This window comes from Mustelus asterias, chromosome 8, assembly GCF_964213995.1.
Source record: "Mustelus asterias chromosome 8, sMusAst1.hap1.1, whole genome shotgun sequence".
NCBI classification, from domain to species: Eukaryota; Metazoa; Chordata; class Chondrichthyes; order Carcharhiniformes; family Triakidae; genus Mustelus; species Mustelus asterias.
The window spans coordinates 62,818,612-63,106,969 of record NC_135808.1 but is presented as its reverse complement, the minus strand read 5'-3'; the positions used below and the strand labels follow the sequence as shown (position 1 = coordinate 63,106,969).

The following is a 288,358-nucleotide window of genomic DNA, read 5'->3' as shown; positions in this document are numbered from 1 at the left end:
ACTATTTTGGCAATGAATGTTGTCTGTAAGCTTTGTTAAAGCTCACAATGCTATTGTGTCATTATAATTTTCTTTTAAAATTCCGTGGTTCTGGACAATTAAGACAATTAACATAAGATTTATTTTAAATAAATGTACAAATAGTCAGAAGAACTGTTTGGAAATGTAACCCAGCAATGTTGTGAAAATTGCCAGTGTTCACAATAGTCTTGAATACATTAGCTATCTGTTTGAATTGATAAAAAATTTGGATTTAACTGGATCAACATCAAAGGAAGCGAAATGCTGGCAGCTCCCTTATGCTTGGCAGCACCTTTTAGATAGTAAGCTGAACATTTTTGCATAGAAGAGCTTCTCGCTGTTTCTCTCCCCTCCCTTGTTTTTGTGGCTACCCTAAAGAAGTACTGCTCTTCTCTTGGACAGGATTTCCGTATGTCTCTCCTCCACTCCCTTGTTTTTGTGACTATGACTCATCTTTCATTCCCTCACCCTGCAGTATAAATATCTTCCACTTTCTATGCATTTTAGCTTTGACAAAGGATCATCTGGACTTGAAACGTCAGCTCTTTTCTCTCCTTACAGATGCTGCCGAACCTGCTGAGATTTTCCAGTATTTTCTCTTTTGATTTCAGATTCCAGCATCTGCAGTAATTTGTTTTTATCCAGTGTTCTCACTTTTTCTGTTCTTTTAAACAATTGTGGTCTTAGAAAATTCTCCACTTGGATTTTTGGGTGCAACAATCCAAAGAAACTTTCACCTGCTAAATAAAGTTCTGTTGCGAACAATCACGGGGCTAATTAGTAATAATTTTTTATATATATATTTCTCTGGACAAACAAAGCCTGAGAGTTAAAATCTGCCAGGGTCTCACACTGCTGGGGTCTGCTTGTCAGTCCTCTGCCATCATTCTGGAATCTCCAGGGACTGAAGATTGATCTCTGGGACACTGTTGTGAATAATCCTGGTGGACACGTCATCAGGGCATTATAAATAGCTGTTCTTTTCATTTTCATTGAGCCTTTTTTGTTCAATAGTTACAAAAATATTACAGTTTGGAAATAAAGACTGTTTGACTGAGGCTCAGGAATCATCGAATCAGCTAGCAAAGAGCTGAATTTTCCCAACTCATGATGGTGGACTTGGAGGTGGGGAGGGTGGGTGCGGCGCAGCATCTGGAAAATAGGAGGAAGTCATCTCAGGATGGCTCCCTGATGCATTCTTGCCACTTGTGAACTTTCCCAGGTGGGTCTGGGAAGTGGATTGTCTGCCATTGTGCAGTCAGGCTGCCAAATAAGATGGTTGGGCCCCATTTAGGGGCGATTTGGTGGCCTTGCAGACATTTTGCCAAGAGCGGAGCAAGTACCCACCTGCCAGTGGAGACCACCTCCCTTTGACAGCCTGTGGGTTGTTGGATACAGAGGCTCCATGTCCCAGTGGCACTACCACAGGCAGGAAAGGCCACACATGTGGTCCAGGCAATTCAGCTATAGAGGTTTACCAACAGTTCTAAGGTGTTCACCAACTTCTCCCTTCTAAATGTATTAACCTGTTTCCTCCAAAGACACCTCCATGTCGAGGTGCCCTCACAGATCCTAACCCGCTTCAACAATGCCCATCTTCTCTGGTGGGGCAGCCAAGGCTCCAGAGCTGCTGATCCTCTGATTGGATCAGCTGCATCTGGAGCCTCCCCTGTCCTTAATTGGCCGGTGAGCTGGGAGACAGTCTACTAGGAGGGTGTATCCAGGAGGATTGCAGCCTAACTGGTGACAGCTGTGAGCTTGGGCCTGCCATTTTGTCCCAATGCCAGGGCCTCAAATCCAGCCTAAAGAGAATACTTGCCTTCCAATTTATGTGAAAGGCACAGAGAGAATGGATGTGGTGGGTAGCCAAGGGTTTGGAGAGTGGTGTTGGGGCGGTTGGAGCTGGGAGATCATTTGATTAAATGCCTAAGAACATGTCCAAGCAGAGCTGACAGCTTTATGCTAAGGCTTGGGCAATATGCCTGTGCTTTTTATCTCCAAGCTTTGCTTATGGATAATGTCTCTGGCCTTGATGCTTTCAAAAGCAGACACAGGTGCCATGCTAAATGATAGTTCTGGGAGTTAAGCAGCTCTGCTGAAGGATTTTTGGGGTTTTGATGTTTTTGTTTTCCAGTGGATGTACAGTTCTGCATATTTATGTTTACCAGATGCTAATCCAAATAAATTGTGGTTATTCCCTCTTTGAATCCTTTTGGTGATTTTTGATTTGATTTGATTCGATTTATTATTGTCACATGTATTAGCAAACAGTGAAAAGTATTGTTTCTTGCGCACTAAGCAGACAAAGCATACCGTTCATAGAGAAGGAAACGAGAGAGTGCAGAATGTAGTGTTCCAGTCATAGCTAGGGTGTAGAGAAAGATCAACTTAATGCAAGGTAAGTCCATTCAAAAGTCTGATGGCAGCAGGGAAGAAGCTGTTCTTGAGTTGGTTGGTATGTGACCTCAGACTTTTGTATCTTTTTCCGGAAGAAGGTGGAAGGGAGAATGTCCGGAGTGCATGGGGTCCTTAATTATGCTGGCTGCTTTGCTGAGGCAGCGGGAGGTGTAGACAGAGTCAATGGATGGGAGGTTGGTTTGCATGATGGATTGGGCTACATTCATGACCTTTTGTAGTTCCTTGCGGTCTTGGGCAGAGCAGGAGCCATACCAAGCTGTGATACAACCAGAAAGAATGCTTTCTATGGTGCATCTGTAAAAGTTGGTGAGAATCGTAGTTGACATAGAAACATAGAAACATAGAAAAACTACAGCACAAAACAGGCCCTTTGGCCCCACAAGTTGTGCCGAACATATCCCTACCTTTTAGGCCTACCTATAACCCTCCATCCTATTAAGTCCCATGTACTCATCCAGGAGTCTCTTAAAAGACCCTATCGAGTTTGCCTCCACCACCATTGATGGCAGCCGATTCCACTCGCCCACCACCCTCTGTGTGAAAAACTTCCCCCTAACATTTCCCCTGTACCTACCCCCCAGCACCTTAAACCTGTGTCCTCTCGTAGCAGCCATTTCCACCCTGGGAAAAAGCCTCTGAGAGTCCACCCGATCTATGCCTCTCAACATCTTGTATACCTCTATTAGGTCTCCTCTCATCCTACGTCTCTCCAAGGAGAAAAGACTGAACTCCCTCAGCCTATCCTCATAAGGCATGCCACTCAATCCAGGCAACATCCTTGTAAATCTCCTCTGCACCCTTTCAATCTTTTCCACATCCTTCCTGTAATGAGGCGACCAGAACTGAGCACAGTACTCCAAGTGGGGTCTGACAAGGGTCTTATATAGCTGCATCATTATCCCCGGACTCCTAAACTCAATCCCTTGATTGATAAAGGCCAGCACACCATACGCCTTCTTAACCACCTCCTCCACCTGCGGGGCCGATTTTAGAGTCCTATGGACCCGGACCCCAAGGTCCTTCTGATCCTCTACCGTACTAAGAGTCTTTCCCTTTATATTGTACTCCTTCATCCCATTTGACCTGCGAAAATGGACCGCTACTCATTTATCTGGGTTGAAGTCCATCTGCCACTTCTCCGCCCACCCTTGCATCCTAGCTATGTCCCTCTGTAACTTCTGACATCCCTCCAGACTATCCACAACCCCACCAACCTTTGTGTCGTCGGCAAACTTACCAACCCATCCCTCCACTTCCTCATCCAGGTCATTTATGAAAATGACAAACAGCAAGGATCCCAGAACAGATCCCTGGGGCACACCACTGGTGAGCGAACTCCATTTAGAAAAAGACCCATCTACACACACTCTCTGCCTCCTTTGGGCAAGCCAGTTCTGGATCCACAGGGCAGCAGCCCCTTGGATCCCATGCCCTCTCACTTTTTCTAGAAGCCTCGCATGGGGGACCTTATCGAACGCCTTGCTAAAATCCATATAAACCACATCTACCGCTTTCCCTTCGTCAATGTGCTTAGTCACATTTTCGAAGAACTCCACCAGGCTCGTAAGGCACGATCTGCCACAAAGCCGTGCTGAGTATTCTTGAGCATACTAAACCTGTCTCAAAGCTCATAAATCCTGTCCCTCAGGATCTTCTCCATCAGCTTACCAACCACTGAGGTTAGACTTACCGGTCGGTAATTTCCTGGGCTATCCCTATTCCCCTTCTTGAAAATAGGAACCACATCCGCAATCCTCCAATCCTCCGGCACTTCCCCCGTCTCCATCGACGACACAAAGATCATCGCCAGAGGCTCTGCAATCTCTTCCCTCGCCTCCCACAGTAACCTGGGGTACATCCCATCCGGACCCGGCGTCCTATCTATCTTGATGCCATTCAAAGATTCCAGCACAACCTCTTTGTTAAATTCCACATACTCAATCTTTTCAGTCCACCGCAAGCCTGCAGTACATCCACCCAGGTCCTTTCCTGTGTGAAAACCGAGGCAAAATACTCATTAAGCACCTCTGCCATTTCTACTGGTTCCGTACTGATTTTCCCGCCTTCACCTTTTATAGGCCCTATTCTGTCACGTCTCATCCTTTTACTCTTCACATATTTATAGAACGCCTTAGGGTTTTCCTTAATCCTACCTGCCAAGGCCTTCTTGCGACCCCTTCTGGCTCTCCTAATTTCCTTCTTTAGTCCCTTCCTACAAGCCGTATACTCTTCTAAATCCCTATCTTTGCCAAGCTCTCTGAACCTTTTGTACGCTTTCCTTTTATTCTCGACTGGGTCCCGCACAGCTTTCGTGCACCACGGTTCCTTTAACCGACCAACTCCTCCCTGTCTGCTCGGAACGTTGTCCTGTAGAACTCTAGTAAGAAGTTTAACAACACCAGGTTAAAGTCCAACAGGTTTATTTGGTAGCAAAAGCCACACAAGCTTTCGAGGCTCTGAGCCCCTTCTTCAGGTGAGTGAAGAACTCTAGACAGGCATTCCTTGAAAAACTGCCACCTCTCTTCAGTACATTTCCCCGAGAATATCTCCTTCCAATTTACTCCTCTAATTTGCTGCCTTATGTATTCATATTTCCCCTTACTCCATATAAACGCTTTCCTAGCTTGTCTGATCCTCTCTTTTTCCAATGCAAGCATAAAGGAGATAGAGTTATGATCGCTATCCCCAAGATGCTCTCCCACTGAGAGATCTGACACCTGTCCAGGTTCATTGGTCAGTATCAGATCAAGTACAGCCTCTCCTCTTGTAGGTTTGTCCACATGCTGTGTCAGGAAACCCTCCTGAACACACCTAACGAACTCCTCCCCATCCAATCCCCTTACCCTAGGGATATTCCAATCTATGTTTGGGAAATTAAAGTCTCCCATCACAACAACTCTGCTATTACTGCATCTCTCCAGGATCTGTTTCCCTATCTGCTCCTCCACCTCCCTGTCACTATTGGGCAGCCTATAGAAAACTCCCAGCAAAGTGATCGATCCCTTCCCACTCCGAACTTCCACCCACAGAGACTCTGTAGACAATCCCTCCACAGCATACACCTTCTCTACAGCTGTGACACTATCCCTGACCAGCAGTGCCACTCCACCCCCTCTCTTGCCTCCCTCCCTGTCCTTCCTGAAACATGTGAATCCTGGCACCTGGAGTATCCAGTCCTGTCCCTGAGACACACAAGTCTCCGTAATGGCCACCACATCACACTTCCAGGCATCGATCCACGCTCTGAGCTCATCCCCTTTATTCACTATACTCCTGGCATTAAAGTAAACACATCTCAATCCTTTGGTCTGAGCTCTCCCCTTATCTATCCCCCGTCCATCCTCCCTCTTGCACTGTCTTTAACCCTTCTCTGTTTGCGAGCTAACTTCCTCACTCCCAGTCTCCTCGTCTCGATCCCCTCCCCGCAACCTATCTAGTTTAAACTCTCCCCAGTCGCCTTAGACAACCTTCCCGCCAGGATATTGGTCCCCCTGGGATTCAAGTGCCACCCGTTTTTTGTGTACAGGTCACACCTGCCCCTAAAGAGGTCCCAATGGTCCAGGAACCTGAATCCCTGCCCCCTGCACCAGTCCCTCAGCCATACATTCATCCTCCACCTCGCTCCATTCCTGCCCTCACCCTCCCGTGGCACAGGCAGCAATCCTGAGATTACTACCTTTGCTTTCCTCCTTCTCAGCTGTCTCCTTAATTCCCTGTACTCTCTTTTCATGACCCCTTCCCCCTTCCTTCCCACATCAGCGGTACCAATATGTACCGCTACCTCTGGCTCCTCTCCCTCCCAACTCAGGATCTCTGGGACTCGATCAGCAACACCCTGGATCCCGGCCCCAGGGAGGCAGACCACCATCCGAGACTCCCGCCTGCCTCCGCAAAAACGCCTATCCGAACCCTTTTACTGTCGAGTCCCCGATTAACACTGCCTTGCTCCTCTTTTCCTTAGCCCTTGTGGTGAACCATAGATGGTTACCACTACGGGTACTGAACCATAGATGGTCAGCACTATGGGTACTGGTAGATATGTTACTGTTGTCACTGTTGGGGTTAGGGTTGGGGTGTTCTACCTGTTGATATTGTTCTGTGGTACATTCCAGTTGGCTCCACCTACCTGGAGGAGTATAAAGGTCACTGCACTGACTGGTGACCCTTTAGTCTGGGATTGTATTGTATATAGTGTGCTCCATTCTTGTTATTAATAAAAGCCCTTATTTCTCGCGTACGATCTAGCCTCCCGAGTGATTTATTCGCGCATCAATTTTATTAATAACAAATTTTGGTAAAAAAAAAGCCATGGAGCAAATGTTGAAACCCGATCGGCTTACCTTAGATCCACGTGCAGCGGTAGCGTCGAACACTTTCGACCATTGGTTAAAGTGTTTTCAAGACTACATCGATGCCTCAACAGCCATTCAAAACGACGCCGATAGACTGCGGGTCCTCCACGCGAGGGTAAGCGACACTGTATACTCATCAATCCGCGATGCCCAAGACTACAAAGGGGCCATCGAACTACTTAAGAAACTGTACAACAAACCGCCAAACGAGATCCATGCTCGACACCTTCTAGCCACTCGACGGCGGCAGCCCGGCGAAACAACAGGACAGTACCTGCGCGAACTTCAGCAGCTAGCCAGAGCCTGCAACTGCAAGCCAGTGTCGGCGGCCCAGTATACTAACGACTTGATCCGAGATGCGTTCGTGGCGGGAATCGACTCATCGTATATTCGCCTGCGGCTGCTAGAGCAAGGTAACCTAGACCTCGCTAAGACGGTGGAATTGGCTGACACGATGGAAACGGCCTCCAGAAGTCTAGAAACTTACCCCACCGACCACGTGGGAACATCGTGGCAAGTACAGCCACCGACTCAACTTTACCCAGCGGCTCCGAAAAACTGCGCGATTGTGCTTTCAACCTCGGACCTGACGACGGCGGCAGCTCCAGGAGGCCCGCGGTGCTATTTCTGTGGATTGGCAAAACACCCTCAGCAGCGATGTCCAGCCAGAACGGTATCTTGCTCCGCGTGTGGGAAGAAAGGGCACTATGCCAAAGTATGCAGGGCTAAACCACGCTCCAAGCGTGGCAGCGCAGCGTGTGATTCTCCAGAGCCTGTCTCCTTGTCCCCAGCTTCTTCTAGGTCTTCCACCACGTGCGATTCCAGAGCGCTGCCATTCCTGACGACGAAGACGCAAGACACGTGCGACCTGCAGGGGCCGCCACTTTTAGCGCCACCGACCACGTGCGATCCATGGGCGCAGTCATTTTGGTCGGCACCGACCGCAGACGACCAGCAGGGGTCATCATCATCAACCATCTCAGCAGCCTGCAGTTGCACTCAAGACCCAACGGTGGCGTTAATCATCCTGGACCAGGCCAAGCCTCACAGACTCGATGAGTCCATGATGGACATAGAGGTAAATGGACACCTAATTCATTGTTTGTTTGACAGCGGGAGCACGGAGAGTTTCATTCACCCTGACACCGTGAAACGGTGCGGTCTCCGAGTACAGACTGTCAGACAGACAATTTCGATGGCGTCGAGGTCCCGATCTGTTACCGTGCTTGGGAGCTGCGTGGTCAACCTAACGGTGCGGGGCACAGTTTATGAGAACTTCAGGCTCCTCGTGTTACCGCACCTTTGCGCTCCGATACTCCTGGGACTAGACTTTATGGTCCACCTGAGGAGTGTAACCCTGCAGCACGATGGGCCACTCCCTCCACTTTCAGAGGGAGAACAGCAGCCTCCAAATTGCCCAGCGCGCTCCACGTGTAGCCTCTCGACACTCAGAATCACCCCACCATCCTCTCCCGCGCATATCTGACATGGTCAACCAGATTGCGCCGTACCGGGTGTTCTCCACCATTGACTTGAAGTCAGCTTACCACCAGCGCCCCATTCGCCCAGAGGACCGAAAATATACGGCCTTTGAGGCAGATGGTCATCTTTACCACTTTTTAAGGGTTCCCTTTGGCATCACGAATGGGGTCTCGGTCTTCCAGCGTGCAATGGACCGAATGGTGGAACAAAACAGGCTGCGGGCTACCTTCCTGTACCTGGACAACGTCACTATCTGCGGCCATGACCAGCAGGACCACGATGCCAATCTCCTTAGATTTTTACGCACTGCGTCTCGCCTGGATCTGACCTACAACACGGAGAAGTGTGTATTTAGCAAGCGCCGCCTAGCAATTCTCGGATACGTGGTGGAAAACAGGGTCCTTGGCCCTGATCCAGACCGTATGCGTCCCCTCCTTGAACTTCCCCTACCCACTAGCATCAAAGCACTGAGAAGATGCTTAGGTTTCTTTTCATACTATGCACAGTGGGTTCCCAATTATGCGGACAAAGCCCGTCCGCTCATAAAGTCTACCTCTTTTCCCCTAGCAGCAGAGGCTCGCTTAGCCTTTGAAGGGATAAAAGCTGACATCGCGAAAGCCACGATGCACGCTGTCGATGAGTCCATCCCCTTTCAGGTGGAGAGTGATGCATCTGATTTCGGCCTGGCAGCCACACTTAACCAGGCGGGCAGGCCCGTCGCCTTTTTCTCTCACACCCTCCAAGGCCCTGAAATTCGGCACTCCGCGGTGGAAAAAGAGGCTCAGGCCATTGTGGAGGCCGTCCGGCATTGGCGCCATTACTTGGCAGGAAAACGATTCACCCTGCTCACGGACCAGCGGTCCGTGGCGTTCATGTTCAACAACACGTTACGGGGTAAGATCAAAAATGATAAAATCTTGAGGTGGAGAATCGAACTCTCCACCTACAACTATGATATCATGTACCGTCCGGGGAAGCTCAATGAGCCCTCAGACGCCCTGTCGCGTGGAACATGTGCAAGTGTGCAGGAAGATCGGTTACAGGCCCTCCACAATGATCTCTGCCATCCGGGGATCACTCGGCTCTTCCATTTCGTAAAGGCCCAGAACCTACCCTACTCAGTGGATGATGTCAGGTCAATAACCCGAAGCTGCCAGGTATGTGCTGAATGCAAACCGCACTTCTATCGACCTGACAGGGCACACCTCATTAAGGCCACTCGCCCTTTTGAAAGACTGAGTGTGGACTTCAAGGGCCCCCTTCCTTCGACAGATCGGAACGTGTACTTCCTCAACGTGATTGACGAGTACTCACGATTCCCTTTTGCCATTCCCTGTTCAGACATGACCGCTGCCACAGTTATCAAAGCATTACGGGATCTTTTCACCCTGTTCGGTTACCCCAGCTATATCCACAGTGATAGGGGCTCATCATTTATGAGTGACGACTTGAGGCAATACCTGCTCTCAAAAGGGATTGCCTCAAGTAGAACTATGAGTTACAACCCCAGGGGTAACGGGCAGGTTGAAAGAGAAAATGCTACAGTCTGGAAGGCTGTCTTACTGGCGTTGAGGTCTAAGGGTCTTCCAGTCTCCCGTTGGCAAGAGGTACTTTCTGATGCGCTCCATTCCATCCGGTCCCTCCTGTGTACGGCAACCAACGCTACTCCACATGAGAGGATGTTTTCCTTCCCTAGGAAGTCTTCCTCTGGGACCTCATTGCCGTCTTGGTTGATGTACTCAGGACCTGTCCTCCTGCGGCGGCATGTTAGGACCCGCAAGTCTGACCCTTTGGTTGAACAGGTCCATCTCCTCCACGCCAACCCTCAATATGCCTATGTGGCATATCCTGACGGGCGAGAGGACACTGTCTCTATTCGAGATCTGGCGCCTGCAGGGGACTTGGAAACCCCTGTCGCTCCCACACCCCTGGTTAGGGACCCCTTGACCTTTATCTCCCCTCCTGACACGACGCGGGCAGTATCGGGATCACCACTTAATCCTCTTACTCCCGTGTACAGCTTGCCTGAGTCCAGGAGATTGTCGCCACCTCGAGGTGTGCTCGAGTCCAGCAGATTGTCGCCACCTCGTGGTCCACCTCTCCGTGGGGAACTGGAGGAGTCACTGGACACTGCCTTGGAGAGAGGGTCATCACGTTCACCAGAACCGGCGCTACCGCCAGTGTTGAGGAGGTCGCAGAGACGGTGCGGTCCTCCAATACGACTGAACTTGTGAATATATGGACAGTTCGTTCTGTTTTTTGCCCCGCCGGCCTTTGTTTTAAAGGAGAGGTGAATGTGGTGAACCATAGATGGTTACCACTATGGGTACTGAACCATAGATGGTCAGCACTATGGGTACTTGTAGATATGTTACTGTTGTCACTGTTGGGGTTAGGGTTGGGGTGTTCTACCTGTTGATATTGTTCTGTGGTACACTCGAGTTGGCTCCGCCTACCTGGAGGAGTATAAAGGTCACTGCACTGCCTGGTGACCCTTTAGTCTGGGATTGTATTGTATATAGTATGCTCCATTCTTGTTATTAATAAAAGCCCTTATTTCCCGGGTACGATCCAGCCTCCCGAGTGATTTTATCGCGCATCAGTCCTCTGAGTTATAGGGCCGGACTCCAGTCCGGAGACACGGCCACTGCTGCTTCCCCCAGGCGGGCTGTCCCCCCCAGCAGTACTCAGGCAGGAGTACTTGTTGTGTAGGGGCACATCCATGATTTAGGTCTTGACTGAGCCACTGCCAGAATTCTTTATTCAAATTGTTGGCCACCCCAATTAACAATTGTCATCCTGTGTGGTTTAACTACATTTAGATATCTTCAGATCTTAGATGTCTTTTCATCATTTGACCGACAATTTATTTAAAGGTCACTGAATGGAATATCATCCTGTGTCTCACTGACTTCACACGTCATGCAAACCTATAACAAAAGAGGCTAAGGAAATATTTCCTGCAACATTTTTACTAACACAGGTGGAGAGGACATCGGGAGTTTGCAGGAGGGAATGGTTTCTTTATTTTTTGTCTAGAAAATCATGGATTAGTGATTTTGTGACAGGCAGCACAGACAGAACATAGGAACATTTAAGAGCAGGTTTATGTCAGTCAGCTCCAGGGGACCAGCTCTGCCAGTTAATTAGATTGTGGATGATCTGTATTTCAAGTCAATTTTCCCTACCATTGTTCCATGTCTTTTTAAAATTTTTTTTTGAGATGTGGGCATCATTGGCTAGGCTGGCATTTATTGCCCATTCTTAATTGCCCTTGAGAACAAAAAACAATGAACAGTACAGCACAAGAATAGGCCCTTCAGCCCTCCAAACCTGCGCCGATCAGGATGCCTGCCTAAGCTAATACCATATGTACTTACGGAGTCCGTATCCACTTATGGAGTCCGTATCCTTCCATTCCCATCCTATTCATGTATTCGTCTAGATGCCCCTTAAATGCCACTATCGTACCTGCTCCCACCACCTCCCCAGGCAGTGTGTTCCAGACATTCACAACCTTCTGTGTAAAAAGAAATTGCCTTACACATCTCCTCTAAACCTTTCCCCACGCACCTTAAATCTATGTCCCCTAGTACTTGACTTTTCTATCCTAGGAAAGAGCATCTGACTATCCACTCTGTCCATGCCACACATAATCTTGTAAACCTCTATCAGGTCGCCCCTCAACCTCTGTCGTTCCAGTGAGAACAAACCGAGTTTATCCAATCTCTCCTCATAGCTAATACCCTCCAGACCAGGCAACATCCTGATAAATCTCTTCTGTACCCTCGTAGTGGGTTGGTGGTGAGCTTCCTTCTGGAATTGTTTCAGTCCATGTGGTGTAAGTGCATCCACTGTGCTGTTAGGGAGGGAGTTCCAGGATTTTGACCCTGTGGTAGTGAAGGAATGGTGATATATTTCTAAGTCAGGACAGTGAGTGACTTGGAGGGGAACTTCCAGATGGAGGTGTTCCTATGTGTCTGCTGCCCTTGTCCTTCTAGATAGTAGCAATCATGGGGTTGGATCGTGCTGCCTTAGGAATGTTGGTGAATTCCTGCAGTGCATCTGATAGATGGTACACACTGCTGCCAATATTCTTTGGTGGTGGAGGGAGTGAATGTTTGTGGAAGGAGTGCTAATCAAGGGCTGCTTTGGCTGAATGATGTTGAGCCACTTGAGCATTGTTGGAGTTGTATTCATTCAGGCAAGTGGAGAGTATTCCATCATACTCCCGACTTGTGCCTTTTAAATATCGGACAGGCTTTGTGGAGTCAAGAGGTGAGTTACTCAGCACAGGATTCCTAGCCATGACCTGTTCTTGTCGCCACAGTATTTATATGTCTAGTCCAGTTCACTTTCTGGTTAATGGTAACCTCTAGGATGTTGATAGTGGGGGACTCAGTAATGGTAATGCCATTGAGTATCAAGGGGTTAGATTCTCTCTGGTTGGAGATGGTCATTGCCTGGCACTTGTGTGGCAGAAATGTTAGTTACCTTGATGCCCTTGCCTAATGAAAAGCAATCTGGGGTATTGAAAGCTCTAATTCCTCACGGCATCCACTGCCTTTTGTGTGATAGAGTTCCAAATTTCTACCTGCCCTCTTCACCTCTCATCTGTAGAATAAATGAACTGTACTTCAGAATTCATGCATGGCTAATCATTTGATAGTTATTCATTTGAATCACTAATTTTATCATAGATCCACCTCAGAATGCATGGCTACAGCAATAAGAATAAGCAGCCATAGATAGCCAATGGGTGAGGGACAGCAGGGAGCTGGGGAACAACTATCCTATTAACTAATCATGCCTGGATGGAAACGAAAATCAAATGAATCAAGACTGCATAAACTAAATCAAGGGAGGGATTAAATACTGGATTGTTACAAGGTCAAAAATGCCATGGTTTTAGAGGTTATTCAATTGTGAGCCTAAATTTAAGAATGACAAGAGGCTGTGGAATGTTTTTAGTCCAGTTACTCAAAGGCAATATAACTTTTATTTTTAGTAAAAGAGAAAAATAAATAAACTGAAAGGTTAGGTTTAAAAAAAGATTAAATATTTAGGGGAATCATTGCACAGCTCCTAAACACGAGATAAAATATAACAAGAGGTTATTTTCATAGAACCATACAGTGCAGAAGAAGCTAATACCTATTCAACCTATTGATTCTGCACCGACCACAATCCCAACCAGGTCCTATCCCCATAAACCCTAGCTAGTCCTTCTGACACTAAGGAGTAATTTAGCATGGCCAATCCACCTAACCCACACATCTGGCAGGAAACCAGAGCACCCGGAGTAAACCCAGGCAGACACGAGGAGAATGTGAAAATTCCACACAGACAGTGACCCAAGCCGAGAATTGAACCAGGGTCCCTGGCGCTGTGAGGCAGCAGTGCTAACCACTGTGCCACCCTGTAGCTATGAACATAATCCAACTGGTAGCTGCAGGACTCAAGTTGCCCTCTTCATGCCCTTCAGCATGTTTGCTAGACAGCAATTGTTTCCACAGCAATGCAGGGAACAACATGAATTGAAGACAACCACGAGAAACGTAAACGGCCTCATCTCCACTTCTCGATGTTTTTTAAAAAAATATTTTGGCACAACTTTATAATTCTGAAAAGAGTGCATTGGAGATAGAGCTGCAAACATTTCTTCTCTGCATATAAATCTGTGATAGCATTCTTGAGTCTGAGCTCGAATGTTATGAGGTCATGTCTCACTCCAGGTACTTGAACGCATAATCCATAGTCTGACCTTTCAGTGCAGTCATGAGGGAGCACTGCACTCTCATTTTTTCAATGAGACACTAAACCAAGACTCTCTCAGGTGGATATAAAAGATAAATTGGCTATATTTTGTGGACATGCAAGAGTGTTCTTCCCAGTGTACTGGATCATATGTATGCCCCTCATTCTCCCAAAGATAGGGGAGTCTAAAACTATAGGGCATAGGTTTAAGGTGAGAGGGGAGAGATACAAAAGTGTCCAGAGGGGCAGTTTTTCACACAGAGGGTGGTGAGTGTCTGGAACGAGCTGCCAGAAGTAGTAGGAGAGGTGGGTACAATTTTGTATTTTAAAAAGCATTTAGACGGTTACATGGGTAAGATGGGTATAGAGGGATATGGGCCAAATGCAGACAACTGGGACTAGAGTAGGGGTTTAAAAAAAAAGGGCGGCATGGACAAGTTGGGCCGAAGGGCCTGTTTCCATGCTGTAAACCTCTATGACTCTATGAAACTGTCCCAAATAATCCATTCAGAAACTGTGTGGCAAAGCTAGCCCTATGACACCCATTCTGAGCTCATTTAAACTAAGAAAAAGGCATCAACAACTCGGTATATATTTCCAACACAGAGCTTGCAGTTGTGCACCTAAAGACCAGTGAAAATAGGCAGAGCAGACCGATTAGGACATCAATAAGAACACAGTACTGATTTGACACCATTTTGACAATCCAGGATCCAGCCTGTACTGTGTCTGAAAATCACAAGGCTGAACACTTGTTCAACAGCATGAAGGACCCTACCATAAGTTTAATTAAATGGAATCACCAACTATATACAGATTAGACGCTGGTGCAACATCCATTTGGTTTTGAGTTCTTCTCCACCATTATTGAAAGTTTCAGTAGTCTGCAGGGAATATTCTGGGGTTGGTGCTGGAGCACTTGTTGGTGATTTTAAGTCTAGTGCACAAACTAGTTGCTTCCAGACATATTTTCTTCTACTCATTCATGGGATGTTTGCATTGCCTGCAAGGCGAGCACTTATTGCTCTTCCCTAAGGATCCTTAAGAAGGTAGGGCTCGGCTGCATTCTTGAACTGTTGCAGTCCGTGTGGTGAAGCTACCTTCACAGACAGTGCTGTTAAGTCCCAGGGCATAATTTTATGTTGCCCTACCCAGGGGATTTCAAGTGGTAGGATGGGGGTGAGGGGGAGGGTACGCAAAAATCCTTGGATTGGCTTCTTACTGGGCTCCTGCCCACTCTGACCTCTCTGCATTAGACGTGGGATGGGCGAGGTAAAGGCCAGCTGGCCTGCTCTTTCCATAATTGAGACCCTTAGGTGGCCAGTTAATGACCATATAATGGCCATTCCTCATCTCAATCTCTTGGGAGACGGGAGGAGTTCAGAGCCAGGGGGAAGTCCAAAAAAGTGACCCTGCTCAGTCTTGGGTGGGGAGGGGTGTATGGGATGTCTCCATCAATGGCCTCCTTTCAACATTGGCCACTCCCTAAAAGATTGTGCCCCTGTGGGTTCTCTCTCACCCCCTGACCTCTCCACCAACCCCCTGCCCCACACCCAACCCTGCCCAACACTCCCCAGGCCTCACCTCCCCTCTCCACCCTGAGACCCCTCACACACCTGTTCCTGGACTTCCAGGACTTAGACTCTGGGTACTGCATGTAATCCCTGTCCTGTCCACCGCAGCTCCAGGCGCTGCTGGCACTAGAGAGCCGCTGAACTGTCTGATTGATTGGCAGCTCTCTGAGGCAGGACTTATTAATGCTCATTGGGACGTGAAATGGCTGCAGGACAGCCATCATGGGCAGGGATGTGTTTGCCACCGACTTTTCAGAGGCCAGAAAGAGAAAACTCGCCATCCACAAGATCCTAGCCTGAAAGCTTTTGTGGCAATCTCAGGTACAACTGAATGGTTTATTAGGCCATTTCAGAGGGCAGTTAAGAAACAACCACATTGAAGTAGATCTGGAGACACATTGCAGACTTGCAATACTCTGGCACCAAATCCCACAATATTCAGGGTCACTACAGAAATTCTATTAGGACATTATGCTGTTGGCCAGGGGCAGCTAAAGTCTGCACAGGCTGTTTGAACTGCAGTAACTGAAACTTGAACCTGGCTTGAACTGATTAAGCTTACTTAGTTACAAAGGAAATGTTGTGAGGCATAATCCCCTGTTTAGCCAGAGAGCAATGGGGTAATCCTACCTAGGACCTTGGCCTGGGGCCAATGAAGGGAAGATACGAAATAGGCGAACCAGTTTAAACCAACAACGAAGAGGCAGCACATCTTGGAAGAGATACAGAACAGGATAAGAATGGGAGATTCAGGACCAGCTGCAGGGAACTCTGGAGATTAACCACGTAGAAGAGGAAGACCCTACGTTAAAGACATGAAGATGGCATCCAGAGGGAAGAACAACACCTGGCTAACGTTAGCTCTCTTTTCTCGGGTAATATCGCTCATATTCTGTGATTACTCAACGATTGTCCTGGAAACCAATGGGAGTGCATTTTGACTGTATAGTTTTGATACAAACTGCATGTTTTAGTTCTAACCAGACATATGATTTATATGTATACTGCCTAACAATGATAATAAAGTGGATTGCTAACAAAGAACAGGCCTGCCTCCTCTTTTTGTACTAAGCTGATAATCGTTGCTGGTAAGATTCGGACAACAATGCCGTGCCCAACCATTTGCCCCTTTTACAATGGGATGGGGGGAGGGATGGGGGGGGGGAATGGGGGGGGGGGGGGATGGGGGGGGGTAATTTTACAGCCTGTTTGCCGTGGGTGTAAATGGCAACAGTCGCCTACTCTGATTCCCGGGACGGGGCGGTAAAATTCCTGCCTATGTGTCTCAGTTTATACAGAGGAGTTTTTGCTGCTTTGGCCCACTTTTGAGCAGCTATTCATGTGAAAGCCAATTTATTGTAGATTCAAAATTACACTCTCTTTGTATCAATACGATGTCACGTGTACATAACTATCAATAAAAAATTTGAAGTTTAATTGCTGAAAAAGTCCATGTTTTGCATAATTTGCATGTGCATGCCTGGCACTAGTCAATGAACTGGTATTGAATTCAGCTTGTACTGAAATAACACATCATACTTTCTTGTCGATGAAACGTGGGTGATAATATATATCTCAGTATTATATTTCAGTCAGATTTATGAGCAGCTATTAAAATGAATTTGAGCAGACTCATTAACAGTACTAAGGCTTCTTTGCCAGGTTGAAAGTGTTAACTCCCAGCTTATGGTTCAGCATTTAATATACTTCAAATGGTGGCAGCTCCAGAGTTTAATTATGCTTCAAATCTGTTACTAATCTTCCTTTCTATTTTTAGTTCATTCAAACTGTAATAGATTTTGTTGGAAATGGAAAATCCTGCCAGATGAAGTGGAGATACTTACAGAGGTTGAGAGATCTGAAAGATTTCGGTGTGCTGGACTGCTGATTTACATTGCTTGTCTTTTTTGGAGAGGTCAACAAGCTCTCTCATTGGACTTCTGCCATACTGAACAGTATTTGGAAAAAATGCATTTGCTGGGTGACATTTTAGCCCAACTTGGGCTGTTTTTGTGGGGCGGATTTATTATTGTCATATGTATTGAGATACAGTGAAAAGTATTGTTTCTTGCACGCTATAGCGACAAAACATATCATTCATCGAGCACATAGGGGAGAAGGAAAGGATAGGGTGCAGAATGTAGTGTTACAGTTACAGATAGGGTGAAGAGAAAGATCAACTTAGTTTGTGGTAGGACCATTCAAAAGTCTGGTGGCAGCAGGGAACAAGCTGTTTGGTACGTGTTTACAGACTTTTCACACCAAGGAATGCTAATATGCTGACTTCCTTTGCTGAAATTGTGGGACAATGTCTTATCTCTGTAATTCTCTATGCACTGTGTTCCTGGACACAGTATTAGTCTTGGGGCGAGATAATACATCACACATGTAATGACTTCAACGAGACCCATGAGGTTGGCCTCTTGGAGTATGAATTCCTTGATTGAGGTCGGAATTGCCTGCCCAATCAGGTAGTCTCACCTGTATATAAATACATACAGGTGAGACTGTACACGATGAGGGATCAGAGTTCGAATTCTGGAATTAAAAGTCTAATGATAACATTGTCGATTAAAACCCTCTCGGATTCACTAATTTCCCTTTAGGGAAGAAAATGTGCCCTCCTTACCTGGTCTGGCCTACATGTGACTCCAGAGCCACAACAACATTGTTGACTCTGAATTGGCCTAGCAAGCTATTCAGTTCAAAGTGAAACAAATGCTGCCCCAGTGACGCCCTCATCCCATCAATAAAATAAAGATTGCAGCCTTGCCTGTGACACCCACTGTTCCGTGAATTATTCTTTTTAAAAAAGGACTGCTTCACGTAAATAGGAAACTAACGGGAAACAACAGAATTCGACAGCGCAGGGTGCTGTAGCATTTCTTTCAAGAGGCAATGCAAAGGTGCCCTAAAAAGCTACTCTAAACAAGATAAAAATCTTAGCACTAAAAGTCGATTAAGCATGTAAAAATAGAGCATTACGTTCAATCAGGCCAGAGACTTCCATCCCTCGACAGGATTAGATTCAATATGTTGGCACAGCTCAGAGCTAAATAATTGCAGGAAATGCTTGGGAGTTCAGTGGGATGGCCTAGGTTGGTTTTGCAAATTACTGACAAAAATAAGACTATTTTGTTTGTTGTACTAAGTAGTCATTGAGGAAATTAGTCATGGTTATTTCTTGGATTCAGAAGAGGTGTCATATTAATATCTGTGCACTGGATATCCAAAACCCCAAGGATATGATTTCAGGCAGTGAAATAAAACCATATACGGTACCCCAACTAAAATATTCTCAATGGAGAGGCTATTGTTAGCTCGATTTAAACTAGGCAGTGGAACATGACAACATCTTGCATTTATATAGCACTATTCATGTCAGAAGGAGGTTCTAGAATGCGTTGCAGGTCGTAAATTAGATAATAAAATAGACACTGGCAAGAGAGGAGAGAACAAGTAGAATTTAATTAAGGGTCAGGGCCAAAGGATCATTTGTAAAGGAGGCTTTTTAAAACAGAAGGAGAGAAATATTGGGAGGCAGTTCGGAAGAGATGATGGTCGAAAGAGTGACAGTTACTTTAGGACTGTGGAACAAGCAGACAGAGAAGTGCTGGATAAAAGTAGTGACCTTGGGAGAAAGGAGGGCAGCAAGCACTTAAAGGATGAAGGAAAGAACTTGCATTTAAATAGCACATTTTATGGTTTTATCAATGTACTTTACAGCCAATGAAATACCTCAATAGTGTAGCCACTGTTGTGCTGTAAAAAGCACTGTAGCCAATTGGCATATAAAGCAAGCTCCCACAAGCAGCAATGTGATAACGACCAGATTAATAGTTATTGTGGTGTTGTCTGAGAAGTATTGGCCAGGGTACTGAGGATAATTCCCCATCTCTTCTTTGAAGTTGCACTATGAATCTTTTACTTCCACCTGGGAGAGCTGATGGGTCCTCCTTTTCAAAACTTATCTGAAAGGGAGCACCTCTGATAATGCAACACTCCCCAAGTATGTTGCTGGAGGAGTATCAGCCTAGATTTTTAAAAAATCAAGTCTCTGGAGTGGAAATGAACACACAACCTTCTGACTCTGAGATTAACATACTACCAACGGAGCAACAGCTGACACTAAAGGCAGAGATAAGAATTTTGAGTTTAATTATAGAGCAATAGGGAGCAAATTGAATATAGGAAACATTGACATATAGGAAACACATAAGATGCTGAGGAGTCTTAGTGTGGTGGGTGTGGAGAGGATGTTTTCTCTTGTGGCAGAACCTAGAACTAGGGGTCACTGTTTAAAAATAAGGGGCTACCTATTTAAAATGAGGTGAAATTTATTTCTCTCAGAGGGCCGTGAGTCTTTGGAACTCTCTTCCTGATAAGGTGGTGAACACAGAGGCTGGTATTTTATTACCTCGCTTGGGCAAGGCTCGTAATTCCGATCTCCAAGCCACACCCGCCCCGATTCCGGGACAGGCATGGCGATAAAATTCCGGCAAAAGTCTTTGAACATTTTTAAGGCAGAGGTGGATACATTCTTGGTAAGCAAGGGGGTGATGGGTTATTGGGGTAAGCAGGATGCAGATTTGAGGTTATTATCAGATCAGCTGTGATCTTATTAAGTGGCAGCGCAGGCTTGAAGGGCCAAATGGCCTGCTCCTACTCATTTTTTGTATGTAGGGAGGATTGAGCTAAGTTTAGAAATTGAAGTGCACACATTTTATTTATCCATTCACGCGATGTGAGCATCATTGGCAAGGCCCTTAAGAAGGTAATGCTGAAGCACTTTCTTAAACCACTGCAGCCCATAAGTTGTAGGTGTAGTTTAAAAGGGTTCGATATAACAAGAGTTAATGCGGCACTGGAGAACAGTACCACCCACAGTATTATGTAGAGACAGTGGATAGAGAGTAGAGTGGTGTAGAGCAGTGGTTCGCAACCTTTTATATGTCATGGCTCACCTCTATACCGTGAAAAGATTTTGAGGCACGGCTCCCATTTTTTCTGTCTTCTTCCTTTACTGGGAACTTTGTTTTTAATTTCTCCCTGTCCTCTCGCTCGCTTGTTTTTTTTTTAAGCCTCTCCCTGTCTCTCTCAGGCTTGGGGTCCTTTTAGAGTTTTTGCTTTTTATGCAGGAACTTTTATGGGAACTTTGTCTTTAGCTCCAAGTCCCATTGGTCATGAGTGGCCTGACCAACATAAAAAAACTTAAGGCACTTATCTGTGGCTCTTTCCCAGTCAGTGCATATGCGGGGGGCCCAAGATTCATTGGGTCTTAGAGATGCCAACCACAGAATTGAAGACAAAGGTTAGTTTAATTTAATTTTTTTCACAGCACACCTGGGGGGCTCTTCATAGCACACGGGAACCACTGGTGTAGAGAAAGACTGAGGGAAGTCAGCATGACAATAGCAGCTCAATAGGGCTATATCAAGGAGATATGCATATAGTTTTGCTGCATATAAACAGTTTATGTTCAACCACACAAACCTCCAGACCTCTTAGTGAGATATCAAACAACCTTACAACAGTGGTACAAACACAACACTGTGAGGGGAATACATGGGTACTGACATTCTGGAGGAGGTGCAGTTCATCGAGGGCAGAATTCAGATGGCTGACTTGGAGAACATTTGAGAAACTGAGTCACAAGTGGATTAGAGTTTGATTAGCAGAAAGGTCTTTGTCATAGTTATAAAGCTGTTGAACCAAATCTCCAGACAATATTAAAACATTTTGAAGGAGAAAACTTTGTTGGGTGATGTGTGTTTTCTGCTGAAGCAAACTATATATTGGAATGAAGACGTCAGCCTTGGCTAGTTGGCAGTATTGCTTCAGTCATCAGCATTCTTGCCTGTCAGTCAGATGATTATGGGTTTGAAGCTTCCCCCTTCTGGTGATTTGATTACACAATCCAGGATGGCATTCTGGACCAGCACTGAGGAATGTTGTACTGCGCTGAGCACTACAGTGGTATCCTTCAGATGAGAAGTTAAGTGACCCAATCTGCCCTCTCAGATGGATGTAAAAACTCCCACAATCCTATTTGAAAAGGAGCTGGGTAATTTTCAATATCCCCAGTAGCTATTTCTCAATCAACATCACTGAAACATGTAGGGAGGGATAAAAATTGGTTTACCCCATTTTTCAAGGGGGCACACCACATGGGCCATGCTGGAAGAGCTAGCAGTGAAGAGTCCCAAAGCCAAAAGCTCATAGTCTTCAATAGCAGCATTAGAAGTTATATAGAATCATAGAATCCCTACAGTGCCGAAGGAGGCCATTTGGCCTATCGGGTCTGCACCGACCACAATCCCACCCAGGCCCTATTCCCGTAACCTCACATATTTACCCTGCTAATCCCCCTGACACTAGGGTCAAATTAGCATGGCCAATCAACCTAACCCGCACATCTTTGGACTGTGGGAAGAAACTGGAGCACCCGAGGAAACCCACGCAGGCACGGAGAGAATGTGCAAACTCCAAAAGACAGTGACCCTAGGCCAGAATTGAACCAGCGTCCCTGGTGAGGCAGCAGTGCTAACCACTGTGCCACCGTGCCACCCATGTTTTACACTAGAGATGAAATATTTATGCTTGCTATCTGATGATTTATCATTTTGCTGTTGATGAGACCTTGTTGTACACCAGATAGATGTCAATGGTCCCCAATGTTACAACAGTGACTACACATTTAAAACTACTTAATTGGCTGCTTTTGGACATCTTGAGATCATGAAAGATGTTAAACTAATTCAAGCTTTTATTTTTCTTTGTTGCTTTTTTTTCTCTGTTGCTTTTTTTTCTCACCTAATTTTCCTCATTTGTCTAGTAGTTGAATAGCTTTATTATTCCAATAATAGTCATTATTTGCCCCTTGCAGTCTTGACAACTTCGTAAACCAGCAATGGAAACTTTCCTGGCAATTTAATTGTGAAAACAGACTGTGGACAGAAATGAAAGATTTTCTCTGTCATGGATCATTTCTTAGATTCCTTCATGTTGACAGTAGCTGCCATAATGTATGGTCCGCTACACCAAAGACACTAATATTCATCTGCAATTCACGCGTTGTGAAAATAAAGGCAGTTTAAGAGGCTAGTAGTCATTGTTGCAGCCTTAGGCCTGAATTCTTAGGAGGTGGGGGCTCGACAAGAGCAGATTCGCGCCAACTCCAACAGCCCCATTGTCATTTACACTCTAACAACATTGATTGGCAAATGGCGGAACTTCTGCCCCTCACTCGGGGGAATGTCCCACCTTGGAGAGCTGCCGTCCAACCAGAACTGGCAGCTCTTTCTTCCCTCTAGTCACAGCAAGGGTGCAAAATGTACTCTGTGTGGGGGCCCTCAATATCCATAACAAAGAATGGCTCAGTAGTACCACTACAGATCAAGCTGGCTAAAAGACATAGCTACTAGACTGGGCCTGTCGCAAGTGTTGAGAGAACCAACAAGAGGGAAAACCCTACGTGACCTCATCCTCATTTGTTGCAGATGCACCTTTTGTTAGGAGTGAATATGGCAAATTCCTGTCTTCATATTGAGGATAGCCTCCATCATGCTGTGACACTACACTTTGCTGAGTGACTTAGAACAAATCTTGTAACTCCAAACTGAGCGTCCATGAGATGATGTAGGCTATCATCAGCAGAATTGTATTCAACCACAATCTGTAGCCTCATGACCCCCAATCTACCATTACCATCAAGCTTGTTGGTCAACCCTGGTTCAACCAAGAGTGCAGGAGGGCATCCCAGCAGCAGCACCAAACAATACCTACAAATAAGGTGTCAACCCGGTGAAGCTGCAACACAGGACTACTTGCATGCCAAACAGTGGAAGCAGAATGCGATAGACAAAGCTAAGCAATCCTACAACTTCGGTGCACATTGGTTAGCACTGCTGCCTCACTGTGCCAGTCAGAGACCTGGGTTCGATTCCTGGCTTGGGTCACTGTCTGTGCAGAGTCTGCACATTCTCCCCATGTCAGCGTGGGTTTCCTCTGGGCGCTCCAGTTTCCACCCACAGTCTGAAATACGTGCTGGTTTGGTCCATTGGCCATGCTAAATTCTCCCTCAGTGTACCTGAACAGGCACCGGAGTGTGCGACTAGGGGATTTTCACTGTAACTTCATTGTAGTGTTAATGTAAGCTTACTTGTGACACTAATAAATAAACTTTAAACCTCCAGATCAGATCTAAGCACTGTGTCCTGCCAAATCCAATCTTAAATGGTGGTGGACAATTCAACAAGTAACCCAAGGACAACATTCCCACCTTAATGATGGGGGAGCCCAGTACATCAGTGAAAAAAACAAGACTAATCTACTTGCAAACATCTTCAGCCATAAGTGCTAAGTGGATGATCCATCTCAGCCTTCTCCTGATGTCCTCAGCATCACAGATGCCGCCAATACCATTCACTCCACGTGATATCAAGAAATGGCTGAATGCACTGGATACGGCAAAGGCTATGGGCCCTGACTACAATCTGGCCCCTAGCCAAACTGTTCCAGTGCAGCTACAACACTGGCATATCCTGCAAGGTGGAAAATTGTCCAAATATGTCCTGTCCACAAAATACAGGACAAATCCAACCCAGCCAATTTCCGCCCTTTCAGTCTACTTTCAATAACCAGCAAAGTGAAGGTATCATCAACTATCTTATCAAACCACACTTACTCAGCAATACCCTACTCCCTAACATGCAGTTTGGCATCCACCAAGGCCCCTTGGTCCGTGACCTCATTGCAGCCTTATTTCAAACGTAGACAAAAGAGCTGAACACAAGAGGTGAGATGAGAGTGATATCAAAGCAGCATTTGACTGAGTATGGTGTCAAAGTGTCTCAGAAAACCTGAAGTCAATGGGAATCAGCAGGAAAACTCTCCAATGGTTGGAGTCATACCTAGCACAAAAGAAGATGGTTGTGGTTTTTGTAGGTCAATCATCTCAGTCCTAAGACATGACCGAGGAGTTCCTCACCTTAGACGCCTCTAATATATTTAGCTGCTTCATCAATGACTTTCCCTCTATCAGAAGTGAGTATGTATGCAGATGATTGCACAATACTGAAATACTGAAGCAGTTTGTGTCCATATGAAACAAGGCGTGGACAATTTTCAGGCTTGGGCTGATAAGTGGCAAGTAACATTCATCCTACACCAGTGCTAGGCAATGAGATAACCTAATCATCTCCCCTTGACATCCATCATTGTCAACATCCATTGACCAGTAACCAGTTATATATTTTTAAAATTTATTCTTTCGTGCAATGTGGGGCATTAACAGTTAACCCTTATTGCCCTTTAGGGGGCACATTGCTGTGGATTTGGAGTCACACATATGCCACACCAGGTAAGCAAGGATACAACAATGGTCAATGGTCTCATGGTCATCTACGTATTACCATTCTTTCACTGTCTCAGGGTCAAAATCCTAGGACACCCTATGTAACAGTAGTTTAGAAGTACCTGCACCACATAGACTCCAGCAGTTCAAGAAAGCAGCTGACCACCATCAACTCAAGGAACTTGGGGATGGGCAACAAATACTGGCCTAGCCAGCAATGTCTACAACTCATAAGAGAACAACTTTTTAAAATTCCAGTAAACAGGATTGCAGTGGTAAGGATTTGCGGTTCAACCGCTGATTCTCACCATAATTACAAAGCTATTAGGCAGCAAATACACATTTTGGTCCCTAGAAAACATATAATTAATGGTTGGTAGTAATGCTAAAATCAAGGAAATATCTAGTGTGAAAACCCCAAAAGTGTAATGTGGATTCAGAAAAACAATGCTATGAATCTTGACACTCCATTATTATAATTAAGTCAGCGAGAGAACATTCTTGCTGAGGGTGTAGAGATATCATAGTGTGAATTCAGTAGAATAGAATCCCTACAGTACTGAAGGAGGCCATTTGGCCCATCGAGTCCACGCCGACCACAATCCCACTCAGGCCCCACCCCCTGCAACCCCATGCATTTACCCTGCTAATCTGCCTGACACTAAGGGGCAATTTAACATGGCCAATCAACTTAACCTGTACATTTTTGGATTGTGGGAGGAAACCGGAGCACCTGGAGGAAACTCACGCAGACAGGGGGAGAAGGTGCAGACTCCACACAGACAATGACCCAAGCCGGGAATCGAACCCGGGTCTCTGGCACTGTGAGACAGCAGTGCAAACCACTGTGCCGGACCTCAAATAAGTTCACACCAGTGGCAGTCTGTGCCCCCCCCCCATTCCCCAGGTATACCCTGAAGAGAAACAATAGACATATTACGTAATACATATGGGCAAGGGAACAAGATGGAGCAATTGTGAAGGGTCGAATTTATATATTTCTATCTGACATTTCAATATAACTCTGTGACAAATTGGTTGGAGATGGAATAACCTTGTTTGGGTCAACATGGAAAAAGGCTCTTTGAGCTGAAAGATTAAGATCAGGTATCTGAAGCCCCGGACCCCAGATGTTAGTTTTACAGCAATTAATCACTCAAGGCACATAAATATCAATTTGCAGCACATGAAGAAACCCCGAGATAAACAAAGGGTGACTGATGCACTTCATTACAGTAGGATCCTCTAATACAGGCAGATGGTAAAATAACTTACAGCAACGTATCCAGTACATATGTTTTTCTCATTATATGTAATAAAAATGTATCTTTTAAAAATGCTGTCATGATTGTGACATGCACCATCTCTCATTCCCATCCTCCCGCAGCTTAAATCAACCAGGGATCAGTGAATGTACTTTGCACCATAGGTTTTATATGCGTGTCTACAACAGAAATAGGCCATTCTGCCCAGCTGGTCTATGCAAGCGTTTAAACTCTGTAAAATCCTCCTTTCACCAATCCATGTCTCGCCATGCCCACCTAATAGTCTCTAGAGCCGTATTTATTTTCGTTCCAGTTATTCTACTTAAACTTGTATTTGTTTAGCAATTTAAAATAAATATGTTTCTATGTTTCTGCTACCCACTGACTTCAACTTATTTGTATTGCCCCCCGGTGTGCATGTATACAATTCTAGTGAGACACAGAGGGACCTACAAAAGGGATTATATGAATGAAATTAAATGATCGCATTAGAGTAATTGGATTGCTATCAGATTTAAAGTTGACATCGTCTGCAAAAAAACAAGCTGCAGGCACTGGTGAAATCCAAGCAAGAGATAGACTACCTGGTCGCATTTTGCAAGATGTAATTGGTGGTACATTTGAGAAGATGAAGCATAACCTCAATTTTCGTGGTACCTGTTCTCCAAACATAACCTTTGTTAGAAAAGAAATACTTATCTGCCGTGGTGAGATTCGAACCTGGGCCCCCTGAGCATTACCCTGAGTCTCTAGATTACTAGTCCAGTGCCAACACCACTGTGCCACCACTTCCCCCAAAATAAATGCGCAAGTGTATAAAGATTGAACAAAGAACAAAGAAAAGCACAGCACAGGAACAGGCCCTTCGGCCCTCCAAACCCGTGCTGATCATGACGCATTTATATACTTCACCAACTGGCTTTCTGGAACGTAGCCACCAGGAGAAGGAAGGGATGACCAGGAAAGAAGAGAGTGATCGAGAGGGGGAATAATCTCGAGAGGGAGGGGCAAGGTCTCCATTCAGTCTTGGCTAGGTTCTAGGCCGAAAATTCAACATAGTTCAGCAATTCAGTTGGGACATGAATTTTTAAACACAGATCGGGTGTGATCTTACCAGCCGCTCATGCCCCACTGCCGCTGTGAGTGAGGACAGAGAATTTGGCACTCAGCCAAATCTCTGTACACTGCAGCAGGGCCAGAATATCCAGTTGGTGTAAACGGCCGGAAGATTCTGCCCAAAGTGTTTGTTGAACTTACCGAGCTGTTAGCGTTTATGATTCTTGAAACGGATAGTGCGGCATTCACCATCGGAAGAATAATACATGCTGAGCAGAGATAAATCAGAAGAGAACTTCTTCTGATGGCGGCACGGTAGCACAGTGGTTAGCACTGCTGCTTCACAGCTCCAGGGTCCTGGGTTCGATTCCCAGCTCGGGTCACTGTCTGTGTGGAGTTTGCACATTCTCCTCGTGTCTGCATGGGTTTCCTCCGGGTGCTCCGGTTTCCTCCCACAGTCCAAAGATGTGCGGGTTAGGTTGATTGGCCAGGTTAAAAATTGCCCCTTAGAGTCCTGGGATGTGTAGGTTAGAGGGATTAGCGGGTAAAATGTGGGGGTAGGGCCTGGGTGGGATTGTGGTCGGTGCAGACTCGATGGGCCGAATGGCCTCCTTCTGTACTGTAGGGTTTCTATGATTTCTATGAGAACTTCATATGAACACAAACATTTGTTATAAAAATTGAAAAACACGTAAATGTCCAATACTCAAGGCTAGCAAAACTTTAATTCTTGCTGAGAATTATATCTAATTCTTAGCAAGGACTAAAAACCATAAGAATTCAATCAGGTACTGAGGCCAATACAGGATATCTGAAGTAATTAGGGCGGCACGGTAGCACAGTGGTTAGCACTGCTGCTTCACAGCTCCAAGGACCTGGGTTCGATTCCCTGCTTGGGTCACTGTCTGTGTGGAGTTTGCACATTCTCCTCGTGTCTGCGTGGGTTTCCTCCGGGTGCTCCGGTTTCCTCCCACAGTCCAAAGATGTGCAGGTTAGGTTGATTGGCCATGCTAAAATTGCCCCTTAGTGTCCTTAGATGCGTAGGTCAGCGGGATTAGCGGGTATATATGTAGGGATAAGGGGGTAGGGCCTGGGTGGGATTGTGGTCGGTGCAGACTCGATGGGCCAAATGGCCTCTTTCTACACTGTAGGGTTTCTATGTTTCAAAGTAGAATGCAATTTAACAAGCATCTTTAAGTATAAAGATGGGACAACAGCATCAAAACCAGCAGATGCATGTGGGAGTGGAGCAGGGGCCAATACTATACCAATGTAAGGTCCCAACAAGGCAGTGATTAACTTGGATCAGTTCCAGTAATAACACAGACAGAAAATTACTTTTGCTGAAAGAGAAAGTTAATAACATACTCAAATTCAAAGCGATGCATATTAAGTAGGATCTGGTGTAGAAATTTAATTGATCATAGCAAAAAACCCCAACAGTATTATTGTGGTGATAGAAATGCACATGAACAAAAATGCTGCCAATGCTGGAAATCTGAAATAAAAACAGAAACTGCTGAAAAGTAGGTCTGGCAGTGCCTCTGGTAAAACAAGCAGATTTTATGTTTCAGGTTGATGAATTTAAATTAGACTTTATTCTGAACTGTCTGGATTAGGCTGGAAAAGTAATGCTGTTCGTCTCTAATTACCTGAGTCATTCATTGAAAACAAATCCTGTGCTCATCAAAGTGAGGAATGTTAATACTGGGGAATGCATCACTTTCCATTTGAGTAATCCAACATCAACACCAAGAACTCTGTGGTCAGGTATCTCGCTGTCTGTTGCAGAGTGTAACACCTTTAAATTCTTGCTCCAATTTTAAAAGAGCACCTCCATAATTCATCAACACGGCATTTCATCAATGCCACACCAACCACCCTGTGCCAATTCTGTGTCAAGTTTTATGCATTCAAAATTAAACTGAGACAGCCAAAATTCATACAGGACCTTTACACTCCGGCAGACAGAGTGGAGATGTTAAACTCATCAGTCTGGCTGGTGAGTCACTGTCTTGGCCAGCCACACCTCCACAATCATTTCAATCAGTGTGAGATTTCTACTGATTCCACAGTCAACTGGTAGGTGCTGTACAAAAACATCAACACTTGTTTTAGAGGCAAGCTGTTTCAGAATATCCTGACTGAAAAATAAGCTATTAGAACCATTTCCAGAAATAACTTGTTGAAGCTGTGAGATTGCTAGTCATAATTAAATTAATTATTTTCAATTCAACAAAAATACCATTAATTTAACTGACCAAATGAAACATCGGCAACACAGAGTCGTTGGACTTCCAGAACACAGCACCGAATCCTCAACTAGGCTGTGACAGGCTTTTGGAGACTAACTTGGAGCCTGAGCTGCAACAGCAACAGATTGAAGAAGAGTTTTGTAATTAATCATAGATCATCTCCACCAACTTTAAACATAATTTTATGAACAGCAGCTATTTGCATTTCCGCAGCATCTTTGACAAAGCAAAAACATCCCCAGCTGCTTCATGGACATATAGGCTGGAATTATACAGCCGTGCCCACCACAGGAATCAGCGCAGGCGAGGGGCAGGCAATGGGAAGGTCTGTTGACCTTGTGCGGAATTTTACGTTTTCGGGATGAGCGAGGCCATAAATGTTTCTGTGCTTCGAGGAGAATGACTCAAATAATCCACTATAGGTATTTAAAGAGCACGACTACGGTGTGAAGTATTTGTCCATAAAACATGACTTTGTGACAAAAGACAAATATTATTCCCTCAAATAATCGAGTAAAATGAATACACCTTACATATTCCTGTTACAACTTGGTAAAGACCAACACGATAGTCTGCTAGAAATCATTGTTCAATTGAAACAGAAAGCACTAGAATGGTGAGTCTAGCAGCACCTGAAAATAGAGACGATCCACAAATATTTTGAGTATGCATCTTTTCAGATTTTATTGAAAAGCTGGAAAGAGGTACAAGCCGGTGGAGATTATCTAACTGGTGTATGAAAGAAATATTGAAAGAACAAAAGCAAAAGAAAGTAAGTACAGCAGCAATAAAAACAGAAGTGGCTGGAAACAGACACAAGGGAAACAAGAATCGGCTGGGTTCTATAATGGTCATCTGTTCCTGTATTTCCAACCCAAATGGTGGAGATTAAAATGACCGACCCTTTCCCATCCATTATTTGGTCCATAGCTGCCATGAAACAGTTTAATGGCCACCTCCCAATAATTCAGCATGGGTTTCTGAGCGTACTTTAACATCAACATTCTAGACTGACTTCAGCACATTGGTTCAAATAGCAAGGAACCTCAGGTGTTATGGCAAGGTTGGTGGTAAATGCTATAAACTGCCAAATCCCAAACGGAAGCTTGAAACAGCTCCCAAAATGGTTTTTTGCAATTTGTATAGTGTGAGGACAGGTTCTGAAATCAGGAAATGACGTGCCCCAGCTTACCATTTTGATTCTAAGTGCTGGGCGGACTTGAAACTGGGAATGTTTCAGACCCGACTTTTAGATCGGTTCACAGGTATCCCCATACGGACTCTGCCTGCAAAAATATCAGCGATTCCGAATCACGCTGCAGAAGCCTGTGGATGGGGCTTAATGTGCCCGAAAGCCTGCAGCTCCGATCGGTGCCTCCAACTGCACATGCACTAAAAAAAAGATAGAATGCTGCTCGCCTGCCACATCCCTCCTGGGCTGGATAATGCCTCCCCCTGGCCCCACAGACACTGCCCCACCCCCACAACATTACTGATCGCCTTATTCCCCCAACCCCTGCCACCCAGATCAATCGTGGGCCCCTCTCCCCCTTCCCCTCGCTGATCTCAGGCAGAGTGGCAACGGACTCCCCTTCCCTTCCACTGATGTCAGGCAGAGTGGCAGCGCACATCCCTTTCCCTCCACTGATCTCAGGCAGAGTGGCAGCAGACCCACCTTCCGTCCCCCCTGCTCAATCTCAAGCAGAGAGCCGTTGGACACTAGGCACCTACCTCCTCACTAACTGGAGTGCCCAAATTGAACTTCTATGGAGCATGTCTGTTTCGCGCCGATTCTGGATGGGTGAACGTGGTGGTAAAGGGGGAAGTGCTGGTAAAGTTGGACGTGCAGCCCATTAAGTCAATTTAAATGCATGCAAACGGGCGCAATGTGATGGTAAAATCAGGCCCGATGTCTCCAACTGCCTTGATAATCTTATAGCAAAGTAAATGATTATTTAAAAAATGACGAAAACAAAGCAAAATTATGCTTAAACACAAGAACGGCTTCACACAGTAATTAGTTACTTGAAACATTTTCAAAAGGGCTGCACGGTAGCACAGTGGTTAGCACTGCTGCTTCACAGCTCCAGGGATCTGGGTTCGATTCCCGGCTTGGGTCACTGTCTGTGTGGAGTTTGCACATTCTCCTCGTGTTTGCGTGGGTTTCCTCCGGGTGCTCTGGTTTCCTCCCACAGTCCAAAGATGTGCGGGTTAGGTTGATTGGCCATGCTAAAAATTGCCCTTAGTGTCCTGAGATGCGTAGGTTAGAGGGATTAGTGGGTAAATCTGTAGGGATATGGTGGTAGGGCCTGGGTGGGATTGTGGTCGGTGCAGACTCGATGGGCCGAATGGCCTCTTTCTGGACTGTAGGGTTTCTATGATTTCTATGAAGATCTTGGGCCAGATTTTCCGACCTTGCCCGCAGCTGGGATTCTCCAGTCCCGCTGCTGTGAACAGAGATTTGGCTGAGCACCAAATTCTCTGTTCTTGCTGGCAGTGGTAGTGGGGCATGTGAGACCAGAGAATTTTGACCCTTATCTCAACTCCCCTCAAAGCTAACCTCCCCCTTTGCTTTTCAGCAACTATCCAAATAGATTTTAAAATCCACAGAATTACAGTAATTTTTACCACACAGTGCTTTTTCTCTCTTGGGGTGCTCTCTGATTGGTTCTCCAGATCTGGCTTAGTTCACAGTGCATTCTGGGAGTTCTGACCAGATATCCTGCTGTCTTCTGGGAGATCTAAGCAGCTATCCCCTCACATAGGCTTTAGTATTTCCTTACATGCTTTCCTTGCCTTTGGTTTCTCCATTGTCTAACCTAAGCTCTTCAAAAAGCTTTCTTCCCAAAATTGATTACATTTTTTCTTTACTTTATTGCTTAGCCTTAAAAAAAATAAACTTACCCCCATCTTTATTTTACCTACTCCCACCTTTTATATAACATGTATATATACCCCTTTGAACCCAATTATTTTTTGTTTATATATCCAATTCAGCCCAATCAAAGTCCAATTCAGAGTCTCAGCAAGTGAGACATTCCCGATCCAAGCTGACAAGACAGGCCACTCACTTCCTGTCTTGGGCTTGATTTACATGATCCAAGCTGATTGGAGCAGGCATTGCACCTCCTCCAAGGCTTGATCTCATTTGCATCTTAGCCAAAAGGCCAAGATGCTGCTTTAAAAAATTGCTACAAATGAAGCTTCAGTGTAACCTCATGACTTCAAACAAGTGCAACATGTTGATTCTGGACTTGCTCTTAGCCAAAGGGCCGAGAAAACTACATTCAAAATTACTCTTGTAAATGCTTTATACAAAGTTCTGACTGAAGTTCCTCTTAGTTCATTAATGTATCAAAACCACTTCAGACTGTTGGTTAGACTCTTGCAATCACCCTGTCTCTTACTCCAATTACAAAACTTATATCATCAACAGCCAGTTTCCCAGCACATTAAAAATTTCACAATGATATTACCAAAAGAAAAACACCATGGGTTGAACTTTCTGGTCCAGTCCGCCCCGAAATTGGAAATTCCTGCCTGAGGTCAATTGATCTTTCAGTGGTCCGTCAAATTTTCCATCCCATCCTCATCAATTCCTGGCAGAACCAGAATTTTTTTGTGCTCTGATCCCAGGCCAATGCCATTGTACAGACTCTTGACCCATCCTCCAAACTTTCAAATAGAGGTATGAAATTGTTACATTATTTGAAGAGTCAGGAACTATATTGTTATGCGCATGCATACATGTATACCAAAATGTTACATCAGTCATTACTGCACTACAGTCAATGTACCAAAGCAAGTGTATCATTCTGCAGCACATGGTCAGATCTGGAATAATATACTCGATATGAGCTTCAATATTTGTGACTAAAAGTGTAATCATTTTGAACATGTGGGAGCCGCAATAATAAGAGGTCAAAGTTTACCACTCCTGTACAGCTCTGAAATAGTAGAATAAATATCACCTAAGTTTAAGTTTATTTATTCGTGTCACAAGTAGGCTTACGTTAACACTGCAATTAAGTTACAGTGAAAATCCCCTAGTCGCCATACTCTGGCGCCTGTTCAGATATACTGAGGGAAATGTAGCATGGCCAATGTACCTAACCAGCACGTCTTTTGGACTGTGGGAGTAAAAACGAAGCACCCGGAGGAAACCCACGCAGACATGGGGAGAACACGCAGACACTACACAGACAGTGACCCAAGCCGGGAATCGAACCCAGGTCACTGGCGCTGTGAGGAAGCAGTGCTAACCACTGTGCCACCATGCCACCCGAAGGTGGCAAGATCAAGAATAATGCATGGGTTATTATTTCTTCAAATGGCTGCAGCTCCTCAGATACTGTTGCCAGTGATATTAATCTGCCCTTTGCTCTTGAGACTTATCTTAAGATATCCAGTTAGCAGAAGGAGAAGATGAATTATGTCACATGCAGTCAAGTGGAATAAAGCAAACTGCGTCTAGATTTTTAATAAAGAGCCAGTGTGATTATGAATCAAAATCTGAACTCTTTACAGTAATGAATAATCAAGCTTATTTTTATTAAAACCACAGACATGTAATTTGGTTCTGAGTTCCTGGTAATAAATAGGATTTAGTTACCATCTTTTCAGTACCACCATTTTATACAATGTTTATTTGTTTTAAGTTGTTTAATAACAGCATTTATCATTGCACACTTTATATTCTGGCTAGTCACATGATTTTCCGCATCTCCAAGTCTAACTTCTTAGAAAAGGAATTTTAAATATTTGATGATCTCTTATAGCATTGCGCATGATAAAATGTAAACTTAAAAGGGAAGCAAAGTTACTGAGTGGAGGGATAGTTGTACCAAGGCACATTGATATGATTTGGCCCCCCTTTTAAAGTCATTCATTCATTATTTTCATTTAATGCTTTGATCTTATCTTATTATTAATTGCATGATGCGCTATCAATAAGGCGAAAGACTACCTGTGTGCCAATACAAGTGTAGGCTTTTATTCACAACAGAATCAGGAGCACATCCCAACAAATAACCAACCTGGACTGAACAAGGGGGAGGAACCAAACCGGGAGGGGATGTGTCCAGGTATGACAAACACACAACGGTGGTCCATATAGGATAAAGGCACAACTGAGGTCCACCACATTGCAAATAGCAAAACTTTAAGGCAATTTGGGAAACGGAGAAGCAGAATTGAATGAACGGAGGGTTGGGAGGCACAAAAGTGAGGCATCACGCAGTCATCACTGGTGGGAGAAAAGTCTAAATGCAGCACAGCAAGTTTACACGAGCCATTTTCATTGTATATGTGGTCTGAGAATTTTGAATGGAAAAAGTTAACACAAATGTTTGAAAAAAGGAAGTGTGATTTTGCAAGGTCTGCACATTAAAATTTTAATGTATTAACATTTTTAAATATACTATAAATGTCTGAATCCGACATGGTAACCATTGTGGAGCTGTGATGCATTTATCAGGTGATTAGGGAGCTGCAGTTGTTCAATGGGTAGCTCTCCTGCCTCTGAGCTGGAAGGTCCAGGTTCAAGTCCCAGTCCAGGACCTGTTGGCTATGACAGAACCCAGCTACTGGTGCAGCCAAGCCAGTGTGTATTGGTGTCAGCCTCCAGCCTGGATAAATGGGGAGGGTTAATGGCAGGAAGGGTAGATGACTGTAAAACCTGCCACCAAATCCCAAAATGATTGTTACTATGAAGGTGATCAAACTAGCATTGTGGTGATCCCATGCAAAAGAGCAACCAATCAACTGATTTGAGGGATCAAGTTCTGTCAAGTTTCCATGAGCACTAAAGTGGTGCCCTTAAATTTATGTTCTTCCTGCTTTATCTGTGTATTTAATTTTCACTTAAAGACCAGCAATATGTACTAGATTGGACGTTTGTATCTGAGGACAGGAGGGGAGGGAGGGTTGTGGAGTTTAACAGCAGTTACGGGCATCGTGTGACTAAGTAGCATTGAAGTGAGAGGTAAAATGTGAGGTTTAATTGATTGAGTCTGGAAGTAGAGGGGGAGATCCTTGGGTTTTTCAGCTTTGGTGGTATGTTTTTGGAGGTTAGCACCAATGCTGGTCAGTGCCTGGAATTGAATGTTCTACAGGATCATAGAACTGTGTATAGTTCCAGAATTGGATACATGTAGGAGGTTCTAATGTGGACCAGACTGGAGGGGTTCTGAATTGGATGGGAGGATCTGATAATCTGACACCACAGGGGGGACGTGTGAGGTCTGAATGTGTCAGGAATAAGGGACTCCCTGGGCATGACAGCAAGGAGGAAGGGGTATATTTAATGGAAAACTCTGGATGGAAGTAATGATGAGTACTAGGGGCAGGAGATCCGAGGATGTGGCAACACTAAGAGGACGACAGTCTGCAGCACTGGGAAGCCTCAGATAAGGGTCGATCTTGAGGCATAAAGTTTACATGAGATCCTAAGAACACAGAAATAGTTTCCAAGATCATGGAGACTGGCTCTCGGGGTTTGTGAGAGACTTCAAAGTTTGGGAGAACCAGGAGGTGGGTTCTGTAATGTATTAGGTGTTAAGCCTTGCAGCACTGGGGAGAGGCAGACTGAAGTATCATTCCACTGCCATCCCCCACAGCCTACATCCTGCCATTTCAATGCCATCATTGAATCTGATTCTGTATTTATCCAGGGCCCACTCTGTTCCATGTCAATTTTACCCATTCTCAACTTAAATATGGCCCTTCAGTTTAATGCTCTCAGGCTGTATTTGTTAACTGTGTACAAAACATAATAAAGATATATGTCACAGACAAGCCAACTCTCTCAGATTGCCCAGAGTTTCCCAAAATGGATAACTGATTCCAGAGTGCTACTGCTAGGGACCCAGTGGAAAAGTAATTAAGGAATTCAAGTTTGCTCCTCCTCGTCTCTGATTGCCCAAACCATTAAATCCCACCCCATCATTCAAAAAGGGAGGGAGACAATAAACAGGTAATGATAGGCCAGTTAGCTTAACTTCTGTCATTGCAAAAATATTAGAGTTCTTTATAAAGGATGTAATAGCAAAGCATTTATAAATACATAATATTATCAAGCAGAGTCAGTATGGTTTCATAAAGGTAAAATCATGCCTGACAAAATTTATTAGAATCCTTTGAGGTGGTAATGAGCATGATAGATAAAGGGGAACCAATGGATGTAATATACTTGGATTTTCAAAAGGCATTCAATAAGGTCATGCACAAAAAGTTACCTTATAAGATAAGAGCCCATGGTGTTGGGGCTAGTATATTACCATGGATCGAGGATTGGCCAACTGATAGAAGACAATAAGCAAGATCTTATCTGCTGTTGACGCCACGCTCCCGCTGCAGCAAAGTCGGTGCGAAGGCCATAACATTCCGGCCAGAGAGTTGGGATAAGGGACATTATCAGGATGGTGACCTGTAATGATGGAGTGCCACAGAGATCAGTGCTGGGGCCCCACGTATTTACCATATATTAATGATTTGTACAGCGAAAGTGAATGTACTATTGCCAAGTTTGTGGATGACACAAAAATAGGTGGGAAGGCAAGTGGTGAGGATGACACAAAGAGTCTACAGAGGTTTATAGACAGGTCAGGTGAGTGGGCAAAAACTTGGCAGTTGGAATATAATGTAAGAAAATGTGAATTTATGCACTTTGATAAGAAGAATAAAGAAGCTGAATGTTATTTAAATGGAGAAACACTGCAGCAAACTGTAGCACAGAGGAATTTGGGAGTCCTCATGCATAAATCATAAAAAGCTAGCATGGAAGTTCAGCAGGTAATTGGGAAGGCAAATGGAATGTTGGCCTTTATTTTAAAGGAATGGAGTATAACAATAGGGAAGTCTTGCTAAAACTATACAAGGCACTAGTTAGACCACGCCTGGAATACTGTGAACAGTTTTGGTGTCCTGAAGAATTATTTACCGCAGAGAGCTGTAGGGGCTGCGATGTTCTAGGCTGAGATAGAAGAGTTTTAATTGGTATGGAGATCAAGGAATATGGTGATAAGGTAGGCAAGTGGTGTTGAGGATTATATCAATCATGATTTCATTGAATGGCAGAGCAAACTCAATGGGTTGAATGGCCTACTTCTACTCCTATGTCCTATGGTCTTATGGTCATATTTTGTCTGTCTGTGATATTCAGTGATTTGTAGGGAAACTTGTATACTGAACTTAAAAATGGTTTCCCCTGCAAACTTCTCCGTGGCAGCATTAAACACAGTGGGTGGAATTTTACGAGATTTTTTTAAGCATCCAGCTAGCGTGAAAATGGGAGAGTGCCTGATCAGTTTTTCGGGCAAGTTTTGTCTCCCAATCTTATGCACTCAGTCATTGGAAATATGGGCTGGACCATTTCTAGCCACTAGGGACGGGGCTTAACATGCCAAACAGCTTGCAGCTCAGATCGGAGCCACAAACTACGCTCGTGCAGAAAAAAGTAAAAAAAAGAGCAGTTCTCCTGAAAGAACATCCCTGGGTCAGGTACAGTCTTCCTATCCCCCCAATGGACATCGGGGACTCCCCTCATTTTTACCGAACCCCTTACTCCATCCCCTCCCAGCCCGGGGCCCCCTTACACATGGCCCCCTCATCACTCCCATGGCCATGGTTGACCACATTCTTCCCTGCCCCCGCTCATCACAGAGGCACAATTCCATCCCTCTCCCATCATCACATCTGCAAGAGCTGACTTGGCTTCCCCTCCATGGTAACAAGGCAAACTGCTTTAAATTCGCTGGAATGCTCTAATGGGCGCATGACTCGCCCAAACTCCCTGCAGCTGATCTGCCCTAACAAGGGAAAGCTCCATAAAACCCTCCCAGGATGGACAGACAGGCAGGCAGTGCAGGAAGAAATGGCCTCCAGGAAGACTGCTCCCCAATTTTCAAATTCTGATGTCGCCAGGTTGCTGGAGGCGGTGGAGACAAGGAGGGATACTCTCTTCCCCCCAGCAGGATGCCGTCCCAGAGGAAGGGATGGCAACGCAGCCTCGGAGGCAGTGGTAGCATGCATTAGTGCCAGGGCACTGGCCAGGAGAACTAGGAAACAGTGCCGCAAGACACTGAATGACCTCATCCAGGCAGTAAGGGTAAGTTTTTAACCCCATCTAGCATCTTCCCCCTCAATGACCCCCAGATCCCTCCCACCACTAGCACCCTGCATGCCTTCAGCCCCTGACACCCAAACACCTCCCTCCTCCACCCTAAAGAGTGCTTACCCACTGAGAGCCACTTCTTGATACCCTGCAGAATTCGTTCCATCAGATTTTACATAGCTCCTTCTGTCCCCACAAGAGAAGAATGCCCATAATTGCAGGGAGAGGGCGAAGACAGGGGGTGGTGTGCCTGAGATCTGGGTCCTCATCCCCTTTGAGAAATAGGCACTGGAGCTTGTGGGAGAGGAGGGCATGTGAACCATTAGCGACAGCATCGTCGGGCTGAAGCATAGACATGCGCACTCCCAATCCTCCACTTGTTGGAGATATCTGAAGTAAGTTGCATGCAGCCCAGATTCCTCTCCCTCCCTTGCACTAACCTTGTGTCCTGTGTTGCAGGAAGGAACCCCGAGGTGCATGGGCCATCTGGCATCGCGGCCCGCACTGCTCCTCCCACCTACCCTGCCCCTGACCGCTCGGAAGACTCCTCAGAGGAAGCCAATGAAGGGACCTCTGAGGCCGGCACCAGTTTTGCATCAGCTTCCATCTTGCAGTTCACCATTCCAGAGACTCTCATATCAATGGGTCAAGTTAGTGGTGAGGCATCTGGGCCACTCTCTTGTGTGCACAACACATCTGCTGATGTACATCGGCTAGAGGAGGGAGTGTCTAAGGCCTCTGACACGTGGAGGCCTGCCGGAGGCGAGAACTCAGCTGGCCCCAGGCTACATGCTGGGCCTCTGTGATCACTTCTCCCTCAATTGCTGGAGATGCAGTAACAGAGCCAGGGAATGCAGAAGGGGCTGACAGCAACACTGAATCAACTGCTAGGCTGTTGGGAGGAGTCCCAAAGCTTTCAGGCGGACCAGCTGTTGCCTGTCTTGCGTGGTTCCCAGGCCAACACTGCAAGGGCGTCATCCACGGTGGAAAGCCTGGGACAGGGATTCCTCACCCTGAGTGGGAGGCTCCAAGTGACGGCCAAGTCACAGCAGGCCACAGCTGAGGAATTCAACAGGCTGCTCGAGATTCTGCAGCCCATGCAGAGCTTGCAGGAGACCCAGCTGGACAGCACTGAGACACAGCGGACTATGGCAGCAGCCTTTGAGAACATGGCTCACTCACAAAAGGTTATGGCTGAGGGGCTGCAGAGCGTAGCCCGGTCTCAGAGGGCACTTGCTGCTGCCATTGTCAGGTGGCTCCCGACTCAGAGGGCCATCGTAGGGGCTCGACAACCAGGGCTAGAACGCAGATGGTCCTCCAGGACTGGCATGGCCAGGTGACGGCGGAGCTTCTGGAGCTCACTGCATTATAACAAGGTTATTTTATAGATCAGGCTCCAGGTGAGAATGAGGAGTTTATTTGACTGATGAAAAGTAAGTGCAAAATCAGCATGTTCATGGGCAGAGAGAGCAGAACTGTAGTATTTGAAGACTACTTTGCCCATCTGAGAGAGTACCCTGAATGCAAGAAGCAAAAAGTTTAATCTCATTGTAAGAATTACATTTAAAACTTCTGACATTTATGCTTGTTCAGTTGTGTTTTAATTTTGTTGCAACTGCTGATAAAGTAGAAGAAAAGGCTGGGTGTTAATCTTCTTATTATCAACCACTCAAATGTAATGGAAAATAAATTTGGATCTAATAGAATGAATTAGAGGATCATTTTAATTATATCCAAATTTACTATGAGAAACATAAGGGGAACTGAAAATTGTGAATGTTACACTTAAATAGAGTACACACATGCATACTTTTAGTATACTATTGGATGGCCAGTGGCGTTGCTCATGGTGAGATGAGGCATATGGTTTCTCACTCCACCCCTGACAGCTCGGAAGACTCCTCAGAGGAAGCCAATGAAGGGACCTCTGAGGCCGGCACTAGAATCATAGAAATCATAGAATCATAGAAACCCTACAGTGCAGAAGGAGGCCATTCGGCCCATCGAGTCTGCACTGACCACAATCCCACCCAGGCCCTACCCCCACATATTTACCCACTAATCCCTCTAACCTACGCATCTCAGGACTCTAAGGGGCAATTTTTAACCTGGCCAATCAACCTAACCCGCACATCTTTGGACTGTGGGAGGAAACTGGGGCACCCGGAGGAAACCCACGCAGACACGAGGAGAATGTGCAAACTCCACACAGACAGTGACCCGAGCCGGGAATCGAACCCGGGACCCTGGAGCTGTGAAGCAGCAGTGCTAACCACTGTGCTACCGTGCCGCCCTAGTTTTGCATCAGCTTCCATCTTGCAGTTCATCATTCCAGAGACTCTCATATCAATGGGTCAAGTTAGTGGTGAGGCATCTGGGCCACTCTTTTGTGTGCACAACACATCTGCTGATGTACATCGGGTGGAGGAGGGAGTGTCTAAGCCCTCTGACATGTGGGGGCCTGCCAGAGGTGAGAACTCAACTGGCCCCAGGCTCTCTTTTGTTTTGTGTTGCCATTTCACTCCATTTCTTTTCTTCTGTTTATGTCTATCTCTCTCTTTTTCCCTTCTCCTTCTCTCCTCCTAACTCTTCTTGGTTCCATTTTTCTTTTGGTATGGTGGCACTAGGGTGGCACGGTGGCACAGTGGTTAACACTGTTGCCTCACAGTGCCAGGGACCTGGGTTCAATTCCCGGCTTGGATCATTGACTGTGCAGAGTCTGCACCTTCTCTCCATGTCTGCGTGAGTTTCCTCCGGGTGCTCCGGTTTCCTCCCACAGTCTGAAAGATGAGCTGGATAGGTGCATTGGCCATGCTAAATTCTCCCTCAGTGTACCCGAACAGCCGCCGGAGTGTGGTGACTAGGGAATTTTCACAGTAACTTAATTGCAGTGTTAATGTAACCCTACTTGTGACACTTTAAACTTTAAACATCTTTGTCCAGGGTGAGAGGTGGTGTGTGATTCAACAAGATGTATGGCGATGAAGACTGGCAGCTGTAAGCTACATTTTCTGGTGGAATTGAGGATAAAATTTGGTCTATGTCAGTTAGTGGTTCTTTATTCGCCTTTTTCATCATTTGTACTTCTTCATTCCAGCACTGCCATTATGTCGCATGGCCTTTCACCTTCCACTTCCTTTCCCTTCGCCACAACACTCTCATCCCCATTTGTACCCCCCACCTGCTCGCCTTTCAGTCACTGACTCAACTTCTGCATACTCCTTTGTCCCTTATGCTTCCATCATTCACCTTATTCTCAACCCTCTGTTCTAACCCTCAGCGATGGATAGTCAAGAAGCCCAGAGTTTTTTCAATATTATCCTGCTTTCCTTTTCTCATCAACCCCAATTTTTTCCTTCAAAATGGCTTTGTTTGCTTTCTAAAAATAATTAAAATTAGAATGCCAGCCAAATACAAGTGATATTTTCTACTGACTTCAAAATTCAACTTCTTTCCCTCTACTTGTCAATTTAATTTATTTTTGAAGTTTACAGAACACAAAAACATCTGTAACAGGTATAGGGCATCACAAATGTGAATATTTTACAGACAAATTCTGGATCAAGTTCATTAACACTTGAAAAGTAAAATGTAACAGTTGGTGTTGAAACATTAACATTGAATTTTCAAAGGGAAATGTTTATAAAGTGGATTTCAATTTCTATAGAATCATAGAATCCCGACAGTGCAGAAGGAGACCATTCAGCCCATAATGCCTGCACTGACCACAATCCTATCCAGGCCCTATCCCCATAACCCCACGCATTTACCCTGTTAAAACCCCGACACTAAGGGGCAATTTGGCGTGGCCAATCAACCTAACCCGCACATCTTTGGACATGCCATCTAGTAACATACCACCTGGTAAGAATTTTAATATTCTGTAGACATCACAGAGGCATATATAATGTTCCTGATGATGAGTTGGAGGATATTCTGTTTCATTATGACTAGTTTATAGTACATATAATTTAATTCATGTTTTATTATATTATATTTTCAGTTTTAGAAATATTTTAAAACATATTCCAGTTTATGTATATTTGTATGGGAGTATAACATGGTAGAATTGATAATTACTAATTTCCTTTTCAAAGTCAAAGATACCAGGGAATGTGTTCCAAAATGTAATTAGACCACTGGTCTTGTTTTAGAAGCTCTGGGCAGTGAGAATTTTGTCAGGAGGCTGGTCATGAGCTGTGGAAGAACTGAGGGTGCCAGCAGTCTCTGGGAGAAGTAAAGAGGTAATTCAGATGGCAAGCACTGTGATATCAGGATATTGTGTTTGCCTTTGCCTGGCAGTAAATTATGGACAATCTGGTGACAGGATGACATAGACAAGAATTTGACCATAGAGCTTATTTTGTATGTGCTAGTGCTAATGAGTCCCCAAAGTACATTGCATTGTATTATTTAAATAACTTCAACCCACTAATCTGCTGAAACTATTTATGGCATGGCTGAATGCTGTCTACAGGTCAGGTTACAATCATATAGTTGCATGGAAGCAGATCACTGTGTAGTAAGATTTTGTGTCAGTCAAAAAGATTTGTGAATCAATCATTTTTCTTAAGGGATGTTGGTTACAAGTCTCACATTATAATGGGAGGGTGAGAGCAATGTTCCCTTTAATTTCTCTTTTTGATTGTAGAATACATTCCCTTTAGAATTGCTGAGCAGTTGTGCATGAATGCATCTTAAGGGGAACAGTGCTTGTACACAGCCTGTCTCTTCCCTGTGTGGTACATTCCAGATGGCAGCGCAACTGCCCACCTGTGCAGCTCGGAGGAAACATCAGGGGAAAGGTATGTGTGTACATGTAAAAATCAACTGTAATACTAAGAGAGTGTTAAGAGATGAGTACCAAGCATAATAGGTCATGTTTTAGTTCTTCACTTGCTTCAGTAGATTTTTTAATGGGTTCGACGGTAATAACATTTTTCAGAGACTGAAAGACTCCAGTAAGAAAATTAAACTTTTAACTAACAAATATTAGATACACTTTGACACGGCAGGGATAAGCCACAATTGTGTTTCCTTCACAGATAATGAGTAAGCCCATCCAGAACTAAGCAAAGCAAATTCAGTAGATAAGTCTGCTTAAAATTTAAATCTGAGAAAATATTTTCTATAAAACTTTCCGCCCTCCAGTTTAGGAGGTCTCCAATCCTTTGTGAGTAATCTTATGATTCTTTTTCTGGTAGCAGTAACAGAACATTTCAGATCTGGAATACTGATTTTCTTTTTGAAAAATATATTTTATTCATAACATTTATGAAAGTACATTACATAACAGTTCAACTTTAACATTACATAAGTGCAAAACAGATCATTTGAATGCTTTTCCTGCAGAATGTCATTCACCAAATGCTAATAATAAAGTTACTCCTTCAATCCCACCTTCTCTCCACTGTTTCTTCATTTGCCATAATTTATTCTTTATTTCCTATAATCCCTTTGCAACTGGTGCACTATTCACCTACACAGCGATGCACTCGCAAAAACAGGAGAACAAAACTGATAAAATACAACACAGAAAATACAATAATTCAATATGATTTGATTACAGATAGTCTATGATCTTCAAACCATTGCTCTCCGCAGTCACAGAACAGCACCTCCTCGTTCAATTATTACATTTAAAACATTTTATGACCTTCCAACTTCAACAATGAGTTCAAAAATTCCAGGTCATAACCACCGGCCTCATTTCTTCAGACAGTAAGTCTTTTTTTTGTTCATTCATGGGACTTGGATGTGGCTGGCTAGCCAACATTTATTGCCCATGCTTAATTGCCTTTGGCTTGGCCATTTCAGAGGGCAGTTGAGAGTCAACACATTGCTGTGGCTCTGGGGTTACAAGTAGGCCAGACCAGGTAAGGATGGCAGATTTTCTTCCCTAAAGGACATTAGTGAACCAACTGAGTGTTTACAACAATCAGCAATGGTTTCGTGACCATCAGTAGATTGTTAATTCCAGATTTTTAAAATCGAATTCAAATTCCACCATCTGCCGTGGCAGGATTCGAACCCGGATCCCCAGAACATTAGCTGAGTTTCTAGATTGATAGTCTAGCGATAATATCACTAGCCATCACCTCCTCTATTGTTGGTAATGTTTCTGCTGTCACCATTCACACCGCTTTTAGACTCATCTTTTGTTTCTTTATTTGTTCCATCACCATCTCCTTTGTTTTTCACCATCACTCCATTTGTCACTTAATCTCTCTTGCCTTTTACCTTCCATTCTGTTCTTTCCTTCTCGCCTCCTTTCCCCTGCCTCTGCACTTACATAAAACTTTTACATTTCAAAAGTCTTCCAGTTCTGATTAAAGGTCACCAACATGGAATGTTAACTTTGCTTCTTGGACCACAGATGTTCCCTGACCTACTGAGTGTTTCCAGCATTTTCTGTCTTTTTTTATTTAATTTGCTTTGATAATTGCTGTAAATTTTTTAACAACTATGTTCCAAACAGTGGTTGCTTAACCAAAGTTGAAGAAGGCACTGCTGGAAACAGATAGCAGAACACTTATCTTTTAGAAGAGACTTCTGGATGAGTACATGGGATTTAATGGGATTGAGGGCTATAGATAGGCCAAGAGGTAGGGATATGATCAGCGCAACTTGTGGGCCGAAGGGCCTGTTTGTGCTGTGGCTTTCTATGTTCTATGTTCTACTAGGATTAATGTCCTGCGTCAGGCCAAAGAAAAGAACAGTTGTTAATGTTGAATTTGTGTTGCAATGAAATGCATGCTTTAAACTGGCAATTAAGAAGCAGTTGGGGAAGGAATAGGGCATCATTGTAAAAGAATACAAACTAGTTCACTCCAAGTGTCTGGGAGGAACTGGGAGAGTCTGTGACTTTTGCTGTCTTGGAAATAAACTTGTGTTAAAGTACAGGTTAGCCTGAGACTCAGGTCAAGGTCCAGGCCTTACGGATGCGAGTTATTTTGTGGTTTGCTTGTGATTAGATTTTAAAATGCTGAAAAGACATGTGAAGTGCAGCACATGACAGAATGTTACTCCCTGCCTGATGCAGTAGTCCATCTTTAGTCAGTCCACCATTGGCAGCTTGGCCTTCAGCTCCATCAAACCAAAGCTCTAGCATTCCATCTCTAAAACGTTCTGCCTCTCAACCTCTTTCTTTTCCTTTAAGATGCTCCTTAGAACCTACCCTTCACCTGCCATAAAATCTCTTACATGGCTCTTGCCAAATGTGATTGCTAATTTTTTGAAGCCCAAGCTTCTTGAGTGGGGAGTATTCCATCACACTTGTGCCTTGTAGATGGTGGATAGGCTTTGGGGAGTCAGGTGAGTTACTCGCTGCAATATTTCTGGCCTCTGACCTGTTCTTGTAGCCGCTGTGTTTATGCGGTGAGTCCAGTTGAGTTCCTGGTCAATGGTAACCCCAAGGATGTTGACAGTGGGGGTTTCAGCGATGACACCATTGAATGTCAAGGGGCTGTGGTTAGAGTGTCTCTTATTGTGATGGTCATTGCCTGGCATTTGTGTCTTATCCTGAAGTGACAAAAAAATGGAAATGCTCCATAAACGTTTGTAGATATTATCAAGAAGCAGATTGCAAAGGTAGGAATGAAACCATAAAAATCATACTCATAAAATCAGATGAAAAAATTAGATTTTAGTATCACATAACCTTACAGCACAGGAGACCATTTTCCCCACCTTTCATTTGCTGTATTAAAACCCTTCATAATTTGTATTTTTATTTGACAGAAAACCTGAAGTTAAAAATCATATTTGCCATGCTATTTAGATTGCTTAATTCAAAATTAGCTTAATTCAACATAGGGCAGCACGGTAGCACAGTGGTTAGCACTGCTGCATCACAGCGACAATGACCCTGGTTCGATTCCAGCATTGGTTGACTCTGTGTGAAGGTTGCATGTTCTCCCCGTATCTGTGAGGGTTTCACCCAGGTGCTCCAATTTCCTCCCACAATCCAAAGATGTGCAGGTTAGGTGATTTTGCCATGCTAAATTGCACCTTAGTGATCCAAAATGTATATGTTAGGTGGATTAGCCATTATGGTAGATAAGAGGGGTGATGTGGATATGGTGGATGAGAGGGCCTGGGTGAGATGTTCTTTCAGAGAGTTGGTGCAGACTCAATGGGCCAAATGGCCTCTTTCTGCACTGTAGGGATTCTATGGTTCAAAATATTGCATAAATCAGCCATTAAGCACAGAAATTACAGTCACCAAAAATCTCTGTCCTCGTTCGTGGCTGGGAATCTCCAGTACCGCTGAAAGTGAATGGATTTTTGGCTGGAATGCGAAATTCTCCATTCTCACTTTCAGTGGGACAGGTACGGAAGAGATTGGAGAATCCCACTCAGTATTTTGTATCACCAGTAGACTATTCATATAAAAGAAGAGATAGCACTCAAATACTCAACAGATGCTTCTTGACCATCATACGTTTTATATTTTGTATATTTGCAAATCATTTATCTCATTTATGATATTGTGTGTGACAAGAGAAACCATAAAAGATGATACAATGCAATGCTGTTACTTCTGACTCCCACACCCTTCTGCACTACCTGATGCTACAACCCTTTCTGCATGGATAATATTTTGCTGAGAATATCTCATTGTTCTTTGCATTAGGTATGTAAACCAAGGAGTTTTCTTACTGGTGAAGATGTATGTAATTAACATGCAATATTCTGAAACAGAGTTACTCTGACTTATTATACTGCCTCTTCCTCAAACTGTTTGACAGGACCGCTTCCCTCATTTTTTTTTACAATCATCAGGCATTTAAATCCTCTTCAAAGTTGTCCTTCTTCAGTCTAACTATCTGTTTCTATGCAATAGATTCTATCTGACTCTATGTATAAACGATATTTTGCAAAGTTGCCCTAAAGTTGAGGAGGTGATTAAGGTATTTGGTATAGCATTATACCCGGAAGATCCTTGCATCTCTGAGCTAGCTAATGTCCACCACAGCATCAGCAAGGATTAGTGAACCACAAACAATGGGACCAATGGTAATCTAATTCGGCAGGCAAAGAACGAACAGGGTCACACGTAATGTCAATTTTACACCCTGCCTAATATTACTCTCCAGCGATTGAAAAACCATTGAATGTCATCTCATCAATTTCCCATCAGTGTGTTAGGTTAGAATTCTCTCCAGTGACTTCTCCCTCCAGGTAAAAGAAGAGAAATATCATCCATGCTTTCAGTCCTGATCATTATCCATGATACATATAGACATATGTCAGGATAGGAGCGAAAACCTATAATCAAGCAGTCCGCAGCACAGAAATTTGGGAAACAAATTTCCGTGTTGGTGACCATTTGGTTGGTTAGCTCAGTAGACTGGATGGTTGGTTTGCGATGCGGAGTGACACCAACAGTGTGGGTTCAATTCCCGTATCAGCTGAGGCTATTTATGAAGACCCAGCCTTCTCAACCTTGCCCCTTGCCTGAGATGTGGTGACCCTCAGGTTATATCACCACTAGTCAACTCACTCTTTCTCTCAAAAAAGAGGAGAGAAGCCTCTGGAACTTTTCATTTCATGCCATGGGGACCTCTTTAATCACCTTTTGTTTTCAGCTGCCTTTGAGATTTGTTTTTGTTTGACACAGTATCCCTTTAAGGGGTTGCTTTTATTTTGTTTTGTCCCTTAAGTTGTTCATTTGGTTTAATTGGTTTGTCCAAAATAGGATGAATGACTATTATAAAGAACTTTAGTTTTCTTTGGTAAGTGTTTCTTATTGTAATCACAGCTATTAGTGTTGAGAAATGGGACATATTTGCATCCATTCTGATTCCATTACCAGGTCAGAAAGAGTCAGGGTTAAAGATTTGACTCACAGCTCAGAAAAGCCCCTTGTATTGCACCAGCCACCTAAAGCAAGACCTCAAATTTAGTGACAAGTTCTATGTGCTTTTCTGCTGTGGGCTTGTGCCCACCCAATGTGAAATTTTAATCAGTCTAGTTCCTTTCACACAGGAATCTTACACTCAGCAGAGCGAGACTCTTGTCAGGTCATTCTGAGCTTGATGTAAATCCAACCTGAAAGGTAAAAGTCCAGAATGCCAATCCCCAACACATCATTATAGGATTGGATTGTGCAATCTGCAGCCAAGCCCATAAGTTAAATATCACCTCATTATAGTTACTAATAAAAATGTAAAGGGTTTATTTCAACAAAGAAAGAAAGGTTTACATTTGTATAGCACCTTTCATAACCTCTGAACTTCCCAATGCACATTTTCAACCAATTTTCAACCAATAACTGTTGAAATGTAGGATTAGATTTAAGGCAGCCTATCGTGGCAAGGGTCATGGTGACTCAGCCCACTTAATCACAGGAGAGACCCCATATCAGTCTGATGACAGGGGAATCTCCCTTATTAAGTGAGAGGGCAGAAGGAGCTGCCATGGGAGTCCTGGCTGCTGTTGGTGAGATTCAATGAAGCTCATCAGTGAGCCAACTGATAACAAATATCCCTGAGGCCATCACATTTAGTGATACCTCAGGAATTTAACAGTAGCCATACAGCTTCCCCATGCCCTCAGAAGGCCGCCCAGCAAAACCTCATCATTAGCCACTTTGTGCCTAATTGGGAGAGCCAGCATTGGGAAGGGGGAATAGCTGAAAGTCATCTCCCTACCTTTAGCTCCAATCATGACCCTCACCCTCACTCCCTCATGACCATCCCGCCCTCACTCATGTTTGTCCTGGGGTCACCATGAGATTCCTGGGACTCTGGGGTTGTACAGTGCCACCAGTAGCCACTATGGCAGTGACAAGTATTTGCCAGCTTCTGACAGGACAGCTGCTCTCAATGGGGTGGGATTTCCACTGCCAGTACCTCGATCGCGGTGACAGCTCAATAGCAGCTACTGAAGTGCCTCAAGGACATTTGATTCTGTTGGATTTGTCCCATGTGATTGATAGGGATTTTCCACCAGCTCTCCAGCCAGTGGATAAGATCCCTATCAGCCCCATAAAATCCAGCCATAGCCTCTGGTGTAATGTAGGTTGCAACAATGTACAGCACTCAGCAACCTTTAACAATAACAATGTGATAATGACCAGGTCATCTATTGTAGTGATATAAAGTGAAGGGATGAACATTAGATATAATATTGGAGAAAATTACCCATCCCCCGCTCTTCTTTCAAAGAATACCTGGGAACCATTTCTTCTCACCTGTAAGGACAGATGGGACCCCATTATAGTAAATTGGAACCCCAGTTTAACATCTCATTGGAAAGATAGCACTTCTGACAGTGTAACATGCATTCAGTACTGGATTGTCAACCTCAAGATGTTGTGTTCAAGTCTCAGGAATGGTGGCTAAGAAGTGAGAGTGCTAGCCATTGATCCATAGGTGGTACCATTATTAAAATAATAATGCTGAACATTCTTACAGTCAATCAGAGTTACTTTTGATCTGCGATTATGCTGACCAAAATGCATTGTATTACAGTTGAAATTTTAATTCTTACCATTTGAGTTTACACTGGTTGTTGAATAAACATTACTTCCTAATTGCATGTCGAGAAAGATACAGTGAGAATTCATCAGCGCTATTCATCCTGCCATGGAACTCTATACAGGGTCAAGAATATCTTGTGCTTTCAGGCTAGCATTGTATATGGATAATCAGACCAGGAAGAACAGATGTAAAGAATCAGTTTAAAGTTATATCTTCAGTCCATATTTTTATATTTCCATTATACATTCCAATGCCTACATTTATAATGGCAACTGCTATCTAATTTTGTCAGACTTCAATTACTCCCTCCCTGCCAGTGTTGGCATTGCAAAACCCCACAGCAGTGAAGGAGAGGACAACTTCTCACCAGCTTTTACAGATGCACCATCGAAAGCATCCTTTCAGGTTGTATCACAGCTTGGTATGGCTCCTGCTCTGTCCAAGACCGCAAGAAACTACGAAGGGCCGTGAATGAAGCCCAGTCCATCACTCAAGCCAGCCTGATTTGGAGACGCTAGTGTTGGACTGGGGTGGGCACAGTAAGAAGTCTAACAACACCAGGTTAAAGTCCAACAGGTTTATTTGGAATCATGAGCTTTCAGAGGGCTGCCCCTTCCTCAGATGAGTCCCTGAGGAAGAAGCAGAGCTCTGAAAGCTCGTGATTCCAAATAAACCTGTTGGACTGTAACCTGGTGTTGTGAGACTTCTTACTGTGCTCAAACCAGCCTCTTATCCATTGACACTGTCTACACTTCCCACTGCCTCGGAAAAGTAGCCAGCATAATGAAGGGCCCCACACACCCCGGACATACTCTCTTCCACCTTCTTCCATCGGGAAAAAGATACAAAAGTTTGAGGACACGTACTAGCCGACTCAAAAACAGCTTCTTCCTTGACTTTTGAATGGACCTATCTCACATTAAGTTGATCTTTCCCTACACCCTAGTTATTCTGTGACACTACATTCTGCACTCTCTCCTTTCCTATGTATGGTATGCTTTGTCTGTACAGTGCTCAAGAAACAATACTGTATACAACACTGTATACTAATACATGTGACAATAATAAATCAAATCAAAAACAAATCAAATCAAAGTGTTGTTACCGTGTTACATATTTGCATAGGGTGTGTCCATCATGACCTTGAATGTTGGATTTTAGAATGGAAAAAAGATAACCTAACCATATGTGCACTCAGTCTTATAGTTGTTAGCATATTGTATCCATGGGTTATGAAACCTCTCTAAATGGACTGTGAATACGAGGAGTTACATTTACTGAAAATTGGATTGAGACTAGGTCAATTTACTTCACTTAATTTAATCTGGGAAAAAAAACTAATATAAAAGAAAATACGCACAAAAATTAACTTTTGTGCTTGAAACAAAAGGTGAACTGCGAAACCAGAAGGAAAACTCACATATTTTAAACTCTCAGTTATTTCATGTGTCTTAAACTCATGATTCATGAATACTATAGGGATGTGTACATTTTCTACATATTCTTGAACTACTTTAATAGGCAGATGTTCTGCTACCTCTGTAATTACTGTCTTTTCATAAAATGTCAAGTGAATGGAATACAAGACAAACGCCAGGACTTTGAGAAAGTAAGTCATGACCTTAAAAAAATTGAATTGTCAAGAGAATGCCAAACGAATTCAAGATAATAATGTTGTGGATGTTGCATATTTTGATTTCCCATTTTGATGAAGAACACAGGGAATATGAAATTTAGGTTATGGTAGCCAATTCAATGCACAACACAATGCAAATTAGCCACTGCTGGAGAAGAATATGATTTCAGGAGTCAGAGAATCATAGAATCACAGAATTATATAACAAAAAAGAGGCCAGTTGGCCCATTGTGTCTGCATCAGCTCTTTGAAAGAACTATTATTCACATTCCCTTCTCCTTCCCCATAGTCAGCACTACTAAGCTTCTTACCAATCTTAATCTTTATTGATTTGGATGAGGAGATTGTTTATACTTATAATTATGCAACATTTTGTCGAACAGAGTGTCACATGAAACGTGCATTTGTAATAGGGACTGCTGGAAAGTCAGGGATAGGCATTTTATTTGAATATTCAAAAACGTAAGGTTTATTACTGATTTAGTAATACTACTATTGAACCCTTGCAGGAAGTACAATGTGGAAGGGACTCTTCAAATTATCACCAGCTGAGCATCAAACACTTCTCAGCAGTGCAACACATAATTAAAAGAAGATTTTGGGATGCCTTGATTATAAGGCAAAGAAAAAATCCTAAATATATACCTTAGTGCATTTCTGTGTGATTTTCATCAGTGCACTTACGAAAATACATATTTGTTTCAGCAACTGCTAGAGATAAACATTATAAGCTGAAAAGATAGATTGAAGAAGCTTAGATGTTCCCATTATAATAAAGGTTAGGAGGAAAGACAGTGCAATTATTTAATTTAATGAAAGGAATTGCTCAGTGTAAAAGTGATAAATTTATTGAACTGGATATACTCCTAAAGGTAACAAAAGCCAGATTTAAACGGTAAAGTCCAATAATGAATTTAGGTTTGGTCTGTTCTTTCAGTAGTAGATTTGTCACATAAATAGTCACCAAAAATGGGTTAATGCAGTAATGTGGTAGACTTGATTAAGAGTGTAATTCATCCCTTGTGTTCAACTGCAGTGCTTTCAATGCTGCAGAAGAAAATTGATAGGTATGCACTGCTTCTCTTGTTTCTTCATTTTTGCCTTTATATTCTCGAGGTTTAAGAAATTAATGTCATAACTCTGTGAACTGTAGAAAATATCTTAAAATCACAGTAAATTGCATTTAATGTCCTTGTTATGTGACTTTCCTTATTGCCCCTAGAAAAAAATCATCTTGAACACTTCTTTGCCTATTTGTCTGCTATCATGATGACTTTACAGAATCATTTAGTGCATCATGGCAGGATTTTCCATGCTCCCCGCGGCATGTTTCACGGTGGAGGAGATGGCCCACCATTGGATGATGGTGGGATCCTCTGGTCCCACCGCTGTCAATAAGGTTTCTCATTGCATGTACTCCCTGCTACCAGGAAACCCATGGTAGGGGTTTGCTGTCAGTGGGGCTCAAAGACCCTTCCGGCAGACAGGTCCAGAAAATTCCAGCCCCTGCCTCTGCTACCTCTTTGAAAAAGTTATACATTTAGTTCCATTCCTTTTGCATACAGTTTTGGTCACCGCATTATAGGAAGGATGTGGATGCATTGGAAAGGGTGCAGAGGAGATTTACTAGGATGTTGTCTGGTATGGTGGGAAGGTCTTATGTGGAAAGGCTGAGGGACGTGAGGTTGTTTTCATTAGAGAGAAGAAGGTTAAGAGGTGACTTAATAGAGGCATACAAGATGATCAGAGGATTAGATAGGGTGGATAGTGAGGGCCGTTTTCCTCGGATGGTGATAGCTAGCACGAGGGGACATAGCTTTAAATTGAGGGGTGATAGATATAGGACAGATGTCAGAGGTAGGTTCTTCACTCAGAGAGTAGTAAGGGCGTGGAATGCCCTGCCTGCAGCAGTAGTGGACTCGCCAACATTAAGGGCATTTAAATGTTCATTGTATAAACATATGGATGATATTGGAATAGTGTAGGTTAGATGGGCTTTAGATTGGTTTCACTGGTCGGCGCAACATCGAGGGCCGAAGGGCCTGTACTGCGCTGTAATGTTCTATGTTCTATGTTTTCTGCTTCTTCATAGCCCCATAAATCTTTTCTATCAAGCTGATATCTAATTCATTTTAAAGTTACCACTGAATCTGCTTCCATCACCTTTTCAGGTAATGTATTCCAGGTCATAACAATTCACTGGGTAAAAAAAGATTCTATTCATTCTCTCATCTTTTGTCAATTATTTTAATGACTAAACTCTTTGATAAACCTGTATTGTACTCAGTCCTATTCTTCCACTGCATTACCCATTCTCTCCTAATTGTTCTTGAAATTCACTTATGCTGATTACCTCTTTAAAAAAAGTACTCTTTAAAACAACCTTTTACATATGAGCTAAAGATGGATCAGATATGTAAAAAATACATAACCAGCTGCACTTTCCACTATTCTTGTTCTCAGTAGAAGAAGCGATACAGAAATGAAAATATTAATTCATTTTGCATTTATTAAAGTAAAAATATATTCCTAGTAACAGCATGGCAAACTGGTAGACTCCTATCTGATGGCAATGAAAGAGGGAAAATTCAGATCAAATGGAATGGGAATCAAGGAATGTAGCAAAATTTAAAAAAACACTGATTCCATTACGTCTTAGTTCTGTAAGTGACCTTAATTCCACAGCAACGTCATTGCATCTTAATTACACTCTGACATTGCCTAATGAGTCAATCTGTTGTATCAGTCCAGGGAAACTAGGGATGAGCAAACAATGTCCCCATCCAATAAGGAAAAACAGAAGTGTGAGGTCAGGATTTGTCCCCTTTCTAATGAATCTTCTAGTAGCCAAACAGGGAGCCATTGGCAGAGCCATGTAAATGAGTCAAAGGGAAGTGCAATGGGACAGACAGAACATATTCCCTACCAATAACAGCAGAACTAGTTAATCAGAGAATTGCTAGAGTTCAGAAGGAGGCCATTCGGCCCATTGTTATGTCACATTTTCTGTATCTTAATTCTGTTTGCAAACTAAATGGATGCAAATATATCAAGTACAGCAGCAATTCAATAATTTTTTAGAACCTTATTTGCTTTCATATTCATTTACATTCAAGATTCTAAAACAATTCTGCCATATTTCTAAGCTCCTGTTTGCTCCCATGTTCTTTCCCAATCTCTGTGCATTCTTGAGTTTCTTTCTTCTTTTGACAATTATCCTCTCCTGCTTTTGTTTATTCAGCTCTTCACTGTTTGCTTTCTTTGCAGTTTTCTGGCTCTCCGTTGTTTCTCTTTAATTTCTTCCTTCATCACTCTTTATTTGACTCACGTTCTCCTCCCCTCCACTCTTCACCTTTTAACAAATTTAACGTCTTCTCAAAGGTATTCAAAGCATTTTTAAAATGTCTACCTTTAAGGTACCACCTGGTCGGCTCATGTCAAAGGTCGGGACATATGGAAACGGGACAAAGAACTGAAAGGATAGCAAATTGGCTGAAAAATAGAAAGTAGAGATGAAAGGCAAAGAATAGTTAGCTAGATTGGAGGAAGGTAGAAAGGACTGTCCTATAAGGATCAGTGCTGGGTCCACTGTCATTTGTAATTTACATTAATGATTTGGACTTAGGAACTTCATATCAATTTGCAGATGATACTAAACTGGGGGTTTAATTAACACTGAGGAAGAATGTAACATGATACAAGAAAATATTAGAAAAATTGCAGACCTGCAACTAAGTGACAAATGAACTTAAACATAGATAAATGTGAGGTGCTGCAGTTTGATAGGAAAAATAGAAACATGACCTACACCTTAGAAAATGAGAAACTGAATGAGGCAGAAGAGCTATGGAAACAGTTGAACAAATCATTAAAATCAGCATTGTCGGTCAACAAAACAATTAGAAATGCTAATAAAGGGTTGGATTTTACATCTCGAGGTATAAAATTTTAAAGTAGTGAAGTTAGCTTAAACATATATAGGACTCTGGTGCTTTTGAGTGCTGTGCACAGCTCATGGCCTCCTTCTGTGATGTAATGATTTGGTAATTCTAAGAGCAATACAGCAAGTGCCAGGCCTTGCCTTTTCTCCATGGTCCTGATCGACCATAGTTGTGGTCGGTACCGTCTCAATGGGCTGAATGGCCTTCTTCTGTACTGTAGGGATTCTGTGATTCCTGCATTTTCTTTTCCTCTTCAAACACAGGTAAGTATCCTATTCCCTTTTGAAAGCTCCACAATTAGAACCTGTATCCACAACACCCCCAGGCAGCGTCCAAACTAAATAAATGATACAGAAGCACCAGAGAAAGTGCAAAAAAAATGTTTACATGGATGATGTCAGAACTGAGATATTGCAGCTATGGAGAAAGATTGTACAATTTATAACTCTTTTTCTTTCGAAAGAGAAGATTTGGAGGAGATCAAATGAATGGGGATTTTCTGATCTCATCTGCAGCTAGGATTCTCCAGTCTCGCTGCTGTGACTGGCGATTTGATTGAGCACCAAATTCTCCGTTCTCGCTGGCAGCGGTTGTGGGGTGTATGACATTGGAGAATTCCTGCCGAGATAGGTAAGATGAATTGAGTAAGGAAATAAAAATATAGTTTTTTAACTCAGAGTTTAACATTATGAAACTTGTTACCACAGTAACCGATTGAGGCAAGAACAGAAAATGCTGGAAAATCTCAACAGATCTGACAGCATCTGTGGAGAGAGAACAGAGCTAACTTTTCGAGTCTGGATGTCTCTTCCCACAGATGCTATTTGACCTGCTGAGATTTTCTACCGTTTTCTGTTCTTGTTTCAGATTCCAGCATCTGCAGCAATTTATTATTAAACTAATTGAGGTACATAGCTTAGGTGTTTTCAAACTGAAATTAGATGAGGACACAAGATAAAAATAAATACTAAAATATACTGAAAGGTTGAGATGAGGTAGTCAGAACGGAAGGATACTTGGTGGAATATAAACACCAGCACAGACAAGATGGGCCGAATGGCCTGTTTCTCAACTGCCTACACTGCAAGAAAATGGCAGTCTCAGAAAATATTCCCTTGCATTTATCAATTGAGATTTTAAAGGACATTTTTATAGTTCACTGAGGACTGGAACTCCCTGGGCGACCTCAGCATTTCCTTGGCTGGATCCAGTTTGTGCCTGGCGAGTCATGTGAAAAACAGGAATTCTCTTGGAGAAGGTTGCAATGCTCAGACTGACCAATGGTGTCGTCACTGAGCAGAACAGCAACAACAGGGTTCAAAACTTCGTTTGAAAAACAGATGGAGGGAAACATACCAAGGCCTTTAATTGCTAAAACAGTTATGTTTAACCTTGAGTAGATCGAAATAAATTTAATGACGATCAGATTCTTATGGGTTTAATAGTTTGCAGGGCAGCTGCAGTACTGTTGATTTGCTATAGGTGGCGACGCTGAGCTGTCAGCATGTTATTTTTTAAGCAAAGAAACTTGGAAGATAGAGCTCTGGTCAATATCTGTTTTGTTTTGAATCTTCCCACTTGATGCATCTCTTCTATAAATAAAACGGAACAACAAACAAGAAAGATACTTCTCACCAATTAATCCAGGTTGGTTACACTCCACTGTAACATATCTTGACAACAACAAATTGTATTTGTATAACATGATAAAGAGGACCCAAAGCACTTCACAAGAGCATTGTGAGGCAAAATCTGTCACTGAATCACACAAGGAAATGTTTGGATAGGTAACTAAGAGCTTGGTCAAATAGTTGGGTTTAGGGAGCATCTGAGAGGAAGTGAGAGTTTTAGGGTGGCATGGTGGCACAAGTGGTTAGCACTGCTGTTTCACAGCATCAGGGACTGGGGTTCAATTCTAACCTTGGGTGACTGCCTGTATGGAGTTTGCACGTTCTCTCCATGTCTGCGTGGGTTTCCTCCGGGTGCTCCAGTTTCCTCCCACAGTCCAAAGATGTGCGGGTTAGGTGGATTGGCCATGTTAAATTGTCCCTTAGTGTCAGGGGAATTAGCAGGGTAAATACATAAGGCTATTGGGAGAGGCAGTGGGTGCAGGCTTGATGGGCCGAATGGCCTCCTTCTGCACTGTAGGGATTCTATGATTCTATACATATAGATAGGTGGAGAGATTTGTGGAGGAAATTCCAGTGTTTAAGGTATAAGCAGCTGAAGGGCACAGGTGACAGGCGAAGGAAATTGAGGATGCAGAAGAGACCATAATTAGAATCAAAATGTCAAACACTTTGACAGTCTCTCTAAATAAAAACATTTTTTTCTTGCAACAAAAATATCTGTTGCCTAATGTCTTGGCTTCCAACACAAGTTCAAAACAGTTAGCCAAGCAGCTATCAAAGTGGAATGGGGTATTGCTGAAAAATCCAATATAATCTGAGCGGTGCGGTGGTACAGTGGTTAGCACTGCAGACTCACAGGAATCGGGGTTCAATTCCAGCTTGGGTCACTTTCTGTGCGAAGTCTGCACATTCTCCCTGTGTCAGCATGGGTTTCCTCTGGATGCTCCGCTTTCCTCCCACAGTCCGAAAGACTTGCTGGTTGGATGCATTGCCATGTTAAATTGCCCCTTCGTGTACCTGAACACTACAAGGGGAATTTCACAGTAAACTTTATTAAAAATCTCCCTCAGTGTACCTGAACAGGTGCCGGAGTGTGGCAACTAGAGGACTTCATTGTTGTATTGATGTAAGCCTACGACTGACTTTAATAAATAACGCATTGCATTCACCAACGTCCAAATTCTCTTTTGACACCTGCTGACTGGGAAGCGAAGCCCGGTGTTGCAAAAGCAAAAGCTCCTTGATGGATTATAAGCAATTGCGTTGCCCCACATCCTGATGAAAGTTGGGAAACGCGTGTGCTGCTGTGCACGTTGGAAGAATAAAACTGCAACTGAGATTGCAATGACAATGGCTAAAACCCACCTCCCTGAGCCACATAATTATAGCAGAGGAGGATCACGATTCTAAAGGGCATTTTTTGAAGGAACCTACACTGTAATTAGCCCAAGCGTCTTGGCTGGTGCTGAGGGAGGGTGGGAAATTTTGCCTGAAGTGTTTGTGAAAATGTTTGTGGAGGTTAAATCAAAACATGTGGAGGTGTGAGGTGGGGGAAACCATAAAGGTGCATTGGGTTCCAAAGGTTGATTGGGTTGCAGGGTACAGTCAGTGCTGAGGTGATTTTTTTAACCCCCCCAAAAAATATATTGTCTCCATGGTTGTAAGGCATTCCCCTTTCCTTTGATTGGTGTCTCTGCTGTCGGCTGCTCAGGTCTGGTGCCGGGTCTCCCGCCCGCGCTGCTGCCGCGCGAGTCAGTCAGAGTGCGGGAGACGCAGCCGGCTCCAGAGTGAGAGAGAGAGACACATACACACACAGAGCAAGCTCTCTGTGCAACAACACAATAACACTCCCTGCTTCCCTTTGCAAAGGAATACCAGCAGCGACCGGTGAGTTATTCTCCTATTTTTTTCCCCCCAAATGTGTGTGTATGTTTTTGTTGCCAATCTCAAACTCCTTTGTCCTGTGCCTGATGTGTGCCCCCCCCCCCTCCCCAGTTAAAGGGGAGGGTGTTCACACTATTTCTCAGATTCTCCTCACAAATGCATTTTTGCAGCAATTAAGAACCATCTTTGTCGTGTCTTGTGGTTTTTTTTAAATCCCTCCATCTTTTTCCATTCACTATCCAACATACGGAACATGTCTGGGGAGAGACTGCAAAAAAAAACCTTTCCAGGAAACAATTTATTTGATAAAATGAAAAAAAATCATGGTTTAATGGCGTGATTCGCAAGCAGCATGAGTATTGGGAGTGTGTTAAGTGATCATCAGTGATTTTTTTTTAAAACAGCGTTAATGCTCAGGTCAGAACATTTCCACGCAGTGTTTATGTGGGAGAATATGATTCTTTGGAGAGCTTATGACGAGTGGTTTCCTGTGGGGCTGTCCTTAGGCCTCTGGGAGTCGACTGCCTTGTAGTTGTTGGATGAGATTCCGGTTATAATGAGCACAGATTCAGACAACTGTAGGTCCCCCGGTCCTTTCAAGCTACAGAACCGAGAGAAATTCAAAGAACTCCACTGACTGTTTGGATCATTAGTTAAATTGGGATATTGAAAGTTGGGGGGTGGGGTGGAAATGCTAAATGGCCATGTGAAAATGTAATAATGATTTTTTTTTCATTCCACGTTCTCTTTTTAAAAGATTTCAACTAATTCGTATGCCTTGGCATTAGGAGGTTCAGTCGTAAAACAAATAGATGGTTGCGGGAATGGTTTTGTATGATGGGTTTGTACCAGTTAGAGCTGAGTGTACATTTGGACGTGTGGTGTACACAGGTCTCTATGGAGAACTGGAAAACTTAATTTATGTGGGATTGGGGTGGGGGGAACCAACTTAAGTATAATGGCCAAGCCATGAGTGGTTTGTATAGAGCCTGCTTGTAACAAATTCCAGGAAAACTTATGACACATCACTGTACACCCATGAGTTGCGTGGGTAAATGTAACTTAAGAATTGCGTCAGATGTGTCTGCTTAGTTTATTCATTATCTTTGAAAGGATGTTGCTTTCTGCATGCCACACATATTATAGCCCACCGAGTGGATTGCAATCCTGATATCTAGTTGGTAGCTGATTCCTAAACATTTTGATCCGGGAAAATTACGCTAAGTTTCATAAAGCCACATTATTTGCCAAGTTCTGCTTTTGCTATCTATTTGCTATTTATTAAATTCCACTTGGGTATATGGAGGGTATTACATTTGTGGCAATAGAACAAAAGCTATTTTGTTGCTTCTGAGCAATGCCATCCTTCAGTTGTTGAAATGTAAGAGCCTGTAGTTGCTGCTGGAGTAACAAACATCATAGAATCATATGAACATAAGGAATAGGAGCAGAAGTAGGCCATTCAGCCCCTCAAGCCTGCTCTACCATTCAATAAGATCATGGCTGATCAGTTTGTTTCGAATTCCACATTCCCGTATACCTCCAATAACCTTAGATTCTCATTAGGCAAGGGAATCAATCTCACTTTGTCTTAAAAGTATTCAATGACCCCACTTCTACTGTCTTCTGAGGCAGAGTTCCAAAGTCGCACACCTTCTGAGAGAATAAAATCCTTCTGGTCTCTGTCCTATAAGGGCAGCCCCTAATTTTAAAACAGTACTCCCAGTTCTGGACTCCTCCACATGAGGAAACATCCTTTCCATGTCCACCTTCAAGACCATTCAGGATCTTGTATATTTCAGTCAAATCACCTCTCACTTTTCAAAACTCCAGTAGAAACAAACCCAGTCTGTCTAACCTTTCTTTTTAAGACAACCTGCTCATTCCAGGTACCAATCCAGTAAACTACCTCTGAACCAACTCAAGTGCATTTACATCCTTAAATTAGACCAAAAAGGTGCACACCATTTATGACGTGGTCTCACCAATCCCCTGTATAAATGAAACATCACATCCTTACTTTTATGCTCAGTTCCCCTCATAATATAGGATAGCATTCCATTAGGCTTCTTCATTACATGCTGTACCTGCATATTAACGTTTTGTGACTCATGCACTAGAACACCGAGATCACTCTGCACCTTTGATTTCTGGATTAATTCTCTACTTCAGTATTAGTCAATTAAATATTCTTCCTGCCAAAAGGAACAATTTCACATTTTCCCACATTGTACTCCATCTGCCGGATTTTTGTCCACTCACTCTACCTATGTTTATCCATCCGCAAACTCGTTCTTCACAACATACTTTCCTACCTATCCTTGTGTCATCTATGATTATTGCCATCCTTTTATCACAAGCACCTAATATTTCTTTTTGTACACTTTGTCCTAAAGTGTGGTGGTTTCTGTTAGGGCGCCCGCAGACCCTGCTAATGACTTATTTCCCAATTATTTTTCTTCTCCACTGAAAATGATCTACATCCTGATCTCCTGAACCAAGGTCACACCTAACTATTGTATAAATCCCATCCTTGATTAACAGTGCTACCCCTCCACCTTAACCTAGCTTTCTATTCTTCTTGACTGTCATATACCCTCAATATTCAGGATCCAATTCTTGTCACCCTGCAGCCAGATCCCCATAATGGCTATCAGATCATACTTAATAACTTCAATGTGGGCTATCGATTTGTTTATTTTATTAAAAATGCTATGCACATTCAGGTAGAGATTTAGTTTTGACTTTTGGTACCTTTTTAGCATCTAATCTTGATTCTTTGTGCATTCTTGGGTCCTTTCTCTCATACCTCCCTACCATTATTTGACCCTTATTTCCCATTTTACCATTTTCCTCTCTCACTTTGTCTCTATTCTTTGATATACCACATCTTTCCACATTTCACCCCTTGTGACCTCTATTATGTTTAAAACCCTCTCTACTTCTCTCGTTACATGGGTTGCTAGAACACTGGTTACAGCACTCTTCAGCTGGAGACCATTCCAATGGTATAGCTTCACTTTCCCTAGTGTTGGTAACAGTGCCTCACAAACTAGAACCCATTTCCCCCACACCAATCTTGGAGCCATGTATTCATCTCTCGAATTTCATTTACGTTGTGCCAATTTGCACGTAGCTTAGACAATCATAGATATTATAGTACAGAATGAGGCTATTTGAACCATTTGTGCCTGTTCTGACTCTTTAAAATCAGGATGAGAACAACAGCCCAACCTTTTGTTTGTAAACCTTCACCCTCAAGTATCTCTTCAAATCCTTTAAAATTACTCATGGAATTGTTTTTTTTGCCACTTTTTTGTGAAAGGGTTCCAGATCACAACAGAGACCAAAAAATACATGGAATAACTTAGCAGGTCTGGCAGCATCCATGGAGAAACAGAGTTAATGTTTTTCATGCAAATGTCTCTTCTTCAGATTTACAGCATCCTGCAGCATTTTGCTTTTATTAAAACATGGAAGAAATTAGGTGAGCTAGCTAACCTATTTGAGTGTAGCTGAAGTGATTGAGATGCTTTTCACTATTTCCCGTCCACATAGGTCCTGGTCAATATTTGTCTCTTGCGTCTGGTAGCATTCCTCATGGAAGTCGAAAGGAAACTCAACAGTCTTTTTTCCCCTGTAGTATTCTTCTTTGTTCTCTTCTTTGAATGTTTAGATGTTGGCTGAGAAAATAGATAGAAAACTTGCTCTGATACAGCTCTGTGACTGGCTGTTGGGAGGTACATAATAAGAACATAAGAAATAGGAGCAGGAGTAGGCCATCTAGCCCCTCGAGCCTGCCCCGCCATTCAATAAGATCATGGCTGATCTGAAGTGAATCAGTTCCACTTACCCGCCTGCTCCCCATAACCCTTAATTCCCCTACCGATCAGAAATCCATCTATCCGTGACTTAAACATATTCAACGAGGTAGCCTCCACCACTTCAGTGGGCAGAGAATTCCAGAGATTCACCACCCTCTGAGAGAAGAAGTTCCTCCTCAACTCTGTCCTAAACGTCTGACCCCCTTTTATTTTGAGGCTGTGCCCTCTAGTTCTGGTTTCCTTTCTAAGTGGAAAGAATCTCTCCACTTCTACCCTATCCAGCCCTTTCATTATCTTATAGGCCTCTATAAGATCACTCCTCAGCCTTCTAAACTCCAACGAGTACAAACCTAATCTGCTCAATCTCTCCTCATAATCTACACCCCTCATCTCTGGTATCAACCTGGTGAACCTTCTCTGCACTCCCTCCAAGGCCAATATATTCTTTTGCAAGTAAGGGGACCAAAACTGCACACAGTATTCCAGCTGCGGCCTCACCAATGCCTTGTACAGGTGTCTGAGAGTGGCATGGGTCTCTTTTGGTGTTGAGTATTTTTTCCACTCATGGCAAGAAGGTTTTGGCCTTCAAGGGGCACGGTGGCACAGTGGTTAGCGTCAGGAACCTGGGTTCGATTCCTGGCTTGGGTCCCTGTCTGTGCGGAGTCTGCACGTTCTTCCCGTGTCTATGTGGGTTTCATCTGGGTGCTCCCACAGTCCAAAAGATGTACTGGTTAGGTGCATTGGCCATGCTAAATTCTCTCTCCGTGTACCCGATCAGGTGCCAGACTGTAGCAACTAGGGGATTTTCACAGTAACTTCTTTGCAGTGTTAATATAAGCCAACTTGTGACACTAATAAATAAACTTTAACTTAAACTTGCCACAATCTTGGCACTGGGAAACTGAATGACGAACACACCTGAAATTTTGCATTGCCAAGTGCTTATGATCTGTTGCTTCATGGCCATCATGTAATGATGTAATGGTGTTGTGGCTGCCTGGGTAAGGAGAAGGTGATGTATAAATTGGGGAAGTGAATGTGCGACTACATGACTGTGCTAACCTCAGTGCAATAAGTCTCACCTCACTCAAATGGGAAATGGTGCACAACCTGCTGTTACCTTACCACAGTGCAGAGTTAGAATAAGGACATAGCAGAATAACAAAACTGCTGCTTTTGTTTAATACACTGTTGTTGTGTTGGTTTCCTTTGGGTTTTTTTTTTCATGTTCACGGATTACCCACTTGTTTTCTTTTCTGATCTTGCTGTTTCTGTCACATATCTATCATATGTTACAATATATTTTGCTCATTGTTAGTTGAGCATTGTGATAGCTTTTGTAGAAGATGACAGCAGAGTTGGGAGATAGATTTCAGAAAATTGCTTCATATATTCACTTCATGACCAGAGCCTGCGCTGAGGAACATTAGATGCAGGAGTCAGCTATTCAATCCCTCGAGTCTGTTCTGCTATTAAATTAGATGATGGTTGATCTGTATCTTAATTACATTTTTGTGGCTCAGTTCTATGCCCCTTAATATCCTTGTCCGACAAAAAAACTACCAATCTTAGTTCTTAAAATTACAATTGTCTCCCAGCCTCAATGCCTTTATGGATGCCTTAAGAGCATCTGATTTCTACTGCCCTTTTTGTGAAGGAAGTGTTTTCTGACATCATGCCTGGACTGTCTAGTTCTAATTTGGTTATACCTCCGTGACCAGGACTTCCCTGCCAAAGAAGATAGTTTCACAATATCTATCCTATCAAACCTTACAATCATCTCAATCACCTCCATTAAACCACTTCATAATCTTCTATATTGCAGGGAATATAGGACCTTCTATGCAACCTGTCCTCATAATTCAACCCTTTTAGTCCCAATATCATTTTGCTCCACCCCTTCCAATACAGGACAATACAGTATATCCTCCTTGAGATACGATACACAGAACTGAACAGAGTGCTCCTAACACAGTCCAATCAGAGCCTTATACAACTCTTGTATAACTTCGATCCCTTTGTATTCAAGCCACCTTAAGATAAAGGCCAATGATCCACTTTCCATTTTGAATTTTTTTGTCTATTTGTTTTTAATGATTGGATTCCTAGCTTCTCACCATTTAAAATGCTCTTGATTTATCTTTCTTAGGATGGCCTCGTGCTTCTCCACACTAAATTCCATCTGCCACAGAGTTACGCACTTATTAAAGAAATAAAGTCTTGCCTTTATATAATGCCTCTCATAATCTCAGGACTTCTCAGAGTGCTTTGCAGCCAATTATGTACTTTTTATAATGTAATCACAGTTCACAGGAAAATATTCACGCACTTTTACACTTATTTGCTAACTTAGTGTCATCGAACTTCTTTTATCCAAGTCATTAATAATAATAAAGATCTTGGGCTCCAGTACAGATTCCCTGGGAGACACTACAGGTGCATTCCATTAATTGAAGTGTATATTCAGTTTCTGTAATCTGCCTCTTCTGCTGTCTAGCCCAGTGGTTCCCAACCAATATGCCACAGAGTACTGGTATGCCATGGCAGTCGGCACTCCTGCACACACACCCTTGCATCAAGCCACTGACAAGGCCCAATCATTTGTCTCAGCGGCATCCCAGCTCCTGCTATAGCTGCTTCTTGAATGCTGCGTTTAAAATCCATTTCCTTGTCAACAGCTGCTCAATGCAAGTGCCCCCTCAGCATTTCAACAAGACCTTTTAACTTGAAAGGACAGTAGTACTCTCCATTGGAACGTATATCTGTTTTGGTGTTTGTATTTTCTGTTCAGAGCCTCTGTTAACTTCAGCTATTTTATGTGTGTTAGGCTCGGTACATTTCCGTAGGTAATTGTAAATCCATAGCTTCCCCCTGCTTAGAATCCTTCTGCTGTCCCACTAGAGATGCAGCTACTGATGTTGTGCTGGGCTTCCAGTTTGTTTTCTTTAACACCATCTGTATCGCCAACGCCAGTCTGAGTCTGATGGGCACCCTCTGCCAGGTCTTGCCAGAAAGGAGACGTGGCCACTGCAAATTCAGCCAGTACCCAGAAACCTTCAGTATCCTCCAGGTCGAGGATCCCGCTGATTATCAGTATCTGACAATCAAGTGTATCAAAATGTTAAAGGTGGAGAATGTTTGGACAGACTTACTGCACCCAGATTTTTAAAAATTCAATATTTCACTTCACAATACATCAATATGTTTCCATGCAGAAGTCGTTTACACGCCAGGATATAATCGACAGCTGATATCCATAACCATCAGTGAGACAGGACGTTTAAGCAAATATTCAGATGCAGTATGAACAATGGCAGCTCCAGGTGCAGAGGTGTACAAGTGTGTGATGTTGGGGGGGGCAGTGGGAGAGGAAGCTGTATGGTGCAGTGCATATATGGATATATTCTGACTTGTATCCAGTACAGCTCACGTAGAGAAATCATTCATTTTATTACACAAAGAAAACACTTGCATTGATCTTGAGATTGAAGGGATTTTTAAAAAATCAGATAGTAAATGCATCGCGCAATACAGGACGGGATGAGTAGCGATATTGAACCAAAACTATGATATGTACAATGATAACACGAATTCCTGGCTACATAAATATATCCCAATATAATACAAGGAATTATCCACCACTTCCGCATTTCTCCAACCCCCACCATTTTAACTTATGGGTCTCATTAGCATTTGACAGGACCGTCTCCTGCTCAAAACTGTTTGGTGGGAACAGGAACTTGGGAGGGAACTTGATGTTGCCAGAGTCCCAAGGGAACAGTCTCTGGAATAAGAACATAAGAAATAGGAGCAGGAGTAGGCCATCTAGCCCCTCGAGCCTGCCCCGCCATTCAATAAGATCATGGCTGATCTGAAGTGGATCAGTTCCACTTACCCTCCTGATCCCCATAACCCCTAATTCCCTTACCGATCAGGAATCCATCTATCCGTGATTTAAACATATTCAACGAGGTAGCCTCCACCACTTCAGTGGGCAGAGAATTCCAGAGATTCACCACCCTCTGAGAGAAGAAGTTCCTCCTCAACTCTGTCCTAAACTGACCCCCCTTTATTTTGAGGCTGTGCCCTCTAGTTCTGGTTTCCTTTCTAAGTGGAAAGAATCTCTCCACCTCTACCCTATCCAGCCCCTTCATTATCTTATAGGTCTCTATAAGATCCCCCCCTCAGCCTTCTAAATTCCAATGAGTACAAACCCAATCTGCTCAGTCTCTCCTCATAATCAACACCCCTCATCTCCGGTATCAACCTGGTGAACCTTCTCTGCACTCCCTCCAAGGCCAATATATCCTTCCGCAAATGAGGGGACCAATACTGCACACAGTATTCCAGCTGCGGCCTCACCAATGCCCTGTACAGATGCAGCAAGACATCTCTGCTTTTATATTCTATCCCCCTTGCGATATAGGCCAACATCCCATTTGCCTTCTTGATCACCTGTTGCACCTGCAGACTGGGTTTTTGCATCTCATGCACAAGGACCCCCAGGTCCCTTTGCACAGTAGCATGTTGCAATTTTTTTCCATTTAGATAATAATCCAATTTGCTATTATTTCCTCCAAAGTGAATAACCTCGCATTTGTCAACGTTATACTCCATCTGCTAGATCCTCGCCCACTCACTCAGCCTGTCCAAATCTCTCTGCAGACCTTCTACGCCCTCCACACGATTCACTTTTCCACTTATCTTTGTGTTGTCTGCAAACTTTGTTACCCTACACTCAGTCCCCTCCTCCAGATCGTCTATATAAATGGTAAATAGTTGAGGCCCCAATAGAGAAAGTTACTGTTGGATGTTGGTGGCTGGTGCTGAAAGTGAGAGATCCCAGCTTTCCAAACGAGGCTTGGGTGAGCATTCTTTCTCCTTCTGGCTCAGCTGGATCAATCAAACTAGCTAAATATGAATATTAATTGTTTCGTTGTACATAACTTGAGAATTGCTGAAAAAGAGATACGCTATCAAAGTTTTTCAGCATGCATATATTTTTTCTTGTTTTCTGGTTACCATTGATCATTATATCTTCATATGTAATACCTATTAGCATTTTAACTTTTGTTGCATTTCAATTTTAAACTTGTATTGCATCTCATAATTTCCTCTCCTTGACTTTTTTTATATTTTCTTATGCCACTCATAATTTGTCCTCTCTCTACTGAGAAGATTAATGCAAAGTAATCATTTAGCAATCTGCCATTTCCTTATTTTTCAATTATACTGTCACCCATGTTGCCTCTAAGTCTGCCTCCACATTACCTCTAGGCCAGGATTTTTCAACACTCCCTCCCATGGCAGGACTCTCAATGTGGGATGTGGCTGCTCAGCCAAAAGTCCACTAACTTCCGGCGGGACCAGACGATCCTGGCGGTGGGCGGGGCCAACAAAACCATGCCCTTAGTTGCCCTCTTTCTCTTGATATATTGATTACAATTTTTGTGTTAGCTTTGGTATCAATGTTAATCCTTTTATTGTATTCTCCCTTTGCAGCACTTAACTACTTTCCTTGCATCACTTTGACACTCTATATCTCTATTAAAGTCCATAGGATTTGTACTATTCTTTGCATTTATGTAAAGCTTTTCGTTTAGTTTTATACTATCATTCACCTATGATGAAGCTTATTGATTAACACATGAAGAGCTCTTGTCCTTTTGGGATATGTACAGGCTGACACTTGCCATGAAAAATCGAATGGAAAATGTTAGTAAAGCAGTGGTTAATGTTGAAAGAAAATCTTAGTGCAAAATTATAACGACAGGAAGTGAGCACTTTTTGGAAGATTTTAAATGTAGTTCGAGGTGCTTGTGGCATAACTCACTGAAAGGAATCTAATCTTGTTCTAACCAGATTTCTGTTGTCTTGCACTAGTACATTCTTACTCTTTCTCTCCACTCACCCACTCTCTCTCTTCCTTGTTCTCTTATCTATATCTCATTGCTCTTCCTTATTCTCTCACACCAATAAAAAAACAGACCTGTTAACAGGATATACACATCAATTGGTGAAGTCAAAATGTAAGGCACAGAACCCATCCTTGCTGAAAGACCTTATTGATTTGGTTCAGTATCAATACTCCATGACATCACCCAGTGTAGCATATCGACACAGACATCAAGTTTCTAAAACTCTTACTGTGTTTACCCCAGTCCAACGCCGGCATCTCCACATCATCACCCAGTGTCCCAGCTTTCCACTGTTTGTGTGTTCAGATCCCATCACCTTTTTCTTTTGACCATGTAATTGACATTAACAAACCATAATAATGTAATTGACAAGACATTGACAGACCTGATTGTTTTGTTAAGATTGTCCCAACGTTTGTTTTCTTTTGTTCAATGTTTGAAACATTCTTTGCCCTGTCCTTCTGCTTAGTTTCCCATTCTGCTTAATGTCTACCTTCCCTTATCGCAACATTTAGAGTTGTTTCTGGCCCATTATGAAATAATCTGTAATTAAGGGGTGCATTATTCAGAACAATAGTGAGGTGCAAGGCCTTTACTTAGGATAGACCTTGAAGAGTACAACATCGACTTGATTGTCCAAAATAAACCCCAGCAGGCTCAAAGTCTTTTCCGAGTTGGGGTTTCCTTTGTCTTTCATCTTTTATATTTATATACCACTACATGTTTATTTTATCTATTTCAGTAGTGAAGATTTTCATTCCTGTCATAGTACTAGTTCACCACGTGAATAAGACCAGAATGAGCTGTCAGCTTACTTTAACCCCTAAGGGGATCTCTTCCATTTCTACCAGTTCAAGCAAAAAATAGAAATTGCCAGAAAATCTTTTTAAAAAGCATGAATTAAACATTTCATTTCTAATAATTGTTCCCAAAGTGGATCCCATTTGATATTGAAGTCATTTATTTTCATACTCATGCTTCTCAGACATGCAGTTGTGGATTCAATTCCAAGTGCAGAGATATGTGTTCTTTCTAGGTTGACACTCCAGTGGAGTGTTGTCCAACCATTTTACATGAGGGGCCACATTTCAATTTTTTTCTCAGTCAAGGGAAGACCTGCTCAAGACCAGCAAATTTTGGAAAGATAAAGTTTGGAACAACATTAAACACAAATAACAAAAAAAATCAATGGCAAAGCATGAATTGGTAATTTTAAAAAAGTAATTAATAAGAATGATGATTAAAAGTACTAAGCAGCAGAGCTAACCAATAAAACCTTTTTTTGCCTTTTTGCTTAAAGCAGCAGTTACAGAGTGACAATGCCCCAAGATGCTGAGTTCTTGCCATCCTGAGAGTTAGTCCAGAGCATATCCCTGGCAAGTTGGACAGGCCTGCTGCCATTTTATGTTCAGTTAAATGTTGACTGGCAGCAGGTAGGTCTTCCACCTGCCCTTGGATGGAAGTCCTATCTTGGAGAGCTGTCGGTTAATCAGATTTGCCGATGGCCCTCCAGGCACAGCATTGCAGTAGTCGGAAGATGTACTGCAGTGCCATGCCTGAGCCTAAATACTGCACTTCAGTAAGTACCAGGGGTCCTGGGGGCAGGAAGATCTCTGTCAGATGAAGGGTTGGGGGTGGGGGGGGGGAGTAGGGCTGGAACTCCCAGGTTCCTGAAGGGAGGGCAGTCCAAATCTGAAGGGCATTCAGATTGAGGCACCTGTCCTCCATTTCCACTTGAGATTGAGGGTGAAGACTTTTCTGTTTAGCACCCTGATCCAGCTGGCATCTGCCATGGAAAGCCCACCTTAATAGGGATATGGGCAGCCTTTCTATATGAAGCCCTGCCCATCCCAAGATAAAATTGTGTCTTGCTCAGGATTGGCGGGATGCCAGAGGGCATACCAGCAATCAAGTTTATGTCCCCCCCCCCCCCCCCCTCAAACTATCTGGCGGGGGGGGGGTGGAGAATGTAAATTTATGGCCCACGTTGTCTTCATCATTGGAGGGATTAGGTACAAGGGCTGAACTAAGAAAGCTAGGTTTAACTGACATTGACCTTGTGTTTTTCTCTGGTAGTGCATGTTCTGAGCTGGCCTCTGCATAAGTGGAGGTTGGAAATGTAGTCTTTCAGCTTGGATTTTCCTCTTCACCTGGCCTGCTTTGTAGATAGGTTTTTGGGGAGGGAGGAAGGTAAAAGTGTATGTGTGTATCCAGCTCAGTTCCAGTCTTCAGGACTTCACTCCTGCACGCACACAGACACACTCCCTGCCCAGGCCCCAGAGGTGTAGACATTTTACCTCTGAGGAGGAGTTCAGGATGGCTGCGAACGTATCAAGACGAGCTTCCTCACTCCACTCTATCGGAGACTCCACTGCCCTGGGTGGAGGCAGGTGTCGGGCAGGCACTGTTGCTACGGCTGCTGTTCGTCGTGGCCTCCCTAGCCTACTGCGCCATCTTGACCCTTGCGCTCCTTGAGGGGGGCTGATCCCTGCACAAGGTGAGACACAGAGGGCACAGAGAGAGAGAATACACCATGACCACTCACCTTGACACACTGCTTGCTGCTCCTCCAATATCGCAGACTGCTTCTTTTCTGAATTTGCTGCTGATTGGCTCGCAAATGTGCTTCGTGAAAAAATCCCACAGGAGTGTTTTTCAAAAAGAAATTAGATATAGCTCTTGGAGCTAAAGGCATCAAGGGATATGGGGTGAAGGAGGGATCTGGGTATTGAATTTGATGAACAGCCATGATCAAAATGAATGGCGGAGCAGGCTCGAATGGCCTACTCCTGCTTCTAGTTTCTGTGTTTCTATGAATTCTCCCTGGTATCTTGAGCAGCATTTATCCCCAAAGCACCATCACTAAAACAGATTATATGGTTCTTATCATGTTGCTGTTTGTGGGAGGTTTGCAATATGACTGCACTTCAAAAGCATTTTGTTGGCTATAAAATGTTTTGGGACATCCTGAGATAATAAATGGCCCTATATAAGTTCAAGATTTTCTTTTATACTATGGTAGTTTTGGTGCTATTGTAGGACTTCAGTGGAAGTTTAAAAATGCAAATTTCACGACTTTTTTGCCTTTGTGCAAGAAATTATAGCTTATTCCAATGAGATTAATGTGACCATGCACATTGGTGCCTGGATAGTTGGATACTTGAGTGGTTTCTGCTTGATTGTGTGCGAGTTTATTATTGTTGCTTTTACTTGTATTCTGCGAACGTAAAAACTTGTGTACTCTGGTCTGAGACAGCAGTTTCTAAAGGAAATGTTTGTCAGCAAGTGGCAGGTATTTTATTTCTCCTCCCACACAACATGCTGCGGGGCAGCCACACTACATATTTTTGATGCATCCTAGAGATTACCTGCATGCCTTTTCTGTGAAAACAATAGGAGTTTCAAAAACTGGTTTACTATGTTAGAAATGGGTGGTCTTTTGCTGACTGGATTGCTCAATTCACTTAGATTGCCTGCTAAAGAGTGACTACTAATCCAGGAGGCAGTAGGGAAACTCTTTAGTTATTGAGCAAGAGCAACAAGGGCAAATAGTCTTTTAAAAAAGCCATTTTCTTGTGGTGTAAGAGTCCCAATTTCCCGAAATCTCTCTGAGGCTGTACAATTCCTAGTCAAGGAAATCAATACCGACTCCTGAAGCTGTGTCAGTGTTCTTTTAGAGTTGGCCTATGTCTCGCATTATAACAATGATGATGCTTCAAAAGTACTCTGTTCACCTTCTCCACATCCAGGCATGATGATTCTTCAGAAAAGTTGCCCATTGATTGAACTAATCCTGCAAGAGGGAATAGTTTGAGGATGTGAATTGACCGTCTGCACACTGTTTGAAGCACTCTCAGGTAGTCAGTGTATCTTGGCTCTTCCAGTGCCAGCAAGTGAGTGATATTATTTATTTGTCACATTAAGGCCCACATTAACACTGCAATGAAGTTACTGTGAAATTCCCCCAGTCGCCACAGTCCGACACCAGTTTGGGTCAATGCACTGAACCAGCACATCTTTCAGAATGTGGGAGGAAACCCACGCAGACATGGGGAGAATGTGCAAACTCCACACAACCAGTGACCCAAGCGGGAATCAAACCCGGGTCCCTGGTGCTGTGAGGCAGCAGTGCTAACCACTGTGCCACCATGCCACCCATTAATAACATTTTCATCATTTACTGGTCAACTGGAACAAAGAAATGTTCCCACGGTGACATATTAGGTGAGTGCATCTCTGTGAATGGAGCTGAGGCATACCGAACAGGATAGTTCTGGGATGAGCTGCCTGGGCTACACTGCTCCCACTGGTGGACAGAATGAATATTTAAGGTGGAGCTGGATGGGGTGTTGATCAAAAATTTTAACAAATTAAAAAGCAGAACCAACAAGATTGTAATCTCTGGATTACTACCTGAGCCACAAGCGAATTGGCGCAGGGTCAATAAGATTAAGGAGGTAAATGCGTGGCTCAAAGATTGGTGTGGGAGGAATGGGTTTGAATTCATGGGACATTGGCACCAGTATTGGGGAAGATGGGACCTGTTCAGATGGGATGGTCTTCGTCTGAATCGTGCTGGGACCAGAGTCCTGACGAATCGTATAACCAGGGCTATAAATAGAGCTTTAAACTAAATAGTGGGGGGGGAGAGTTCAGGGGTATGGGGAATTACAAAATCAAAGGTAAAGGAGAGGGTACGAGTGAGGGTTAATGATGAGGACATTCATCTAGTTAAAGGAGTCAAGGGCTCAGGCAGAGTAAAAAAGGTGACAAACACAAGAAGGGAGGTGGTCAACGCAGTGCAAGGAGATGGTCTGGGGAAGGATAACCCGTTTGCGACAGGTAGGGACAGACCGTGCAATCAAAAGAATGCACTAACAAATCGGGTCCATATAAAGGCTAGCATAAAGACACTTTACCTGAATGCACGTAGCATTCGAAACAAAGTGAATGAGTTGATGGCACAAATCGGTACAAATGGGTATGATCTAGTGGCCATTACAGAAACGTGGTTGCAAGGTGACCAGGACTGGGAACTGAATATCCAGGGGTATCAGACATTTCGGAAGGATAGACAGGAAGGAAAAGGAGGTGGGGCAGCTCTGTTAATTAAAGATAACATCAGGGCAGTAGTGAGAGACGATATAGGCTCTAAGGAGCATAATGTGGAATCGTTGTGGGTGGAGATAAGGAATAGTAAGGGGAGAAAGTCACTGGTGGGCGTGGTCTATAGACCCCCAAATAATAACTTTGAGGTGGGTCGGGCTATAAACAAGCAAATAATGGATGCGTGCAAAAACGGAACAGCAATAATCATGGGGGATTTTAACCTGCATATTGATTGGTTGACTCAAGTCGGACGCGGTGGACTTGAGGAAGAGTTCTTAGAATGCTGTCGGGATAGTTTCCTGGAACAGTATGTTACAGAACCTAACAGGGAGCGAGTTATCTTGGATCTGGTCCTGTGTAATGAGAAAGGTAAAATTAATGATCATCTTGTGAGGGATCCTCTTGGAATGAGTGATCACAATATGGTTGAATTTCTAATACAAATGGAGGGAGAGAAAGTAGGGTCCCAAACCAGTGTCCTCTGCTTGAACAGAGGGGAGTACAATGGGATGAGGGCAGAATTGGCTAATGTAGACTGGGAACACAGACTAGTTGGTAGGACAGTTGAGCAACAGTGGCGGATTTTAAGGAGATTTTTCTCAATACTCAGCAAAAATATATTCCTGTGATAACGAAAGAATGTAAGAAAAGGGATAACCAGCCGTGGATAACTAAGGAAATAAAGGAGAGTATTAAATTAAAAACTGATGCGTACAGAGTGGCCAAAACTAGTGGGGAATTAGAAGATTGGGAAAGCTTTAAAAAAACAAAGAACTACTAAGAAAACAATAAAGAAAGGAAAGATAGATTATGAAACTAAACTAGCACAAAATATAAAAACTGTACTCAACGTAAAGGTTTTTACAAATATATAAAAAGGAAAAGAGTAGCTAAAGTAAATGTTGGACCCTTAGACGAGAAGGGGGATTTAATAATGGGAAACGAGGAAGTGGCCGAGGCCTTAAACAAGTTTTTTGTGTCGGTCTTCACGGTAGAGGACACAAATAGCTTACCGAAAATTGATGGTCATGGGTCTGTAGGGGGTGAGGTCCTTAAAACGATTACTATTACTAAAGTGGTCATGCTTGGTAGGCTAATGGGACTAAAGGTAGACAAGTCCCCGGGCCCGGATGGAATGCATCCCAGGGTACTGAAAGAAATGGCAGAAGTAATAGCGGATGCGTTGGTTGTAATTTATCAAAATTTGCTGGACTCTGGGGAAGTGCCGGCTGATTGGAAAGCAGCTAATGTGACGCCACTGTTTAAAAAAGGAGGTAGACAAAAGACGGGTAACTACAGGCTGGTTAGCTTAATGTCCATAGTTGGGAAATTGCTGGAATCCATCATTAAAGAAGAAATAGCAGGACACCTGGAAAAAAATGGTTCGATCAAGCAGACGCAGCATGGATTCATGACGGGAAAGTCGTGTTTGATGAATTTACTGGATTTTTATGAAGATGTAACGAGTGCGGTTGACAGAGGGGAACCGGTGGATGTGGTGTTTTTGGATTTCCAGAAGGCGTTCGATAAGGTGCCTCACAAAAGGTTGCTGCAGAAGATTAAGGTACACAGAGTTGGGGGTAAAGTGTTAGCGTGGATTGAGGATTGGCTATCTAACAGGAAGCAGAGAGTTGGAATAAATGGGTGCTTTTCTGGTTGGCAGTTGGTGACTAGTGGCGTGTCGCAGGGATCGGTGCTGGGGCCTCAACTGTTTACCATATACATAGACGATCTGGAGGGGGGGACCGAGTGTAGGGTAACAAAGTTTGCGGATGATACAAGGATGAGTGGGAAAGCGAATTGCGTGGAGGATGCGGAAAGTCTGCAGAGAGATTTGGATAGGCTAAGTGAGTGGGCGAGGATCTGGCAGATGGAGTATAACATTGACAAGTGTGAGGTTATCCACTTTGGAAGGAATAATAGTAAAATGGACAATTATTTAAATGGTGAAAAATTACAACATGCTACTGTGCAGAGGGACCTGGGGGTCCTTGTGCATGAATCGCAAAAACTCAGTTTGCAGGTGCAGCAGGTGTTCAAGAAGGCAAATGGAATGTTGGCCTTTATCGCGAAGGGGATGGAGTATAAAAGCAGGGAGATCTTGCTGCAATTGTACAAGGTACTGGTGAGGCCGCAACTGGAGTACAGTGTGCAATTTTGGTCCCCTTATTTGCGGAGGGATGTATTGGCCTTGGAGGGGGTACAGAGAAGGTTCACCAGGTTGAGACCGGAGATGAGGGGGTTAGCTTATGAGGAGAGATTGAGTAGATTGGGCCTGTACTTGTTGGAGTTTAGAAGGCTGAGGGGAGATCTTACAGAGACATATAAGATAATGAAGGGGCTAGACAGGGTAGAGGCAGAGAGATTCTTTCCACTTAGAAAGGAAACAAGAACTAGAGGACACAGCCTCAAATTAAGGGGGAGTCAGTTTAGAACAGAGTTGAGGAGGAACAACTTCTCTCAGAGGGTAGTGAATCTCTGGAATTCTCTGCCCATTGAAGCAGTGGAGGCTACCTCGTTAAATATGTTTAAGTCACAGGTAGATAGATTTCTGATCAATAAGGGAATTAAGGGTTATGGGGAGCGGGCGGGTAAGTGGAACTAAACCACTATCAGATCAGCCATGATCTTATTGAATGGCGGGGCAGGCTCGAGGGGCAAGATGGCCTACTCCTGCTCCTATTTCTTATGTTCTTATGTTCTTAGCAGCTTTGTCCTAGGTCATGTTGACCTTATGGCTTTGCATAACCCTCTCTGTACCATTACCATCAAGTCAGGGGATCAATCCTGGTTGAATGAGAAGTGTTAGGGGAGCATGCCAGAAGGAGCACCAGGCACACCTAAATATGAGATGCTAACCTCGTAAAACTAGAACACAGGGCTCTATGTATGCTAAACAGAGCTAAGCAATTCCATATCCAATGGATCCAATCAAGGCTCTGCAGTCCTGTCATATCCAGCAATGAATTATGGTGGGCAGGAGGAGGAGGCTCGACAAACATCTCCGACCAAAGTGACTGGGGATCCCAAGTGCAAAGGGCAAGGCTGAAGTGTTTGCACATCTTTAACCAGACATGCTGAGTGGGTGATCCATCTATCCATCTCGGTCTCTTGAGATCCCCAGCATCACAGATGCCAATCGTCAACCGTTCAATTTGTGATGCTAAAGGCTTTTGACACAGGGAAGGCAATAATCCTGGCACCACCCTAGCTGTAGTACTGATGATCTATGCTCCAGAATTAGTTGCACACCTAGCCAAGTACAGCAACAACACTGGCATCTACCCAACGATGTGGAAAATTGCCCAGATATGTCCTGTCCACAAAAAGCAGGACCGACTCTATCTGGCCAATTTGAATTCCTCCAGCAGCTGTGCTGGGATTTGAAATCATTTCTCCGGATTGTTAATCTGGATTGCTATCGCTACCTATGTGCCTGATAAATTAATAAATGGCTCCTTGGTTGGCATATTAGAGGCCTGCTCGCTCCCTTGTGAGCATAAAGAAAGAAAAAGCTTGCATGTATATCTTGCCCTTGTCAAACTTATGACAACCTAAAGTGCTTCACAGCCAATGAAGTGTTTTTGAAAGTGTAGCCAGCATTGTAATATTGGAAACACATCAGCCAATTCAAACACAGCAAGGTCCCACAAACAGCAGTAAGATAAATGAGCAGATGGTCTGTTTTCATTGGTTTTAGTTGAAGGATAAATGCACCAGGAAGTGCATCCTTTGCTGTTATTTGAAATAATGGGGTTTGATGTTCACCTGAGGGGGCAGACATCAGAGTTATGCACCTTTTAGGGAGATTAGCAAGGAAGCCAGCCCAACCCATTCAGGAGAAAGAGATACCATTCGGAGGAATAAGGGATTAGAAAATGATAAGTCATTCATTATTGGATCCTTTATTGTCAGTGGGGTGGTACTTTTACGATGGTGTAGCTTTTATATCTTTTGTCTCTTGGAGTATTTTCCTTGATATCTAAATATGGGTCGGTACCCTTGAAATATTAGTTTTTCCAGCTGCTTTCAAAATAGTGTCAGCACGTCAAATATATGAATGAGAAAAAAAAAGTTCCTTGCCTTTATCAGTTAAAAGTGCATTCCATTTGGATTACTGTTTACAGATTATTCATAGTTTTGAACCCAAGGCTCTTCAAAAAGACAAGTGCTGGATAAATGCTAAGCTTCAGATGCTCAGGTTGGAATGTTGCAATTACAAAAAGTTGGGGTTTGAAATTACCACAGATGGCTTTAAATGAAAGAGGCGTTGTGTTATGGAAACAGTTGTTTTTCACTTGTCACTGCTATGTCCTTCTCCCACACTCTGTACACTGCAACAGGCATGTCGGGAGCTGTGGTAGCGTTCTGGGATTCGCATAAACTAGAAATTTTAAGTAATAGAAGTCGAACACAAGTCTTTTCCTTTTCCCAGGAAATCTTTATTTTACTGGAATGTTAGATTGTGTTTATTTATAGACACGATCTTATTTTCTACATTGCTGCATGATGTTGTGGGAATTTTACCACCGGAGTCAGACTGGAGGTTCAACAATTTATTTCGGACACAAAGCTTCGAGGGAGAAAGCACGAGTACTCCGCGGTACTTTGGCAGCTACCTTCTCAATAATACAATAGGAGTTGAGCACTTTTATACTTTTCATACAATAGATAGTCCGGACATTATCCATTTAACACATCATTATAGTTGAGTAGAAAGATCATGGTGATCGGTAGGTTAACACATCGCTACAGTCAGACAGATACAGACATGGGCATTTAACATCGCATTGTTTCATAGAATGGATACATTTCCTCTATCAATGACTAGTTTCGGTCTATACATGCAGTGATTGGTTTTGCTGCATTTATGTATTTCTGTCCTCATCTATGGCTAATCTCTTTATCAGACCTTACTGTCCTGGGTCTGTCCTTATCTTTAAAGTGCCTCAAGCTCTTACTGGCTTCCTGCAGTATCTGATTCCTGCATGTTTTAATTTTAAGAAGCTGTCTGTGCTAAACGTCAGTGCCTGCTTAATGTCTCTTTCTCAGGTAACCATTTTATGTGCCAGGCAACCATTTTGTGTGTCAGGTATCCATCTCTGTGATTTTTCCCACTACAGTCCCCTCTTTTGGTCCGGATTATTATTATTTTAATAATATCTAGACCAACAGTTACATATTCACGTATAGAGGTTGATTTTCTTCTTTCCTTCTTCGTTTCTTCTGGTGTCTTCAGGGATCTTCATCAAGGGCTCTTCCTCGATGGATACACTGGCTTCTGGCACAAGTCGTGTTACCATAATTTTGCAACAGACATTAAGGCATCCAACAATTAGACAACAGACAATTACAATTGAAATGAGTATGACCAATCCATGAAATAAGTAGGACCCCCCTACTAGCCATTCCAACCAGTTACTTCCTTTCTTGGGTCCCTGTCTGAAGTTATCAAGTTCTCTGATGTTATTGATGACTTGTGTAATGTTATAGGACTCGTCTGTGACATGGGTTATGCATTTATTGCCTATAATTGTACATACTCCTTGTTGTGCTAACTGGTAGTCCACTGCGTATCGTGTCTGCTGTGCATATAATCTCAGTTCAGCCATTTCTTGGTTAACAGCCTCCAGTGCTTTTGAAGTGCTGTTTCCCAGGACTGTTAGTCCGCAAACAATATGATTTCTATTCTTTGCACTAATCACTCCTGCTGCCCCTCCCAGAGATAAGGCTCCAAGGAACCTAGTGATGATCCCATTATACCCAGGGCTTCCCAATCAGTGCAAAATATTTTGCTGATAGCCCGGGTTACTATTCTCCTCCGAATATGCCCCTTCTGAGGACATGGAACAGTGAGTGGTCCTATTGTTCCTACTGCAAAAAGTTTGGGAGGTTTGGTGTTTCTATCGTGTAAGTACCATTGAAGAGGAACACATATCCCTTCTTAGCCTGGTAACATTTAGTGTCCCGATTGTGAGTTTGTTTATATCGCCAATTGCTCAATTTTCTTGACTCCCCGTTTGATCCCACCACCTGGTAAGTATCAAATGGGTATGTCCATCTGGCTGAGCTTACGTGAGTTCCATTGCACTGTCCACAAATGAGCTGTCTTACCATGGTTATAGTTAGACATTTCTGTTCATCACAAGTGCAAGTAAACTGTCCCTTAACCCGACAATGTTGATGGACACACTGCGTTTGCACGCAGGAATCATTCTTGGGGACCAAGGCATAGGCACATCCCCATCCCTGCCCCGTAAAACAAAGCGGATAGCTTGCAGTATCTGAACAAGCTCTTCCTCCCACCTGTTGGAGTCCCCTGCATACAGGATCTGTGGGGTTTACAAGTCCCACACATCTCCCCTGTGTACCTCTTTTATATTTGCCAATTTGTCCCTTACAGGGTGCATCTGATGTATCTACTGTATATAAGTCATGAGGGGTCCACCCAGGGGTGGCTACAAATAGGGCTTCTACCGATTGTGCTAACGGGTAACATATAGTTCGATTCCCATGTAAATGTATGTGAGCTTTGTAAAATAGTTTATCTTCCAATCCAGTCAAATTTACAGTTGCGACAGCGCAAAGTAGTAGTTACATACGTGATTACATACATATCCGCAACGAGCAAATATCAATTCTAATACTATGACTTATACACTTTACAAAGTTTATACTACCAACCCGCACGCGCCAGTTGCTCTTGCTTGCAGTCTTTGCCTGTGTTGAGGAAAGCAATTTAGTTAATTCATCAATTCAGTTACTCATTTCCTTGTGTAATTTCAGCTGGGTCCAATGTTTCCATATACCTTTCCCTCTTATGTCTATACAGGCACAGGTGTCTCCACTAATTATAACTTCATGTGGCCCATTCCATTTTGGTGCAAACCCTGGTTTTTCAGGTAATGTTTTTACTAGGACGCAACTTCCCGCTGTTGGGACGTCAGGGAGCATTTCAAGCTCTCTCTCTGCGTCTCTTTTTTCCTGATTGTCTTTTACCAATTTGCGCACCCCTTTTAGTTGGGTGCTTAGTTCCAAAACATATCTCCTGATTTTATCTTTTAGTGGACCTACATCGGTCCCACCTGTTATGATGCTTTCTGGTAATTGCATCACTCGTCCTGTCATTAGTTCATAAGGGGTTAATCCGGTTGTCCGGTTTGTGGTAGCCCTAAGTCTCATTAATATAGTGGGCAATGCCTCTGTCCTCATTTTTCCCGACGTTTGTATGGCTTTAGCTAGTGCATTCTTAAGTGTTCTATTCATACCTTCCACCATTCCAGAACTCTGTGGGTGGTAAGGGGTGTGGAATTTTTGTTTTATCCCCATCAATTGGCATATTGTTTTTACCACCTTTCCAGTGAAGTGCGTCCCTTGGTCCGAATCAATTTGTAAGGGTACTCCCCAACTAGGGATTACCTCTTCTGCCAATATCCTTGCCACCGTGGTAGCAGTGCAATTTGTAGTAGGGAACGCTTCTACCCACCTGGTGAACTGGTCTATAATAACCAGACAATAGGTTTTGCCATGGGATTGTGGTAGTGGCCCTGTGAAATCTATTTGCAGATGTTCCCAGGGTCCCCTTGGTCTCGGCTGGTGTCCCATCTTAATTTTTATGGGTCTACCAGGGTTGTGTTGCGCGCACGTCACTCTAGGACTATGCCGGGCTATGTCTCTCCCCATTCCTTTCCACCACCATTCCTTTCCTATACTAGTTATCATGGCCTCTCTACCCGCGTGTGAGAGTCCATGGTGTAGTTCCAATAGGGTGTTTTGTATGCACTCTGGTGCTATTACCTTATCTTCCCGTCTCCAAATGTTATCAGTCCCTTGGACTGCTCCCTGTGCTTCCCATTTTTCCTTTTCCTCTTTCGAGGTATCCTCATATAAGTCCTGAATACCTATTTCGTCTCCTGTCTGTTCTATTGCTGCGATTGGCAGCTCGCCAATTGTCTCCTGTCCTAAGGCTAACTGTGCCGCCCTATCTGCAGCTTGGTTTCCTTTGGAATTTAACCAGTCCGGGTTATCTCTTCCTGGTTCTTTCTGGTGCGCTTTAATTTTGATTACTGCGGCTTCTCGAGGTTTCTCGCTAGCTCCCAACAATGCCTCAATTCTTTGTTGGTGTTTGATAGGAGTTCCTCCCGTGGTTATAAACCCTCTTCTATCCCATGCTGTCATATAGTCATGTATGACTCCGAACGCGTAGCGACTACCTGTATATATGTTTACCGTTTTACCTTCAGATAACTCTAGTGCCTGTGTGAGTGCCACTAATTCTGCCACTTGCGCGGATAGACCTCCGTCAATCCTTCCTGACTGTACTGTCTCTAACTTGTCATTTACTACTGCCCACCCTGTCCGGGGTGATCCTTCCACATATTTGTGTGACCCATCTACAAAAAGGATGGTCTCAGCTGTTATTAAAGGTATATCCTTTATCCTACCCTCTTCCACGTCTATATCTATATCCCCACAATTGTGTGGCTCTCCTGTGTCTAGAATCCCTTTTGCTGAGTTATTCCCTGTATCCCTTATTATTATTACGGACTTGTTTGGAGGTAGGAGGACAGCTTCCCACTTAGCCCTTCTCATGTTTGAGACTGACCTTAGTTTTCCCGTGTTCAACATTTCCACCAAGGTGTGTTTGGTGTGAAGGATTATATTCCCTGTCATGATTACTGGCTCGCTAACCTTTACGGTCCAGGCGGTGCAATCCAAGCCGGCTATGCACCTTGGCAGTCCGGTGACTACCGGCCCTTCTGCGGTTGAATAATACCCTATGGGTCTCCTTTTGTCGCCATGGTCCTGTGTTACCACTGCGGAATAGAACCCTCCCTCATTGCTGCAATGGATATGGAAGTCCTTACTAGAATCGGGTAATCCTAGTCCAGCGGCTGATATCAGTTGTGTTTTTAATTTGTTGTAAGCCGCTTCCTGCTCGAGTCCCCGTTCTACGGGATCTAAAGCTGGTTTTCCCCCTTTGACTAGTCTTTGTATGGGTTCTGCTAATTTTGCGAACCCTGGGATGAAACTCCGGCTGTAGTTAAATAATCCTAGTACCTTTCTGACTCCTCTTACGGTGACGGGTCACGGCACTTGTTGTATTGCCTTCTTTCGGTCTGTTGGCATTTCTTTAAGTCCTTGGGATATAAGGTGTCCTTGGTATAGGACCTGTGTTTTCCCGATTTGTGCCTTTTTGGGGCTCACCTTTAACCCTGCGGTTTTTAATTCATTCAGTACTAAATATAAGGCTTCTTGATGTCCTGACTTGGACTCCGAAGCTATCAGGATATTGTCTACATATTGTAGGATCGTGCTACCCTCTGGCAGTTCTACCCTGTTCAGGATGTCACTCATTACTTGATGGAAGATACCGGGACTGTTGTGGAATCCCTGTGGTAAACGAGTCCAAGTGTACTGTTTGTCTCCCACTGTAAAGGCAAATTTGTCTTGGGATTCGAGATCCAAGGGTAGGGACCAGAATCCGTTGGCTACGTCCAATACTGTGAATATTTTGTGCTCCTGGGACAGTCCATTCAGGATTGTCAAAGGGCTTGCTACAATGGGGTGCAACTTGGACATGACTTTATTGAGTCCGGTGTAATCTATCGTGAGCCTATAGCTTCCGTCAGGCTTGCTCACTGGCCATGTTGGGGAGTTAGTGGTGCTGGTGGTTTCTCTCAGGATCCCTCTTTCCACTAACCCTTTAACTATCTCCACTACAGCTTTCTCTGCCTCTGGTTTGATTGGGTATTGTCGGTGGGGCTTATGCTCCGGTCCAGGTACCTTTATTGGGTCCGCTTTAGTCAAACTGGTATCTAACTTTGTTTCTGCCCATACTCCAGGGACCGAAGCACAGATGGCTCCGAACCCTCCTGTCTCTAATTCCCAATTTCTGGTGGTGACTGTGGCCACCTTAATGGTTTCGAGGTGACTTGTAAGTTTCCCTATTCTAGTTTTCCGACGTCCTGTCTTGGCCAGATTAATTCTCCCATTCCACAGTCTATCAAAATCTCTTTTTTTTTTCATCAAATCATTTCCCATTATTGTACCCTCGTTATTCTTGCACACTTAAAACCTCATTGGTATATACAGATTATTTATCTCTACTAACGTGGTCTCGCTCAGGTAGGCAGGTGTTTTGTTCCCTCCTATCCCGGTCAGGTAAATCATTTTATTTGTAAAGGGTAAGGGTAGGTCGGTGACAGATATGGATGCTCCTGTGTCCACTAGCATCTCACATTGCCTGCCCCCGACTCGTGCTGACACATAAATCCTTCCCTCCTTCTTACCCTTGTGAATGGGGGCTGCAGACCGTCAATCTTGCTGACCCCGGAGGTTCTGTGGTTCCTCCGGTTCTACTGTGGTCATGGATCGGGTCGGGGGTCTCTCATGTTTATCCCAACACACTGCCTCTGTGTGTCCATATTTATTACAGTGGCTGCAATGTTTCCCACTGTTCCCAAATCTGTTCCCTTTCCGTGGGGCCCCGCAATCCCTCGCAAAGTGTCCTTGCCAGCCACAATTGTGGCAAGTCAGTTTAGACTTAATCCCGTTCCCGTTACTGTAAGCTTCTACTCTTTCTTGCCTTGTTCTTGACTGGGATTTCTCTTCTCCCGGTATGCCGCTAGCCCACTCTACCAACTCATCGTAATTTTGGGACATAATCACTCCCATTTTTAGGATGACCTGGTGAGCACCAGAGAGTCCATCCTTAAAAGCCTGGATGAACGCTCTATCTCCACGACCTGGGTTCCCTTGCCCAGAGCACTCTTGATATACCTGGAACAACCGTTCCCCGTATTCAGAAGCTCCTTCCCCTTTTAATTGTTTGGTTGTGGTGATTCTGCTCCAGTTAGTAGGAGCATTCCCTTATATCCTCTGAATTTCTGTCTTAAACTGGGTGACGGGTGCCTGTTGGGATCTATCTCTGATGTTAGGGCGACTGCATGTGTCCACCATCCCCCACTATAATCCTGTGCTGGAGGAGCGGCGGGTCCACCTGCTACCTGCTTCCACTTATCCGCTGGACAGGCTGCCCTGACCAGCTGGTGTACGTCTCTCGGGTGTAATTGGTGTCCTATCCAGATTGTGTCTAATTCTTCCCAGAATTTAGTGTTTGCGTTTCTAAGTTGTAATTTACCCAGGGAAGCCATTATCTGCTGCCTCTCACCTGGGGTGAAGGGTTTATAATTTACCTTTGGCTGCGCATCTGTTCCCCCTCGGGTTATTGGTGCTAAGTTGTGTTCTAACACTTCCCACTCCTCTGGAGGAGTGGTGGGTCCCTGTTGTGTGGACTCATAAGGAGGTAGAGGAACAGTTTCCCCTCTCCATTTCTTCTCTTCTAATACTTGGTTTTGTTTCTCCAGTTCCCTTACTCTGGATTCTAATTCTTTAATCTTTTCTTTATCTTCATTCCACTTTTTAGTAGAGGCGACTACTTGCTCAATTAGTCCAGCTAACTGATGTACTAATAATACTCCTATCTTCTTTGTCTTGTTTCTCTTTTCTCCATCTGCTGCTCTAAGGTCTGAGAAGTATCCCAGCCATCCCTTTGCATCCTCTTTATTAACGCTTGCCTGTCTGTCATGTACACTTCAATGAGAGAACCTGCAGATCCCCTCTTAACTTCATTATCTGCCATTTCGCAGATTTCACTACTCCCGGTCACTATTGCCACCTTGGCAATGTGTTTTAGGCACCATACGGCCACGATTACTCCCTAGTAAAGTGTGCTCTCTACCGTAGGGACTTCACTACCCCCGGCCACTATTACTACTCTAGCACCGTGTTTCACTACCGTCTCAGGGTTTCAATTTATACTCACGGCTTCCACTATTACCACCTCGGCAATGTGCTACTCCACCGGAGTCCGGTTTAGGTCAGAGTTGATCAAGCTCCTTTTCCGCCCCGCTTTTACAACATTGACAGTCCAGTACCCAACTTTACAAACTTTCATGCAAACAGGTGGCAACTCTGCGTTTGTTCACCACTACAGAGTTTGATGTTAACCGACCTCTGCCACTTGTGCTTCACAATCCGAAGTGCCCTTGGTGTCTCTTTGCCCACTTCAATTCCTCACCTTCGCATGGGGGATTTCCCCTCTTAACATCCGGTCTAAGGGTGGGTGTTTGGGACAGGCACTACCTTGTCCTCTTGTCGGTCAGCACAAGCAACAGTTACTTATCAGTATCAGCAGTTAGTACTTATCACTATATCATATACAACAATACTTATTACTACAAATACCCCTTAAGTTTAACCCCTTTCAAAGTGTTTTCTTGACCGTGTCCGACTCCCACAGATTCAGTGATCTCTACCCCGGCTTTCCGATCGTGGCCAATTGATCGAGGCTTACCAGTAATAGGATCCGTGCCACTGGAGTCAGACAGGAGGTTCAACAATACAGCTTTATTTCGGACACGAAGCTTCGAGGGAGAAAGCACTGGTATTCCGCAGTACTTTGGCAGCTACCTTCTCAATAATACAATAGGAGTTGAGCATTTTTATACTTTTCATACAATAGATAGTCCGGACATTAGCCATTTAACACATCATTATAGTTGAGTAGACAGATCATGGTGATCGGTAGGTTAACACATTGCTACAGTCAGACAGATACAGACATGGGCATTTAACATCGCATTGTTTCATAGAATGGATACATTTCCTCTATCAATGACTAGTTTCGGTCTATACATGCAGTGATTGGTTTTGCTGCATTTATGTATTTTTGTCCTCATCTATGGCTAATCTCTTTATCAGACGTTATTGTCCTGGGTCTGTCCTTATCTTTAAAGTGCCTCAAGCTCTTACTGGCTTCCTGCAGTATCTGATTCCTGCATGTTTTAATTTTAAGTAGCTGTCTGTGCTAAAAGTCAGTGTCCGCTTAATGTCTCTTTCTCAGGTAACCATTTCATGTGCCGGGCAACCATTTTGTGTGTCAGCTACCCATCTCTGTGATTTTTCCCACTGCAGTGGTTTCCTACATTACATAAGTCACAACACTCCAAGAGTACTTGATGAGCTGTGATGCACTTTGACTCCTTAGCTTGCTTCCCCTATTGCTCTCTGCCTTGCTCATCCTGCCCAGCCTGGCTTGCCACCCTGCCCATCTTCCCAGCCGGATGCCCCTCGCTCGCTGCCATGCCCCCATCCCCTATACCTCTCCCTTTCTCTCTCTCTCTCTCTTTTTCTCTCTCTCTGCCCCTCTCTCTCTCTTTCGTCCCTGGCTCTTACCCCAGCATGTTTCCCACTACTTCAACTGAAACCCATAACTGGCGGCAAGCTAACTGTCAAACCTATCACTTTATCAGTCTGTGTAGCTGCAAGATATGTAAAACAGTGGCCATGCCAACTGAATCATCCAAGGATCTCCAAGGTATCAAACCGATATGTGGGATTCACTGGCAACAAACCTGAACCACAAAATGAATGATTTTTTTTGAGCGAAATATTTATCTGAACTAATTCTAAAGGTAATTGAAAATATTTTGACCAAATATTTATGTTCTTGATATAGTTGCAGTCCTACATCCCTGTAAATGAGAAAGACTGAAGAATTTACCACTGATTAAATCATAAGTGAACTAAATTGTTTTACTGTGCTGTTTGCCTATTTGTTTAGATACTAGACTGATAAATAAAGTCTTGCATTTATATAACATCTTTCAAAATGTTCGGATATTCGAGTTTCAAAACAATTGAATTTTTGAAGTTTAGTCACTGTTGCAGTATCAGAAATGTTTACACAGCAAACTCCCACAAACAGCAGGGTAATAATAGTGACCAGATAATCTGCTACAGGGATGTTGTTCTTGAAGAGAACAAACAGTGTCAGTCCTTCTGAATAAAGCTCAAATCTGTTGGACAACTGTGAAGGCTGAGAGTCCAGCTCTCTGAGCCCCCTTAATTGCCTCACTCATAATCACACATTCCTGTCCCTGACCACTGGCCAAATTAGAAGATGTTATCCTAAGAGGTGTGATTGAATCCTGATGCAAAGAATCAAGATAACTTTCCCCCTCCCTGATGCATCGCAGTGTCTGTAGTTCAGCTTCCAGCTCAATGCAAATAAAGCGTATTTATTAGTCACAAGTCAGCTTACATTAACACTGCAATGAAGTTACTGTGAAAATCCCCTAGTCGCTACACTCCAGTGCCTGTTCGGGTACACTGAGGGAGAATTTAGCATGGCCAATGCACCTAACCAGCCCATCTTTGACTCAGAGCCAGAGCTGCTTGAAAATCAAGCACTTCGTGCAGATGTGTTCGCCCTGGATCACACTGGCATCCAGGAGCTCCCGCATGCTGCAGCTGTGACACACCACCTGTCCTGCCATCCTTAATGTTTACGAATTAGCTATTTAATTATTTTTAATAGTATATTTTACTTTTGTCTTTATATATTTTACTAACCTTACTACCAGTTGCTAGAATCTTTTGAATAGAATAAACCGTAGTAACTTACCAGATAATCACCAAATAACTAACTTTTGTAGCAGAGTAAGACCACTTCCTGAAGGCTATGAACGTTAAAAAGCAAAATAGCACCTCTTTCCCTTCCTCCCCCAAATCACCCAATACCCTATTCTAAGTGACATTTCTTACAGTGACCTGCAAAACTGATCTAAATCACCTCTTTCTCCCGATACATTGAATTCCCATTTTGAACCAAATTCCCAAATATAGTCACTCTGGCCGGAATTCTCCGGCGTTCACACCACGCTGCTGCTGTAAGCAAGGAAGGAGAATTTGACACTCAACCAAATCTCTGTTCACTGTAGAAGGACCAGAGAATCCTGCTGGTGTGAACGGCTGGAGAATCCTGGCCTCTGTTTCACTCGGGCCAAAGTCTCCCCTCACTGACCCTGCACTCTTATGCCACGAGCCTCTGTTTAATGTCTTGTTTGAAAGACGGCATCTCTCCACATCATGCAGCCCCCATGCCGCATTGCACAGGATTAGCAAAGATTTGTGTTGTGAGATTTGAAGCCACCATCCTCTGACTCCACAGTCGAGAGTGTTACCAGCTGAGGTACAGCTGACATGCCCAATGTTGGGAGTGTTAGTTCCTTATTAAAATGCCCGTGATGCGCAGTGCACTTGCTATGTGCTGCAGTCCCTTTGTGCATTCACAAGGGGTAGGAGTCTTATATGCCACCTGCAATGTGCTTCTGTCTTGTGGGCCAACAGGAAAGGACTTCAGTGAAGGCCTGAAGTTTGCTTCACATCTGCTGATGAGACTTAAAAAATAAAAGCAGGGGAAGAATTCAGTGTTTCTTTCTCATTATTGGAGAGCAAGTATTATTTGAGAGAATGGACAAGGTTTTGATGTTTTGCATCGATCTTGCTTGTCCCAACAAGAGGAGTCATGGGGCAGCCTTTTGACAAAGTATATTATTTAACCTCTTATTCACAATTTATCGTTATCGATTTTGTGCAGCCAACAGCCAATTTTTTCTTTCAATCTCATGCTGACTGTAAGAAACATTTAAAAATCCAATAAAAAAGTCAGATTGTGTTTCCAGAGTAGACAATAGAATAGTTCAATTAGTTAAACATCTGCATCTAAACCAAGTAGCAAGTGCTTTCATATTCAGAATTGCCTGCCATTGTCAGAAAAGGGAGCGTATGTACTGATCAGATGTGAGTCCTCCAGCGGACCTGTTGAGGATCACTCGAGGTCCGAGTGAAATAGCAGGCTTCTGTTAGAAAAATATCCATGTAAATTGCATCTTCCTGCTGCGCTTTGACCAACTTTTAATGTTCTCTTAATAATGGAGATGACAATTTTAGAAGAGTGTCAGATATTACAATTTAGTGAGTCACGGAGTTTCTGGAAATATTTAATTCCATTACTTATTGCAAAGCCACTAAAGAATGCCCAAATTTCTTGCATGTCCCATAAGGCACCAAGTATGACTAACCACTGTAATAATTGGAAATTGAATTATTTCTGTTATGATCCACTGTTTTGGTTGTTGCCTACAAGTCAACATCTTCCTACTACAGGGCCTCAGTCATATATCTTTATTATGTTTGATGTTGGCTCCTCCTGGTTCTTTATGACCATGACATGTCTTACCTAATTTCTGATTAACTCATTTCCCTTTGACTGTTTGCATGCAGGTTTTGGCTTCTGTTTTTAATCTAAACCCATCATGTCTCCCCTTTTTCCCCTCTTGAGCTGTTCTTTCCTCTTCCTGTCCCTTAGTCAAGCCACCATTAATTCCTACCCCTACCCCTCACCCGGATATTGAATAACTGTCTTAATTCCCAACTCATTGCATCTGGCTTCTTACTTTCCTATCTGTGCATTCTGTTGTGTAAGCCCATGGACGATCTCTGTGTTTGTCTCTCTCAGCATTCTTGATTGCGGCTATTGAGATATCTGTTGCTGTCTCCTTACAGGCAGCAACTGCGAGCTGTTCCATCTGCCACATTGCGTTCTGCTGCTTTGATTTTATCTTGCCAACCACTTTCTTGTCCATTTAGCTGACTCACCACTGTCACCTCCCCATTCTGTGTTCCCCTGTTTAAAAAGTCCATGTCCTTGCAAATGAGGCAATTGCCATTGACTTTGGTGTTGGCAATTATAATAAACATCCTGGCTTTGGTTGAAACTTGACTGTGGGATGTTGGGCACTTTACTTAACCAGAAATCTCCTCAGAACTATTGAATTCAAGGTTTCTACATTATAAATCCCAGCATCTGGATTACTCATCCAATCTTGTTTCCTCTGCTTGGGTACGGTCCCCCTGCTTTTCAAAACTGCCATAATCACTTCCTTCCTCTCCAACATCCCCTCCCTTGGACCCTTTGTATTTGAAGCTGTCGATATCTCATCACTCTCCAAAGCTCTTTTTCTAATTGTTCCCTCCCAGATTTGGACCCATATTCCCCACAACTCCATGTTTGAACCGCTATTCTGGTCACTCCTGACCAAGGACTCCTTCGTATTCAGAGTCACAAGTGACCTCCAACTCTGACTGTGCTTCAACATCTGCCTTTGTCGACCTCTGAAGAAGCTTTGGAGATATTGGAGCCACAACTTTGTCCTCCAAATCCTCAGAGATATTCTCAATGAATAATCCGCAGTTGCATTGCTGCCATTAGGAGTTTATCGAGCAGTCACTCTTGGTGTAAGTGAGTGGGTCTTGTGGTGGATATAGCAGGTCTTGCTGTTTATGACTTATTCACAATGTGTGTGCCTATTTGCGTTGTTACTTTTGTTTATTCAGTGCAGCAGCTGTTGGTTGGGTCCATGTTTTTCCCTTTCTGACTGGGGACAACTTCATAAAAAGGCACAGGCTACGTAAATTAAACGATTACTCTTTTCACCCAGTGTCAAGCCTACCCTTGCTCTTCTCTCAGTGTATTGTTTTCTGACGTAAAGGGTTCTACAGTAAGTTCATCCAAAGTCACTTAGAACTATCTTTCAATTCACATTTGTTTTGAGGAGAAAACGCCCTGTTCTGATGTATTTAAGCAGCTTAATTTGTATATTTTGTACAAAATGCTCTTACGAATTAATGAGTAGACTGAATCGACCGTGCCTGCATTTGAATTACTGAGATGGAAGAATGGCAAATTTCTAAATCTGGGTGTCCGGAGTAGATTTTGCTCAGTGGTTTATTTTGTGGTAAATTGCTTCCCATGTTAATTTATTTTGTGTGTAGCCCAGGTGCTTTTTAGAAAAAAGTTTATAGAACAGGTGATGGGAACAGATACAGTAGTATCTTTCAAAAGGAAGTTTGATAAGTACTTAGAATCATGAATGGTGCAACACAGAAGGAGGCCATTCAGCCCTATGTACATCTGCTAGCTGTTTGATACTATACAATTAATCCCACTTCCTTGCTTTTTTGTCGTTTCCGCCCTCTCTCTCTCTCTCTTCCCCCCCCCCCCCCCCCCACCAACCCCGCCATAGCTATGTAAATATTTTCTTTTCAAGTGTTTATCTAGTTCCCTTTTGAATGTTGCTATTGAATCATTGAAACAGACTTTCAAGCCGTGCATTCCAGGCAGTACTTGCTGTAAACAAAGGGTTTTATGTTGATTCTGGTTCTTTTGCCAATCATGTTAAATTTGTGCCCTCTGATTATTGGGCTTCTGCTACTGGAAACTGTTTTTTCCTTGTATACGGGTATAAAAGCCCTTCATAATTTTGAACATCTCTGTCAAATCTCTAATCTATTCTATGCATTCTCGATGCTGCTGGTAGAGACATAGGCAGGACACGCTGTTTGGGAGATGACATGAAACTCTAAACATCACATAAAGATCTGGCAGAGTGACCAGATTCAGAAGGACTTTATTATCATTGGCCTTTGAACATGGAAGGAGAAATGTTTGTTCTGCCTATGAGAAAAGATTTCAAACTTCATTCAGTAGCGAACAACTCCAATTTTGCCAGTCTCTATTACAAAACTGATGTCCCTCATCCCTGGCACCATTCTAGTACATCTTTACCTACCGTTGACGAGGCCTTTAATTGTCAGCCAATGTTATTAAAGATTATGGAACCAAGGCTGGTAGGTAGAGTTGAGTTATAGATCAGCCATGATTTCAATTTAAAGGTGCGACAGGCTTGAGGAGCTAAATAGCCTACTCCAATTCCTGTGTTCTAGGAAAGGTATAATTTGCCTCAGTGCCAGAGGGTCAAAAGTAGAATATTGGCTGGAGTTGAACTAACGATGGGAGCTCTGCTGGAAGGGCATGATTATCCGATCCCTGAAATATTACAATATCAACAATTTGAAAGCACTTAAATGTTGTAAAAACACGTTGCAAGGCTGTGAAAGGTGCTATACAAATGTAAGTTTATAGATTGCAACAAAAAAATGGCTTGAGAGGTGCTCGTCTCTTTTTCTTTTTGTTTCTTCCCGTCATCCCACCTACCTCTCCTGAAGATACTAAATCTTTGCTAGGCCACAGTTCTCTATGCATCAGTTGCCTTTTGCTACCTCTCCCACCTCTCTTAGTTGATCATTCTTTATACACGATTCCAGTGAATGGTGTTGTATTATTCAACCGTGGGGAAGACAATGCAGCCAAGCTCGATGTGCCGACCTAAGTATGTAAATCTTGGGTCAGGACTATGATTGAGCCTTTTTTTTAAGCTTGCCACCTCCTACGTTCAGCCTGGAAGAAGGACATTCCTGACTGGGCTGGTAGCTGGTAATTGTAGTTTTAATTCCTCCGTGCAAAACCACATGTTGCTGAGACTGGTAGTTGTGAGCTGCTTGTAAAGACGTGTTCTCTGCAATGGCTTTCAGGGTGGCCAGCCACCACCCTACTGGAATATGCTAACTCTGCTTCCAACGTTTCTACCCCTTCATCTGAGAATTAAGTGCGATGATGGCACAATTCCAAAAGGGATACAGAAGTAACAAGACCGGTGTTCAAGTACACAAATATTTGAAGGTGGCATGGCAAGACGAGAGGGCTGTTTTTAAAAAAAGAATTACGCAGGATCCTTGGTTTTATAAACAGAGGCACAGAGCACCAAAGCAAAGGAAGTTGTGCTAGACAACAAATCATTAGCTGGGCAATTCTGAGCACCTCCGTTTAGGAAGGATGCCAAGGCCTTAGAGAGGGTGTAGGGGAGATTCACCAGAGTGATGCCAGAGATGAGGGGTATCCTACTATATAAGGTAACTAAAGAAGCTGGGTTATTTTCCTAAGAACTGAAACTGTTAATGGAAGTTTTAACAGCGGTGTTTAAAATGGTGGCAAGCTTTGATAAAGTAAATAAGGCAAATCTGTTTCTGTTAGCTAGGAGGATTAGTAAACAGAGGACACAAATTTAAGATAATTGGCAAAGGAACCAGATAGCAGATGAGAATTTCTGTTTAAGCAACAAGTTGTTAAAAGTTAAAATGCACTTCTTGAAGGCTATTGGAAGCAAATTCAGTAGAAACTAATGGGACTAATTGGATAGCATGTTCAAGGAGCTGGCAAGGGTTCAGGGGTGTTGAATGGCCTTCTGTGTTGTATGATTCCATCAGACAAATATCTGTCATTGAATAATGCTCTTAATGAAGTAAAACAGAGGATGCATATTTTAGAGGTATTTAAAGGGCTAGGTTTTGTTGACCTAAACAATTCAGTTTGTATTGAAGTTTCTTGTCATGTCAGCCAACGATAATTCAAGCTTATAATTTGTCTTGCGAGTGCCAGCAGTGCTTTCCACATAGTGAAAACAAGTGAAGAAGGGGCACACAGTACTTGGAAACATATGAATTAGGAGCAGAAGTAGGCCATTTGGCCCCTCAAACCCGCTCCACCATTCAATAAGATCATGGCTGATCTGTTTGTGCTTTGAATTTCACATTTCTATCCACCTCACGATAACTAAGGGAATCAGTCTACCTCTGCCGTAAACATATTCAAAGACCCCACCTTGAGTAAGAACCTAGTAAACCTCCTCTGAAATGCCTTCAACAATTTACAACCTTCCTTAAATAAGGACACCAAAACTGAACATAGTATTCGAGATGTGGTCTCACCAATGCCTGGTATGCTGGAAGTACAACATCCTTGGCTTGCTGCAATCCTCTAGTTATGCCCAACGCAAACTGGAAGAACAACACCTCATCTTCCAATTAGGCATATTACAGTCTTCTGGACTCAACATTGGATTCAACAACTTTAGGTTGTGAACTTACCTCTCCATCGTGACCCCTTTTTAAAATTTCCTTTGTTTGTCCCAATACTACCTCTGTCCACTCCCCCATCTGTCCCTTGTTTTTCAGTTTTGCTTTCACTGAGCACTGACATTTGTTCTCCTATCAACACATCCTGATATCTTACATTTATGCAGTTATCAGCATTTATTCAGTCCTTACTGCCACCATTGACACCTTTGTGTCGTGTCCATATCGTCTTTGTCAATCTTGTTTTAGCTTTGACCTATCCCTGACCTTCTATTCTGTCCCCTCTCCTCTGCCCTTTTTCGAACCATATAATTAATTACATTTCTATCCCTCTTCAGTTCTGTCAAAGAGTCAAATGGACTTGTTAACTCTGTTTCTTTCTCCACAGATACTGTCAGACCTCCTGGGTTTATCTAGCATTTCCTGCTGTTATTTTAGATTTCCAGCATCTGCAGTATTTTGCTTTTATTTATCCTTACTACTTTGTTCAATTCCTCTCATTAAAGGGTAGCATTCCATGAGCCTACTTGATTAAATACTAACATTTTGTGACTCATGCACAAGACCACTGAGATCCCTCTGCCACTATGAATGCTGCAGTTGTTCTCCATTTAAGTAATACTCTTGCTTTTTTTATCCTTCCTGCAAAAGCATCCAACTTTACATTATACTCCATCTGCCAGATTTTTGTCCACTCACTCAACCTATCTATGTCCATCTGCAACTTTCTTATGTCCGCTTCACAGCATACTTCCCTACCTATCTTTGTGTTGTCTGTAAATTTAGTAGACACAGACCTCTGCCACACTGTGTTAATTTAACATTATTACAATTACACAGCTCACTGCCTGGTTAATGCTGTAACTACTAAAGCTGATTTTTTAAAACTAAAAACTAAGGAGGCTTCACACCAATCCACATATCCACATTCAACAACCTGCTCCGAAAATTCAGCTCACACTTTGACAACAGTGGCAATTTCACAGCAGCAGCCAAGACAATCCACAACATTCTAAATAAAACAACCTGCTCTTTTTTTAAAAAAAAGTTATCTTACCCTATCTCCAAATGTTAATAGATCCTTTCCAAGATTCAAATTTGAATTTACATCTTCACCCAAAACTGATCTTTTCTTCCTTGGGCTTTTCTTCCTATCTGGGTACCAGGCTTCATTGAAATCCCTCTGTTAGTTTTTGAGATATATTTTTCACAGACTAAAAAACGGGTGAAAACATTGCCTTTAGTAACATGGATGCTAAATGTGTGTAAGAGCTTAAAGGATGATTCCATGGGTAAATGAGCAATGAGAGATGTGACAATGAGCCATACAAACCAGGAGGCTCCCAATTTTGATCCTCACTTTGTGTCTGACCTGAGATGGGTGGTGGTGGGCCCTTGCAGCCTTGTGTTGAGGAAGATCTTGGACCTTTAGCTGTCTAGCCATGACTGCTGGAAAGTGAGCGTTTGTGCAGATGATCTGCATTGGTCTCGACTAGGGTTCCTTTGGTCAGATAACCTGACACCTCCCTGTGCAGTGTCCTATGTAAAGAATGACTACTGAAGATGGCACTGGATGGAATTGGTGTTTGTGGAATTTGACTTCTGAGAGGAGAAGGAGGATAAAGGAACTGCGCAAGAAAAATAAAAAAAGCTTTGACTAATTGAAAACTGGCAGACTGCTTATAGTATTACTTGCAATTAATTGAAGGACAGGCAGATTTAAGCAATGTAATGCAGAATCTATTTGGGGCACTGATATACAGTGTTTCATTGGAATTTTATGGGATTCTTCATAGTTTTTTTGGGTGATTCAAATTCTTGATCATTTTGTTGTTTAGCGATGTAGAATTCAAAGGCAGGAGAAAGGTTCATGGAAAAAGGGCCACTGATTTATCACAAAAAAAGATATGTCATAAGTAGCTGATGGGTGGGTGACATTTTGGGCTGAACACTGCCATGGTGCTTAGTTTAGTGGTTATTCCCATCCCCTATTCAATGGTTGGTGTAAGGACGTGGATGATGGTAAGCTGCGAATAGAAGTGTTGGAGTTGAGGATGAGTGGTTGATAGAGTAATGAGATGGGATCCTGGTATCTAGGACTGTTGGGAATGTGGAAATAGCACTTGGGTTCTGGAAATGGTGTGCAGGTGATGGAATGTGTGAGCACTCCCAACACAATAGCAAAGGGTGAGGACACTGAGAAGGAGGTGCATTATAAGGTATGTTTTGTGTCTGTGACCTGAGAGCTAGCTGCAAATACATTAGTTTTACTAAGCACGCACCCACACATTCCAATGGGCAAATTCAGCTGAATTTGTGAAAGCCTGCTCCCAGTTATGGTTGAAAATACTGTTCTCACTGCAAAAACAGAAGGAAACTCGGTACGCAGATAATGGCATGGTGGGGTGTGTGGGGGGAGGGGGGTGGGGGGGGGGGGGGGGGGTGTGCGGGGTGGATGAGAGGAGGATCAATTCTGGGCATCTTGGGGCACAGCCAGGTCACGTGTTTTATTTTAATAGGTTTTGCATAGAGGTTACTGGAGAACAAATCCGCCAGACTTGGAGACAAAACTGGGAGACTCTTTTCAAAAGTATAATGTGTAAGTAAGTTTTTACCCAGTGCACAGCCAAGGGAATACTGCACGGTAGTATGTGTCAGTTTTCGGATGAGATAAATCAAGGCCCTGTCTGACCTCCAGTGAATATAAAAGTACCCATGGCACTATTCAAAAAGAGCGTGGGAGTTCCCCTTGGAATCCTGGCCAAGATTTATTCCTCAACCAACACTCGAAGCCGATGGTCCAGTTATTTATTTCATTGCATTTTGTGAGCACTAGCTTTGTGCAAATTTGCTACAGCATACAAAAAATTCTACTGCATGCAATAAAAAAAGCAAAGGCAATATAGTTACAAACCTGAGCTTCGATGTGAAGGTTTAAAACCAGTAAATGAAATTCTAAACTCGGCACAATTAGTGTTCTACTACTGGCCTTACAGTCTGCCCCTTGGCACTGTCCATGAATCACCTTGCCTATGTCTAAACAGACTGGTGCCTCCATAGTTGGTTAGTATGTCAACATGAACATCTGCCAAAGGATTTAAGTGCAGCGCGTGATACAGTAGTTCATTCATGATTTCTGACACTTGGGATTATTGCATTTAAATATTGTCGCCAAAAACACGATTTCACGACTTGCCCAATTTGTCTGGGGTTCACAAAACCTGTCTGTAAGAAAGTTGCACTCGGCACTGATGCTGTGGCTCCAATTTCAAGGATTTCCTATCCTAATGAGCAGGGTACCACCACCTGGTTTTAATGTACAAGTTTTAAAGAGAAATTGATTCATATTTTATCTGTTGGCTTGACTACGACCATCTTCCCTTCTCCCTTAAGGACTCCCACTCCTACCAGAGATGAATTATTTTTATGGTTCTGTGACTGCTCTGTCCATTCATCAATACACTTTCCAAAAATAAATAAACTGCATGAACTGCTGTGCCTGTGCACTGCCTGTCGGTACATGTACAACTTTTTAGCTCTATTAGGTTTGGGAATGGGGAATCCTCTATATAGCTTGGAGGTTAGCCTGGTAGTAGCCTTGTCTTTTGGTTGTTGTGCCCTTCACCTTGTATTCATAAATACAGTTAGACCAATCAATATTGCCCTGTTGACAGCTAAGGCCCTGGCAAATGATTTTGAAAACAATAATTAGAATATTTTCAGAAGTTGAATTGTGCATTGAAAACTATTCAGCTGTTGCTTATTGCAATAAATTTGGTACAGTTTGAAACCATACCCCGGTTGTTCCAGAGTTTGCATTTTTATTTATTTCTATTAATGTTAATAATTTGGAAAGATTCAACTTCTTAAACTTAAATATGTGGTTGTGGTAATGAAAGGTTAAAACCTTTGGCACATTTCGCTGATCTGAAAATGTGTAGTTACTGCATGTTAACAAACACTGTTCTGTGGTAGATATGAATAAATCATGTGTTGAACAGTAAAGCTGTTGTGCCCCTTCTATTTAAGTAGTTGTATTGCCCAGGGGCAATGTACTGGTTTAAAATAAGCCACTGTATAATTTAAAAAGGAGTTGCCAAATGAGGGCTTTAGGGACTTTTTATTAAACCTGTAGACGTTCACAAGTTGTGTTAGCAGTTCTGGTTTAAAGTTTGCTAAGTCTGTTCTTTTAAACTTGCACACTGAGCCCAGTTTTAAGTATACTTATCCAATTCCTGTTCTATAGATCTCATTCTTAGTCATTTGTCCTTAAGGTTATTAGCAGCATTACCAGTTTGTATGTAATCACCTCCCACTGATTTGCCAATTCCACATTGATATTGCGATGACTTCAGATTGCTTTGTCTTTTACTTCCTGCCTTTAATTGATGACTATTTAAAAATGACAGTCTATTTTGAAAATTTTACACCATAGTAAAAACATCCCAAAGTTCTTCACAGCGCAACCAGACAATTTTTGGCATTGAACCTCATGAGATATTAGAACTGGTGACCAAAAGCTTGGTCAAAGGGGTAGGTTTAAAGGAACATTTTAAAGGAAGAAAAAGAGATGAAGAAGTTTCAGGAAGGAATTCCAGAACCTAAGGGCTTAGGTGGCTGAAGGCATGTTTGGCAGTGGTGGAGCAAAGGAGCAAAGGATTTTACTCGATTGGATTCTGGTATGTTCCCTATATATCAACCAAGTATTTTCTGTAACATTGCAAATAAGCTTTCTCTCATGTTCAGCCTTTTTAAGCATCAAAAGTTTCTAATCTTGGATATTATGAAGCTGAATTGAACTTAAATGCTAAATAATATGTGCAAAGTAACTTGCCTTTTCCCTTTTGAAAGTGTTGTTGCCCTTGATGCCAAAGCTTGAAGAGGACTGCTTTTCATTAAAGTAAATACACCAGCACTTATGAAGAATCATAAAATGTTTTCTAAAATGCAGGGTTAGATGAATAAACTGTAAATCTGTGTTTGTTTAGTTTTCTAGTTGAAGTCCTCACTTAATCTTTTGATCTTTTTTGAAAACAACTCAAAAAGGTTTTTTTTAAGGCAGCAATAGTTTTGAGAAGAAAATCTGTGTGGGGAGCAGGAAGCGAGCACATTTTTGGAATTTGTGAAGTGTGATCCACACAGATGGGGTATGCTGTATCTTGCCCACAGTCCTCTATATTTGGAACTTTGCACCCATCTTCCTTTTCCAAAATATCCTTGCGATATTTCAGTTTCTGCAACTGGAATGTTATTCTTCAGTTGTATAGTGTGTTGGTCAGACTCATCTGGAATACGGAGTTCAATTTTAGGGAGCTCACCTCAGGAAGGATAAATTATCTTTAGATGGGCTACTATGCCGATTCATCAGAATGATGCCAAGCCTGGAGGGTTAAGCTGTGAAGCCAGTTGTATCACCTTTGAGTGTGAGGAATTGAGAGTAATGTTTTGATAGGGTAGCTGTGGATAAACTATTCCCTCTGGTGGGTGTTCAACGACAGGGGAACATCATGATAAATAGCTCAGCTCTAATTTTAACAGAATACTCTTTTGCACTAAAGTTCATAGACATTTGGAATTCTCTCACTGAAAAAAGCTGCGGGTATTGGGACAGTTGGCGTTTTCAAGACCGACTGGGCCGGATTTTACTGAAAAAAGAATGGTGTCTGAATGATGCTGTAGTCAATGTGGAAATGAACCGGCAACACGTTGAAAGAGAACAATATTTTGTGAATTGCGAATCACTATAAATTTCTGGTCAGTTGGTGCTTTTGTCAGCTTTGCAAAAACAGCATCTTGTGCTTGCCCTCCTCATGATTTTCATGAAGTTGCACATTAATTGCTCATTGCATTCACCATCGAAATTAAATCTAGTAATTAACAGTGTGTAAGTGCCCTTTCATCAGCATCATAATTATTAATGGTTGCCAGTCATTAGAGGAAAATCGTGTTTAACTAACTTGCTACAGTTTTTTTGAAATCGTAGCGTAATCAAGGGTTGAGGTGGGTAATGTTGTTGATGCGCTGTACGTGCACTTTTAAAATTCATTTGATATAATGCACCACAACATATTTGTGAGCATTGTTACAGCTCAAGGAATTAAAAAGGACAGTAGGAGCATGGATACGCAATTGCTGAATGGCAGGAAACAGTAGCAGTTAATGGATAGTTTTCAGACTGGAGGAAGGTTTGTAGTGGAGTTTCCCAGGGGTTACAGCTGGAAGCCTTGCTTTTCCTGATGTATATAACTGACCTGGACCATGGGGTACAGGACACAACTTCAAAATCTGTAGATGATACAAAACTTGGAAGTATTGTGAACTAAGAAGCATAATATAGAGTTGCAAAAGAACATAAACAAGTGGGTGGAATGAGCGGACAGATGGTGGATGAAGCTCAATTTGGAGAAATGTAAAATGAATCATTTTGGTAAGAAGAACATGAAAAGACAATATGAAATCAAAGGTAGAAGTTGGAGCAGGAGTGGAGAGATGTGGGTGTACACATGCATATACAATTGAAGGTGGTAGGACAGGTTGAGAAAGCAGTTAATTAAACACAGTATCCTAGGCTTTATTAATAGCAGCATAGAGCAGAGATTCCCAACTTTTTTCACATCATGGCACACCTTGGGACTATAAAAAAAATTTGAGGCACACCTCTTGTTTTCTTGAACTGAACCACTCTCTCACAAAAGCCTTTTATCTCTCAAACCTCCGAAAACCATATGAAGCCACCATTTAATACAACACTCATTAGTTTACGAAATTTACAATGAAAGCCTTATCACCATTTGCATGCTAAATACAATATTGGTGACTGTTCCTCCTTTTCTTAACTTTATTGGTTCCTGTTTCTTACCTCTGTCTTTATCTGTTACTGGGAACTCTTTCCTCTCTCTCTCTCTCTCTCTTCCACCTCCCCCCCCCCGTCCTTCTCTGTTTTCTCTTCAGTCTTTTCCCAATTTCTCCTCGTCTCCCTCACTTTTGTGCCTTTTTTTGCACTGGCACACAGGGCCTTTGTCTTCAACTCCATGGTCAGTATTTCCAATTCCCAAAGAATCTGGGATCTCATGTGCATGCGTCAGCCAGGAAAAGGCTGCAAATGCACAGTTTGGGATGCTTTATGTTGCTATTCTGAACTGTGCCAAGAGAGAACCATGTTTTACATTGGTCATGAGCATGGGTGTAACTAATGTAAAAAAACCCAAACTACGCATGTGTGGCCTATTCCCAGCTGGCGCATGCGTGGGAAGTCCAAGGGTCATTGGGACTTGGAGATGCCTACCACAGAGCAGAAAATGAAGCTTAGATTTGGTTTAAAAATGATTAAACGTTAATGTAAATAATCTTATTTTGCAGCACATTTGTGGGGCCTTCACAGCACACCCGTGTGCTGCGGCACATTGTTTGGGAACCTCTGGCATAGAGTACAGGAAGAAGTCTAACAACACCAGGTTAAAGCTGACAGCGCAGAGTCGCTGAGCAGAGACTGATAGCCAGGTTCCGCACACATGAGGACGGCCTCAACCGGGATCTTGGGTTCATGTCACACTATCTGTAACCCCCACAACTTGCCTGGATGTGCACAATCTCACTAGCTGTCCTGTCTGGAGACAATACACATCTCTTTTAACCTGTGCTTAATGCTCCCTCCACTCACATTGTCTGTACCTTTAAGACTTGATTACCTGTAAAGACTCACATTCCAATCATTGTTCATGGAAATTGAGTTTGTGTCTTTGTGCCCTGTTTGTGATCAGAACTCCCATCCATCTGACGAAGGAACTGCCTGTTCCAAAGGCTAGTGGCTTTTGCTACCAAATAAACCTGTTGCACTTTAACCTTGTGTTGTTAGACTTCTTACTGCGTTTACCCCAGTCCAACGCCGGCATCTCCACATCATAGAGTACAGGTGCAGGGAGGTTATGTTGAACTTGTATTTAGAAGAGGCAAATTAATTGAAACATTCAAGATCTTGAGGGGTCTTGATGGCATGGATGTGGAGAGTATTTTCCTCTTGTGGGCATATCTAGACCTAGGGGTCACTGTTTAGAAATAAGGGGTTGCCTATTTAAAATGGAGATGAGGCAATTTTTTTCCTGAGGTTTGTGAGTCCTTGAAACTTTCTTCTTGAAACGGTGGTGGAAACAGAGTCTTTGAATATTTTTAAGGCAGAGGTGGATAGATTCTTGGTAAGCAAGGGGGCGATAGCTTATTACGGGTAGGCAGGAGGCAGATTTGAGGTTACCATTAGATCAGCCATGATAAATTGTGGAGCAGGCTCAAGTGGCTGAATGGCCTACACCTGCCCTTTGTTCATATGTTGTAAGGCACTAGTTCGGCCAGCTTGAGTATTGTCCAAATCTGGGTGTTGCACTTTAGGAGCATAGGAATAGGATAGGCCATTCAGCCCATCAAGCCTATTCTACTATCTGATTTTCACTGTAACTTCATTGCAGTGTTAATGTAAGTTGACTTATGACACTAATAAATAAACTTTAATGGTAACAAGACTGATCTGTGGCCTAACTCCATATACCTGCCTTTGGCCCATAATCCCTGAATGCCTTTGCTTAACAAAAATTTATCTAGTTCAGATTTAAAGATAGTAGCTGATCTAGCATCAACTGCCATTGGTGGAAGTGAATTCCAACCCATACCACCTTTTTGTGTGTAGAAGTGCTTCCTAAAATCTCTCCTGAATGGTCTGGCCCTAATTTGTAGACTATTCCCCCAGTTCTAGAATCTCCAACCAGTGGAACTAGTTTTATCTTTATCTACCTTGTCCTTTCCTGTTACTATCTTGAAGACTTTGATCAGATCACCACTTAACCTTCTAAATTCTAGTGAAAAAAGGCTTAATTTATATAATCTTTCTTCATAATTAAACCCCTGGAGTCCAGATATCATTTTTGTAAACCTACGCTGCACTCCCTCCATGGCCAATACATCCTTTCTAAGGTGTGGTGCCCAGATCTGCTCACAGTACTTCCATTTAGGGTCTAACCAGGGTTTTGGATTTTTGCAGTATAACTTCTGTGTCCTTTATACTCCAGACCTCCAGATATAAAGGCCAGGAATCCATTAGCCTTCTTGATTATTTTGTGCACCTGTCCGTGGCATTTTAAAGATCTGCATACCTGAACCCCTAAGTCTCTTCAGACATCCAGTTTATTTAAGTTCATACCATCTAGGAAGTACTCTGATCCATCCTTTCTGGTCCAAAATAAATAACCTCACACTTGGTTAGATTGAAATCTGTCTGCCACAGTTTTGCCCATTCATCTAGTCTATCAATATCCCTTTGTAATTTTACGTTATCATCTACAATGCCACCTAACTTTGTGTCATCAGCAAATTTAGATATATGACTTTCTATGCCATTATCCAAGTCGTTAATAAATAATGTGAACAATTGAGGCCCCAACACACATCCTCGTGGGACGCCACTAGTCACATCCCGCCAATTTGAGTACCTACCCATTACCCCTACATTCTATCACCCGCCACTCAACCAATTTCCCAGTCTTGTCAGTAATTTGCCCTCAGTTCCATGGGGTTCTACTTTAGATAACAGTCTCTTGTGTGTGACTTTATCAAAGACCTTCTGGAAGTCCATATTAACAACATCCGCAGACATTCCCCTGTCCACTACCTTAGTAATCTCTTCAAAAAATTCACTGAGGTTTGTCAGGCATGATCTACTTGTCACGAATCCATGCTGGCTCTCTGATTAACTGAAAGATTTCGAGGTGTTTAGTTACCTAACAGATGTTAGGCTAACTAGTCTGTAATTCCCTGGATATCCTCTCTCATCCTTCTCAAAAAGCAGAGTGACATGAGCAAGTTCCCAATCCAGGAGGAATGATTCCTGAATCTAGGGTACTCTGGGATTTTCCCAAAACAGAACTAAGTGCCCAGCGGGCAGGAAAACAGGATAATTTCCCGCCTGTTTTTTGAGCTTACTCATCATCACAGTGTGCCTCAGACTGATTCATGCTGAAAAGTAGGGAACAGGGCCTCCTCCCACCCGAGAGGCTGGTAGCATAGTGCTGAGCGGGCCACTGCTCACGCGCCGATCTGTCAGTGTGGATGCGCACTGACCCTCCTGTGGCCGGCCTCCCCCTCCTGATTGCTGGCCTACCCTGCTACCCTGAGAAACCCATGCCCCTGCCCCGATTTCCAGCCTTCCTGTCGCCCCCCCACCCCCCCGGCCTACCGATTTCCAGTTTTGCGACTGGTCGGACGTCTGTTGGGAACCTCGCAAAAGCCCCAACACTCCCCCCTCCCTAGCTGTTGTCTTCTGGCCTGCTGAGGTGCGGCTTATATTTAGGGCATTAACAATGTGCTCCCCTATTTCCTTTAATATCCTTGGATGGAAACCATCAGGTCCTGGGAATTTGTCACTTTTTAGTTCCATTAATTTCCTCATTATCAATGTTTTATGATATGAATTGTATTTAATCCCTGACCCCAACCCATTATTAATTTCCTTGGGACTTCCAGCAAACTATCCCCCTTTTCTGCTGTAAATACTGAGGTAAAGTAGGTAGGTTGGGAGGGCATTAGAGAGGGTACAGACGAGATTGGTTCCAGAAATGAGAAACTTAAGTGATGAAGCTAATTGAGACTGCCTTCCTTAGGGAAAAGAAGGCTGAAAGGGGAATCATGAGAGGCCTTGACAGAGTAGATTTGGGAGAACTTGTTCCCAATTGTGAAAGGATTGAGAATGAAAGGCAACAGATTGGCCAAAAAAAGCAAAGCAATGTGAGAAAAATCTTTTTCATACAGCGAGTGGGATCTGGAATTCACTCCGAGTGGAGGCAGGTTCATTGAAGCATTCAAAAGAGAACTAGACTGTTATCAGAGATTGAAAAACGTGCAGGGAGAAGCGCACCAAGTGAATTGCTCATTTGGAAAGCCAGTGTAGACAGGATGGGCTGAATTACCTTTTTCTATGCTATAACAATTCTGTGATTCAATCGACCTCTGCAACCAAAAAGTAAATAGCTTTAAGTGTGAGATCTCATTTCTTGAGCCTGTGAATTATTTTAGATTTTAAAAGCATTAAATTTGAAAAATCTAGCTTTTCCTTTCTCTCACTTTTATTTTCCCCTCATTCTAATCTTCCTTTCTCTCTTCCTGATTTGACATTGAACTCTTCCTCCCCCCGCCCCGCCCCGCCCCACCCCACCCCATCCCACCCCAATACAGTCGCCTTCTCAATCCTTTCACTGTTTGTTTCTCAATCATTAAATCTCATAAGGAGCTCCCTTGTCCCATTGCTTTCACCAAAGTCTGGGATGCCATGGTGTCCTCACTATTCTTTTATTAGTTTGTACTTGTTACTCTGTGGGCAAAAATGTTAAAGCCTAAATTCACAGTTGTAAATCTAACTAATTGCGCATATCAGAAACTGTCCTCAATTTTGTTAGCTAACTGCTGACAGATGACATTGAATGATGAAGGAGGCAAGGCCACCATTTATTGTCCATCCTTAATTGCCCTTGAAATGACTGGCTTGCTAGGCCATTCAGAGGGCAGTTAAAAGAGTCAGCCACGTGATGTGGGTCTGGGCATTAGTGAACTAGGTGGGTTTTTGCAACAATCTGTGATTGTCATGGCCACTGAGAATAACTTGATATTCCAGATTTATTAATTGAATTGGAATTCCACCAGCTGCCATGGTGGGAATTGAACCCATGTCCCCAGAGCCTCTAGATTATTCGTCCAGGGACATTACCATTGCACTATCATCTCCCCACTCTTCCTTGTGTTACTGCAAATGTTTGGCTCCTGTTAATCAGTGAATCAAGATTAATGTCTGAACTTAGCAGAACTACCTAGTGCAGAAATGCAGCTGGTGTTGATTATTAGTTGAATCATGACTGAATCATTGGCAATATAACCAAATTTGGATCTGTTGAAGCAAATCTAATGGAAACCAGTTCCAGACATGAGTCAATTATGACTGTTAATTTACACACTAAGATTTCTCGAAAGGAAACGATTGCATTGCCCAGGTGATTCCATACTTTGTAAGGTTTGTGCATTAGTACTGGCAAAGTTGTTGTGCACAAGTCTTGCCTTTTAGTTGCATTTTCTTTGTTGAGGCCCATTTTTGATTTGAAATTGGGAAGCTTTCAAACTGAGTTTTGTCTTTGGTTGATCCTTTCCTTTGTGACATACCTTTGAAAGATAGCTCTGCTATTGTATAAATTATATGAAAAAGTAAAATTATCTTTATAAAGTTATGATATGGCCACAACCAGCCTAATGGCTGGGTGTCTCATATCTTGAACTGGCAATAAGACAGTTTTTATCAAACTTCAGCAGAATGAATGTTGCCTGACCAGTGGTAAAATTTGGGTGCGTATGGTTACTTGTATGCATCTTAAAAACTCAAATGGTCCACATAGATATAGATGAGCCCCCATGAAACTTTCAGTCCTTTATTTCCATGAATCCATGCAGATTAAGGTCAGTTGGTGTTTTGGTTTTATAACCAGTATTCCAGAATAATGTTTTCCACCTATCACAGTATCACTCATTATTGTCGTCCTCTGTGTGTCATTTTAATAATTTGATGTATTTAATTGATAAAGATTTCATATATATATATATATATATATATATATATATATATATAGTTGCCTTTTAAAAAATGTTTCCACTCTGTAATCTGCCTCTAAAGATTTGCGTATTTTACTCTTTTACATTCTTTTAAAATTTATGCTGTTTCGGAGATATTTTCATTTTTCTGTTTCCCAAACCTCTCAATTTCACACTTGTGCCCCAGCGAACTGCATTAGCCACATATCTGCCTCTCAGCTAGCCATCTCCTGCACTCTTACTCTTTTATATCCTCTTAAATTACCCTTGTCAGCAGATGTGTTCTTCTTTTCATATCCATATCCAAATCAATTATAATTTCTTTCAAAATTCCTGTCACTAAATACAACTAGTTGTTGAAGTAGCCAAAATTTTAATTCACATTTTTGTTCACTTTTTGTATGTTCATTTCATGTTCACCTTTTTGACATGTGCTTCCAAATGGAGCCAAGATTTTCTTCTCTATTTAGATATGTGTTACTTGAATTACATCCTTTGCAAATACTATTATTTAGCTTCAGCACCCATGATATGTAGCATTGAGAACATAATGGTCTGAATTGTTGACGGAGGCTGGAAGTTATTGTATTAAGTCAGTAGCCCATACTGTAATATTTAAACCTCTGTAATGCATATTCAATTCTCAAACATTCACCTGCACATGGCGACTAGAGTTTCACTGGATAGTTTGGGACGAGACACAATGATGGCAAAAGAGTTTTGAGATTTACACAAGTCACTTACTGAACACTTGTTACTCAAGTAGATTTGAAGATAACGTTTGCTTGTGAAATGTACTCAGCAGTTCATAGGAGCTTCAGTTTGAAGTATTCCCTTGTGCATCCATAGTCCTCAGTAGATCTAACAAATTTAGCACTGTTGTGAGGGTGCAGATTTGGGTCCACTTCATGGAACACTACTAAACTTTTAACTGTGGCCTACTAGCATATTCCCTGAGGCTATAGACTGAGGAGCTACAGGCAAAGGCTGAGTGAGCCCACTTGGGGGGAGGCCAAAAAAGCAGACGTGACTGCCTGGGAGCACAGTTGAATAAGACAGCAAAGATCCATGAATGTAAATTATGAATAACTTATTTAGCCTTGACCAGTGAAACATTCTATGTAGCAATATTTCTCCACATTTTTAGGCAGGGAGCTTTGAGTCATGGATAGATCTAAAATATTCTGTAAAAATGCAACTTTCAAAGTGTAAAAGGTGACCTGAACATTAATTTTTGTAACTCCATTCCAGACTAGAGTATAAAAAAAAATTATGTGGTCACTATCACATTACTGTTTGTGGGAGTTTGCTGTTTGAAAATTGCTTGCAGCGTTTCCTACATTGCAGTAGTGTCGGCACCTCAAAAGTACTTCAATGGCTGTAAAATCTTATAGGGCAACCTAACGCCATGAAAGATACTTTATAAATGCAAGCTTTTTCTTTATAGTCTGAATCTTTCAGTGAAGACTGAGAATCTGCACTGTAAATTATTTTTAAAGCTGGTTGAATTTGCAGTTTTTTTAATAAAACAACACGCCAAAAAGTGAAATGATTACAAGTATTATTATATTTGGCTGAGTATTGCTTGAGTAATTCTTCCCACTCCCATCGTCTTGCATTGCTAGCTTGCAGAATATGTTGTCACTCTCAGCAGTTCAGATTACATTTACAATACTAAGCAGTAGATTATTGAACAATGCAATTTAGCAATTGTTGCCCACTAGTGTAACACTAGAATGAGGCAGAGAAAATCTAGAGAATTCTAAATATAATGAATGACTAGAGATTATCAATGAAAGGAGATTTTTTTAAAAAAGTAGATGGTTCTGTTCTAAAAATTCTATAGGAATACAGGAATGTATTACCTGCATGTGTCTCATAAATCCACTGAGTTTTCTTTGAATTTCCATTTTGCTTTCGAGTAAAACTTAAGTCACAATCATTTGCAGTTACATTGCCCTTTAATGTTCAGCTGGATTCATCCAACACATCTGCGGCGATAATGGCAATCGTAGTGATGAATCAAGCAAGTAAACCTATTGCTTTATGGTGTAGTGTAATTCCAACCACATCTCACCCCCCCCCCCCCCCCCATCCCTACCCCCCCATCCATTTTCACCAAAAAACAACATTTTTACTTGCTGTTCTCCTAAAGGAGCAATGTGTTCAAGGATGCAGTTCTATAGGCGTCAGTAACTCACAGTTTGTTTGAATGGCAGTTTTTCATAGGTAGGCTGATGCAGCAGGCCATTTGACTCTGAGAAAGAACGACCAGCTGGGCACCCTGGCTTGTGAATAAGAATGAGAACTTGAACGAGTACTTGTTCTCCACCCTACCCCAAAATACAGTGCAGTGAATTAGCATACTCCCATCACTTGCACAGATGGTGGATCCAGATATGTGTGGCTCATCAGCAGACAGATGCCTTTCTAGCTCAAAGGGTGAATGCCCTGTTAGTTTCAAATTGACATAATACAGGCAGGGAGGTAGAACCACTTTACCCATTGCATGCAGCAAAATAAGATCTAAAAAAAAAACTTTAGATGGTAACACTGAAGTATGTTTTATGTCTTTAGTGAGCATTAATAGTAACTATTCCTTTGGTAACAGTGCATCAGTATTGCATTTAGTTGCCCCAGCACTGGAACTTATCACTGAGAAAGCTAAAGAGAGAAACTTTGGCCATAGAGTCATGCAGCACAGAAGAGGCCCTTCGGCCCATCATGTCTGCACTGTCGAAACTATACTAAATCTGCACAAGTCCTACTTTGCAGAGCTTACGCATAGCCTTGAATGTTATGAGATTTCAAGTGCTCATCCGCACACTTTGCATTATTGTCTGGGAAGGAGAGATGAACATTGTTATTTTGTTGCAATGTTTTGCATAACTGGTGATTATTTTCCAGTGGTGCATTTTTTATTTCCCTCTCGATTCACACCACCTCTCCCCACACTTTGCCCTATTTTTCCGCATGAGAGAATTGATAGTGTCCTGGGCCAGTCTGACTGGGGAGAAGGTCACAGCTGAGGTCAATCCAATCCTGTGAACCATCAATTACAACAGTTGGGGCGATCTATGGGAATGCGACATAAGGCGACACAGTACAGGAAAAAAATAGAGAATCTGGTGAACTGGTGCGACGACAATAATCTCTCCCTCAATGTAAACAAAACAAAGGAAATAGTCATCAACTTCAGGAAGCATAGCGGAGGGCATTTCCCTGTCTACGTCAATGGGGACAAAGTAGAAATAGTCAAGAGCTTCATGTTTTTAGGTGTCCAGATCACCAACAACCTGTCCTGGTTCCTCCATGCGGATGCTTTAGTTAAGAAAGCCCATCAACACCTTTACTTTCTCAGGAGATTAAGGAAATTTGGCATGTCAGCTACAACTCTCACCAACCTCTACAGATGCACCATAAAAAACATTCTTTCTGGTTGTATCACAGCTTGGTGTGGCTCTTGCTCTGTCCAAGACCGCAAGAAACTACAAAGAGTCGTGAATGAAGCCCAGTCCATCATTCAAACCAGCCTTGCATCCATTGACATTGTCTACATTTTCCGCTGCCTTGGAAAAGCAGCCAGCATAATCAAGGACCCCACGCACCCTGGACATTCTCTCTTCCACCTACTCCCGTCGGGAAAAAGATTCAAAAGTCTGAGATCACGTAACAACTGACTCAAAAACAGCTTCTTCCCTGCTGCCATTAGACTTTTGAATGGACCTACCTCGCATTAAGTTGATCTTTCTCTACACCCTAACTATGACTGTAACACTACATTCTGCACTCTCTCCTTTCCTTCCCTATGCACAGGATGCTTTGTATAGCGTGCAAGAAACAACACTTTTCACTGTATATTAATACATGTGACAATAAATCAAATCAAAATAACTTCCTGTATTTGGCAGGCTAATTGAAGTTTGACAAATTATTTTCTTGAAGGTAGGAGCCATTGAAAGATATGTTTGAGATTATATCTTTGATAAATTGTGAATTAAGTTAATGCCAAAAGAGAGAAAATCCAACACGCAAGGCAGGATGTTTCAGTGGTTCCTGCCAGCAGGATTGACCAGTCCTTGAGATGGTGACCCCCCCCTTGCTGCTAAGGGTGTGAACAATGGGAAACCCTATCGACGGCTGTGGGACCAGAAGATCCTGCTGCCAACCAATGGCAGGTCATCTCCTCCCCTGCAAAACATACCATGGGGAGGGGGTGGGGTGGTGGGGAGGGGGTGGGGTGGTGGGGGCGGGGTGGGGAACAGTCCACTCAAAATGTTAAGAATTCTGAAAAAGCTGAGTAAATGTGTTTTCAAAACTATAAATTGGTTGATGTCATAGAGGTTTACAGCATGGAAACAGGCCCTTCGGCCCAACTTGTCTATGCTGCTTTTTTTTCTTAAAACCCCTAAGCTAATCCCAATTGCCCAAATTTGGCCCATATCTCTCTATACCTATCGTACCCATGTATCTATCTATATGCTTTTTAAAAGATAAAATTGTACCCGCCTCTACTACTACCTCTGGCAGCTTGTTCCAGACACTCACCACCCTCTGTGAAAAAATTGCCCCTCTGAACACTTGTGTATCTCTCCCCCCCTCACCTTAAACCTATGCCCTCTAGTTTTAGACTCCACAACCCTTGGGAAAAAATATTGACTATCTACCTTGTCTATGCCCCTCATTATTTTATAGACCTCTATAAGGTCACCCCTCAGCCTCCTACGCTCCAAAGAAAAAAGTCCCAGTCTATTCAGCCTCTCCTTATAACTCAATCCATCAAGTCCCGGTAGCATCCTAGTAAATCTTTTCTGCACTCTTTCTAGTTTAATAATATCCTTTCTATAATAGGGTGACCAGAATTGCGCACAGTATTCCAAATGTGGCCGTACCAATGTCTTGTACAACTTCAACAAGATGTCCCAACTCCTGTATTCAATGTTCTGAAACCAATCTGCCGAATGCCGCCTTCACCACTCTGTGCACATGGGACTCCATTTTCAAGGAGCTATGAACATGTACCGCTAGATCTCTTTGTTCTGTAACTCTCCCCAACGCCCTACCATTAACTGAGTTAGTCCTGCCCTGGTTAATCTACCAAAATGCAACACCTCGCATTTGTCTAAATTAAACTCCATCTGCCATTCATCAGCCCACTGGCCCAATTGATCAAGATCCCGTTGCAATTAGAGATAACTTTCTTCACTGTCCACAATGCCACCAATCTTGGTGTCCATCTGCAAACTTACTAACCATGCCCCCTATATTCTCATCTAAATCATTAATATAAATGATAAATAACAGTGGGCCCAGCACTGATCCCTGAGGCACACCGCTGGTCACAGGCCTTCAGTTTGAAAAACAACTCTCTACAACCACCCTCTGGCTTCTGCCAAGAAGCCAATTTTGTATCCATTTAGATACCTCACCCTGGATCCCATGAGATTTAACTTTATGCAACAACCTACCATGCGGTACCTTGTCAAAGACCTTGCTAAAGTCCATGTAGACAACATCAACTGCACTGCCCTCATCTACCTTCTTGTTTACCCCTTCAAAAAACTCAATTAAATTTGTGAGACATGATTTTTCACTCACAAAGCCATGCTGACTGTCCCTAATCAGTCCTTGCATCTCTAAATGCCTGTAGATCCTGTCTCTCAAAATACTTTCCAACAATTTACCCACCACAGATGTGAGGCTCACTGGCCTGTAGTTCCCAGGCTTTTTCCTGCAGCCCTTTTTAAACAAAGGCACACGTGCCACTCTCCAATCTTCAGGACCCTCACCCGTGACTATCGATGATTCAAATATCTCGGCTAGGGAACCCGCAATTTCCTCCCTAGCCTCCCACAACGTCCTGGGATATACCTCATCTGGTCCCGGGGATTTATCTACCTTGATGCGCTTTAAGACTTCCAGCACCTCCTTCTCTGTAATATGTACATCGAGATGTCCTGTGTCCAGCACCACCTCCTCTGTAATATGTACATAGAGATGTCCTGTGACAATGCTTATAGAGAAGCGGTGGAGATTTAGTCAACCACATGGTAGCACAGTAGTTAGCACTGCTGCCTCACAGCTCCAGGGACCGGGTTCAATTCTGGCCTTGGGTGACTATCTGTGGATCCTCCCTGTGTCTGCGTGGGTTTCTCCAGGTATTCTGGTTTCCTCCCACAATCTGAAGATGTGCAGGTTAGGTGGATTAACCATGGAAAATGTCTGGGGTTATGGGGATAGGGCAGGGGAGAGGGCCTGGATAAGATACTCTGAGAGTCAGTGCAGACTCAATGGACCGAATGACCTCTTCTGCATTGTAGGGATTTTATGACACTCGTCTGAATATTGTGCTAAAGGACAATCAGTGCTTCTTGTTATTAAAGTGCAAATCGGTCACCAACCTCTGGCATCCGGACGTGCAGGGTTCAACACAGAAATCAGGAAATTGATATCTGAGTTGTCATGCTCATCCATAAGCTTTGCAATAACTACCCCAGTGAGAGACCCAGCTTTGAAAGACATGGAAGGGCTGTTGTGAAAGAGACTCCAGGATGGTATGTTGCCTCCCTGGTGCCAGGGTCCAGGATGTCTCTGAACGTACAGAAAACATCCTGAAGGGAGAGGGTGAACAGCCAGAGATTGTGGTACATATTGGTACTAACGACATAGGCAGGAAGAGTGATGAGGTCCTGCAGCAGCAGTTTAGGGAATTATGTAAAAAGTTAAAAAGCAGGACTCTAGGGTTGTAATCTCAGGATTATTCCCTGTGCCACATGCGAGTGAGGCTAGGAATAGGAAGATAGTACAGCTCAACACATGGCTAAACAGCTGATGTAGGAGGGAGGGTTTCAGATATCTGGACCATTGGGGTGTCTTCCGGGGCAGATGGGACCTGTACAAGAAGGACGGGTTGCATCTAAACTGGAAGGGCATAAATATTCTGGCTGGGAGGTTTGCTAGTGTCACATGGGAGGATTTAAACTAGTTTGGCAGGGGGGTGGGAACCAAAGCAAAGGTGAATTAGCTGAAGGGGAACCAGAGAGTAGGGCCAGTCAGACTCGGAGAAACAGCAGGCAGGGTAGGGTTGCTAATCAAAAACGGTCGGGTGGACTGAAGTGCATTTGTTTCAATGCGAGATGTGTAACAGGTAAGGCAGATGAACTTAGAGCTTGGATTAGTACCAGGAACTACGATGTTGTTGCCATTTCAGAGAGTTGGTTAAGGGAAGGACAGGATTGGCAGCTTAACATTCCAGGATACAGATTTCAGGCGGGATAGAGGGGGATATAAAAGGGGTGGGGGAGTTGCACTACTGGTTAAGGAGAATATCATAGCTGTACTCCGCGAGGATACCTCGGAGGGCTCATACAGCGAGGCAATATGGGTAGAGCTCAGGAATAGGAAAAGTGTAGTCACAGTGTTGGGGGTTTACTATAGGCCACCCAACTGCTAGCGGGAGATAGAGGAACAGATATGTAGGCAGATTTTGGCAAGGTGTAAAAGTAACAGGGTTGTTGTGGTGGGAGATTTTAACTTCCCCTATATTGACTGGAACTCACTTAGTGCTAGGGACGTGGATGGGGCAGTTTGTAAGGAGCATCCAGGAGAGCTTCTTGAAACAGTATGTAGATAGCCCAACTAGGGAAGGGGCCATACTGGACCTGGTATTGGGGAATGAGCCTGGCCAGGTGGTCGATGTTTCAGTCAGGAAGCAGTTCAGGAACAATGACCACAATTCAGTAAGCTTTTAGATACTGATGGATAAAGATGTAGTCCCCAAGTTAAGGTGCTAAATTGGGGGAAGGCTAATTACAACAATATTAGACAAGAACTGAAGAATGTAGATTGGGTCAGATGTTTGAGGGCAAATCAACATCTGGCATGTGGGAGGCTTTCAGGTGTAAGTTGATAGGGATTCAGGACTGGCACATTCCTGTAAGGGTGAAGGATAAGTGTGGCAAGTTTTGTGAACCTTGGATAACGAGAGATATTGTGAGCCGAGTCAAAGAGAAAAAGGAAGCATTTGTCAAAGCAAGGAGACTGGGAACACACGAAGCAAGTGTGGAATACAAGGAAAGTAGAAAGAAACTTAAGCATAGAACATTACAGCGCAGTACAGGCCCTTCGGCCCTCGATGTTGCGCCAACCAGTGAAACCAATCTAAAGCCCATCTAACCTACACTATTCCAATATCATCCATATGTTTATCCAATGACCATTTAAATGCCCTTAATGTTGGCGAGTCCACTACTGTTGCAGGCAGGGCATTCCATGCCCTTGCTACTCTCTGAGTAAAGAACCTACCTCTGACATCTGTCCTATATCTATCACCCCTCAATTTAAAGCTATGTCCCTCGTGCTAGCCATCACCATCCGAGGAAAAAGGCTCTCACTGTCCACCCTATCTAATCCTCTGATCATCTTGTATGCCTCTATTAAGTCACCTCTTAACCTTCTTCTCTCTAATGAAAACAGCCTCAAGTCCCTCGGCCTTTCCTCATAAGACCTTCCCACCATACCAGGCAACATCCTGGTAAATCTCCTCTGCACCCTTTCCAATGCTTCCACATCCTTCCTATAATGCGGCGACCAGAACTGTACGCAATACTCCAAGTGCGGCCGCACCAGAGTTTTGTACAGCTGCAACATGACCTCATGGCTCCGAAACTCAATTCCTCTACCAATAAAAGCTAACACACCGTACGCTTTCTTAACAACCCTATCAACCTGGGTGCCAACTTTCAGGGATCTATGCACATGGACACCGAGATCTCTCTGCTCATCCACACTACCAAGTATCTTACCATTAGCCCAGTACTCTGTATTCCTGTTACTCCTTCCAAAGTGAATCACCTCACACTTTTCCACATTAAACTCCATTTGCCACCTCTCAGCCCAGCTCTGCAGCTTATCTGTGTCCCTCTGTAACCTGCAACATCCTTCTGCACTGTCCACAAATCCACCGACTTTACTGTCATCCGCAAATTTACTAACCCATCCTTCTACGCCCTCATCCAAGTCATTTATAAAAGTGACAAACAGCAGTGGCCCCAAAACAGATCCTTGTGGTACACCACTAGTAACTGAACTCCAGGATGAACATTTCCCATCAACCACCACCCTCTGTCTTCTTACAGCTAGCCAATTGCTGATCCAAACCGCTAAATCACCCTCAATCCCATGCGTCCGTATCTTCTGCAATAGCTTACCGTGGGGAACCTTATCAAACGCTTTAGTGAAATCCATATGTACCACATCAACTGCTTTACCCTTATTCATCTCTTCGGTCACCTTCTCAAAGAACTCAATAAGGTTTGCGAGGCACGACCTACCCTTCACAAAACCGTGTTGACTATCCCTAATCAAATTCTTCCTTTCTAGATGCTTATAAATCCTATCTCTTATAATCCTTTCCAAAACTTTGCCCACAACAGAAGTAAGGCTCACTGGTCTATAATTACCAGGGTTGTCTCTACTCCTCTTCTTGAACAAGGGGACAACAGTTTTCTGGCACAATTCCTGTAGACAATGACGACATAAAGATCAAAGCCAAAGGCTCTGCAATCTCCTCTCTCGCGTCCCAGAGAATCCTAGGATAAATCCCATCCGGCCCAGGGGACTTATCTATTTTCACACTTTCCAGAATTGCTAACACCTCCTCCTTATGAACCTCAATCCCGTCTAGTCTAATAGCCTGTATCTCAGTATTCTCCTCGACAACATTGTCTTTTTCCTGTGTGAATACTGACAAAAAATATTCATTTAGCGCCTCTCCTATCTCTTCGGACTCCACGCACAACTTCCCACTACTGTCCTTGACTGACCCTAATCTTACCCTAGTCATTCTTTTATTCCTGACATAGAAAACTTTAGGGTTTTCCTTGATCCCACCTGCCAAAGACTTCTCATGTCCCCTCCTGGTTCTTCTTAGCTCTCTCTTTAGGTCCTTTCTGGCTAACTTGTAACTCTCAAGTGCCCTAACTAAGCCTTCGCGTCTCATCTTTACATATGCCTGACAGGTACATACATATCAAGGACACACAGTAGCTGTTCCTTGAACAAGCTCCACATTTCAATTGTGCCCATCCCCTGCAGTTTCCTTCCACATCGTATGCATCCTAAATCTCGGCTAATTGCATCATAATTTCCTTTCCCCCAGCTATAACTCTTGCCCTGCGGTATATACCTATCCCTTTCTATCGCTAAAGTAAACGTAACCAAATTGTGGTCACTATGACCAAAGTGTTCACCGACCTCCAAAGCAAACACCTGGCCTGGTTCATTACCCAGTATCAAATCCAATGCGGCCTCGCCTCTTGTTGGCCTATCTACATACTGTCAGGATATCCTCCTGCACACATTGGACAAAAACTGACCCACCTAAAGTACTCGAACTACAGCTTTTCCAGTCAATCTTTGCAAAGTTAAAGTCCCCCATAACAACTACCCTGTTACTTTCACTCCTATCCAGAATCATAGAACATAGAAAAAATACAGCACAAACAGGCCCTTCAGCCCACAAGTTGCGCCGGTCATGTCCCTACCTACCTAGGCTTATATATAGGCTTACCTATAACCCTCAATCCTATTAAGTCCCATGTATTCATCCAGAAGTCTCTTAAAAGACCCTATTGAGTTTGCCTCCACCACCACTGACGGCAGCCGATTCCACTCACCCACCACCCTCTGAGTGAAATACTTACCCCTAACATCTCCTCTGTACCTACTCCCCAGCACCTTAAACCTGTGTCCTCTCGTAGCAGCCATTTCAGCCCTGGGAAAAAGCCTCCGAGAATCCACCCGATCTATACCTCTCAACATCTTGTACACCTCTATCAGGTCACCTCTCATCCTTCGTCTCTCCAAGGAGAAAAGACCGAACTCCCTCAGCCTATCCTCATAAGGCATGCCAACCAATCCAGGCAACATCCTTGTAAATTTTCTCTGCACCCTTTCAATAATTTCCACATCCCTCCTGTAATGAGGCGACCAGAACTGAGCACAGTACTCCAAGTGGGGTCTGACGAGGGTCTTATAAAGCTGCATCATTATCTCCCGAATCCTAAACTCAATCCCTCGATTGATGAAGGCCAGCACACCATACTCCTTCTTAACCACCCCCTCTACCTGCGAGGCCGATTTAAGAGTCCTATGATCCTTCTGATCCTCTACACTGCTAAGAGTCTTACCCTTGATATCATACTCCTTCAACCCTTTTGACCTGCCAAGATGGACCACTACACATTTATCCGGGTTGAAGTCCATCTGCCACTTCTCCGCCCAGTCCTGCATCCTATCTATGTCACGCTGTAGCTTCTGACATCCCTCCAACCTATCCACAGCACCACCAACCTTCGTGTCTTCGACAAACTTACCAGCCCATCCCTCCACTTCCTCATCCAGGTCATTTATGAAAACGACAAACAGCAAGGGTCCCAGAACAGATCCCTGGGGCACTCCACTGGTGACCGACCTCCATTCAGAAAAAGGCCCGTCTACGACCACTCTCTGCCTTCTGCAGGCAAGCTAGTTCTGAATCCACAAGGCAACAGCCTCTTGGATCCCATGCCCTCTCACTTTCTCGAGAAGTCTTGCATGGGGGACCTTATCGAACGCCTTGCTGAAGTCCATGTAAACCACATCTACCGCTTTTCCTTCATCAATGTGTTTAGTCACATTTTCAAAGAACTCCACCAGGCTCGTAAGGCACGATTTGCCTTTGACAAAGCCATGCTGACTACTTTTGAGCATACTAAACTTCTCTAAATGTTCATAAATCCTGTCCCTCAGGATCTTCTCCATCAACTTACCAACCACTGAGGTTAGACTCACCGGTTGGTAATTTCCTGGGCTATCCCTATTCCCTTTCTTGAATATAGGAACCACATCCGCAATCCTCCAATCCTCCGGAACCTCTCCCGTCTCCATCGACGACGCAAAGATCATCGCCAGAGGCTCTGCAATCTCTTCCCTCGCCTCCCACAGTACCCTGGGGTACATCCCATCCGGTCCCGGCGACTTATCTATCTTGATGCTATTCAATCTTTGCAATCTTTTTCTCTACATCTCTGGAACTTTTCGGAGGCCTATAGAAAACTCCCAACAGGGTGACCTCTCCTTTCCTGTTTCTAACCTCAGCCCATACTACCTCAGTAGACGAGTCCTCATCAAACGTCCTTTCTGCCACCATAATACTGTCCTTGACTAACAATGCCACACCTCCCCCTCTTTTACCACCTTCCCTGATCTTAGTGAAACATCTAAACCCCGGAACCTGCAACAACCATTCCTGTCCCTGCTCTATCCATGTCTGCAAAATGGCCAGAACATCGAAGTCCCAGGTACCAACCTATGCTGCAAGTTCATCCACCTTATTCCGGATGCTCCTGGCGTTGAGGTAGACACACTTCAAACCACCTTCCTGCCTGCTGGTACACTTCTGCGACCTTGAAACCTTATTCATGACCTCTACTCTCAACCTCCTGTACACTGGAGCTACAATTCAGGTTCCCATCCCCCTGCTGAATTAGTTTAAACCCTCCCGAAGAGCATTAGCAAATTTCCCCCCCCAGGATATTGGTACCCCTCTTGTTCAGGTGTAGACCATCCCGTTTGTAGAGGTCCCACCTACTCCAGAATGACCCCCAATTATCCAGGTATCTGAATCCCTTCCTCCTGCACCATCCCTGTAGCCACATGTTCAACTGCTCTCTCTCCTTATTCCTCTCCTCGCTAGCACGTGGCATAGGTAACAAACCAGAGATAACAACTCTGTTTGTTCTAGCTCTAAGCTTCCATCCTAACTCCCTGAATTTCTGCCTTTCATCCCCATCCCTTTTCCTACCTATGTCTTTGGTGTCTATGTGGACCACGACTTGGGGTTGGTCCCCCTCCCGCTTAAGGATCCCGAAATCTTTTCTAAGCAAGGAATAAGGAGGTCTAAAAGGGGTCATGAAAAACCAGTAAATTGAGTTTGTGTCTTTATATGCCCTGTTTGTGAACAGAATTCCCACTCACCTGAAGAAGGGGCTTGGAGCTCCGAAAGCTTGTGTGGCTTTTGCTACCAAATAAACCTGTTGGACTTTAACCTGGTGTTGTTAAACTTCTTACAGGGGAGGTCCTAGAGGATTGGAGAAGAGCCAAAGTTGTTCCTTTGTTTAAGAAGGGTAGCAAGAATAAGTCAGGTAATTACAGGCCAGTGAGCCTTACATCAGTGGTAGGGAAATTATTCGAGAGGATTCTTTGAGACAGGATTTATTCCCACTTGGAAATAAGTGGACGTATTAGTGAGAGGCAACATGGTTTTGTGAAGGGGAGGTCGTGTCTCTCGAACTTGATCGAGTTTTTTGAGGAAGTGACGAAGATGATTGATGAGCGTAGGGCAGTGGATGTTGTCTACATGGATTTCAGTAAGGCCTTTGACAAGGTCCCTCATGGCAGACTGGTGCAGAAGGTGAAGTCGCATGGGATCAGAGGTGAGCTGGCAAGGTGGATACAAAACTAACTAGGTCATAGAAGACAGAGGGTAGCAGTGGAAGGGTGCGTTTCTGAATGGAAGGCTGTGACAAGTGGCATTCCTCAGGGATCAGTGCTGGAACCTTTGCTGTTTGTAATATATATAAATGATTTGGAGGAAAATGTAACTGGTTTGATCAGTAAGTTTGCGGATGACACAAAGGTTGGTGGATTTGCGGATAGCGATGAGGACCATCTAAGGATACAGCAGGATATAGATCGGTTGGAGACTTGGGCGGAGAGATGGCAGATGGAGTTTAATCCGGACAAATGTGAGGTAATGCATTTTGGAAGGTCTAATACAGATAGGAAATATACAGAAAGTGGCAGAACCCTTAGGAATATTGATAGGCAGAGGGATCTGGGTGTACAGGTACACAGGTCACTGAAAGTGGCAATGCAGCTGGAGAAGGTAGACAAGAAGGCATACAGCATGCTTGCCTTCATTGGCCAGGGCATTGAGTTTAAAAATTAGCAAGTCATGTTGCAGCTTTATCGAACCTTTGTTAGGCCGCACTTGGAATATAGTGTTCAATTCTGGTCGCCACGCTACCAGAAGGATGTTGAGGCTTTGGAGAGGGTACAGAAAAGATTTACTAGGATGTTGCCTGGTATGGAGGGCATTAGCTATGAGGAGACATTGGAGAAACTTGGTTTGTTCTCACTGGAGTGACGGAGGTTGAGGGACGACCTGATAGAAGTCTACCAGATTATGAGAGGCGTGGATAGTCAGAAGCTTTTTCCCAGGGTGGAAGAGTCAATTACTAGGGGGCACAGGTTTAAGATGCGAGGGGCAATTTTTAAAGGAGATATACGAGACAGACATTTTACACAGAGAGTAGTGGGTGCCTGGAACTCGTGGAAGTGGATACGGTAGTGACTTTTAAGGAGCATCTTGACAAATATATGAATAGAGGGATATGGTCCCCGGAAGTGTAGGGAGTTTTAGTTAAGTCGGGCAGCATGGTCGGTGCAGTCTTGGAGGGGCGAAGGGCCTGTTCCTGTGCTGTAGTTTTCTTTGTTCTTTGTAATGAGGCGAGATATCCACTAAAAACATCCAGGAAAAGGTTGGAGTTTGTCCATTTTAGTGGGAGTGAACTTTTAATAGTGTGATAAGCCTTAACTGCTGCCAAGCAACCTCTCTGGCACTGAAAATTAACCTTTCCAAATGTAGAGCCTCATTTTTACAGACTACATTATCGTTTGAGTCTTTTTACTTTTCATCTCGCTCTCTCTGTTTCTCTCCCTCTCTCCTCAATCCAATCTTTCTTTCTCCTGCTTTATTTCACTTTCTGCATGTGATTTAATATTGAATTAACAACTCCACTCTGTTTCTCAATAATAATTCTTTAGTCAGAGTGGTTAACGAGACATGGGTCACCCCCAGGTGCTCTGGAGAGGACACCATGCTGTATTGATTTCAATAGCTACAAGTTCCATTTCAAAAATCTGTAAGCAAGTGTAAACATAATGAATGGCTATAGTGGTATTTGTTGCTAACTGCAAAAACTGACCTCTCTTTTTCTCTCTCTCTCTCTCATTCCTCTTTACCCTTTTTCACCTTCTCCCCTCTTTCCTTTTTTTATTAATTCCTTGTTTGCAATATCGCTGAGATTAATTCTTCGATGGAAATTCACTCCTGCACTTACAAACCGGAGGCATTGATGAATATATGAAGAAATAATCTGGTTCTTTTGCATGGCAGATGGACTCCTGCGATGCTATTTGTTTATATCAGAGCTGTTACCTTGCATTTTCTAACATGAGCAGTTAGCTGGCCTGGTGGCAGGGAGTAAAAGAGCAGAGCAGGTAGTATAGCTACAGTATGTAGTGTTCAAAAGCTTAGCTGGATATGCCATACTATACTTTTCAATAATTATAAGTGGGTCTGACTTCTCCTGACTTTTCTAATAAGCAGTAAAAAATAAGGTGGTTGCCTGTTATAACCTCCATACAACTTGGTCGTGTAACATGAGGTTTGGGCAAGGTCTGATCACACTCCTCTGCAAATGTTTCTGCTGATCTTAGCTGGGGCAATGTGAAGCAGGTTGCCAGTTAATCTTGATGTTTCGGTGGTTGGGGGGAGGCAGGAATGTGCGTGCGTGTGGCGATTAGGTGAGTATGTGAATAAATTGGATATATATGTGGACTGCCTATTTAGATGTGGTCATGGAGGGTTCGCCATGGATCTATACCTCACTATGCATGTGCCTTTAGTAGAGAAGAGAAGGAAAATTGGCATTTGGTGTAGTCAGAGATGGAATGTACTCCACTGCCATGAATCAAACTCCTACACACAAGCTAGTTACTAATGGACTGTAAATTGACATTTTTTTCCATTAATGAACCAATTGATACTTGTTGATCTGAAGAAGCCATTCATCAGATTTTTTTCAAAAATTATTTTAACATTTCAGTGTGACGACAGTGGTTGCTTGAAGAGAAATCTTCAATCACTGCAGTCCAGTTTGAGGATGTTACCTTTCTGTTCAAAGGATGATCTCGGTAGCTGCTCTAGTTTTGTTCCAATCTGTATTAATTCTTTTTGACTTAACTGTTTCTTGGCTCTCCCTCCTCTTCCAACCATTTTTTATTCCCCATTAATCATCATTTCTTCCTTCCTTTTGCATCATCCCTCTTTGTCTTCATTCATCTCACCCAGTCCTGTTTGGTCTCATACCCCATCCCTCCCACCTTGCTACCTCTAGCCCTACACCCTTCCCCTCTTTTCCATATGCACACATGGGCGCGCACACAGCTCAACTTTCTGGCTCTCTTGCTTTTCCCTGACTCTCTCTCGCCCCTCCCCACTCCCACTTTCAGTCTTGTCTCCCTTTTCCCTTTCTCTCTCCCTCCCTCTCTCCCTGCCCTTCTTTCTACACACAACTTCTCTCTATTCCTTGCTATAGAAAGTAGATCTTATTCTAACGTATAGACGCACCATTGAGAAATGTGATGCATTACTGACAAAAGATATTTTGGCTGCACACAACCTTTTATGAATTTTTCTTGTTGGCTTACACTTTGCTAGATTTTCAGGTTTTGCTGAAGATCAGCAACAATCTCTTGGGTTTATATAGCACCTATAAAGCACATCAGGACAGCTAGTGAAGTATTTTTTGAATTCACTTGTGTAAAGTAAGAAAGTACAGCTCATTTCTTTGGCACTTTTCTACTGAGAGATAGCACTTGACTTGGACTGTAAACTCAATGAAAGAGCAACCAAGAATTGCCAGTATCCTCATTGGCCCTTTTGACGTCGGGTGGTGGATCAATGATCGGGCAGTGATGATTTCACTGCAGGTTCTGTTGGAAGTTGTTATCTTTATGGCTTCACTTGTGACATTTGTTCAAATACTGGTCTTGTCCAGACACAGTGGCCTCCTGTTTCAGTACAATGGATATCTTTTTAAAAATTGCAACTATGGCAAATGTCTGTCAGTTAAAGCTATTTAAATATTGAATGAAAGAAAAAAACAAATACAATTTAAAATGCAAGAGGTAAATGTAGTTGATGCCTGAAGGAAGCATGTAGGTCATCGTGCTCCACAGAAGCTGTTTGGCCAATTGCCCTCAGGAATTTATCACTTTTATTCGCTTTATTCTACTGCATGTTGAGAAGAAGCACAAGTTTTAAAAATTTGCTAGCTACTTTGTGTTGGACTCCTGAACCAGACAGATAAATGCTGTGTCTGCAATATCAGGTCAGAAGTTGGGAATTCTGTATTGACAAACTCACCTTCTAACTGTCCGATGCCTGTCCACCATCTACAAGGAAAAGTCAGGAGTATGTTATAATACTGTCCACTCAGAATCACAGAAACCATACAGTGCAGGAAAAGGCCATTCAGCCCATCGAGTCTGCACCAACCACAATCCCACCCAGGCCCTACCCCCATATCCCTACATATTTTACCTGCTAATCCCTCTAATTTACACATCTCAGGACACTAAGGAGCAATTTTAGCATGGTCAATCAACCTTGCCCGCACATCTTTGGACTGTGGGAGGAAACCCACGCCGACACGAGGAGAATGTGCAAACTCCACACAGACAGTGACCCGAGCCAGGAATTGAACCCAGGTTCCTGGAGCTGTGAAGCTGCAGTGCTAACCACTGTGCTACCGTGCCGCCCTTGCCTGGATGAGTGGCATTCTAACAATGCTCAAGAAGCTTGACATCATCCAGGTCAAAATAGCTCTACTTGATTGACACTCCATCCTTCTCCTTAAACATTAATTCTTTCCACCATCAACGCACAATGGCAGTAGTGTGTGCCATCTACAAGATGTACTGCAGAAACTTGCCAAAACTCCTTTGACAGCACTTTCTAAACCAGTGAACTTTACCACCTTGAGTTACAAAGGCAGTACATGCACTGGAACTGATCAGCTGCAAGTTCTCCTCCAAGTCACTCACCATCCTGACTTGGGGCTATGTTATTCCTTCAGTGTTTCTGGGTAAAACCATGCCACTCCCATCCTAACAGTACTTGTATTTGTATCACATGGATTGCAGCAGTTCAAGAAGGTGGCTCCTTCCCCAGAGCAATTAGGGATGGGCAGTAAATGCTGACCTAGACAGTGATGCCCAGAAAATAATAAATTATGATATAATTAAACAATAATTTAGAGTAACCCTAATCAATTACAACATATGCATCTGATTTGGGGTCTCACAGACGGGCTGAGATTGCTGGGGTGTTGATGATAGAGACAGAGGCAGTAGACACATGGGTTTTGAATGCTAATGTTTAAAAAAAACTTCCTGTGTTCTGACCCGTGGTCATGAAAGGCTTTAAATACACATTGAGGAAAATTAAATTGTTCGTGTGTAATGTCCCAGGTTAGAGTATGTTAATCAGTCATCCCAAAGCCTAAGAGCTTCAGATAATACATCATGGAGGTTTTTCTTTTCATCAAAATCCCAGAATGATTGGATTACTTCTGAATGATCATGGTATTCATTTCTAGCCTCTTAAACACTGCTGGTCTTGTTCCAATAGATAGTTGGGGCCAAACAGCAATGGTATTTTGTATGGCAACTTGAAAAGCAATATCAAATGTTAAGATCCAAGTTGGCTATCCATTCCATGGCCTTGCTATTCCTCCAGGGTATGGTTCATAAGATGCTCCATGGTTTGGGTACTTTTCACAGTTGCATTCACATCAGGTCCTTCATCTTCCATTCATGTAGAGCATGGCTGTGGCATCCATGTGAAGCATTTCCAAGTGACCCAAATTTAGATTAGTTTGGAACAGTTAGACAGTCAATCATATCATAGAATCCCTACAGTACAGAAGGAGGTCATTCAGCCCATCGAGTCCATACCGACCACAATCCCATGTAGGCCCTATTCCCATAACCTTCATTTGCCCCGCCAATCCACCTGACACTACGGTCAATTTAGCATGGTCAATCAACCTAACCCGCATATCTTTGGACTGTGGGAGGAAACCGGAGCATCCGGAGGAAACCTATTAAGACACTGGGAGGAAGTGCAAACTCCGTACAGACAGTGACCTGAGGCTGGAATTGAACCTGTCAATCCTCATTCTATGTTGCCAGGTCATAATTCTCAGCACCACCTCACCCCCACCATTACTCAAAGTTTCTCATGTCCTTGGCCACTTATTTTTAAGGTTGGAGTTCAAGGAATTTAAGGCAGCTCAAGAGTTAATGAAGATCTTTCTTCACAGACAGATCTGAGTTGGCTGGGACCTGATTATATTCTTCGATTATTGCTACTGCTTCTTCGCGGGATTGTGCTCAGATATGCACAATGATAGGGAGACTGTTTCAGCATATTTGTGATGATGATTGTTCAGTTTACACCACAAGATTTGTATGTATACTTCCTTCCTCCATACTGGTGCTCCATATTCAACTGCTGTGAAAGCAAGAGCTAAAGTGGCTGTCTACAGGATGTGAGCATCTGTTCACCACCTGCTTCCAGCTAATTTATGGATAAAGTCTATCATATTCTTTAACTTCATTTTGGTTTTTGTCAGATATTGATGTTGTGTGAGACTGTGATCCTAACCATTCCAAGGTCATTTGGGAAATCCTTTTGCCCAGCTTCAGTACCACGTAAGTGAGTGCTTGGGAGTCTTGCACACCGGTTGTTGAAAACAAATCTATGTATAATCATAGAATACATACAATGCAGAAGGAGGCCATTTGGCTCTTAAATCCCTGCTGGCTCTCTGCAAGAACAGTTTAGATTGTGCCACTCCCCTGCACTTTCCTTCTAACCCTGTAAATTATTTTCCCATCAGTTGCTTATCCAATTTCTTCTAAAAGTCATTGATTTAATGTACCTCCAGGAGACTCTCAGGCTGTGTTCCAGATACTTGACCACTCCCTGCATTTTAAAAAAATTGTTTTTTCTCATGTTGTCTTTGCTCCTTTTGCTTATCACTGTACAGCTGTGTCTTTTGATTCTCAACTTTTCCATCAATATAACTTGTATTTGTCTTTTTGTCTGGACTGCTCATAATTTTCAACCAATTTTGTAAGTCCATGTACACCTCATCAACCCCTTTCTATTACCTCATTTAAAAAAAAACTCAAACAAGTTTGTTAAACACAATGCATTTTTAACAAATCCATGCTGGCTTTCCTTAATTAATCCATGCTTGTCCAGGAAACTGCTAATTATGGTCCAATACAAACGTGTTTTGAGATTTTGGATTAAACCGTGACATCATATAATGGCTTTCAAGTGAAGGTGTCCAACACAACAGCAGTTCTAACAAGTCTTTGCATACACGGGAGGGTTGAATATCATAATGGGTTAACATAATGTCATTCAATTTCCAGGACCTGAATATGAATCCTGTACAAACTTGTGGAGTGAATGTATCTCTGTGTCAAGTGTAAGGCCTTGGAATTTAACTGGTTCCTACTAGATATGGATCCTTGGGTATAAAATGTCCAAATTTGCTACAGATTAACACAAAATTTGCAACTTTACTCAGACTGTAAAGCTGGAAGATTTGCACTGGCACCTTGGAGCATACTTTGCAGAATATTATTGGACCTGTTGTTTTGCCCTTATGTCTACTTGATGTTTACTCAAGGTGTCCAAGGCAAAAAGCACTCTATTTCCCAATCCAGTGAACACTTAACCTTCATGCACAAGTTCATCCCCCCAAAAATGGAATTGTGAGAAAAGCGAATCTTTTAGATGTAGTGTTTTGAAGGCGGAACCAATGTAGTATTATGCCACAGAATAATTAGAAAAGCTTAGCTTTTAATTCCATGTGCAGAGGTGTTATTTGTTTCATTGTTATTGCTCTGTAAAGTTGGCAGCTTTATACGTCGATTTGCCAGCTATAGGCTCTTTGAGAAAGAACAGTGACCAGTTTATAATGTGCTAATTGACGATGCATATTGACATTTTAGATTCTACTCTATGGCAGTCATTTTCACTTTGTTTGATACCTTGGTAGGTGGAAGAAAATACAATTTATCACATCACAGCTCAGACTGCAAATCACTGGTCAAATGCGTTGAACATTTTAATAAATATTGGCACATTTTCAATAATTACAAACTTAATGTCAAAACCAGCAAAAGATTTTTGCTTGCATCTGAGCTAATCCTTAAAACACAGTTTGTTCTAATAATATGACATTAATTACCATGTAATTCCCTTATTGAACCCTGTTCTTTGCTAGATTCAGACTGACTGCTGCCTGGCTGTCGTACAGCCAGGATATAGCTTGACATTTAATTGAAGCTATCCCTGAATAACGGAAATTAAAATCTGTGTCCTCAATTACTTTAGAAAGACAGCCATTCACAAGTTTGCAATCTGCATTTTCCTACACTTGCCTACAAAATCTAGAGTGTAAAAAGCCTTAGATGATGCTGGTAATGGAGTGGAACAACCTGACCGGTTGATCACATCCAAACACTTTTTGATTGGCATCTATCCTAAGATATTGACAGTAATTGTTCCATGTATATTCCTGAAATAAGCTCCTTCTTTCTTTGGCTCAGAGATCTGTTGGTTTTGAATGCTTAGCCTGCAGAAACCATGGACAATTTACTGAATGAATTTGAAAGCTTCTTTGGAATGTACATGATAATCGTAGCTATCTCAACAAACATGGGTTCGGTAAAGGGAGAGGATACTTAAATAATTGGCAGATTAATCTTGAATTGGTAGGCGAGTAAAGCACAGACGGTGTTGAAATTTAGCTTTGATTATCAATAGCTATGTTAAGGAGTCATGAAGTAAGCTTTAAGGTATAGCACTGGATACATAAGTAGCTTAGAAACATGAAACCAAGAGTACCCATAAATGAACACTTCGTAGCTGAATGACATTGAGTAGGATGTTCCAGTGGCCAGTAGGGTATTAGGACAAGCATTGTTTTAACAATTGTTGTGGATGGAGATAGCGTAACCAAACCTCCAGGTAATCAAATTACACAAAAGTGTGCTACTGTCTATTCATGAGAAGTAATAGATAACTAGATTCAGAAGGTCTAGGGACTCGTAGGTAAATTGGCAGGTGCAATTCAATTTGGGTAAGTGTAAATTAATTGGTACGGGAGGAACAAACTGAAAGATGATCTATTATTAAATGGAGCAGCTGTGTTTGTAAGTCATTGTGGATAAATCTAGGAAGCTATCAGCCTGACTTGGCTGCTGTAGACATGTCAAATTGGGTCACAACAACAGAGGATATGAATAAAAAGTGATTATATTGTTGCCAGTTAAGGAGCTGGTCAAGTGCCATCTGCAGTATTGTGTACAATTTCAGTCACCTAATCATAGCAAGAATATTATTGTCCTTGAGAGAATAGAGAGGCAATTGTACTTGGCTCACTGATCACATTCTCATTTCCAAGTCCAAAGGTTATGGTTCCAAGTATCACTCCAGAGATTTAAGTATATGATGCAGGCTGACACATCAGTGCAGTACCAAAGGAGTGTTGCAGTGTCAGTGATGGTGTCCTTTGGATACAATGTTAATCCGAGACCCCATCTGCTGCTTTTAAGTGGAAGGAAAAGATTTCGGAGCTCTATCTGAAGAAGAGCGGGAGAGTTCTCATGACCATCATTTCTCCTTCAATCAAGTCAAATGGCTCAATTTATCTGCTCAATCTGCTCATTTATCTCATTTGATTTTGTAGAAAATTGCTGTGCAAAAATTGGCTGCTGAATTTTCTGTACAACAGTGATGACACGCCAAAGGGAAATGTAATTGTTTGGCTGTAGAGTGCATTTGGAATGCCCCAATTTTGAGATGCACTGTATAAAATGCAGGGTTGCCCTTTCAATTCCAGCTAAGTCTTGAGTGAAAAGGTGTTGTTGTGTTTGTTCTCACTGGAAATGACAAAACTTCGTGATGATCCATTTGAAGTTTTCCAGATTGTGAAGGAAATTGGCTTAGATCCTGATTGGGTCAAATATTAGAGAGCACAGTTGAAAGTGAGAACTAGGAATGGAGTCTGAAAAAAAATCCTTTCCACAATAGATATTCTGTGCTGTATATCATTTGGGAAGTTTGTGGCCCTTCTGGGTCATCAGTATAGCCCACATCATGAATGCAAGAGCCAAGAGGTTTATACCTACACCTTCAGAGGCAGTGGGCTCCAGGTATTGCCACACCACTTTAGCTGACTCCCTTTTTTAGGATGAGGAAGAGGGCACACATGCTACATGTCTTTAATTATATCCATAATATTCATAGTCAGGAAAGATTATCACAATCATTATGGTGAATAGATTGCATTCAAAAAAAGATAACTTAACATAGTTAAATGAAGTATATGCGAGACCTCTCATAACTAATAGCAGAAGGACCAATTGGTGTACGGATGAGTTACAGAGAATAAGGCAGTACCAGGCTTGATCCTATTTTGTATTGTATTAATTGGACTAATTCGTTGGATTGAATGGATCACAGTTTGTCCTGGTGGTTACCATCCAGTTCCTAACTGGAAATGCATACTTACACCTTCAACTACAGGCAAGATTGAATTTAGTGGTGTTGCGCACTCCGCTGGGGATCACTTACCCTTTAGGCACTCAGTGTCAGAGGTAACATGTTAAGACAACCACTTGGGTGAGGCATCAGGCAGTGGTTGCTGCTTGTGGAACTTTAAGCAAAGACAATTTTTTTTCCTCAAAAGTGTTGAAGGTTTAGAAGAGGGATGAAGTGTGGGCTTGTGCACAAAAGCTAATTGTGTAATTCTCTACTCATTTTGCACCATAAGTCAGATAATATTATAATCACTACATTTCCATTGGCCTTATAATGAAAAAGGACACTAGGCAGATCTTCTCTATTGAAAATGGGCAAGTAACGAGAAGACCAAGGAATGGATGATGTGAAGATCAGTTACATTCAGCACACTAAGACATCTGTGCATTGAGATGAGGACCGAATGGGCAGGTAGTTTGATGCACCAAATATGTATTTAATTTGATTGGTTTTAAACTCTGATACAATATTAATGGAGTTAGGGAAATGCGTTCGCTCCATTGATTGCATTTCAAATCTTTCTTTCCCCATCAAAAAATGATAGAAATGAGATTTGTTTTGCTTTCTTTAAATTTAATATCAGACGACTGAATGTGACTTTACTGTAGCTCAGAAAGATGTTGTTATTCCATTTGTGAAGTTGCTGGTTTGTTGCAGATTGTGAAGTCCAGCATTGATATAGTTTTGGGGTCATTTCTCTCCCCTCCCCGGGGGTCAGCTGATTTTCAACAGAGCAGCAATGAGCTACATGTATCTGAACATTAGTCACATACTAAAACCATCAGCATTGGTTTACATCTATATTGTCCAGATGCTATACTATATACATTCCTGCTTTTTGTATCTTTCTTCATCTGTGACTCTTAAATATCCATGCATTCTTCATGTGTTACTTTTATGAATTCTTTCACGTTGCCTTTTTGGTTCAAGATTGTGTTTTTGATTTTCTCTCATTGCTCATTGTGGAAGAGTTTCTCTGCGCCGTGCTGCCTGTATTAGCTCTCAGTGGAGAGCAGCAGGTCCTGATCACAAACTAGCTGTCAGTGCCACAGGCTTGACTGATGGATCATTAGAAGCCAGGCTGTTTTATCTCCTTCCTGTTTGCTGCAGGTTGGAGTGTTGATTTCATTTGGCACTGCGGTTCAACTAAGGGCAAAGAGGTGGGGCAAAGGGTTACAGTGCCTGCTGCCTTGTCTCGGCAAAGATGGGGGGAACATGTTTAACGTGGAGATTTTAAGACTGTTTAATTCATTTGTCCACAGGTTGCATCTGACAGGGAGGGAGGAGATTTCATCTTAGAGATGATCTGTGGGCAGTGCACGTTGAAGCCATTTGCGTAGAACTATGGGCTGTGCCTCAGCCAAACATGTGTCTACTGTTCAAAATGAGGAGGAAGCGCAGAAGGGAAAGAACTTCCAAAATGGCGATGTCTTTGGGGGTATGTACCAAGGGTGGCTCAAGGGACATTGAAATGGCTGCCTTGATTGTGTTAACCATTGGCTGCAAAGGGCTAAATTAAAACTGTTTACAAGAGCAGAACACTAATGAGCTAAAATGCTTGAGAGAAATTTAGTGAATGACATAGAACTGAGATGTTTTATTTTCATATATAACTGGTCTATTCAGTACTGGAAGCATTTTTCAGACCTTAATAGCTGCTATTATGCTGTGTTATACCTTGCCTCTATAACCGACTTTAATAAAACATGCATTATATTAAAAGGGATGTTTTTAATTTGGCTTCTCCGTTAAGATGGAGCAGCCAACCATTTATTCGTTATAATAAGGACTGCTATGTGATATGTGATGTAAACTATGTTTTTTTTAAATCTCTGCAGGCCTTTGCTTTGAAATATTTTGCAGCAAAACATAAATATTTATCCTTTCCTGCTGGCAAATTCTAAACGTCCATAGCTCTCTTTCTATCAGCTGCCAAGATGCTGCTCTTGCTCTGTTGGTTTAAGTGCACAGTTTTCTATGACCTCCTGCCAGGTTGAGACAGTGATTAACCCTGAAGATTAACCACTGACAAATGGTGGTCTTCCCTTTGAAAATATGCATCAGACGCAGCAGTTATTACTGGAGGGTGTTTCTCCCTAAAATCTGGTTTTACTGATGGTGATTGCGGTCGTACTAGTTTTAAAATATTTATTTTGATATTGTAACAGTTAGCTTTGTATTTTATTTTTGTGAAACGATTAAAAAAGTGTCTGATCTTTGGATGTTTATTACTTTTTGTTGCTTTTTGCATAAATCTGAGTTGCTTGCTCCAGAGAGAATGGTGCCAGTGGTATGATGACTGCGCTTCCTCTCGTCGGTGCAAGTAGTTAACTCCAGGGTGGTGGCTGATCAACATTGTAATTATAGATTTTAGCATTGTGCTGCTGATAACACAGCCTGAAAAAAGTCCAGACAGTTTTAATATCTGTGAAATCTGCGTGGAAATCTTAAATTTGGTTTCTGCTAAAAGGTCTTTATGCACGCTGGAGAGGATATAGAATGCTGTTTGATTATTTTTAATAAATCACTTCAAAGGCAATATTCTCATACAGAAGATTTTGCAAAGTAAAACCTGTAAAACATTTACAGCTTACTTTGTACTGTAATTAGTAAAATCAAAATGAAATACTGGGTAACAAAATTGGCTGCAGCCCATGAAACCGTCAGGTTAATTTATTAAACTTAATATGAATGTGGAAGGTACTTTTTGTTCCCTTGGATCACAGTTTTCATCTTCTGGTTAGTATGCTCATCAGCTGTTGATGTAGCCATTGATGTATTGTGCCTTCAGAAAACTCAGAGTCGATACGAATTCCCAAATATGTGAATTGCAGCATTAACACTAATTCAGGTTTAATATTTTTTAAGTGTACATTTAAGTGCAAATGGATAACAGCCACAACCCAAAAGATGTGCTGCATCGTGAGCTTGCGATTGGTACAAGACCAAAAGGTCGCCAATGTATGTAATACAAGTTTATAGGCAACATTTCCAAGTTGACAGGGATTGGAGTCAATGGCTGGGAAGTCGATGCTGCTGACTGGAGTGTCTGGATGCTAGCCGTCCAGTGGAAAAAGTAATGGACATTTCAAAAAGCCAGCTGAGTGGCTGATCCATCTCGGCCTCCTCTGGAAGTCCCCAGCATGATGTGGAGATGCCGGCGTTGGACTGGGGTAAACACAGTAAGAAGTTTAACAACACCAGGTTAAACCTGGTGTTGTTAAACCTGGTGTTAAACCTGTTGGACTTTAACCTGGTGTTGTTAAACTTCTTACTGTGTAGTCCCCAGCATCACAGGTGTCAGTCTTAAGCCAATCTCGTGTAATGGCTGAAGGCACTGGATGCCCTAAAGGCTATGGGCCCTGACAATAGTACTGAAGACTTGTGCACCAGAGCTTACATGAGAAAGGATGTACTGGCACTGGAGGGGGTGCAGAGGAGATTCACTAGGTTGATTCTGGAGTTGAAAGGGTTGGCTTATGAGGAGAGACTGAGAAGATTGGGAATATACTCATTGGAATTTAGAAGAATGAGGAGGGATCATATAGAAACATATAAAATTATGAAGGGAATAGATAAAATAGAAGCAGGGAAGTTGTTTCTACTGGTGGATGAAACCAGAACTAGGGGGTATGGCCTCAAAATAAGGGGGAGCAGATTTAGGACTGAGTTGAGGAGGAACTTCTTCACCCAAAGCATTGTGGGAATCTGTGGAATTCCCTGTCCAGTGAAGCAGTTGAGGTTACCTCATTGGATGTTTTTAAAGCAAAGATGGATAGATTTTTGAACAGTAAAAGGAATTAAGGGTTATGATGAGCAGGCGGGTAAGTGGAACTGAGTCCACGCAAAAATCAACCATGATCTTATTGAATGATGGAGCAGGCTTGAAGGGCCAGATGGCCTGCTCCTACTCCTCGTTCTTATGTTAACTTGCCGGCCCCTAGCCAAGCTGTTCAGCTACAACACTGGCAATGTGGAAAGTTGCCCAAGTATGTCCTGCACACAAGAAACAGGACAAATTGCACTTGGCCAATTACTGCCCCATCAGCCTACACGCAATCATCAGTAAAGTGATGGAAGGGGTCATCAACAATGCTATCAGGTAGCATTTACTCAGAAGTAACCTGCACACACATGCTCAGTTTGTGTTCCGCCAGGGTCACTCAGCTTCTGACCTCATTACAGCCTTGGTTCAAACATGAATAGAAGAGCTGAATGCCAGAGGTGAGCTAAGAGTGATTGCTCTTGATACCAAGGCAGATCTTATTGGTGAGGATGTCTCAACTTAGACCCTAATTCGTGGTGGTGTATAGTTTTGTTTTAATTCGTGGTGGTGTATAGTTTTGTTTTTGGAATGGTGTGAAGAGTCACATAAAACCCCAGTGAGAATAACCAGTCCAGTCATCATATAACAATTATCAAATAAATTAAAGAAAAGACAAATATCCATAATCAGCACTGCAATACTCTTAAGACAATTACGTAAACGAATCACTAAACACCCCCCACAGTTTATGTAAACATTATTCAAAATATACCTCTGACTCCTGAACTCCTTAAGACTTCCCAAACAACAACAACAAAATTAAACAAATCTTTAAATCAAATCCAGCTGATAGCTACCCCACAATACAAGGCTAAGGATCAAGTCCAGAAACATCTTTTTCTGCTCCAGCGAATATCCTTAAACTGCCTTTTCAAAGGTTTCTGCACTGCTTTGGCTCTAAGACTTAGATGTGGGCCTAGCCTCCCAGCTGAGAGTTGTGGACTGGACTCTCGGACTGTTGGATGCAAACTTGCCTCTTGGCTGTTAGATGTGAACTGGTCTGTCTGCTTCTGTGGTTGCTGGCAATTATACTGGTTTTCTTCTTTGATTCATCATTCTGTGTATTTGGCTGTCTGCATTTCTCAAATTCCTGGGCTCTAGAAATTAGCAAATGTGTACCTCCAAAGATCTCTGTCAAGTAGGTAAGTTTCTGACCAATAGCGCAATTTACACCTAGTTTTGTCTAGATGCCACATCATTTGAATGCTGGCTACTGCTGTCACTAGGTAGATTTCTACCTGTTGCAGGGCAGGTCACATCCAATTATGCCTTGCTAAATTCTTGTTACTCGGCAGACCCATGAGACTATAAAAAGCTAAGTGAAGGCCTGGTGGATTTCACAGCCTTGGAGATGTGGAAGATCCTGGGTTTGATGCTCACTTTGTATTGAGTTACTTGATCTCGGATGCACTTTTTGCTGGATGCTGTGATTGGTCCTTGAATCCTTAATTTAGGGAACATCACTTCTGACAGCTGTCCAGCAAGTCCTGCTGAAGTGTGCATGTGTAAATGTTGGATGAGTACAGGTTTGGTCTTATCTGTCAGCCTCTCTACCAACAGCCTGCCAACGCTCACTGTTTGGGCTCACCTGAGTAATGATCGCTTGGACCAAATGGCAGAGGAAAGCCAACACCTGGAGAACCACATTCCAGTCAATGCCTTCAACAGAGCTGGGCACAAGGAAAACTGGCAATAAGTGTATGAACAATCAATTGAGGAAAATTCAACAAAAACAAAGTGTTTCAGTCGTGTATAAACCTGTTTTGATAGGCCAGGGCATGCTTGCATGTCACTTCCATTGGAGAATGACTGAAGACGTGAAATGTGTAAATATTGATGTTAATAGAGACTCCGGTTTACTTGTTGAAGGAACACAAGTTTGCATGCAGGTACAGTAACTCGGGATTAGACAAATTTGTCCAAGCTTGCCCGATGATTGCACCAACCAGTCAGAGTGGAGTTGGACCACACAATTGGGAAAACAAATGCCTTTATTGTAAAGGGGTTGGGATACAAGATTAAACGACTCGTGTTGAGATGCCTGTGATAAGCTGAAATTCCACACTGGTAACTCGGGATTAGACAAATTTGTCTAAGCTTGCCCTATGATTGCACCAACCAGTCAGAGTGGAGTTGGACCACACAAGAATGTAAAATCGTGGAGTGCTGGCCAAGCCATCATTTGACACTGAGATTTCCCTGTGAAAGGACAGGCAGAGCCTGCCAGAAAGACTAAACCCGAGTTAAAAGTGTTGTCGATCAGCGAAAAGGAAAGTGGAGCAAGGACCATGTCACTGTTGTGATCTCTGCCAACAGTGACAGAAGAGTCCAAGAAGTTACATTATTTAGAGTCATAGAGATTTACAGCATGGAAACAGACAGGCCCTTTGGCCCAACTTGTCCATGCCGCCCTTTTTTTTTAAACCCCAAAGCTAATCCCAATTGCCTGTATTTGGCCCATATCCCCCGATACCCATCTTATCCATGTAACTATCTAAATGCTTTTTTAAACAAAAATGGTAGCCGCCTTTACTACTACCTCTGGCAGCTTGTTCCATACACTCACCACCCTCAGGGTGAAAGAATTGCCCCTCTGGACACTTTTGTATCTCTTCCCTCTCACCTTAAACCTATGCCCATGAGTTTTAGACTCCCCTACCTTTGGGAAAAGATATTGACTATCTACCTTATCTATGCCCCTCATTATTTTATAGACCTCTATAAGGTCACCCCTCAGCCTCCTACACTCCAAAGAAAAAAGTCCCAGTCTATCCAGCCTTTCCTTATAACTCAAACCATCAAGTCCCGGTAGCATCCTAGTAAATCTTTTCTGCACTCTTTTTCGAGTTTAATAATATCCTTTCTATAATAGGGTGGCCAGAACTGCACACAGTATTCCAAGTGTGGTCTTACCAATGTCTTTTACAACTTCAGCAAGACATCCCAACTCTTGTATTCAATGTTCTGACCGATGAAACCAAGCATACTGAATGCCGCCTTCACCACTCTCCACCTGTGACTCTACTTTCAAGGAGCTAGATCTCTTTGTTCTGTAACTCTCCCCAACGCCCTACCATTAACTGAATAAGTCCTGCCCTGGTTCAATCTACCAAAATGCATCACCTCGCATTTGTCTAAATTGAACTCCATCTGCCATTCGTCAGCCCACTGGCCCAATTGATCAAGATCCCGTTGCAATTGGAGATAACTTTCTTCACTGTCCACAATGCCACCAATCTTGGTGTCATCTGCAAACTTACTAACCATGCCTCCTATATTCTCATATTTCATGAATCTCAAGATACTACTAATGATACGGTATGTGGCTAACAAAAGTGCCAGCATTTTCCAGGTGTGAAGCAGGAAAGTAAACAAAATGCATCAACAAAAGAAAAGATTCTCGTCATTGGAGACAAGTGCCCCGCACACCCAGACATCACTGGCCTGAAGAGCGTGAAACTGTTGTTGTTGCCTCCCAGCATGGCCAAGTTCCAGCCAATGGATCAGAGGTTGATTGTGGACCTGAAACTTTCCCCTCACTCTTGGTGGCAGCTGATTTCTCAGGCTATTGAGGCCATCAACAAGAAGCAGGAGTACAATGTACTAGAGGCCATTTTCATGATAAGAAAGATATGGAAGATGGTGACAGAGGCCACAATTGCCAACTGCTTCCACGATGCTGGGGTCAAATGGGCTTCAATTGTGCAAGATGTCGGGAATGAGGAGCTGCAGGGTGAGGCCAACCAACCTGATGATGAGGCACTTTTCGCTCGACTATTGGAATCTGCCATGGAAATTCCAGCAGAGATGATCATAGAAACTTGTGTAGAGATGGGTTGATGCCGCATGATGCGTGACAGAACTGACAGGTTGTTGTAGAAGATGTAGTATGTCCTTTGACTGAGGAGGCTGATGATCCTAAAGAGTCTGATGCATGCTCGCCCGTCTGCTTTCCTCGCTGATGCAGCAACGGCCGGTAGAGCTGCTCCAGGATTTTGCGCTGCAGCACGAAAATACTGAAAATCTGCTCGACTGAATTGATGATATGGCGGACTGTATTGCTCACATCCAAAAACAGCCACAAAGCAGAAAAAGATTATAGAGCTTTTCTGGAGCAAACTCCTGATCTTTTGCAGTGCCAGGTTGTGGTAAGTGTAATCTAATTGAATAAAGGCCTTTCCACACATTTACTGCTTTACTGTTGTTTTCATTGACATTTTAATCTGTAGTTTGTGACACATACCTCGTTAGAAGCATTTTGGCTTACATCGAGATACATTCACATGGGAATTGGGCCCCCTCAGCTATCACGAAGCTCCACTTAACACAAATGTGTGGGCGATTCTCCTGAGATTTGACTTAGCCTGTGCCTGCATGCAGTGAGACCTGGACACTATTCAGGCTTGGTCTGATAAGTATCAGCTAACATTTGCACAGCACAAGTGCTAGGCAATGACCATCTCCAACAAGAGAGAATTTAACCATCTCCCCATGACATTCAGCAGCATTACCATTATTGAAATTCCCCACCATCAACGTCCTGGGGTTTACCATTAACCAGAAAATGAACTGAACCTGCCATGTAAATATTGTGGCTACAAGAGCAGGTCAGAGGTTTGGAATTCTGTGATGAGCCTATCACCTCCCGACTTCCCAAAGCCTGCCCAACATCTGCAAGGTACAAGTCGGAAGTGTGATGGAATACTTTCCACTTAACTGTGTGAGTGCAGTTCCCAACAAAATTCAAGAAGTCAGGACAAAGCAGCCTGCTTGATCAGCACTCCATTTGCCACTTCAAACATCTATTCCCTCCACCACCTATTGGAAGAATTGCAACAGATTGGCTAGGCTCCTTGGACAGCATGTTCCAAAGTCACAACTTAGAAAGACAAAGAGCAGCAGACGTGTGGGAACACTACCTCCTGCAAATTCCCCTCCAAGCCACATACCATCCTGACTTGGGACTTCATTGCCAGTCCTTCACCATTTGAGTCAAAAACCTGCAACTTTCCAACAGCACTGTAGTTGTACAGCGGATGGGTGGCATTGATTCAAGAAGGTAGCTCATCACCAACTTCTTAAGTGCAATTGAGGATGCGTAACAAGTGCTATCCATGCAAGTGATCTTCACATTCCATGAACAAGTTTTTAAAAAATGTTGGCAAGGACAACCAACTAGAGAACATCTTTTCTACACCTGACTTAGGGAAGTAATGCTTTGTTCAAATGTTGGCATGAGGAAAGTCTGAATAAAGATATTTGCAATTATCAACTACATTTGTGAGACTAAGACCTCGTGCCGTAGTTTTTAAAGAATGCATAGAGATGTGTTCATTGCTATTTCAAAAAAAAATTCAAAGCAGACAACAATTTATAAACTGGCTGAATTTATGCCTGTCAGTGACCCCGTACAAAAGAAGCTACCTGGCCGTATTGGGGAAACTCGTTCATCATTATCTATGGCGAGCCGCTAAGGACTCCCTGTGGGCTGCACAGACGAAATTCAAAAAGAGTTATACAAAGGCCATATGCACCAAGTAACCCAGGCTTGCCAATGGCAGTCTGCTTATCTGCTAAGACAAAGGGCTTAAAAACCTTCCTTTCAATTCTTCATGGTTGAGACATTGAACAATCTCAGGGCCGAGAAAAGGGGTACACACACATTTTGGTAAAGACAGTAGAGAGAAGTGGGAATCATGTGACATGGTCCTCTGGCTTATGGAACCAGTACTGTTGCCTTGCAGAACTGAAGAGCTCAGTCGGTTGTTTAGCACCTAACTGACATCCCCACAGACGAGGAGCTCTGTCCAGTGTGAATACCTGGCCCCATTTGCACTGCTTCTGCAGGAAGTTCTATACTATGGCCTACAAGACAGATTAATCTCCGCATGTCAATCTCATCGTGTGAAGTCAATATCATCAGAAAAATGAATTGTACAGCATTGGTTTTCAACCCATCAACCTCTGTGAAGCAATACCTGACTGGACTTTGTTTCTGGACTCTGAAACCCATGTGAAACAATATATTTCGTGGTATCTGCCTGTAAATTTTTCTTTCCTCCGTTCCCTCTCTTTACTGTCTGAATGCAAAGACAGCATTGCGACCCTACTTATGTGTTTTGAATATGTGCAAATCAACTAATGTTTAGAGTTCATCTGATCAGTGTACTGTGGAGTTATTAATAGAAAATTGGATCCCACCAAAGCCGAGGGATTGGGCAATAGGCCACTGCTTAGAAAATGGGAAAACAAATCGGAACACCTTCCTGTTTATGGACAAGTAGTGAGAGGATAAATTATTGTTGTTTAAATTAACCCTGCTCCAGTCCGTAATGCATTCATGGATCAATTAGTTGGCTATGATTACTCTGCCTGGAAGGTGGCTACTATGCGAATGGGCCAGAGGGAGGCAAAGTCCAGTGGTATTGCCACTGGACTAGTAATCCAGAGACCCAGAGCAAGACCTGGGGACCCGGGTTCAAAACCCACCATGGCAGATGGCGAAATTTGAATTGAAATCTAATGATGATTATAAAACCATTGTTGACTGACGTAAAAACTGATCTGGTGTCCTTTTGGGAAGGAAATCTACCATTGTTACCTGGTCTGGTCGACATGTGACTAATTGTTGCAGTTGACTCTCAAATGCCCTCTAAAATGTAGGGTGGTTAGGGATGAGCAATAAAAAAGGTTGTTTTCCCCCAAAAAGTGTAAATGAGCAATTGTCAGGAATCAATGTACTCTGTACATAGGACTAGTTGGGAATCCATTGTACTGAACAGAGATTCATTCTGACTGCAACCACAGATAGTCACAGAAACAGAAAGTTGCCAGGAAAAGCTCTATCTGAGATCAAAAGAAGATTGGAGGAGGGTAATTTGGAGTCGTTTTGCTTTAAGTCGATCAAGAAATCTCAGTGATGTGGAGAATTGTAGATTTCTATTTTATGCTGCTGTGCAAAACTAATTGTACTGATTGAATTCAATGCATTGGACTTGTAGCATTTGAAATGCTTGGAAATAACAATTTATACATGATCTTGTATGATTAAGTGTTTTCTCAGTTCACCTTCAAAAGATTGGAAAAGTATGTGTGAATGATCAATACCCATTCATGATCTGAGGTGGTTATCATTATAGCAGCATTGGGATATGCTGTTCTATAAATGAATATTGGGTAGTGTGTGCTGACTGCCATGTAAGAGGCATGGGACTACTCAGCAGAGCAACGAATGTCACTAGCTCCAGAAGATATCTCTGACAGATCCAAATGTGTAAAAACCTCTAATTGAACAAGAAATGTACAATCTTAAATTACCGGTGATACTGTTGATCTTTCTGGTCAAGTACTTTGGTGACAGTGACTCTAATGTGCATTTTAAATGCATTATGATTCTTAAATATTGAGTATCATGTCCAATGCTGGTCATTGAAATAAATTCATGCACTGAAGCAACTGCAGAGAGGAGTGGTAAGGCTCATCACTATTGTGAGAGTTTTAAATTACAGAGAAAAACTGGATGAACTTTGCAACATGGGCATTTCCAGCCTGGAAAACGGTCGCGAGGTGGGATTGATTTGAGAGGTGATATTTTAATGCATCTAAAATAGGCTATGAACAGATTAGCTAAAATCAAACCAAATCGGGTTCCACATCTGTAATTAGATTTGTGATTTTGTGACTTGAGTGTTGAGGTTGATGTAAAATTGGGTCGGGTTGAAGGACCAAAAACCTTAAGTGTTCAGATTCCCAGTTGGTAGGTTATTTTGAATACTAATGTTTGAGAATTCCCCAAATGCGTCTTCTCAGATAGATATTTGGTTCGGTTTAATTTTAATTATGCTTTTGAAATGGTGTACCCGTGCACACAGGAGTTGCACTAAATTTAGCACACTGTGTCACACAGGGCACAATGTTTTTTTTTAATTCATCGTGCTTCTAAACTGAAACCTGCGACTTACAACTGTGTTTCCTATCACCTCAGTCAACTTCAAATCCATGCTGTCATTATCTCATTTAATTCAAGAACCTCAACTTTGCTGGCTAGCCTATTGTTTGACACTTTATCAAATGCCTTTTGGAAGGCCTTATGCACTACATCAACCATAGATGACCACCATGGATATACCTGATCTATAGTTTACAGATGACTATGATGTTGTTCCCCACTCTGCACCAGATTTGCAACCACTCTTGGTCTCTCCAATTCTGCATGCAAGAAACTCAGCCCGTCCCTCATACATCAACCTGCATCCGGTCAATCAAATATTCACCTCCCGCATATGTTAAAGGAGGGAAACTGGGATACACTGAGCAATTCCCATACCTCAGCAGCACACCTCTCAATAGGCTATCATTCGTGAGGAGATCCAACACTGCATTAGCTACACCAGTTTGCCCTTCTGAGAACTACAGCAGCAAATCTTTGACAACAAAGACCTCCACAAGTCAACAAAAGCCCTAGCACATAGAGCAATTGTTGTTATCCTGCTCTTGTACTGCAGTGAGACCTAGACTATGCATGAGTGACACATCAGAAGTCCTAGAGAAATTCTATCAAAATGCCTTCGCTGCATCCAATTCAGTAGGAGGACTGCCAAACAGATGCTAGTGTCCTTTTGAAGCCGCCTCCACAATAATTCAGGCATAAGTCCTACAAAATCAACTTCGATGGCCTGGACACTGTATCAGGATGTGTGAAAAGTGACTCCCCTGCCACGTCCTGTTCTTGGAACTCTCAAACTAACATTCCAACAAAGAACATGCTTCAAAGACACTCCGAAGATCTCTTTGAAGTGTGACCTTAATGACTGGGAGGAGTTGGTACCAGGCATTCAGAACAGTGACAACTTGTCCATCAAGCTGCATCTCACTTAAGTCCCAATGTCATAATGATGAGACTGAGCGGCAACAGAATAGGAAACAAATGAAAGAAATCCTATCCATCAGTCAAAGATTTTTTTCATTCCTTTCTTATGCTAGCTGCAATTCTATTTTCATGCTCTTTGTCCCTTTGATTTCCTTTTCCACTTCTCTGAATTTTCTATATTCTGCCTAATTCTCATTTGTATTATCAACCTGACATTTGTCATGTGCTCCTTTTTTCTTCTCCATCTTGCTCTTTATCCCTTTCACCATCCAGCAAGTTCTGGCTTTGGTTGTCCTAACTTTCTCGCTCATGGAAATGTACCTGTACTGTCCCTGAGCCATTTTCCCACGAAAGGCAGCCAATGTTCTTGTCTGGAGACAATACACAGCTTTTTAGCCTGTCTTGATGCTCTCTCCACTCACATTGTTTTGTTTCTTAAAGACTTGATTAGTTGTAAGTATTCGCATTCCAACCATTATTCATGTAAATTGAGTCTGTGTCTTTATAAGTTCTGTTTGTGAACAGAATTCCCACTCACCTGAAGAAGGGGCTCAGAGCCTCGAAAGCTTGTGTGGCTTTTGCTACCAAATAAACCTGTTGGACTTTAACCTGGTGTTGTTAAACTTCTTACTGTGTTTACCCCAGTCCAACGCCGGCATCTCCACATCATAGGTGCATTTACCCAAACAGGCGCCGGAATGTGGCGACTCAGGGAATTTCGCAGTGACTTTATTGCAGTGTAATGTAAGCCTTATTTGTGACTAATAAATAAACTTTAATTAAAATCCCCCATTATCACTACTCAAGTTTTGCACCTCTGTAATTTCCCTACAGATTTGATATTCTAGATCTTATCCACTAGCTGGCTGATGCACCACAGCTCTAATGTTTCTCCCCATTAAATAGATTGTGTTCTTGGACTTTCCAGCATATTCACTCTCTCCAATATTGTAATAGGCCTTTAATCAATGTAGCCATCTTTCTTTCCTTGCTTCCATATCTTTCCTGAACACATTGTATGCAGGGATATTATACATTCAGTTCTACACTTCTCTTTAGCCAGCTCACCATTATTGCAGGGTATTGCGCTCTCGTGTGGTTATCTGTGCCTACAACTCAACAATCTTATTTACCCTGCTATGTGTGTTGCATACACGCACTGAACCTTATCACATTCTCCCTTCTTCAGATCCCACCTAATAATTACAGTAAAAAAACAGAAAATGCTGGAAAATCTTAGCGGGTCTGACAGCATCTGTGGGTAGAGAATAGAGCCAACGTTTCGAGTCCAGATGACCCTTCGTCAGAGCAGACAAGGTAATTATGGACAACTTAATACTGAGCAAGAAAATATACTTTTGAGAGTGCTGATTGATCTGACAAAGTGTCATCTAGACCCGAAATGTTGGCTCTATTCTCTCCCCACATATACTGTCAGACCTGCTGAAATTGTCCAGCATTTTCTGTTTTTGTTCAGATTCCAGCTATGCAGTATTTTGCTTTTATAATAAACAGTCTATCTTGCTGTAAAGTTATTTGTCTCTCCCAATCTTTGTGTACCCTGTTCGATTCTTTCTATTGTTCATGCACCTTCACAAGGTTAGTTTAAACTTTTCCCAGCAGCACTGCCAAAACGCCTCATGTTGACATTGGTCCCAGAGTTGGCCCCAACTCCGAGGTATAACCCATCTGGTCTGTTTCGATCCCACTCCTCCCAAACCCACTCCGAATTTTCCCCTTGCTATCTTTGAGGTGCTGCTTGCCCCATCCCCTTCCTTCCTTCCGAAAATCTGTCTGAATGAACTCTTTTTGATATCATTGGTGTCAACGTGCACTGTGACTGCTAGCTTTCACTCTCCTTCCTTGGTCTCAGTAGTTGCTCAGTGACATCGTTAATGCAGGCACCAGTATGGCAACATACAACCCTGTATTCTCATTTGTGACCACAGTCTGTTCCCCTAACCGTAGAATTTCCCATCATCCAGTAATCAATTGTTAAATCCCTATTGTTTGTTTTTGTTCCAATCGGTGCTCTCAAAGGCGTATTTTCTTGCTCCGTATTAAGTTGTCCATAATTACCTTGCCTATATAACTCTATTTTCTGGTACTCATTTGCTTTATATGACCTCCCCTGATACCTTTACTACCATTCAGAATTCCTCTCATACTCCCCCCTCTGCCCCTTCCTTCTCTCACATCTGCTCTCAGTTCACTTTCTTCATATTCATACTTAATTCCCCCTCCTCTAAGTCATTAATAAAAATCACAAAGAGCAGAGGACCAATCACTGATCCCTGCGGCACTCCGCTAGCAACCTGCCTCCAATCTGAAAATTTTCCATCCACCACCACCCTCTGTCTTCGATCAGACAGCCAGTTACCTATCCAATCGGCCAACTTTCCCTTTATCCCACACCTCCTCACTTTCATCATAAGCCGACCATGGGGGACCTTATCAAACGCCTTACTAAAATCCATGTATATGACATCAACTGCCCTACCTTCATCAACACACTTAGTTACCTCCTCAAAAAATTCTATCAAATTTGTGAGGCACGACTTGCCCTTCACGAATCCGTGCTGACTATCCCGGGTTAATCCGCATCTTTCTAAATGGTCGTAAATCCCATCTCTAAGGACCTTTTCCATCAATTTACCAACCAACGAAGTAAGACTAACCGGTCTATAATTACCAGGGTCATTTCTATTCCCTTTCTTAAACAGAGGAACAACATTCGCCATTCTCCAGTCCTCTGGCACCATCCCCGTGGACAGCGAGGACCCAAAGATCAAAGCCAAAGGCTCTGCAATCTCATCCCTTGCCTCCCAAAGAATCCTAGGATACATTTCATCAGGCCCAGGGGACTTATCGACCTTCAGTTTATTCAAAACTGCCAGGACATCCTCCCTCCGAACATCTATTTCCTCCAGCCTATTAGCCTGTAACACCTTCTCTTCCTCAAAAACATGGCCCCTCTCCTTGGTGAACACTGAAGAAAAGTATTCATTCATCACCTCGCCTATCTCTACTGACTCCATACACAAGTTCCCACAACTGTCCTTGACCGGCCCTAACCTCACCCTGGTCATTCTTTTATTCCTCACATAAGAGTAAAAAGCCTTGGGGTTTTCCTTGATCCGACCCGCCAAGGACTTCTCGTGTCCCCTCCAAGCTCTCCTAAGCCCCTTTTTCAGCTCATTCCTTGCTAACTTGTAACCCTCAATCGAGCCATCTGAGCCTTGTTTCCTCATCCCTACATAAGCTTCCTTATCTCCTCCTTACCAATCTGGTTAGACCCGAGGAAGCCCCCAGATGATCCAAAAACCGCTATGCACCAAATCTCATGACCTCCGACCGAGTGATGCTTGTCGTGGAACCTTCACTATATATAAGCTGCTCAATGCTCCCAAATTCCATGTATTGCTAAATTACAGAATATCTGTTACTGTGCTGCCAAGTGCTAGGGCCACACAACCTCTTGAATGTTAATCAAAGTCCATGATCCCTCAAAGCAATACTAGGGGTTGATGTTTGCTGGTACCTACTTCCAATCTGGTACATCTTGCTTACCGGATAAGAAATAAAAATTATTTAGACAAAAGAATTTACAATAGCTGATGCTACTGATTTATAATTTTCGTTGTAAAATAATTATGATTCCATAATTTGATTCAGAGAAAACAATATTTATGTTCCTGAAATTTTAGTATTGTTTTACACGTTCTGCCCTAGTAAATCAGCAGGTCTGATGATGCAACATGTTGCATAACACAGTACCCTTGTTGCTCACTGAGTATTGGTAATTTGCGAGGACAGTGGGGTGAAGGGTTTGTTTCTTGAGGAGAGGGATGATAGATTTAAAAGAGAGAGGAACACCACCTGAAGGCAGAGAATTACCAATGTTATTGGCTAACATGCAGCTCAGTACTTGACGTTGGTCACTCAGCAGTTGAGTAGGACCATGAGAGAGCAGGAAGTGAGTCTTGTGGACAAGATCTGTGCAGTCAAGGCACGGGAGGGAAACTAGAGAGAGACAAAATTTTAAGGCTAGGGCAAGGCACAACTAGAAATCTACCCATGGGCAAGTGGGAGGGAGGATTGCAACAGAAGCGGCTGATCAGATCGTCTCTATCTGGTGGCAAAAAGTCCATGAACTCCTCACACTTATTGTTGGAGGTGTGGGTAGAGCAGATGCGAGAGGGATTTAAGAAGATGGTTTGCAGTAGATACAAGCATTCTTTGTTCATTGCAATAAGTTGCTGCAAAATAAAGCCTCTGAATATCCAAGAGTTGAGTTGACATTCTTGTCAGACCTGTTACTCAACCAATTGGAGAGTTGAGAACTAAACCAGTATCTACAATTACTGAAATATGACAGAATGAGTGTGCAGACTGCGCAAAATGTTCAACATTCAAAAATATGATTCTTATTGGAAGAGTTTCACATGCAAGAAATTTGTTTACAATGAATTGTGAGGAAGAGGTATTGTATACATATTGTTCTGTTATAGTTATAAATGATTTTGACGTAGCACAGCTTCCATTAAGTGAGTGGATGTGCTATTCTGCAAGAACTGAAATGCTGTGCCCTGAAAAATGGAATGCAGATCTGTGTTACTTTAAGCCATCTGCATTCTTAAAGTGAATGCAGGGGTCAGGTGCAGGTAAAACAGCAAGTTAGAACCTTTACTTAGTTGGTACATGTCTGAAGGTAGCTGGAACGTGGTATTTTAAGAATGCTTGACAATTGTAAGGAAATTGGAGTAAATTTCTTGTATCCAGTACTGGATGTCAGACAAGCAGTCTGATAATTTGGAGACAGTGAAGGAGTTGGGAGAGGTGATGGTGAGGTAGAGCAGTGTATCATCAGCGCAGGTGTGGGAAAATGGTATTATGTTTCCAGATAATATTGCTGAGGAATAGCATGTAGATGAGAAAGAGGGAAGGAGTCAAGGATGGATCCTTGGAGGACACCAGAGGTAATGGTGTGAGAATAGGAAGAGAAGCCACTGCAGCTAATTCTCTGGCTGCGAGAAAGACAGATGAGATTATGACCAGGCAAACGCAGTCTTACTCAGCTGGACAACAGGGGAGAGGATGATGTAGTCAAAACTGTCAAAGGATGAAGACAGTTCGACATAGATGAGGAGGGAAAATTTACCTTTATCACAATCACATACAATGTCTTTTTTGACTTTTATAAAAAGCCATACCAGTACTGTGGCAGGAGTGGAAACCTGAGTGGAGGGGCTCAATAATGGAGTTCTGGGGTTGGGAATTGTCTGGTCATACTGCTCCAGTCATCAGATGGTGTGGGGAGGCCTGATGTCTTTCCATTTTCTATGGTTATACTACTATACTGTTGTTCTAAAGCTAGAATCTTAGAACATAACTCTGGTGAGAGACTGCAGACATTTTCCAGGGTGTTTGCGGTGATATGGGCGACCTCCCTTGAGCACCGTAGTCGAGAGTAAACAGCAGCTGGAAACGGGTTCTACACGTCCCTGCTCCCACACCCTCCCCCAGCTCCCACTAATGATAGACTCTGCAGTCAAGAGCAGGCGCACCCATTCAACTGATACCTGTAAATAAATACTTATTTTCTAAAAAGCACTATTTACATGCAGTGCTTCAATATTATGATCATTGCGTAGTATTATAATTTAGCTTGTGGGAGGTATGTGAATTTTAAAGGGGGCCCATTCAACCAGAAAGAAAGGTTTGAGCTGTAAACTTGCTCATTTTGTTGAGGGGGGAGAAGTGCACCTCTGCTGCGTGGAATTATGGATTGGTTTGTTCTGATTGTCAGTGTGAACACTTTCCCATTTGAAATCCGAGATGTATCAGTTGGCTCGAACCTCCTCGTCCCACCACTAATTGCTTTCGTGAGCAGTTGCACCAGATTTGAAGTGATGGCTGTTCTGTTTCCTGTCGTTACTGGTTCAAAGAAATGATAGATACTGGATTTAAAGTAATGAATTCAGAATTACCTTTCTCTGCACAACATGTTCAGCCTGCCCAACAAGTATTTAGACCAAATTACCATTTGAAGACCTGTTTATAGAATTTGTTACGTAACTGGCGAATCACGCAACAGCTGTGATTGAGCCCATCTGAAAATATTTAATTTGCAAACCTGTTTGTTAACTTCCTCATTCTCAAACCTCTGACCCAATTGTAATGCTGATTGTGGAAATTTCTGACTAAATCGTTCAATTGTTGTCATGCAGCATCCTGATGGGTTGGACTATTGAATCCTGGCAGTTTTTGTTCCACGCAGACACGCAGGCACAATTTAATGGGCATTTTTTTGGGCAGGGGCATCTCCAATTTTTTTTTTTCTCTCGACAAATAATGAAATCAGCTGAGGTACAAAAGATTTAAGGATCATCAGTTTTCATCTGTGGTTCATTACAAGGCCCTGTCTTTTTGAGTATCACAATCCTGATAGTGATTTCCTTGTAATCTGGACCACAACGTGCGGATCGAGATTTGTCTGCGTTGTATGAAATTACTTCCAACCAAGGTTTGGTTGGAAGTAGGTAAACAAGCACAAATAAACAGAAAATAAATGGTGTAGCTGGGATACGAGTTGGATAATGCCAGCATTTGAAGAAAATAGGGATTGAATTCTCTTGGTGTGTAGCTGGCCAGTTAACATCCGGAATTGAATGCTTCACATTTTGGGTGGGACCCATCCTCCCCCATTCGAGCCGAGCCCCATTTCTATGTGTTTACAGCGTTTTTCTGCTACTGTTGTGTTCAAAGTACCATGAGTAATCTATTTCCCAGTTACATAACAGTTGCTTGGCTTTAGTCCCCTGCGGCCTACTTAATACAGCATGGATGCTACAGGCATCTTACCATGATACTGACTCAATGAGACCTCCTGCTTAACTGATGTATCTACGGCAAAACCAATCAAACCTAAATAATAACTCCTTCAGGATTTAAAAAAATAGCAGCCAGTGTACTGTATTACAGGAAAAATGAAAGCGTGGATGCACAGATTACAACTGTCCCTTTCATTTTTATTGAACCGGCACGTAAAATAACATAAACAGGCTTAGATTTTTATTAAATATCCATTTTGTTTCCAAATGCCTCAATACATTCAAACAAGTTTAATAAAGAGCTACAGTCTCCGTATAAGCTAAAGAAATGATTTCTCACTTTTGAGGTTTTGAGCATATTATTGGTTCATGTGATTTCTCCAAATCTAGTTCATTTTCCATGGGGTGCTGCCATGTATTGCCATTGTGATACTGCCCTCCATTTGTATTCTGCTTGTTGGAGTGTTCTTGGAGGGAAGAAAGTTACCCAGCATATGAGAATTTCCTGCTTTTCTAGTGTCTCTTGCATCTCATACAGTCATTATGGCACAGAAGGAGGCCACTCAGCCCATTGGTCCATGCGACTATCTGCAGAGCAATCCACCCCCATGGAGCAATTCGGTTAGTCCCATTGCCCTGCTCTATCACCATTGCCATTGCTCTACAGATTTGTTTCCCTCAAGTGTCTATCCAATTTCCTTTTGAAATTATTATCGTCTCCACTTCTACCCGCCTCGTAGGCAGCGAGTTCCAACTCATTACCACCCACTTTGTGAAAACAAAAGATCTTCCTCATAATGTCCCTGTCCAAAATGTTAAATCCCTGTGCTCGAACAAAATGCCAAACCCTGATTTAAGAAAGCTGGCGACTCTCATGATGCAGCACTTACCCTGTAGTGTACTTGAAGAATGCAATATATGCTCAGTTGGTAGTGGGGTTGACTTATGAGGAAAGTTTGAGCAGGTTGGATATATACTTAGTAAAATAAAGAGGGGTATCTTATTGAAACATATGATTTTGAAGGTAGATGCTGAAAGTATGTGTAATACAATAAGTATACTGTCTGCACAGCTATATATTATGTCTCTCTGAGGAGTATGAGAAAGCGAATAAAATGTGGGGGGACGTGGTGGGAGAGAAAGTAAAGAAGGAGAATGAAGAAAGAATCATCAGGAAGAGGAGAGATTGAAGTTTTTTTTTAAAAGCAAGAAGTAGCTTGCATTTATATGGCATCATAAAACAACCACTGCCACCGGTGGGTTACATTTTTAAGCGACAGCCACTGTTGTCTTGTAGGCAACTGCAGCAAAGAAAGCTCCAACAGAAAGTAAATGAATGAATGACAATGAATCTGTTGGTGCTGCTTGAGAGAAAAACATTGGCAGAAGTCTGTGATAATTCCCACTCTGTATTGAAGCTTTCCTGAGCGTCTGCCTACACAGGCGGATGCCGCCTCAATTTAATACCACCTTTGAAGAATAATGCAGAAGTTCTGCACGGAAATGTCAGTCCAGATTAAAATGCCTTTGGAGTTTGAATCCCAGAAACAACTGGCTTTCAGGCAAGAATGCTACCAGCCGAACCAAATGGGCAGAGTGAGTTGGGGATGAGAGTTTGGGTAGCTGACGAAAAAGAAGAGAATAAGCTAATTCACAGAATAACTAGCATCTGTGCTTTGAAAGTGTAGTCGAAAGCAACTTTAATTTGACGCAGCCCACTCGCGAGGCCTTAAGGGCCTGAATCAAAATAATATTATAAATTGCAGTATTCTCTGCATTTTGATGCTGTGGTTAACATGGAATATTGCATGCCCTTGAATTGACCACCTATGATTAGCCAGTTCCCAAAAGTTTTATTTTTACTCTATCAGAGAGCGGCTTCTCTGCTGTGAAGCAAAGTTTCCTGCAAGTGCCATAAGTCTGGGCTGCTGCAGTCCCATTGATGTGTGTTATTAATGCTGGAAATTGGAAAAGTAAAGTTAGAAGAGAGTTTTTGATAGAATGCATAGCCTCCAGCTAATTCCAATTCACTCCGTTGTGCTGTAGAAATTACATAATCATTCTTTCAGGAGAGTCTAGTGCAGATAAACAGCTGAGAATTCATTCACCACAAGATGCTTTTCTGAAGGCATATTCCCTAATGATGGGCTCTTGGAAATCTAAGATGCATAAAAAGCCAGAATTTGAGGAGCACCAAGATCTCAGAGGGTTGGCGGAAGACACAGACAGAGGGGTGATACCATGGAGGGATTTGAAAACGAGGTTGAGAATTTTAAAACTGAACTGCTGCTAGATTGAGATATTTTGAGTCATTGAGCACATGGGTGATGGGTGAATAAGATATTGTGCGAGTTAGGATAAGGCAGTAGAGATTTTGAAGAGGTCATATTTATGAAGCGTGTAAGGATGGCCAGGAAATTATTGGAAAGGTTGGGTCTGAAGGTAACAAAGGAATGGATTAGCTGCAGACAAGCTGAGGCGAAAGTAGAGGTAGGTGATGCTAAGGATGTGGAATGACGTGGTCTTGGTGATGGAGAGAATATGGAATCAGAGCTCTGGGGTCAAACAGGACACCAAGGTTGTGAATAGTTTGATTTGGCCTGACAGTTGCCAGGAAGCGGAATGGAGCCAGCGGCTAGAGAGCAAAATTTCTGGCAGAGACTGAGACAATGGCTTCTGTTTTTCCAATATTTGATTAGAACACATATCTATTAGTTCAGTATTGGATGTCAGACAAACAAATGACAATTCGGAGGCAGTGAAATGGTTGAGAGATGAAAGTAAATGTAAATTATATTGTTGTGCCCACAGTCATTGCATCTGCCGAACTCAATACTTTGCCAGTTGTTCCGCTGTGTTTAAATGTGTGTACGAATGATGAAGAGAATCCACAGGCAAAATAATATTGAACTGCAGCTCCAGTTAACCTCCTGGGGTTGAGCTGGAGGTCTGGTTAAGCAACCACTTGCACTGTCTTGCATTGTCAATCAGGGTTGGCTCCATTTCTCCAGCATTCAGCTTTGTCACGTGTTGGACCATTCTTAGCTAATTAACCACTGTACAGGCTCCTGTGGCTTTGAATTGTATTCAAAGAGATATTGTAAGATATGAATAATCTCTGATGGTTGATAAGAATCCCATGTTATTCCAATGTGCAGTTTTTATACGAGTTGGGGACAGTGATGAATACAACTCAATTTTTATTTTTAAAAGAGACAAAAAGGTTGGGTATATAGTTTCAGATTCCTTTTCTTCTGCCAGGACCATGCATGCACACTATTTTATAAATACTTCTGGTACTTTTAAGCACAATCCTGTGTGGAAATTAATCATTTGTATTTCTGCTGCTCTATTGCAAGTTATTGTTATTCTGACTTTCTGGAACAACTCCCCTGAATTTCCTTCCCTGATAGGTCAGAAGTAGAAATGTTCACTGGTGAAATGTTCAGTACCATTTCTGACTCCTCAAATTATTAAAGCATAACATGTTCATACACAGCAAGACTGGGATAAATTATAGCCTTGGGGTGATTAAGTGGTAAATAATGTTCATGCCATGCAAGTGCCAGGCAATGACCACCTCCAACGAAAGAAAATCTAGCCATCTCCCTTTAACATTCAGTGGCATTACCATCACTGAATTCCCCCATTTTCAACAACCTGAAGGTTACCATTGACAAGAAACTGAACTGGACGAGCCATATGAATATGGTGGCTAAAAGAGCAGGTCAAAGGCTAGGAATCCTGCAATGAGTAATTCCCCCAAGCCTGTCCACCATGTACAAGGCACAAGTCAGGAGTGTGGTGGAATACTCTCCACTTGCCTGTGTGAGTGCAACTCCAAAAACTCTCGAAGCTCAACACAATCCCAGGACAAAGCAGCCTACTTGATTTGCACCCCATTTTCCCAGCTTAAATATTCACTGCCGCAAACACCAGCATATAGTGGCAACAATGTGAACAATATACAAGATGTACTGCAGCAACTCACCAGGCAAGGCTCCATCGACAACACCATCCAACCTGTATCACCTAGAAAGACAGGGGTGGCAGAAACACAGGAATACCGCAACCTGCAAGTTTCCTTCCCAACCACATAACAAACCTAACTGGGAATTATTATCACTGTTCCTTTATTGTCGCTATGTCAAAATCTCAGAACTTCTTCCCCAACAGCACTGTGGGTGCACCTATAGCATTGTGGGTGCACTTACACCACATGGATTGAAGAAGTTAAGAAGGCAACAGCTCACCACCACCACCTGCTTGACGGCAATTAGGGATGAGCAACAAATGCTGGGCTTGGCAGCGGTACCCACATCTTCTTAATAAGTATTTTTTTAAAACATGGAGCTGCCATTTTGGTCTAAGAATGCAGCATGAATCTGAGGATATTCAATCCCAGGACAAACATTTCTACCAACTGAGTAGTGCTATATTCTCAGCTAGTTGATCAATTTCCAGGGTCGGGAACTTGTGTTTACAGCAGCCAAACCAGTCCATATTGTTGGCTCATCACAGTCGCAATGGGGAAAACATCCCTATAATCATAGAATCCCTAGTGTAGAAATAGGCCATTGGGCCCATTGAGCCTGCACCAATAACAATCCCACCCAGGCCCTCTCCCCATAACCCCACATATTTACCCTGCTAATCCCCCGAAACTAAGGGACAATTTAGCATAGCCAGTCCATCTAACCCGCACGTCTTTGGACTGTGGGAGGAAACCGTAGCACCCAGAGGAAACCCACATAGACACCGGGAGAACATGCAAACTCCGCAGTTACCCAAGTCTGGAATTGAACCCGGTTCCCTGGCGCTGTGAGGCAACAGTGCTAACCACTGTGCCACCATGCCATTCACCATCTGGTTCATAATCTGTCAACAGAAGTGGCTGGGAGAGTACAGATACTGCCACTTGGTATAGTTAGCTTGTTTTGTTATTCTGAGACTGGAAAGCAAATCTGTGCTTTGCAACCTTTCTCTGAAGAGACGAAGAGAAGCTGGACTCATTCTCCTTCGAGCACAGGAGGTTACAGGCAGATTTGCTGGAGGGTTTAGAAAGGGTGAAGCTGTTTCCACTGTTAGGGACATATAAAGATTTACTTGGTAAAAGTGCAGGGGGAAATGAAATAATTTTGTTATGCTCTAAGGTATAATACACTGCCCGAAAGGTGGTGGAAGCAGATTCAATACTAATTTTAAAGGGAATTGGATAAATACTATAGGGAAGAAATCTGAAAGACTGTGTGGAAGGAGTCAGGGAGTGAGACTAATTCCATAACTCTTTCAGAAATTCTGAAGAAACTTGACAGACCAACCAGCAGCCAATCCCATTTTCTATAATGCTGTGGTTTCCAGCAATTTCCATCATTTAGGCTGTTGTTGTGAAATCAAAGAAACTTCCTCAATGACCAGTGTTTTACGAAGAGAGATTGAATGCGCAAAGAGCTATTTTAATTGGGAACAGTGTTGTTTCTCAGCAATCTCTTTCCTGGTGCAGGGGCAAAAATAAGTAAGAATGAAAAATATGCACTCCTGGTGACAAAACTGAGAAATTTGCGAGTGTAATTAAATGGAAATTTGTGTGTAGCAGAAAACAGTGGGCGTAAGTTCCTGGTTCTAGCACGGGTTTGTCAAATGCTAAATTATTGAAATTTTCTCTCATTGTCTGTTATATTGTCCAAATGCTTTCAGTGTTCTTGCAACCTTATAATGCAGCTCCAACCATTTGCTTTCCATTTTGATAGATATGTCTCAGCCTCCTGCTTTGCCTTTTGCGAAACCCCAGAATGAGTATGCACTTCTACCTTATTAAATAGGTGACTGTTTCTGGCTTACAGAACTCCAATTTTTTAATTCATTCATAGCATCTGGGGGTTTTGTTGGTAAGGCCAGCATTTATAGCCTGTCCCTAATTCTGCTTTGGTATGTAACAGCAAGCTGCCACCTTGAAACGCTGCAGTAAGTGTGGTGTAAGTATTGAGAATTATCTTAACTCCTGGGCAGCTGAGCTTTCCAGGGATCTATTTTTAATACTATTTAATTAATAGTTTTTTTTGTACCTATTAAATGTATTTAAAGTGTTGTGCACTAATGAAGTGTAGTAAAAAATTAACATCATCAGAACATCTTTTGCCTTTCTGCAGATTTCAATTAGTTTATCCAATATAAACAATCTCAAGGAATGTGGTTTTGATGCAACATTCTGATTTTTGATGGCTTTGTAATGCAAGAACAATATCAATGTTATTTCGTTTCCCCACATCAGATCGAAATGCTTCAACGGTGCAATACCTTTTTTCTATTGTTAACAACTGAGAACTGCTGCTAGGGAAAAACATAAATAATGCAACTCATCTTTATGATGTGAGTGTTGTAAGTGTATATGGCATAGGAACAGGAGCATGTCTGCAATGTGTGTATATGGCATAGGAGCAGGCGTATGTCTTTAATGTGTGTGTATATGGCATAGGAACAGGAGTATGTATGTAATCTGCATATATGTAAAGGATGTCATGATGTGGAGATGCTGGCGTTGGACTGGGGTAAGCACAGTAAGAAGTCTCACAACACCAGGTTAAAGTCCAACAGGTTTATTTGGTAGCAAATACCATAAGCTTTCGGAGCAGAGCTCCTTCGTCAGATGGAGTGGTCTCTGTTCTCAAACAGGGCACAGACGCAGAAATCAAATTACAGAATACTGATTAGAATGCAAATCTCTACAGCCAGCCAGGTCTTAAATGTACAGACAATGTGGGTGGAGGAAGCATTCAACACAGGTTAAAGAGATGTGTATTGTCTCCAGACAGAACAGCTTGTGAAATTCTGCAAGTCCAGGAGGCAAGCTGTGGGGGTTACTGATAATGTGACATAAATCCAACATCCCGGTTTAGGCCGTCCTCATGTGTGCGGAACTTGGCTATCAGTTTCTGCTCAGCGACTCTGCGCTGTCGTGTGTCGTGAAGGCTGCCTTGGAGAACGCTTACCTGAAGATCCAAGGCTGAATGCCCGTGACTGCTGAAGTGCTCCCCCACAGGAAGAGAACAGTCTTGCCTGGTGATTGTCGAGCGGTATTCATTCATCCGTTGTCGTAGTGTCTGCATGGTTTCCCCAATGTACCATGCCTCGGGACATCCTTTCTTGCAGCGTATCAGGTAGACAACGTTGGCCGAGTTGCAAGAGTAGGTACCGTGTACCTGGTAGATGGTGTTCTCACGTGAGATGATGGCATCCGTGTCGATGATCCGGCACGTCTTGCAGAGGTTGCTGTGGCAGGGTTGTGTGGTGTCGTGGTCACTGTTCTCCTGAAGGCTGGGTAGTTTGCTGCGGACAATGGTCTGTTTGAGGTTGCGTGGTTGTTTGAAGGCAAGAAGTGGGGGTGTGGGGATGGCCTTGGCGAGATGTTCATCTTCATCAATGACATGTTGAAGGCTCCGGAGGAGATGCCGTAGCTTCTCCGCTCCGGGGAAGTACTGGACGACGAAGGGTACTCTGTCCACCGTGTCCCGTGTTTGTCTTCTGAGGAGGTCGGTGCGGTTTTTCGCTGTGGCGCGTCGGAACTGTTGATTGATGAGTCGAGCGCCATATCCTGTTCTTATGAGGGCATCTTTCAGCGTCTGGAGGTGTCTGTTGCGATCCTCCTCATCCTTTGGAGTCATGGTGAGCAATCACTGAAACAACTATATGATGACATCAACAAGTTCCATCCCACCATCAGACTCACCATGGACTACTCTCCGGAATCGGTTGCATTCTTGGACACATGCATCTCCATTAAGGACGGTCACCTCAGCACCTCACTGTACCGCAAGCCCACGGATAACCTCATGATGCTCCACTTCTCCAGCTTCCACCCTAAACACGTAAAAGAAGCCATCCCCTACGGACAAGCCCACCGAATACACAGGATCTGCTCGGATGAGGAGGATCGCAACAGACACCTCCAGACGCTGAAAGATGCCCTCATAAGAACAGGATATGGCGCTCGACTCATCGATCAACAGTTCCGACGCGCCACAGCGAAAAACCGCACCGACCTCCTCAGAAGACAAACACGGGACATGGTGGACAGAGTACCCTTCGTCGTCCAGTACTTCCCCGGAGCGGAGAAGCTACGGCATCTCCTCCGGAGCCTTCAACATGTCATTGATGAAGACTAACATCTCGCCAAGGCCATCCCCACACCCCCACTTCTTGCCTTCAAACAACCACGCAACCTCAAACAGACCATTGTCCGCAGCAAACTACCCAGCCTTCAGGAGAACTGACCACGACACCACACAACCCTGCCACAGCAAGCTCTGCAAGACGTGCCAGATCATTGACACGGATGCCATCATCTCACGTGAGAACACCATCTACCAGGTACACGGTACCTACTCTTGCAACTCGGCCAACGTTGTCTACCTGATATGCTGCAAGAAAGGATGTCCCGAGGCATGGTACATTGGGGAAACCATGCGGACGCTACGACAACGGATGAATGAACACCGCTCGACAATCACCAGGCAAGACTGTTCTCTTCCTGTGGGGGAACACTTCAGCAGTCACGGGCATTCAGCCTTGGATCCTCAGGTCAGCGTTCTCCAAGGCAGCCTTCAGCGTTCTCCAAGGCAGCCTTCACGACACACGACAGCGCAGAGTCGCTGAGCAGAAGCTAATAGCCAAGTTCCGCACACATGAGGACGGCCTAAACCGGGATGTTGGATTTATGTCACATTATCAGTAACCCCCACAGCTTGCCTCCTGGACTTGCAGAATTTCACAAGCTGTTCTGTCTGGAGACAATACACATCTCTTTAACTTGTGTTGAATGCTCCCTCCACCCACATTGTCTGTACATTTAAGACCTGGCTGGCTGTAGAGATTTGCATTCTAATCAGTATTCTGTCATTTGATTTCTGTGTCTGTGCCCTGTTTGAGAACAGATATCCACTCCATCTGACGAAGGAGCTCTGCTCCGAAAGCTTATGGTATTTGCTACCAAATAAACCTGTTGGACTTTAACCTGGTGTTGTGAGACTTATATATGTAAAGGAGCAGGAGTATGCCTGTAATCTGTGTATATGGCATAGGAGCAGAAGTATGTCTGTAACATGTAAACATGGCATAGGAACAGGAATATGTCTATCTTGTCTATATATGGCATAGGAGTAGGAGAATGTCTAATGTGTGTATATGGCATAGGAGCAGGAATATGTATGTAATATGTGTATATGGCATAGGAACAGGTGAATGTCTGTCTGTAGCCTTGTATATGGCATACGAACAGGAGTATGTCTGTAATCTGTGTATATGGCATAGGAACAGGAGTATGTCTGTAATCTGTGTATATGGCATAGGAACAGGAGTATGTCTGTAATCTGCGTTTATGGTAAAAGCAGTAAGAAGTCTCACAACACCAGGTTAAAGTCCAACAGGTTTACCCCAGTCCAGCGCCGGCATCTCCACATATATGGTAAAAGAGCAGGAGTATGTTTGTAATCTGTTCTTTATGGCATAGGAACAGGAGTACGCATGTAATGTGTGTATATGACATAAGAGCAGGTGTATGTATATAATCTGTGTATATGGCATAGGAATGGGAATCTGTATGTAATGTGTGTATATGGCATAGAAAAACGCATCTGCCTGGAACATGGGTATATAGCATAGGCACAGGAGTATGTATGTAACATGGATATATATTATTGGAACAGAAGTACACATGTGACCTGCATATATGGTATTGGAACAGGAGTATTTATGTAACATCTATATATGGCATAGTGACATAGGTACACTGCGTAGGAACAGGCCTATGTATGTAGCATGAGTATATGGCATGGGAACAGGTGTATTCCTGTAATGTGGATATATGACATAGGCACAGAAATATGTACGTAATGTTGTATATTGCATGGGAACAGGAGTATGCCTGTAATGTGTGTATATGACACAGGAACAAGAATATGTACATAATGTGCGTATATGATATTGAAACCAGATTATGACTGCAATGCATGCATATAGCATAGGAACAGGAGTAAGTAACATGGGTGCAATGCATAGGAACAGGAATATGTATGTAGCATCTGTATATGGCATAGGAACAGGAGTATTCTTGTAACGTAGGTGTACAGCATAGGAACAGGCATGTGTGTGTAACATGGGTATATGGTATAGGAGCAGGAGTATGTAAAGTGAGTATATGGCATAGGAACAGGTATGTGGATATATAGCATGGGCACAGGAGTATGAATGTAATCTGTGTATATAGTATAGGACTTTAACCTGGTGTTGTTAAACTTCTTACTGTGTTTACCCCAGTCCAACGCCGGCATCTCCACATCATATAGTATAGGAACAGGAGTACTGTTGTGTATGTGGATATATAAAGTAGGCGCCGGAATATGCCTTTCACATATGTATATGGCTTAGGCACTGGAGTATTCAACCTCTCGAGTAGGTCTTCATTGAGTAATATCATGGGTGATCTATATGTAAACACCATTTACCTGCTCTTTTGGATTTTTGGATTTGGATTTCCAGCATCTGCAGTGCTTTGCTTTTATTATGCCATTTCTGAGGTGCCGTTTCCCTTGATAATAACATCTTGCAAAAATCTGTCAGCTCCAGTCTTGAAAAGTAAATTGACATGGTATTTGCAGTCTGTCAGGGACAAATTGTAGATGGACAAAGTGCTTCCCGGTTTCAGTCTGAACTCGTTTAGTTCTAACTTTAATGTTGTACCTTACTGCTCTGGATAGACCCAACCCTCGGAGGGAATTGTCTCTCTGTATTCACCCGTAAGTTTCTTAATTATTTTAAATACCTTGATTAGACCACCCTTCTACTGTCGAAATTCTTGACATTAAAAAACAAAATTTATGCATTCTGTCCTCATAATTTAATCCTTCAAGCCCTTGTATCATTCTCGTGAATCTACTCTGTACCTCCTTCACGGGCAGTGTACCTTTTCTGAGTCATATTGGACTCAAAGCGTTAACTTTGCACAGATGCTTCCAGGCATGCTGTGTGTTTCCAGCATTTTCTGGTTTTGTTTTGGATTTCCAGGATCCGCAGTGTTTTGCTTTTATTATACCTTTTCTGCGTTTCAGTGTCCAAAGCTGAAATCAGCCCTCCAGTTTGGATCTAACCAGTGCTCTGTGGAACTGAAGCAACATTTCCTTATAAATTCCGGTCCCTTTAATATAAAGGTCAACATTGCATTGTGCTTTATGATTACTTTTTGTACCTGATCATTTAACTTTCAGTGACCTTTGTACATGGGCACTGAACCAATTTTGCTCTTCCCGAGTCTTTCCATTGGTGAACTTATTCCATTTTGCCTTTGATTAATTAATATTTTGCCACTTTGAACTCCATCTGTCCACTTTGTAATTTCTTCTATCTGCACTATGCCTCCTGACTTAGTGTTATTTGCAGCTTTGATATACAGCTCTCTGTTTCTTCATCCAAACCGTTAATACATATCTGATGAAAAGGCTAGGCCCCAGTGCAGATCACTGGGAAGCACCACTTGTCCCTGCTATGCAGAGAATAAACCCCTTATCACTAGTCTCTGTCTCCTACTTCCCAACCAATTACTAACCCTTGTTATGTGATTATCTGTATTTCTGTACACTTCTATTTTTGCAAGAATCTCTTGTGAGGTACCTTAATAAATGCCAACTGAAAGACTCTGTATACAACATCCATCAGCATCTTCCAATCGACCATGCTAGTGATATCCTCAGAAAATTTCAGTTACATTAGTCCGACACGAGCATCTTTTCACAAATCTCTTTGATCCACCTGATAGCTATCTAGTAGTTATGTTAAACTGATATGTATGCAATTACCTGTTTTCTGTCTCCCTCCCTTTTTAAATAATATCAAATTCAAAGGCACAGTTCCAGAATCTAGAGAGCTTTGGAAAATTATGACTGATGCATCTGAAATGTTCTCATCTATTTCCTTTATTATCCTGGGGTAGAGACCACCAGTTGCTCGAGGCATGTCTATCTGAAATCCCATTATTTTCATTGTTACCCATTCTTTACAAGTTGCATTAAACCTACAAAGCTTTTCCTTTTGCACTGTGAATTTGACCTTCATCCTCTACTGTAGAAACAGATGTCAAGTTCTCATTTACTAATTTTGTGATTTCTTTATTACCCATTATAGTTTCACTGCCATTTGTTTTTAATGAATCCACAGTCTATTTTGCTACCCTTCTTTCTCTTCAAATATGTATTAAAACTTGTCCTGTTAGCTTTGATATTCCTTACAACCTTTTTCCCATATTTCCTTTATGCACCAGTTATTATTTTCCTTGCTGGTTGTTCACAGATTTCCTAATCCACTAGATTTCCAGTTTTAATTGCAATTGTGTAAGTCTTTTCTTTTAGCTTGATATCGTCTCCTAGCTCAATCTGTCGGCCTAGTTGCTTAGCTACACAAGTGGTGCTGTGGCTATTTTTTTTTGCTTAATATTGTGCCAAAAATACTTTGCATTATTTATGGGTTTAGTCAGTAACAGTTCAGCTGAATTTTCTGAGATTTAATTTATCATCCCTTTGAAGTTTGCCTTTATTAAATTTAAAACTTTGGTTTTCAAAACCTAATATTGAATTTAATTATGTTATTGTCCCTACTGGCAAAATATTCCCTCACAGTCAGACAGTTAACAATTCTGCCTCATTACTCATCGGCGGCACGGTGGCATACTGGTTAGCACTGCTGCCTCACAGCACCAGGGACCCAGGTTCGATTACTGGCTTAGATCACTGTCTGTGCGGAGTCTGCACGCTCTCCCCGTGTCTGCATGGGTTTCCTCCGGGTGCTCTGGTTTCCTCCCACACTCCGAAAGACGTGTTGGTTAGGTGCATTGGCCATTGCTAAATTCTCCCTCAGTGTACCCGACAGTCGCCGGAGCGTGACGGCTCGGGGATTTTCACAGTAACTTCATTGCAGTGTTAATATAAGCCTACTTGTGACACTAATAAATAAATGTAAACTATACGTAAACACCATTAAATCCAATGTGACTTGTTCCTTTTGTAGATTCTCAAACACATTGATCATGAAATTGGGCTCCAAGGGTACTGCTGCCATGCCCATCAACTAAAAAATATATTATTTGGGATGCTTCTCTCTTCCGGTGAGAGTGCTCTGATTGATAGCATGTAAAGTTGGCAAATCGTGACAGCAAACAGCTTCGACTACTGATATTTTTTTCATATGATCTTCCATTTTGTACCACACAAAAACAGCTACTTGAGAGATATCTGTTTGTGTTATCTAAAGGGCTAACCATCCAACTTTCAGGTCAGGTGTAAAGTTAGTGGAAGTATTTTGTTAGATAACTGGAGGAGTTTTATCAACTTTCAGGGTTTTCAAAGGAATGGTGGTGGATCATGATCAGGAAGTCAGAGGAGTTAAAAGGTCTGTCGGGAGAAAGTCTGTTCGGTAATGGAAGCTATACTTTCAGTCCCTCTTGGGCTCCAGTATGTCTTGTAAATTGAGCACAGAGGGAAAGTTACACCTATCGGGAGAAACACTTAATAGAAAGTTGTACCCACCCACTTTAGAGCAGTGTGCAAGGTGTCTGCGATTCACCAAGGAGGTGATGACAGAACCGTGACACCTTCCTGCATCCTGCGTTCAGCCTCACAGCAGAGTGAGAATGGACTCTGTGACCATGAAGATCACCGTCACCCTAAATTACTATCTCTGCAGATCCTTCCAGACAGGAACACGAAACATAGTTTGCTGCCCATCACTAAGCTTAGGGAGGATCAGATGGCTTATATACAAGGAGAAGAACATGGTTGTTGTCTTATTGATCAGCGAGAAATAGAAGAGAATATGTGCATTTGCCTGTCAGGTGGGATTCCCGATGCTGCTGGGTACCATCAGCTGCATATATGTGGCTTTGGGGCACATGTTCATGAGGAAATGTTCTACTACAAGGTTCAGTTGGTGTTCCAAAATCCTTTTGGTGAACACCCATTTTAGCCACTTTATTCAACAATGCTCCCAATACAAAACTGAACCAAGCAATGATGTGCATTCCTTTTGTTCCTTTGCTTATCCAATGTAGTGCTACCCGGTGACTGCAGCATGTCAGATGTCCTTGTAGAATGACTACAAGCAATGCTGGGTCTTATAGGGCTTGGCTTCAGACTGCTGTGCCTCGGTGTGAGCAGCAGCAGGCTGAGTTGGTTGCCTCGCTGCCTGGAAAGATAGAAGCGAGGGTATGGGTGGAGTACGAACATAAATGTTTGATGCGCGTTATCATACACGAGGCTTGATGCTCAGGAAATAAAGGCTTTTATTTGCTGTAACAAAGCAGCTAACAATTATATACACGATCCCAGACTGAGGGGTCCCAGCCAGAGCAGGGACCTTTATACCTCTCCCAGGAGGCGGAGCCCGACTGGGATGTACCACAACACTACAATACAAAGGTGTAACAACCCCACCCTAACCCCAACAGCAACAAGTAGCACAACCCATCCCTAACCCAACAGCAACATATGTACATACTTGTAGTACTGGCCAGACCCTGGCTCAGTACTATCCCAGTGGGAACCAACGATGGTTCACCACAATGTTGTCATCCTGAGAAAGGAGAGCAGGTTTGTACCACGCGGCGTTACTGCCGTCTTCTGGATGAGGCAATAAACCTAAACTCATTCTGCTCTTTCAAGTGAACATAAAAGATCTCATACCACCATTTAGAAGAGCAGGGGAATTGCCCCCTTTGTCCTGGGCAATATTTGTCCCACAATCAACATCTCAAAAACAGATTATCTGGTCATTATCACATTGCTGTTTGTGGGAGCTTGCTGTGTGCAAATTGGCTGTCACTTTCTTACATCTAATAGTGCCTAAACTTCAAAACTGTAAAGTGCTTTGAGATGTCTAATCATACATGCAAGTAATTTATTTTCAAACATTACCATTTTTAAACTACAGCAGAAATTGTGAATCAGTTCCCAAATTTTGAATAATTTCTTATGAATTGTTCACTTCCCTAATCCAAAAACATTCTTTGTATTTTTAAGGTGATGTGGATTTCATATGTATAATGAGTCATTTGAGGACATACTGATCTCAGCTATTTGGAGTAGTGCTCAACAAGAAAGTGCTGGAAAAAAATCAGCTGGTCAGGCAGCGTCCGTGTCTCTGTTGCTGTCTGCAATGTTTTAGGGTCGATGGACTTCAACAGAACTTGATCTTCAACCTGCAATGTTAACTCTTCACAGATGCTGCCTCATCAACTGAGTTTTTCCAGCATTTTCTGTTTGTTATTTCCCCTCAAGTTGAGGTCATTTTGTCTTGATAACATAAGCGTTTCCACATGTTCCAGTCATAGAGTTCCCATTATAACTCTGCTGCTCGTATTGTAAATTGCACCAAGTTTCATTCAAGAATCACCCTTGTGGTTGTAGGCTCAGTCTGGCAACACTAAATTTTTCAGCCTTATTTGCAAAACACCCTTTCTGTCGATAACCACCTTCTGCCCTATGCCCCTGGAGATTTCTGTTCCCCAACTCTCTGTCCTGTTGTGCATACCCTGATCTTCTTCATTCCACCATTGCGGGCTGTGTCTTCAGCTGCCAAGTACCTAAATCTAGAAATTGCGTCTCTAAGCCTCTCCTCTTTCCATCTTTCGCCTCGTTTAAGACGCTCCTCTCTTGGATCAGGTTTTTATGGCCGCCTGTCCGAACAGAGCCAGTGTGGTTCGGGAATTAAATGTTGTTTTGTAGCATCCCTTAATAAATTAAAGGTGCTGCACAAATGCATGTTGTTGTTCAAGAAAACAAAATGTAAAGTTGCAGAAGGAGATGCAGCAAGAACATTTTTAGCAACACTTGACACATTGCAACATTATGTTTGGGCACAGCGACTGTAGAAGTGGCTGCTTTTTAGAAAATAAAAACCAAGAAGAAATGTTTTTTTTTGCCATGGCTTGGGACAGCTTTTCATGTCACTAATCCATCCTCATTTTAGAACCCATCTATCATTTTCATTTTTAAAAATAGTTTTCCTACAAGGTCAATTCGATGATCAATAATCTGGATTAGATACAACTTTTCAGATTGAGAGAGGGAAGAAAATAAAAATATTGAAAACTCTATTCTAGAGTTCCTGACATATAATTTTCATCCAGTGACGGCTGACTGGAGATGAACTTTATGCTTAATATCACTGTCATTCTATCTGAATTTATTATTCTTGACATTTGGCATAGTTCTCACTGGATAGATTAAATTCTCAACAATCTGCTAGTTCTCCCAAAAGGCAATTAAGTAAGGAAAGCCACACTAAGATTGCCAATTTTAAGGAAATTTGGACAATTTTGGGAATAGTCCTTTTATATAGGAGAAATTTAAGTCTGCAGTTTATATTAAAATTACCTAAACCTTGCAGCTCAACATTCTCTGTCACAAGGAAACATTTCGGGTCTCAGCATGCAGATCCACCTCTTTGTGTTGCTTCATGTTGTTTTCCCTTCTACGTGCCCGCATTAACATCTGTTAATGTTATCCACAGTGAACTAACTTAGCAAAAGAGGTTCAAGTTTTCCAGATTTTGCAGAACTATAGCTTGCAGCAAACTAGTAAAAAGAAACCCCTGCTTGTTGTGACCGAACCAGCTGCTTACTGCAAAGCTGTGCTGTGTTCAGACTGGTCCACTTGAAGAAGAAAATGACTTAATTTCAGAATAGAAGTAATCTGGGCTCAATTTGGTTGTGGTTAGATTGTTAAATGTACACCTGGCTATGCAAGGTTACTTTCACAATCACACAAGCTGAAAGAAACTGAAGCAATAATTTGGCCCGCCTAGTTCAGCCTTCCGGAGAAATCTGCATTTTTCCCAATCGTGCCTTTAACTGAGTGTTTTTATCTCCAACGTGAAGACCGTTTGAATTGCTGATCATTTGTTGTGTGATACCAATCCTAATTTTTGTCAAGCGAATCCAAATGAAGCAGTAAATCACAAAAAAACCGAATTGGTCAATTTTTTTCCCCTGGTTCAGATAAAGTTTGTGAGCATAGATATCACAAAGGGGCTCTTAAGTTTTTATGTTTGTTGATGAAAACCCTTTTATTCAGCATGTTTTAATTATGCTGATATTAATTCTTCCTCGTCCATTCAAACTTAACTCTTGGATGAGTTGGTAGCCATATGAATATGGAATGAACATAGAACAGTACAGCACAGAACAGGCCCTTCGGCCCACGGTGTTGTGCCGAGCTTTATCTGAAACCAAGATCAAGCTATCCCACTCCCTATCATCCTGGTGTGCTTCATGTGCCTATCCAATAACCGCTTAAATGTTCCTAAAGTGTCTGACTCCACTATCACTGCAGGCAGTCCATTCCACACTCCAACCACTCTCTGCGTAAAGAACCTACCTCTGATATCCTTCCTATATCTCCCACCATGAACCCTATACTTATGCCCCCTTGTAATAGCTCCATCCACCCGAGGAAATAGTCTTTGAACGTTCACTCTATCTATCCCCTTCATCATTTTATAAACCTCTATTAAGTCTCCCCTCAGCCTCCTCCGCTCCAGAGAGAACAGCCCTAGCTCCCTCAACCGTTCCTCATAAGACCTACCCTCCAAACCAGGCAGCATCCTGGTAAATCTCCTCTGCACTCTTTCCAGCGCTTCCACATCCTTCTTATAGTGAGGTGACCAGAACAGCACACAATATTCCAAATGTGGTCTCACCAAGGTCCTGTACAGTTGCAGCATAACCCCACGGCTCTTAAACTCCAATGCATTTGTTGGAGGCAATACCTTCCTTCTGTGTTATTTTTGACTCTGCTTTTTCAGCACTTTCATCTGTCACTCAAAGGAAAAATATTGTTTTTGTGTGCAGACCAAGTCACTAATAAATGTAAATCTGTACTCCATATATGTGACATGTTAACTAACAATTCACTGGGAGAGGCCAAAATTGAAGGATTGCACATATCTCAGAACGTTGTCGGCCTAGGGAGGAGGGGGAGCCAATGCATAACATCGAAGTAATGGATCAATGGAATGTGGTGCAAGTTAGGATATGGGTAGCAGTTGCTTAAGTGTTAGATGATGGGAAGTGCGTGAATGGCCACAAGATTTGGAATACTCAAGTTTAGCGATAGGAGAGGTATAGATATGGGTTTCAACAGCAGATGAGTTGAGATGGGCATTATTACAGAGAACGAAGGAGGCCATCCTGATGATCGAGAGAATATGGGGCTGGAGTTAATCTCTTGGCCATATAGCACATACTGGTTGAGAACATTATGGCTAGGGAGGGGCGTGGAGTTTTTGATTGTTTTGCAGAGTTTCTGGTGGTTACAGAAACAGACACAGCAAATTACTCATGGTAAAAACACATTAAAAAAAACATATAACAAAATGTTACAGAATTGCTCAATGCCACATTGTTTATGGGTCATACAATTCCGAAATTGTTCCATGGAATTCAAGGGTTGATTCCGGGAATTGAACCATAAGTTCATAAGTGGGCCGAATGGCCATCTTCTGAGCCTTAACAATTCTGTGATTCTATCAGATCAAAAGGCATTTGTCAGTCAAAGAAAAATCAAATACAATGGGAGGATGCATCAATATTTACACTTCATGCTGAGTGGTTTGACACTCACCAGGCATTTTAATTCAGGCTTCACTAATATCTTAAATAAATTGCTTTTTTCAGCTCCTAAGAGCACCTCCATAACCATTAAAGATGTCAGAAATTTATCCATAAGCTCAAATGCCATGATATGTCAACAAATAAACAAAGGTGAACAGTAATTGGAGTTCCAGTGCCAAATATCTAGTTGCTCTATAGAGATGAATAACTTAATTGGTACCTGGAACTAAGTTTCTTCATCCTGACTGATTTGAAAATTTGAAAAAAAACCTGCAAGTCCAAAGATAAGTTGTCAAAACGTTGGATGAGAAAGGCAGTTTTGCCTTTGGCCCATCTCCAGATAGTGAGATAAAGAAATTCTTTCAGAGATAGTCATTCAAAGCCAATTTTTAAGTTGTCCATCTAATGTAATAGATTTAAATAAAAAGAATCTTTCATTATTTAGCACAGGACTAAAATTGATCTTATCACAGTTAATATAATGCTACCTAATCTGTAATGATTTCAAATTTCCTGATTTTTGTTTACATGAGCCTTGTATAAAATCAAAATGAAGGCTTCAAATTGCTTTAATCATCATCAAATAGTATTTTTCAACTTCACAATCATTGTTGTACTTGGTGTTAAATGACAGTTACCAAGGCCTGAGTTGTTTAGAATAAAAGCAAAATAGTGGATTCCGCAAAAGAAACCCCAGAAAATGCGAGACTATCTCAAGTTGGAAAGGAACAGATTTTTGTTCTGATGAAAAAGCATTGACCTGAAACGTTAACTGTGTGTCCCTTCACAGATGCTGTCTGAGCTGCTGAGTATTTCCAGCATTTTTTGCTTTTATGCTTGATTTCTTGGGTTAAGGTCCTACCCATGTGGACTTTTTCTTGACTTAAGGAAATTGCCAGTTTCAGGGTGTGTATGGTTTGGTTCTTGGATATTTTTCCACATATCCACCTGGGATTCTCTTCATTTTAATGCGCTCTGGCATTCCTTTTGTGGTAGCTGATAGAGGCTTGCGTTCTCGCCTTGCCCCATGCTTGTGGAGTGGTGCCCCTCAATTCTGTCGAATGGAGAGAGATGCCCACCTACAGTCCTTTGTGGACTACGGCTATTTACCTTTCTTAAATATGCCATCCAGCATAGTTACTCCTGAAGCATTGGGCCTGTTTAATTTGAATAATTTTGTAAGGAATCAAAATGTATAATGTCGGTGGCACAGTGCATCAATGTAAGCTGGTACTGCCACCCTTATGGAGATCCTGTTCCACTAAACTGGGAACAAGAAGATTTCTGTGGCAGATCTTAGAAAGTTGTTTTATGGTAATGAAAGCATGCTTTAAATAGATGTGTATTAGTCTGGACTAATGAATTAAAACTATACTCTGTAATAACTGAGGCATTTGGATAATCTCAATCTATTTACTAATAAACATAGACCACAGTACAAAGCTACCCTATTTGGCACTAATCAACTCAGCAGTTGCTGAAATCACAGGTTTAAACTGATCCAAAGAATGGAAATATTACTTGTGCATTTGGATTTCTTGTTCCGAAACTGAGGAAGTTGAAACAACATTTGGGTGTACAATCTGTATTTTAGCTGAACTGAGTGTTTGGAGGGAGGAAGTAAAACAGTTCCCTATTCAACTTAATAGGCACACGTATTCAATAAAAAATATCCAACTGTCTAACATACTTTGTTTATAGGAAAACCTGATTTTACTTTATTATTCCACATTGAGAGTCTATAGCTTTGGCAAAGAGGACCATGGGCTCAAGGAAATTACCCTAACAAGTGTCCCCTCCCAAATGATATATGTAAAATTTACAGCATTCCTAAAAATCAGCGGTATAATGTAACAACCTATGCAAGACCCTTGGCTTTATAACAGACTGCTTTTTGGCTTCATCTAATTCCAACATCCCAACCTGAATATTTTGCTTCCTCCATCTTAAATGACTGCTGAAATGGAGGCTTAACATAAACAGGTTCTGCACCAGCAGAGGTTCAAAGCCAGAAACAGGTTTATTCATCACTAACCTAAATATATAAGACGATTAGTCATTTTTTATTAGCAAGCCTATCTATGTACATAGACTGCACAGTAATTTATGACAATGCAATTATATTGAATCAGAAGACAGTAGCATGATTTAATAAAATTCTGTAATAAAATAAGATTTATTCTATTGTCATGATTTTTTTCTTCTTCTGGTTCTAAGTGTTTCAATAAGGAAATAACAAAGTTTTGGTTTTTTACCATCAGCACAATAATTGGTTAACAAGATGTGATTTATTTTAATGGTATGACTGGCATAATTAAATAGTACTTGGGCAAAATATCAATTTGAAAGAATATTTTATAGTTATCACTAAAAACATACCCTGCCAGTTTTGCTTCATTTCACATGGTTGCCCAGTTTATGCTTTGAAGTGACATTAGCTTGACAACTATTTAATTACTTGAATTATTTTTTAAACAGCTGTTCCCATTCAATCTATTTTTTTAAACATCTTTCCTTCTGTATTTTGAGGTCATCGTCAAGTTGTTTGAAAATATTGCTCAATATTTTCTTCACCATCCCTTTCTCCTCATACTTGCTCTTCTATGGTTCTCAAAGTGCTTACTGCTCCTGAATGTATGAAATGCCCAAATTGCCAAGTGTCTGTCGACTGTGTGACGATGGACCACCTCACAGTCGGGACCAATTAATACATTAGTAATAAGGATCAGAAAATGAGTGCATGTATGTGTTTCTGTTTTCTTTAGTCTGGGTATTGCAGTCACAACACCAATGGCCATCATGGTTGCGAGCATATTATTCAACACAAACTGGGGATCACATGACATGGAGCGGTTGGGCTGAATGGCCTGGATATCCAATGTAATTCTATTAAACTGCAACTTTCCTAATCTACAATGTGTTGCATGGGTTCAGGAAGAGCATTTTATTTAGGTGCTCGTCTTTAATCTTTTTTCCATCTCCAAAGGTTTCTGTGCTACAGAATGTGCGGCACATGACCAAGTTTTGATTTTCTTTTTTAGCAGAAATCGCAGATTTGTGTCTTGAGTGTCTATGTGGTGCATTTTTATACACAATGGTTGGTGAAGTGTTATGGTATGATTGAGGGTAAATGCCAAGCTTCCCATATCCCAAAGGTAAAAATGAAACAGCTACCAAAATGGTTTTTGCGATTTATATAGTATGAGGAGAGGTTCTGCAATCCGGAAATGATGCCCCTGACTATGTGTGATGATTTTATAGTAAAGTAAGTGTTTATTAAGAAATGAAGTAAAAACTAAAATAGACCTCCATTAAACGCAAAAATAGCTTTGCACTGTAACAAGGTTCCAAAAGATCTTAGCTACCCTCAGAGCTAATCTTCCCCTATTCTGTTCAGCAATTCCGTATAGATTTTAAAATCTATAGAATTCCAGTAACTTTTACCAGACAATGCAAGGTTTTCCCTTGGAGTGTCCTCTGAGGCTGACTGCAGCTGGTTCTTCAGGTCTGACTTTGTTCATACTGGTTTCTGAGAGTCCTGACCGGCTCTTCCTGCTGTCTTCTGAGACCTCCCCCCCCCCCCCCCCCCCCCCCACAGGCTTCAGTATTTCCTGAAATGCATTACTTCCACTTGATCTCTATTGTCTCACCCAGTCTCTTTTAAAATGCTTTCTTCCCAGAATTGATCAAGTTTATTTCTTCACTTTAGCTCTTAAGATTAAAAAAAATAAACTTGCCCCATCTTTATGTACTTTATTTTACAACCTGTCTATATTCTCCTTTGAACTTAAACAACGCATTCAAAGGGACTCTTGTTTTTGCCTCAAGTAAACTTTTGTTCGAAGTTCATCTCCGTTCATTGCCATATCAAAGCCACTTCTTACTGTTGTTTAGATTCTGGCAGCCACCCTGTCTCTTACTCCAACTACGATACCTACAGCACCCCAACAGCTTGTCTTCCAGTACGTAAGAAATATGACAATGATATTGTTAAAAGAAAATATTACAATTTCTTTGTTTTCTTGACAGAAGTTACTCTTCTGATGTGCAGTGGGGCTCAGAATGGGGTGTTTGGTGTAGACTTGATGCTGAACTTGGGTTGTCACTGCAGAGCATCAATTAATAAATCCAATACAATCCCAAACCTTGTAACCAAATTTTAGAGAAATCATGCAATAGATGTTCAGCAGTCTGGTCAGATCCTTGATTAGTGTTTGCAGCTCTAGTCAACAAGAGAGGCAATGAATCCTTGAACTAACTGTGCAGAGCAAATAGCGAGACTAATGATGGGGCTGAATTGTGAGAAAATACTGCAAAAAACAAAATTAGGCTGCTTAGATTCAAAAATAATGGAAAAAGTTTTTCCTTTGGAAATATGTGCATTTACAAATGGTATTGAGAAGTTACAATTTGGAAAAATACTTCAAATGGCATGAATGGGACATCAAACAAAGGCCCTACTTGTTCTCTCAATGAACATAAAATATCTCATGATACTGTTCAAAGAGCGGAGAGTTCTTACTGGTGCCTAAGCCAATATTTTAACAAACCACATTACCTCTAAATCACATAACCTCCTTACTGGTGCGTTGTTGTTTGTGGGACCCGTCTGTGTACAAAATAGTTGCTGTGTTTCCTATATTCTAACAGTGACTACATTTAAAGTAATTCAGTCGCTGAGCACTAAGAGACATCCTGAGGATATGAGAAAAATTATTGTTTTACAGTCTGGGTCCAACTGCAATTCACAAAGCCCCTGGTGAAATTTTATGTTTAGAAATGAGGAGCATTGTGATTTACTTACAGGACAGAAAAGAGACTTTTTGCCACATGGAAAATCCATATAAGCAATGTTGAAATTCTAAACAACTTGTATACCTTTCTTGTTTTTAATTATTTATTATTCTGTAACAACGTTCAGGAGGCATCTGGATTGACATATGAATAGACCGGGAATAGAGGGATATGGACCTCGGAAGCAAGAAAATATTAGATTAGAGAGGCATGTGTGTCGGCACATGGGCTTGGTGGGCCGAAGGGCCTGTTCCTGCGCTGTACTGTTCTTTGTTCTATTTACAAATCCAATTTAACCAGTGATTTCCTATTCCCAAGAGGACGCCTCCTTTCTTGATCTAAACTTCCAAAGTTGAGGAATGATTATGGGGGTAGGGCCTGGGTGCGATTGTGGTCAGTGCAGACTCGATGGGCTGAATGGCCTCTTTCTGTGCTGTAAGGTTTCTATGATTCTATGATGACTTGGACCCATCTGGGCCTGAGTCAGAGGAGAGGTTTTCTCCAATGATAAATGATTTTGACCTTGATCTTCAGTTGAATTTTCCGCTTTATCAGATATGTCGGTCTGATTCTGAACTGGTTTCAGGCACAACCTATGCTGGAGTAACTACGAGTATTCTACTCTGATCCCAGCTATCTAATTCATCAGACTCATGATTCTTCCCAACTCTCCATCATTATCTTCATAAAAATCAATACAGTGCAGAAGGAGGTTGTTTCGGCCATCGAGTCTGCACCAACTCTCTGACAGAGTATCTTACCCAAGCCCTCTCCTTGCTCTATCTCCCGCAAGCCCACACACATTTACCATGGCTAATCCATCTAACCTACACATCTTGGGTCATGAAGGGGCAATTTAGCATGGCCAATCCACCTAACCTGCAGATCATTGGACTGTGGGAGGAAACCAGAGCACTTGGAGGAAAGATCTGAAAGTAAAACCTGATCTGCATGTACAAACCTAACCTTTCTGCTCCCAATCATCTGAACCAAATATGTGCATGGACCACGTATTTCACAACTCTTCCTGGTTATCATGACATTCTTGCTCCTTAACCTTCTCATTCAACTTCAGACTCTTTTCTCTCATTCTACCTCTATCATGACTCTTTGTTTGGATTGTTTCTCTTCTGCTGACTGTACTAAATGTGACTTCATCGATTTTAAAAAGAAACATTGTTTTAGTCTGTCATATAAGAGACAATTCAGCTGACATTCTGCTGGTAACAGTGCAAGGTGTGTTATAATACATGAACAAAATATTTGCTAGTTTGTGATTTGATGATAACTGACAATTCCTGCAATCTGTTTCTTGCATTTTCTTAACAATAGCACACTTGACAATTTGCACTATGTGTTCTGTTGCTGCTTTTGAAGTAGACAGATAAAGTGTAACAGGTAAGGCAGATGAACTTAGAGCTTGGATTAGTACTTGGCACTATGATGTTGTTGCTATTACAGAGACTTGGTTAAGGGAAGGACAGGATTGGCAGCTTAACATTCCAGGATACAGATGTTTCAGGTGGGATAGAGGCGGATGTAAAAGGGGTGGGGGAGTTGCACTACTGGTTAAGGAGAATATCACAGCTGTACTGCATGAGGATCCTCAGAGGGCTCATACAGCGAGGCAATATGGGTAGAGCTCAGAAATAGGAAGAGTGTAGTCACAATGTTGGGGTTTACTATAGGCTGCCCGACAGCCAGCGACAGATAACGGAACGAATATGTAGGCAGATTTTGGCAAGGTGTAAAGGTAACAGGGTTGTTGTGGTGGGAGATTTTAACTTCCCCTATATTGATTGGGACTCACTTAGTCCTAGGGGCGTGGATGGGACAGAGTTTGTAAGGAGCATCCAGGAGGGCTTCTTGAAACAGTATGTAGATAGTCCAACTAGGGAAAGGGCCATACTGGACCTAGTATTGGGGAATGAGCCCAGCCAGGTGGTCAACGTTTAAGTAGGGGACCAGTTTGGGAATAGTGACCACAATTCAGTAAGCTTTAAGGTACTGATGGGTAAAGAAAAGTATAGTCCTCAAGTTAAGGTGCTAAACTGGGGGAAGGCTAATTACAACAATATTAGGCAGAAACTGAAGAATGTGGATAGGGGGCAGATATTTGAGGGCAAATCAACATCTGGCATGTGGGAGGCTTTTAAGTTTAAGTTGATGGGGATTCAGGACTGGCACATTCCTGCAAGGATGAAGGATAAGTATGGCAAGTTTTGGGAACCTTGGATAACGAGAGATATTGTGAGCCTAGTCAAAGAGAGAAAGGAAGCATTTGTCAAGGCTAGGAGGCTGGGAACACACAAAGCAAGTGTGGAATATAAGGAAAGTAGAAAGAAACTTAAGCAAGGAGTGTAAGGAGAGCTAAAAGGGATCATGAAAAATCATTGGCCAGCAGGATTAAGGAAAATCCCAAGGCTTTTTATACATATATAAGGAGCAAGAGGGTAGCCAGGGAGAGGGTTGGCCCACTCAAGGACACGCGAGTGAATCTATGCATGGAGTCAGAGAAAATGAGCGAGGTATTAAATGTGTACTTTGCATTAGTATTCACCAAAGAGAAGGACTTGGTGGATGATGAATCTGGGAAAGGGTATGTAGATAGTTTGAATCATGTTGAGATCAAAATGGAGGAGGTATTGGGGTTCTTGAGAAACATTAATGTAGACCAGTCCCCAGGGCCTGATGGCATATATCCCAAAATACTGAGAGAGGCAAGGGAGGAAATTGCTGGGACTTTGAGAGAAATCTTTGTATCCTCACTGGCAACAGGGGAGGTCACAGTAAGAGGTTTAACAACACCAGGTTAAAGTCCAACAGGTTTATTTGGTAGCAAAAGCCACACAAGCTTTCGGAGCTGCAAGCCCCTTCTTCAGGTGAGTGGGAATTCTGTTCACAAACAGAGCATATAAAGACACAAACTCAATTTACATGAATAATGGTTGGAATGCGAATACTTACAACTAATCAAGTCTTTAAGAAACAAAACAATGTGAGTGGAGAGAGCATCAAGACAGGCTAAAAAGATGTGCATTGTCTCCAGACAAGACAGCCAGTGAAACTCTGTGGGAGTTACAAATAGTGTGACATGAACCCAATATCCCGGTTGAGGCCGTCCTCGTGTGTGTGGAACTTGGCTATCAGTTTCTGCTCAGCGACTCTGCGCCGTCGTGTGTCGCGACGATTTGTTTCTTAAAGACTTGATTAGTTGTAAGTATTCGCATACACACGATGGTGCAGAGTCGCTGAGCAGAAACTGATAGCCACGTTCCACACACACGAGGACGGCCTCAACCGGGATATTGGGTTCATGTCACACTATTTGTAACTCCCACAGAGTTTCACTGGCTGTCTTGTCTGGAGACAATACACATCTTTTTAGCCTGTCTTGATGCTCTCTCCACTCACGTTGTTTTGTTTCTTAAAGACTTGATTAGTTGTAAGTATTCGCGTTCCAACCATTATTCATGCAAATTGAGTTTGTGTCTTTATATGCTCTGTTTGTGAACAGAATTCCCACTCACCTGAAGAAGGGGCTTGCAGCTCCGAAAGCTTGTGTGGCTTTTGCTACCAAATAAACCTGTTGGACTTTAACCTGGTGGTGTTAAAACTCTTACTGTGTTTACCCCAGTCCAACGCCAGAATCTCCACAACAGGGGAGATCCCAGAGGATTGGAGAATAGTCAATGTTGTTCCTTTGTTTAAGAAGAGTAGCAAGAATAATCCAGGTAATTACAGGCCGGTGAGCCTTACATCAGTGGTAGGGAAATTATTGGAAAGGATTCTTTGAGACAGGACTTTCTCCCACTTGGAAATAAGTGGATGTATTAGCAAGAGGCCACCTGGCGAAAGTCATTCTCACTAACCTGATCGAGTTTTTTGAGGAAGTGACGAAGATGATTGATGAGGGTAGGGCAGTGGATGTTGTCTACATGGACTTCAGTAAGGCCTTTGACAAGGTGCCTCATGGCAGACTGGTGCAGAAAGTGAAGTTGCATGGGATCGGAGGTGAGCTGGCAAGGTAAATACAGAACTGGCTCGGTCATAGAATACAGTAAGAAGTCTCACAACACCAGGTTAAAGTCCAACAGGTTTATTTGGTAGCAAAAGCCACTAGCTTTCGGAGCACTGTTCCTTCGTCAGGTAAGTGGGAGTTTTGTTCACAAACAGGACATATAAAGACACAAACACAATTTACAAAATAATGGTTGGAATGCGAGTCTTTACAGGTAATCAAGTCTTAAAGGTACAGACCGCTCGTGAGCGGTCATGGGCATTCGGCTTCTGATCTTCGGGTAAGCATTCTCCAGGGCGGCCTTCACGACACACAACACAGAGTTGCTGAGCAGAGACTGATAGCCAAGTTCCGCACGCATGAGGACGGCCTCAACTGGGATCTTGGGTTCATGTTACACTATCTGTAACCCCCATGACCTGCCGAGGCTTGCAAAATCTCACTAACTGTCCCAGCTGGAGACAATACACATCTCTTTAACCTGTGCTTAACCCTCTCTCCATTCACATTGTCTGTACCTTTAAGACTTGATTACCTGTAAAGACTCGCATTCCAAACATTATTTTGTAAATTGAGTTTGTGTCTTTATATGCCCTGTTTGTGAACAGAATTCCCACTTACCTGACGAAGGAGCAGCGCTCCGAAAGCCAGTGGCTTTTGCTACCAAATAAACCTGTTGGACTTTAACATGGTGTTGTGAGACTTCTTACTGTGTTTACCCCAGTCCAACGCCGGCATCTCCACATCATGTCGGTCATAGAAGACAGAGGGTAGCAGTGGAAGGGTGCATTTCTGAATGGAGGGCTGTGACAAGTGGGGTTCCTCAGGGATCAGTGTTGGGACCTTTGCTGTTCGTAACATATATAAATGATTTGGAGGAAAATGTAACTGGTTTGATTAGTAAGTTTAGTGCATGTGTTGCAAACACACTTGTGAAGCGGATGACACAAAGGTTGATGGATTTGCGGATAGCGATGAGGACTATCAGAGGATACAGCAGGATATAGATCGGTTGGAGGCTTGGGAGGAGAGATGGCAGATGGAGTTTAATCTGGACAAATGTGAGGTAATGCATTTTGGAAGGTCTAATAAAGATAGGAAATATACAGTAAATGGCAGAACTCTTGAGGGTATTGATAGGCAGAGGGATCTGGATGTACAGGTACAGCAATGCAGGTGGAGAAGGTAGTCAAGAAGGCACATGGCATGCTTGCCTTCATCGGCCGGGGCATTGAGTTTAAAAATTGGCAAGTCATGTTGCAGCTTTATAGAACCTTTGTTAGGCCGCACTTGGAATATAGTGTTCAATTCTGGTTGCCACACTACCAGAAGGATGTGGAGGCTTTGGAGAGGGTACAGAAAAGATTTACCAGGATGTTGCCTGGTATGGAGGTCACTAGCTATAAAGAGAAGTTGGAGAAACTTGGTTTGTTCTCACTGGAACGACGGAGGTTGAGGGGTGACCTGATAGAAGCCTACAAGATTATGAGGGGCATGGCAAGAGTGGATAGTCAGAAGTTTTTTCCCAGGGTGGAAGAGTCAACTACTAGGGGGCATAGGTTTAAGGTGCAAGGGGCAAGGTTTCAAGGAGATGTATGAGGCAAGTGTTTTACACAGAGGGTGGTGGGTGCCTGGAACTCGCTGCCGGGGGAGGTAGTGGAAGCAGATACGATAGTGATTTTTAAGGGGCGTCTTGACAAATATATGAATAGGATGGGAATAGAGGGATATGGTCCCCGGAAGGGTAGGGGGTTTTAGTTCAGTCAACAGCATGGTCGGTGCAGGCTTGGAGGGCCGAAGGGCCTGTTCCTGTGCCGTAATTTTCTTTGTTCTTTAAAACTCAGATCTGCTGCCAGACACAATTTCCTCTGGGAACCCATAAGCAGCAAACAAACTGCAGAATTTCTACAGTTTTGCTAGTTATTGTTCAATTCATTGGAAACCCCTTAACCCACTTTGAATGGCAATCTATCCACAATGTTCCCCTCTATCCTTTGCAATATCAACGTGCAGCCTCTGCCGCACTCTCGCTGGGCCTTTCCTTGGTTGCAGAAATCAGACGGCGGCTTCTTTTTCATCTCTTGACATACTCTTCACTGTTTCAGTGTCTCCTATGTCCCTATCTAATCTAGCCACCAAAGTTAGCTTCTCGCTGGACTCTTTGTCAAGCTCATTCCTGAGGGGTTGACCGTGAAGATCACATAACAATTGCAATCTGTAGCTTCAAAGAATTACAATATGGCTCCCCACATAATGCAACCTTTATCAACTGACAGCTCATTCTTATGCCTAAAACTGTCCAGATTTCTAAATCCATTATTTAACGGATTATTTTTTGCGATATAGTTGGATACCCTTGCAAATATTTAACCCCTACAAGTTGTTCTGCCAATGTCATCTGCTGTGACAGGCAACTCATCTATGTTCAAAAACAAAACACATCTTCCCTGTTGGGCTCTACTGCCTATGGGGATGGTAGTCTACATACATATGAACTGGGAGCAGGAGTAGGCCATCGGCTCTTCCAGCCTGCTCCACTATTATGTAAGATCATGGCTGATCTGATTGTAACCTCAACTCCACATTCCCCCCTACAATGGAAAACATCTCGACATCAAATCGTCATTGCACTGACCTTATCATCTGTGCTTAATGTTGTATTGATAGACACACAGTCAAAGCCTATTTCTGCATTCTGGTTGAACTAAGGTGAATACTGGAGACTTTGGTTTCAAAATAACCATCAGTGGCTTTATGATCAGTTTTGGTCATGAAACTGCATGAAATCATCTTGCTCCTAAAATCAAGGACAACACTTCACATTCTTTGAGCATAATTCTACTCGCTGGCACTGAGAACGCACGAGGCAAATGCAATTGGGCTCTCCTCGTCATGATCCAAAACATGAGAGATCACAATAGCTACGCAGTATGGAGAGGTATATGCTAGCCTAATCATTTTGGACTCATTGTGATGTTAAAGCATCCGAACATCTACCAAATGGAATGGTTTGCCACACTCCCTTGTTCAATTCTGCAGAACACCATCCCTTTGGAATTAATTCAATGGTTGCCTAATTTACCGTAGTATTTCACTAGGCCCAAAAAATATTGAAACTCAGACATTCTGAGTGTGTGGTCCATTTCTTATTGCTTGAGTCTTACTTTTGGTAGGATGTCTTTATCTAACCTGTGACCCCAATACTCTGCAGAGTTTTGAAACATTTTATAAATGTGCAACTGAACTCCATGCTTTTCCAAATGTTACCATAGAATCCCTACAGTGCAGAAGGAGGCCATTCATCCCATTGAGTCTGCACCAATTTCTGAAAAAGCATCTTACCCAGGCCTTTTCCCCACCCTCTCCCTATATCCCGACAAATTTACCATGGCTACTCCACCTAACCTATACATCTTTCGACTGTGGGAGGAAACCCACACACGCACTGGAAGAACGTGCAAACTCCACATAATTACCCAATGCCGAAATTGAACCTGAGTCCCTGGCCCTGTGAGGCAGCAGTGCTAACCACTGTGCCATCCATGCTATCCTTGAAGCACCTTATTCAGTCTGTCATCATGGGTTTGCCAGTTTGGAGCTGAAATCAGTATGTCATCCAAATAGGGCAATATTCCCCCTGAAGAAATGCCAAATGGGTAGCCTATGAAATTGCAAAAGACTCGTGCATTAATAGTCAAACATGTTTTGGACTCCTCAGTCAACTCAAGAAGGGTGACCAACTGTTCCTTATTTTATGGGATCATCCCATGTTTGAGACATTTTCCCATGACCTGGGTTGCATGCTGCTGGGGTGCAGTTATTTCTGTAATTTGGACCTTTAGGTTTTGCAATTGCATAGTATACATTCCAAATAACTTTTTGCAGTCTCCAATGACTTAGGACTGTAGTGCAGCTCAAGCTTACACACACTGTCTGACATTGGCATATTTTTTGGCTTAGCAGGGATCAGCAAATTCTTGAGCGCTTCATAATCATATGAATCCTTTTCCCCCACAGCCTTATTGCCAGCCTAATTTTTGGAAACATTAGGAATATTATTAGCAGTGGAAGACATCTCTCACTGCTCCACAGACACCTTGAAAGTGTCTTGGCCATAGCGTTACTCCCCCAGTCATCCAATAATATTTGTTGATACAGCCATATTTGAATGTCAGTCCACCCACATGTACATACAGCCTTTTCACAAAGACTGGATTTTTAAAACTATTTTTAAGTGAAATAAACTTCACAATTCCTCTGCTGGTTTGCAGGAAGCTTTTCCAGCCCACATTTTTTCGGCTAGGGCATCCGCAATCCTACCTCATTGCCAGATGTAATATTTTTACAGGACAAAACAGAGACAGTGCCACATGGAAAATCAAGCACTAACTGAAGCTAGTTTATGCTGTGTTGACTATATACACATAAACAAATGGCAACAAAAGAGTGCTATTATATTATTGCAGATAGGAGCATCCATACACTCCAAACATTTAAATTAACTCTAGCAAGGCATTTAAAGGGTCCAGTGAAATCCCTTGGCATACATTGAAGCAGGTCCAATACTACACTCAGGTTATTTTAATGGAACATCATTACCTTGCACAGAGGTGTCTTCTACCACTGGCCCATGGAATTTTGGTGGGCTCTTTCTCAAGTATTACACTGCAACTTTAGAAGTGCAGCAAAATGGAAACCATTCTAAAACAGCTCTAAAGTTGCAGGATAAACAGGCCCTGAAGAACAAAATTGAAGGTTCCAATCCTGTATTTAGATTCTGGTAATGTAAAACTCACAAACAAGGACTTTGTGCTCTGCTTGAGACCATTGAAATTAATATAGGTGGAATGGGTTGGGATCAAATAATGCTGATTGGGATATTGAATTGATATGCTGGGCTTAGCTGGATTATCTTCAGAGATAGCATTTTGTGACTTATTTTTTGTTTTGAAAATATGACCTGATTATTTGGCCTTTAGGATATTAAATTGGGGAAGGTCTATGATAGAACAGAAAGTGCACAATCTGTGGAAGCTGTAAGCTTGATGAAGCAAGCAGTGTTTTCTCAGTTTTTTAAAATGTGGTTAGGACTTGCAGAATTTAACTTCAGACGTAAATGGTGAGTCAAGCTGTCAAATGAAGAGCTTAAAGTTGATTTTGCATAACTGAAAAATATCAATTATTTAGTATTTGTAAAACTTCTATCATTTTTACATACAGAAAGCAGTTAAACCTTGTACTGAGTCCTAGACTTCTTACAGCTGTACCACCAAGTGAATCAAAGCAGTCATTTGAGAGAGTGCATTTCATAGAACACTCAACATTATTTAAGGTGTGTACGTTTGTACAACAGCAGCAACTTGCTTTTGTGTAACATACAAAAATATCCCAAGGCATTTCAGAGATGTAATCACAACTGAAAGTCAAAGATTCAATATACTGGAAATGACAGCTGATGAAAGGACTCCCTGCTGCTAACGTATATACTGCTGGACATACAGTTATGGGGACAGTGCTACTCCTGAAAACCGAACCAGTATAAAATCCATTCTAAATGTATTGAGTAGGAGTGTAGACATCACACCACATTCATATTTTACACGAGCTGTAAGACTCTTAAAAGCTATGTTTACTCGAAAACAAACAGCTTTAATATAGAAAAACCCTGGAGACATAAAGGGTGGTGTTGACTGCTGAGTTTTTTGTTCTGGCCAAAGCCAGCCTAGTTGTGAACTAAAAACTACACTGTTCAGATACAGCATCTCATTTAACTCAACAATTTTATTGAAAACTACTGTTCATCAGCTTCTCCACAATTCTGGAAAAGAAAAGCAGCATGTTAATCTTTTGGACACTAGATCTAATTTCATTTTTCTTTTGCATTGTGAGAGAGCACTAAGCAGAAAGTTATTTTAGCAGAGGGTTGATGGAGCATGGCGTTCTTCAGTACAAGGAGTGGGTAAGGCAGAGAGCGTTGCATTTTTTTTAAAGGAAAATAACCAACAAATGTTTGAAGCATTGACAGATACAGGGCTTTGTGGGGGGAGTGTAGCAGAGGGATAAGGTTTTGGATTACCCGTATGATGATTCAGCAGGCACAGTAGTTTGACTGGCCATCTATGCTCAAATATTCTTGGTTCTATAGTTCCATTTTATTGAAGATTCAGTTGATGGTTGCTGATTAAAGGATAGATTTTATCCTAGATTAGATGGGGTCATTAATTTAAATTGTTAATGACATGTCACTGTTAATCACATGAGAGCTGTATGAGCTGTCGAGTTAATCGTTTATCCATTGTTTCTGCTTGTGCTCAATTCCTTTCTCTGCAAAACATACATGCTGAATAAACTCTTGCATCTAGATGGGATGGTGCCTATTTTTTGGCTCTTCATTTGTAAACATCTGCAAGGCAAGGACTGTGGTATTTGAATACAGTGATTGTTGTTTATCTGTTCAGGAAACAATAGGCAAGCCATCTCTAGTCAAGAGTATAAATCATCCTCTAATATGACCTAGGGAAGAAAGCAATGAGGATTTCCTGGACTTGGTCGGCTCAGACACTGGTTGAAAAGCAGTGAGAAGAGTCGGATTTAACTCCATCCGAAAGACATTATGCTGTTACTGAAATTGGAGTGGGGAAACTGACCAGTGGAGCACATCTCACCAATAGTCAGGAAACTGGATAACTTGGCTTTTAACCAGACATTTGAGTTGGCGCATAATTAAATCGCCACTGAGCTGTGTTTAATATGTTACTGTGTTTCATATACACATTAATGTTTCTAGCCTGTAAAATGTCTGATTGTGTTTCATAGTCACTGATCCAAAGTGAGCTTAGTGTGGTAGTAATAAACCACTGTTAATCCAGTTACCAAGGTTACTAAAAGGCAGAAAAGTAATTCTTCTTCTCCTCGTTCTCTTTCCGAAGGCAGGTTACAGCTCATGGTGCCATCACCTCCACCAAGGGTATGGTAATGAGACCAGTCCCGAATCTATCCAAGCTGGAGTGGGGTTTGCATTGACTCTAATCTGATCAACCCTGGCCATCCAACCAACCCCTCAAAGAACCCAAGTTGCTATGGCCACAGGCAGTTGCCACAGCAACTGGAACCATGGCTATTGATGATAGAGGCTCCAATTTATTTCCATCATATGGCTGATCAGGAATCTCTCCCACACTTCTCACCCGCTGTTGTAGGCATGTGTTGCAAGGATTTGCAAGTTGTTACTTAATCTATTTAGCTGCATTATGAATGCCCCTTCCTTGGCCATCAAGTCCTGGGTTAGTACTTGAACCTCAAGCTTCTGGCTCCAAGAGTGTAACGTTATCCGTTGTGTTAGAAAACCTTGGGTAGAGCAGTTCATGACTAAGCATAAGGGAAATGTAAATATCCAAAAAAGAGTGGATTTGGGTTGGTAGGAAGGACATTAGTGAACCTGATGGGTTTTTAAAACAATTGACAATGGTTTCATGGTCATCACTTTTAATTCCTGATTTATTTGCCATGGTGGGATTCAAACCCGGGTCTCCAGGGACTGCTAGTCTGGTGACAATACCACTATGCCATAGCCTCCCCCTTAGTGATTTTTGCAGATTACCACTCCTCTGGTCTCGGGGTGACTTTGTTTAAACAATCATTGCCTTTCTTACTAATTCTGCTGTTTTCATTTTACAGAGGAGTTCAGGATTAGAACAGTTGAAGAGGTGAAATACATGAAGAATGTTAACCGGGAAGAATCGGATTGGTCTGAGAAAGGACATGCTGGTCATGAAGATGAACAGAAAGTTGCTGCCAGGAACCAGGAGAACCTGGTAAGAATGAGACTGTCAATTTGAAACCAGGGCCGGTGCTAAATACAAAGACATGTAAACCAGTCCGGAATAGGAAACCATTTCTGCAAAGCTCTCATTATCTTGTTGTAGTGATGGTAGAGGCTCCAATGATCTCAGCTTTCCATTTAGGTGTTTCATTTAAACATTTGTTAAATGTTGCTATTTTAAAATTTAGGAGCATGCTATCCATCTGGCCTTTCTCACAATTTACTGTCAAAACTTTAGAAGGCCAGCAGAACCTATAGAATAGTATTTTAAATGGAAGCAAGTAGTTGTGGCTGACCTTATGATCTGCCAGAGTTACAATAGGAAATTACGATGAAGACATTTTCCTTTCCAAGGTTTTATTTTGTGAATAAAGTATGATATCCGTGATTATTGCACTTGAACACTGAGGAATAGGAGAGTCCAGAGGTGTATAAACTCAAAAATAGCAAATTGGTCTTTGCAGTATTGTAAATAGGCTATCTGCGTAAGAGATTGTAAAATTCATTCTTTCAACACTTCAAAATGTGCAATGTTCTTTGGAAGAATGGAGTTCCTCTTTATGTTTTGTAATCGTTGTTAGTGAAGCAAGTCAGGCTGACAACAAAAAACGGGAGAAGTAACTTGTCTTAGCTCTATTAAAAAGTAAAACCTTGCAGATGCTGGGATACTGAACTCAAAACAGAAAATGCTGGAATTGTCTGCATTCTGAAGAGGGAGAAGTAAGAGTTAACGTTCCAAATCAAAGGGTCAACCATAGCAAACATGGCTCAGTTTTAACATGCTCCCCCTTTAACTGACAAGGTTGTGGGTTGAAGTCCCACTCGAGGACTTGTGCACAAAAATCTAGGCTAACGTTCTAGGCTGCACTGCCGAAGATGCCCTCTTTCAGATGAGACATTAAACCTCACCTGCCATCTCAGGTGAATGTAAAACATCTCACGACACAATTCAAAACAGTGCAGGGAAGTTATCCCTGGTGTCGTTATTCCACAGTTCATGTCACAAGAGAAAAAGCAGATTATCCATGCATTTTCCATAGATGTGTCCAAATTGGCTCCTGCATTTTCTACATTAGGGCAGTGACCACACAAAATACTTTGTTGATTGTAAAACGCTTTCAGATGTCCAGTGGTCAGGAAAGACACTATATAAGTATAGGCCGTCTTCATTTTGTTCCCCAAGAGGCTGCCGGACCTGCTGGTTAATTCCAACATTTTCTGTTTTCATGTATTAAAGTGAGGATAAGATTGTTTGTTCTGCTGGATCATTCAAATCTGGTTAATGGCTGCTGGAACATGTACAAATGCTTACATATTTGGAACAAACATCCCCAGGTTTATTTTATGTATTTACTGGCTGAAGATGTGAGTTGACTTAGTTTATTTAATCGTATACTATATCCTTCGCATGCACACATTTCTTGTCAGATGTCTCCAGGCATTTCTAAATCATTCAGCAATTCAAATTTGACAAATCCTCTTGCAGTTTCTTACATTTGCATCAAAGAAATTGAGGGACAGATTGAACCAAAACTTCTGTAAATATCCTTTTCTAGTGAACACAGAATGAGCCAAATGGCAACTTTGAAGGTGCCAGGAGCAGATTTTTTTCTGTTCTTTCATGGAATGTGAGCATTACTGGTTAGACCAGCACTTGTTGCTCATTTCGAATTACCCTCGAGGAGGAGGTGGAATGCTCCTTTCTTGAACCACTTCAGTCCATCTGATGTAGTGCTGCTGGAAGGCAGTTTCAGGTTTTTGACCCAATGACCGTGAAGGATTGGCAGTATAGTTCCAAGTCAGGATGGTGTGTGACTTGGAGGGCAACTTGCTGGTGGTGATGTTCCCACCCGTCTGCTGCCTTTGTTCTTCTGGGTGGTGGAGATCATGAGTTTGGATAGTGCTGCCGAAGGATCTTTGGCACCTTGATGCCACACTCAGTTAAAAGCTGCCTTAATTTCAAGGGCAGTCACTCTCCCCTCACTTCTGGAATTCACTCTTTTGTCCATTCATGGAAAAATGCTGTAACGAGGTCTGGAGCCAAGTGTCCCTGGGGGATAATTGAGAGTGGGCTGATGGGGTGTTAACTGACCAGTTTGGTTTTGTGTTGCTTTTTGTGGACAGGGCTCATCTGTGCAATTTTCTACATTGTCTGGTGTATGCCTGCATTGTCGCTGTACTGGAACAGCTTGGCAAGGGCTGAAGTTCAAGTCTTCAGTATTACTGACAGGGTCCAGAGCTGCACAACCTTGCACAAATGGGGATGTTATGCCTCTTCTGATGATGAAGACAGGGAAGGCGATGGTGATGATGAAGGCCAGGATGTTGCAGAGGCCCTTGTAAGAGCATGATATGGCAGATAGGCCTGTGACAATCTAGTAGCTTATAGATTCCAGGCAGAGTAAGCTGGCAATACTTTATTATTTTGTTTGCAATCCTCTGTTGGCTGGCAGGCAGTGGTTCATTTTTTGTAGCACACATTAATGCTCTAATGTACCTTGATTTATGATAGTTGAATTATTTAATGGCAGCTCTGCTGGTGGTGTCATCCTTTGCATCTGCCAAGCTGTGCTGATATACAGAACCCTTGCACCAAATATGTGATTTGATTTGATTTATTATTGTCACGTACTGGTATACAGTGAAAAGTATTTTTTCTTGTGCACTATACAGACAAAGCATACCATTCATAGAGCACATAGGGGAGAAGGAAAGGAGAGGGTGCAGAAGGTAGTGTTACAGTTATAGCTAAGATGTAGAGAAAGATCAACTTCATAAAAGGTAGGTCCATTCAAAAGTCTGATGGCAGCAGGGAAGAAGCTGTTCTTGAGTTGGTTGGTATGTGACCTCAGACTTTTGTATCTTTTTCCTGAAGGAAGGTGGAAGGAGTATGTCCAGGGTGCATGGGGTCCTTGATTATGCTGGCTGCTTTTCCGAGGCAGCGAGAAGTGTCAATGAATGGGAGGTTGGTTTGCATATGGACTGTGCTACGTTCATAACGTTTGTAGTTTCTTGCATTCTTGGTCAGAGCAGGAGCCATACCAAGCTGTGATACATCTGGAAAGCATGTTATATATGGTGCATCTGTAAAAATTGGTGAGAGTCGTAACGGACATCCGAATTTCCTTAGCCTCCTGAGGAAGTAGAGATGTCGATGGACTTTCTTAACTATAGCATCAATGTGGAGGGATGAAGATGAGTTGTTGATGATCTGGACACCTAGAAACTTGAAGCTCTCAACTATTTCCACTTCATCACCATTAATGTAGACAGGGGCATGTTTCCTGAAGAGGATGACTATCTCCTTCATTTTACTGACATTGCGGGAGAGATTATTTGGGTGCACCATTTCCCCAAATTCCCTAATTCTTTCTGGTACTCTGTCTCATCACTGTTTGAGATCCATCCCACTATGGTGGTGTCATCAGCAAACTTGAAAATTGAGTTGGAGTGGAATTTGGCCACACACTCAAGTGTAAAAGGAGTATAGTAAGGGGTGAGGACACAGCCTTGTGGGGCACCAGTGTTGAGGGTAATCATGGAGGAGGTGTCGTTTCCTATCCTTATTGATTGTGGTGTATAGTTTCTTCCAGTCTTGGTCAGAGTAGGAGCCATACCAAGCTGTGATACATCCAGAAAGGATGCTTTCTAGGGTGCATCTGTAAACGTACCCCATCCGGGCCAGTCGCTTTCCATGGGGTGACTTTCAAGAAGGCTGATTTGACGTCTGTGATGGTGACCTCAGATAACAGTTCGGTCAAGGCTTCTGGGCCATTGGGTGTAAGGCGTGCTCTCACTGACTTCTTGTTCAAAACAGACATAGAATGTATTGAGCTCATCGGGTAGGGGTGCATTGGTGCTGGCGATTCTACGTAGCCTGTTGTGTCTTGCAGACCTTGCCATAGTCGGTGGGAGTCCTTGTGGCTAGCCTGGGACTCTAACTTGGTCCGGTACTGTGTTTTGGCATCTTTTGATGGATCTCTGTAGATCGTATCTGGATTTCGTGTATAGGTCAGGGTCACCAGACTGGAACACTTCAGACCTGGACTTCAATAAGCAGTGGATATCCCTGTTCATTCATGGTTTCTGGTTAGGAAACACATGGAATTGTTTCTTTGGCACATAGTCTTCCATGCACTAGTTAATGAAATCTGTTACCGTAGTGGCGTACTCGTTCAGGTTGGTCACTGAGTTCTTAAATATTGACCAGTCCACTGACTCGAAACAGTTCCAGAGCAGATCATCCATTTCCTGGGACCAACATTGTGTGACTTTTTTTATTGGATTATCTGAACAGTACTCCATTCTCCCGTGAACTCGGACACCTGTTAGTAGAAATGAAATTTTTTCCATATTCTTAGAGTCTGTATGCACGGCACATTTACAACAACATGAATTCTTATCTAAGCAGGGGTGCACTCCTGTTACCCTTACATCTGCCCCCAGTGGGGAGTAGACCTTACAGAGAGCTTTCACAGGCAGAACCAGAAACATGGATGCATAGCATGAGTAGATCATTTGGCCCCACAGATTGCACTTTGAACAAAGAAGTTCTTCTAATCGGCCCCCGATTGCCAATCGCTCTCAGTAACTCCATATCCCTTGATGTCTCCCTGACATTCACAAACACACTCCAGTCTCTCCCAAATTCACACGCACTTGCACCTCTCACATTCACACCTCCCATCTACACCTTCACACGCACTCGCATCTCTCCCACATTCACACACACTTGCGTCTCACACACAGGCGCGTATCCTCTCACGCATACACATATGCATCCTCTCACACACACACGCGCATCCACACACAAGCGGACCCTCTCATGCACGCACACAATCATCCGCACGCACACGCTTATCCACACACGCTCATTCACACACACACACCGTATCCATACATACACACGCATCACACATGCGCATCCTCACACACACAAGCATTCTCTCACACGCACGCGCACACGCATGCACACACACACACACCTGGTGTGGGAACCCGTGCTGTAAAGATTAAGTGGTGGAGCTGGAGCTGTGAGTGAGCTGTCTTGCTTTCTTTTCCTCTTGTGTTTTGCTGGTACCTGGAGTGGAGAAGAGAAAGATTTAGTGGATGTCTAAGCAAGCTTCCTTATTAAGATGATCAGTGCATCTGACAGCTGCAGATTGGAGGCATCCTCTCTGGCTTCCTGGAAACCTCCAGCCTTGCTATTGCTGCAGGCATGATTTCAGTTATATAAATGGTTTCCTCCTTGAATGGCGTAAGCAATTAAAGATCCAGGACTCAGCCATTGGTTTCGGCCGCTCTCTTCTGTTTTGTGTGTTTGTGGCCTACAGACAGCCAGAAGGGTTGATCCAATGGCTGCAGGAACAATTTAAGAACCAGATTGCCCATGTCAGCTCCTGAGTCCTCCCCAGTAAATGATTAACAAGCAAGATCACCTGCAACTGATAGAACATTGACAGCACTTTGTGCCTGGTACACATTGAGTGCAAGGATCTCACCTGCTGCGGAATCTTGCAACCCCAACTCATGTACAACATCCCTGTGAACTTGCACTGCCTGATGCCCTTGTCACTTTGAAGTGATTAGAAGGTGCTACTTACTTTGGCAGAGCACAGGAGATCGTCCATCTTTTTCCTGCACTGCATAATAGTTCTGTTTAAAGTTTATTTATTAATTTCACAAGTAGGTATACATTAACACTGCAATGTAGTTACTGTGAAAATCCCCTAGTCTACTTCGGCGCCTGAGGGAGAATTTTAGCATGGCTAATGCACCTAATCAGCACTTCTTTTGGGAGGAAACCGGAGCACCCGGAAGAAACCCATGCAGACATGAGGAGAACGTGTAGACTTCGCACAGACAGTGACCAAGGCCCGGAATAGAACCTGGGTCCCTGGCGCTGTGAGGCAGCAGCTCAAACCACCATGCCACTGCTGGTTCTGAAGTGAGTCCCAAAGGCACTCAACCTTGGTTAAGGCCATCTTGGTCACATGGGAGGGCCTCCTGCTCTCACCCTGGGGAAAAGCACACCCCCTGCCTTTCCTGGATGGTCTGGGGGAGAACCTATAGGGAGGGATCACTGAACTATGCAGCCACACAATATCTACTCTGTGACATCACTTTTTCCGGTGACTTACAAACAGGATAGCAACAGTAATGCCCTAGGCTCAGCTTACCATGAGTGATCAGCTGTTTGATCATAAGCTAAAGGAGCAGAATTAGGCCATTCATCCCATCGAGTCAGCTCTGTTTGGGTGCCCTTTAAATATGGCACGAGAATCTTCAACCCCCTATAGTAAGGACAGGACGGTAGAAGCAAAATACCATGGAGGCTGGAAATCTGAAATACAAACCAAAATTGCTGGATAAACTCAATATGTCTGGCAGAATCTATGGAGTGAGAAACCTAGTTAACGTTTCTAGTCCATTTGACCCTTTTAATTGAGTTTTTAAATTGGTTATAAATTTACTGCCAACTTGAATTTCTTGCAGTCAGTGATATCTTGAATTGCAGCCTGGGCCATTATGTTTAGTGATCCGTGCAGACTCTGCAGTATTGACACTTGGAGTCATGTTAGGGAAAAGGTTAATTCAAGCCCTTTTATGCCCTTTTTAGGTGACTGATGAAGCTAGTGATTCCTAATTCAAATCACTATTTACCTACTGCACATAAGATAAATTTGAAGGACCTATCCCTTAATGCAGAAGCATTGAATGTGCCTGTAACACATGTCTGGAAAGCTGCCTCCTGACCAGAAACATGTTTATTTCTTTCTGACCAAGGCTCCTCTTATACAGGCTTTTCATATTGCCTCACCTGTTCTTAAATGTTTGGCCTGTTAGGAATTCAGAGTGCTTTCCTTTAATCATTTATCCTCTGTAAAAGGATTTGTGAAGTTTAACCAATTTGTTTAAATTATTTAAGAATTAGGTTTGTCAGGGAGCTGTACACTAATCTAACAGCCCATGTGAAATTAAACATTGACTGTGGAGGATTCACTGTCAGATTTTAAATATCATAGAATCCCTACAGTACAGAAGGAAGCCATTTGGCCCATCGAACCTGCACCGACAACAATCCCACCCAGGCCCTATCCTGTTAACCCCACGTATTTACACTGCTAATCCACCTGACACTAAGGGGCAATTTAACATGTCCAATTAACCTTACTCACACATTTTTGGACTGTGGGAGGAAACCCACACAGACATGGGGAGAATGTGCAAACTTTACACCGACAGTCACCCAAGACAGGATTTGAACCCAGGTCCCTGGTGCTGTGAGGCAGCAGTGTTGTTCAGCTTATTAAGGAAAATATTGTTCACTGTTTGTATTGTGGACAGCCAGCTTCTGTAACTAATGGAAGCTGGGGAATGTGGCAAAGTTGCATGCACTTTAAATTTAATTGTTTTTTAAAACGGCAATAGCGATTCAATTACCAAATCTGAACATTGTTATTAATGTTGTGCAGGAAAATATGGCTATTCTTTAAGAAATTTACAAATTTTAGCTTCAAAGGATGTTATGATGAAATAAAGGCTAAAATGTTTTGATGTTGTCTCAAGCACTCACGAATACAAGTTGCCTTTTGCACACTAAAAGGCAAGCTTCCTCAGCTCCTTCAATCTTGAACCGGTCAAAGACCCTTGCCTTGTCTTGAGCCATTGAGACCAATTGTGTCATTGAGACCTAATATGAAACCGCAAGCAGGGCAGAGAGCAAGGGAAGTCAAGGTTAAACTGCATTTATTACAATGCAAGCAGCCTGATGGGCAAGGCAGTTGAACTCAGGACATGGATGGGTATATGGGATTGGGATATTTTACCAATACTGAAACATGGCTAAGGGAGGGACAGGACTTGCATCTCCATGTTCCAGGGTACAGATGCTATAGGAAAGATAGAACAGGAGGTAAGAGAGCAAGGGGAGTTTCACTTTTAATTAGGGAAAACATCACGGCAGTACTGAGAGGGGATATATCCAAGGGTTTGCCCACTGAGTCCATATGGATAGAACTGTGAAATAAGAAGGGGGAAATCACTTTGATAGGGTTGTACTATAAGCCCTCAAATACTCAGCGGGAAATTGAGGAGCAATTATGTGAAGAGATTACAGGTAGCTCCAAGAAAAATAGGGTGGTAATAGTAGGGGATTTTAACTTTCCTAGCATTGACTGGGACAGCCATAGTATTAGAGGCTTGATGGAGAGAAATTTGTTCAGTGTATTCAGGAGAGATTTCTCATTCAGTGGATGGCCCGACTAGAGAGGGGGCAAAACTTGCGACATAAGGAAGGGCAGGTGACAGAAGTGTTAGTGAGGGATCACTTTGGGACCAGCGACCATAATTCATTAGTTTTAAGATAGCTATGGAGAACGATAGGTCTGGCCCAAAAGTTAAAATTCTAAATTGGGGCAAGGCCAATTTTGATGGTATTAGACAGGAACTTTCAAAAGTTAATTGGGGGAGTCTGTTGGCAGGCAAAGGGACATCTGGTAAGTGGGAGGCTTTCAAAAGAGTGTTAACCAGGATTCAGGGTAAGCACATTCCTTTTAGAGTGAAGGGCAAGGTTGGTAGAAGTAGGGAACCCCGGATGACTTGGTATATTGAGGCCCTGGTCAAGAAGAAGAAGGCACATGATATGCATAGGCAGCTGGGATCAAGTGGATCCCTTGAAGAGTACAGAGGGTGTAGGAGTAGAGTTGAGAGAGAAATCAAGAGGGCAAATAGGGGACACGAGATTGTTTTGGCAGATAGTGCAAAGGAGAATCCAAAGAGCTTCTACAAATACATAAAAGGCAAAAGAGTAACTAAGGAGAGAGTAGGGCCTCTTAAAGTTCAAAAAGATCATCTATGTGTGGATCCACAAAAGATGGGTGAGATCCTAAATGAATATTTCTCATCGGTATTTACTGTTGAGAAAGGCATGGATGTTAGAGAACTTGGGGAAATAAATAGTGATGCCTTAACTGTACATAAAACAGAGAATGAGGTGCTGGAAGTCTTAAAGTGCATCAAGGTAGATAAATCCCTGGGACCTGATTAAATGTATCCCAGGGCCTTGTGGGAGGCGAGGGAGGAAATTGCGGATCCCCTAACACAGATATTTGAATCATCGATAGCCACAGGTGTGAGGTGCCTGAAGATTGGAGGGTGGTAAATGTTGTGCTTTTGTTTAAAAAGGGCTGCAGGGAAAAGCTTGGGAGCTACAGGCTGGTGAGCCTTACATCTATAGTGGGTAAGTTTTTAGAAGGTATTCTGAAAGACGGGATCTACAGGCATTTAGAGAGGCAAGGACTGATTAGGGATAATCAGCATGGCTTTGTGAGTGGAAAATCATGTCTCACAAATATGATTGCAAAGGAGTAATCAAGAAGGTAGATGAGGGCAGTGCAATTGATGGAACTTTAGCAAGGCCTTTGACAAGGCGCCACATAATAGGTTGTTGCATAAGGTTAAATCTCTCGGGATCCAAGGTGAGCTAGCCAATTGGATACAAAATTGGCTTGATGACAGATGGTGGTTGTCGAGGGTTGCTTTTCAAACTGAAGGCCTGTGACCAACGGTGTGCCTCAGGGATCAGTGCTGGGTCTGCTGTTGTTTTTCATTTGTATTAATGATTTGGATGAGAATGTAGGAGGCATGGTTAGTAAGTTTGCAGATGAGACCAAGATTGGTGGCATAGTGGACAGTGAAGAAGGTTATCTAGGATTGCAACGGGATCTTGATCAATTGGGCCAGTGGGCTGATGAATGGCAGATGGAGTTTAATTTAGACAAATGCGAGGTGATGCATTTATGGTAGATCGAATCAGGGCAGGACTTACTCAGTTAATGGTAGGACATTGGGGATAGTTATAGAACAAAGAGGGTACAGATTCATAGCTCCTTGAAAGTGGAGTCACAGCTGGACAGACCGGTGAAGAAGGCATTCAGCATGCTTGGTTTCATTGGTCAGAACATTGAACACAGGAGTTGGGATGGCTTTTTGAAGTTGTACAAAACATTGGTAAGGCCACACTTGGAATACTGTGTACAGTTCTGGTCACCCTATTATAGAAAGGATATTATTAAATTAGAAGGAGTGCAGAAAAGATTTACTAGGATGCTACCGGGACTTGATTTATGTTATAAAGAGAGGCTGGATAGACTGGGTCTTTTTCCTCTGGAGTGTAGGAGGCTTATAGCTGATCTTATCAAGGTCTATAAAATAATGAGGGGCATAGATCAGTAGATTGTCAATATCTTTTCCCAAAGGTAGGGGAGTCTAAAACTCGAGGGCATAGGTTTAAGGTGAGAGGGGAGAGATACAAAAGGGTCCAGAGGGGCAATTTTTTTACACATAGGGTGGTGAATGTCTGGAACATGCTGCCAGAGGTCGTAGTGGAGGGGGGTACAATTTTGACTTTTAAAAAGCATTTAGACAGTTACATGGGTAAGATGGGTATAGAGAGATATTGGCCAAACGCAGGCAATTGGGACTAGCTTAGTGTTTTTTAAAACAAAAAAGGTGCAGCATGGACAAATTGGGCCAAAGGGCGTGTTTCCATGCCATAAACCTCTATGACTCTGTGACAATTCGGCTTGTCTTCTGTCAAATGACTAAAATACAAACTACAACATAAAAACTGACAAAATGCCTCTTTCATGTATGGTAGTGTATTGGTTATGGTACGGAAATTAAAACTCATCAAATACCACCATGTAAATCTTGTCATTTGTGGATTAGCATGTGAACATGGGGTATTTTTTTTCTTTTTCAATACCTCTGGTCGCTTTTCAAAAGTACATTTTATGTATAGTCTTTTTGTTTGTATTAGTGGCCCATGTCTTCACGTTGCCTTGATATTGATGCACATAACATTCGTTCCACACATGGACGGGAAACATTAGAGGGAAGCAGGCTTTTTCCGCTGAGGCTAGGGGAGAAAAAAACCAGAGGGCATGGGTTAAGGGTGAAAGGAGAAAAGTTTAAAGGGAATATTAGGGGGGGCTTCTTCACACAGAGAGTGGTGGGAGTGTGGAATGAGCTGCCGGATAAAGTGGTAAATGCGGGGTCACTTTTAACATTTAAGAAAAACTTGGACGGGTTCATGGATGAGAGGGGTGTGGAGGGATATGGTCCAAGTGCAGGTCAGTGGGACTAGGCATAAAATGGTTCGGCACAGACAAGAAGGGCCAAAAGGCCTGTTTCTGAGCTGTAATTTTCTATGGTTCTATGGAACATAGTGTACAGTGTTTATTTATTTTGCTCGCAGTACATAATTTGAAAAAAGTTGATTTAAAACCATTTTAAAGCAGAAAAAGAGCATTACAGTGGAGCCCCGTTATAACACGATGGTTGGGGTCCATAAAAGCGGGGTCGAGCTAAATTTGCCAATTATTAGCAGGAAACAAAGGGTCCAATGACACCATCACATTATATGCGAATTTGCGCTAAATCGGGGCGCGTTAAATCGGGGCTCCATTGTATACGGAACTGTTAATAAGGAACTGAGCTGTCTCTATACGGCTATCGATTTTAGAAAAAAATAAATCATGGAATAAGTTATCTTAGTTTAAATATTCCCATTTTTCTCCTTTTAAGTTATTAATAAAAGGGAGATAGATTTGCATTCATTTGGCACCTTTCATAACCTCATGATGCCCCAAAGTGCTTCACTGTCAATGAAGAATTTTTGAATTGTAGTCACCATTGTAATGCCAGAATCATGGCAGCCAGTTTGTGACCGGTAAGGCCCCACAAGCAGCAATCAATTAATGACTAGATAATTTGTGTTTCCATGTTGGTTGAGGGGTTAATATTGGCCAAGTCACTGGTCGGAATTCCTCTGTTCCTCTTCTTAAAAAAAAAAGTACCACTGGGGGGGGTCTTGTATCCCACTCAGAGGATAATTGGGGCCTTCTCACCCCATAATCTGGCACCTTTGACAATGAAACACACTCCCTCTATACTCCACTGAGCAGTGTCAGCCTGGATTGGGTTCTCAGTGGTGGAACATGAACTCATCTGAGAGGACTGCTCCCAGCTCAAGTTAGATCTTGGATTGCAGAGCCAAGGTAACCATCCCCCCTGCCTTGCACCCTCATCTTGCTTCGGAAGTGCCTGACCACAGCTTTAATCCAGGAGGTGACTACTATTCATTGAACTGTCGAAGGGCCTTGCTGCACGATAAATTGAAGGTATGAACCTTTGGCTGAGTGTGTTAGAGTATTGTGTGTTGAACCAGCAATGATCGAGCTTTGAGTATAATCTTTTTCCACCATCTTAAGATTCATCAAGCTGTTTATTATCACTTGAATATACAAGCAATTGACATTTAAAAGATTAATACATGGTTTCCAATCTAACAGATATTTTTTGAACCTGTGCTAATTTAAAGCAGCATAAATTTGATAAAATATAGGATAAAACAATTAAATGAGGTAGATCAAAAACAGAATGAATTCACCTGTTAGTTAACCAAATATTGGAAGTGTAATCAGTGGGTGGTGGTGATTGCAGTGGCAAATTGAATATTGGGTTGTTCAAATCGAATACAATAAGTGCAAGGTAAAATATATTGACATTCTTTAGTGCTATATTCTGCCAACATAATGGAGGTCGGTTTCGCTCAGTTGGTTGGACAGCTGGTTAGTGATGTGGAATGGCACCAACAGACCAGGATCAATTCCCGTACTGGCTGAGGTTATTCATGAAGGCCCTGCCTCCCCTACCATATCCCTCGCCTAAGGTGTGGTGATCCTCAGGTTAAATCACCACCAGTCATCCCAGCCAATGGGCATCTGGGATTATGGTGATTTTATTAGATTTTTATTATGCCAACATATTTTTTAAAATGACACTAAGTGAAAGATTCGGACAAGGGAAACAAAAAACTCTACTCCAGATATGAGGGTGGACAAAAAAAAGTTAATTTATTAGTCACAAATAGACTTACATTAACACTGCAATGAAGTTACTGTGTAAATCCACTAGTCACCACACTCGGCACCTGTTTGGGTACACTAAGGGAGAATTTAGCATGGCCAATGTGCCTAACCAGTACATCTTTGGACTGTGGGAGGAAACCGGAGCACCCGGAGGAAACCCACGCAAACACAGGGAGAACATGCAAACTCCACACAGACAGTGGCCCAAGCCAGGAATCGAACCCAGGTCCCTGGCGCTGTGAGGCAGCAATGCTAGCCACTGTGCCACCATGCCTCCCTTTGCATCTCTTATTGGAGTAAAGGCTCATGCTGGAAAGAGAATAAGGATACAATTTCTGTGCTTGGCTAGGATAGGTTATCTGAAGGATAGGATCGATTGCATCAGTGAAACTTAAATAAGTTGTCAGAAGGTATTTTCCAGAAAAAATCGTCAAAGTCACATCAAGTTTAAAGATTGGGTCCCACACTTTAAGTTAATAGTAGCCAGCTAAGTACAGATTGATAATAAAAATTGGATGATTTGAATGGCCTTTTCTCTTTGTTGAGATTTTTGGTTGAAAAAAAGTTCAATTTATGTAGTACCTTTCATGTCCCAGGGATTCCATAGCACCATGGCTAAAGGAAAATATTTCAAAGTGTAGTCACTGTTATGGGAAACGAAACTGCCAACTTAAGCATTAACAAGGTCCCTAAAATAGCATGACTAAATGACTAGATATTAAATTTTTAGTAGTGTTGATTGAAGAATGAATGACAATCTCAACTTGAGAGTCCTAGATAATGGCTTCTTATGTCATGTGAGACACAGCACCCCCTCAACAATGCAGTAAGGCGATGATCTCAAGTCTCTGGAATGGGGCTTATACCCATAATCTTCTGACATGGAGATGAATACACTCCCACTGAGGGAATGCTCAACTACTTTGCCAGTCATCACGTGTTCATCATAATGAGATATTACTGTGTTTTTTCTGCTTAATTAGAAGAATTGTGATGTGATGGTAGTGAGCCACAAAGTGGTTTATCATCTGTTCTTCGTTAGAGAGACTTGTACAAGCATTAGCGAACAATGTGGTTTTCTACATGTATTCCAATGTGTTGTGGCAGTTTGCTTGCGAATTTCCAGTTCAACTGGCTATCAGTACAGGAAATAATCCAGGCATTTTGCCACAACCAAATGTGTTCACTAATATTCTTGAACACCGGGACTGCCTCAGCACATCAAACACTGAAATTTCTGGAATATTCAGACCCTTCTGTTTAAAAGACAGAATTTATTGAAAGTGTGAGAAAACCTTGAGCAAAAACACAATTCTTAAAATTTATTTTAGATGTAAAGAACCTTACAGACAATTAAATAATTCTGCAAGCATCGTACTAGCTAAAGAAGGGAGTGACCTATCCTGGCTACAGCAATATGGAAGAATTGAAGTGTAAATTATTTTTCTTTTTTTGTCCAAATCAAAGTCAAATATGATTTGATTAGCAAACCCTGTGTTTCCCAGTTGTGTAAGCTTGATGCCATTAATTTTTGGGTTTAATTCCCACATGGGCCATTTTTGACTTCCTAATTGGTCCGGTTTGGGGAGGGGGATTGGTGTGGGTGGTGGGAGAGCCAGTTTTATAGATTGTAGATGTATGGCCTTCATTCCCTATAGGTCTGCATCTGCATTATTTTAGCCTGTCAGAGAAGGAATATTCTGAGTGAGAGAGAAAGGCAAATTGTGTGCGGGGGATGTAGTGGTTAGTGATTCATCCGGGATGTAATCATCCTCTCTGTTAGAATTAGAGTAGGATTTACAAGTGCTATGAATATGTAAATATATTCCTTTGGATCGCCTTGTTGTAATTCCATCGAGAACATTCATAATTCTAAATGCACGACAGAAAAGTGTGGCACATTTTTGAAAATACAACATACTGAAACCATGGTAAGCAAGTAATGACCAAAAATGAACTAGTCATTTAGGCTCTTTTTACACTACAAATTACATGCTTACAGCTAATTGCATTGCCTAGTAACTCTCCCTCCCATTTTCCAGCTACTCAGCCCAGCCCATACAATTCTTTACTACTTGCAATCCCCTGCTGATTAAATTGTCTGTAAGGTTCTTTACATCTAAAATAAACTTTAAGAATTGTTTTTGCTCAAGGTTTTCTCACACTTTCAGTAAAGGTTTGCTGGCTCTCTGGCCCACCCCCTGACCTTTGATGCCCCTCTTCCCCCTTGGTTGCCTGCTCAACCCACTTTTTCTGGTCCCAGCCTATTGCCAGTTTATGAAGATTTTCCACCTCTCTGATTTTGACCACCTCCCTACTTGTTCCACTGATCTCCGACCTCTCCAATTTTGGGCCTTCCTATTTCTGGTGTCCTGATATCTCTTGTTGAAGTATGTATGCTGCAGGCATGAAGCTGTGATCTCCTGCTAGTTGTATGCCATAGAACATAGAACATTGCAGCGCAGTACAGGCCCTTCGGCCCTCGATGTTGCGCCGACCAGTGAAACCAATCTAAAGCCCATCTAACCTACACTATTCCAATATCATCCATATGTTTATCCAATAACCATTTGAATGCTCTTAATGTTGACGAGTCCACTACTGTTGCAGGCAGGGCATTCCACGCCCTTACCACTCTCTGAGTAAAGAACCTACCTCTAACATCTGTCCTATATCTCTCACCCCTCAATTTAAAGCTATGTCCCCTTGTGCTAGCCATCACCATCTGAGGAAAAAGGCTCTCACTATCCACCCTATCTAATCCTCTGATCATCTTGTATGCCTCTATTAAGTCACCTCTTAACCTTCTTCTCTCTAACGAAAACAACCTTTCCTCATACGATTTTCCCACCATACCAGGCAACATCCTGGTAAATCTCCTCTGCACCCTTTCCAACACTTCCACATCTTTCCTATAATGCGGCGACCAGAACTGTACTCAATACTCCAAGTGCGGCCGCACCAGAGTTTTGTACAGTTGCAGCATGACCTCCTGGCTCCGAAACTCAATCCCTCTACCAATAAAGCTAACACACCATACGCCTTCTTAACAACCCTATCAAAGATGTGCGGGTTAGGTTGATTGGCCAGGTTAAAAATTGCCCCTTAGAGTCCTGGGATGCGTAGATTAGAGGGATTGGTGGGTAAATATGTGGGGGTAGGGCCTGGGTGGGATTGTGGTCGGTGCAGACTCGATGGGCCGAATGGCCTCCTTCTGCACTGTAGGGTTTCTATGATATCAACCTGGGTGCCAACTTTCAGGGATCTATGCACATGGACACCCAGATCCCTCTGTTCATCCACACTACCAAGTATCTTACCATTAGCCCAGTACTCTGTATTCCTGTTACTCCTTCCAAAGTGAATCACCTCACACTTTTCAGCATTAAACTCCATTTGCCACCTCTCAGCCCAGCTCTGCAGCTTATCTATGTCCCTCTGTAACCTGCCACTTCCCTCCGCACTGTCTACAACTGAACCTGCAAGTTTAATCTTACCAGAATCCTGAACGAGGACTCCCTTTGCAATATCGATTTCTGAGTTCTCTCCCCATTTGGAAAATGATGTCCCTTATATTGTCAAGTCAGGGTTGTCAGTTAACAACGAGACGGGGTGGGGGGGAGAGGTGGTGATAATGTTAACCCTCGCTGGTCCCTGGGGGATGTTACCGGATCCTTCACTCCTGGATTAACAGAAACAGCGGATCGCCCCGACTTTCTGAGCCTCCGTACCGACAGACTTCCAGCAATCCGCGCGCTTCCCGTGGGCCAGTGAAGCGAGATAGGGTCAGGAGGTTACCGGGTGAAAAGCGGGGAGTGTTTCCTTAACCGCTGGGATGATCCCTATCCGCAGGGATGGGGGGACAAGATCGACCCCTGGGTCGCGCTCCGACATCCTGGCGTCCAGCTGGGCTCGATCAATCAGACCGTACATCACTTCATTGAAGGTCCTGTCCCCACCAACGCACACAACCCTGCGAAGGCAAGAGACAAGACGCCCACAGAGAGACAGCACGTCAACAGTGGTCACTGGACAGTGATCAGGAGCAGGAACCCTGGCCGATTTCCCCCTCTCTCTCTCTCTCCTCCCGCCTGGTCTCTGCAGGAGTTGATGGTGTGTTTTGAGGTCTCACCCATCACAGTGCCCAAGATCTGCCGTCAGCATCCAGTCCCTCAGCTGTCCCGCTCGCTGGGAGACTGAGAACAGGAAGGAGAAATCAGGGGGGGAGGGAGAGAGAGAGGGAGGGTTATTTGGAGGGAGCGAGAGGGAGGTAGGGAAGAGAGGGGGGAGAGAGGGAGGGGCAGGGAGAGGGTGAGGGGGAGAGAGAGGGAGGGTTATTTGGAGGGAGGGAGGCAGGTAGGCGAGAGAGGGAGGGTTATTTGGAGGGAGGCAGGAGAGGGAGGGAGGTAGGGAGAAAGAGAGGGAGGGAGGGAGATTAGTTTGTAATTGGTAATTCTCTCTATCACAGCAGCAATCGATGTTCAATTGTTAATTTTAAGGTTTTTCAATTTATTAAGGGATACAAGGTGAGTTATGTCACAAATCAGCTATGGCCTCCTGTTCCTGTGTAACAGGCTCGCGAGAGAGGGGCTGAATGGCCTCCTCCTGTCCCTGTGTAACAGGCTCGAGAGAGAGAGAGAGAGGGGCTGAATGGCCTCGTCCTGTTCCTGTGTAACAGGCTCGAGAGAGAGAGAGAGAGGGGCTGAATGGCCTCCTCCTGTTCCTGTGTAACAGGCTCGAGAGAGAGAGGGGCTGAATGGCCTCCTCCTGTTCCTGTGTAACAGGCGAGAGAGAGAGAGGGGCTGAATGGCCTCCTCCTGTTCCTTTGTAACAGGCTCGAGAGAGAGCGGCTGAATGGCCTCCTCCTGTTCCTGTGTAACAGGCTCGAGAGAGAGAGAGAGAGAGGGGCTGAATGGCCGCCTCCTGTTCCTGTGTAACAGGCGAGAGAGAGAGAGAGAGGGGCTGAATGGCCTCCTCCTGTTCCTGTGTAACAGGCTCGAGAGAGAGGGGGCTGAATGGCCTCCTCCTGTTCCTGTGTAACAGGCTTGAGAGAGAGAGGGGCTGAATGGCCTCCTCCTGTTCCTGTGTAACAGGCGAGAGAGAGAGAGGGGCTGAATGGCCTCCTCCAGTTCCTGTGTAACAGGCTCGAGAGAGAGAGGGGACTGAATGGCCTCCTCCTGTTCCTGTGTAACAGGCTTGAGAGAGAGAGGGGCTGAATGGCCTCCTCCTGTTCCTGTGTAACAGGCTCGAGAGAGAGAGAGAGAGAGAGAGAGGGGCTGAATGGCCTCCTCCTGTTCCTGTGTAACAGGCTGGAGAGAGAGGGGCTGAATGTCCACATTTTTGGGTCTACCTGGGAGCCCAGCTTGTGGAGCTGGTTTTTGTTCAACTGTGATGCTGCATGTAGTTGAATATCCATCCTGCCGCGGGTGGGGTTTACACAGCGATAGGGCGATAGTGGATGCGGGGTCTTGGGTAAGGGGGAGGTAACTCACCAAATACCCGGGTAGTGATGCCAGCTTCCCGGAAGAGAGGGGCCACTGAGTCCTCGTAGACCCCCGGCCTCACTGCTGCCCCCCGCAGGGGTTTATAATAATCTCAAGCTGCATTGGAGCTATGTCCTTCTGTTCCTTTTGTTGCCACCCGACTCTCCCCTTCCAGTTTGTCTCGTTTAGAGAAAGTTTTAACTCTCGTCTGTCCACTTTCATGTTGTTCGCCACCTTCATGATTCTAGTCTACTCACTCTACAATCGACCCCCAAAGCCTGCTCTCCCATTGGCCCCCCCCCCCATGGTTCACTTTGTTCTGGGGTTTACTGTTTCGATTGGGTTTAAGCAAAATTTTAATCATTCCATGAGCATCTGGTCCCACCTGACTTACATTTTACTACTTTGCCCATTGTTGTACTGCCAATCTACCATTGCTCCTTTGACCCTGGTTTTATTTCAGTGCCTTGCTTGCCTGCTTTACAGTTCCCTCATCCTCGGTCATATTTTGCTGCTTCCCTACACCACTAGTTTATGGCTTCATGAGTCCTGCTTTCAATTTACTGCTTGCCAACCTGCTCCTTTATGGCTCCCTCACTACTAATTTTATTTTATTGCTGTTTCTGCCCCCCGCCTATTGCTTTATTAGGCTCCCAGACCTCTGAACCCAGTCTACTGATTTCAATTTTCTCATTCCTCTCTTTTTAGGCCCTGCTTCATTGCTCAATTTGACTGAAAATACTTTAAAGCATCATATCCTTTGATTCACTGTAAACAATAGCGCAGGTGATCTATTTGTATATATTAAATCAACATTTATTATCTCATTAGAGAACAGCTATGACATTACATCTACCTACTCTACCCAATGTTCTAGACCATCAAAACAGGTTATCTAGGTTATTATTGTGTTGCTCTTTGTAGGAGTTTGGTATGCATAAATTGGCTGTCATATTTCCTACATTATGACAGAGAGGAGGTTTGGTGGCGGAGAAGATGGTGCCTCTGTCTCTGAGCCAGAAGCTGCAGATTGACGTCCCACTCCAGGACTTGATAACCAAGGAAGGCATGCTCATAGCACGGCTAAGCAGACTGAGTATCAACTTCTAAACCCTTTCAACACACTCCAATGGCTAGTGCTAAGCGCAGAGGAGATTCCTGGTCAACCATGTGATGGAAAGAAATTGGGGCTTCTACCATCGCTATCCATAATGCCAGGCTACAACATGCATGTAAAGATGTATATTGCCACAGCAACGTGGACTCCTTTTGGGCCTGGTTGACCCTGTTGGCTGGACAGTCAGTGATTGGTGCCAAGAGCATGGGTTGTGATTCAGGACCTGCCTCCTTGCCCTACCCATGGTGGAGGTAATGGCTTTGTGGAGTGGGCCTACCTTTGGGCAGAGAACATGAGAAGAACAAGATAACAGTGACTGCACTTCAAAACTAATTCACTGGTTGTGAAACAATTTAGGATGTCCTGAGGTGGTGCAATATACTTTATAAATGCAGGTTATTTTTTAATCCATTTCAACAAGTATATATTTTTTCAACTGCACAAAATTTATAGTTTACGTTTGAAGTTGGAAATCTTAAACTCTTCCACTATCAGGCATAGCATTGTGTTCTGGAGTTAGTTTTCCATTTGGGCAACTATCTGTTGGCATGCAGCACTGCCATGTGCTGATGAAATGTCTAACATTACCATATCAATCTGTATCATACAAACCTCGAGTTTGCAGAATTTGAGTTTTGGTTCCCACACTCGATCAATTTTTCCCTATTATGAAATCCAATTTTCACATATACAGCAGTGTTCCACTTTCAGTAAGAAAATTCTTATCTGGGAATAACCTTATTGACACAAGGACAATCACTGCTTTAGAATACAAGCTAACAAGGTTTATTAGACAAACGGACTAATACTTAACATTCTACTAGTTGAGGCATGGCACAATGCACTGCCTTTCCCATAGATCCCGGGACTTTGAGTCTAGTCTTTTGACTCACAACCTAGAACATAGAACAGTACAGCACAGAACAGGCCCTTCGGCCCACGATGTTGTGCCGAGCTTTATCTGAAACCAAGATCAAGCTATCCCACTCCCTATCATCCTGGTGTGCTCCATGTGCCTATCCAATAACCGCTTAAATGTTCCTAAAGTGTCTGACTCCACTATCACTGCAGGCAGTCCATTCCACACCCCAACCACTCTCTGCGTAAAGAACCTACCTCTGATATCCTTCCTATATCTCCCACCATGAACCCTATAGTTATGCCCCCTTGTAATAGCTCCATCCACCCGAGGAAATAGTCTTTGAACGTTCACTCTATCTATCCCCTTCATCATTTTATAAACCTCTATTAAGTCTCCCCTCAGCCTCCTCCGCTCCAGAGAGAACAGCCCTAGCTCCCTCAACCTTTCCTCATAAGACCTACCCTCCAAACCAGGCAGCATCCTGGTAAATCTCCTCTGCACTCTTTCCAGCGCTTCCACATTCTTCTTATAGTGAGGTGACCAGAACTGCACACAATATTCCAAATGTGGTCTCACCAAGGTCCTGTACAGTTGCAGCATAACCCCACGGCTCTTAAACTCCAACCCCCTGTTAATAAAAGCTAACACACTATAAGCGTTCTTCACAGCTCTATCCACTTGAGTGGCAACCTTTAGAGATCTGTGAATACGGACCCCAAGATCTCTCTGTTCCTCCACAGTCTTCAGAACCCTACCTTTGACCCTGTAATCCACATTTAAATTAGTCCTACCAAAATGAATCACCTCACATTTATCAGGGTTAAACTCCATTTGCCATTTTTCAGCCCAGCTTTGCATCCTATCTATGTCTCTTTGCAGCCTACAACAGCCCTCCACCTCATCCACTACTCTACCAATCTTGGTGTCATCAGCAAATTTACTGATCCACCCTTCAGCCCCCTCCTCTAAGTCATTAATAAAAATCACAAAGAGCAGAGGACCAAGCACTGATCCCTGTGGCACTCCGCTAGCAACCTGCCTCCAATCCGAAAATTTTCCATCCACCACCACCCTCTGTCTTCGATCAGACAGCCAGTTACCTATCCAATCGGCCAACTTTCCCTCTATCCCACACCTCCTCACTTTCATCATAAGCCGACCATGGGGGACCTTATCAAATGCCATACTAAAATCCATGTATATGACATCAACTGTCCTACCTTCATCAACACACTTAGTTACCTCCTCAAAAAATTCTATCAAATTTGTGAGGCACGACTTCCCCTTCACGAATCCGTGCTGACTATCCCGGGTTAATCCGCATCTTTCTAAATGGTCGTAAATCCCATCCCGAAGGACCTTTTCCATCAATTTACCAACCAACGAAGTAAGACTAACCGGTCTATAATTACCAGGGTCATTTCTATTCCCTTTCTTAAACAGAGGAACAACATTCGCCATTCTCCAGTCCTCTGGCACCATCCCCGTGGACAGCGAGAACCCAAAGATCAAAGCCAAAGGCTCTGCAATCTCATCCCTTGCCTCCCAAAGAATCCTAGGATATATTTCATCAGGCCCAGGGGACTTATCGACCTTCAGTTTATTCAAAACTGCCAGGACATCCTCCCTCCGAACATCTATTTCCTCCAGCCTATTAGCCTGTAACACATTCTCTTCCTCAAAAACATGGCCCCTCTCCTTGGTGAACACTGAAGAAAAGTATTCATTCACCACCTCGCCTATCTCTATTGACTCCATACACAAGTTCCCACGACTGTCCTTGACCGGCCCTAACCTCACCCTGGTCATTCTTTTATTCCTCACATAAGAGTAAAAAGCCTTGGGGTTTTCTTTGATCCGACCCGCCAAGGACTTCGCATGTCCCCTCCTAGCTCTCCTAAGCCCCTTTTTCAGCTCGTTCCTTGCTAACTTGTAACCCTCAATCGAGCCATCTGAACCTTGTTTCCTCATCCCTACATAAGCTTCCCTCTTCCTCTTCACAAGACATTCCACCTCTTTCGTGAACCATGGTTCCCTCACTCGGCCATTTCCTCCCTGCCTGACAGGGACATACCTATCAAGGACACCCAGTATTTGTTCCTTGAAAAAGTTCCACTTTTCATTAGTGCCTTTCCCTGACAGTTTCTGTTCCCATCTTATGCCCCCTAATTCTTGCCTAATCGCATCATAATTACCTCTCCCCCAATTGTAAGCCTTGCCCTGCCATACGGCCCTATCCCTCTCCATTGCAATAACAAAAGACACCGAGTTGTGGTCACTATCTCCAAAGTGCTCTCCCACAACCAAATCTAACACTTGGCCCGGTTCATTTCCCAGTACCAAATCCAATGTGGCCTCACCTCTTGTCGGCCTATCCACATATTGTGTCAGGAAACCCTCCTGCACACACTGCACAAAAACTGCCCCATCCGAACTATTTGACCTACAAAGATTCCAATCAATATTTGGAAAGTTAAAGTCCCCCATGACAACTACCCTGTGACCCCCACACCTATCCATAATCTGCTTAGCAATTTCTTCCTCCACATCTCTATTACTACTTGGGGGCCTATAGTAAACTCCTAACAACGTGACCGCTCCTTTCCTATTTCTAACCTCAGCCCATATTACCTCAGTGTGCAGATCCCCCTCGAAGTGCCTTTCCGCAGCCGTTAAACTATCCTTGATTAACAATGCTGCTCCTCCACCTCTTTTACCAGCTTCCCTACACTTACTGAAACATCTATACCCCGGAACGTCCAACAACTATTCCTGTCTTTGTTCTACCCACGTCTCTGTAATGGCCACAACATCGTAGTCCCAAGTACCAATCCACGCCCCAAGTTCATCTACCTTGTTCCGGATGCTCCTTGCATTGAAGTAGACACACTTCAACCCACCTTCATGTCTACCGGTGCCCAATCTTGACCCTGATACCTTCCCCAATACCTCACCACCCTCAACACTGACTTGTGGACTACAACTCCTTTTCCCACTCCCCTGACAAATTAGTTTGAAGAGCCGTATCAAATTTCCCTCCCAGGATATTGGTGCCCCTCTGGTTCAGGTGCACCCCATCCTATTTGTACAGGTCCCACCTTCCCCAGAATGTGTTCCAATTATCCACGTATCTGAAACCCTCCCTCCTACACCATCCCTGCAACCACATGTTTAACTGCACACTCTCCCTGTTCCTCAACTCGCTATCACGTGGCACCGGTAATATACCAGAGATGACCACATGTTTTGTCTTGGCTCTCAGCTTCCAGCCCAGCTCCCGAAATTCCTGTTTTAAATCCCCGTCCCTTCTCTTACCTATGTCGTTGGTACCAATGTGTACCACGACTTGTGACTGTTTCCCCTCCCCCTTAAGAATCCGGAAAACACCGTCCGAGACAGCACGGACCTTGGCATCCGGTAGGCAACATACCATCCGTGAGTCTCTTTTGCTGCCACAGAACCTCCTATCTGTCCCTCTAACTAACGAGTCCCCAATAACTATTGCCCTCCCGCTCTGCCCCTTACCCTCCCGAGCCACAGAGACGGACACAGTGCTGGAGATCCTCTCACTGCGGCTCACCACTGGTATGTCGTCCCCCTCAACCGTATCCAAAGTGGAATACTTGTTGCTAAGGGGAACGACCACATGGGATCCCTGCACGGACTGCTTCCTCCCAGCCCCTCTCACCGTCACCCATCTGTTTTCATTCCTCGGAGTAACTGTATCCCTAAAGCTTCTGTCTATGGCCACCTCTGCGTCCCTAATGATCCTAAGTTCATCCAACTCCAGCTCCAGTTCCCTAACACGGTTTTGGAGGAGCTGCAGATGGGTGCACTTCCCACAGGTGTAATCAGCAGGGGCACTGACGTCGTCCCTCACCTCAAACATAGTGCAAGAGGAACATTGCACTGCTTGCACACCCATCCCCTCTAGATACCTTGCCAGTACCAGGTAGAAACAGCAAAAATGAATTAAACTCACCCCTGCTCGCCCTACTTTTAAGTTTTAACATAGTCAACGTAATTTTAATGTTAATACAAAACCCCTTTTCAGCTTTAAGACTTCAACTCTTAATTTCCCCATACACCTGGGGAAATCTCTGGCCTGACTTCAGGATTCTTGCAGCATTCTCTTACCTTACTTTTAACTCTGCTTCCTGACAGAAGCCCCCTTCGCAAGTGCAGTGCAATCACCTGGCAAGCGCAAATGTCCCTGGCAAGTGTCCTATTTTCAATATGGTTTTTTTGCAGCCAGCCATTGCTAACGTTCAGCTCCAGTCTGATCACCTGTCTAAATACAGCTAATAATTTTTCCCAAATATTTGTAACTGCTAATCGATGAGAAGGGAGCTTACGGATACCCTACAATAACTTGTACCCTATACTTACAATTCTTGATCATTGCTGAAATAAGAGACCATACGTCCCAAAGACAGCCGTATCAAACAACATGTCCCTTCCACTGTTTGCAATGGGCAAGGTACACATCGTAACCAACCAGCCCATACTTGCAAAACTCAAAACATAGTGCCCAACATTGGATGTGATTGCAGGTTCATTCTGCAGGGCAATCTTGGCCAATCAGAGTCAAGCTGCCTGGTTTTAAAGTTCAAACAATGCTTGGCAATTCGATCATAAGACAGGAGCAGAATTAGGTTACTCGGCCTATCAAGTCTGTTCTGCCATTCAATCATGGCTGATATTTTTCTCATCCCCATTCTCCTGCCTTTTCCCCATAACCCCTGATCCCCTTATTAATCAAGAACCTATCGATCTCTGTCTTAGCCTTCTGTGGCAAAGAGTTCCATAGATTTACCACTCTCTGGCTGAAGAAATTCCTCCTCATTTCTGTTCTAAAGGATCGTCCCTTTCGCCTGAGGTTGTGCCCTCTGGTTCTAGTTTTTCCTACTCATGGAAACATCCTCTCAAGGTCCACTCTATCCAGGCCTCGTAGTATCCTGTAAGTTTCAATAAGATCCCCCATCATCCTTCGAAACTCCAACGAGTACAGACCCAGAGTCCTCAGTCATTCTTCATATGACAAGCTCTTCATTCCAGGGATTTTTGTGAGCCTCTTCTGGACCCTTTCCAAGACCAGCACATCCTTTCTTAGATATGGGGTCCAAAACTGCTCTCAATACTCCAAATGGGGTCTGACCAGAGCCTTATACAGCCTCAGAAGTACATCCCTGCTCTTGTATTCTAGCCCTCTCGACATGAATGCTAACGTTGCATTTGCTGCCTTAAGTGCCGACTGAACCTGTACGTTAACCTTAAGAGAATCTTGAACAAGGATTCCCAAGTCCCTTTATGTTTCTGATTTCCTAAGCATTTTTCCATTTAGAAAATAGCCTATGCCTCCATTCCTCCTTCCAAAGTGCATAACTTTTCCACATTGTATTCCATCTGCCATTCTCCTAACCTGTCCAAGCCCTTCTGCAGCCCCCCTGCTTTCTCAATACTACCTGTCCCTCTACATATCTTTGTCATCTGCAAACTTAGTAACAGTGCCTTCAGTTCCTTCCTCCAAATCATTCATGTATATTGTGAAAAGTTGTGGTCCCAGATCTGACCCCTGAGGCACACCACTAGTCACCGGCTGCCATCCTGAGAAAGACCCCTTTATCCCCACTCTCTGCCTTCTGCCAGTCAGCCAATCCTCTATCCATGCCAGGGTCTTGCACTTAACACCATGGGCACTCAACTTATTTAACAGGCTCCTATGCGGCACCTTGTCAAAGGCCTTCTGGAAATCTAAATAAATCCTGTCCACTGGTTCTCCTTTATCTAACTTCCTTGTCACCTCCTCAAAGAACTAAATTAACTGTCAGTCACAATCAACTTGTGCATTCTCCATGGCAGTGGTTCTGCCAATCAGAGTTCACTTGCCAACCAGTCAACACTCTCCTCTCACACACAATAAATTTGCTATCACCCTTGGATTTGTGTTGTTGTGAAATATCCAGATGAGTGCAAGGTGAAAAGCTTTGACAAAAGATGTCCGTCTTTTTCAGCAATACTCCTGTTTTGAATGACTAAATGACTAATTCTTGACCATTGAGAGAATGACTTCCTGACAAGAAATCTACCTTTAACTTGTACCCTTTATTTGCAATTCTTGCCTCGTCCCATTCTTCCAGGCAATCACTACCCCAGTTTTGGCTTCTGTTTTTTTCTAATGCAGGACACACTGGAGCCCAACTGCAAAAGTATCCCAACTACAACCTCAATTCACCTGTTTTCTTCCTCCTTAAAACTACATTACAGTAATTGACACTTAAACATTTGGCAACTGAAGGGTTTCGTAACAACATGCCAATACCACATATCAAGTAAGGCTTTCCATTTATGTACAGAATAGTACAGATAACTTGAGTTTTATTAATTACACACATTTGTCAATGGCGTGATGTCTAATAATGGTGAACTCTTTGAATTTTGATTGCTGCAACAATAATTGTCAGTGTTTCTGAAAGGAACTAATTTCAACCTGACTTCAGCCTAAATTTTATGCTCAAGTCTCTGGGGTGAGACTTGAACGTACAATCTTCTGTCCTGGAGGTGAGTGCATTACAACTGTGTCAAGGCTGACACCTATGTATTCAAATCCTTCTATTGTCTTCCTCCTCCTCATCTCAAGGTAAGCCCTTGAGCCATACAGCCATCCAAGATCTTTGCGCTCATCCAATTCTGGTTTCGTGAATAGCTCTAATTTCCATTGCTCCATCATTGGCTGCTGTGCCTTCAACAACCTAGAATCCAAGTTCTAGAAATAGAACACTCTCCCCAAACCCTTTATCTCTCTACTTCATTCTCTTTTAAGGGGACATTGAAAAGCTAGACCTTCGATTTAGTTTTCAAGCAACTGTCCTAATATATCTTTGTGTGACTTGCTGTGAAATTTTATTTGATAGCACCCCTGTAAACGTTCGGAGGTTTGAACATGGTACTTTCTGTTTACATTTGGAACAGGTCACACTTTGCTCTCAAGGCTCAGTGTTGTCGTTTGAAGCCTTCACAAATTAATGCATGGTTGTTAATATATATAATCCAATCAGATCTATTGCATTGCTCAAAGTGAGTCAGACAATGTGTTGTTTAGATGCTTCATATTAAGCACCTCAGCTAGAACTGAACATAAAATGGCATATCCCTTTTAAGGCCACAAGCTTCAATTTCTCTGAATAGGCACATTCCGAGATCAAATTTAGACTAATTCCTGTTAGGCCCAGTATGAAACCAATTATTTAATTGCTTTTACATAATTTGGCAATTGGCCATTAATCTGTGGTTGCTCCCCAAGGTGTTTTTTTTTTAAACACAAGAAAACGGGACCTTACTTTCTCTTGAATATCTAATTCAGAGTTTTTTTCCACAAGTAACAAATGTGATGTTTGAAATGTGACATGTAGTAGATACAAAATGTTTTGTGTACATAGATCATTTTTAGTAATCTGTGCCCATATTCTGATAATCAGTTGCAAGCTGTTGAGGTTAGTATGTGTTTGCAATAATAGACTCCTCACCATTATTGTTTTAGAACTTGAGCATGCATCAACATAAGAGACGTAAGGATAGTTTCTGTCTGGACGTTTTATCACTGTTAGCACACGTAATTCCCCCAATGATATAAGGCCATCCTGAAATGCTAATGGTTTATATTTAGTAAAAAGATCCATAGATTGCTCCTCTAATGACCGAATTGGTAAGGGCAGTGTCTAACGGAGTCGGATAGACAAAAGAAAGTCAGGGGAACAATTTTAACCTAACTCGCCTGGCAGGAAACGGTAGGATTGGGTGTATCGCTACTTTTACACCTTGCCCGATTTTATTCTCCGTTAAGTGGAGAGTAATGTTAAACAGCATGTAAATCCATTATTCCACCCGGTCCTGTTTGTTTCCCATCAGACAAGTTAAAATTGCCTCTTAGGACATTACTTTTGCTTTTTTCATAATCCTGGTAATGGCACCAGGGAATCCAGCCAGGAATCCTGATCCTGCTATCTGGACGCTGGAATTGTCAACATATGAGCAGTGGATGAGAGAATGAGCTTTGGCTGTGGTGTTGGTGACAGGCACACACCATGGCAGCATTTAACTGGGCTGACATACGTTGGACAGGAAGTTATCAAAGGGTTATGGTCACAATTGGAACTGTGTGACAGAAGTGACACCTCAGAGTGAAAGAATGAAAATCAGCAAATGAAACATTTTCACTAACTGCACTGAAGTGGTTTCAAGACAGTAATCTATTTGATGGATTTAGATTACTGTTATAAACTGCATGAATGTCATCGCTGTGGTTTTAAAAAATGATCGGTCATCTGTGATTAGATAACAGCCCGCTGTAAATACTTGCAGGTACATTATTCTCCAGGTGCATTTTTAAAGGAAATTCAATCTGTTTCTAATGGTGATGCTATATAATTACAAAAGTACGTTTTTTTTTAATGTAACTGGGTAAAATAGATGAACATTATCAGCAAGGCAAATTGTAGTCTTCCGATGTAGCAGGCTAAGTGGCAATTGATGATTGGACCAGGGCACAGGAATGTAATTCTGTTCATTTTACCATCAGCTATTCTGTCCTTGTCTTTATATATTTCCTTTGGAAATTTCCATGTCTGCATTCATAATGCAAACTGCCTATGTAAACATGTCACATTACAATTAGCCCCACCTACTAATAAAATTGTTGAAGCACCTCTTCTGGCACCAGGGTGTGACAATTTCCATGATAAAGGTGGGCCACAGAATTTACAATGGATCAAATGACAGAGATATCATAAAGTATACACTTAATGCATTAATATAGATGAATTAAATGTTTAATTGAATTTGGTCCCTAAGAATGCAATCCAAATTTGTGCTGCAATCATCTATTTTCTGACATCACTTAATGTGGAGCTCAGAATTTTGCCATGGTGTTGTCCTGTTTTAATGTCTGCTACTATTATCGGATATTTTAGTTCCATCCTTCGTTTCTCGCCATAGCTTCAGCACATGAAAGCTATCATTTATTCAAGAGAGTACCTTCACATTTCATGTAAAAGAGAAGGGTAGTACACTGCTCCTCTTCATAACATTGTGCATTACAAGTAGATTTTAAAAAAATGTAATGAATGATACATTGTAGGTTAGTAGGATTTTCCATGCACGATATATTTTATGCATCATATTAAATTCTACATTATAACTGGAACTGGTTCACCTACCTTGTGTTACTTATCTTCATCTGCCTTACTCATATTTTGAAGTCTGTTCGAAAGCAACTGAGGTGGATCCATCTATTTCCGTTCGGTCTTTCTTTCTGAGAAGGCTGCATTTATGTCTGTAAATTGAGTCTGTGTTTCTGTATGCCCTGTTTGTGAGCAGATCTCCCACTCCTGACGAAGGAGCAGCACGCTCCGAAAGCTAGTGGCGTTTGCTACCAAATAAACCTGTTGGACTTTATCCTGGTGTTGTAAGACTTCTTACTGTGTTTATGTCTGGTTGCCATGCTAACTGAACACAAGTTTTCCTAACTTGCTGCTGATAACCTTGCAAATTTAATAAATGCCTGTCTTCATATGGGGATAGGGTGGGTGAGTGGGCCTGGGTAAGATGCCCTATCACAGAGTCGGTGCAGACTCAATGGGCTGAGTGGCCTGCGCCTGCTCTGTAGGGATTCTGTGATTCTATGATTGAACATAAGAACATAAGAAATAGGAGCAGGAGTAGGCCATCTGGCCCTTCGAGCCTGCCCCGCCATTCAACAAGATCATGGCTGATCTGAAGCGAATCAGTTCCACTTACCCGCCTGCTCCCCATAACCCCTAATTCCCTTATCGATCAGAAAACTATCTACCCGTGATTTAAACATATTCAACGAGGAAGCCTCCACCACTTCAATGGGCAGAGAATTCCAGAGATTCACTACCCTCTGAGAGAAGAAGTTCCCCCTCAACTCTGTTTTGAACCGGCCCCCCCTTATTTTGAGGCTGTGCCCTCTAGTTCTGGTTTCCCTTCTAAGTGGAAAGAATCTCTCCACCTCTACCCTATCCAGCCCCTTCATTATCTTATATGTCTCTATAAGATCACCCCTCATCCTTCTAAACTCCAACGAGTACAGACCCAATCTGTTTAATCTCTCCTCATAAGCCACACCCCTCATCTCCGGTATCAACCTGGTGAACCTTCTCTGCACTCCCTCCAAGGCCAATATATCCTTTCGCAAATAAGGGGACCAAAACTGCACACAGTACTCCAGTTGCGGCCTCACCAGTGCCTTGTACAGTTGCAGCAAGACCTCCCTGCTTTTATACTCTATCCCCCTCGCGATAAAGGCCAACATTCCATTCGCCTTCTTGATCACCTGCTGCACCTGCAGACTGAATTTTTGCGATTCGTGCACAAGGACCCCCAGGTCCCTCTGCACAGTCGCACGATGTAATTTTTCTCCATTTAAATAATATTCCAATTTACTATTATTTCTTCCAAAGTGGATAACCTCACATTTGCTAACGTTATATTCCATCTGCCAGATCCTCGCCCACTCGCTCAGCCTATCCAAATCTCTCTGCAGACTTTCCGCGTCCTCCACGCAATTCGCTTTCCCACTCACCTTCGTGTCATCAGCAAACTTGAATTCCCTACATTCAGTCCCCTCCTCCAGATCATCTATGTAAATGGTAAACAATTGAGGCCCCAGCATCGATCCCTGCGGCACGCCACTGGTCACCAACTGCCAACCAGAAAAGCACCCATTTATCCCAACTCTCTGCTTCCTGTTAGATAGCCAATCCCCAATCCACGCCAACACCTTACCCCTAACTCCGTGTACCCCAATCTTCTGCAGCAACCTTTTGTGAGGCACCTTATCGAACGCCTTCTGGAAATCTAAAAACACCACATCCACCGGTTCCCCTCTGTCAACCGCACTAGTGACATCTTCATAAAAGTCCAGTAGATTCGTCAAACACGACTTTCCCTTCATGAATCCATGCTGCATCTGCTTGATCGAACCATTCTTATTCAGGTGCTCTGTTATTTCCTCTTTAATAATGGACTCTAGCATCTTCCCAACTACGGACGTTAAGCTAACCGACCTGTAGTTACCCGCCTTTTGTCTACTTCCTTTTTTAAACAGCGGCGTAACAGTAGCTGTTTTCCAGTCAGCCGGCACTACCCCAGAGTCCAGCGAATTTTGATAAATTACTACTAACGCATTTGCTATTACCTCAACCATTTCTTTCAGTACCCTGGGATGCATTCCATCCGGGCCCGGGGACTTGTCTACCTTCAGTCCTATTAGTCTACCAAGCACCACCTCCTTAGTAACAATAATTGTATTAAGGACCTCCCCTCCCACCAACTCTCGATCTCTAATATTCGGCAAACTATTTGTGTCTTCCACCGTGAAGACCGACACAAAGAACTTATTTAAAGTCTCAGCCATTTCCTCGTTTTCCACTATTAAATCCCCCCTCTCATCTTCCAAGGGTCCAACATTCACTCTAGCCACTCTATTCCTCTTTATATACTTGTAAAAACTTTTACTATCATTTTTTATATTTTGAGCTAGTTTAGTTTCATAATCTATCTTTCTTTTCTTAATCGCTTTCTTAGTCGTTCTTTGTTTTTCTTTAAAGCTTTCCCAATCCACTAATTCTCCACTATTTTTGGCCACTCTGTACGCATCTGATTTTATTTTAATACTCTCCTTTATTTCCTTCGTTATCCACGTCCGGTTATCCTTTTTCTTACAGTCCTTCTTTATCACCGGAATATATTTTTGCTGAGTACTTTAAAAAATCTCCTTAAAAATCCTCCACTGTTCCTCAGCTGTCCTACCTACCAGTCTGCTCGCCCAGTCTACATTAGCCAATTCCACCCTCATCCTATCGTACTCCCCTCTGTTCAAGCAGAGGACACTGGTTTGGGACCCTACTTTCTCACCCTCCATCTGTATCAGAAATTCCACCATATTATGATCACTCATCCCAAGAGGATCCTTCACAAGAAGATCCTTAATCCTACCTGTCTCATTGCACAGAACCAGACCCAAGATAGCTCGCTCTCTCGTAGGTTCTGTAACATACTGTTCAATGAAACAATCTCGACAGCATTCCAAGAACTCTTCCTCAAGCCCTCCACGTCCAATTTGAGTCGACCAATCAATATGTAGGTTAAAATCCCCCATGATTATTGCCGTTCCACTTTTGCACGCATCCATTATTTGCTTGTTTATAGCCCTCCCCACCTCGAAGTTATTATTTGGGGGCCTATAGACCACGCCTACCAGTGTCTTTCTCCCCCTACTATTCCTTATCTCCACCCACAACGATTCCACGTTTTGCTCCTTAGAGCCTATGTCGTCTCTCACTACCGTCCTGATATTATCCTTTATTAACAAAGCTACCCCACCTCCTTTTTCTACCTGGTGGAAGTCAATCAGTAAAGAACTGTCTGCATGTAATTATTGCCATTTGAAATAGATAATCTGCACTTGCACGGAATTCCCAATGAAAGTTTCAAGTACTGCAGATGCTGAAATCTGAAGCAAAACTGAAAATGCTAGAAAACATTCAGTAGGTGAGACAGGCATGTAAGAAACATGATAACATTTCAGATTGATACCCCTTCATCAGAAATTATAAACTACTTACTCTATTTGTGAAGTATAGAAGATTTTCACATTGTGTCACTTGCAAGTTATCCAGTATTTTGATAGAATATTTGTATTCTAATGTTCTCTGGATTGAATTGCCTCCACATGTACTGTGGAACATTAATTAAATGTTTATAGAGGCGGGATAGTTTTTCAGAAAAGGTTCACTTTCAGCTTCATTGGAATGAAAGTTTGAAAAAAAGCTGAAAACTGTTCTTTATTGTGATGCTAACTGGGTTGAATGCAACAATTTCCATTATGTTCTGTTATATCACAAGATGCTTGGAGCTAGAGTACATTAATTAATGCATGTGCAGTGTATACCCTGTGTGAGAGTTGAGCATGGATCACTGACTTGGACCGGAACAGGGAACAACGCCCCAGTTGGAGTTAATATTTTTGCATGCTTTTAAGCGTAGACGATTCCAAATACATTTTGAAACATCACATATTGTTCATGCTGGCATCAAGTAGACTCCAGTATATTAATGGGCTGGAGTGATAGATGTCAGGGTTGGTAATTCTAAATAAGATTTTTTTCATTCTTTCATGAGATGTTGGTGTCACTGGTAAGGCCAGCATTTGTCGCCCATCTCTAATTGTCCTTGAACCAAGTGGATAGCCACACCATTTCAGAGGGCAGTCAAGAGTCAAACGCATGGGGTTTGGAGTCGGTTGTAGGTCAGACCAGGTAAGGATGACAGAATGTCCATTAAATATCAAAGGATATTAGTGAACCAGATGCATTTTTATAACAATCGACAATAGTTTTATTACTGAGACTATCTTTTTAAATCCAGACTAATTAAGTTCAAATCCACCAGCTGTAATGGTGGGATTTGAGCCCATGTGCCCAGAGCATTAGCTCTAGGTATTTGGATAATTAGTCCAGTGACATTACCATTATGCCACTGCCTTTGTTGCAAAGTTTGACAAGATTGTTGAGTGATAAATATAATTAGTTGCTAATTACCTTTGGTTTATGTTTGTGACCACATAACGCCTATTCTCCTGTGTGCTTCTGCGACTCACCGGTTTCTAAACTTCTGGTAACTCTGTGAATCTGCTAACATATGATAATAGTCATTGTTATTCCAGTTTTCCTTTGTGTTACTTTTTATTGCATTTGTAGATAATCCAAACAAATGTATTTGATGCTTGAATAAACTATTTTTCAATATGTACTGATGAATTTGGATAGTGCTGTCACAACAACACAAGAAATAGAAGCACGAGTAGGCCACCAGGTCCTTCAAGCCTGCCCTGCCATTCAATACAATCATGGCTAATCTATGCTGGCCTTCTGTGCCATAGCCCTCTATTCCTCAATCTATCAAATATTTATCCACCTCCACTTTGATCCGGCCTCCACCCCGTTTGGGGCAGAAGATTCCTCAGATTCACCACCCTCTGCGAGACAAAAGTTCAATATACTTCAGTTTTAAATGACTGGCCAGTTATCTTGGAGTTATGTCCCCTTGTTCAAGACTCTCCCACAAGTGAAAACATTTCACCATCTACCCTGTCAAGATCTTGTATGTTCGAATAAGGTCATCCCTCATTCTTCTAAACTCCAAGGAATACAGACCCAGACTATTTAATGTCTCTCGGTAGGACAACCCTCTCATCCCAGAATTTAGCTTGGTGAATCTCCTTTGGACTGCCTCCAGCGTTACTATATTATTACTGTCATCATTAGGTTGTTACTGTTATTAGGTTGTCTTGGGGGCATGACTTTCTGTTGAGGAAGGTGGCACAGGGAGATGGGGAAGAAGGTTAGTCAGAGCCTATCTGGCAGAGCAGGAGAATTCTGCTCACCTAATTATGGAAAGAATATTACTGCCCTTTCAGTATCACAGTGGCCCAAAGGTGACTATGCATACCGGAAATCCGCATTATGATCAAGAAAAGTTAAAGAGCCAATGCTTGATTCCTTTGAAAAAGAGGAGACTTTGGAGAAGTATTTTTGGATAAAGTTCATGTGAATAAATTGGTCGTTATGGCAAATACCAGAGGCCACTGATGGAGTTAGGATGTTTGAAGTAAATGTAGTGAGTGGGGTGTATGGGGAAGAGACAAATGAACTAGAACTATTATTCTTAACTCTGGATTCAGTGGCGGTTAGTGCAATAAGCAGTCAGGGAGGCCAATGTTATACATGAAACAATTGCATATATTTTTGAGATGCATGCAATATGGTCAGAAGCACCTGTTAGGAAAGGACAATGCTGTTTGTCTGTTCCTAACCATGTCTATGTGCTTTTTCCAATGGGGTTTTTTTTTAATTGAAATAATCAAATTGTTTTAAGTGTGGGGAGGGAGCCAAACATCCAATATAATTATTTCCCTATTAATGTTAATTTTAATTGTTAATGCAATTCATAGAGTATTGTATGAATATAATCTCTGCACTGTAGGGTTTCTGTCATTCTATGATTGAGGTGTATGCCAATGTTAATGTCCACCCCATCACTCCCTGAGCCTGCTACCTTTCCCAACCAGTTTGCACTAATTTTCAAAGGGCAATAACAGCACAGTTACACAAGTGGTGACAGTGTGTGTCATATGATTCGATCGTTACACATTCCAGCAACCTTCATTACTTTGGATACATGAGTCTTACACATGCTATTGTTTCCTAAATTATAGGCTCCTGTTACCTGCTGATGTAGAGTGGCTTCATACCGGTAGCTAAGATATCATCAAGAACTCTTGCAGGGCGTATTGTTGTCAGAATGGTTCCTGACTTGAATTAAAGGCTAAAGTGCCATTGTTACCTTTAGAGAAAAAAATTAGTAGCAGCTGGCACGTCAGCTATCAATTTTTATTTGCATATGTTATTGCGATGAGTTTAATTCCAGCATAGATTGTTTCTGCCTGTTTAACTGCTTGTGTTCATCGTTTGATCTGATGAACGCAAAGCAACTTGGCCAAGATTCACCAACTTTAAGAAATGCAAAAAATACTCATTTCAGTAAACAAAATGTGGTACCTACTCTTAACTGGCTGGATTTCAGTTTTTTTTTGTGCTTGGCGATTGTCACTGATGTTATTTTAGCAGAATAGGGAAACCAAGAACAAAGCTATGGACAATTAATTTGAAATGCCATGCTCTGATGTGAAGGTAAGGGGTGGGTGCGGAGGCATAATTTAAACTGCATAGCTCCCATTTTTCAAGTGCTACACAGCCACCTAAGGCACTGAAACTCAGCAATAATTTCATCACTGAGAGCAACTTTTCAATTCCGGATTATTAATTGAATTTAAATTCCAGCAGCTGCTGTGGTGATTCTCCCAACGTATTTCTAAGTGCTGAATTGCCAGGAAAAATTGTATAAATCACATCGTTTTTTCAGTGGGAGTTCACACTTGAATCTTCCACCCTCTGTACAATGCAGAGGTCACAATCATGAATATTATTAAAAGTTCAGGGGGCATGGCCTATTCGCGCCAGAGTCTGACAGTTCTGGAACTCTGCACATGCGCAGTGGCCCTGATCTGTCAGTCTCTTGTTTGCTGGCCAGCTCGATCACTGGCCAGCCCAGGATCCTTGCAGTGCTGCACCCCCCACCGCCCCTCACCCAAGTTCCGGAGTGCACCCATCTGCAGCACACCCTCCCAGCAGTGGTGATTTTTCCCCCCCTCCCCAGCAGACACCCCCCCCCCCCCCCCCCCCCACACACAAACGATCGCTCTCATGCCCAGCCCACAGTAGGCCCCCTCCCTTAGCTATGCCTGATGGGCAGTGCCGAGGTACCACCTGGGCATGGGCACTTTGCCCCTTGGGCAATGTGAGGGGGCACAGGCTGGCACTGCCAGGGTACCCATGCCCAAGGGCAACAACCCCTGTTGCCCGACCCTCTGGGGGTCTCAATTGCCACCCCCTTCACTCCAGAGGGATCTCCCACTAGTTCCCTGAAAGTGGGGAGCTACTCTAAACCGCGCTGGAGTGAAATTGTACTGTCGGGGTGGGAGATGCTATTGGGCCTGGAGAATTCAGTCCCGGGTCCGTTAAATTACATTAAAAATAGATTAAGGTGACTTAACTGGTCTTCTAGCCATGGATAACTAGTCCAATGATATTACCGCTATGTCACTACCTCATCATTTTCCTTTGGTGGGCAATAAATAACCTTGCGCACACTTCAGTCTGGAAATCTATCGTTCACTATACTAGGGTTAGAACGAATAAGAACCAAGTCTGAACAAAGTATTAGACCATTTTCAGCTGCAGAAACATTAATCAATTCAACGAATGGGCAGAACAGGGGCAAAAGCATTTGGGCATAGGCAACTATGAGGGCAACCACTTAGACCTGAAAAGAAATAAATCAGAGTGCTTTCTAAATGGTAAAAAACTAGAAACAGCAGAGATCCAAAGAGACTTGAGAATTCACGTACATATATAATTCAAATGTCATGGACAGGTTTAAAAAAATTAAATCAAAATGCTAAAGAAATACTGTCTTTGTACCCCTAGAAGACTACATTACAAGAGGGAAGAGATTACTCCAGAATCTGGAGTGGTGTTCAGTTCTGGACACCACTCCTTATGAAGGACATATTGGGTGCTGGAATGAGTGGAGGACACGTTTGCCAGAATGATACCTAGACTCCAAGGATTCAATTCTGAGGTGAGATTGCAGAAACTAGGGCTGGATTGTCTGGAATTTAGAAGATCTTGCAGGCAATTCTCCCCAAAAAAATTCTCAGTGTCGAATTCGTGAAAAACTGGAGTAAATCATGCTGTTTTTTTCAGTGAGAGTTTCAAAATGAAACTCTCACACTCTGTGTACACTGCGTAAATCCTGTTGAAAATCAGTGGGCAGGGCCTATTCCTGCTGGAGAGGCTGTCAGCATAGCGCTGAGCCGGCTAATGCGTGTGCGCCGATCGGTCAGCGCCGATTTCCCCCACCCCCACCCGCCCCCTCCAATCGCTGGTCATTTTGCAGAGTGGCAGCGGGACATCCACCCCCACTGATCGCCCCCCCACCCTTGGCACTGCCCTATGCCTGGGCAGTGCCAATGTGCCCCCTGGGCATTGGCACTTCCCCCTTGGGCAGTGCCAGCACTGCCAAGGTGGCAATACCCAGAGGACACCCTGGTGCCCGACCATCTGGGGGGTCTCAATTGCCCCCCCCCCCCTTTCACTCCAGCAGGATCAGGCCGCCAGCTACCCGCAAGTGAGGGGCTATACTAAACCCTACCGTAGCGCCCAGTAGGGAGCCCGCTAAAATGGCCTCCACTTGAGTCTCCCAGCCCACTGTGCTACAAAAGCAGTGCAGTGGGATGGGAGAATCACCCCTCTTATGATAGTTTATTTCAAGTTTTCAAAATATTATGGGGAATTGATATGGTAGATAAAGGGAAACACCTTCCATTGGGTGAGGGTACTAGAACAAGAGATTTTAGCCTAAAAGGTAGAACTAGTTCTTTTAAGAGTAAAGTTAGGAAACATTTCTACAGCCAGTGAGAGATAGAGGAACAAATATGTAGGTAAATTTTGGTACGGTGCGAGATTTGTGGTGGGAGATTTTAACTTCCCCAATATTGGCTGGGACTCATTTAGTGCTCGGGGTGTTGGTGGTGGGAGATTTTAACTTCCCCAATATTGACTGGGACTCATTTAGTGCTCGGGGTGTGGATGGGGCAGAGTTTGTAAGGAGCATCCAGGAGGGCTTCTTGAAACAGTATGTAGATAATCCAACGAGGGAAGGGGCCGTCCTGGACCTGGTATTGGGGAATGAGCCTGGCCAGATGGTCGACATTTCAGTAGGGGAGCACTTCGGGAACAGTGACCACAATTCACTAAGCTATAAGGTACTGATGAATAAAGGTAAGTGTAGTCCTCAAGTTAAGGTGCTAAACTGGGGGAAGGCTAATTACAACAATATTAGGCAGGAACTGAAGAATATGGATTGGGGGCAGATGTTTGAGGGCAAATCAACATCTGGCATGTGGGAGGCTTTCAAGTTTATGTTGATAGGCATTTAGGACCGGCACATTCCTGTAAAGGTGAAGGACAAGTATGGCAAGTTTTGGGCACCTTGGATAATGAGAGAGATTATGAGCCTAGTCAAAGAGAAAAATGAAGCATTTGGCAAGGTTCGGAGGCTGGGAACACATGAAGTAAGTGAGGAATACAAGGAAAGTAGAAAGAAACTTAAGTAAGGAGGGCTAAAAGGATCACGAAAAGTCATTGGCCAGCAGGATTAAGGAAAATCCCAAGGCTTTTAATCAAATATAAAGAGCGAAAGGGTTGGCCCATTCAAGGACAGGGGAGAGAATCTATGCGTGGAGCCAGAGGAAATGGGTAAGGTATTAAATGTGTACTTTGTGTTAGTATTCACCAAAGAGAAGGACTTGGTGGATGATGAGTCTGGGGAAGGGTGTGTAGATAGTTTGAGTCATGTTGAGATCAAAAAGGAGGAAGTATTGGGGTTCTTGAGAAACATTATGGTAGACAAGTCCCGAGGGCCTGATGGGATATATCTGAGAATACTGAGAGAGGCAAGTGAGGAAATTGCTGGGACCTTGAGAGAAATCTTTGTATCCTCACTGGCTACAGGGGAGGTCATGATGTGGAGATGCCGGCGTTGGACTGGGGTAAACACCGTAAGAGTTTTAACAACACCAGGTTAAAGTCCAACAGGTTTATTTGGTAGCAAATGCCATTAGCTTTCGGAGCGCTGCCCCTTCGTCAGATGGAGTGCCTTCAAACAACCACACAACCTCAAACAGACCATTGTCCGCAGCAAACTGCCCAGCCTTCAGGAGAACAGTGACCACGACACCACACAACCCTGCCACAGCAACCTCTGTAAGACGTGCCGGATCATCGACACGGATGCCATCATCTCACATGAGAACACCATCGACCAGGTGCACGATACATACACTTGCAACTCGGCCAACATTGTCTACCTGATACGCTGCAGGAAAGGATGTCCCGAGGCATGGTACATTGGGGAAACCATGCAAACGCTACGGCAACGGATGAATGAACACCGCTCGACAATCACCAGGCAAGACTGTTCTCTTCCTGTTGGGGAGCACTTCAGCGGTCACGGGCAATCAGCCTCTGATCTTTGGGTAAGCGTTCTCCAAGGTGGCTTTCACGACACACGACAGCGCAGAGTCGCTGAGCAGAAACTGATAGCCAAGTTCCGCATACATGAGGACGGCCTAAACCGGGATCTTGGGTTCATGTCACACTATCGGTAACCCCCACAGCTTGCCTCCTGGACTTGCAAAATCTTACTGGCTGTCCTGTCTGGAGACAATACACATTTCTTTAACCTGTGCCTAATGCTCCCTCCACTCACATTGTCTGTATCTTTAAATGTAGCTGTAAAGATTCGCATTCTAATCAGTATTCTGTAACTTGATTTTATGTCTCTGTATGCCCTGTTTGAGAGCAGATATCCACTCCATCTTACGAAGGAGCAGCGCTCCGAAAGCTAATGGGTATTTGCTACCAAATAAACCTGTTGGACTTTAACCTGATGTTGTTAAAACTCTTACAGGGGAGGCCCCAGAGGATTGGAGAATAGCCAATGTTGTTCCTTTGTTTAAGAAGGGTAGCAAGAATAATCCAGGTAGTACAGGCCAGTGAGCCTTGCGTCAGTGGTAGGGAAATTATTGGAGAAGATTCTTCAAGACCGGATTTAATCCCACATGGAAATAAGTGGACGTATTAGCGAGAGCCAATATGGTTTTGTGAAGGGGAGATCGTGTCTCACTAACTTGATCGAGTTTTTCGAGGAAGTGACGAAGATGATTGATGAGGGTAGGGCAGTGGATGTTGTCCACATGGACTTCAGTAAGGCCTTTGACAAGGTCCCTCATGGCAGACTGGTACAGAAGGTGAAGTTGCATGGGATCAGAGGTGAGCTGGCAAGGTGGATTCAGAACTGACTCAGTCATAGAAGACAGATGGTAGCAGTGGAAGGGTGCATTTCTGAATGGAGGGCTGTGACAAGTGGCATTCTTCAGGGATCAGTGTTGGGACCTTTGTTGTCTGTAATATACATAAATGATTTGGGGGAAAATGTAACTGGTTTGATCAGTAAGTTTGCGGACGACACAAAGGTTGGTGGATTTGCGGATAGCGATGAGGACCATCTGAGGATACAGCAGGATATAGATCGGTTGGAGGCTTGGGCGGAGAGATGACAGATGGAGTTTAATCTGGACAAATGTGAGGTAATGCATTTTGAAAGGTCTAATACAGATAGAAAATATACAGTAAATGGCAGAACCCTTAGGAGTATTGATAGGCAGAGGGATCTGGGTGTCACTGAAAGTGTCAAAGTAGGTGGAGAAGGTAGTTAAGAAGGCATATGGCATGCTTGCCTTCATCAGCCAGGGCATTGAGTTTAAAAATTGGCAAGTCATGTTGCAGCTTTATAGAACCTTAGGCCGCACTTGGAATATCGTGTTCAATTCTAGTTGCCACACTACCAGAAGGAAGTGGAGGCTTTGGAGAGGGTATAGAAAAGATTTATCAGGATGTTGCCTGGTATGGAGGGCATTAGCTATGAGGAGAGGTTGGAGAAACTTGGTTTATTCTCATTGGAACGACGGAGGTTGAGGGGCAACTTGATAGAAGTCTACAAGGTTATGAGGGGCATGGACAGAGCGGATAGTCAGAAGCCTTTTCCCAGGGTGGAAGAGTCAATTACTAGGGGGCACAGGTTTAAGGTGTGAGGGGCAAGGTTTAAAGGAGATGTCCGAGGCAAATGTTTTACACAGTGTGGTGGGTGCCTGGAACTCACTGCCACTGATGTAGTGGAAGCAGATCCGATAGTGATTTTTAAGGGGCGTCTTGACAAATACATGAATAGGATGGGAATGGAGGGATATGGTCCCTGGAAGGGTCGGGGCATTTAGTTAAGTCGGGCAGCATGGTCAGTGCAGGCCTATAGGGCCGAAGGGCCTGTTCCTGTGCTGTAATTTTCTTTGTTCTTTGTTCTCTTATTTCTATATACAAAGGGTGGTGAAAGTTTGGAACTCTTTTCACGAAAGGCAGTTGATGTTACGTCTATTGTTAATGTTATATCTGAGTTTAATGTCATTTTTAACCCAAGGAAAGTGGGGCATGGGTATGCCAGGATCTCACTGAAAGACAGAAAACCTTGAGGGGCTAAGCAGTTCACTCCAATTTCCATGTGCAGGAAGTTTCAATGTTGCTATTCTACGTTAGCAAACTCAGTGTTGATGTGCAATTATAATGGTGCAATGTTTCCACTATTGGTATGAAATGCCTGGGATACTAGCATCTCCTGCATTGCTGCCAATGTCATAGGCCATCTGAAGAGTTGGCCTGGCAGCTTTTTTCTAGTGTTCAGACAGTAAATGCTGGAGTGCAGTAGAACATCCTCACCCAATTCACTATTGTCTCTGGATTTGGACTATATTAAAACTAGGATCAACAGGCATCAACTGTCAAATGGGGTTTCTGTTGAAAGATAAAGGCTTCAAAGTAAACAAACAGCTCATGGTGAGAAGAAAGATCAATCTTTCTCTAATTCGCAGTCACCTTTACTGCACACCTGTCCTCCTTTATCTATTTCTTAATTGTTGGTTAAAAGATGCTAATGTTTCATTAGCACCTTGGCCAATGCAATGTGTAGATGAAAAATTAGCTAAGAAAAACTACAGTGCAACATTAATAGAAGTTACTGTGATTTCTATGCAATTTCTATTTCTCTCTACATCTCATGTGAAACAGTAACTGCTCAACAGGATGCTACCAATCAATGTTCCTGATTGGTCTCAAAGCACCAACGCCTATTCAAATCACTGTAGGTGCTCCTGGATGTACACATACATTCTCAACCCACATTTGAGTCAACAGTGCAGCAAAGTGACAATACTCCACAAAATCAAACAACATATTTAAATCAAACAACATATTTAAATCAAGACCAGAGACATGATTCATTTCCTCCTCCCCATGCCCCCAAAACTAGAGCCTTATATAGAAGTGCTGCCTCCATCTCCCAAAGAAACAACATATGTATTTTGAAAAGCTTTTCTCTGACCTGTTGACTGGCATTCCTTTTTACAATACAATGCTTTCTCATTTTATCCAAAGCATTCAACATCCTGAATTGGAAGAGATCCAACTTTCATGTCTTTTGTTGTTGTGCAGGAATGAGTAACAATTAATACTGGCACCAGCTGTCACACCTCCACATATGTCAGCCTGTTTCCTCATGCCTGTCTTACAGGAGAGGAGTTGACTCCTGCTGCTTTATCATCGCAAAGCTGACCATTCCACACATTGTTCTTTCTGGCAGAGATCTTCAAGAATATTATTTATTTTGAATTCCATCACTATACTCATCTTCCAAGTGTTTAAAATCCTCTGCATGCTGTTTATCATGTATTTTTGTTCTTTATGTCACAAATCAAGACCTTCAAGTTCGTCTCAGCCCCATAGCTGATTGTGACCCAGATTGCCAATATTCCAGTATAATCCTTTTTCCAATATCCAGCATTGGCTCTGGTTTCTAGCTCTATTATTACTAGTTATTCTGTGGAGAAGTGCTGTACTGTGATAATATGACTGGCATAACCAAATATTTGGACAGTAAAACCTGATTGACAGGTCTGTTTTGTTGCCTATCTTAATCTCGTGTCTTCTGGATTTTCTCTGTGTGATGCAGTCATGTCAAATTTGTCGGTTTGAATTTTTTAACACTATCAGGAGCAGCATAATCATGGATTTGTTATTCTACGGCAGAACTCCTAGAGTTTTACATGAGCGATGTGCTGCCCTCATTACAATTTTCTTCTGGAAAACTAACTAGCCAACTGAAGGTGCTTATTACATTGCTGGGTGTATTTTTTTTCTTCAATCAACCCCTCATGCATGTGTTCTTTTTTAAGAACAACTTTTAGTCATGTGTTTCTGACTAAAGCAGCTGCCTTCAATCCATTCAGAGTTGTTTGTTTTGATTTTCAAAAAAGCTGCATGGTCTTTTTACATTTGCAATGTACAAAATAATTGTGATGTGGAAATGCCGGTGTTGGACTGGGGTGGGCACAGTAAGAAGTCTCACAACACCAGGTTACTGTCCCAACAGGTTTATTTGTAATCACGGCTTTCAGAGCGCTGCTCCTGCATCAGGTGAGTTACTTACCTGGTGAAGGAGCAGCGCTCCGAAAGCTTGTGATTCCAAATAAACCCTGTTGGACTTTAACCTGGTGTTGTGAGACTTCTTACTGTACAAAATAATTTGCAGCGAACACATGCATTCCTATAACTTGTTTTCTTCAAAGACCTCAGTTGAGCCTTTTACCAAGTCCAGTCATTGATGGCACTGAGCTACCCAATAAGTTTGCATCTTGTTTGTGCGTGTGCCAACTAACCAGCATTATTTCCTGACAGCAGCAATTCACAACATGACGGTTTTCCCAATGACTGCATTGTGATTTACCAATGCCTTACTGATGCCAGTTTCTTGGATGAGCTAATTCTGATTCTTTATGTTGTCTGGTTTCCTCATTCCAGTATTTAGCTCCCTGATGACCCAGGAATCTGAGTTTCTTTTTTGAACGCTTCAGCAGTTGGCACTAATGGGTCTAGGTGGTTAGGGTATAGAACAAAGAACAAAGAAAATTGCAGCACAGGAACAGGCCCTTCGGCCCTCCAAGCCTGCACCGACCATGTATTTAGTTATAAAATTACTCCAGGCCCCATTTATATGCCCTAGATCTGTTCAGGCTATGGTCAAGAGCTACCCTATCTCTTCTCTTCATAATGTAAGCAGTCGGTCGGATCAGACTGCACTTTCAGAGATGGAATGTAAGACAAAGGAAAATTAATAGCTAGTAGTAGGTGGGAAATCATTCCTGGCTCACTTCAGTAGAATCCAGAAAGGGATATGCACCATGGAATTAGAAAAACAATATTATGGTTTTGTGTGATAGTGCAATTTAAACAGTAAACTCTCACGGTGCCATCCATTTCATTGCTGGAACTCTGTGCATTTAATGCACCTGTGGTGTTGGCATCTGTTCTTCATCTCTGTATTTATCAGAATGCAAAGAAAGAGAGTGGATCAAAATAATTGAATAAAACATCCACTTCCTCATTTAGTTGTTGTAAAATACTTCCATCAAAATACCATTGAAATGCTTTTTTTTTAAACCCACCCCCCCCCCCCCATGTGGGGCAGCGGTGGGCAACCTGTGACCCAAGGGCCTCGTGTGGCCCATCTGAGTTCTGAGTGTGGCCCACGAGACATTTTGTTGACCATTGCCCACGTGCAGGGTCACCACATACCACTGATTTCTGTCTGTGTAGTTTTTCCCTATCAGTATATCTGAAGTGATATGCACGTAAAGCAAGGGCAAGTGAAGTGAGGTGCATGCTGACTGCAGACAGCATTGACTGAGAGAGCCGTGCGTTCCCTCTGTGTCCAAAGTGAAAATAATTCTTTTGTTACCATTTGAAGTTGATAGTTCTATTAATATATAAATGATTAAGCATTTTTTATAACTCTTTATGAAATATTCAGTGGATGTTCATTGTATTTAATCTTATTCATGGGGTCATGGTTAGTGAACAAACCTGATTTCTATCTTGCAGTTCACTGAGATGAAGGAGGGCCATTTACGTGGCCCACTCACTAGCCTAGGTTGTCCATCACTGCTGTAGGGGATGGGGAAATAGGTAAGTTTATTTAGTAGCAATCTTTGCTGTGAGGCATGGAGGATTGCAGATTTAATTCAAATTTGTAATTAATCAATAAATACCCGAAGATCTCGGGCTGGTTCCCAGTCTGTGCCGAGTTAATTCATCTCTGTACCGAGAGCAGGACATGCAATGCAATTCTTGAGTACTTTGGACTGAGGAGAGAAAGAAAAACCTGAATTTTCATTGCTGTCAAATTTGGAGTGACTCCTACGTGCATTACACACAGAATGCTTCAGGCTTGACTCTGATGCCATGACTCAGTCAGTAGTTCTCTCACCTCTTGAGTCAGACGTTCATTGGTTCAAATCCCACTCCAGCATGTAACCTAGGTTGACGCTCCAGTGCCCATTGAGTGCTGGATGTGTTGGATGTGCTGGTGCTTGGACGGGATGTTCTCTCAGATTTAAAAGTTTCCATTATTATTACTGATGCTATTTTAAGAAAAGACCAGGGGAACAATCCCTGGTGTTCTGATCAGTATTTATCTCCCACCAACTTCTCAAAAAGAGATTACCATTAGCACGTTCTAGGTTGTCAAACCTGGTTGTCTGAAAATTGGCTGCCATGTTTCCTGTACAGCAGTGGTTAAACTTTAAAAAGTACTTCATTGATTGCAAAGCACTTAGACACAGCATAATATTGTGAAAGGCATTGAAATGTGAGTTTATTTCCTTATGTTGTCTTTACAGCTAGTATTTTTATTCTTTGCTCAGGTGAATCTGCACAGTTAGAAATAACAGGCCAGCAAATTCTGAGATTGGAGCAATTCTGGTGAATTGGTAGCATCCTTGTCAGAATTTGGGTTTGAACCCATTTCTAATAGGTGTCTTGACCCTTCATTGACCTGAATATTAATTGTTTTTCTATGCAGGTGCTGCCTGATCTGCTGCGTGTTTCCAGCATTTTCTGTTCTTATTTGATATTTCTAACATCTGCAGCGTTTTGCTTTTATATTCACTTTTTAAAAAATCCTGCCATCATTCACTGGCTGCAGAATGCTTTGGGACATCCTGTGGTCTTCAAAGCCGCTAGATAAACTTTGTTTCCAAGTCAGTTGTGTTGTATCACTTAATTCATTTAGATTAAAGAATTTGCTTTTATACAATTTATACAATTGCATGATATCAGGATATCACAAAATGCTTTGCAGCCAATGAAGTACTTTTTTGAAGTGTAGTCACTTATAATGTGCGACATATGCCAGCTAAGCTTTGCACGTGATCCCACAAACAGCAACATGACCATGATCAGGTAATCTCACTCTTTTTATGATGTTTGTTGGGAGGGGGGGGTAAGTATTGGACAGGACACGAGGGAAAACATCCCCCCTCCTCTTTGTATTAGTGTCATGAGGTCTTTTACATCTGCTCAAAAGGGCAGGTGGGACTTGTTTTAACATCTCAATTAAAACATTGGAATCCTTTATTTTCCTCGTGTGTAACTAAACCATTTTCTGCTGCCTCCACCTCCTCTCTAAGGCTTCTGAATTGACAATCAGTAGAATACAAGTGCCAAACAATCAAGGCAAAACATTCAAAATCACAAAGCACATAAAAGGATTAGTTTTCCCACTCTCTCAGGACTGCACTGGGGTGTCAGCCTGGATTTCTATATTCTGGAATTGGACTTGACCTCACAACCTCCTGACTGGGCAAGATGTGTTATAAGAATTGTTTTTAAAGGAAGAGCGACATGATCCCCAACAGCATCTGACTGGAATAGTTGGGACAACAAACTGAAATGTTACTCCCTTGTCACAATCACTTGTATTTTTATGAATAGCTGCTGAATCAAAGCAATATTTTCAGCTGTACCCTACAGAATTGGATAAACTGCAATGTATTTTCATTTCCTGGAAACACAATGTGCCTCTCACAGAATGTGCACGTGTTTGCCATGAGATAGCACATTCTGTTCACCGGTAGCTCAGCTAAGACTGCTCAGTCTCTTTTTAGTTAGGACTTTTGTGTAGGTGTCAAGGAGTAGCATTTTTATCCTAAATGTGGATTTCTTTTAAACACAGGTCCCAGAGGTGAAAGGTCAGTGTGTTAATAGTCCAGTGTTACCCAATCCTTTTCTTTTACTGTCCATCCAGAAGCAGTTGGGTCCAACCAACAGCATTACACTAGTTTTTCTTAAGTTGATAGTGTGGCATGCACTAAGTTGGTGGGAAGTGTTTTGTGGACGTTTTTAAGTAGCAACATTAAAATGTTTAACTGCGTTGATAAGCAAAGTGGTTTCAACAGAGAAATTGCTATTTAATTATCCTGCGCACAGTCTGGTGGCCTGCTTATTATCATAGCTGTATCAGTGATGTTGCATCTTGCCTGGTTGTATTTCTTATGAACCTATGAATTTTATAATGGGTAAATTAATGTACTGATGTTACAATATTGAGCATTCATATTGATTGCTTACATTGTAGCATCAAATAATAGGGTGGCTACTAATAATAGCAGATCAACTGCCTTGGGTGATTTTCTGCATTTAAAAGTGGCTGCCATATCTTTCATTTGTCAGGATGCACAATGCTCAAATAATCTTTCATTCATTTGCAGTGATTTGGAAAGAATACTAATACCTTTTATTTGTTTTGTGATTTTGAATCTTTTGCCTTTGTTGTGATTGTTTGGCACTTAAATTCTGCTGATAATGTCAATTCAGATGTGTTGCAAAGGGGTTGAGGAAGATACACATGGGGAAAAGAAAGAACTCGAATATTTTAAAGGGACAAAGGTGAAAGAACATCCTTTATCCCAAACACTAGAAATTAAGAACAATCTGTTCAAAACGCTGTGCACTCATGTTTGTGTATTGTGGATTTTGTGTTTCCAGGACAGGAGTGCGTTGCCAAATGCTAAAGCTAAATTCAGCAAAGAAGCACCAATGCTAACACACACACCTAGAGCAAAGTAAGTAGCATATGTTTAATGCGTTTTAACAGCTTTTTTTTGCAAAGCTCATAAACTACTTAATGCTAAGCGGATTATGTGTTTGTATTCCCATTGTAAAATTTTGAAACTGAAAATTAATTTCCTCTTAAGTAATCTTTTATTATCCAAGTGACCTGCCGTTCAATTCAAATTGTTAGTTACTTTCTAATTTTCATAGTACTAATTTAAAAAGTTATCTATTTTCAAATCTGTATCTTGTAAAAGCAGATCTCAATCTCAGACAAGATACAGGTAAATCAAGAAGGGTTTTGAACGTAAATTGTTAAAGAAATGTTTGATCTTGTTTAACTACATAATGAAAACTGCTCGGTCTGGTTAAGCTGTATGACCTGAACCAATATCATAGAAATCATAGAAACCCTACAGTACAGAAAGAGGCCATTCGGCCCATCGAGTCTGCACCGACCACAAACCCACCCAGGCCCTACCCCCATATCCCTACATATTTACCCACTAATCCCTCTAACCTACGCATCTCAGGACACTAAGGGCAATTTTTAGCATGGCCAATCAACCCAACCCGCACATCTTTGGACTGTGGGAGGAAACCGGAGCACCCGGAGGAAACACACACAGACACGAGGAGAATGTGCAAACTCCACACAGACAGTGAACCAAGCCGGGAATCGAACCCAGGTCCTTGGAGCTGTGAAGCAGCAGTGCTAACCACTGTGCTACCGTGCCGCCCCCACTGTGCTACCGTGCCGCCCCAATATGCTTCTTTTGCTTTTGTATTCTTTACTTTTATTTCCCAAAGTTGATGGTTAAAAGTGCTGGTTGACCCTTTCCCATGTATTGCAGAGCACAGTCGTTGTGCATTTCAATTTTTGCTTGGTTAAAGATCGTGTTGCTAATCATTATCCCCAGAGTTGGCATACTGCCAAGGATGACCCAGTCTTGAGTTTTAATAGTGTATTGCATTAATATGTAATGCAATAGTGTATACAGTTCATGCAATTTTGTTTTGCCATCGCAAGGAACTCTTGGTATGCTTTCTTTAGGCATTGCACATAAACTAATAAATGTCTCTCTCTTTGCTACAGTCATTTAACTCTAAGCCACCACTGCATTAGAATTGTTCCTTCTAAACTGGGGGGTCGCAATTGTACCACCTAGAGTTGTTGAAACTTGCATCTGTATTGCGCCTGCAGCATAGTAAAATGTCACAAGGTGCTTCACAGCATCTCAATCAGGCAAGAGAGGATGCTCAACCAAAGGAGGAGATATTCAGAGGGGACAATTGAAAGCTTGATCAGAGAAGTGGGTATTGCAAAAGATTTTCTGGGGATGTGGGTGTCAGTAACAAAGTCAGCATTTAGTGCCCATTGCTGGTTATCTTTCAGAAGATGGTGGTTTTGTACTGTGGGCAACATTGTGAAGGGGATCCCACAGTGCTGTTTGAAAGAGAGTTCCTGGATTTTGACCTCGCAACTTTGAAGGAACTGCAATATATGTTAAATTTAGGATGACTGTGCAGATTTCAGAATATGATGAATCCTGTTATGCGATTGAGCTCTCTGGGACATTGTGTTTTATCTTTGCACTTCTTCCTGAACATAGAAATTGGGTTGAAGTTTGCAATATTTAATCATTATTCCCAGCAGTTTGAAATGTACTCTGAAAGACTCGTTTCTGGTTGTTGAGTGTCAAGCAGCATATCTCAGTGCGCTTTCTATCAGAAAAGCAAATCATTGAATGCAGAAGGTTCCTCCTTGGAAATGTTAAAAATTGCTATTGTGCTCATCCTCTTCAAATTTTTGCATTTTATAGAATCATAGAATCCCTACAGTGCAGAACATAGAACAGTACAGCATAGAACAGGCCCTTCGGCCCACGATGTTGTGCCGAGCTTTATCTGAAACCAAGATCAAGCTATCCCACTCCCTATCATCCTGGTGTGCTCCATGTGCCTATCCAATAACCGCTTAAATGTTCCTAAAGTGTCTGACTCCACTATCACTGCAGGCAGTCCATTCCACGCCCCAACCACTCTCTGCGTAAGAACCTACCTCTGATATCCTTCCTATATCTCCCACCACGAACCCTATAGTTATGCCCCCTTGTAATAGCTCCATCCACCCGAGGAAATAGTCTTTGAACGTTCACTCTATCTATCCCCTTCATCATTTTATAAACCTCTATTAAGTCTCCCATCAGCCTCCTCCGCTCCAGAGAGAACAGCCCTAGCTCCCTCAACCTTTCCTCATAAGACCTACCCTCCAAACCAGGCAGCATCCTGGTAAATCTCCTCTGCACTCTTTCCAGCGCTTCCACATCCTTCTTATAGTGAGGTGACCAGAACTGCACACACTATTCCAAATGTGGTCTCACCAAGGTCCTGTACAGTTGCAGCATAAGCCCACGGCTCTTAAACTCCAACCCCCTGTTAATAAAAGCTAACACACTATAGGCCTTCTTCACAGATCTATCCACTTGAGTGGCAACCTTTAGAGATCAGAAGGAGACCATTTGGCCCATCGAGTCTTCACTGACCGCAATCCCACCCAGGCCCTATTCTGGTAACCCCAGAGGTTTACCCTGTTAATCCCCCTGACACTAGGGTGAATTTAGCATGGCCAATCAATCTAACCCGCATATCTTTGGACTGCAGAAAGAAACCAGAGCACCAGAGGAAACGCGTGCAGATACGGAGAGAATGTGCAAACTCCACACAGACGGCAACCCAAGGCCGGAATTGAACCCAGCTCCCTGGCACTGAGGGGCAGCAGTGCTAACCACTATGCCACCGTGCCGTCCTTATTTCTCTTTCTCCTCAACGACTTTCAATTATCACACTACCTAAAGGACCCCACTCGTGCTGGAGGAGGGTATGAGGGTGGGGAAGAGGTGTCTGTGGATACTGGTACCTAGTCAAATCGCTATTCTGCATGTGATCGTGGGCAGCTCATGGCAACTCATTCATTGAGCTAATCCTAGGCACAGCTGAAGAGTTCTCCAGTTCTCACAAGATAGCATTCAGTGCCAGAGATTATGGCCAACTGTCTGTTATTTAAACTCCCCACATCCTAGTGCAGAGAACCTGAAGCTGATGGAATTAGTTTCTCTGCTTGATTGGGATCCGATAACTCAGCACACATCAGACATTGAGTCTGTGAACTTCTGAGACTATCAGTCATGTGATGATCCATGCATCATGACTGAGTCACCGGGGAGCAAAATCTTAAAATGGTTCAATCCATCTAGTGGACGTGCTGATAATTTAGTAGTTCTTGTGGCAGAGACTGAGTTTTCAGTTAAGTGTCTGAAAACCATAACATCTTACATTGGCATAAGAAAATTTAAATTTAATACTATGGAAATATTCTAGGTTCGAAATTGGAGATCTTCCTTACTTCGGCAGCAGCTTGCAATATGAATCCACTGTAGATCATTAGCCCTAGCTAGCCTTAGAATATTCCCCGAAAACTTTTAACAGTTACACTATTCACTGTGTTCAGTGACTATATCAACATTTCATGCCAGCTGCAAAGGTAGCCAAGTGAATTCTGTGCTGCTGATTGAAGTACAAAATATGTAATCATTCACATCAGTAAACTCGCACGACTAAATATCATAACTTGCAGTTCAGAATTGGGTGTTCATTACTTTTCATATTCATTCAGTAAGTTTAGGAACTATATTGCTTTTCATTGAAGACGACATTGGGCAAATTATTTATTTAATTGAGCTCTGGGGATTTATAGGATTCATAAATTAAATTCAGTGATGTTTTTAAGTGTAATTCTGTGTCTCAGAATTATACTGGTATTATGATTGTAATCTTGGAGGGAGTAAGGAGCTGTGAATTATAAGTGATTGCTCATGTTAAAGGGTGACTACTGCCAAACTCGCCCTGATTCTCTTCACCAATCCATACATTGTTTTAATTTTCACATACAGTCTGAATAGTCCTAAATTAACACTTTGCATCTCTTAGGAAGCAGTAACAAACTAGTAAATATGGTACAATACCCCATGGCTTATGAGATTTAATGCAAAAATGTTTGGCTTACTATAAAGTTGCAAACATTGCTCGACACTTTCATTTCGAGTTGTTATGTTATATTTTGCAGATCTCGGAAAGGATTTGTGATACTTGTATACTGTCCATGTTGCATTTGACCATAGTGACCAGCTTATTTAAAGAAATGCTATTGAAGTTGGTTGTACTCTTCAATAGCTTGGAAAGGAAAGGAAAACTTGAGTTTATGCAGTGCCTTTAATGGCCTCGCAATGTGCCAAAGTCCTTTGCAGCCATTTAAATACTTGTGAAGTGTAGTCACTGTTGTCATATAGGAAATGTGGCAACCAATTTGCAGATAGCAAACTCCCACAATTAACAATGTGATACCAACTGGATAATCTGTTTTGTTGACCTTGTTAGAGGATAAATATTGGCAAGACACTAGAGATAACTCCCCTGCTCTTTGAAATAAATGCCATGGAATCTTTTACCTCTACCAAAAAGGGGAATTGCAACCTTAGCTTACTGTCTCAGCTAAAATCGGCATCTCTGACGCTGTAGCACTCCTTTAATACAATGCTAAAGTACCAACCTAGATTTTGTGCTCAAGTCTTCGGAGAGGGTTTTGAACGCACAAGCTTCTGATTCAGCTGCAAGAATGTCACTATTCAGCCATAGCTGACAAGTACTATAAGTTTAAGTTTATTTGTTTGTGTCACAAATAGGCTTACATTAACACTGCAGTTAAGTTACTGTGAAAATCCCCTGAACAATACTCTTAGGAAATGTCACTGCTGCACTTTATTGGTATTAAGAACATAAGAACTAGGAGCAGGAGTAGGCCATCTGCCCCTTGTGCCTGCTCTGCCATTCAATAAGATCATGGCTGACCTTTTGTGGACTGAGCTCCACTTACCTGCCCGCTCACCATAACCCTTAATTCCTTTACCTGCCCGCTCACCATAACCCTTAATTCCTTTACTGTTCAAAAATTTATCTATCCTTGACTTAAAAACATTCAATGAGGTAGCCTCAACTGCTTCTCTAGGCAGGAAATTCCACAGATTCACAATCCTTACGGTGAAGAAGTTCCTCCTCAACTCAGTCCTAAATCTGCTTCCCCTTATTTTGAGACTATGCCCCCTCGTTCTAGTTTCACCCGCCAGTGGAAACAACTTCCCTGCTTCTATCTTATCTATTCCCTTCATAATCTTATATGTTTCTATAAGATCTCCCCTCGTTCTTCTGAATTCCAATGAGTATAGCCCCAGTCTACTCAGTCTCTCCTCATAAGCCAACCCTCTCAACTCCAGAATCAACCTCGTGAATCTCCTCTGCAATCTCTCCAGTGCCAGTATATTCTTTCTCAAGTAAGGAGACCAAAACTGTACACAGTACTCCAGGTGTGGCCTCACCAGCACTTTATACAATTGCAACATAACCTCACTGTTTTTAAACTCTATCCCTCTAGCAATAAAGGACAAAATTCCATTTGTCGTCTTAATTACCTGCTACACCTGCAAACCAATTCCTTGAGATTCATGCACAAGGACACCCAGGTCCCTCTGCACAGCAGCATGCTGAAATTTTTTACCATTTAAATGATAGTCCATTTTGCTGTTATTCCTACCAAAATGGATGACCTCATATTTACCAACATTGTACTCCATCTGCCAGATCCTCGCCCACTCACTTAGACTATCTATATCCCTTTGCAGACTTTCAGCGTCCTTTGCACCCTTTGCTCTGCCACTCATCTTAGTGTCATTTGCGAATTTTGACACACTACACTTGGTCCCCAACTCCAAATCAATCATAAACCGATTGAGACCCATCTGACGAGGTGGTTTATGACCACTTCCAGAAACAACATAAACGTTGCTGGATACATTTCCCAAGCTCTTAGGGCATATGTGACAGAAACACCTGCAGACCATGACTTAAATGAATTGAGCAAACCTGACGAATGGTTTAGTGGACAAAGGGATAACTGGTACAGACCAGAGGTTTTCAGGTTTGATGCACAATCTGCGTAGTTAGAAAGGTTAACTGAGGGAAGGTTTGGAGTGCTACAGTTAAACTCTGTATCCAGGGTTTTTGTTATGGGAAGGATATGCTTGGATTCTTGTTCCAGGTCTTATCCAGCAATCCTTGGCATAAAGTGTGAATTATGTGAATGTTGGTTGTAATGATCGAACTCAGTCAGCACTGAAAATCTTCATGAAGGAATAAACATGGGTAATTATTATCTAGGCTTGCAATGGGAGAATGGCTACTTTGTCAAAAAAAGAAAGACTTGCATTTACATATGGCCTTTCACCACCACAGGATACTCCAAAGTGCTGTACATCCTGTGAAGTATTTTTAAGTATAGACAATGTAGTAATGTTGGAAATAAAAAGTCATTTTAAGCACAGTAAGCTCCCAGAAACAGCACTATGATAATGGCCAGAAAAATCTGCTTTTGTGTCTTTGAGGAAAAAAATTGGTCAGATACTGCCTGCTCCTCTTCAAAATAGTGCTATGTGATCTCTCATGTCTGCTTGAGGGGGTAGAAGCTTAACATCTCAGCTGAAAGATGGCACATCCAGATATTGCACCACTCTGAGTATTACAATGGAGTGCCAGCCCTGATCTTTGTGCTCAAAGCTTGGAGTGGGACTTGAACCCATAACCATTTGACATGGAGCCAATTGAGCCTCAGCTGACTCATACTATGCCTGGCAGCCTTTGACCATACTCTGGTAAGCATCAATGTCTTGAAGAGTTATTTGGAAAGAATGGAAACCTAGCTTACTGCCCCCAAAAAAGATGTTTAACATGTGCAGTTGTTTCTCCTATTCTCTCAATGCCAAAGAATCTCCCTGCAATATAATCAGATTGGACTCTACAATCCCAGAAACAACCCATAGAAGTCTATTTAGTGCAGTGTTTTATTTGTTCTATTTTTTAATTGAAATACAAATGTTTCTGAATGACTTCTCTTGGGGACCCTTCAAATGCAATGAGTCAATTGCACTACGATGACTGTTGATGTGTATTGTGTCATTCTGTTCGGTGTCTGATCCCACAAACTTCAGTGAGATGAATGACTTCCAGGAAGCCATAAAGATTATTTCTGGGACATTAAGGCCAACACAATGGCTTCTTGTGCTAGCACTGATTTAACCTCCTGATATCTGCAGAGAAAACATGCTCTTTAAAGAACACCACTGGCTGGCTGCAAATGAAGCATTCCCGTTGACACGGGATTTCAAATAGAAACCTACACATTTGTCTGAAATCCAGTCGTTCAGATTGGAAGGCACCACGCATCCTAAAAACTGACAACTCTATCTCTCAATGATGCACCTCTTGATTGACTGCAAACGTCATCAAGTGCAATGATAACTGACCCAAATGGTAGAAATCCCAGGTTTCAACCTTGGAAACCTGGGCCAACTTCAACCCATGTCAGTGGGCCAGGGAAGATGTTGCTACTTGTTCCACAAGTGGAACAGCTCAAATTGTGAATCTGGTTGTCCACATCAGACCAAAGCCCCTGAGAGATCCATTTCTGGTGGCATCACAACCATTCACACTGCACCAGATGAATAGATTGCTAACCTTGACATCAAACTTTAACTGCTTCCTCAACCATACTAATAAAAAAGGAAATAAAATGACGAGTTGATGTTTCTTTTTGAATGGAGTTGGTAAAGTTGGATTGGAGCAAGTTAGTGAGATGCCAGTTTGATGCGTTATCCAAAGGATGGCATTTCTTAGTGCAGCACTGAGGGAGGTCTGTATTGAGTGTCAGTCTGGATTATATATTCAAGTCCTTAAGTGGGTTTGAATCTACAAATATTTCAACTGAGCTCAGTGCTACCCAACTCTGATACCATTCCATAATTGTTACTTTGTCACTGGTAGCATTTGTATCTTAACAGTAAAAATGGAAATAGCTCAATAAGTACCCTCATTCATATAGACATGGATGAAAATTATATTTGTTGATGTCTGACATAAATATTTTGAAAACTATAACTTAAAGACACATTGCTCCGCGTACGTTGGAGATTTGTAGTCCAGTCCAGTGCACCTATTCCTATAGCTGGCAAGTTAATGAGATTTTGGTCAGGTACAAATTATAGTAATAAAAAAAAGACAAAAAAAATGTAGTTCTGTCTGGTATAGGACCCTCTGGGGACCTAGAACACTGGTATTAATGATGCAAGAAGTTTGGATTACAGATCCTCAGGTGTTCTGGGTGAATCATTGTCTAACATTGGGAAGCCTCGTTACAACAATATGTAAATAAATGAAGGAAACTACATGCCAGGAGCTTTAGTTCATTTTAAACTCAAGTTTATTGGCCCTATCGGTGAGGTTAGTGTTATCATTGTGCACGTGTGTGGCTGCAGCACTTGTAGCCACACTGTGAATCTCCATGTTCTGCAAGAATTGGAAAATATTCACATCATAACTGGTGTTGTATTGAAAGGAATTATTGTCGAGGTAGAATAACAGAAAGGTTGGAGGAAGTTTCAAAGCATGCCAAGCAAGCATAAACTTCAATGACCTCAAGAACCTAAGTGCACTTGAAGCATTTTATTCCCATTGGCAGTATTTCAATATTAACAAGTTTAGTTCCTCCTTTGCTGCCTTACTTTTTATAATATAAAAGAATATTTCCCCATAATTCAGGAAGTGATGGAAAATGTCATCAAAAGTGCTATCAAGCAAAACATCATGGGCAATAACCTCCATTTAGGTTCCACCCAGACCATTCGACTCCAGACCTCATTTGGTCCAAACGTGAACAAAATGACTGAATTTCGGATGAAGTGAGTGTGATTGCCCTTGACATCAAGGGAGCATTTGATTAAGTGTGGCATTAAAGAGCCCTAACAAAATTGAAATCGGAGGGGAAATTCTCCAATGGTTATAGTCATAGCACAAAGGAACTGATTGTTGTTAAGTCCATCATCCCAGTTCCAGGGCATCATGCAGAATCATAGAAACCCTACAGTGCAGAAAGAGGCCATTCGGCCCATCGAGTCTGCACCGACCACAATCCCACCCAGGCCCTACCCCCACAACCCCACATATTTACCCACTAATCTCTCTAACCTACGCATCTCAGGACACAAAGGGGCAATTTATAGCCTGGCCAATCGACCTAACCCGCACATCTTTGGACTGTGGGAGGAAACCGGAGCACCCGGAGGAAACCCACGCAGACACGAGGAGAATGTGCAAACTCCACACAGACAGTGACCCAAGCTGGGAATCGAACCCAGGTCACTGGAGCTGTGAAGCAACAGTGCTAACCACTGTGCTACCGTGCCGCCCTGAAAAGAAGTTCTCAAGAACAGTGTGCCAAGCTCAACTATCTTCAACTGCACCTTGAATGACCTTCCCTCCATCATAAGGTCAGAAGTGGGATGTTTGTTAGTGATTACATAGAATTTAGTTCCATACACAGCTCCTTAATGAAGTAGTCTATTCCCACATGCAGCAAGACCTGAGCTAATAAGTGGCAAAGAACATTCAAGTCACACAAGTGTCAGCCAATAGCTATCTCCAACATGAAAGAGTCTAATCACTTCCCTTTGACTGCCAACATCCTGAGGGTAACCATTGACCAAAAACTTAACTGGATCTGCCACATAAACACTGGCTGCGAGAGCAGATCAAAGGCTGTGTATTCTGTGACAAGTAACTCACCTGCCTATTCGATCCATAGTGCACAAGTCAGGAGTGTAATGCAAGATTTCCATTGTCACTGGGTCAAAATCCTGGAATTCTTTTCCTAACAGCAGTGGGTGTACCTACACCACATGGACTGCAGTGGTTCAAAAGGCAACTTGCCATCACTTTCTCGAGGGCAGTTGGGGATAGCAATAAAAGCTGGCCGAGCCAGCAACATCCATATCTTATGAAAAAAATAAGATAAGGTACTTCCTGGTGTCAAAGTATGCTAGGTTTTTTATGGAGTGATCCTAGAGTGTGTATGTTACAAACAAAGGGGGTATATGATATTCACATTTTGTAAACAAAAAGGCAATAATGATCTTGCTGTGGCATTCAGTCTCTTTCAAGTGACACAGTTAAACTCCAATCAGGATAAGCTTTTAACCCAGGTTTTGCTGCATCTGTTCTTACCAGGAGTACAGAAAACAGGACATCACTTTTCATCCCCTTACTTATAGCAGGGTAGCAAGGACTGTTTTCTGAAACATTGCCTCAGGAATGTTTATTTTGAAGGGAACATTTATTATTACTGCTCCTTAAAATTCCATGCCTTTAGGAATTGGTTTCTTTAAATTACTATTCATTACAATGGATCTTGTTCAAACTTAGAAAAGTTTTAGAAGTGTTTTTCAATAAGTTGACATTGTGACAAAATAATGAATGCAATACAAAGGTTAGTTCATATAAATCATGTTGACGGTACAAGAAGCATTTGGAAATATGGACATTTGGAAACATAATGGCTTCTACTCTGATATGGTGATTATGGAAATTCAATGCCTCAGAATTGGTTCTGGACCTAGATCAGGGAGATATCCCAGTGTGAATTGGTGTGGAGAGAATCAGTGCACAGACTTGATCGATTCACATGTGTCAGGAAGAGGCTGTCTCATTCTGTACAGACATGAGTGCATTGTTTGATCTTAGTCTCGTGTGTGCTGTATATGTTTTTGTTTTCTCTCTATCCTGAAAACATTTTGTACAAGAGTATGTTTTCTCAGTAAGATGTGATGCATTGTTTTATCTTAAAGCCACATATTTCACATAGCCTCATTAGAACCTCGTTCCAGCATTATTATGCATTCATAGATTTTTGGACAGACATTACTATTTTCAAGAGTGTGAGCTGGAAAAATGTAACATAAGCATTTACTTGCACTTGGGCTTTATTTAATCTAAAGCTGGTTGGATATTCCAAGCCTTTATAGTCTGGCCATAATATTTTTCTGAGAATTCATACCAACCAACTCAAGAACAGCTTCTTCCCTGCCGCCATCAGACTTTTAAATGGACCTATTATATATTAAGCTGATCTCTCTTTTCACCCTATCTGTAACTGCAACACTATATTCTGCACCCTCTCCTTTCCTTCCCCCCTATGTACTCTATGAATGGTATGTTTTGACTGTGTAGCACACAAGAAATAATACTTTTCACTGTATCCCAATACGTGTGACAATAATGAATCAAATCAAAGGATGAGAGCACGATAAAGGGACAGCTAAAGGCACAACTGTCAATGCTGGAGTAATGAAAATTGGAAATTCTCAAAAGGCCAGAATTCGAGAAGCGCAGAGATCTGAGGGTTGTAGATGCAGAGGAGATTACAAAATTGGGAAGGGGCAAGGCAATGATGGGATTTGGAAAATAGGGATGTGAATATTAAAATAGAGACATTGACAGACTGGGAGCTAGAGCAAATCAGAGAGCACAGGTGTGATGCGCAATTAAAAAAGTTAAGTTGTCACACAGATTAATCATTCAATTGATTTGTACCTCACTTTGATTAATCTGGCAGTTAAATTTTGCTGTCTTAAAATGAAGAGAAAATGTCAAACTTGTCTCAAAATAAGTTGTCATGCGAAAATATCCATTTTCATTTTAGTATGGAGAGATTCTTGAGCGGGGTTCCCCTTCCAGTGTGACTATTTGGGTGACTATTCCAGGAGTGTTCTGGACGGACTTGACTGCAAACAGTACATACAGGGTGTGACTTCAAACCATTTGCGTATTGAGCTGTAGCCATCACCTCTGTGAACTTGTGTTACAAGCTGGGAATGCAAACGTTGCAGCTCCGAGCTTCAGGTAACCTGCAGCAGGCCTCAAGTCAAAAGCGTTAGCAGTTTCCCACCAACTCCCATCATTAACTGAGCCCCACTGTGTCCACCATATGCAGCATTTCACCCCATCCCATCATAGAGTCCCAATCCACATGTCATATTGGAGCCCCCTCCTCCCATCATCTGTAATGCAGATTACATAATTCATTCTCTGATATGCGGCTGTTCTAATAGCAATTCTAGTAATATAAAGGTGCCGCCAGGCAAATTCAAAAGTATAGAAATATTTTTGTACCTTATAGTAACTACCTTGGCTCAGTGTTTTGCTGCTCTTGAGGTTTATAACAGAATTGTTACAGCACGAAATGAGGCCATTCAGCCCGTGTCTGTCAGAGCTCTCCAAATGAGCAATTCGTATAGTGAGCTTCCTCTGTCTTTTGTAACCTTGCATATTCTTCCTGTTCAGATAATAATCCAATTCCCTCTTGAACACCTCAATTGAATCCACCACACAGTCGGGCAGCACATTCCAGATCTTAATCGCTTGCTGCATGCAAAAGTTTCTCCTTGTATCTCCATTACTACTTTTTCCAAATATCTTAAAACAGGGTGCATGCAATGCCCATTTTGAGCAAGAGGTCAGCAAGAACATGCCACCCCGGAAGCCTCGGATGAACCTGTATCCAAGGTCACCATCGCAGATGTCAGAGCAGCCTTCTTGAAGGTCAATCCATGGAAAGCGACTGACCCGATGGGGTACCCAGATGAGCACTCAGATCCTGCGCGGACCAGCTGGCGGGAGTATTCACAGAAACCTTCAACCTCTATTTACACCAATCTAAGGTCCTTATCTGCTTCAAGAAGACAACCATCATCCCAGTACCAAAGAAAAGCCAGGCAGCGTGCCTTAATGACTTTCGTCTAGTGGCTCTGACATCCATTATTACGAAGTGCTTTGAAAGGTTAGTCATGGCATGAATCAATTCCGGCCTCCCATATTGCCTGGATCCACTTAAATTTGCCTACTGCTGCAACAGGTCCACAGCAGATACCATCTCCCTGGCCCTACACCCAACCCTGGAACACCTAGATAAGAAAGACACTTATGTCAAACTCCTATTTATCGACTACAGGTCAGCCTGCAGCATCATTATTCCTACAAAACTCATCTCCAAATCTGTGACCTAGGGCTTGGCTCCTCCCTCTGCGACTGGATCTTGAACTTCCTAACCCACAGACCACAATCAGTAAGGATAGGCAACAACACCTCTTCCACGATCATCCTCAACACCAGTGCCCCAGAAGGCTGTGTCCTCGGCCCCTTATACTCTTTATACATCTATGTGGCCAAATTCCCCTCCCAACTTGATTTTCAAGTTTGCTGATGACACCACCGTAGTGGGTCGGATTTCAAACAATGGCAAGATGGAATACAGGAAAGAGATAGAGAATCTGGTGAACTGGTGCGACAATAATCTCTCCCTCAGTATCAACAAAACGAAAGAGGTAGTCATCAACTTCAGGAGGCATAGCGGAGGACATTCCCCTATCTACATCAATGGTGATGAAGTAAAAATGGTTGGTGGCTTCAAGTTTTTAGGTGTCTAGATCACCAATAACCTGTCCCGGTCCCTCCATGCCAACGCTATAGTTAAGAAAACCCACCAATGCCTTTACTTTCTCAGAAGACCAAGGAAGTTTGGCATGTACATTATGATACTCACCAACTTGTACAGATGCACCATAAAAAACATTCTTTCTGGTTGTATCACAGCTTGGTATAGCTCCTGCTCTTCCAAGACCGCAAGAAATTACAAGTGGTCATGAATGAGGCCCAGTCCATCACTCAAACCAGCCTCCCACCCATTGACACTGTCTGCACTTGCTGCTGCCTCGGAAAAGCAGCCAGCATAATTAAGGTCTCCACGCACCCTGGACATGCTCTCTTCCACTTTCTTCCATCGGGAAAAAGATACAAAAGTCTGATGGAACGTACTAACTGACTCAGACAGCTTCTTCTCTGCTGCCATCAGACTTTCGAATTGACTTATCTCGCATTAAGTTGATCTTTCTCTGCACCTTAACTATGACTAACGCTACCATCTGCACTCCTTTCCTTCTCCATGTACAGTATGCTTTATCTGTATAGCGCGCAAGAAACAATACTTTTCACTCTATACTAATACATGTGACAATAAATCAAATCAAATCTGAACTCTCTCATTCTCGATCCTTTCATGAGTGGGAACCTTTTCCCTATTTACCCTGTCTAGCTACTTCCTGATTTTGAAAACCTCCATCAGATTTGCTCTCTGCCTTCTTTTCTCCAAGAAAAACAATTCCAACTTCTTCAATCTATCTACGTAACTGAGGTTCCTCATCCCTGGAAACATTCTCATGAATCTTTCACATCTTTCCTAAAGTATGGAACTCAAGCCTGGACGCAATACTCCAGTTGAAGCTGAATCTTTTGTTTTATGTAATTTTAACATAACCTTCTTGTTCTTGTACTTTATGCCCATATTAGTAAAACCTAGGATACTGTATGCTTTATTAACTGCAAGCATAACCTAGCTGCAACAGACCTGCATGCATATGCAGGCAGTTTGAAGGTAAAGAAATTTTCAAAAATGGAAACTGGGACATATTGAAAAGCCTTGGGAAGATGGTATACACTACCCTAGGGGAAGGGGGTGTACATTATCCTTGGGGAAGGGGGTGTACAGTGCCCTTGGGGAAGGGGGTGTACAGTGCCCTTGGGGAAGGGGGTGTACAGTGCCCTTGGGGAAGGGGGTGTACAGTGCCCTTGGGGTAGGGGGTGTACAGTGCCCTTGGGGAAGGGGGTGTACGGTGCCCTTGGGGAAGGGGGTGTACGGTGCCCTCGGGGTAGGGGGTGTACAGTGCCCTCGGGGTAGGGGGTGTACAGTGCCCTTGGGGAAGGGGGTGTACAGTGCCCTTGGGGAAGGGGGTGTACAGTGCCCTCGGGGTAGGGGGTGTACAGTGCCCTTGGGGAAGGGGGTGTACGGTGCCCTCGGGGAAGGGGGTGTACAGTGCCCTTGGGGAAGGGGGTGTACAGTGCCCTTGGGGAAGGGGGTGTACAGTGCCCTCGGGGTAGGGGGTGTACAGTGCCCTCGGGGAAGGGGGTGTACGGTGCCCTCGGGGAAGGGGGTGTACGGTGCCCTCGGGGAAGGGGGTGTACGGTGCCCTCGGGGAAGAGGGTGTACCGTGCCCTCTGAGAAGGGGGTGTACCATGCCCTCGGAGAAGGGGGGTATAGCGTGCCCTCGGAGAAGGGGGATGTACCGTGCCCTCGGAGAAGGGGGCTAAACTGTGCCCTCGGAGAAGGGGGGTGTACCATGCCTTCGGAGAAGGGGGGTATACCGTGCCCTTGGAGAAGGGGGGTGTACCATGCCTTCGGAGAAGGGGGTGTACCGTGCCTTCGGAGAAGGGGGGTGTACCGTATCATAAGGGCATGTGGTGCAAGAACAAAGAGATTATGTTAAACTTAAAAAAGTATTGGTTTAGCCTCAACTGGAGTATTGCTTCCAGTTCTGGTGCTGCATTTTGGGAAAAATGGGAAGGCATTTGAATCAGTGCAGAAAAAGAATCACGATAATGATTCCAGGGATGAGGAAAATCCGGCCCCTAGTTTCAGCCTTAGCTCAGTTGGCCACACTCTCGCCTGAGTCACAAGGTTCTGAATCACATGGTTTTGGGTTCAATTCAGAAGTCCCATTCAGGACATTGCACAAACATTAAGGCTGACACTTCAATGCAAAACTGAGGGAGTGCTGCACTCTAAAGGATGCTAGCTTGGATGAGACATTAAAATAAGGCCCCATCTGCCTTCATGTGTGGATGTACAAGATCACATGGCACTATTTCAGATAAGAGCAGGGAAGTTATCCATGGCCTCTTCACCAGTATTTATCCCCCTGGTCATTATTACATTTCTGTTCATGGGAGTTTGCTGAGCACATATTAGCTGCCATATTTCCAACATTACAACTGTAACTACAGTTCAGGAGTATTGCATTGGCTGTAAAGTGCTTTGAGGTATCCAGTGGTCATGTAAAGTACTGCATAAATGCAAGCCTAAATAAATAAATACATTTATGGAGCAAAGTGATGATCCTATCATAGCCTTTAATTTTTGGCATTTTCTTTCGAGCCAGCTGAAGATTGGCTATGTTACTTCTTTTAAAACAACAAGCAAAGGTGTAAATTTCAAAAATTTAAAATTAAACAAAATGCTAAAATGATAATGCATCAACATACTATTTAGCATCTGAGTGATAAAGATGGATGAATGATTCCGTAGAGCCTTTCACAAGGATTCTGAACCATTTATGAAAAAGGTACCTCACTTGAAATGTTTTCCAAATGCTGGCCAATTTGAAGTGCACATCAAGCATTTGCAATTTTATTAATATCTACTGCTTCTCTTTAGTCAGGAGTTTACTTTAAAGTAACAAGATATATTGTTGAATAGTACGTCAACACCAGATGCTCAGCCACAATACTGTGTGTTGTATTTCCTTTTAAAGCTCATCAGGCCTGTCTGGAACCACACTGCAGTGGTCACAGGAGGCAATGGACTAATTAATTCTGCCTTTGATTAGTCTGAAGATGATCTGTCAAACATTGCAAACAAAACAAGGAAGATTATACTGAATTGCAATACTTGAATATCAGATCCTTCTTTAAATTTAAGTGCCTTCCACAGTCTAAAAGATAGCTGCGTATAATCATCCTATTGCACAGATAGTTCATGAATCTGGCCTCTAATTACTAATGGGAAAACATTAATCCTCAGGTCTATGCAAACATGCAATGACAAAGGTGACAGTGGAGACAAGTCTTTGTGTTTCCAAAGTGAAAACCAATGAAGAAAAGGCTTCTTTCATATGCAAGGGGGTATGAATATTTTCCATGTTGTTTGTCAAGGCCCAGTCAGCTGCCAATCTCATGAATTTCAGATGAGTGATGTTATAAAAGTGATACTGGTATTGAACTAACAAATTTGAAATGATGAAAAGATTATACCATGTTTGATCTATGTTGTATCCAATTGATCTCTGGTACTGGTGCTGTTTCTATTAATTGCATTTGATCAAACATTTTTGTTCAGGCTTAAATAGGACGAGTATTTAAAACATGCATCAAGGATCAGACAAAATAATGTGCAAAATAATATATCTCGCCTTGACTCTGTAATAATTACTTGCTCTGGTAACATTGTAATGCAACGGTTTTGTTTCTTTTAAAATTGTGAGTATTTTATACATGACTCATTGATAAAGTTGATTCACTGAAGAAAGTTGCAAGATCAGGTGCTGATTTAAGAAAGTTGTCCTCAGGCTCCATATAAATTGTATCATTTTATTTTTCTAGTTGTCTGCCTGAGGTGTTGAGTAAATTGAAATAGCCCTGTTGACAGAAGTACTGTGCCTCTGGGCTTGTAAATTCATTGTGGCTTTCTGTGCTTTATAAGTAATAGAATTTGTTTCAGGTGGCCTTTGTATCTGAAATAAAACTTATTTTCTCAAAAGATTGCCATTCTGTTTTCTTGCTTTTTATCTGCCTCTCACCCGATGTGACATATGCACTTAAATCCCAAGCTTTCTCAGACTAGTGTCCCCACAGTTTCTGCTATTGCTATTGCAACTGATGGTTGAGATGAGAATCATTTCTGGTGATGAGTTAAGAGTATCGCACAAGAATCATATTGGTCTAGGTTTTGAATGTTCTTTAAGCAGATCGTACAGTGGCATTTCAATCCTTTTAACTGGGCATAAACACTTAATAAATGATTGAGATTTAAGAATCCAAAATAAAACTTTCAGCTTCCTGTGCACTTTATGCCTGTATCATTTGCATACTCTGTTATCTGCTTATTGTGCACCTGAACTAGGTTAACCTGGTCTAAGTCTAGGTACTTACTGTATAGAGAGTATGCAAATACTTGGTACTTGTATCAGTAGAACAACAAGCACATATTAAATAATTGTATTTTGTGGTTCATTTTGCAAAAGTGCAAAAGCTGAATATTTATTTTAAACGTAATGCTTGTTTTTAAATATCCCTTTCAGCATTCACACTTCGGACAGTCAGCAAGAGTTCTTCAAGATGTTGGATGAAAAAATTGAAAGGGTAAGTTTTTAATTGAAGTACAGTCTATTTATGCTTTCCGTTACTAATTAATTATGACACATGATGTACTTTTGTCGAGTTTAAAATTACTTTCCCTTTCCCTTCAACTCTCTTCTATTCTTCCACAATTTGTCATAATTTAGTCACCTTCCTTCTGAAGTTTGGCAATCTGTCAGATTACATAAACTTTGTAGTCAAACTCACCTCCCAAGAGAGAAAAATGTGCTCTTAAAATGTTGACATGATTAATTTCAATGCACTTATCAGCTAGTGCAGTTAGCAGTTCTCTACAACATGGTATGCAGACTTGTATGGACAGAGACTATTCAACTATACCTTCATGGTTTTTTTTATTCTCTAGTGGAATGTGGGTGTCACTGACGAGGCCAGCATTTGTTGCCAATCGCTGATGGCTCACAAACTGAGTAGCTTTGCTGGCGATTATAGAGGGTAGTTAAGAGTCAACCATGTTACTGTGGGTCTCGAGTCACATGGAGGCCAGACTGGATAGGGATGGCAGATTTCCTTCTCTAAAGGACATGAGTGAACCAAATGAGTTTTTACAACAACCAGTGATTATTTCATTGATTTTGTGACCACTTGAGACTGGTTTCGTATTCCAGATTTATTAATTCAATTTAAATTCCACCCGCAGTGATGGTGGAATTTGAACCCACGTCCCCAGGAGCATTAGCCTGGGCCCCTGAATTACTAGTCCAGTGAGATTACCACCATGCTACTGTTCCATTTGAATATACTTACTATCTGTAGTTAGCCAAGTAAAACTTGACAAATGTGATTAATTCGCTTTTCATTCCCTACCAATAAATCTCAATTTAGTTTTATCAGTTAATAAAAATGTTGTCAAAAGATCAATCACTTAAGAGAAGCTTCAAATGACAATTCATGTGGCATACCAGTTTAACTAAGAATATCTAGGGGAAAATTGCACTTGAACTCCAGTGTGGTTTTTAAACATTGTAGCATAGCGAAGCATCAACAAGAATAAAATGTTAGCAAAGTAAACTTAGTTATAGTTTTAAGACAGATTGTTGACCTATGAAGTTGATGGTGTATGTTCTGTTGAGCATTCCCAATATACAGATGCTGAGTTTAAATCACTACGCAAATAAAAAACATAATCAACTTGTACAATAAGAACAACCCTTGGATAGCCAGATGCCTTGCTTTGATTGAGTCAGTGCTAATGCATGCCGCTATCCACTTTGATGTTGAAATGCCTAGCTTGAGTTGTGAAGAAGGGAAACTGCAGTATTCTAAATGGCACAAAAGCAGAAAATGCTGGATACGCTCAGCAGGCAAGGCAGCACCTATGGATTAAACAGACAAGTCTTGGGTGGGGGCAATTTGTTAAAATGGAAGATACTACCCCATGATAGCATTTAAAAAGAACAGAATGTGAATGGGGTGGGAAATGCAAGCGCACTGTCATTCACTTATCCCACAAATGGAATGATCTGTAAAAAGGAAAATACAAGATAGTTAAATGGCAAAAGTAATGCTGACGTGAGATGACATTATTTCTGGCATTTAACCACATGCTCTTTTCCCGTTAAGTATTTTACAAAACATTCTTTTGATTTGATTTATTATTGTCACCTGTATTGGTATACAGTGAAAAGTATTGTTTCTTGTGTGCTATACAGACAAGGCATACCGTATATACAGAAGGAAAGGAGAGAGTGCAAAATGGTGTTACAGTCATAGCTAGGGTGTAGAGAAAGATCAGCTTAATATAATGTAGTCCATTCAAAAGTCTGATGGCAACAGGGAAGAAGGTATTCTTGAGTTGGTTGGTATATAATCTCTGACTTTTGTATCTTTTTCCCCATGGAAGAAGGTGGAAGAGAGTATGTCCAGAGTGCGTGGGTTCCTTGATTATGCTGGCTGCTTTTCCAAGGCTGGATGGGAGGCTGGTTTGTGTGATGGAATGGAAGGCTGGTTTGTGTAATGGACTGGGCTTTGTTCACGACTCTGGTTTCTTGCGGTCTTGGGCAGAGCAGCAGCCATACCACGCTGTGATACAACCAGAAGAAATGCTTTCTATGGTGTATCTGTAAAGGTTGGTGAGGGTTGTAGTGGTAAAGCCAAATTTCCTTAGCCTCCTGAGAAAGTAGAGGTATTGGTGGGCTTTCTTAACTATAGCATCAGCATGGAGGGACCAGGATCGGTTGTTGGTGATCTGTTTCCTTCCCCGCCACATTCCCTTTTTTTAGTTTCTTTTTAAATGCTGTTCATTGGTAATATCTTTGGATGTGGACCCTTGTCAAAACCGCTTGTCTCTTCTCTTCTCAGCTGACCTGAGCTTTCCTAAGATTTTGTTCCAGATATCCCCTACCTTTTATTCATTATTTTGTTACCTCAAAGATCTCAGCAACAAAGTGGAAATATTAAATGGCCTTCTAGCCTCTGCCACACTTTCTGCTCCTGATGTGAATGAACGCTATCTTAATAGATATGAGTAAATTTACACAGCCATGCCAACGATTGTGCATCCTGTTTACTTAGCACCAGTCTTTTTAGGCCGGGAAGGCGGTCGTTTTAAGCAAATTTAATATACCTATTTATAATTCATAATACCACACACTGCCTGTATCAAATCAAATATTCTCTACACGTTTCTTGTTTACTTTTCTCGAATGAAAGGATCTTTCCCATGTGACAGAAGAAAGGTAACTTTTGCCTTAAGTGGTCTGAAGTTATTGCTACTTTTGTACATAACTGATGCAGTTTAAGATTAGGAAAGGCAGTATATTCACATTCCAGTTGATGGGGTTTCTCTGGGGGTTTTCTACCTATTTGTAGTTAGTACCATATAACAGTGACAACTTCCCTACTTGACATCTTCTATTTGTGTTTATTTGTCAAGAACATGTCAGAAAAAGCAATGAACAGTTGCTAAATGGAGAAATGCACATTTCAATGGTCCTTAAAAGTTATGCCAAGTAACAGCCATGAGAGCATGGAAGAAAACTGGCCCACTATTGGTTTGGGATTCCAAATGCCAGTGATCCCATTCTGCAGTGTATGGAAACATTTAAGAACTGTTTTAGTATTTCTGCCCTGAAAGCCAAATTGGTTTAGGATTCCAATCATAATTTGTTCATTGGATAGTTAAGGATCAGGAATGCCATTTGGCCCATACTAATTTTGTCCATCTAGTAAGATCCTTAAGTCTTCCAGTTCCATTGCTTTAAAGGGAATTGTATCCCATACATTCTTTCGTCTTTAACTTGTATCACCAACCTGCTTTGTAATCATCTCCCTCTTCTGGTTCCACTGCTCCTCCTAGTTGGGTATCATCTGCAAAGTCATTAAGCCAAGTAGAAAGGATAGTCATCACCGAGTGACGCCCACTAAGCGCTTAGTGGGCATCATTACTTCCCGAACTAAACAACTCTCAGCATTTCCTCTGAATTCTCATATCCTTCTCTTTTGGAGATCTAGAAGCATGGTGCCATGGGGATTTTCACAACCCACTTGGGAAAAGCAAAGGAGGTTTTCCAGCTGCAATCTTCTCCTTCTGAATCCATGATGACTGCTATTTACTGGATTGTCACTGTATAGATAATCATGTTTACACAGAATAGTAGTGAGATTTGTGGGTCGGTGGATGCTGTTGTCTATCTTTTATTTACTGTCCTTGAATATAGGCACCGCATTAGTTTGATTCGATTCTGTAAGTAATTCGCTGGTCTCCATTTAACTTCATCGAATAATCATTGGTGTCCCATAAAATGCCTGGTATCGGCACTTGGAGATAACTACCAAAGAACAGTACAACACAGGAAACAGGCCCTTCGGCCCTCCAAGCCTGTGCCGCTCATTGATCCAACTAGACCATTCGTTTGTATCCCTCCATTCCCAGACTGCTCATGTGACTATCCAGGTAAGTCTTAAACGATGCCAGCGTGTCTGCCTCCACCACCCTACTTGACAGCGCATTCCAGGCCCCCACCACTCTGTGTAACAAACATCCCTCTGATATCTGAGTTATACCTCGCCCCTCTCAGCTTGAGCCCGTGACCCCTCGTGATCGTCACCTCCGACCTGGGAAAAAGCTTCCCACTGTTCACCCTATCTATACCCTTCATAATTTTGTACACCTCTATTAGGTCTCCCCTCATTCTCCGTCTTTCCAGGGAGAACAAGCCCAGTTTACCCAATCTCTCCTCGTAGCTAAGACCCTCCATACCAGGCAACATCCTGGTAAACCTTCTCTCCACCCTCTCTAAAGCCTCCTTGTCCTTCTGGTAGTGCGGCGACCAGAACTGGACACAGTACTCCAAATGTGGCCTAACCAGCGTTCTATACAGCTGCAACATCAGACTCCAGCTTTTATACTCTATACCCCGTCCTATAAAGGCAAGCATACCATATGCCTTCTTCACCACCACCTCCACCTGTGCTGCCACCTTAAGGATTTGTGGACTTGCACACCTAGGTCCCTCTGTGTTTCTATACTCTTGATGGCTCTGACATTTATTGTATAACATTAGTTCTTCCAAAATGCATCACTTCGCATTTATCTGGATTAAATTCCATCTGCCATTTCTCCGCCCAATTTTCCAGCCTATCTATATCCTGCTGTATTGTCCGACAATGTTCATCGCTATCCACAAGTCCAGCCATCTTCGTGTCATCCGCAAACTTGCTGATAACACCAGTTACACATTCTTCCAAATCATTTATATATATCACAAATAGCAGAGGTCCCACTACAGTGCCCCGCGGAACACCACTGGTCACAGACCTCCAGCCGGAAATAGACCCTTCGACTGCTACCCTCTGTCTCCTGTGGCCAAGCCAGTTCTCTACCCATCTCGCCACCTCTCCTTGTATCCCATGAGGCTGAACCACCTTAACCAACCTGCCATGAGGGACTTTGTCAACTGACTCACTGAAATCCATATAGACGACATCCACGGCCCTTCCTTCGTCAACCGTTTTTGTCACTTCCTCAAAAAACTCCACCAAATTTGTAAGGCACGACCTCCCTCTTACAAAACCATGCTGTCTGTCACTAATGAGATTGTTCCGTTCTAAATGTGCATACATCCTGTCTCTAAGAATCCTCTCCAACAACTTGCCTACCATGGCCGTCAAGCTCACTGGCCTATAATTACCCGCGTTATCCCTGCTACCCTTCTTAAATAACGGTACCACATTCGCTATCCTCCAATCCTCAGGGACCTCACCTGTGTCCAATAAAGAGACAAAGATTTCCGTCAGAGGCCCAGCAATTACATCTCTTGTCTCCCTGAGCAGTCTAGGATAGATGCCATCAGGCCCTGGGGATTTGTCAGTTTTAATGTTACCTAAAAAACCTAACACTTCCTCCCTTGTAATGGAGATTCTCTCTAACAGGTCAACACCTCCCTCTGAGACACTCCCAGTCAACAAGTCCCTCTCCTTTGTGAATACCGATGCAAAGTATTCATTTAGGATCTCCCCTATTCCCTTGGGTTCTACGCATAATTCCCCTCCTTTGTCCCTGAGAGATCTGACTTTTTCCCTGACAATTCTTTTGTTCCTAACATATGAATAAAATGCCTTAGGATTCTCCTTAATCCTGTCTGCCAAGAACATTTCGTGACCTCTTTTTGCCCTTCTAACTCCCCGTTTGAGTTCTTTCCTACTCTCTCTGTATTCCTCCAGAGCTGCATCTGTTTTCAGTTGCCTGGACCTAATGTACGCCTCTCTTTTCTTTTTGATCAGATCCTCAATTTCCCTGGTTATCCACGGCTCTCGAATCCTACCTTTCCTATCCTTTCTTTTTACAGGCACATGTCTGTCCTGCAGCCTTATCAACTGTTCCTTAAAAGACTCCCACATGCCAGACGTGGACTTACCCCCGAACAGCCTCTCCCAATCAACGGCCACCAATTCCTGCCTAATCCGGCTATAGTTAGCCTTCCCCCAATTTAGCACCCTACCCTTAGGACAACACTCGTCCTTGTCCATTACTATCCAGAGTTGTGGTCACTATTTGCCACATGTTCCCCTACCGAAACTTTGACGACCTGACCGGGCTCATTTCCCAGAACTAGATCCAGTATAGCCCCCTCTCTACTTGGGCTATCTACATACTGTTCCAAGGAACCTTCAAGTGCGCATTTTACAAACTCCTCCCCGTCCAGACCCCCAGCCCTAAGCACTTTCCAGGCTATACCAGGGAAATTGAAGTCTCCCACTACAACAACCCTATTTTTTCTGCACATATCCAGAATCTCCTGACATATCCGTTCCTCCACTTCCCGTTGGCTGTTGGGTGGCCTGTAGTATTCCCCCAGCATAGTGATTGCACCTTTCCTGTTTCTGAGCTCCACCCACAGTGACTCATTACATGACCCCTCTAAATTGTCCACCCTCTGCACCGCTGTAATATGCTCCCTAACTAATACCACTACTTCCCCACCTTTTTTAGCCCCTCCTCTGTCTCGCCTAAAACACTTATACCCCGGAATATTCAGCTGCCAGTCCTGTCCTCCTTTTAACCATGTCTCCGTCACCGCAACCACATCCAAATTCCGCGTAAGCATTAAGGCCCTAAGTTCATCTGTCTTACCCGTTACGCTCCTCACATTGAAGCAGATACACTCCAGGCCCACGCAGGTTATCCTGCTCCAGAATGCTCCTCTTCTTATCTAGCCTTGCCCTGGCCCCCAGCTCGACCCCAGCCTCAGTACTTACTGACCTACTGTTTTGATCCCCACCCCCCTGCCACACTAGTTTAACCCCTGCCGAAACACTCTAGCAAAACTCCCAGCCAGGATATTTGTGCCCTTCCAGTTAAGGTGTAACCCATCCTTTCCGTCATCTTCCATCTTCTCTTGAAGACTTCCCAATGATCTATGAATTTGAAACCCTCCCTCTTGCACCAGTCCTTTAGCCACGTGTTCAATTGTAGTATCTCCCTGTTCCTGGCCTCACTAGCACTAGGCACTGGGAGCAGTCCAGAGATTGCTACCCTAGAGGCCTTATTTTTTAGCCTAGCACCCATACAAAGAACAAACAAAGAACAATACAGCACAGGAACAGGCCCTTCGGCCCTCCAAGCCCGCGCCGCTCCCCGGTCCAGGATTGAATCCTGAATCCAGGATCCCCGCCCAATTTTCCAGCCTATCTACATCCTAATATCCTATCCACCGAGCTGTCCCTCACAGCTACGATGCTTTGTTCATCACAACCTATTAACTCACCCCCACCCCCCCCATTCCAGACCATGTGATCTCCAGGGAGAGGCGAAAACCCAGAGTGAAAACCCCAGGGCCAATATGGGGAAAAAAAAATCTGGGAAATTCCTCTCCGACCCCCTGAGGCGATCGAAACGAGTCCAGGAGATCACACTGGCCCTGATCAGAAAATGCTTCCCAACCCTATTCATTTCCACTTCTGCTTTACGAACACCATCTGAATTCCCTGCCCCCGAGACAGGTTCCCAACTATCCGCAGTCTCGCTCTGTACTGGCACCAGCAAGATGATCATAGAATGAAGCCTTGAAACGAGAAACAAAGAACAATTAGCCCGCGCCGCTCCCTGGTCCAAACTAGACCACTCTTTTGTATCCCTCCATTCCCACTCCGTTCATATAGCTGTCTAGATAAGTCTTAAACGTTCCCAGTGTGTCCGCCTCCACCACCTTGCCCGGCAACACATTCCAGGCCCCCACGACCCTCTGTGTAAAATATGTCCTTCTGATATCTGTGTTAAACCTCCCCCCCTTCACCTTGAACCTATGACCCCTCGTGAACGTCACCACCGACCCGGGGAAAAGCTTCCCACCGTTCACCCTATCTATGCCTTTCATAATTTTATACATCTCCCGGAATTGCTCTTGTATGACCCCCCCTGCTCTTTCTACCTACGTCATTTTTACCAATGTGTACAATTACATCTGTTTGGTTACCTTCCCTTTTTAATATGCTTCCTACCCTCTCGGAGACATCCAGTACCATACATCTGTGGTAATTGGTATCTAACTCATTGATGTTACCTCGGTTATCTCCATTTGATGCCTGTTGCTATTGTTTTCCTTTGTGAATATTTAGAGGAAGGAATCATTCAGAATATTTGTTCTCTTTGTGTTCATCCTTGGTCTTCAGCATCTTTAGGGTTTTCAGCTCCTCTCTGCCCAGTTACCATTGTAGCTCTGTAGGGTTTTTTAACCACTGTATTTAGCTTCTGTTCGTGTGCCAGTTTTCTAGGTCTGTTTGTCTCTCCAATTAGCCTGAAAATATTTCTGCACTTTCTCACCTTTGTTCCAGTGAATCTCCTTTCTCTCTCCAGGATTTGCTTGAGGTCATTTTTCCTCTTTATTTCATTTTTCCATAATATTGTTACAAGTCAGGTTGGATACTTCAGGGTGTTCTATGAAGCTTGCCTGACCTGTAACGTTTTACGTTGAATTTGGATAGGATGAGCATGGGAGGTTTCACTTCAGGTGTGTTTCAACTGATCCACGAGGAGCTTTTATCAAAAACAAAGTTTAATTAAGAATATTGTTGACATGTATAGTAAGGCACTTAGCAAGAACTTTTAACAATTACAAACAAGAAACACAGCAACCATGATTATGTATAACTCTTAAGGAAATATCTCTAATGTGTTCCAACCAAAGCCAACATCCAAAACACAAAACCCTCCAAATAAACACAATACAGCATAGGTTAATACCCAATTGTTACAGGAATTCCGCCTCTTGGGTTGAATGCTGAAAATCCTTTGTGAAGAAACTCAGAAGAGGTTGTAGTCGAATCGGTTTCCCAAAACACAGTTTCTTTAAGGCAGAACCAAAGAGAAAAAAACAGGAAGAGAAAGAGACTGCTTCTTAGCTTGCTGCTAAAACTGCTTCCAAAAACGAAACTGAAAGCCCAAAGGAAAAAACCCTGTCACCTGACTGCCACAGCTTGGCTCCACCCCTCAGTGACATCGCTGAAGCTGTAAGCTACATGATTTTTTTAATAAACCTTAAAGGTACACTCGCATGACAATATTAATAATTGAGATTAATTCCTTGCTAAGTTCTGTGCTCTCACAAATCTCCACAATGCCATCTGTAACTGTTTGTGAAAGTCATAGAGACTTACATGAAAGCAGGTTTTTCGGCCCAACTTGTCCATGTCACCCAGTTTTTACCACTAAACTAATCCCAATTGCCCGCATTTGGCCCATACCCTTCTATACCTATCTTCATGTAACCATCTAAATGTGTGATTGTGACTTGCATGGGATTGGCTGGAGCTATGGATGAAATTCCTTACCTTGATCATTCAGTCATACAGCAAGTGAAAACAGAAAAGTGAAGAGATAAACAAAGTGACCAAAATCAACATTTCATGTGATGAACTGAAGCAATGTTTCCAGTTATCTTTGTCTGTAATATGTTACATAGCAAGCAATGACCAAACAGCACCAAACACCCATGAGAAGATGCTTCAGCTGTTTTTATTTTGCTTGGTTAGGTTATGTCATAAGTGCTTGTTAATCTTTGATGGGAATATGCTGATTTTGTTTGGGTATGATGTGCTCTTTCCTTTCTCACCAATTATCAAGTTGTAGTTTTCTGATCACTTGCTGTCACCATATCATCCTTTCTCAGTTAAAAGGTTAAGGTCCTTCTGTCTTTGGAATCTTATGACTACATTCAATAAAAATACCCGTGGATTTGTTGGTCCACAGCCCCAGAAATTTGTTTAGTACCACTTCACTAGTGTTTATAATTTTCCTGAGTTCCTCCCTCCCTTCCATTTTCTGATTTACAGCTATTTCTAGGGCATTATTTGTGTCCCCTATAATGAAGACCGATGTAAAATAACTGTTCAATTCATCAACCATCTCCCTACTTTCCATTATCAATTCTCCAGACGCACGTTCTATAGGATCAGTGCTCAGTTTGTTAACTCTAATTTAAGTATCTATAGAAACTCTTACTGTCCATCATTATATTTCTAGCCATCTTTCTCTTGTACTCTAATTTTTCTCTCATTATTTCTTTTGTCATTCTTTGCTGTTGTTTATATTCAGTCTAATTATCTCACCTGCTACTCATCTTTGCGCAATGATAAACTTTTTCTTTAACTTTGATACAGTCTTTAACTTTTTTTAGTTAACCATGGATAGTCGGTCGTCCCTATGGAATTTTTCTTTCTCATTGGAACGTCTATTCCTTGTTTTCTCAAATATCCCTTTAAATGTGGCAACTGCTCATCTATTGATCTATCCCTGAACCTCATTTCCCAGTTCACTTTAGCTAGCTCCGCTTTCATGCTCTCATAATTGCCTTTATTTAAGTTTAAGATACCAGTCCTCAACTCACTCTTCTCTCCCTCAAACTAAATGTAAGATTCAGTCCGAATATGATTGCTGCTAATTAGAGGTGCCTTTACCATGAGGTTATCAATTAATACTACCTCAATGCACAATACCAAGTCTAGTACAACCTGCTCTCTGGTTGGCTCCAGAATGTGCTGTTCTAAGAAACTATCCTAAAAGCATTCTATGAATTCATCTACACTAACTTGCCAAACTGATTTTCTCAAACTATATGTAGATTAAAACCCCCCATGATGATCACTGTACCTTTCTGATAAACTCCCATTATTTTTCCTTTATACTCTGTCCTGCCACATAGTTCCAATTAGGAGTTCGGTACATCACTTGCCTTCTTCATTTCTCATCTCAACTCAAACTGTTTCTACATTCTGCTTTGCTGAACCTATGTTATCCCTCCCTAAAGTGCTAATAACGTCATTAATTAACAGAGCCCACCTTTCCAGCTTTTCCTAACTTCTTCTTCCCGAACTTCACGTACTCTTCAGTATCCAGGTCCCAATTTATCTCATCCTGCAGCCATGTCTTAGAGCCTTTTGTTTTGTGCTTGTATTATTTTTGTGGCATCTAGCCTGATCTATTGATGTACTCTTAGATTTGTACTCTCTGTTCCTTCCTTTCATGGTCTACTTATCATTTCCTATATTAGTAGTTTTCTCTCTTGCCTTGGCCTTGTCTTTACTCAGTATACTACATCTTTCCAAACTTGATCCCTTGCCCCCACTATTTGGTTTAAAATTCTCTCAATGTCCCTAGTTATGCAACTCGTGAGAACACCAGCCCCAGCACAGTTCAGGTATCGACCATCCCAACGCTGCAGATTCCACTTTCCCCAGTTCTAGTGCCACAAACCAGAATTATGTCAAGCATTCTGGGTACATGTACATGGGTACATTCAGTTTGATTGTCTCAATATCATGTGGATGTTTGGCATGCTAGATTGGTTGAGCACTTCAGTGTCTGGTGTTTCATCTTGTCATCTGTTCTTATGAAGCTTCTGAAGGCAGCTCAAGTGAAACGGCTGAGCTTGTTGGCATGACAGCTAGTACATTCTCACATGCATAGTGTGGGCAAGAGTACTGCTTTATAGACTTTGGTGGGCAGACTTACTCTTGTTCATTCCCAGCCTGATGGTGGAGGCCTGTCAAAGGCTGCACTGACTTTAGGAAGTCTTACATATGTCCTGTCATCAATATAAACAGCTTGAGAGAGAGTGTGTTGCCGAGGTAAGTGAACTTATTCGTTGCTGGCTGGTTCTGGTCATGGACTGAAATCTTGAGCTTGAGATAGATCTTTCCTGTAGTAACTGGTTTATTAATTCAGTTTCCAATATTCCAGGAAAAATGCCAAGAATAGAACATTGATTTCTCTACCATGTGCACTACGTTAGGTCTTTGATTTAGTTAGCCATGAGGCCCTTGGGATGTTAACGCAAACATTTGGCTGCCCTGAGGAATTGCACTGGTTCAACAGTTCCATGTCAACAAGCTTGTGTATATTTTGGATGATAGTAAGTCTTCTGACCCATTTGCAGTCAGGGCAATGTGCTAACACCAACCTTCTTCCACATGTTTTTCTTCACAATGCTCTTGAATACCTTTCTTGATGCTGATCCTGGCATCAAAACTGGATATTGAATGAGTGGAAGCTGCCCAATCTGAGATGACTCTGGGCAAGGATCAAGGTCTCTAAGAACATCCTTTGTGATTTCCTATTTGCTGATAATTGTGCAATAGCTGCCAGTTCATAGCTCGCTGTGCATTGTAGCATGGACTTGGGTTCTCCGATGCACGTGCCAACTTCAGCCTTATCCAGCCTGTTCCAGGAAAAGTCTTTTTTTGATTCCAAGTTTTCGGTCCATGATCAGAACCTGTCAGTAGTGGATAAGTTCAGAGTATTTATAGTAGAGAAGATTGTATTTTGGTCTGTTTTGTGACAAATGTAGGCATCAGTTTGAATGCTTGCTCCTTACTGAACATGGGAAGGGTTTATGGAACTCAGAAACTTAGTTTTTGATGCCTTTCAAAAGTTGTAGGGATGGTCATTTTCTCTCAGCTGTTGGCATTAGTTGCTTTGTACTGTTTCTGCTGAATTGAAACTGCTATTTTTCCCTTATTGGATCATCAAACAGAACTTCCTTGGCCTGAATAGGTTTGTTGCTATGCTTTGACTTAGTTTTAAAATCCACGTCGAGTGCTTTGATGAGGCTGTCCTTATTTCAGGCCACTATAACTGGGGTCTGCTGATGAAGCCTGACCTGAGTTTCCATTTCCAGCAAGATGAAGGAACCTGATCATCGATGTCTATGAGAGATGATAAACGATTTGTCTATATCCTAAGATGCAGGAAGCAATGATCAGACAACTTGTATTTCTCCAAGCACAGCCAGGGTTACATTTCTTATCAGTCAGGAAGGAGAATCCTATAAGCACAGACAGAAAAATGAGTAAAATATAGTTTTAGCAGTGTCCTCTGATAAGCACATTAGAATTGTACAAAAGAAGAATTTCATGTGCAAAATCTCTCAATGGCCAGTTAGTCTCTCTCCTGTACAACAGACATCTCCAGTCGAGTTTTCTGTTTCACTCAACTGACTGCATTTTGTCTCACCCAATTTAATCATATACTCGGATCCCAGTTCTCAGACAGGATCAAATGATTGCAAAAGCTTATCTTCATGAATTCAGGCATTATACAAACTGCAGTGAGGCGGAGATGAAATCTGGTGATAGTAATACCTGTAACATGATATTATTGTCGGCCAATGACATCTTCTTTAGTGCAATATTTTACAGTAACCTTGATCCAGGCAACTTGTGCTTTGGTAGGAATGATTTCCAGTGATATTTCCTATGGTAGGGAATGACCTTAATGAGGGAATTGAGCTGCTTCCATAGAATATGATTTTTGAGATGCACTTGCCCCATACTGTGGGATCCAACTCATTTCTCTCTTATTGAGGGTGGGCTAGCAAAAACAAAAATGCATCTCCATTGAACTGTGAAGGCATTAAGCAAACCTGTTCATTATAAAAGTGGCGTGGATCTGAAATTGAGAATCCCTTAGGGCCCTTTAAGGGTAAGAATAGACAGAATCCACCATTTCTCCCCCCCCCCCCCCCCCCCCCCGCAACAGATTCACAGAATTGTTATGGTGCAGAAGAAGGCCATTTGGCTTGTTGTGTCTGCACCAGCTCTCCAAATGAGCATTTTGTCTGAAACAATAACAGAAAATGCTGGAAAATCTCAGCAGATTTGACAGCATCTGTGGAGAGAGAATAGAGCTAATGTTTTGTGTCTGGATGACCCTTCATCAGAACATTATGTTTGATCAGCCTGCACTGTGTGTTGATGCAGGTCATGTATAGGCAATGAAGCTTCACAGGAAATTGAAGCATAAGATCTTGTCAGGGAACATGGTGCAGGTAAAATCCTGTGTAAATGCAATTGGGAGATTCAGGACCTGTTTTGCTGGATTATACCTGGGGATGATTATATTCATCAGCTCATGCTGCAGAGTTGATGGTTTCTTAAAGTATCAATTACCATAATTGGACAGGTGGAATATAAGGAGCCACCTGTAAAAGCTAACCAAGGATACTTAAATGTTTGTTTAATTGCATATCTCTTAAATAATACACAAAGGGAACACAATTACAAGGTAGAGTTGAGATGGATGTGCTCCAAATGGGATTTGGGGAGGGAATGTGCAATTGGATTCAACTGCTGTACACAAACATCAGTAACACAGTTTCAATCAATGGGTAGGAAAGCTTTCCGATTGAATGTGAAATCAAGCAGGGCTGCTGTCTTCTCTCCCTTTGTTTTTCGAAGTTCATCAGGAAGGGATACAGACATAAGAAGGGTGACAATCCTAAGCAGTGGAAGCACTCAAGTAATAGCCTTCCTGTACGTGAACTCTGTCCCCATTGCTTGGATCTGCTGTCAGTGCAGAATGATGAACATCTGCAGCCAGTTTGAACTAGCCTTGGAAGCCAAAGTAAACCATGGCAAAAGGTCATGTATCTTAGGAACTGGGCCAACCAATCCTTTGTCCCTTTCCTCACCAGGTCAGACTATCTCCAAGATCCTGGGAATATGTTTCACATGGGCCGGGGCATGCTAAAACCTGGAAGGAGTATGCAACTATGGTGAAACAAAAACTGGGTATATGGGAGCTCCCCCTCCATTTCAAGTAAATATCTGGTCATTGGTGTTGCTATAGGTGGTGCAGGTTTGGCCCATAGCCTAACCTTGCACCATGATGATTACCCAAGCCATCTTTTGCTTTATCTGCAGATCGAAAATGTACAATGTTCGCAGGGACATGGTAGTCAAACCTCTAAATGAAGGGGCAGGAAACGTACCTAACATTGCCCTCATCGTAATGTTCACCTTTGTGTGCAGTTATGCATGGAACCTCAATACACAAGTGCCAAGTGTCACTATGGGCTGAAGCCCTATCTGTTCTGGGTGTTGCGGATTGGCCTCATTGCCATTCCATTCAGTTGGACCGTGCTGTACCACCTGTCCCTCATGGAAACTTTTATGCAGCAAAACACCTTTGACTCCGAGTGCAGCAGGCAATGGTCAACACGTAATGTCCTCAAGACACTTTAGGAAAAGAAGATATCAGATCCTGTCAGATGGTTCCCTAAACAGACTGTCAAAGTCTTTTGGCAGAATGTTTCATTGCCAGAAGTTTCAAACCAAGCATCAAGGTGTAGCTTGGCTAATGATGAGAAGGGCCCTCCCCATCAGGTCCTCCCTACAGGTGTGGAATGTCTCTCCCTCTCCCTAAATGGCTGTGGTAGGAAGAATATTACTGTCCAGTTTCTTCTGGAATGTGGTTTTGTAAAGTAGGTCTGGAAAGCTCCATGACACAGCACTCTGTACTCTATGCGCAGTTCCCAGGAATACACCACTATGGTTGAAGGATCATTAACTCTCAGAAAGATGCTCCTCAGTCTTCCCAAAGCCTGCTGGCCTTCCAGTGCAAAGAGTTGTCTATTAGTGAATATTACAGTTTGGCACATTCCAAAGTCATGGACTCAGTGCTGAGGAATGCACTAAAACTCAGGGCAGCTGCCACAGAGGCACAGTGGGGACTGACCACTGTCTAAAGTCTTTCAACCATGGTATACCAAGGGACTAGAAACTGGGTAAAACTCCTCCGGCTGTAAATTGATGTGATGCGTATTGAAAATATTAATTGGATTTGTAAGCATAATGAGCAACATACAACATTGGAAGAAACTTTTTAATGCACATCACAAGCGAGAACCTGGTTGGACCCCAAGGGACAAGAAAGCACCATTGACCAAGCAATGAGAGAGGCATCCTCTTTCATCACCACCACCGCACAGGCATGAGGTTTGTCTGACCTGAAGCGCCACTCAGGCCCCCTAATATTGATTGACAGCCTGTGGTTTCACTCCGTCTTTTGCAAACCACTTCAAAGAAGAAGTTAAAGACTTTAGATTAGGCTTTATCAACATTGCAGTCAGGATCAATGGGGTACTTGAGGTGCATTCAACCATGAAGGGAAATAAAAATAAATACAGGTTGCTGGAGGATGATAGAAATCAATGTTGAGCTGACAGCTGAATCTTTTACGTTGAACTTGTTAAAGGCTTCAAGTGCAATGGAGAGGGTTTCAACGATTTCAGCTTGCTTGGAAGCCTCAAACTTCAAATCAAAACTGTGTGCATACATTGCGGCTGAATGCACAGCTGTGCCAGACTGAACCCCCCCCCCCCCCCCCCCGTCTCCCCCAGCAAGGTAAAATTGGCATCTCTGTTAGGGGACTTCAAAGGGGCTTGCTCTCACCTGTGGCTTCTGACAGGGAGAAAGGAAATTCCCTTTTGCAGAATGGAGTGCTGCAATGATTTAAAACTCTGCCAAGTACTGAGGGCATGGAGATTAAAGTTACCTGGTTACTCAAGCTTGGGTAAACCCAAGACTTGCACAGGTGACAGCTGATATTGATCACAAGACTGCATCTCTCATTGCCTAGTTGGTGGTGCTCCCTCGACCCTTGGGATCCAACACACCAGGTTCTCACTTGTGAGGTGCAAAAAAAAGTTTCTTCCAATGCGTTGCTCATTATGTTATGGGGATACTGTACCTGTTATTTGTTGGTTGGGCAGGGAGGATACCTCTCTGTGTTAAGGAGTTAATGGTGCTCCCCTGGTCAGTATGAGGGCTACCATTTATGTTTTTGTGGGTGGAGGGGGGCCCATCTCCAAGTGCGGAGATTGGGTCGCCATTTAAAAATGGCCCGGTCCCGGAATTGCGGGGCTGGCTGGCAGCTTGTCCGCTATGAATAAATTAGCACCATAGATGCTGCTAATGCCAGCAGGAACTTTCCAGGTTTTATGCTGGCGTGGGCACTTAGATGCTTTTCATTTGATTCATGCTATTGCTGGCCCTGGAGTGCTTGATGTTTTTCCCTACCAACTTATCAACTTTATCTTTTCTGATGTCGGTAATTGAAGAGGTGGAATGTTTTTTTCCCCTCAATCCCCTTGTTGTCAACAACTCAATCCATTATTATTTGGGTAGCATAGTGTGTTTGATTGCCATTTAGATTGCATACCTTTATTTCCTGACCATATCTTTTCGACAGTTTTTGTTTACTATGTCTTCTGCTTCAAGCTATGTTAAATAGAAAAGAATGCAATAGAATTTAAAAAGTGCAATGTAATTTAATTTTAAAAATGCCATATGTTTTATTGATCTGGTAGTTCAATTTATAATCAAATTGGTTTCATGTACGCTATAAAATGTGCATTGAGTAAAAATAAAAATGGTGAAAAATGCTAACAAAGCAGCTTTGCATTGGATTCCAGATGGCAACAGTCAATTTTCAAAGAAAGCTGTCTTCTGCATTGATTACTTGTGCATTTAAATGTCTTGAGGTTAAATTGGTTTCAGGAAAAAGAACATTCTTGGTTGAATTAAAAAAGGTGTTTATATTTTTTAGGGGCGTGACTACTGTTCAGAAGAAGAGGACATTACATAGTGCCAATCCTATCACACAATGTATGACTACCACTGTGTATATAGACTAAAGCCAGACCAGTATGTACAAGTTACCACTGCGAATAAGACTACATTGGAGGTGGAAGTCTTTTTGGCATTGTGTTCTACATTATGGGACTAATGTTTCCTTGTGAATGGAAATGAAAGCATCGCTGAGGACTATCAATGCTCTTTGCTGCCAATGATTTCCTTTCTGCATTCTTACTTTTTGTGCCCGCAAGTATGCAACTTTGAACATCACCTCAAATTCCAAGAAAGACAACTGGTGACATAAGTAATAGGAAGTCTGCTTGAAAACTCTGCATGGTTGACTTGATATTGCCATGTCTAGAAGCACAAGCTTGCTCTGAACTTTCAAAATCTGTGAACGGCGTCTGTCAAATCTTGTGAATTTGGATGGATGCGACCATGGATAAATCTCTTCCTGTTCTTGATTCCTTCAGTCATGTCTACAAGCAGTGAATGGGTGAAATGCACAACATGTGGCTAAGGGCCTATTACTTTCTACGAAGATGCTGTTTCATAAACCCAACAATTGGATACACAATGATATAAAACTTTTATTCTCTCTGTTAGAACTGATAAGCACCTGTCCTATCCAAAAATATATATATAAAAAGCTTTTTGTCTCGGTGCTGGATAATATGGTTGCTTTTAGCAGATAATGGTGTTCTCGGCGACATTTTGAATTTTTTTTCTATTAATAAAAACATTGTAGTTTCTCCTGTGGTTTTCTATTGCTTTATAATTTCAGGACTTTGGAAACAGAAATAGGATTATGAAATGGTTTTCCTATTTACGTGATTTCTTATCACTAAAACTTAGTAGGTCGTATGAATACTCAAGCACAAAGATTAATCTATGGAGCCCAGTTTAATTCAAACTTAAGAGAACCTCTGATACAGGTCAACATGTTATTATTTTTTTTAAGAAAAGTGCAAGTATAGTGTTCTATTACATTTGCCAGGCAGTGACCACCTCCAGCAAGAGAGAATCCAACTGTCTCCTCTTAGCATTCAATGACATTACCTTTGCTGAATTCTGTGATCACCATTAACCAGAAACTGAAATAGACCAGCTATATAAATACTTTGGCTACAAGAGCAGGTCAGAGGCTGGGAATTCTGTGGCAATAAACTCGCCTCCTGACTCTCCAAAGTCTGTCCACCATCTACAAGGCACAAGTCAGGAGTGTGATCGTGTCCTGCTCACTTGCCTGGATGAGTTCAGCTCCAACAACACTCGAAGCTCAACACCATCCATGACAAAACAGCCCCATTGGTTGGCACCTCATCCACCACCTTAAACAATCAACGCAAAGTGGCAGCAGTGTGTACCATTACAAGATGCACTGCAGTAGCTCAATAAGACTACTTCAATAGTGCCTTCCAAACCCATGACCTCTACACTTAGAAGGACAAGAGCAGTAGATGCAAGGGAACACCACCACCTGTAAGTTCTCCACCAATTCTCACCATTCTCACTTTGAACTAACTATATGTTGCTGGTTCAAAGTTCTGAACTTCCTCCCTAAGAGCACTGTGGGTGGACTTGTACCACATGGACTGCAACAGTTCATAGTGCTCTGCACCACCTCGTCAAGGGCAACTAAGGATGGGCAACAAATGCCCTAGCCAACGACGCATTCATCCTGTGAAAGAATAAAAAATATTTTTTCCATTTAGTTAGAACTTTAAGATCCAATATCTGATATGGAGTCTTGAATATGGTTTAGTTAAAACTAATCAGGTAATGAAAAACTCTGCCTTTAGCAGAGTTCAACAAGAAGATTTCTGTGGGTAAAACACAAAGGATTAGATCAGCCACCTAAACCATGCAGGAGTTGATGACCCCCATGAGTGACAATATTGATGAATTCATCACATATTGCTGCAGTTCAGACTTATTGTGACACTTACCCTGTGCAATAATGATCTTGTTCATTGTATTTCTCTTTGACGTTTTCCAGGATCGTTTTAGTTTAAGTTGAAATAGTTTTTTGTGCTGCACATTTAAGCATCAATTAGTTATGCAGTGTATGTTATTGTACTGATTGGCATATAGGCAAAACAATAATCAGTTTAAGTTGGAGGTGTATCTTGTATGGTGAGGGGTGCCTATATTCAAATTGATGCGGTATGTTTTAATAATATGTTGTTGCATTTCCTGATGTATACTACGGGTGAGATGTTTAAGTAAGAACCCCAACTCTGCCTTCTTGGGTGAATGTACAAAACCCCATGGCAGTATTTTGTAGATGACCAGGGATGTTTTCCCCACTATACCAGCCAACGTTTATGGATCAGCTAATAACGGATATCTGGTCGCATACATTGTGGGTCACAATGTGAAGTTCTGTGGGATCGTACTGTCCACAAAATTGGCTGCAGCATTTTTTTTACATTACAACAGTGACTAAACTTTGAAAAGTGCTTCATTGACTGTAAAGTGCTTTGGGATGTCGTTAAAAAAAAATCTGATAATGCAATCACTGTATTTCTTTATTGCACACAGGGCAGCTCCAAATCCTTCAATTGCATTTGGAAGTAGGCGAAGGAAGCAAGGAAAGTGTAGGGGCGCTGCAGAAAGTCTCCACAGGATTACAAAAGGACATGCATTTATTCAGCGGCTTTCACCACCCAGGATGTCTCGAAATGCTTTTTGGCCGATTAAATAGTTTTAAAGTGTGGTTGCTGTTTCACTGCAGAAGTGTGGCAGCCAATTTGTGCACAGCATGGTTCCACAAACAACAACAATGGCAGTGGCGAGATGACCAGCATCACCAACCAGATTGTGGAATAGATATTAACCAGAACACCAGGGAAACTCCCTTGTCCTACTCCAAAATAGTGCTGTGGATCCTCTACATCTATCCAAGAGGGAATACAGGGCCTCAGTTTATCATCTAACTTGAAAGGAAGCATACCTGACTGTATGTAACTCCCTCAGCACTGCACTTGAAGTGTCAGCTTAGATTATGTGCTTAGCTTACAGTGAAGCTCTAACATATTCATTGGACGGTGACATGCACATGATAGAGTGAAGGGGTGGCTAGAGAGATCACCTGGAGACCTTACCATGACCCAGGGAAAGTATGTCAGCGGGGAATGTGACAGAAGAAATGGGGCTTTTCAACATTGAAACAAAAGTTAATATATATATGGTAATCTGTAGATAGGTGAAAAGGCCAGAAGGAGCATCAGGGACTTCACCAAGAGTGTGCCAGCAACATATCAATATCTGGTCTTATGAAGGTAAGAAATAGTTTCCTTTAAAAGCCATGGAAGAAGAAAAAGGACCAATAATTTGTTGCTTTCATTTTATATCTAGTGTTTTAATGAGGTTATTAAAAACCAAGATTTGCATTAACTTGCAATTTTAAGTCAGTAAATTCAAAAGTGTGTCTTGTTTAAATATAGTTGAAGATTCGGGGCAGCACGGTAGCAGGGGCGGCACGGTAGCACAGTGGTTAGCACTGCTGCTTCACAGCTCCAGGGACCTGGGTTCAAATCCCGGCTCAGGTCATTGTCTGTGTGGAGTTTGCACATTCTCCCTGTGTCTGCGTGGGTTTCCTCCGGGTGCTCCGGTTTCCTCCCACAGTCCAAAGATGTGCGGGCTAGGTTGATTGGCCATTCTAAATTGCCCCTTAGTGTCCCGGGATGCATAGGTTAGAGGGATTAGTGGGTAAATATGTAGGGATATGGGGATAGGGCCTGGGTGGGATTGTGGTTGGTGCAGACTCGATGGGCCGAATGGCTTCTTTCTGCACTGTAGGATTCTATGATTCAGGAAATAAATATACAGAACAGCAAAGAGGGAACAAAAGTGGCATCAACACAAGAGAAGATGCTGTTTGGTGAATTGCTGTTGCTTTTAATTTTATATAATCTTTGGTTTATTTCTGCCGAGTTTAGTTAATCTAATAAATAGAGATGCGACAGAGTCCTGCGTAATGCACATCCTGTTCCATGTGGGAGCTCCAGGATTCTTCTCATGTGCATGAAATGTCATCAGCTGGAGCAGCTTAATACTATAAATAGTAAAAGGCTACTGAAGTAAATTTATAGGCCAAAAGGTGACCTATGTGTTGAAGCAGAGAGCATGGCTGCAGAACTACATGAGTACTTTGTATCTGTCTTTACCAAGAAGATGCTGCAAAAGTCATAGTCAAAGCTGAGGTAATTGAAATACTGGATGGACTATTGATAAAGCAGCGGTATTAGAAAAGTTGGCTGTGTTTCAAATTGCAATGTCACCAGGACTAGATCTGAAGATTGATGGAATTAAGGGTGGAAATTGCAGAGGTTCTGACCATAATCTTCCAATGTTCCTCAGTTACAGGGATGATGGAAGAGGACTGGAGAATTACAAATGCTGCACCTTTGTTCAAAAAAGAGAGTGTAAGGATATAAACCCAGCAGTCAGTTTAACCGTGATGGGAAATCTGCAAGAATGGAGAATTTGGCGTTCAGCCAAAACTCAATTCGCAGCAGCGGCACTGGAGAATCCCAGCCACAGATGAAATTGGAGGTTCTTGATGTACAATTCAGGACAAAATCAGCAGTGAGGTAGCAGTGATGGTTGGTATGGTACAGCAGTTTATGTGCTGTACATAGACATCCAAAAACTGTTTAATATAAAGTTCCACATAATAGACTTCCCATGCCTAAATTATGTAGGCTTGGGTGTATGGGGCACAATTGGGTATTGTGGACTGTGAGTTAGTAATAGACTTCAAGAGGACATAGGATGATGGAATGGATGGACATATGGTAAGTAAATTAAATGCAGAGAAGTGTGAAGTAGTATGTTTTGGAAGGAAGAATAAGAAAAGGCAATATAAAACAAAGGTACAGAGTCCTAAAGGGAGTGCAGGAACAGAGAGACCTGGTATATATATGCAAAATCTGTGAAGATGGCAGGATACTTTGAGAACATGATTAAAAAGGCAAACAGGATCCTCAGTTTTATAAAAAGTGGCATTGAGTCCAAAAGCAAAAATGTTATGATAAATCTTTATAAACCCCTAGTTGGTTTACCCTCCACGAGGGTATTGTGTCTCACTCTGGGCACCACACTTTAGGAAGAACATGGCTTTAGAGAGGGGGCAGAAGTTATATGCAAGGATTATTCCAGAGAATAATCTTGGTTACATGGGCAGATTGGAGAAATTAGGGTTGTTCTCCCTTAGAGAAGGTTTTGAGGAGATTTGATAGAGGTGCTTAAAATCACGAGGGGTTGAGTTACAGTAGAGTGATCCCAATGACAGAAGGATTGAAAATCAGAGGACACTGATTTAAGGCAAAAGAGAAAAATTATTTACACAGCAAGTGGCTAGGAGCTGGAATGCAATACCTGAGTGCAGTGAGGCAAATTCAATCAGGATTTTCAACAGGGTATAAAATCCTACAGAAGGGTAATTTAGATCCAAAAGATTAACTGTTTCCCTCCACAGAAGCTGAGTTTATCCATCATTTTCTGTTTTTATTTGATTTCCAGCATCCACAGTATTTTGTTTACATTTTTAAAAGGGTATTTATTAGATAAGCATTTGAAGAGAAAATAATCTTCAGGCTCTGGGGAAGGATGACAAATTCAGTTGTTCTTGCAGAGAGCCCGCCCAGACACACTGGGCTTAATGGCCTCCTTCTGTGCTATAACCAATCTCTGACTTTATAACAAAGCGTGCACATAGACGATACAGGCAAAACATTCGCTGAAATGGCAGGGCCATTAGCATGTTGAGAACCCCCTGATAGTTTCGCTGGGCTTTGCCAAGGCTCTTTAACAGATCTACAGCATTAACATCACACTTCCAGGTTCCCCTGCTGGTCAGAGTTGGGGATGAAGGCAGGGAAGAGGGAGCTGGATGGGAACATGGCATGGGTTAGAATGGTTCAACAGGAGATGGGTTTTAGGGACTGCAGCAAGTGTAGGAATGGAGAGGAGACCTGGGAATGTTTTCCCTGGATCTCGCACCCTTTACTGCTGCAGAATTTGAGGGGCTGCAGGGAGGTGATCTCCCCTGAGGAGGGAAGGAAGAGGGCAATTTTTCCACACGAAGCAGGCACAAATGGAAGTGGCCGGGGAAGTCAGAAGCAGTAGTATGCTCCTAAACTAGAGAATCCTAGACCTCGGGAGGATAGGAAAGGTAAGTGGTATAACAATTCCAGATGCCGAGTTCAACAACACTGACCCTCTGAGCGTTTTAATCCACAGCATCCCTGAGAAGAACACCTTGAAGCTGCACTCGTTCTTCTCTAGGCACTTCACATCCACATCTGTGCAGCCAACGCTTACTCACCCTCAGTCTGTCTCTCACCCATGCTCCAAAGTCATCCTCCACAAATGTTGCCCTTTCCTTTTACCCACTTCTCACTCAACTAAGGTTGCTGATATTGTTCCTCTTGTTCCTCAGCAGAGATGCAAGGTAGAACCGCATAAGCTGCTGCTATGACGTGGTGAAGACTGGCAGCAGGGAAATGCACCTGAAGGTGTGAGGTGCAAAGCAGGTGAAGTGACTTCCAAGAGGTTGACAATCACCCTGTCGAGCAGTAAAAGCACACTGAGGATTTCTGTGAACAACCTGACCATGGCTGTAACTCTTCAGTTTCACTGATCAAAGGCAGCCCAGTCTGTCAGCTTCCCTGAAGGAGCAATTGCTGCTATGAATTCACCTTGATGATACCAGAGTCCCATGTAGCTCAGGAACGAGCTGTTCTGCCTGTTTGTAGATCTAATGGTCCAATTAAATGCAGAATCCTTGATTGAAATGCTAATTAATTGCTTATTATAATATTTAAATGTCTCCTGTGTCAGCTGCACAGGGATTCATTGCACACCTTCAAGGCCACCCTGCTGAAAGATGGAAGAGGGTGGGTAATGTTGGGCTCAGGAACCAGCATCGCGTTTAGTGGATTTGACTATGATGTGTACCCAAACCTCCTTCATCTTGGCTTGGAAAAATCCCCTTTGTCACTTGCATTGATTTCAGAAAAAGGTTTGCATCTTAAAGCTTATTTATTAGTCACAAGTAGGCTTACAAGAGGTACAAGACAGTAACAGGAAAATAAATCATTTTGTTCAGTAAAGAACTCAACTTTATTAACATCTTCCAAAATGTGAGTGACCATGAAATTTTAAAAAGCCTCTTGTGTCCTCTCTGGGCAATATTTGCAACATGCACATTATAAATTCTATCACTGTCCATATGAATACATGTACATGAAGGTGTTACAATGTTATTTGATTGGAGTAATGCAAATTGAAGAAGCAATGTAATCCAGATCTGCTGACTATTGGAACACTCCTAAGATCCCATGCTTCCTTCTTGGATTTTGCTTCAAGATTCTTTTTAAAGTACACAAGCTTTCAAAGCACTTCAATTGTTCCTTTAGCATGTAATTATAGCTGCCATTCTTGCACCTGATTTAAAATATTTAAATGTTTAAAAGTGCATAACATTGTTTTTGTTTTATATGTGCAAGCATATGTGTAGATATATATATATATTGCATATAAACAATGTTTCTTTGTATGTCTTAAGACAAATATTTACGCATGCATAAAATATCGTGTGTAGACACAAATATCTTAAGACTTACACAAAGGAAATCCACACGGTGTTTATGCTCAAGTTACTTATTAACATCAGACCATTGAAAATGGTCCGAGCTAAGAAGTTAAGTAGATCGATCAATGTTGTGTATCTGTTCTGTAGGCTCTCAACATAGAAGGTGCCTCACGGGAGACTGCTGAGTAAAATAAGGGCCCATGGTATTCGAGGCAAGGTACTAACATGGATTGACGATTGGCTGTCAGACAGAAGGCAGAGAGTTGGGATAAAAGGTTCTTTCTCAGAATGGCAACCGGTGACAAGTGGTGTCCCGCAGGGTTCAGTGTTGGGGCCACAGCTGTTCTCTTTATATATTAACGATCTAGATGACGGGACTGGGAGCATTCTGGCCAAGTTTGCCGATGATACAAAGATAGGTGGAGGGGCAGGTAGTATTGAGGAGGTGGGGAGGCTGCAGAAAGATTTAGACAGTTTAGGAGAGTGGTCCAAGAAGTGGCTGATGAAATTCAACGTGGGCAAGTGCGAGGTCGTACACTTTGGAAAAAAGAATAGAGGCATGGACTATTTTCTAAACGGTGACAAAATTCATAATGCTAAAGTGCAAAGGGACTTGGGAGTCCTAGTCCAGGATTCTCTAAAGGTAAACTTGCAGGTTGAGTCCGTAATTAAGAAAGCAAATGTAATGTTGTCATTTATCTCAAGAGGCTTGGAATACAAAAGCAGGGATGTACTTCTGAGGCTTTATAAAGCACTGGTTAGGCCCCATTTGGAGTACTGTGAGCAATTTTGGGCCCCACACCTCAGGAAGGACATACTGGCACTGGAGCGGGTCCAGCGGAGATTCACACGGATGATCCCAGGAATGGTAGGCCTGACATACGATGAACGTCTGAGGATCGTGGGATTATATTCATTGGAGTTTAGGAGGTTGAGGGGAGATCTGATAGAAACTTACAAGATAATGAACGGCTTAGATAGGATGGACGTAGGGAAGTTGTTTCCATTAACAGGGGAGACTAGGACGCGGGGGCACAGCCTTAGAATAAAAGGGAGTCACTTTAGAACAGAGATGAGGAGAAATTTCTTCAGCCAGAGAGTGGTGGGTCTGTGGAATTCATTGCCACAGAGGGCTGTGGAGGCCGAGACGTTGAGCGTCTTCAAGACAGAAATTGATAAATTCTTGATTTCTCGAGGAATTAAGGGCTATGGGGAGAGAGCGGGTAAATGGAGTTGAAATCAACCATGATTGAATGGTGGAGTGGACTCGATGGGCCGAATGGCCTTACTTCCGCTCCTATGTCTTATGGTCTTATGGTCTTAAGTCCAATATATTTTAAACATTGGCACTCCTTTCACATTATCTTTATTCCCCCGCATGCCCATCCCTTGCTCCCAAACTAACTTGGAGTCTTGGGGATTGGGTCTTAAGTCTTTGAACACTAACCCTGATCAGATTTCCTACCAGACTTTTGACAACGCACTGCTTTTTGAAGTGTAGTTGCTGTTGCAATGCAGCCAAATGGCAGAAAGCCATATCCAACCTACACACGGTGGCAATAGTCATATAACCTGTTGTTTTGTAATCATAGAATCCTACAGTGCAAAAGGAGGCCATTCAGCCCATCGAGTCTGCACCGACCACAATCCCATCCAGGCCCTATCCCCTCTGGGGAGTCAGCATTGATTACTCTTGGAGCACCCAAAGCACTTTGACTGTATTTACTGAATGTACAGTCAGCAAATATAATATATACACTTTAGATAAATGTTTGTTCCCCAACTTGGTACTGCACTTCTAAATAGGAGTCCAAAACAATTAGGTAGGGAAAATTCAAGGAGTGCATAGGACTGGTGAAAAGAAATGGAGTAAGTTATCTCCTCCATCCATGTACTGGTCCTTCCCTTCTTCAAACCACTGCCTCCCAGCTTTCCAAATCAGCCGTGCTTCCATTCTGACCTGCCACTTCCTCACCATTATTCTGGCTCTGTAATTAATTGCTGACTGCCCAACAGATGGGCAGTTGGCACTGAGCAGTGGAGTGGAGGTGAATTGGAGATGCATGAGATTGGAGGGAAACTTGGTTGGGAGGGGTTGCTGAACAGAGAGTAGCAGGTTCAAACAGAGACCAGTTCAGGTCGGTCTGCCTGAGAGCTGGCTGTGGAAATACTGATGTCTGCCATCTCCCTTAGTCGCATGTGTTTCTGCAAGCTCAGTAATCTTCCAATGCTGTCCCAGCCCAAACACACTTATGCTGTAAATCGGTGTCATCCCATGGTTTAATAGTCCCATTATTTAATACTCCAGTGTTACCAAAACATTGTTTTGCCAAGTGCACACGCACACACCTCCGCCTGCTTTCCTAGAGGTCACATCCTCAACTTTGACTTGTGACCACCTGCAATAGGGAACCTTTAGTTTCTTGTTGCTTTCTCAATGGCAATGCCTCAGCCTATCAGGGTTGAGTTGTCAATCCACCTTTTTCACCTATCATGTAAATTGTTGCGATATATGAATTTTGAAATTTGGATTCTTGCATTTGTCCCAAAGCGTGCAAAATGAAAAGCTTCAGCAATATATGTTTACTCTTTCCAGCAATATTAAAATGGAAAAGTTTCATGTGGGGAAGGCACCAAATAGGTTTGCTGACACTCTCAGAATGGCCTTAAATCTCCTGGAATTGACATCAATCTCCTGGCAATCTAGGAAATTTTAAAAAGCAAAGGGTTCACTTTTAACTTTCTTTGCACTTCTCGCCAGGAAAAGAATGAATAAATTTATGATGCAAACATAAATTTCAGTTGATAGGTTTGTTTCCCTATCTTAGGAAAGAAACATTTCTGAAATGATATAATTCAGGACACTCAGTGCTTAGTGAATTGTATATCAGTCGACCTGACTGAACGAGTTCAGCAGCAGGGACAGACCCAGGCTGGGCTGACAGGGCAGAATCACAGTTCTGTTGCATCATGGACCCGGTTTGTGTGCTGAACAGTTCTGGGTTCTGCAGATGGTATTAGGGCGGAGTATGCCGTTCTGGCAGTTTGTGCTGTTAGAATGGGCATGAGGTTAAAACAGTTAAATATTGACATTCCAAGCATGTCTCAGTTTGAGTAGTTCAGTTGGAGGCAAGATCGATAGACGGAGCTTTATGTATCCATGCTAAGAACCGTCTGCATGTTAAAGGCGTCAGTTTAATTATTCATATCACTGAATTGGGAGGGTAGTCCGAGGACTTTTGTAAAGTTTAGCATCATATCAGTTGCAAACTTTTATATACTGTGCTGAGGTAACAGTGGGTGTCTTATTTTCTTTGTTTTCTTCTAATCTTCGATTGTTGAACACAATTTGTATTGAATGTCGCTATTAAGCATTTAAAACCCCTGGGGTGTTTGTTGTGGGGGAGAGAAAGGAGAAAAGAGAAAGAAATGTTTAAAAAATGAATCTGGGAGAATGACCAAGCGAAATGGGGTAAGATGATGGGGTGAATGATAAATTGGGTCAGTGAAGAAATTCAATTCTCACGCCGCACCTCCAACTTTCCATGAGTCACATCTGCTGACATCTAGAACATAGAACATAGAACATTACAGCGCAGAACAGGCCCTTCGGCCCACGATGTTGCACCGACCAGTTAAAAAAAAAACTGTGACCCTCCAACCTAAACCAATTTCTTTTCGTCCATGAACCTATCTACGGATCTCTTAAACGCCCCCAAACTAGGCGCATTTACTACTGATGCTGGCAGGGCATTCCAATCCCTCACCACCCTCTGGGTAAAGAACCTACCCCTGACATCGGTTCTATAACTACCCCCCCTCAATTTAAAGCCATGCCCCCTCGTGCTGGATTTCTCCATCAGAGGAAAAAGGCTATCACTATCCACCCTATCTAAACCTCTAATCATCTTATATGTTTCAATAAGATCCCCTCTTAGCCGCCGCCTTTCCAGCGAAAACAATCCCAAATCCCTCAGCCTCTCCTCATAGGATCTCCCCTCCATACCAGGCAACATCCTGGTAAACCTCCTCTGCACCCTCTCCAAAGCCTCCACATCCTTCCTGTAATGTGGGGACCAGAACTGCACACAGTACTCCAAGTGCGGCCGCACCAGAGTTGTGTACAGTTGCAACATAACGCTACGACTCCTAAATTCAATCCCCCTACCAATAAACGCCAAGACACCATATGCCTTCTTAACAACCTTATCTACTTGATTCCCAACTTTCAGGGATCTATGCACACATACACCTAGATCCCTCTGCTCCTCCACACTATTCAAAGTCCTCCCGTTAGCCCTATACTCAACACATCTGTTATTCCTACCAAAGTGAATTACCTCACACTTCTCCGCATTAAACTCCATCCGCCACCTCTCGGCCCAACTTTGCAACCTGTCTAAGTCTTCCTGCAAACTACGACACCCTTCCTCACTGTCTACCACACCACCGACTTTGGTGTCATCAGCAAATTTGCTAATCCACCCAACTATACCCTCATCCAGATCATTAATAAATATTACAAACAGCAGTGGCCCCAAAACAGATCCCTGAGGTACACCACTTGTAACCGCACTCCATGATGAATATTTACTATCAACCACCACCCTCTGTTTCCTATCCGCTAGCCAATTCCTGATCCAATTTCCTAGATCACCCCCAATCCCATACATCTGCATTTTCTGCAGAAGCCAATCATCTTATTGAAACATATAAGATGATTAGAGGTTTAGATAGGGTGGATAGTGATAGCCTTTTTCCTCTGATGGAGAAATCCAGCACGAGGGGGCATGGCTTTAAATTGAGGGGGGGTAGTTATAGAACCGATGTCAGGGGTAGGTTCTTTACCCAGAGGGTGGTGAGGGATTGGAATGCCCTGCCAGCATCAGTAGTAAATGCGCCTAGTTTGGGGGCGTTTAAGAGATCCGTAGATAGGTTCATGGACGAAAAGAAATTGGTTTAGGTTGGAGGGTCACAGTTTTTTTTTTTTTTAACTGGTCGGTGCAACATCGTGGGCCGAAGGGCCTGTTCTGCGCTGTAATGTTCTATGGTGAACCTTATCAAACGCCTTACTAAAATCCATATATACCACGTCCACTGCCTTGCCCCCATCCACCTCCTTGGTCACTTTCTCAAAAAACTCAATAAGGTTAGTAAGGCACGACCTACCTGCCACAAAACCATGCTGACTATCACCTATCAATTCATTACTCTCCAAATAACTATAAATCCTATCCCTTATAATTTTTTCCAACATCTTGCCGACAACAGAAGTGAGACTCACCGGTCTATAATTCCCGGGGAAGTCTCTGTTCCCCTTCTTAAACAATGGGACAACATTCGCTAACCTCCAATCTTCTGGTACTATACCAGAGGCCAACGACGACCTGAAGATCAGAGCCAGAGGCTCTGCAATCACTTCTCTTGCCTCCCAGAGAATCCTTGGATAAATCCCATCCGGACCAGGGGATTTATCTATTTTCAGACCCTCCAGAATATCCTGCACATCCTCCTTATCAACTGTAATACTGTCTATTCTACTCCCTTGCAACCCAGTGTCCTCCTCAGCTATATTCATGTCCCCTTGCGTGAACACCGAAGAGAAATATTGGTTCAATGCTTCACCAATCTCCTCCGGTTCCACACATAACTTCCCTCTGCCATCTATAACTGGCCCTAAACTTGCCCTAACCAACCTTCTGTTCTTGACATACCTATAGAACGCCTTAGGATTCTCTTTAACCCTATCCGCCAAAGTCTTCTCATGTCCCCTTTTAGCCCTTCTAAGCTCGCTCTTCAACTCCCTCTTAGCCAATCTAAAGCTTTCTAGTGCACTACCCGAGTGCTCACGTCTCATCCGAACATAAGCCTCCTTTTTCTTTTTAACCAACAAAGAAACTTTTTTGGTGCACCACGGTTCCCTAGCCCTACCAATTCCTCCTTGCCTGACAGGGACATACCTATCACAGACTCGCAGTAGCTGCTCCTTGAAAAAACTCCACATGTCGGACGTTCCCAGTCCCTGTAATCTCCTAGTCCAACCTATGTTTCCTAATTCTCTCCTAATAGCCTCATAATTACCCTTCCCCCAGCTAAAACCATTGGCCCGAGGTTCATGCCTATCCCTTTCCATCACTAAGGTGAACGTAACCGAATTGTGGTCACTATCACCAAAATGCACACCAACTTCCAAGTCTAGCACCTGGTCTGGCTCATTTCCCAGCACCAGATCCAATATAGCCTCACCTCTAGTTGGCCTGTCTACATACTGAGTCAAAAAACCTTCCTGCATGCTTTGAACAAAAACTGACCCCTCTAACGAGCTAGAGCTATAACAATTCCAGTCAATATTAGTCAAGTTAAAATCCCCCATAACAATTGCCCTATTACTTTCACTCCTAAGCAGGATTGACTCCGCAATCCTTTCCTCAACCTCTCTAGAACTTTTAGGAGGTCTATAAAAGACTCCCAACAGGGTGACCTCTCCTCTCCTATTTCTAATCTCCGCCCATACTACCTCAACAGATAAGTCCTCATCAAACCTCCTCTCTGACACTGTGATACAATCTCTGACCAATAATGCTACCCCTCCCCCTCTTCTACCTCCTTCCCTACTTCGACTAAAACATTTGAACCCCGGGACCTGCAGCATCCATTCCTGCCCCTGCTCTATCCATGTCTCTGAAATAGCCACAACATCGAAGTCCCAGGTACTGATCCACGCTGCAAGTTCACCCACTTTATTGCGAATACTCCTGGCATTGAAGTATACACATTTCAAACCCTGCTCCACCCCACCTCTGCAATGCCGTGCATTGCAGTCCCCATCCATGCATCCCTCACTTTTAGCCCCACTACTCAGGATCCCTCCCCCCCCCCGAATCAGTTTAAACCTCCTTGCATGGCCTTAGCAAATTTACCCCCCAGGATATTGGTCCCCTTCTGATTAAGGTGTAGACCATCCTTCTCATAGAGGTCACACCTTCCCCAGTACGAGCCCCAATTGCTTAAGTACCTGAACCCCTCCCTCCTGCACCATCCCCTCAGCCATGAATTCAAACCTTCCCTCTCCCTATTCCTCTCTAAACTATCCCGTGGTACAGGCAAGAGTCCAGAGATAACCACTCTGTCAGTCTTGGCCTTTAGTTTCCACCCCAACTCCATAAATCCCTGCCTAATATCCCCTTCCCCTATCCTCCCTATGTCGTGTGTCCCCACATGTACAATAACTTGTGGTTTATCTCCCTCCCCCCTAAGAATCCTGAATACCCTGTCAGACACATCCCGGACCCCAGCCCCTGGTAGGCAACACACCAACCCTGAGTCCCTACCTTTAGTTCCGACCCTCCTATCTGTCCCCTTAATTGTGGAGTCCCCAATCACAAGGCCCAGTCTTTTACAGCCCCTAACCACCTGAGCTTTCTCACTCGGCTCACCCCCAGAGATCTGCTCTCTATGCTCAGTTGATTCCTCCTCAACTGTAGCCTCCAGCACCGAAAACCTATTATGGAGGGGAACCGCCCCAGGGGATTGTCTTCCCGATTGCTTCTTACCCCTCCTCCTGGCATTGACCCAAGCCTCATTTCTAGGAGTTACTATTTCTCTATAACTCCTATCAACTTCCACCTCCGCCTCCCGAATTATGCGGAGTTCCTCTACCTCCCCCTCCAGCTCCTTTACACGCTCCTCCAGAAGCTGCAATCTAATGCACTTCTTACAACTAAAATCTCCTGAAACACTACTGGATTTCCTCACCACATACATCCCACAGGAGATGCAGCATACTGCCTGAACTGCCATCCCTGAAGCCATTACCAGCAAGAAAAAAAAAAACAACTTCCCCACACTTCCCCAACTGTCACACTCTACTGCAGCCCGAGCAGCACTCCCTCACTGAGACACCAACTGTCACTCTCCACTGCAGCCCGAGCAGCACTCCCACACTGAGACACCAACTGTCACTCTCCACTGCAGCCCGAGCAACACTCCCTCACTGAGACACCAACTGTCACTCTCCACTGCAGCCAGTGCAGCACTCCCTCACTGAGACACCAACTGTCACTCTCCACTGCAGCCCGAGCAGCACTCCCTCACTGAGACACCAACTGTCACTCTCCACTGCAGCCCGAGCAGCACTCCCACACTGAGACACCAACTGTCACTCTCCACTGCAGCCCGAGCAGCACTCCCACACTGAGACACCAACTGTCATCTCCTGGAATATGTCCAGCCCAAGTTGACAACCCTACACAAAACACATCAAGAGACTTTGTCAGGAACACACGGACAAAGTTGAGGCTTGGAGAGAGTGAAAGGCACCACCAGCAAGTGACAGAGTCTGCAGATCTTGCATTGGACATACCAGCCATCTTAATCCCTACCCTTTGAGTCACAGTGGAAGCAAGTCATCCTCAATCCTGAGGGGCTTCCTAAGCAGAAGAATTTTTTTAAACCTAGCAGTTCCTGTACGTGTGTTTTTTTGTGTATGATTTGTGCCAAAAATTAATATTGTAAATTTCTATTTTTCATTCAACTTTACTGTCTCACTTGTCATCTTTTTATTACAGGTGCTCTCTCTCCGATGGTCCCATATTATGTTTCCTCACAAATCATTCACAAATACTTGCCAAAACACATTTATTTAAATTGTTTCCCCTCATTAATTTCATTTAATGTGCTTTTTTTAAATTATGTATTTGGAAAATAGAATTATATTTGCATGTTTAATTGCCTTTTGTGGTTTTTAATGCATACATTTTTTTAAATGTTTGAAGGTCTCTACGTTTCCCAAAAACCTGGACTTGGAGTTGATATTTTTGTCCAGAGCTGTATGTCTTGTTAGTTAAATGTAAATTATACAGTGTGCTCAATTCCCAAGAGGTATGTGACATTAGCACTGCCTGAATATTTAGCATTAAATGGTTTCTGTCCAGCCGTTGTCGAATCAATAATGAATAATAAATAAGAGAACAAATTTTAAAAGCTTTACTCAGATAAAGTTTAACTGAGCGTTTTTAAAAAGAGAAGCAGTCTGTGGATGTATGAGAAAAGCTGACTATATTGATTATACATAGACTCAAAATTTTATCAGGAAAGTGTATTAAACCAAGAGAAATTATACTTCCTCATTCTAATTCAACAAAAGCACAAAACAAATATATTTTCATGCAAATGGCCACTTTTATAACACGTGTTTCGTTGCCCGTTACCAGTATAAACCTCTAATTACTGACATAATTGTGAGAGAGAAAGAGAGATGAGGTGAACAAGTATCTTTCCACAGGAAACGTATTAAGTTGAACATGATTATGTCTTTATCATCTTTATTTGAGCTGAATTTTAATTGTGTTTTGATTCATAATCTGAGGCACAGAAAAAGGAAAAGGGATTTGACAGGTAATCATTTTATAATTAGAAAACAGTATATAATTATTTTACCATGATGGTTTGTTGATGAATCGACCAAACCACGCAAAATGCTTGTTGTAACACGTTTAATCTATTTTTCCTCAGTAACTGAAATTTTGAATATGAAGAATATGCTTTTAAATAAAATTTTACATTTCACAAAAGTTAAGTGCATTCATTAAATTGTGTGGCTGTGTGGAGAGTAAACTTCTGGCATCTGCCCTCTAGGAAAGTTTAAACCTGGCAGGATTTTCAAACCCTGTGATGGTTGCTCACAAGCCATGAATTAGTGGGATGGTCTTCAGCCCAACTTGTCTACCTCACAAAAAGGTACCTCTCTCATATTACTGACCTTCCAGTGCTTCATGGGCCAGGGACCAGGAGGTGCCAGCAAACCCACAGTTCACCAGAATTTGATGTTTTATTTTCAACAGGCGGGCTTTCTATGTCTTGTATTCCAAATCCCTGCCCTCACAGCCCCCCCCCCCCCCCTCCCATACCCTCCCAATCCCATTTTAGTTGCCGCCTTTGTTGGATCTGCCTCTCACTGTTTTTTGCATGTTCTTTTGTTTCTTGGGTGCTTTTGATTTCTTCACGGTGGTACAGTGGTTAGCGCTGCTGCCTCACAGCGCCAGAGACCCGGGTTCAATTCCAGCCTCGGGTCACTGTCTGTGTGGAGTTTGCACATTCTCACCGTGTCTGCATGGTGAAAAAGTGCAAACTCACCATGTTTGCCCAAAGATGTGCGGGCTCGGTTGATTGGCCATGCTAAATTGATCCTCGTTTCAGGGGATTAGCAGGGTAAATATGTGAGGTTGCAAGAAAAGGGCCTGGGTGGGATTGTGGGTAGTGCAGACTCGATGGGCTGAATGGCCTCCTTCTGCACTGTAGGGATTCTATGATTTGCTCTATTTTCTGACTGAGACAATATTATAACATCTAATGCTTTTCCTTTGTCAGCTATGGGTGAATTAATCCATTAACTACATGGGCTTGCGTGGATGGCTGCATGTATGCTTGCTCATTTATGTACCTGTGTGTTGGTGTGGGCATGTGTATTTGTGTGCATGCTTATGGATGTGTCTACTCTCATCTCTGCGGGCGGGTGTGAGTTTCAAATAAAAGTGAACAATCCTCTTGGAAGAAAATGTAGTCTCGTTTTCTTGGAACAAAATCAGGAGAAAGATCAGAAGAACCACATCAAAGAACACTTTCCACCCCCCCTTCCCCAGCACTCCTCCATTAACAAGGGTCACTTGGTTTACTGCTCACTCATCCTCAACTTCAATTATTCATCCTTAAATGCACAACATGAAATAAACCACAGCACCCTACTGCAGCAAGAGCCAAAACACTTGCACAGACACAATCCAAAGATTACATATCGGAATGGCATTTAAAATGAATACAAAGTTGCTCTGTGGCTGCAGCAAACACAGCTCATCATTTAAAAACAGTTCTGTGCTTTGACAAAGACTATTTAGCATCAGAAATGTCTTTGTCCGTGCTGCCCCCCGCTCCCCCAAATCGAGGGGCAGAGAGGCTAATTATAGAATCACTCATGTCAGTGAGCTCAGCACAAACCAAGAGTTTGTCTGTTCGAAGTGACCCAATACCACAGTGAATGGTCCATCTCCAAGTTGACCATCACAGCAGCTTGATCTTCAGGAAGTGTGGAT

At 42.7% G+C, this 288,358-nt stretch overlaps 1 protein-coding gene across 6 annotated transcripts; it reads left to right on the top strand.

Annotated features, from left to right (window-relative positions):
• The first annotated feature begins 58,970 nt into the window (after nucleotides 1-58,970).
• On the top strand, nucleotides 58,971-272,184 carry LOC144497883 (uncharacterized protein C1orf21-like). 6 transcript variants are annotated; one of them, XM_078219324.1, is made up of 7 exons: nucleotides 58,971-59,228; nucleotides 126,876-126,954; nucleotides 132,130-132,305; nucleotides 185,537-185,673; nucleotides 234,272-234,348; nucleotides 252,241-252,301; nucleotides 269,640-270,420. In XM_078219324.1, the coding sequence occupies exons 3-7, from the start codon at nucleotides 132,212-132,214 to the stop codon at nucleotides 269,676-269,678; spliced, it is 408 nt and encodes a 135-aa protein (XP_078075450.1). In that variant the 5' UTR covers nucleotides 58,971-59,228; nucleotides 126,876-126,954; nucleotides 132,130-132,211; the 3' UTR covers nucleotides 269,679-270,420. The 6 variants fall into 6 exon arrangements, with proteins under 6 accessions (XP_078075450.1, XP_078075448.1, XP_078075453.1 ...); XM_078219322.1 differs by lacking the exon at nucleotides 126,876-126,954 and having other exon boundaries at nucleotides 269,640-272,184; XM_078219325.1 differs by lacking the exons at nucleotides 58,971-59,228; nucleotides 126,876-126,954 and adding an exon at nucleotides 86,457-86,524.
• The last annotated feature ends 16,174 nt before the right edge of the window (nucleotides 272,185-288,358 follow it).

Coding starts and splice junctions, on each gene's coding strand:
- LOC144497883 (XM_078219322.1), top strand. CDS start 132,212: ATGGGCTGTGCCTCAGCCAAACATGTGTCTACTGTTCAAAATGAGGAG. Junction 132,306..185,536: donor AAATGGCGATGTCTTTGGGG/GTATGTACCAAG, acceptor TTCATTTTACAG/AGGAGTTCAGGATTAGAACA. Junction 185,674..234,271: donor CCAGGAACCAGGAGAACCTG/GTAAGAATGAGA, acceptor TTGTGTTTCCAG/GACAGGAGTGCGTTGCCAAA.